We start from the raw sequence: 274,124 nt of genomic DNA on the forward strand, positions 1-274,124 counted from the left end.
CGTTCTCTTAATATTTTTGAGGTTTTTACCGGAAGCCACTTCCCAATGTCTCCAGTGTGGAGCCAGCCATCTTTGTCCAAAGCCTCGGCGGTCTTCTCCGGGTCCTTCAGGTACCCCTTGAACACGTTCCTGCCCTTGATGCAGACCTGGAAGTGACCAGCAGGGGGGTAAATGTTAGTGGTTTAATAAAGCAATTCATTAACTTACACAACTGTGGATGGAGTTGTCAATAGATTAAAAAAAAAAAAAATCATCATTAATCATACTAAAGTGAGTAAAGCGTTAAGTTGCGTCACGTTTTGTGTCCATTCCAATCAACACAATAGTGGCCAATAGTGTTTACAAAGTTATGCTCAGCATAACTATCAGCATGTTATTGAGCCTTTTCAGTGCCTCTGAGGTTATTGTAAAGAATGTTCTTGATGGTATCTCTTATGTTGTTGTTGTTGTTGTTGTTGTTGTTGTTGTAGACAAATGCATGAGGAAAACATTCATGGACACTGTGGTGCTGATAACATCTTCATTTAACTTACATTTAGAAGAGATACAAAACGTGTGGTTAGCCTTTAATCACAAGTTCACTCAGCTTTAGTGTGATTCATTGAGATTAAAACTTTTACTCTAATGGCAGCCCTAATTGTGGAAGTAGTTATTGACCTCTCCTTCTCCGTTTGAGGCAAAATAATTCATCTCCTCGACGTCCACCAGCTTCACAAAGTTGCAAGGCAGAGGAGCCCCAACATGTCCTGTGGTGCAGAGATCATTTATTTTAATTGGTCTTCCAAATATACATTTTTAAGCAGAGTTTAATGGACTTGGAAGTGACGGACCTGGTGTGGCATCCCCAGGCATGGTGAAGGTGCAGCCAGCTGTACACTCAGTTTGACCGTAGCCTTCAAAGATCTGTTGAAAGAGTTGTTAGTTGCAGACGTTGATAGTTAGCTACTTCACTATTAATGCTGAAACCACAAGTCAGGCATTTGCATTTTGATTGAAATTTTATTGAAATGAGGTTGAGTCTGGTTCCCTCAAGGTTTCTGCTTCAGAAGTGGGTTTAATTCCCATAGGTTCCAGGTTGTTGATAGCTAGATAATAATAGATTTTTGTGTTCCTAGTAGTTATGCTTCCAAAAATGCTACGTTTCTCACTCAAGTGAGGAACTTTGCGCTCCAACTCCCATGACACTACCAAACGTGGACAACTGTATGCGATATAAAACTGAAGTCAACAAGCAAAAGAACAAAAACAAGTGTTGAAAAGAAGGAAATATTGCCAGATTAAACGATAAAATGAAACACAAATACAAACTTGAAAAACAGTAGAACTGTGAAAAAGATGTAATATATTGAATACACAACTAAAAAAATGTAAAACTACAAGTAATAATAAGATCACAATTTCAGGTATCTGTTTTTACGTAAGTGGACAGCAATTGGCATTACTTCATGTCCATCTAGCCATCATCCTAGGTCATCTGAAAAGCTCCAGTGTATCTGGGGTAACAGTGAGGCATGTCCATGGTAAGTGTGGCAATGTCATTTTCTCCAGTATGTTCTGGGTCTGCATCTGGGCCTTCTCACTAGCCAGTTCTTCACCTTATCTCAAGGGTTAGTGGAACCATAGGTGACAAGTGAATGGGTGCATGTGCCCGTCTTCAACAGGACTGTCTGAGACAACATCCTCATCATAATTTTTTTACAAAGCAAAACTATCAGTAAATGAAATGGGCACAACCAAAGAATAAAGTAGTCAGAACACCATGTCTGGATGCGATTAAAATGCTCCCACAGGCTTTGTTTTATTACCTGGCAACCCAGCGCTGCTCTGAGGAAGTTGAGGACTGAGGGAGAGATCGGCGCAGCTCCAGTCACCATGACCCTGACTCGGCCACCGAAAGACTCCTGCAGTCACAAATACTGCCCAGTCAGTCTCCGTTAGAGTGACCCCTCTGGTGTGATGATCAGACCTGGACTTTGTTGAAGATGAGTTTGTCCCAGATGCTGTTTTTCCTGATGATTCCATCTCGGACTTCAGCATATTTTCTCTCCACAGCAAAGTTGAGGAGCCACTTCTTGAAGGGTGACTTGGCTCCACTCTGAACCTGAACCGCAATTTATAAAAGAAGCAGAGAAATATGAGGTCAGTTCTCGAGGTCAAAGTGCAAGTCTTTGGGCATCATTACCAACTTTGTCGTAAACTCTGTTGAGGAGTCGAGGCACCACAGGGAAGATGGTGGGCTGCAAGGTCTTCATGTCATCTGGGAGAAGTCGAATGTCGCCTTGGAAGAAGCCCACTTTGGCTCCAGCACCATACATCACCACCTGCAGGTTTTATTCTTGCTCAGGAGAGTCGCAGATTTGCAAGTACTGTCTTTTAAATGGGCACAAGTTGACCTGCACGACTCTCTCGAACATGTGAGCCAGAGGCAGAAATGAAATGCTGACATCATCAGTCGTGGGTTCCACCGACGTCTGGAGGAAACAAGCCCAGTTCATATGAAACCTGAAGGAACTGATGAAGACAATCCAAAATATACAGCAACCTCAAAGCTTTTGATGACACCTGCAGCGTCGGCAACAACGTTCTCATGAGTCAGCATCGCTCCTTTGGGATTCCCTGTCAAACACACTTCCATATCAACATTCAGTGTTTTCAGATTAAATAAAGCAAAGAGGGGGCAACATTATATCGTCGTGGGGATGTTTATTCAATGGTCAGTCAAATCCCGCTGTGAGACTGATGCACCTCTCACCTGTGGTTCCACTGGTGAAGCAAATGATACTCAGGTCTTCAGGCTTTGGCGGCTGGTGGGCAGACACTCATCAATAACACATCACCTTCTGTTCTGTGTTTGGAAAGTTCTCTACTCACAATAGGAGTGCGGGGATTCGCTTTACCGACAGCCTGTGAAGAAAAAAAGCAATTTTATTAAGCTGTGGATGATGAGCATCATGTGGACCCTACCACCATTTTTTCACCACCTCCACATCCTGCAGGGCCACGACATCCACTCCACACTTGGTTCCTCGCTCCCCCAGGTCAGAACTGAAGGAATCCATCACGATGATGGTTTTCAAAGCCGAAATCAGACCCTTCTCCCTGTTCTGCAGCAGCGTCTCTACCTTTTTGTCGTTGTCACACAGCACTGTGGTGATATCCGCTGCAAGATCAATAAAGCTATTTGTACTTTCGCCATCGCATATGGATCATTTTCACAAGCCAAAAATGTTGGAGTCCTCATAGAGTCCAATGAGTCACAAATTCTAAATTAAGATTTGAGTATCATTAAGCTAGCTGCAGTGAACTGTGTCTCAGTGGGGCACCAGCAGGCGCTTCTGCACTCGGGTTGTTCAATTAAGGCTAGGAGGGGACCGAGTCTCCAATTACCTGTGTCGATAATGAAAACCAGAGCCTCAGGACCCAGGGTGTCGTACAGAGGGACCGCTACCATGGAGTAGGTGTAGCAGGCCAGCTCGCCAATGATCCACTGCAAATGAGGCGTTGAGCAGTGAGACAGCAGAATTACAAGCCCACAGCACGAGGGTTTCACAGCTTACCTCGGGTCTGTTTTGAGCAAAGATGCCAATAAATGTCCCAGGGTTGGGTTGCAACCCCCTGTGGAGGAGTCCTGACCCCAGGTGCTCTGCCCTATCAGACACCTTCAGGGACAGGAAGCAGGTCAAAGGTTAAGAGGAGACCACATTTTCATGATGTTTGTTTGTTGTAATGTTCTTCCACCTGTTTGTATCGAAGCCACTGGTATGGCCGACCGGATTTCCTGTAGCCCAAGCACGGACCATTGCCTGTGTGAGGAAAGCCAAGCTTTAATCATGAATTGTGATTTTTATGGCCAAAATACATCTTGGAAAACATACTAGAATAATGATGCGCCTTATGACAAATGTACTGCACTTAGATAGGAAAACCTTATGCCTAAATGTAAGCATATTGAAACACAAAGTGAATTGGAAAACACACATTCTAGAAAACAAGTACAACAGTAACACCACAGTAACCACTAACAACGATCATGTGAATATCCAGGTACGTCAAACATGTATTCACATATGGCAACAACTTGTGTATCATCGTGCGACATCAACGACCCAGATACATGGTACAACAGGTATGTTACAACAACATGCCTATTCAAGCATCACTTGAACAACTGTGTCCAGGTATGGCATTGTGCAAATCACGGTATGACAAGAACGTGAAATCTAGGTACAACAGTAGCGTGCATATCCAGGTAGGACAACAACATTTCAGTATCTAGATTTGCCTTTAATGTGCGGCCCAGCTACTGACAACAGCATGCATATTAAAGTTGGACAACTTGTGCATCATTGCATTTTCATGTGCAGTTTTTCTAGATCAGGGACAACAACATCCAGAGCAAAATAGCTTGTGTATCTGCCAACAACAAGTACGGCCCCAAACGACTTACCTGAAACTTTCAGACCCCTCTGGAAAACCTCGTAGATGGTTTTGGCCTCACTGTAGTAGTACGACATCAGGTTGTTGTTCTCCATCAGGGCAGCCTTCCTCGCCCCTCCCTGGGTAATGCCAAACAATTAAAGTGAGTTTTTAGGTTTCCCAATGACACCAAAAGAATGTTGCTCGGCTTTGGAGAAATGGTGACCTTGATGCCCGTGGTCTGACAGTTGAGGTCAGCAGGTGAGCGGACAGGATTGGGTCTGTTGTTGAGGTAAAACAAGGTCGCAGCAGCCAGAGCCATCAGAGAGATGATGGCCGGCATTGGCAGAGGAGTGAAGAACAACTGGAGGAGGCAGTCCATGGTGCCAAATGTGCTGAAATAAGAAAGAAAACAACCTGTGTGTGTTTTGGATTGCAGATGTGGGGAACTGTAGTCATGCATTCACAGTCTGTGCTTTTATTAGGAATTTCATTCAGATGCTACACAGCACCGGTGCCCGTAGCCTGCAGGCTTCTTACAAGCATGGAGGCCTGTGGTCGTGGTTACAAGGCATCACTTGTTAACAAGTTGTCTTCTTGTCTTAGACTGATGTTCTAATGACAAAGAAGTCGCATTATATGAACAATTGCTCATGGTAGTTTCGGCAGGGCTTAGCTGTCAGTGAATGTGAAAAAAGAAAACCGTTCCATCTAAGGAAAGGAATAATTTGGGAAGTACAATAAGATGGTGCAAAACAAGTAAATTAAACACCTTACTAGCTCATAGATAACTCATCCGGCCGTCGAGATAGGGTCATTTCACATGAAACAAGAAGTCCATAAAGTGTGTCATTGGATAAGTAGGAACTAAATCACTTTTTTAAAGGAGTAAAATAACAATGCATTTTATTGAGTGCTTTCAGGATGTTCTGACCACACGTGAAACAGCTTCAAAGGAAGGAACATCTGGACCTGATATCAGGGTCAAAGTCAATGTTCTAGCACAAGACACATCTTTCTATCGCTCAGAGGCCAAAAATCATTCAGTCGGTGAAAATCAATCAGTTACGTTTTCTCAGGCTGCGTTAATACTTCACCAAAAAGTCTGACAGCTCAAGCGTATTATAGAGGGTCAATAAAAGCTACTTAATTTTCAAACCATAAGCAGCATAATAGCACCCTATACGATGGAATTCAACAAAACCATCTGCTCACAGATGGACCCGGTGGATGACAAGCATGCCTCTTACCTCCCAGCAGCCCACAAGGTGTTTCTCTCCGTGTCCAGCTGGCAGGCAGGTGTGTGGTGCAGTCACTCAGCTAAACCTGTTGGCCTTCAAGTCATAAGAAGGAGGGCCAGAAGGACCTTTGGACTTTGTTCTGCATCACTTCCACTGATAACAAAGAAATCAATGTAAGTTATTTAAAAAAACAACACTTTAAAAACAGATTCAAAATAACTGTCAAACTACAATTCATTTATGACTAACACATGCACGTATAATGCGGCAGATTATAAACAACATTATACAGATTCAATCCTTAAATCCTGGGAGCATCTCCACGTAGTCATTCCATGTGTGGTGGAACTGACTGGTAGCAAAAAGTTATGAGGTGATTACTGAAATTCATAGAATAGCTGACTCCCCTGCTCCCCATCAAAATTGAGTTTTGTAAATGTAAATAAATCAATTATAAATCTTTATTGTACGTGTTGATCAGTCGCAATAAAAAGATGACTATTATAGGTTGCGCTGACTCTGTCTGGCACATTCAACATGTTAAACCAGGAAAAGATGATGAAATTCAACAACATAGCAAAAGAAAGCTTCCAAAAATGTTAGAACAATAAATATGAAAAAATATCAACACTTCAAGCTGTTATCAATCGCAAGATAAGATTATCTGCTACACACTACATGCATGAAGCAATTTCCTTTGGGCTTCAGGTGTGATATTGCTCCACAACCTGAATTGAAAGCAAAGCAGAGCTTGACTCTTCCAATGGGCCTCACCTGGTGGGATTAGACGGGCAGGCAAGGGAACCCCAGGGAAACCAAGCCCAAGCTGCAACAGCATTTTTGAGCTTTCTGCCCACCGGTGGCCATTATCACCTAGCGCACACAGGTGTGTCTGGTGCAAGCGAAAAACCCTCCCAGGAGAGCTGCAGCAGATCCTTTCCTCCATCACTGACTGACGTGATTTCAATTTAAAATACTCTCTTGTACAGAATGCAACCTTTTGGTAAGGCTGATATGAACTTCAACCTTTTTATAACTCCTTGAGTGATAAGTAGAGTTCAGCAGGCAGTACCTTTGGAATCACCTGATCAATCATTGATATCATAATCACACCTTCAGATCTGCACAAATGATAGTTAAGAAGCGTTTGAGGCAAAGTTCTGACAAATTGGCACCAACATTATCCAGTGACCATCAACTAGCACTCAGCTTTAGTCGCGCTGTGAGTCAGGTGTACATATGTAAGCTTTCATCACACTCTGCCCTGATGATGAACTCATTTGCCAGTTGTCCAGGTACAAGCGAGTTACAGTCGCATGAAGATAGTGCTGTGTCTGCCTGACACACAAATACATCCACGCATGAAAATGCTAGAACAGGTGAAAGTTGGCTGTTTATAGCTGATACTCCTGTGAAGTTTGAACCGTCATGCACAGAGATTCCATGTTTCATACGACATATCAGGTCTGGCAAAAACAACAACAGGGTGCTTACATATAAACAAATGAGAAACAATAAAGCTGTAGCAGGATCTCTACATTGCGCACTACACATCTGACTTAACTGTCGAACGCGTTGCTGGGATGCTACATGCTGTGGTGCCAGACATTGAATAAAAAATAAAATAATAATAATAAGCATCTGCTGGCCGTGGTCATAAGTACGGGTGGATGTAAGTTGAGCAGGTCGTAAGTCGGATGTTACTTGCATAGGGATTACAATTTACAAACAAGTTGTGTTTGTGAGTGATAATAAACTGTCTTAGAATACAGCACTGCCCAGAACTGTCCTCTGAGCAACAATGCTAATGTGCCGTCACTCTCCATGTACAACATTCTTAGCAAGAGGGATGATGAGATTTCAGGCCTGTATCAGCAATAATAACCTCCGTCCGTTGCTGTGTTTGCGTGTGTGGTTGTTGTATATTTGTGCTGTGAAACGCATTTATTCCCTACCTCTAGTTGTGAAAAGTTACCCAACAATTACCTCACAATAGAAAAAAAAAACATTTTTAATTAATTCATTATTATTATATATTTCATATTGAATTATTAGACATTGATTTTAAGTAGATGGGCAAAGCCGCAGAGTTATGGTTCCAACCCATTTTGTTTACATTTGAATATGCAAGTGACTGCCTTCCAAACCGTCATCACCCAGGGGGTTTGCTATTTAAGATCACCACTGCAAAGCTCCTGCCAGTAGTGCAATGATGTGGAGCATGGTGTGGTCCTCCATCATCAGGTGGATTGTGGTCCTCCTCCTTACACTCTTGTTTGCGGTGGCCGACAACAGCCACAATGCATCACATACTCACAAGCTCCTGATTGGCTTCCAGGCTCCCTGGAACATGTCCTTCCCGTTCAGCGCTCAACGGCTTGGCTCGGCGATGCAGATCGCCGTGGAAAAGGTGAACTCCAACCCCTCCTTCTTGGGAAACTTCAGTCTGGATTTTGTTTTCACAGAAACAGACTGCAATCCCAAAGCTTCACTGGCCGGGTTCATTCATCAAGTCTGGAGGCAGAACGTGTCTGCGCTCTTTGGACCAGCCTGTCCTGAAGAGGCAGAGGTGAGGCTTTTTGTACTTGTCCATTTTTATTGTTTTTGAGCAAAATACTTCATCAATTTGAGACTGGTTATCCAGAAGAAAAAGGTCTTAACATCTAATCAGCAATGCACATATCAGGTAAAGTAGTGATATATGTTCCGTATAATACAGTTCATATTATGTATTTTTGTTACATCTATCACAAATCCAAGTACTAAAAGTTTAGCATAGAAGTTGCTTCATACAAAATTACCAGGCTTTATGCAGTCTGGTGTGGTGCTGTGCACTATAGAAAGCATTCCCCTAAGGTATAATATGCTGATGTGTGGCTCAAATAAGTCAAAGTTTATGGATGTTAAAATATAGAATAGAGTGGTAACATACAGTACAAAGTTTTGTTACAAAATGTTGTACTGTTGTACCATGAGCAGTGCGATCACAGCAGCTGCAACAGCACAGCAACAGTTAGATTCCAACATTATTCATTTAAGCAAATCTGTCAACATAAAATAAGATGTTTACCAGTCTAATAAAGGTGAAAACATGTGACAAGGTGCAGCTCTCAAGGTGCAGCTCTCCAAGCGGGATCTAGTGTGCGGCCAAAACCTGCTGACATGTCAGACTTTTGAGCTGAGCTCACTTTGTCTCGAGACAAGAGTGTGCAGTGTGAAAAGCCCCAAACAAACAAATTCAGGCAAAACAACAAAGCTGTTATCAGGCCTCAAATTGAACTCAAGAGAAACATGAATTGGCATTAGAAATCCACCAAAAGTGTTACAAGTAACATCCGACTTAGGACATGCAAGCAGATCCTTTTTTTTTGTTTTTTTATTCAATGTCTGGCAGCGCAGCACGTAGCAGCCCGGCAACACGTACGACAGTTACGGCAGCACAGTATCCCAGCATCTCACTCTCACACAGTGATCTATCACTACAGTAGCACCTATAACCCTCGCGTCGCCTATTTTCAATGGTGTTCGACTTGCGTCCAATCTGACTTACAACCGGTTGGTCAGAACCGATCCCAGTTGTAAGTCAGATGTTACTTGTATTCTGTTTGCGATTGATAAAGAACAGTCAGTTGGTCAGACACTGGCCCTGAGAAGCTGCTAATGGTGTTGTATTTGTAATGCTTGCATATATCAGATGCAAAAAAAGTGCTCTCAGTTGCCATTCAACTATCGGCTTCTTTACAGGTCACCGGCCTCATTGCATCCACTTGGAAGATTCCCATGTTTGGCTTTGTGGGCCAGTCCTCCAAAATTGACGACAAGGAAATCTATGACTCTTATATAAAGATTGTACCCCCTCTCAAAAGGAGCTCAGAGGTCCTCGTGAAGACGTTGGAATTCTTTGGGTGGAGCCACATTGCAATGATAGGTGGTGGGCTGGACTCAAACACGTGGGACAAAGTGGACTCCTTGTGGAAGACCATTGAGAATCCACTGAGAGACAAATTCAAACTGATGGCAGCAGTCAAGTTCGACACAAGTGACCCTCAACTTCTCTATCGTAACGTAAAATACATTTCAACCGTTGCCAGAGGTAAGGCAGGACTGCCCAGCTGTCGGTATGACGGCACCCACGTGTTTGCCTTGACCCCACAGTGATCGTGGTGCTGACCAACAAAGACGACTCACTGTCTTTGCTAATGGAGGCCGAGCGCCAGGGTTTAATGAACGGTGACTACGTCTTTTTCCTGGTGCAACATTTCGAGGTCAGTTTCAGAGTGGTGAGTGAGCCTAAAAAGCACGAACACAAACCTGATCATTCTCAGGCATTCACCAAATGTCAAACAGAATGATTTCTCATTTTGTGGGAAATGTAAAACACTTTCATGAAGCATTTAATTCTCTTGGTTTTTATTATGTGCGAATGGGGCTCTGCCTTTGAGGACAGTCAAGGATGTGGTCTGACTGTCCTGTCATGGGGGTGTGTGCAGGACAACTTGTGGAAATATGCTCTGAACAGTCAGATCAACAACGCGGCCATAAGAGCCTTTGACATGACCTTCATTATCGGGCAGAGAAGCTACGAGGGATACGAGTACTACGACTTCTTTGAACAAGTTTACAATCGATTGAAAGGACACCCTTTCCAAAGCACTCTCACCTCGGAGAGAGAGGTATGGCTTTTTGATAAGCGACAGCCGTGGATGCCATTTAACCACCTGTTCACTCATGTGCACAAGGTGAGCCCATATTCTGCTTACCTGCACGACGCCGTGCTTCTGTACGCGATGGGGTTGAAAGAGGTGATAAAAGACGGGAAAGACCCTTCCGACGGACACCAACTTCTCCAGAGGCTGAAAAACAAAAAGGACATCAGATTTTACGGTAGCTCGTCATTTAATGCAACTTCTTAGACAATGACATAAGAAGCACTTATGAATGACCCACCGTTCCAGGAGCTTCAGGTTTGGTCCACTTTGACGAGGAAGGTGAAAGAAACCTCGACTACTCTATTTATGACCTTCAGCATGTGGGAGGCAACACCAAATTTGTTCCCATCCTCCACTTCGACAGTCATAGCAAAGATGTTCTGTGAGTTTGCTTCCTTTTCATGATAAAATCTTTGAGGTTTTGGATTCAATAAAAATGTTCCATGTTTCCAGTCCCACATCGATGTTTGCATCTGTGTTCTGGCCAAAAGGACGAACTCCATCTGACAAGCCAGAATGTGGTTTCAACAACGAGCTGTGCGAATGGCTGTCAAATGGTAATGTCATAAAACATTTTTTTACACAGAATATTTTGGTAAGACAGTGGGGAATACAGACGATGGATGAACCTCTGTGTTGGCAGACATCACCCTGCTGGCTCTGCTGGTCACCTTCCCCGCGCTCGGCATTATCGCTGTCTTTGGGATCGGAATCCTTTTCCTGCAGAAGTTCAATCTCCAGACAAGACTGGACGATTCTTGCTGGTGGTTGATCAACTACAACGACATCACCATCATCAGAGAGCCCTCAGTAGGAGAACTGCACCGATTCAATCATCAAAGAATCATTGTTGAACTCTTCTGTTTTCCCTTCAGTTAAATCAGGGTCTGTCTCTCAGCACCACACTCAGTCAGAGTGGCAGCGGCGGATCGCAGTCCAACTTCTCAAACAACAGCTACTGCCAGAAGGACCAGAAAGGCAGAGAAAAGATCTACACTACAATAGGTCTCTACCAGGTACTACTTTCAACAGCTCTGCTCCACTGCTACTCATTTTTATCATGGTCAACTGCCAAATGGTGTTTGAGCCCAACATACTCAACACATTTTTAAGGAAAGAATATTTATAAATTGTGCAACAATGTATATTTATTTAAATGAAAGGGGATTTATGGTGACATTTCTGCATGTCTTGCATTCCATACAGGGAAATCAAGTGGCCATCAAGTACCTCAAGGATCATCCAGCCAATAATTTAAAGACACCCTCGATTATAGCTGAATTTAATGCGGTAAAGTTTGTTAGATTTTGAATTGTCTTTGAAAACAAAACTAGCATTATTAAGTAGTCACTATTCAACTGAAGCCGTACACGTAATGAAATGTAAACTCTCTTCAATGTCTTTCATGGATAGATGAAAGAGATGAAACATGAAAATCTGGTACAGTTCTTTGGTGTGTGTGCTGAGCCACCAAATGTCTGTTTGGTGGTCCAGTACTGCCGGAAAGGAAGCTTAAAGGTCAGTGCTCTACGGTTTGTTGTCTTATAGGAAAGGTCTGGATAAAAGCAACCCACACAAAGCATAACCTCAACATCACCGAAGTCGCACGATAATTTATGTTCCATCAAAACATGGCAAGATAAAATTCCTTGCTCAGTCTATAGTGTCTCCTCAAACGTTCACATTATACCCATCAATGTTGAGTGCTGCAACTTTTCAACAGCAGATAATTTATGACTTGGAAATGTGACGATTGCATCATTAGTGCTCACTTGGCCCAATCGATCTGCAACTTTCCATAAGCATTTCCAGTTCTTGAGCATAAAATGTGCAGAAGGAATAAAAAAATAAATTAAAATTTAAGTTCTCATTTCTGTGCCAACAGTAATAATAAAGTTTGCTTTATTGTCCTGCAGGATCTCTTAAAGGAAGCAGATGTTGATCTGGACTTCATGTTTAAGCTCTCCTTTGCTTACGACATTGTCAACGTATGTGTACTTTCTGTTTCCTAATATTTATTAGATAAGTTATCATGGTGGGTGTAATACAAAGTCTTGAAAACTGTTGCAGGGAATGGAGTTCATACACAGGAGTAGCCTCAAATTTCACGGCAACTTGAAGCCTAGCACATGCATGGTGGACAGTCGGCTGCAGATCAAACTGGCCGGCTATGGATTCTGTGAGTTTAAACAAGGCCATAAAAACGTGATGCAGCAAGATAATCCAAGTTACGAAGGTCAGTGGGTGGATATGAATGTATGAATCCCCAAAAGCACAACGTTTTGCTGGCTGCCATTGCAGGGATGTTTTGGACAGCTCCAGAACTTCTACGGCAAGTAGGTCTCCATGGAACACCTAAAGGTGACATCTACAGCTTTGCCATCATCATGTGGGAACTCATGTACAACTCCAGGGCTGGCCCGTACCACGAAATAAATCTGGAACCAAAAGGTTGGAATGAAACTAAATAGATTATAATAATCATGTTGTGTGCGGGAGAAGTGTCTCACACAATGTTTTATTCTTGCCCCAGAGATTATCATGCAGTTGCGAACACCTTTTCAAGGAGAACCGCTGCGACCAACGCTGTCTGATCAGCTGTGTGACGAAAAAATCAATGCCTTGTTGAAAGCCTGCTGGAATGAAAATCCAGACCACCGCCCGCCATTTGGGTCAATACGGAGACAACTGAAAGATGCCAGTCCTGACAAGTCAGAACAATGAATCGTTTCTTCATTATGTAAATCTATTGGTTATTGAAAAACTATTTTCCATGAATGATAATTTCAAAACTTCTTTTATTGATAATTTTATATATATATATATATATATATATATATATATATATATATATATATATATATATATATATATATATATATATATATATATATATATATATATATATATGGAAAAAGCTCAGTGCTTTTCTTTACATAAACCGTGATAAGTCAAGTGCAAGTGGGAATGTGAATGACTGTGGCACAGTAAACTTTGGTTAGGTCCATCTGTGCAACACATTGCAACCTAATAGGATCATGTGCTCTTCTGCTCAACAGTCATGCCAATATACTGGACAATATGGTGGAAAAACTGGAGAAATATGCAAATCATCTGGAGGAGGTGGTGACTGAAAGGACCAATCAGCTGGCAGTGGAGAAGAACCGGGCAGACAAACTTCTCTCCAGCATGTTGCCTCGGTGAGAGCTGGAAATTTCGCCCCACTATTCAGTGATCTATGTGTTTTGCAGTCAGCTTCAAATGAATGTGGATTTTACTTTTTAAAAATTCCATCTCTGCCCATGTCATATGACCATGTAAACACTATTCTATCGATTGCAGGTACATCGCGGATCAGCTCATGGCTGGGAAGTCTGTGGAGCCCCGCAGCTACGACACGGTCACCATCTTCTTCTCGGACATTGTCGGCTTCACCTCCATGTGTGCGGTCAGCTCTGCCATGGAAGTGGTCACGTTCCTCAATGACCTCTACAGCCTCTTCGATGACATCATCAAGCTGTATGATGTCTACAAAGTATGAAGACAAAAAAATAGATTTTCTTAAAGTTGTGTGTCATTATACTAAGAAACTCTTAATAGGTGGAGACCATCGGTGATGCGTACATGGTGGCCAGTGGGTTACCCATCAGCAACGGTGACAAGCATGCGTGGGAGATTTCAACCATGGCTTTGCACTTCCTCTTCGCCATAAAGATGTTTAAAATACGTCACATGCCGGCTGAGAGTCTGGCCATACGCATCGGGATTCACTCAGGTGAGGAGCAACTGCATTCTCACCAAATTTGGCCATAATTGTAGAGGAAAAATTCCGCTTTCTCTAGGTCCAGTGGTTGCTGGTGTGGTTGGTAGCACAATGCCGCGCTACTGTCTGTTTGGGGACACAGTGAACATGGCATCCCGTATGGAGAGCAACAGCTTACGTAGGTGTTTTGTGACCAGATAGTTTTGCTGAGTTTACGTTCTCCACTTGCTTTCATTGTGCCAGTGTTTCTCTACATCCGTACATTTCTAAGTCGTGAGTGATCTTTTTCACAGCGCTGAAGATCCACACATCTGAGTCCACTGCTGACCTCCTCAAAAAGGCTGGCTGTTTTGAGCTGCAGGAACGAGGAGAAGTGGAGATGAAGGTGACATTACTGACAAGATCGTTGCTGTAAAAGCTTCTTTCTCACTGGGATTGTGTCTCCTGCAGGGGAAAGGATGTCACAAGACATACTGGCTGCTAGGAAAACATGGATTTAACCCTCTGGCAGGCGCTCAGAGCTTTACGCGAGCTGACCACACCTCATTGGAGGTAATGTAAGATTAACAAGGAGATTGTTTTGAATGTATTACTAATACCTCCTGGGCTTGTGTCATCTTTATTTGAAGAAAACAGAGGTAACCAGAGCTGTGGACAGAAAAACTCAAAAAATACTCACCAAAGCACACATCAGAGATGAAACCATGGCCCAAGTCCACATTTGAAGATGACTCCGCACTTGACAGAACTTTTGATTTTTATTATAAAATTAATATAATACCAAGTTATTAAATACACATTGATGTTCATTTGTAGCCTGTGACTTAAAATGTGTTACTTCAATGTTGTGCCGTGAAAATATATGGTACCTTCAATTTAAATGTCAATTGAAAGTGTAAGCTTCAGCATCATTTAATTGTTTCTTACGCAGTAGTCAGAAGGAACATGATGATATTTCAATCGATCAGTAACGCAACAACATGTGGCAGAACTGAATCACAGCAGGTCTGATCATGTGATCTCTTCTATTCAGCATCTCCTTCCCTTGGACGGTCTCAATCTGCTGTGGTCAAACGGCATGAGCAAAAACAAAGTCTGTATATTTGATACGTCGAAATGTGTTCCCTCTTATCCCAGAATGCATCACATCAGGCCTGCTGTCTCAGTTCAGATGCATAGGGGGCATCCACTGTTGTACGCACTGCATGGGACTTACCATACATGAATAAAGCATCGATTTTTTTTTTCAATTCTTCCTTTTGTCAACTACCTGCAGCGCCAAAATCAATGTCATCCGGTTCAAGCACATTTCTTTTCTTAATCAAACTGAAACAAACTGAACTGTATGTTAGAAGTTAATATATATTCAGAGTAAGAGGCAAATTTTAAAATCCATCTTTATTTTTGATGAGAAACATTCAAGAAAAAAGCCAAACTGCGTCACCCACTATTTGTGTCATCCGTAAGTGCAATTGCCTTCGGTAAAACTCATGCTAGATTCACTGAATCACAACACAAGCAGACAATCGTGGTCACCAGTAGAAGGAAAAGCGAGGCACCTTGCCATGAAAAACAAAACAAAAAATAAAATGGTATGAATACAGAAGTATCATGACAATGTTGAATATATTTACACTGCAGCTCAGTAGTTCACGTTGAACTGCTGACATTAAATGCTAATACTAAATGCTAAAAAAGCCTTTATTAAGCACTTTAAATGAATTGTAATGACATCAAATAAAATGCGGAGCATAAAAACCAAAGATGAACTTATGTATGTTTATATATATATATCTTTTTCTTGGTCAGAGTTAGAATTATACTTACCTCTTTAAATAAATATCCTTTAGATTTATGACTTTTAATTACCTGTTATTTGTCCATTACTGATGAAACCATTCCCTATTTCAGGAAAAAAAATAAATAAATACTAAAAACATTTATCAACAATGCACAGGTTCGAATAACATGACTTCTCTACCTTTAAGATGAAACTCTGCTGTCAAGACTCCACCGCTTGGCTCTAATTCCATCGGACGGCGCCTCATAGAACATGGATTCTTAAGGGAAGAAAGCCAGAACTCAATAAGGACAATTCTACAGCAAACAAATTGCACATAACAGTTAAAGAAAGGCTGTATTCACCGGCTGACACACAAGTCTCTCTCCGTCACAGACCTGGACCTCACAGTGGAGCCAAACAGTGGAAGCCTTCTCCAGGCGTTGGAAGCGAAAAGAGTTGAACTTGAAAGTGGAGCGACTGTCTTTTGCGTTCTCGAATATAATCACAGAGTTGTCTGACGAACAACTGAGAGGACAGAAACACTGACCTCAATACGTAGAATATCAGGATATTGCAGGATATTATCTAGTTTTATTAGTTATCGGGAGAAGATTTTTGTTTTATTTACTTATTATTATTTACTTATCTTGATTCAGGATCTAGTTGCCTGTAAAGATGGTATTTAATTCTCATCTCTTATCTCAAAACTATCTTAGCCAAAATGTTGGGGAAATCCTGACAAAAAAGCTATTTCAATCAAAGGGTCTCCATACAAAAATAGTTGTGAACATTCAAATAAAAAAAAGCTTCTTGTCTAATGCAAGTGAGTGTCTAAATATACACAGCCTATAAGAGAGTGCCACTATGTTAAGTCTTGAAGCTGGTAATAGCAAACAAAATAAATCACTCCTCCAACCCTTCCAATGAAGTACTGGCCTGTTAATGATGAGGCTCCACCTCTTCCTGTCCGTTGAATGAGGTGAGGGAGTGGCCCAGCAGTTGTTGATGACCACCTTGAATCTGAAAGTACCAAAGTTTTTGGGTTTTTTTTCCTTGGGTAAGACCAAAATTGTGAAATCTAAATGCATGGAAAAAGTGCTCCACCTACGTGAATAAATTCTGAGCCAATCTAAGCTACCGCACCTGTTGCTTAAGCCTTTAGCCTCAATGCCGATGAAGACTTCAGAACCAATCTCCGAGGAATCGATTACAAACGGGGCATCTTTGGCGTAGAGGAACTTGGAATTCTAGAGAAATATCAATGAATGAACTATTAGTGGGGCCAACTGTCGAAACCAAAGCATGCACCAAAAGAGCTAAAAACTGAAGGCTTTCCCAGTGAGTTCAAGCAGGAGCACCGACTCACCGTGAACACACTCATAGACAGCTGTGACCTAAAAGTGCCTAAACTTCCATTGTTCACATAAACTGTGGCCACTCTGGAAGAAGCAGAGGGTTTGATGAAAACGCTGCGAGTCATTGTGTTAGCATGAGCAAATGTCACTTGTCCATGCCGCATCCACGGATCGCTGATTCTTACCTTTGGCTGAAGACGGCGTTGTTGACCAGATAAGCAGCTCGGTACGTGCAGCTGAAGGTGAAGTTGATGGGCTGATTGCGAACTGTGAGCAGCGTGTCATTGGATACGATGGAGTTGATGAAGATGTACCTCGGGTCTTTCCCGGGTACGTACTGTGGGAACCCCATGAACACTTGAAAATGTACGGCCTTGGTGTCAACATATTTACTCAGAAATAGTATTCGAGAGCTAACCCTATCATTTTCAAATGTAAACGTAAGACATTTTTGGTTTTTGCCATCTTCTTTTCCGCCATCTCACCTCTGCTTGAGTGCCACAATAAGAGTGATTTTTCGGCGTGAGGTCAGAGATGATGAAGCGGTAGTAACCTGTGCTGTGCACTCCGGTATAACACACTCCACCCAAAGACAGCTGGTCGATCTCCCAGCCGTAAGGACACTCTGGGACATGGGCGATGATGACGTTAGGAAAGCAGGACACCAAGACATAGTCTGAGAAAAAAATAGACAAGAAATGTAATGACAAATGAAATAAAAATAAAATAGTCCATCATGCTGCTTAAACTACAGAGCTGGTACCTGCTTTCTGAGGAGTGCAGGTCCAAGCAACGTGCAGCAACATCAAGAGCGCTGCGGCAGAAAAAGCCATGACAGCAGACTGAAGAGAGATTAAACATCAACAAAGTCAGCGCATCCCAGGATTCCATTTTGAATCAACACTTACCTGTGAGGAGAAGAGGGGTGTCAGAGAACCCTCATGACTCTTCAGCAGCTCAGTCAGATTCAGCTCACCGAAATGAAGAGGTATTTTATAATGTCGCAGGTGAAAACTTTGCCTCTTTCTCCTGGCTCCATTTCTTTAGGGGCTCTATTGTCAAGCACCTCACAAAAGCTCTCTTTGCTGGACACACATTGACTTTCAAATGACCAGAGTCTGGTGGGATTCATGCTCAAGACTCTTTTCTACAAATGGAAATTTAGGTCGAGGTGGTTAGTTCGAGCCCAGCAATGGACTTTACATCCGTGCCAATCATTCAAACATCATTTTATTGGACATATTCTTAAAAGTCTCAGCTCCAGCAGAGAACCGCATCATCTTCAGATTGAGAATAATGTACATCAAAGAATATGAGCATTTCAGGTTTATTTTAAAACAGCATGAGTTCACACAACAAATCAAATGTTTTTTTGCCGTGAAAATTATTCCTTATGTTTACTTGGGTGATGAATCATCTAGTTCTACACTTATTTAAACTTGTGTGATGGGTTTTTATTTTAAACTGCTTCATTTATCAGATGATTTTTTTAATGGAGTCTAAGATGGACAACAAACGTCAGTAACAGAAGGGAATCTTAAGCAAAGAGAAACATATACATGGCGTCGAATGGAAGTCTAGCACAGATAAGGCAGGGTCTTGTCCGCACCAGTGCTTGTGGAAGCGTTCCACCTCATTCAGAAATATAAGGTTTCATGAGGTCTTGAGCTACTGGATATCACGTTTGTCCACCAGTCTCCTTTGGCTTTTGCTCAAAACTGTATGTAAACTAATTCATATATCAGTCAGCAGACAACCATCACTATTACATTATTATTACTACATTCATTTCTTTTAGAAATCAAGACCACGCGCTGCAATTTTTTTTAAGAATCACAAGCAGTGACCTCAGCAGAACAATCCAGGCCAGCATCCAACTGAAGGGAGAAACAGCGCTTCATTAGCGTCTAAATGGAGCTGCTGGGGAATTAGTCTAGTGTTGTCCCAGGAAGATAGCGATCTTAAGATCGGTCAAGGGACAGCTAGCATTACAGCGACTGTCATGCTAACAGGACTCCATGTTATATAATGCCGTTTGGCTTTCCTGCAGACGTGCACAAAAGACAGTGTTTATTATGTGTCTTGTGACACATGATCTGCCAAAAAAACACTTAATTTTATAGAGAATTCCTCTACTCTGTATTTATATATCACACTACACCTACAAAATGAATAGCTTCCCTAACTATATACTGCAGGTTTTCTTTTCCGGCTCTCTACTCTCACATCCATTGAACATTGCCAGTGTGGACAATGTACATAATGGGTTTAAATTCCTTGTTAAATAGACACAAAAAATAACGTTTCTGCATTTCTTGAGACAAATGTAAGGAAAAAACATTTGGCTGATGGTTTATGGAGAAGCACCCAAGACCCTCTCATATGGTAACATTGATGTCTTTTTCGTCCCTTGTTTTAATGTGAAAGGAACTTTTTATGTGGGTAACTCAATATCACGACTGACAAAATCTCTGTTTAACCAGAATGTTAACATTTTGAATGAGATGTTCTTAGAGCAAACGCTAAGTATAAAATTAATAGACGAACCAGAGCTGTAAAGCATTTTCTTTTTATTAAACTAGAGGAATAAAATTTTTATAGTAAAAAAGAAGTTGAGTATATAAAAAAAAGTCCTGCAATGCTGTGGAAGTTCCAGACCAGGATCAACTGCTTCAACAACTACTGTAGTGCTATTGTCAATATATACAAAAAAATATATATAGCATGTCTATATGGCTACAAAGCTATAGACAATACTAATCTTTATTTACAAATACACAAGTTCAATAAATAAGAATAGATGAAGGTCTCTGTTGTGTTAGGATTTCGGCACTTGGCACGTCCAGCCCTTTCTGTCAGCTTGGTAAACAAATTCCTTCCTGAGGAAAATAAAGTACAAATTAGCCATTCAGTTTCAGTTTCAATATAGCAATTGTCTGTATTACCAAATATTGGAATAACTTCCAATAAATTTAGCTAATATGGATGCTTTACTTACTCTCTCCACTGTGGCGTGCTGTTTTCCCGGCACAGTAATCCGTCATCACACGGGCAGATTTGGTTTATACTGAACGCCAGGCCACCATCAGGAACAAAGCAGCTTTCACCGCGCAGCAGTCGTCTTTTGCACACCTGCTCGCCATGATGTCGAGCGCAGCACATGGATGCACCACAGTCTCTGTCAAATTTGCATCTGGCACCTGAAGATAGAAACAAAATACTGATACTGTTGTCTACTTTTTTTTTAAATTCCACCCTTATGACTAGATGAAGAATTCTCACCCTCTTCTCCGTTTGGGATGCTGCGATGGCATTTTCCAAACATGCAACTGAGTCCACGGACGCACTGGGCATCCCTCCGACAGTACTGACCCTCCCCACGGAGAGGAACACACAGACCAAAGTGGCGATCACAAGAGAAACCTCGACCACAGGCTCTGTCGTGGTCACAAACAGCCTGAGTGTAAAGAAAATGGCAACATCAATTCCAGCCCTCTCCTTCTCCATACCCTCATCAGACAATTTAAGCACCATAAATGGCAAGTGACTTCAAAGGAAATCAATATTATGGTGCAAAAGCATTGGTTGAAAGATTAAGATCCAATTCAATTCATACACAGTCAGTTGAAACTTACCGTTGCTACTCTGGCTGCGTGAGAACTTTCTCTCCGTGCAATTCCTCCTTCTTTGGGGGGACTGTGGGGCATGTTGAGCATCCAGGCCCAAATATGAGCTTCAGCCCAGCAGAAGTAGAGAAAGAGTTGGACCATCCTCAGATTCCACAACATCTCGATGCAATAAACCCAAAAAATCCAGGAGGACTGTCCCTCTGACAAACCCGTATAGGAAGGGTTAAAGGCGACGTGAGCAAAAGATGCCAGGAGGAGAGCAGTGACAGTGCTCCACTTAGAGTTTGACTTTTATAGGTCACAGGGGCTCATCTGTACTCCCCCTCCCTCCCACTGGGCTGTTTGTCCATGCAACAGGGTAGGAGGGAACAATTAGTGGTTAGTAGATTAGGTAAATTGCGACGGTCACCCCCCATGGCCAGAAAGTAGCGGCTAAATGACCAATCACCGGGCAGGACCTCAAGGAAAGAGGGGAGTTGAGGGCCGGGGAGGAAAGGTCAGACGTGATGGACTGACAACAATTCCAAACAATAGAATGAAGATGAGCACCACCTCTGACTGTTTATCTCCACCAGACAAACAAAAGCAGTCACGTTCCACTGCTCGCTGAGTGACAGGTAAAAAAGCCCAGTCCCCCCCGATGCTGTCCAAACACCCGTCCCCCTCTCCTGACCTCCACAGGCCCCTACCCTATCCCACTCCAGACCTCATGCTGAGAGCAATTTGCAGAAGTGCACCCCGCAGACGACCCCATGATCTCATTAAATATAATTAACATTAATGATCACTTTTCTGGCTAGTGAGGGAACATTTCTCACGTTTTTTAATTCCCACTCACTGGACATGAAATGGTTTGAGTGATGCTGCAGGTTGTCCACTAGCTTCCTGTGCAGTTTTCTTTCGTTTTTTCATTTTTATTGTAGTCAGTACTCGCACTTATGGGCACTACCTGGCCCGTTTTTTCTTTTAATGAAATGAAATATACTACAGATTCAATAATATTAAAAAACAAGCTCTTTATGAATGTTTTTCTTAAAAAAACATATTACATTAAAAAATATGCCGAAAGCAACTCCTCACCTCTAGAATAGTCCACCAGCGCTGACCTCACTCTGGTGACATCTGTATCACTGTTCATGAAAACCGAGACATAGAAAAACAAAGAAGTGGCTAAAGAATTGGCACGTCTGTATTTATAAGTCCACGCTGCCATAATCTAAAGAAACTAATTCATTCTGCCCTCCCCACCCCGCCGACTAAGATGCCTGAGATAACTGCGAGACATTTAAATATTCCCCGCGTAAGACAGAGCAGATCTCTGGCATAGATATCATAATGTCTGCAGCTCCAGGCGTTACAGCCCGTCTAATGCCATATTATAACAGTCTAATGACTTAATTGGCGGTCAGTTAGCAGACACAATAGTGCTGACTGTAGCAATTATGCAAATAAATAATATTCAGATTATGAAGGAGTTTGACATTAGCCATAACCCTTCAGGGCAGTAATACCCGAAATAGCTAGTAACGCGCCACAAAAATCTGATAATGGTTCTACAGGAAGCATGTTTTCAGTCTTTGACCCGATGTTTGAAACACAGCAAGATAAAAGAATGCAAAGTGAAGCAAGCACGACATAACTAAAAGATGGTCAGAGTTTCGTTCGTGCCATTGCACCAGCTACTCCTCTCCATTCTTTTTTCACAGCCCCTAAGTACGTTGTTCCCATTTGTACTTACAGCAAGAGATCTCAGCTTTTATTTACCCACAACCAACAACAGATAAGTGTCTCCAAACGGCCCTTAACATGGCATCCCAGTGTTAATGACTCGGCTAATGACGTTCGCAATGAATGTGCTCCCGTCACAATCAACATAGCCGAGGGTCTGGCAATTAGGGACGAACAAAAACTCAGGGCAGGGTGATCTTTGTCCATTGTAATGGACCTTGGCCCCCCACCAGGGAGCTCTGAATAGTGGCCCGCACGAGGAGTCTGCCTTCCCACCACCCAAACAACCTGGTCAGTGTGTTAATGTTGGGGCAGTAAGCAAACAAAAAGTGGGAACATGTGCCTGGAGAGTTTTATGAGCCATTTTAGAAATGACATACGAGACATCTTCTTTTTTTTTTTGCTTTTTTTTTGGACTCTCAACTCGTAAATTACTTATTCCTTCTGGGTGTATAATTAAACCCAATCACTGCTGCAGACATTGGGTCGTAAGCTTATTTATGAGGATCCTTTTTGGACAGATGAAAGCCATTTTGTAAATATCAGAAATGCTTGATGCAAGTTGAGGCAATCTGAAGTCATTCACCCGTGGTGTCTTCATGTTTATCGTCTTCCAACGAAAAGCTTTCCCACCTAGTTTCTGCTGTTTTTAATGAAAGTTAATTCGACCCAATAGACAATAGAGCACTGGCTGCTTTGGCTTTTCACTTGAAGTTTACATATTTCTGTAGTTGTGAGTAAAAGTTTAATGTATGTTCAATCTCCCATGCTGTCTGTTGGTGCCAAAGGCTTTTCCACTACAGTTTCTGGGTAACATCAGGCGTTGTTGGGAGCTTAGTCATGAACAAACAACACTCTGATATGAGTACATTTTGTCCAAATAAAATTACTTTCTAAATGAGGTGCGAGAAATGCCCTACAGTCATGACCAAGTGTGCAGGACGACATCCAAACAGAACTGGTTCCTCGTGAATTCAGCTAAGTTGAATCCCAATATACGAGAGGACGAGGTGTTATTTCCACGTTGTGAGCCGCTTCACTAAAATGTGTCGGCGTCGGAGCAGGTCCTGGGTTATCACTGTCGTCCAGTGACAAAAAGGATGCAATAGTTGCAACCCAATTCAAGTGGAATGAATTTTTTTTTTTTTTATTATTTTTGGTGTGATGAAGGTGTTTATCGACTGATTCATTAAAAAAAGAGTTTTATTACTCTACTCTGACTCCAACTGAAACAAGAGGAGAGTGTGATCCTCTGTTAATGAGAAACAGCCTCAAGTCGTGAGCCAAGTTGAAAAACGGCACCAAAGTAAAAAACATGGTTTAAAGAGAGAGAGCGGAAGGTTCACTCTCCACCATGTCAACATGTTATGAAGAGAAATACAAAGGACAAAACATCGCGAGTGAATATCTGAGCATAATCATCATCATTATGTGCTGAGTGGGCAAATTATCACATTATCCTGCTCACTTTACTGAGATGGCTGAGTCCATTTAACAGTTACCTTGAAAACACCTCATTTTAATCAATACCAGAATTTCTCACTACAAACACATTATTATCTGATCATTCAACTTGAGGAAACAAACGGCATGTTTGCGAGTTATGAACCTCATCTCATAAACAGGAATATTAAACCCACGCCGCAGTTCACTGCAAGAATCCTGGGGACTATTGCTATTATACTGTCAGAGTTAGTGACTATAAAATCCAAACAAAACGGCTGAAGAGCTTTTGCAATTTCTTCATCAAAAAGGTCACTCACTGTGTGCGGGTGTACACAGCTGCTAGTGACCGTTGCAGGCATTTTCCTTGAGTAGGCAGGAAATTGAAGAGGGTGATATAGTGGGAATGATTTTGAGGCATTTGGCTTGAACTGCTCGGACATAAAAAGCATCAAGGGCAGTTGTCCTGTTTCCACTTTCCTTGACTGAAATTCATCACTCAAACTTTGTCTGACCCCTAAAACATCTGTGTTGAACAGATCAAGGCACTGCTCTGTAAGGCACAACGTTGGCAACATTTGGGCCTAATAATAGACTTCAAAGGAGGAACACATTAGTGTGGACACAGATGGAAAGAGCGCACAAGTGAATCTTAACTTTATGCCAGCTTCACTGTGGTATGTTGTCACTGATTTAGACTTCAGTGTTACACATCATAAGTCTTCATAAGAGAATGGGGGATGCCAGACGATACAGTCGACTGATAGGGAGTGAAACGCACAACAGAACCAGCACCGTCACATACAGCACAGGAACAGAAGGGCTTAGATCAGTTCCAGGCAGAGATGCCAACAAGTCCTTTTTTGTCAAGTCTAAGTGCAGTCTTAAGCCTTGGGTCATGATTCCAAGTCAAGTCTCAAGTCACAGATAGGTGTGACTTAAATGTGACTTGAGTCCAAGTTGCAGACTTGTGTCCTTATGGCTGGTTCCACGTTCGTGGCATTCATAGGTCAAGCACTCGGAGACACCACGAGGGAAACGGAACAGGAAATACAAGCACAAAACAACTGCACATTTTCCTCCAGTAATAAAAACACAACAGCATAATGGAGATCACCAAATGTGCGGGAATAAATTCAAGTAGAGTTCTGCAACATTTACCATTGAAATGGATGACCTCATCAAACCACGCTGCTGCCATGGGTGGAGCAGATGTGGTGACAAAGGCAGAACCGAGAGTTCTCATGTGCTGCTTCAAAATAGCAATTCCACTGAAGTCAATTGTTATCTCTTATGAATGAGATGTTTATGAAGGCAGTCTATGCTTATGATGATAAGCGTTCAGTGGGCCAGGGTTGACTTGTGGGTGTGGTTCAGCGGGTATAAATCATGAACGTCAAGTAGGGATGGGCAATATGGACAAAAAACGTAAGAATTCGTAATAAATGTAATTTTGGCGATAATAATTATCACGATAAGTACATTTTCATTCTATTCCATGTGTTGGACACTACAGTCTCTCTTCAAACTGTTTTATGATGAAACTTATTGGTGGAGTTTGCCTCCAACATTATTATTTCTTTATGTTTAAATATAATAGTTAACTAAGTGTAGAGATGAGAGATTCAAAGTTTCACGTCTCTGGTAGAACCCAGACGTGTCTGACAGACTGCTCTGACAGCTTCATTTAGTCATCTGTCTGCTGTATCTCATGTCTCTTAACAGTTGACTTTAAACTATGGACCCATCTGGACACATTTCCTAGATGCTATTGAAGAAATATTCGGAAAAATGTGGAAGTGGACGACGCCGCCAGTACCGGAGCGGAGGTCCGTCCAATATCCAACTATTTTCACCACAGTGTTTCACCGAGGCGCCAGCGCAGCGTGAAACCTGCATGTGTTGATGTGAACCAAGGCAGGCAACCGCGTCAGAGAACCTATGGGGACCACTCGAGCTAATAAAATAAACACGGATCCAGAGACTTTGAGTCGACCAATGTAATTATCAAAGGTTCCCTGTATTAAAAAGACGTTTAAAACTATGATCGTGAACCAAAGTCTACCACACTCTCTTCAACTGGGGAGCGTGGCACGGCGTTGCGGTTTTGTCATGTACACGTGTGCAAGTCCAATGCAGCGAGTGAGTTGTGTGTTTATTGAATTTATCGTGAGATACAGAATTGTCATCGTGGAGATTGTGTTTGGCGGTATATTGTGTACGATAAGTTATCGCCCATCCCTAACATCAAGTAATTAAAATGTCAGTTTAACAAAAAAAAAAATCAACAATAAATAGTCGGATGAAACCTCAAGCTCTTTGAAGCAACCTGGCTTGCTGGTTAGTTGTTGACATTAGCAGAGTTTGGTGTCACCAAATGAATGTCGTACTGTTGGTGTGAAAGATACCATGCCATTACATTTTTACTCATAACTGTACGCAAACAATCACAAAAGTTTGTTGAACAACACCACGTAAGGCGAAGGTCCCTCACTTCAGTTCAAGTAGCTACATTATTCAACTTGTGGTCAGTCGTTTTCGGAGAGTCCTTTCTCTCAGTCTTCTCTTTCTGCATCCAATTATCGTGCTCCAGTTCTCTTTGTGAGTCCAGCATTTCTGAAACTTTTGGGACTGGCACTGACGATGGACATCCAATGGGCCCATGAGAGGTCGACATTTAGAGAAAACAGAACTTGCACCTCTCGAGTCTAGCATCCAACATTTAGCATCACAGAAGCTGTTGGATTCTACCAAATAAAGGTTACGCCTTCAGTCAATACATTTTTTTTTGTTTGTTTGTTTGCACTTGACACTTTTGCGAAAATCAGATAAAAGACTGTTTAGAGATGCAAACACTGGGAGGTATAGGTCTTATGCTTCTTTACCAGAGCAATTCATTATAAGTAAAACAGTAAAACCATTTTCCAAGTTGTGTTTTTGACTGATGTTTTCTAACAAATGTCACTCAGATGCTATTGCATTGCAAGACCTTTCTGAGATGTGTCGTCTTGAATCTTGCTGTTTTTTGTTCATTTAAATGCCAAGATCAGTTATAGAACCACAATGAATGATTGAAAAACAATGGGTGGAAAAATAAGTGGTAGTTATGAGTTCGAGATGAAAACTTGAACCGTATCATTCATGATTTACTTTGCCTCACAACCCAAACAGTGTTTAAGTCATGCTACGCTATGTATTAGATTTCCGATTTAGAATTGCTGGACCGCAACAGCCTCTTACTTTAAACTGTTTTCTGCAGTCAAATTCCTATCAGATGGCTTATGGCCACAAGAGAGGTCAGCCACATTCACTGGAGTTCCTCCTGAGAATATTCCAAAAACAACATTGTAAAAGAGACAGCCTTCAGAGGGAAAAGATGTTATATGTCACCCTCCGAACATTAGGTCAGGGGGAACCTCTTTCTGGAAATGGCAACCGTTTAACACATTTGTTTTGGTTCAGTCTGCTTCCACATGGGGGAGACAAGCTCCTCCCAACTCCAGCCCCTTTTTTCTCTTTGGAAGGAAAGAACATGTGGGAATGCATAAATATTTTCTCCTGGAGAAAGAATTAAAAATGTAAAAGGGATATTACATAGATGTGGAGTAGTGAGAGAGGAGGAATAGCCCTGTTTAAGAATTGACGTGCACAAAGGTCTTGCCAGGTGTCACTGTTGAGGATTAATGCACATGTTTAGTAGAGGGGCAAGAAAAGAGGCTAGAGAGGAAACGCTTCAAACCTTGGCAAGGTGAAACGCAGAGTAGGAGAGGCAAGAAAAAGAGAGTACAGACAGTGGGGGAGTGGAGGAGTTAAGCACCCTGCTCTTCCAGCAAAGCAAGGAGAAGGAAGAGAAGAGTGATAGAGTTTGAGAAGGAGGGAGAAGAGTCATCTGGACATGGGGATTTGCGCTGTTCTCCTCATCTGTCTCTCCCAGGTGGAACTGGGTAGAGTCTGGGCTCAAGAGCATGAAGGTAAGCCCCTTTTATTATGTCAAATATCTTAACAATAATTCTATTTTCTTGGAGACAGGCATTCATTTCTACAAGGGATCTCAGATTCCAGTAATCATAAACACAGAATGTTCATGTTTGTTTGTTTCTTTTTGTGTGTTTTGTTTTGTGGAAAACTGGGTGCAACATCATTTCTGACACCTTTTGGGTTGGATTTGTAGCATGTGTTCAATTGTGAGGCCCTGGACACTCTCATGTGTCAGTAACAGGAAGCTCATGAAAGTCGTTGCATGTCTGTCTGGATTTTGTTAGGCACTAAAACCTTCATCGTTCAAAGTGAGAAATGAAATGTGCATTTGCTTTTCATTTGGTTTAATTGAAAAGGAAGGGCTTTGTTCGTCAGAATGACACAATCTCTTTAGCCATTTAGGAGCCAACAAAAGCCTGTTGATTTCATTGTAATTTGTTCTTTCGGTCCAAAAGGGATTTCTTAGAAAAGACAGGCATCAAACGCAACAGATGCTTCAGGCTTCACCTAAAGTGAAACTGTCAACAATCACCACCATTTACAGTGTTTTATGAACGCATTTGACAAAAACAGGATAACCCTTCCCCTCCAAACGTATGCATGTATTTATTTTTACTCTCCTTCGAGATGCATTATTTTTAGCCAGCCCTGGATCTACCACTGATGCTCCTCCTCTGACAATCAGAACAGTGATGCTCCAGTTTCCTTGGCCTCTCCTGTGGTCCCAGTTCCTCTGATCAGGTTCCTCGTTTTGCTCAGGGCGACCTGACACATACTATACAAAACTTGATACTGTCTAAACAACCTCAGCCAATATCCTTGCCCCAGTTCCACCATATTTTCTAACATTATCTCTAGCAAGGATCCATCTGGGAATTTACTCAGTAAGGGGTTCCAAAACTTGTCTGTTCATGCCATTTTATTTGGAGAAACATGAATATCAATAATAAAACTGGAGATAATCCTGCAATTCCGAACTAATAATCTCAAAAGGGACAGGGAGAGTCTGGGTGTCAATGAACACTATAAGCATTAGAATGTATCACTGACACACTGGTGCTTCTTAAAATGGTATCACAGGTACAAACAGCCAAGAAAAACAGTTGTCATTGAAGTCGTAACGAGAAGATGAAGCAATTGAATCATACCAACGAATGAGCAGCATAGTTATGATCATGATGGCTCCAGTTCTTTTCATCATCGCGAGTCACACCGTGCAGCCATAGTCAAAGGGCAGACATAGAGATGACAATGATGAAATGTCTATCAAACGCTGTTATCGCCTCTTTTAGGATTAAAAATGCATTCATTCCCATCAGCATGGTCATTGTTACAAGATAGCAATACTCCCAACACCAATGTTTTCTCAAATTGTTTCCAGATTCTTTTTACAGTTTTAATATTTGGCAAACGTATCAACCACAAGCACTCACCACCATCTGGAAAAGGGAATTTTATGTCACATGCAATAAAAATGGAAAAGCCTTTTCCAACATTAACAAAGCCAAAAAGCTGCTCCATAATGCAAAGTTAAGCATAAAGCTTTATTCATTCGCCAATCTGTTCACAATACCAAATGCAGCTTTTTTGGCATAACCATTGAGGTGTTATTGATTCATTGCAGTTACCACAGCTGTTCCTCCAGTGAATTTGATGCGCACGGAACATTTTTAGTAACATCTGAAACAATTACACATGGTTTGCAGAGGTGACTGTCCACTATCCACATTCCAAAGATTCTGAAAAACCACCAGGACTGACATATCTGGACCAGGGATCTCGTCCTTCTGCTCAGTGTCACTGAGCCTATAAAACCTTTGACAAACAATTATTACCTTCTTCTTCAAGGTACATTTCAAACTGTCAAAGAGCTGGAACAGAAGTGGATACGTCTCATACTTGAATTTCATCCTGCAGACTAGACGGAAGCAGCTGTAACTGTTGTCTGAAATGTGTAACTAAAGCTCATATTGAAAAAAAGACGCATGTCTAGTCATGAAAAAAAAAATCTGAATTGTGTGAGAATACGGCTGATATTAATTTAAAGAGCAACTAATGTCCAAATCCAACTTTCCTGACTCATGCATATGTTTCAGATGTTGAAGTATTCCTCTCCATGATGTAGAAAGTCCCACATTATGAAGAGTCTCCACTTTGCAGTTAAGTTATTGCTTTACAAAGTTCTCCCCCGTCTGAAATCTCAGCAAAAAAGAAAGTACGAGCCTCCAACCTCCTTATTAGACCGAGTGGGAGATGCGACAGGGATTCATCCCCCCGAACAAAAAAACAAACAGAAAACATCCCCCCAATAAAACTGCCACGTCTGCTTTCCAACCCTCTTTTTACAGCAAATGTTGGAAATATAATGTGGCAATGTTAAAGCTCAATTGAAAAGTTACGATTGAAAGCTCCATCAACATTTAACCTCCCTCAGGTACATGCACAGCCATTTGGGGAGCTGGTACTCAAGCTAGCAAAAAAGGCACGCATCAGAAACACATTATTATTGTTGTTGTCACAGAAATAACCAACTGCAATTTGTCTATTCTGACAAATATGTATTATCCGTGTGCAATGTTTACCGCTCATTTGCATGACTGGTCAGTGGCCTAGTGATTATCACAAACTGCCTTGAAGTGATAGGTTACAACTTTAACTTAAATTATGGAAGTGATGAGAGAGTAATTCTTTTTGTTCAAGAATCTAATAAATCATTATATCATCTCCGGAAAAAGGGCTGGTTCTTGGCACCACCAGGGGTCTATCAGTGCGTGTCCCATAGCGCCACATGTCCCCGCCATTTCATCGTGTGTCCCCCCCCATTTTTACAACTCACCTGCTCAACAGCTACTGGATCGAACGTGTCATTCCCGTAACTTTGTTCGGCATTTCTCATTGTTATTATCTTAATTAACATGTGTGTGCACATGAACAACACACACGTACGTGAAATGATCTCAGATTTCCAGCAATGTGCCAGTCATCACAGGCAGACACGGAAGTGAGAGAGTGAGAGACAGAACCGAGCCAAAAGCGAAGTCATGTAACTAGTAGAACTAGGCCAAAACGCGGTTTGTAGTAATTCTGCAGACAGACTCTGTCATTAATGCAGCAATCTCCTCCATCGTTCATGGCTAACCCTAACCATAACCATAACCAAGTGCACGGACAGGACGGTCTACGTCGATGTAGAGTGTGACAGCAGCTGTCAGTAGAGGCAGGCTGAAGGGTTCCTCCTGACCAATCACAGCAGAGTGGGCGTGGCTGGAGAGAATGAGATTTCAGCTCCAAAACAAAGTGCTTTCGATTGCTGGACCGCATGTACATTTTCTAATGTAAATATTTCAATAGATACAAAGTTTTAGTGCAAAAAGACGCACCCTGCTGCGTTCCCTCAAGGTCCACTATCATTTTAAATTCAAATTGCAAGACCACTCAAATATACATGGTTTGGTATCCAGTATGGTTGTGTCCATGGTCAGTGCAAGAGCTTCCTCCAATGCATATCACCGTGAGGACTCAAGTGGAAGTGCTACTTAGATCTCCTGAGGCAGTCTTGCTCACAAGTACAGCAGAGTAAACAATCATATGATCATAGTTCTCATGATCATGATCATAGATGAGCATAAGAACATGGATGAGCAAGCAAATTGAAAGGCTGGCCTTTTACCCAATAAGTCCAACGCCACACTTTCGCATAAGAAGAACTCTCAGCCACATTTTAACCCGAACCCTAACTCTACTTAAGTTAAGTATGAATTATGTATATGACAACAACCCCAGTTTCTAATTCTGGCACATCAGAAAAGTTTGTAAGGAGATCTGTTTTACAGTGCTTATTTATGCTCTTCTGTTAGCCAAAGAACATGAAAACGGTCTCTATTCTTTAAATTTAGTGGGCTGTCAAAAATGCATGCATTCATCTCAAAGGCTGAGCCAGACAAGTGAAATCAGATGAGGGGCTTTTCCCACACGATCTGTCAATAAGTCACCTCAGTTCTTGTCTTTCTCCTGCCAAGTCGCCAGACGAAACATGTGTCTTCCAGGTCTGGTTGTTACGACAAAAGCCTGCCTTATTTTACAGAGGACATTCTCTTGGACTGGCTCGCAGACAGTTGGTCATGGTAATAAGACAAGCCCAGAGAGGAAATACTCCAGCAGATCATAGATAAAAATCAAATCTCATGAAAATGGAGCCAGTAGTTGAGGAGAGCAGAAAACACCTGACTAAAGCTCCTACTTCAGCTGCTCAGTGAAGGTGAAGCTGGCAGCCAAACTGACCCACTTAGGTGATCCATGCTCTAAAAACAGGGAAATAACTTCAGCTGCGATGTCATTCAACAGGATTCCTCTTTGGAACTATCTCCCCTGAGCCTACAATGATCTCAAAATAAATTCTGCTCTGTGTCCCGTATCATTAGTAAATCACCTTACATAAGTTAGGTAGTTGAGTATAAAATTATTAAAGGAAATTGTATGTGTGCGTCTGTTAATATCACCGCTAACATAAGTAATGTAGGACTTGAGTAAACATGACTTTCTGATTGGAGCTACTGTGAGTTAAAAATCCAGCTCCTTCCCTCTCATCTGCTCCTGCATCACTGTGGTCCACCCAGTTGAAAACCTTCAAAGATGTCAGGGTGTCTAAACAGCATCAAGATTGCTTTCTACATCTACTCAAACTCTCCACGATCATGTCCAAGGGATAAACAGCAACGGTAGGTAAGTGGAGTTTGAAGTTGATGGGAAAGACAAGAGCTTTTCCATTTGGCTCAAAAACCTAAACCATTTTGTTGCAGGAGTGATGCAAAGACAGCTCACCCCTTTGCTGCTGCCCCAATCCCTCAATCTATAGCCAAACATTGCTTCACATGCAATACACATTGGATATCAGATCAGCTGCGGTGCCAAAGGAGGGAGTACTGAAAAAGATGCTACAGCCATCACACACAAGATTAAGCCATAAAAAGACCACAAACAACGAAAGCTTGAAATAACCACAGCTGAAGAGTTGTCAAAGTTGGTTATTGCAAATTACTTTTGGCTATGGTGGAAGCCTTTGAAAGCAAGATCAGGATAACAATCCTCTGCAGTGAATATGTCAAACAGACTACGGTTGGCAGGACATACATCAGAGGTGCAGCCATTGGCAGTTACATAAGACGGACATCGGCTAAATTTCCTCCTTTGTGACAAGCTCGGAAAATCTGACGAGCGTGACTTGAGTGTGGGAGTGGATTTGGGAGAAAGACAGTGCAAGTTGTGAGTAGGATGCTGGAGGCACAACATAATCTGCAAAGCTGGCTAGCATATAGCGTGTTCTGGCTGACAGCACGACAAGCCTTTTCATTCACGTTGCCATGCAGCTGCAAATCAGGAACCCTGTTTCTGTCTTCATCTTCACCTATGGCTGTACACAGGGGTGTATGACACAGTTTGCCCAAATTAATTTTGTAAGATGGAGTTTCTTTGGCGCTTGTTAAAAGAATATTCAAGTCAAGACATTCGTTGCACATACTTGCGTGGTAGTGATTACTTTTCTTTTGAAGTTTTCACAGGCATGTGCAGCTGACAGGAAGTGACCTGGACTAGATGGAGAACTGAACTGTGGCTGAGAAACATGGTGCTTTTTTCAGTCTGGGGTGGCAAAGATTTCTGTAGCGAGGACTTAAAAGACGTGCGTGTAAGCAGGGAAATAGCAGCTCAAGCATTTAAATAGAGAAGGTGCCATTTTCACATGCTGTTGAGTTTCAAAGTCAACAGCAAATGAAGCGGAAATGCATTTCAGCTGTCGTTTATCTGCTTGTTTGTTAAGTCTTCAAGCGTATTATTTTATTTTATTGTGTGGCATCTGCAAAAGCACCGGATAATAAAGAGTTATAAAAAACAGATGTAGCCGCAATTATTTACAGTTGCTTATAAAAACAATAGTCCCTTTATACTATTCAAATTAAAAACGTTATTCTTGTTAATGTTCTCACTGCAGCGCAAACAATAAACACCATATTTGAAACAGCATCTGATCAGGCATGACACCATCAACATGTAACTGCTTTATTGTCCCTGTTTATGTCGCTGCAGTTGGCAGGACTCTGCTGCAGGGCGAGGAAGATCCCGGTCACAGAACCAAGAGGGACCAGCCAACTGAAGGAGGAGTTGATATCAGTCCCCTGCCAGACAACATGACTCGCATCGTGGTGAGATTGTCATGAAGTCATAATGTGCCCAAGACATAGCGGTGCTGTGTGGTAGTAAATATGAAACTCTTGTGAGAAATATTAGATGGTGAACAGAGATAAAGGCACATGACAATGCATGAGCATAAGAGATGTTTCTATTTTTTCTCTTTGCCTCTGCAGGACCAAGCGTGTAACACCATTCAAACACTTTTACACGCCTCAGCGCTGAGTGTGGTTTAGCTCAGCTCAGAGGACTTTATTTACAAATGTACATGCCTGGTTTTTTGTTAACTCAGCACAAACTTCTCACCAATTTCAATGGAAGAATGGCCTTATGTCTGTTTGCTTGTGAGTTTGAAGACTGTAGCAATGTATTGCTGGGAGTTGACTGTGGCTGTTAAAATAGTGTGATTTTAGGTGCTTAAGAAGAAAACAGTCGCAGCAAATGAGTGTCGCTGCTTGACTTGAGAGTCATTGAGTTTGGCAGATCAACTGGCTGTGTGGCATTTTCCATTCATTATCTCTGAGATGTGCTGGCGTGTTGACGATGGGTCTTTATTTGGTGTCCCATCGTTGTTACTCACGTCAGTAAAACACAACCCAAATAGAATGTCTTTTGTCTTCTCTTGACATTGTAAATTGAAAGCAGACCATGTCTATGTCATGCCAACTTACAGTGTTTGTCTAAGCCGCCAGGGCCTCTGTGTTTGAGCCGTGTGCTTCAGCGTGTGTGCTGGTGAATGACTCACTTGGACACGATCTCAAGTGTTGAACTCCCCTTGCCTCTTTTGGGAAGACGTCTGATCCCAATTTGCTCGACGATCCTTCTCTCTGTGGCTTCTTTCAATAAATCTGAAGATGAAAAGTTGATGATTGGTCACATGCTCCGTCACAGAATTCCCCAAGTTCCCCAGAAAACCCACACTTGAGTCAGGCAGCGAAGATGATAGAGAAAATGGGTCAGTGGCAGTATATGGAGCAGCGGCAGAAGTGGCAGCGCATTTAATTTAACTGCTCCACTTTCTGAGCCCACACTAAACCCCAGAACTATGGCTCTGTCACCTTCAGCTGTGCTATACATTAATAATGTCATCAAGGAAGGAAATGCCAGTTGGCATGTGCTCCAATCAAAGTGGGTTGGAGGTAAGCAGCACCACCAGCTGGACACTAAAACTACATACAGAAAAACTGAAATATATTGAGACATCTTACCTAACACTAACACTTTGAGTGTGGAATGAATCAGGTTTTATTTTCACTCCTACAGACACACAGGAATCCCACACTTCATGACTTCACCACTTTGACTCAAACTCAGTGGCAGTTCCATGGTTTCTGCTTTGCATATGTCAACGTTGGTATTATCTGATGTGCAATAAATATTCATTTGGCCAAACACCCTCAGGTGGACTCACAGAAATACTACACCTGGCAGAGTTATGGCCCGTCTGACAAAAGAACTGAGGTGTTGTGGGTAGATCTGGATGGACTACACAAGAGCCAAGTCAGAATTCATGGGATATTATCCAACACACATCGACAAGCTGCGGTGAGAGGAGCATGAACACAACATGAACAACGTGAGGGCAATGTCACATCTGAAATGCTTCTTTTGAACAGAGGGTGGCCCTGTCTTTTGATTTTCCTTTTTATGGACACTACCTGAGGCAGATCATCATTGCCACCGGAGGTGAGTGCTTATTATGAGATGAAAAAAACATGCAGGATAAGTGTCAATTGTCCCCAGGATTTATCTTCATGGGTGAGATCACTCACAGAATGCTGACTGCAACACAGTACATCGCGCCTCTCATGGCGAACTTTGACCCCAGCTTCTCCAAAAACTCTACAGTGAGGTACTCAGACAATGGTGAGCGCTGTCTTCTAGAGAATGGGACTGAAATAAAGCAACAGAGCTTCTGACTGGTTTTGTGTCTTTGCCTGCTTAGGGAACCTATTTGTGGTCCAGTGGGACCACGTTCGACTAAAAGACCGTGAGGATGAAGGCTCTTTTGTCTTCCAAGCAGCGCTGCATAAAAATGGAACTATTGCTTTTAACTACAGAGAAGTACGTTGTCCTGGATTATAAGTAGTTAAATCAACCTATGCATACTAGAGCTGATTAAATAAAACATAAAAAATGTGCCTAGATTCCTGTCCCTGTGGTGAAAATTAACTCCACGGAACATCCAGTGAAAGTTGGGCTCTCTGACGCGTTCATGGCGTATCTCCCCTCTGCACAGATGTCAGGTCTGTAGCCTCAGCTTGATTCATACAAACACTTATTCCCAAATGGAATGTCTGTTTAAGCATGTGAGGAGATTCAATATTTGCACAAACTGAATTCATGTCTGCTGTAAGGCACCAAGAGAGTGTATCAAATTCAAGTGTATTGTTTGAGGTTCGCCGCACTGGGTTTGGAAGTGCGGCCGAATTAACTAAAAAACTAAAATCGTAACATTCCTGCTTGATTTAAGATGCGAAGCGGCGGACGATCTATGAATATCACCGGGTTGAGATTGACACCACAAAGATTGTGAGCAGATCCGCGTTTGAGTTTACACCGCTACCCAGTAAGTGTGTGTTAAACGTTTAACTGTGTTCATTCTTTATATGTACCTTTAGTTTGGCACCATATTGGTTTGTCACATTTAAAAGGGCCTTTCTTTGTTCTGTTGTTTATTGCTTTGTTTTATGTTCTCAGTTGAATATCTTTCATATACCCATGTATGTCCAATAAATGCATTCTGTATCAATGTGAGAAATGATGAATTCTTCCAGCTTGCCTTCAACACACCTCCTGCGACCTCTGCCTCACTTCCAATGTGACATCTGGGTGTGGATGGTGTAACACACTTCAAAGGTAGTGTATAGCGATGCGTATGAGAAAACGTAGACAGTTTGGTCACGTCTAATTCTTGTCTGACCGAGTTGCAGGTGCTCTGATGGAATAGACCGACATCGCCAAGAGTGGCTTGACTACAACTGTCCAGAGGAGGTTGGACATGTTTTCAATTTTTTAATATTTATGCGTCAACACATTTGCTGAAATATACATTTATCTGTCTTTTAAAAATACTGTTTTGTATTTGTATTTATGAAATGTTCTCAATGACATTCTGACAAAGCTTAAGTTTGTCCATTGTTCGTCCTGCGCATCCAATTTAGGCAAAGAGCACCTGTGAGGACTTTAACCCAGACCTATCAGAGACTTCTACAACACCTATCAACCATTCTACAGCGAGTCCAACTCCATCTGCAGCTGAGTTCAAGGACCAGCATGTCAAGAGTGGTGAGTCCCCAGAACAATCACCATAATTAGAATTGTTCAAACAACACTCATACTAAATATTAGTTTCTAAGCCATATCTTCTGTGTAGAACTGCAGGTTTTCTCATCATAATATTTCAGGAGCTGTTTGTTGTAACTCAAGGGGGGTTCAAATGAACCCCCGTCAGTGACGCACCGCGTCATGTAGCTCACTGACGACACGCTGTGGTCGAAGACTGCAACAACCTACTACTGCAGATCAGTGAGCGAACTGTGGCAAACACGTTTAGATTAGATTAGATAAGCTTTTAGGATTTACCTTAATAATCAAGATCACAATGAAGTGGCAGGTGACAGCAGATAAACGTTCGATCACATATTTACACTTATACTTTTTTGTCGTTTAGGTTTACAGACAGACTCACCAGACCTTATGGGCATCACTGAGAACACAGCCATCATTGCAGGTGTGGTGGGAGCCTTGGCTCTACTTGTAGCTCTCACCTTACTGGCTGTTTACTACATCAACACACACCCGACAGCTGCTCCGCCGTTCTACCTCATGCAGGTAAGGAAATATACAGTGTTACATTTCTTGAAAAAAGATTTACAAATGACACCCACGTCGATTTCACTCAAGCAGAGACGTTCCAACAACTACTGGCCCTCAATGAAGTTCCGCAACCAGGAGTGCCACTCCAGTTACACTGAGGTCGAGCTGGGTCATGAGAAGGAAGTCTTCATTGAAGCGGAGCAGTGCTGTTGAGGGACAGAATCACTCAGTTTGTGGACAGCTAAAGAACTGTACACAACAAATGCAGACCACAGAGTGTACTGCATCTAAGATCCGGTGCAAGAAAGTTTACACTCCAGCTGTTTTTACAACTCTTATGGTTGGTCATCAAACAGGGAACTAGCCACTATGCCCAAGAGACTTGGTTAACTCGGTTAAGAGAGATAAATGTTAATCTGTACATGTTTGGACTGGACGCCCTCATACTGCAAATCAATGTACAAGTTGGCATTTTTGTTGTCTTTTTGTTTCACCATCAGAGTGAGGATTGCATTTAGTAACGCTGTCAATTGTGATATGCAAAACAATGTCTTTCAAATTGATTTTAAGCTTTTGCATTAAAGGTCTTGAAACACGTGTATTGTAAGAGGATATACTTGAATGTTTACAAATGCCATCGTAAAAATGTGCCCAACTGAAGCGCAAAAACAAAGAAGCTGCGTCATATGCTAACTTAAGCGCAAATATAAGAATATTAATAGAAAGCGACAATCGCGGATCACCAGAACGTAGGGTAAATAAATCTACAAAAACTGGCTACAGACTTAAGAGTCGCCAAAAAAAAAGCTAAGGGTGCTAAACACCTGTCTGTAGACTTCCATCAGGTTAGCTCTGCTAGCATGTGCCTCGCAAGGAAACACCGCCACATTCGCATCAAAGTATCGACTTACACTTACGTTACACTTACAGACACGCCGGTCACTAAATTTTACACATTTAATAACAAAAGCCAGGTGTTTAAATGAAAATAAAATAAAAAAAGAAGTAGAGGGGGCACCCGGATTTGAACCGGGGACCTCTTGATCTGCAGTCAAATGCTCTACCACTGAGCTATACCCCCACGCGCTAAACAGTGACTGGAAAAGGCTTATATATGTAAACCGCGGTTATATACGGAAAATAATTCAAACAAAACTTGTTGTAGCCTTTCATGCAATTTCCCTATATAACACAAACGTATATAAATGACCAGCAAACAACGCTATGCGAAACGCTAGTCGTTTGAATGGCCACTGAACGGGAATTTTAAATGTATGATTCAACAGTTCGACGAAAAAGGTCAAAATATATGCGCGTTCAATTCTGACCATGTAAATGTGTTAACTAAAAATTCAACCTAATAATTTCCGAGGTTTAGTGAATGTGGCATGAGCTTCTCTTTGGCTCCACCCAGCGATTTAAATGGGAACGTGCAGACCTGCAGAACGCTGGTTCGCGTCTCCCTCGCAACTCAAACCCAGCTCCCGGTATATAAACCACCTTGTCTTTTTAAAGGTTCTTTTGGCCTTTGCTCCATCATGAATCCACCTTGTGGAAGATGCACCAAACCTGTTTATCCAACAGAAAAAATTAACTGCCTTGATAAGGTGAGTGGAATTCGGAATGGAAATGACACACGAGTCCATGTGACGTCAGTTTAATGTTCTTCATGTTCTTTTCTAACGTTTTGCGGGTTTACGCAGTAGCTAGACGCGTACTTATTTGACACTAACATATGGCAATGACAAGAATGTACCACAGCTACAGTTACACAAAAGTGTGTTTGTCCTGTGTGTATCAGTTTGCGATAGTCTGATAGGAGCGCATCCCTAAAAATGTTGTGTCAGTTCAACCAATACGAGGACAAAAGTCAGATAACCTTTGGAACTAAAAACAAACACACTAATTAAATCATGTTTGGAATTCCCAAAAGCACCACTGTGACTTTTTTAAATGACTGTGGTTGCTGAAATTATTCTCAGGAGTCACACTAAATGTGGCTTCATTTAAGTTCCACAAGTGAAAACTTTTTTTGTCTTCATGTGTTCAGTCATGTAGTGACTCAAAATATTTAGGATAGAAATAAATTAAATACATTATCATTTCCTCACTCATTTATTTTAATGTTGTTGAAGATTTCTGAAAGAACAATGCTGCCATGTTGATATTTAGTAACCAAAATAAGTAATTGAATTAATCATTTGATTCATCATTTCACCCTAAATATGTCTGTTTGCCAAAGTAACAATGTGCAGGTATTTTTTTTATCCTACTCTGCATGTCTGAAACTGCTCGAACACTGTACCAAAAAAGGAAACTGAGATGCTTTGGTTTTCTGTTTACCCTGAAGCTCATAATAGAACAAATTCTGAGGTTGTTCACCGTTGATGGATTTGCACCGATCCAAGTTTGGTCCCACTGCAACAACTATTCTAGAGCTTCTGCATTGTTTATCCTATAGCAAAGACAAAGAATAAAATTTTACTTCCAGATTCTTGCCATTTCTTTCTCTCTCTCACCAGTACTGGCACAAAGGATGTTTTAGCTGTGAGGTATGCAAGATGGCTCTGAGCATGAACAACTACAAAGGCTTTGAGAAGAAACCCTACTGCACTATGTGAGTGGACTAATCCCACTTCTTTCTCTGTAAAAACAACCCTAAAAGGTTCTCAGATAACCTTAAAAATCACAGTGAAATCAATTAAAATCACAATATGTATTGAACACTGTCCTGCCTTCTCACCATTCATCCCAGTTGTTTATGTTTTTCAGGCATTATCCTAAAACTTCCTTCACTATCGTGACAGACACCCCAGAAAATCTACGTCTGAAGCAGCAGACCATGCTCAATAGCCAGGTCAGAGCCTTCGCTGCCTGTGTTGTCTTCACCTGCCTTTCCTCAAATTTCATCATTTCCTGAGCGCCTCAAGCCTCCCACACCAACACCACGCTCTCACTGTCCCATTGCTTCTTCAGCACATAGGTTATTGCAGCCAAACCTTTAACCCGATCAAAGGGCTAATTTGGGTAAAATACCCCTTCAACCGCAACACCGTTAAATTCCCAGAGAAAGCTTTCCTGTTTACTTGTGCAATTCCCGCCTGCTGCTCCGGCCGGTCCTCTGCTCTCATCCACCCGACCCAGTTCTTTGTTTATAACCATAAAAGTCTCTGCAGCCCAACTTCCTCACAGAGGTCGAATAGTCCTCATAGCAATGACATGACTCTGGTGTGTGAGAGAGAGCGCGCAAGATTAACTACTGAACTCTTCTGTTGCCTTTTATGAGACAGCTTCATAATAACGGCAATCTGTGAGGATGATTGTGCTTCTCACTTGTAAAACAGTGATGAACATTGGAACTGTACGTGTTAAAACATTTCTTTCTTACCATTCGTGTCCTCCACCAATTGAATAATGTGTGATGCTTTCTCTTGCAACTAGTTCTTTTGAAAGCAGATGGAATCCCTCTGTTCAACCGACACTGCCAGTTCCATTTAAAACTAGAAAAGCACTCAGAGAGCGCTTGTGATTTTGTCTTTAGAATTAGATGCCTTTTAGCGTTTGAAGTATCAATTGCATCGCATCAGTCGTGAAACTGGAATGATCTCAATCGGACAGCAGGTGGCCGTAGTGTTTTGTAACTAAAAAGCTAAAAAAAAAAAGGCACTGTACCTCATGCTCATCAGAGACTGAAAAATCCTGCACAATATTTGTGGATCCAGATGGTTGTCCAGAACACTGCCAAAATCAAGTCCTTGAGATATTATTGTTGCCTAAAAATTTCATTGGTCAAAATTTCAACCTGAACCCTGCATCGCTGCCATCATGGTTGGCTAGTGACGATATATCCCCGTGTTGAATTCACCACTGGCTCAGCCACACTGTTCGCGAGTGTTGTGTCATCGATGTTTGAATTGGAAAAGTCATCCATTACGAAGACGCAGTGCCGGGCAGTAGCTTACTTGCAGTCACACTGACTGTAGAATCCAAGCATTTAACTAAAGCCCGGCACATTGGACCAAGTGTGACCCTGCACTAAGGTGGATACAACGATTTGGCCACACACTAAAACACCAATGAGCTCCTTTCGAATGTACACAACAGTAAATACATAAACAGCAGCATCGTTCCTCCTGCTGTTTCATTGAACTTATCTATTGAAATGCAGCAAATAACGTTTCGCAAAGATGATTGGTGTGTCAATTTTGTTTTAATATTTACATATTCATTTACACTGTGGGGACTAATCTAATCTAATGTCCTTATGTATGTGGCAGCTTTATGTCTACAGTAGGGGTGGGATTTGATTTTAAAAATTATTTTGTGATTAATGAATCTCAATTAATCGCAGTTTAATGTATAAGAATATTTGCCACAAGAAGCCACATTTTTCAATTTGAATTAATTTGGTATATGAGTGAATCAAATGATGGACCCATACATACATCTAAACAACAAAATATTGTTTATTTTGCATCAGTTTGACAACAGCACAATAAATCACGATGGTGACTATATTCAAGTTTTTATATCACCTTATTTAAATTAAAGCTCTTTTAATGTCTTCAAAATATTTGTATAAGAATTTCAATTTTATAGGAATTTCAAATACATTCAGAGTAGTGGAAACCCTGACCATTGTGCAGTGAAAAACATCCCTGAACAAAAGCAAACAAAAGCATCTGTTTGCTTTTGTTCAGGGATGATTCCTCCATGTTTGTTGTTGTTGTTATCATCCTAGCTGCCACGTGTCTTGTGCATCAGTGTGATCAGTGGACCAGGAAGTCCTGCACTTCCAAAGGTTCCCTGTTGTCTGGAGAGCAAACTGTTACATTAAATTATTATTTGTTGCAATTAATTAATCATAATAATGTTGTGATTAATTAATTGTAATTATCTTGTTGAAGTCCCGCCACTAGTCTACAGTCAGTTTTTATGTATTTCTTAAATGTTTGTCTTTAATGTCCACAACATCTTTGCTGACTTTAATGTATGGCTGCTGTGACGAGTTGAATTTCCCCTCTGTGGGAAGAGTAAAGGCAGTCTAGCTCTCTGTCTATCTATCCAATATTTTATTTTTATGCAAAGCTGCTCACTCCACTACAATGTGAGATTTGATCACTGTTTAAAAAAAAGTGCGCTAGTGTCCTTTTTAGCTCTTCTAAATTTGGGCTCAATTTTTTTTCCGTAACTGCGGGCACAGCCAAGAAGCCATTTTTGTAGACTTTGTCCCTCTTTGTGCACAGCTTTTTGAGCGAGGCGTTGTAAACAAACCTTTGTAAACTTTAACTAAGTACAATATTGTAAATGTGAGATGAGTGTACAGAAGGGAAATAAAAAAGTCAGTAGGGCCCCTGTAACATCTGGATGCTGATGATCCCTAGCAATGGTAGCAAATTACAGTCGAGTATAAAGCATAAACTGTTGACAGAATGATTCACTCTTGTGGTGCACCTTCTTGGTCATCGCAGCATCTTTGACTAGATCTCTGTTAAAACATATTTTCTGTCTTTCTCCTGACAAACATCCAGCCTGTAATTACTGTGGGATAAACAACTGCTTTTGCTTCCTGTTTTCATGTGACTGACATTTTCACATGAAATCCCATGCATCCGAAAATAGGACATTTTTAAAAGCTGCCAACTCGCTCCTGGTAATTTGCAGGCGCTCTATAAGGGAGAGTTTGAGAAGAGCAAGGGGAAAGGTTTCAGCGTGGTGACCGACACTCCTGAGATGCAGAGACTGAAAAAGACACAGGATCAGATCAGTCACGTACGTTCAGTCGACCTCCGGACCTTCAGAGACCCCGAATCAAGTGCTACAAGATGATGATAGTGCACTGGAATCAAAACTCTGACTAACTTTGCATGAGCTTCTGTGTGGAGACAAATGAGTGTGACTGTTTTGATGTTAAAATATAAAAGCTATCAAACATTTTAGACAATATTCAATAGAAATGTAATGTATTGACAAACAACTGGAGGTTGCAGTTAAAACCAGGAACATATCGACCATCCTGCAAGTTCACAGCAAGGATGCATTTAACAGTACGTCATTTCAGAGTGAACAGATATTGAGTGTAATTTCAGATTTATTTGGCAGAGATTTTTTATTAATTTGTAATATTATTCCAGCAGAGGCTTACATTACCCACTGTGCATATTTGGGGACTAAGGGATACAATTTAGATTGTAGATGAAAGAGGAAAACACATGAGTATTTATTCATAGCCAAAACGTTTTTACTGATAAATTTAACTTCATATGATTCACACTTTAATTTCTATCTTCAAATGTGCATGTGCTTAATTTCTGTGCCTTTTAGTGATGCTGTTTTGCTGCATTGCTTTGACGAGATGGATTGTTTTTTCATGTTTCCACTGTGTGGTTCTACTGTGCTAAAGGCTCTGTACAAGGAGGACTTTGAAAAGAACAAGGGCAAAGGGTTCAGTGTGGTGGTCGACACCCCTGAGATGCAGAGACTGAAGAAGACTCAGGATCAGATCAGTAATGTGAGTATTCTCGAGGTTAAAGCGTCTCCTGTTCTCTTGCAAACATTCTACAAACGTATGGAATATTGACACTACACCAGTAGGAAAAAGAAGATCGGAGTGAAGCATTCCCCAGACCTGAATCTAATCAAGCTCCTGTCTCATAAGCCTTGTAAATAAAGTATGAAAATGTGAGTAAAAATATCCAGTGAAACAGTGCAGACGCTTCTGATCTGAGCAGAGAGAAGAAGCAGCGCAGAGAATCTGCCCTATATGGTCAAAGTTTCTCAGCTGTGGACAGCAGTCAACGTCTGCTCTCCTTCAAACACACACAGAAGGGAGTTCTCCACACATACAGTACTTTTTCTGTCAAGTTGAGGCAATCCGAAGCAGTAGGAATGATGTGTCATAGTACAAAACACATACATTTTTGCTTCCCTTTTCTCTCCTTCACTTTTCCCTAATAACAGAAAAACACAAATGAACACTGCAAAAACGCTTCTCTTGAACAAACGTCACAATGTAAGACATTCATTTCCAAAATGCTTGAGCAAGGACTTTGTAAAGAACCTGCTTGTGTTTCTGTACAGATTAAATACCATGAGGATTTTGAGAAGAGCAAGATTCGGAGCGATGCCCCTCCTCCTGAAAACAGACAGAGTGAGTCATGTTGCTTTTATACTACTTGGTATTTCAGGGTCAAATTCTTTTCATAACATGCCATATTGTGTTCAGTTGATGAGGATTCTTCAAACCCAGCAAGATACCAACAGGGACCAGCCTGCCCCGCTGCAACTGCGCCATCTAGTGGGGGTGTAAGTTAATGCTACTGGAGCGTATCATAGACACGTTGGGAACATGCCTCATTGTTTACTTGAATAGATAAATTAGAGAATATAAGATTTGGTTAGATTGTGTTTATCCTCGTCACACGGGGGAAATTCTGGTTGTTGCACAGCAACATTGAGGACTTAAAATTGACACTAAAAAATAAGATACAATCAAGTTAAATTTCAAATTAAATCCAAACAAAAATGTTCAATTTAGATAAAATATATTCCCATGAAAATGTAACTGTGTTTTAAGAAAATTTAACGCAAGTTTCCTGGGTAAAATATGAATAAAAATTAAAGCCGTCTTTTTTTTTTTTTTTTTTTTGTGAATGACCCATTTCTGAACTGGAACATTTTCACCCTCATTCTCTCATTTTTAATGTATACCATCATGTCCCCACCACACTAAACCATTATTAAAGCTAAGCTAACATTCATCTCAAAGCAGTTACCTTCCAACGGTTTACAACATTTACACTATATCTTGTGTCTCAACCCTCTTAGAGGCGCTTCCAAGCGGTGTACAGCTACGCAGCAGCCGAGGCAGATGAAGTGTCACTGCAGGAGGGTGATCTGATCTTAGACGTGGAGCCCATCGATAAAGGATGGATGTTCGGAGTCAACCAGCGGACGGGCCAGCGCGGGATGCTCCCTGCTAACTACGTCCGACCCGTATGAGCCCATTTGCTCCCACTTACAAGGATTTCACGGGAATGACTGATCAGTCAAATAAACGTTTCATACAATTACTGAGTTTCATTTTTTTTTTGGTAGTATGAAGTCAAAACCGAAGGGATTTCATTGCATTTCTCCTCAGTATTTAGACTAAAAAAGTCATGATCAGTGAAATAAGGCACTTTATTCCATAAACCAGAAAAGCATGAAATTTCATCCTGCTCCAGTTAAAATGAGAACTTTATTCTTGCGACTTAAAAGCACCTTTGAGTTTGTCTTTTAAATACCATTTACAAGCACAAGATACAAAACGGAGCTCGAACGTTTTAAAAATTGGTGTTCCATGATGAGCCATTAGTGGTCACTGTGGAGTAAAAAGCCACGCGCTTGTCAATTTTGCTCCGCAGCTTCAACGGGAGACACTTCAGCTGCTCCGCCAACAGGGCGGAGTTACGTCCAATAAAATCTTCACACAACCTGGAAGACAGAGAAATGAAATAAAGTTTGCGTTCATGACTCAAGATAGACAAAAATATCCTTAATTCTTCCTGAGAAATTCGAGGGTAAATCGTCAACAACCACTGTTCAGAAATACAATATTATCAACCTCTAAGCATTTATGTTTATGTTATTTTTTATTTATTTATTTTCCTTAGAAGCTCCTCGAGACCATAAGTATCATTCCTCACATTTCCAGTACAGCCTCTTCGGACTTACCTTAACCGAAAACTATACTGACGCTGAATATAAAGGGAAGAGGAGCCTTTGGAAAAGTCATGTTGACTTGGAGCTACATATTCAGTCATATGAAAGACAGTCATGAAAACATGCTGTTGTACGTCTGTGGATCCTGACATCAAGCACAGGTTCAAAACAGACCAGAGTTTCCTGAATTAGAAATATGCTAGCGATCATCATATCATCATATATTGAGCAGTCTGCAGCATGCACGTATGTCGCTCTTTCACAGTACAATTCTCACCAAATCTACACATGTACTATTCCAAATGAACTTGAAGTGGAGGCGCTGCGAGACTGGGAAACGATCAACAGCCACATATGTGAAGCAGGGCGGAGGCCGAGCGCCACTTGAGGAACTGACCTATGGAAGCAGATTTATTTTTCTTGCATCTGTGACCTTTTTTATTTTGGTTACTGCAACCCAGGATAATGAGCTTTTCCTCCCAAGTTTCCTTTCTCTGAATGTGAAGCTGGTGTCAAGAAGAATGTGGACAACCAGATTCCAGGGTGAAACTTCCTGTATATCAAGTAATTCATGAATACTAAATGAGCAAATCATCACAATCACCGTGGCTTAACAGGATCCTGTCCTTTTCAGTGACGTGTCCAGTCCAACTCATTTACTGACCTATTTCAGGGAGCATTCACCTAGCTGAGGAGATGAGTTTGAAAGTATAGACGTAAACTCCCACTTCAGGTGTGCGGGTTTTCCTGCTGCCTGGGGCCACTTTGCGCTGAAGAGAGTTCATCATACCTGAAAAGGGAGTAGGGCTGCGTCTGGATGATGAACACGTCACTACAATGATGAGGCGATGGAGCTCTGAGGATTGCCACCTGTAAATAATGGGAAATCATCACCTTCACATACTGTAGCTAGTAGTGGTGTTGCAGCAGAGCTGATTATTGTGGCTGGAGCGGAGTCACAGCCAAGTAAACTTGATCTGCAGACTGATCAAACCAGACCAACACCTTTATCAATTCTGACCATCAGTTACTGACAGGAAGCTGTCATTTTTCAACCAGGAATCTACACAGGAAACGGCAGGGGAGTGGACTTACTGTTGGACTTGTTCTGACTGGAGACATTTATCAGCTAAATCTGATATCCGATCCAGTCACTTGGGCATGGGTTATTTATGCCAGTGAAAGCTTTACATTCACAACATTTGGAGTGACAGCTGCAGAATTTTTGCAGAACCACAAACCAAGTTTTGTTGTCTGATGGTTTGTGTTTCTAGGCGATGCAATCTCAAACACTGCGCCAAAGAGGAATGTAGTACAACGAGTAGAGTTCAGACGACAGAGCAGATGCAGCCTGGGGTTATTTGAAAGCGTCTCCATTTCTTCATCGCGTCAATATTGAAGCCTGCCAGCACATCTGGGTGAAAGGTCAGAGCAACGCTCCGTCGTTTCAAAGTTAAAGCCTGGAGTAGTAGTTTTTTAAAGTAGCTTTCTTCAACTCTCAATAACAATTAGGTTGCATTCATGAAGCATCGGTGGTGAGAAAAGTTCAATGGACCACATTAACAATGAGACAAATAGTTTTTGATGGTAGCTAACAGAAAACAACACAGCATCGCTAAAAATATGTGACTTTGTACCGACAGATTATAAAAGCAAAGAAGCTCAATATTTTGACTAAAAATAATGTCATATAATGTCAAAAACAATGGACTCCACTGACTATGATAGCAGGGCAAACAAACTCTTTCAGTACTCCAAAATAAATGAGTGTAGAAATAAGAAAAATATTTACACAAAATTTGGTAAAAAAAAAAAAAACACCTCAACGTCAAGTTCCATCAGACTCTGAATGTGCATCAGGATCATCACAACCTTTTGACAAAGCCTGTGCCCCTCTTATCAAGCTGAGGCAGGCCTTGTGTCTTGTTTTCAGTTGGCAGGAATCATGAGTTTCACTTGGAGACACTATGTGAGGAAGCGTTGCCTGTAATGCAGCGGGTTTGAAAGTTGGCCTTCTAATAACTTACATCATCTTTATGTAATTCAGCTTACAGTCAGTCAGGCAGAGAGCAGTGAGGTCATAATCTCCTTTCTTAATGTCGCTTTCCACAAACAAGGTGCAACATTCCGTAAGCGGAGCAGATTATCCAGCATATGGGTTGTTTACACCAGTGCTACAATACTACAAGTGCAAGTGGAATTGATCACCCACCGAGTCCATGAGGATGCAAAACTTGCTGCTTCCGCCGAATATGACGATGTCGTTGTCATTTCCTCGACAAGCACTATGACTCACCCTAGAGGGAGGAAATCGGAGCTTTTACTCTATATGAACAAAAACTACGATTCTTTCATGCCTAAGCATCAGGAACCTTGAAACCTTCTTGCAAACAGCTGCAATACATACTTATTATTTAGAGCAACCAACACAACTACAATTCTAATATTCCCTTGTAATGTAATGACCTTGGTTTGTCCAGATGACACCATTTGGTCCACTCTCTCCTGGTGGTGTCAAAAAGCCAGCCATCGCCTGAGACAGCAAGTGAGAAGAGAAAGGTTAAATGAAGAAACAAATTCAGCCGCTATCTTGGCACGGTCTGGCAGAGAGATGTGAAATCTAAAAGGAAGAAAGAAGAGGACACTGACTGAGTGTGTTTCCGTTTGTGCTCAGCCCTCCATACACAAACAGCGCGTGATCAGAAATTGGGGTCATTGTGTGCATTGAACGACCCGGAGGAGCACTTGGGGAAGGAACATCACTGGAAGAGAAACATTGTCAGAGCCGTGGCATTAATGTACCGATGGCAGTAGTGAAGGATCATTACAACTGTGTCCATGTCCACGTGTCAAGGTCGATGCTGAAGAGACACAAGTCTGTAGATTCCTGCCACATAAGACAGACGTATTTCAGAAAGAAGAGCGACCACACGTCATGCATCATCACGACAATGAATCATGCAGTGGAGCACTGAAGTAGATCCACACAGGTGGGCGTATGTGAGGGTCAGTCTGCACAAGGCTGTGGACCCACAACAGGAAGAGCATGTTCAAACAGGAAACAAGTCTTTCCCTAAACATCTGCATCAACTCATAAACATATGAGCCCAACTCCTCAACAGAAACAAATTTCAACTCTTCTCTGTGCAACTCACCGCTCCACCAGAGATGTAGCCTCTGTTTCCCAAGACGGCGCTGGCATGGTGGCCTCTGGGGGACGGGGCAGGACCCTGGATGAAATATTCATAAAAGCTTTCAGACATTTGTTAAAAGAAAAAAAAAGAGAAATAAAATACCTGGCAAGAGTGAAATGTGCAACACAACAGTGTGGGCCATTAACACTTGACTTAAAGGTACTATTTATGATTAGTACATTCATAAAACATCATGATACATTTATATGGCTTAATAAAAGATGTCATGAATGTCCATAATTTATGGCAACTTGTAACAAGGCTTATAAAATATTATATGTAGTGGATGTAACTTCATCTAGTTACAAAGACTTAAGACTTAACCCTAACCAGCCCGTACAATATTATTACTTTCATCAACCTTTTAAGATGTCATAATATATATATATATATATATATATATATATATAAATCTGATCACACAAACTAGATGTACGTCAACTCGTCACCTGGGCACCTTAGGTCGACAAACTCATTCCCACTCCCTGCATGCGCCAAAAGCTGGCAAAAGCAAGCGTATACACACCTGAGTTTCTGGCGTGCTCCATGTAGCCGAGAGCGTGTCGAACACATTGACTTCATTGTTCCAGCCCCAACACCGGAATAATGTGTTTCCTATTGTCGTCTATGGAAACATTGGATGTAGAAACAGGAATTGTGATTATAGTATCAGAAAATGTAAACAAACCAACACCTGTGTTTCTGTTGTTGCATCCAATAAACAAAGAAAAAAAAATTATTACCCAAGACATTTCCTCGACAACAAAGTTTGCTGACGTGGCGTTTCTTGCTTCACCTAAGGTTTTACATCCATATCCGCCAAAGTAAATGATTCTGCATTACAAAAGTCAAAAATCAAAATAAAAAGATCAGTGTATAGTGAAGATCGGAGCTGAAGTACTGACCGGTCTCGATGAACCCAACTGGTGTGTTGACATCGAGGCGACGGGGTCGGTCCCTTTGTGTCTGTCACTTTCCTCCAGGAGCAGCACACGTCTGTGATGTCCATGCTGTACATCTGGACACGTTTGTTTGTTTGTTTAAACACTGACATTGTTTTCTGACTAACAACTGGGCAACTCACTTCATTGGTGTAACCTTCCTGATCGCATCCAGCAAAGATGTAGAGAGTTCCATTCACCAGAGCACTACAGAAGCAGGACAGGTCAGAGGGGATGTCTCCACCCACTTCCCTGCACTCCCTGCCAAGCAGATAAATCCTGTCATTTTGATGTGGCCGCCATCTACGTGGGGGGAGATTGAGGAAATGGTTCAACTCACCAAACGCCACTGTGCAAATCACAAAACCAAATCTCATCACTGGGAAGAATTCGGTCCTCGCCATGAACAACCTGAAATACACGCCACACTTTGAGTGAAGAGCTATCAGAACATGGAACATGGTTATGCTTTTCATTTTGTATCAAAGTATATTTTTCTTTTCGTTGTGTGTAATCATTATCTACAGTACATCCAAGATCATGTGACCCTACTTTTCTCACAGACAGCTTTACTAAATAGTAAATGGCTAACTAAGACTTCAGGAGTGCAAGCGCCTTGCTCATGGACACAACAAGCAGAGATGGAAGCAGCGACCTCCCAGTCACAGCAACTGAGCTTGGCTTCCTTTACACTTCAGTGAACATGTCTGATGCTTCTACTGGAGACAATGGCTGATCCTTTATCATTTTGGCTACAATTCTTTACACTCGTGATAAATTCTTATTTTCACAGGTAATTTCATGTCACAAATTTATTTGCGACCAATCAGCTTTGTGCATAGCAAAGTCATTTGCAGGGGCAGAATATGCACCCTGACACATTCTCATTTTTTCAAAAACAAGAACCGAAATGTGACGTGTTGGGGCAAAAAGTAAACATGAATTATAATTGACACATTTTCAAAAACTGGTTCATGTTCAATCGCAGCTTCTAAATTAACTTAGCAGGGCCCTGTTGTGGAATGTTTTTCCTGCAGTCAGCCACAGTCTACGCAGTAAAACGCTGAGACTCCTGCAGCAGCTAGCGACAATCTACAAAATGCAGCGTTTGTTTTCTTATTAAAATAAATAACCAGGTATGTCCCGGTATTGATACTGGCCTGTTTCTCTGCACTCATCAAATACTCGCTCAAGACAGCAACCGATACCTACGATAATATATAAACTACGATTATGACACGTCATAGATTATGAATATGACATCGGCGATCATGGAATTATGGATGGAAATGTAAAAATAAATAAACGCATCCACAGCACAGCTTGCTCTCTCCATAAGAGAACTCCACCCTCTGTTTACACCAAGTGGGGGATGGAAGTATTAGCCACCGTTTGGTGTTGACAGTTCAAAAGAAGCATCATTTTCAGCATCAGAACCTCACAGGAGCAGATGCACAGGCAACGTTCTGAGTCACAACAGTAGTGACAGCTGCCTGTTGGAGATATTCCAAAAACCAATGATGATTTGGAATCGTACAAGTCCATAAGAACACACGGTCAACTTTTGAATATGGCAGTGAATGAACAAGGCGATCCTCCTGTCGTTCAACGCGGAAACAAGACTGCAGAAAGAGCACGGACATATAGCAGAGTTATAATCAAAGGAGTGACTTCTTTTCTAAGGATCAGTCTTTGTTGTTTGTCGGTCATTTTATTTTATTGACAGCACTTTAATCCAAAGCGCTTTCCTAGTTGGTGGGATCCCCACTGACCATGGCAATAAATTTGATTCAGAAAATTGACAAAAATGCTGATAAAGTGACATGCCAGCTTATTACATCAGAACCAGCTGATGCCCACACAGAGAGAGTCTTGATTTCAATAGAAGTGAAACCTGAAGAGAGAGGTGATGTTCTGAAATACATCATAAAAAAATCATGGTATCATGGTTTCACTAATTACTTTTGGCAAAAAAAAGAGTAACAGGGACATCCCCATACACAACTCCAGAATTAGCGGTCATGTTAGGGTGACGCTTCATCTTGTTGACACTGTAGATAACGCAAACATGGATGAGCAACAGGCCCCATTTGAACTGCACCATAAAAAAGATGCCGGTGTACCATGGTATAACGTGTGTTTGTACTGTACTGCTGGAGGCAGAGGACCACAGCATGCAAGTTTCATGTTTGTTCATAGAGTATGGGTTTTTTTTCCTTTTCATCGCAATCTGCTTTTATTTTTTGCACATTGTACGATGTCCATCTTTATATGCACTTTGTGCACAGCCTTCTTTTTCCCTTTCCTACCCTGTCTTTAAAAAGTATTGCATGCATTTTATATTTATATTTTTGTTGTTTAAAGAGCACGTTGATTCTGACGGATGACAATGAAAACAAAACCCTCCGGCGCAGTCCTGTCAGGCTTTTTGTTTTTCTTTGGCCCAGTGAGCACCTGCTCAGGTATCGCACAGGTTTGCAGGAAAACAAGGCGCCTTCTGTGTGACAAACATAACAATTGGAAATCCCTGAAGAAACGCACTGTTAATACCTTTGTGTGACTCATTCGGTCCTTCTCTCCAATTAAATCGTTCATAAATTATTAGGGGAAAAAGGGGGATATATATATGTATATATATATATATATATATATATATATATATATATATATTTTATTTTTATTTTTTTATTTTTTTTTTTAATTGCGTTGCTTTAACGCAGCTTAACTGACGCCAAATCACCTCCAGCTAAATGAATATAAGTGGTCGTAAATACCCACAAGACTTTACAACATCCAAGTGATGTTTCCTCGCGTCACCTCACCTGGAATCCTCCCCAGACCACCAGCCTGCCTGTGTCGTCGATGAACGCCGCGTGTCCGCTCCTCTGCAGCCGGCTCGCCTGCGTCTCTCTGCCCCCTGCCTCCATCCTCAAGCGCACTTTCCTCCGCGAGCACAGCTGAGTTAAACTTCGGCTCAAAACAAACTCTCTATAGATAAACACAAGTGGGAGTGGAAGGCTTCGCGGAAGAGAGAGAGAGAGTGTGTGTGTGTGTGTGGAACGTGTTTTTCAGGCTGTCACGCTGCTCCTCCCAGCGGCGCCGTGGTTTCTCATTTGAATGAATCTTTGGTCTTTAAAGCTGATTCACTCTGCCCTCTTAACCTTCGACAGACATTTTGTCCGGATCCTTTAACAGATGAAACCTATAAACGTTGATAGCCGCCATTAAATAGAATGGCGACACCTGGCGATGGGACTCTGCTGAACATGACGTCACAAATGAAAACACGCTACACGAAAGCTTGACCGGTGCGGTTTCGTTCATCCGGTTGCCTTCAACTGTCGAGAGAAAAGTCTCAAGAAATGCGAAACTCTCAGTAGTAATCACTCGTTCATAACTTATTAGTTGACAAACTGAAGGTTCCTAGTTTTTCAACAGCATTAGAAGGATCGAATATTCTCAATCATTTAATCATTCATAAACGCCGCTGACTACACTTTTATTTTGCAACGAGCAATACGTACAAGGATATAGTGAGTTGCTACTTGACGCCAATATCTGATACGAACTTCAAAGTTTCAAACAGAATATGATGTCTTTGATTTGTGCACAGTGCATTCATGTATATCACGATGTACATAACTTTACAGTTAAACCTCATTTCCTCACAGGAGAGTTGTCAAACATGCACATCAAAGAGGCTTTATCACATAAAAGCAACACTTGTGTGATCATTCCGTCTTTATTCAGTATATCAACCTTTGTTTTCCGCTGTCATGAGACTCCACAGATTCAAAGGTCAAGTCGATGCCAAACTTTCTACACAATTGATCACTATCTTTGGTGTGAATCAAAAATATATGCCAACAATAATCTCTGATATGTACTTCTCTAATCAAGAACCTATAAATAATGTGTTTCAATTTCCCGACAGACTGATTAGAAACTCTTCACGCTTTAAACCACTATCCTTAATAAACCCAACAAAATAAACATCCCAAAAAACATTACACAAACAGGGTGCTTCTCAACATAAGATAGAAATTAATACTCTGCTGTGTTGCTTCATCATGTCAGAAGTGGCGGCTCAAATCTCAAAAAGAAAACTGGTGTGGATCCTCTTTACAATTGCTGATGTCCTCAAACTATTTAGACCCTGTCGCTGAGCTGCTTTGAGCAGTTTACGGAGATCTTCAGGTCCAGTCGCCCCTGAGAATGTTGCAACAGCTGGAATATCACTTTAACAGTCAAGTGCAAATGTGCAAAAATTAGAATCTAAATTAAATTCAACCTGTTACCACCCACCTTCCAAAAGAATATATTTACACAAGGTATCAAGTATGATGTTAACCATTTGTCTTGAGAAATAATATTTGAAGAGTCAAACACACTTCCAGAATGTGATCGTGTACACGGAAGGAATCCACCAATCGAAAATCCACCAAAGCTACGTTGTCCAGTTATTCTGCCAGTTAAAAGTACAGCTTGCATTACTGGAAACAAGCAAGCACAGTCAGCAGCAGTAACCAGTGTAAGAATTTTGTTAGCTGGTCTAAAAAAATAAAAAAAACATAAAATAAAATAAAACATTTTTAACTCGGTATGAAACCACCCACTGCAAAAAAGGTCTCATCTATTTGGTTGTCTGAGGTTTAGATTCATGTTCCATTAAATTTATAATAGAATTCATTCAAACATATCATTTGATAGACAAGCAGTTTTAAAACCTGACTCTGAGTAACAAAGGAAAACAGGCAACGTTAGATTAAAAGTATGATTTAAAAACAATACCGGCTCAGGAGTATAAAATCAAGTCAAATAGCATAAGCTGAAGTTAAATTAAAAGCCATTTTCAATGTGATGCACTTTTTTCTTTGTGCACAAAAGATAGGTTACTGGAAAGTGAAACATACACAATTCGATAAATGACAATTTGAATTTGTCATTTTGCCAATTAAAAAGCACAAAAAACTTTTTGCTACAATTGTGGAGTCGAATACCCTATCCTTCTATCACAAGTTTGGATTTAAGGCACTTGCTTTATTCCAAATGTTACAAACTGATACTTTTTACACCCTAGATATTGTTTTTAGCTTCCTTTTGCAACACAGAAAAGTAAACATGTATTGTAAAGGCACAATATTTCAGGTTCTATTCTAAATAAAACGTAACATAGACATACATGTACGACACCAGGAGTAATAGAAAAACACTTATGGCCTGCATTCTTCATCTATTACACCTTGGTGTCCATGGCGAGCAGGAACATTCCTAGAGAGGTACTGATACACACAACGTTTGTCAGCATTAGGTCAATATATTAGCCTCAAATTTCGAGCAGGAGTGTTGCAACAATTAGCCGTAATTGCACTTAAGGTTACTTCATTCAAAGATTTCAGTGTTTGTTGTGTTTCCTCATTAGTCTTGGAGGATTTGCTCAACTCAACAGACTCCGCTCCTGGTACTTCTTCATGCGCAGACAGCGCGGACACGAGTGGCCTCTGGTTTTGCACGCAAGATGAAAAACAGCTTTACAATCTTTGCACCTGTTGGAAGCAGCCAAACAAAAGAAGGGGGTAACTATCGAAACAGCCAGATATTTAGTACATGTGATGATGGTTGCTCAACAGGAGTTTGAAAAAAATCATAAACACTATAGTACACAGGACACAGCAGAACTATTCATCTGCCAAAAGTTACAAAAAAAGTCTATGAAACAGAATAAGAATTATGTATTTATAATATATAGTATTTACTAAACAATCAATGTTAAATGCAAATAAAAAAAAATAAATTCATGAATGGTCAAATGTATTGCCTAAAAGAAGTCAAACTGACATTGGACTGTTTTCTGTGACCTGCTCATGTGGATTTATACCTGGTAGTGATGTCAAACTGGAAAGGGAAAATGATGTCGTTGGCGTGGCAGATTTGGCAGATGAAACCTCTCTGAGTGCACAGGTCACAGTTGAAGACGTGGTTGGAGGCGCACTGCAGCAGAGTGAGCAGGTAGGTTGCATATTGGTCCCGTACAATCTGTCTCAAGTCCATGACACTGTACAGATGACTGGACTCCAGCAGGTATGTTCTCTGCTCCATCCTGGTGGAAGAGGTTAAAACTCGACAGGTGACCTTCTGAATTAAATGAGACAAATCCAGTGCAGGCTGTTATTCTCACTTGGCCTGGAGTGTCTTGCAGGCTCCACTGCGGCAGGTGAGCAGGTAGTCGCCTAAAAGTCGCAGCCTCTTCCGCAGTGTGTGAATGTGAGACATGGACTCTGAATGCTGAACCAAATCTGGGTTCAGCAGCTCCATGTTTATCAGCGGCTCATGCTTGACCTGATCCAGCAGCCACATGGCCTTTTTACACACCTGCAGACACACATCAGTAGTCTCTGAATTGGTCAGAACAAAAATATTTTCAAGAGTCACATGATTAAAAAGCATTAAAACTTATTGAATAAAATTAAATGCATTAAATAAATATTACGCAATTGATCACGAAGTATATATGGCACAATGAGAAATTCTTCTTCTTCTGACGATAACTCCATAGGAGGAAGAAAACAGGAAGAAATGAAAGGCCAAATAATAATGCTTCAAAGGGTTTCTTTTTTTGATTGGTAGAATTAATAAAAACAACTATAAATCTTTATGTTTCCAGGTGAATACAAACGAAAATGTAAAAACTCAAAATACTACAGCAGGGCATGTTATGATTTTTCAAATGCAATTTTGAGCTACTTAAAAGTCAGGTGTGCAACACATAACAGGTTTAGAGTGGAAAAGGTGAGAAAAACAAATCGAGTAAGACGGTACTTCTACTCCCATCATGTGGACAAAGAAAGCTATTACAACAACATCAGCCCCGGAGGCTGAAGGAATTAGGGTTGACTGTGTCCCCACCTCTCGTTGCTTCAGGTCCCAGTTGTGCACCATTCTGGATGGTATGATGCTGGTGTCACCATGGTGACAGCACTCACAGTAGTACCGGCCTGAGAACTCACATAAGCGGGCTCTACCCACAGATGGGCCGATCTGCTGAGGACAGCCTGAGTGGAAAGTTTGAGAGGAATTAGTACAACATTATAGCACTCTTTTTTTTAGCATTTTCTCATTTAATGTAGGCAAAATGCATTGGCTGCCACTGACTTTGGCCAACATCAGTTTCTCACAGTGGAGGTCCCACAACGATTCCTTAAAAAACAAAATAAATAAACACAATCCTCCTTACCAGCACATTTGAAGTTCTGTGAGTCCAGCCCCTTCTCTGATGGCACTGTGCACAGATGAGCCAGCAATGCTCCGTTCTCTTTGAGTCTGTGCTGAACCAGTCTATAGAGATTCCCACTTAGCCCATTGCCTACTGGGACTGGTTCCTCCGAGCCCACATCATCCGCCCCACACTCCAAGTAGGAGTCCAGAGCTCCACGGATCAGAACCCTCCACGATCGAGCCTCCTCTGGGTTTTCTGCTTTTAGCCTGAGGGTCTCCCGGACGGTCAGTATTTTGAAAAAGTCAGGTCCTCCCAGAGCCACATCAGGAACCACATCACGGACTTCCTCAATTGGGTGAGTGAGTCGTAGAAGTTTTTTACCTTCTTGTACACGAAAACCCTTTAAGGTTTCCAAGGAGAGGGAGAAGACAAAGCGAACCCAAGTTCGAGCCTCCATGTCAGTGGAAATATACAGAACAGACTCTTTGATGGCATCTGCTTCTGGATCAACAGTTCGAGTCCACTCAAATTCTTGAGTGTGGGGAGGTGTGCGTTCTAAGATCTTTGTGTCAGAGGGGTTTTTCTCTGGGCTGCATGCAGCAGAGGACGAGGATGAAACAATGTGTTCCTCCACATCGTTCTCCTGTGAAACATGTAGAACTTCCCACTGCTCATCCGCCTGTGACATCGGCCGGCACTTTGCAATGGCCTCCACAATCCTGTCGACCCAGTCCTCAGCTTCTCCCAGATTGGCTGCCCTAAGCGATAACCGCTTCCCTGGGAAGAGTAGCTCAAAGCGGCCATCAGACGAGGAGAGTCGCACATCTTCACAGCGCACCAGGTAGCAGTTGTCACAACATGTACGCTCCTCTGCGTTAAGGTAGACCCGGAATTCAAACGGTGAGAGCTCACAGTAGACGTCCCGCCACATCCCCATCGTACCACGTCTTTCCAGGTGGCCTAGTTTGAGCAAACCACGGAACGGATTGGAAAGTCCTGGAAAACAAACAAGCCAACACATAACAGTGAAACATGAGAATGTGCCGACATCATTTGTGAGATGTTTTCAAGTTGCCGTTCATGTTACAGTCATTCCCATGAGTGTTGTAATCCAGTCAATGCAGGCATCATAATGGTTGCTTACTTTTCAATTATTATTTGTAATTTTGCAATTTTACCCATTTGTCTGCGGTGGACTACACTCGGGGTGGACAGGGAGACACTGGGCCCAACAGCCAGCGGTGGTGCGGGGACCTCTTCATGATCGGACGGCACATCCAGATGAGGCTTGTAGATGTCATCTTCAGAGATCCAAGAACGTGAATGCTGGTGAGGACCAATAGGGACAAATGTAGTCATGATGTTAAAGCAAAGCCGGCATTTTTGTCAGCGAATACTCACAGTCAGAGAATCTGAGCTGTGGTCAGTGCTCCGGATGCTGAGTGAACGATCACCAACAAGTTCTGAAGAATCTAATGGGTTTTCTTCTTGGTCCTCTACTTTCGTTTCTTCTTTCAGGATAGTTATTGTGATACCCTCCTCTCTGGATTCGACAGGCTCCAGTGGATCGTCAGTGGACTGTGTCTCAGAGTCCAAAAGCGGCTCTGAGCCTGTGCCAATGAAGGTGTCAGGTGAGGTGTCGTCTGCATGATGCTGGCGTGGTAGAGATGTATCATCCGATGGTGGTGGTGTTGCTGGATCTATGTCACAGATGACGGAGTTCGGTAGCACATTGGTTGGAGAGGGGGGAACTTGAGTATCGCTGTCAGAGCCACTGAAGATAGCCGTTTCTGAGAACTGATCAGCCCCAGTACTGGAAACCAGCGAGTCATCCCGCATGGAGTCCTGACTGCAGTGGCCGCTCTCTCTGCACTCACTGGGGGAACTGAACAGACAGAATCAAGACAACAGACAATTAGATAAGTGAATGTCAAAAGAGAAGGTTTCGCTCCAAATGACTGAACAAATCCCTCAGATTTTCCCAAGTAAAATGGGCTCTGAAAACTACGCACTCAGAGAGACCTTGGTGAGCACCAGCCCTTTTTCCTGGCATGAGAAACAACAACAACTTGTTTTGGAGGCTAATTTGTGTTACTACTTAAACTCTTGAGAAAAAAAGTCAGCTCAAATATATTGTATTTTGTATCCGACGGCACATTTATTATAGTATTTGATAGACTTGGTCCCGACCAGCACACTGCACTCACAGGCCCCGTCCCAGTCCCCACACGACACAGAGAGCAGAGCCCGTGTCACAAAAAACAGGAGCCATGAAAATGTTTTTCTCAATAATTCTTGAATACAATTTTGTACAAACCTAAAAACATTTGGTCATTACTGGTCATTTATCTACTGCGATCATATTAGAAGTCAGGTTCCAACTTACTCTTTCTGCTTCCTGCTCATGGGGTTGGTGTCTGGGTCACATAACTGCCACTGCTCCCCAGAGAGGCTGCGAGGGTCTGGTCCTTGAAGGAAGCTATCGGAGCTCAAACTGGAGGAGAGCTGAGACGAGCCGGTCGTGTCCAGACTTAAATTTGATGAATTGAGAGCACTTGAGTTGAGAGCACTTCTTTGGTCAGGGAAACCGTTGGCTTTCACCTCCACGGGCCCTCTCAGCAAGTCGAGTGCATCTGAAGACCCCGAGGACTGGGACACAGTATCCCAGGATTCTCTCGCTGTAGGTTTAGAGGCGGGTTTACTTGTACCATTCACGGGAAGCTCTGCAATGTCTGCCTGGGATAATGGACAGAGTCCTGCCAGAGCCAGAGGTGTGGTGGTCCATTCGTTGAGAACGGCAGATTTGTATGACAGATTGAATGTAAGGGAGGCCAGTCCTTGGAGGTAACTGAGGAGGACCTCTCGTTCTTCTGAATTCAAGAGGAAGGCACTCGGTTGGTAATGAGAACGCAGTTTGGAGTTCTCCCGGAAGAGTGATATGAGGTAACACTCCAGGAGGCCATGGTTAAGGGCCAGACGCAGCCAGGCTCTGCAGCGACCTACATCAGTGCCCACGAAGTTCAGCTTCTCCAGCTCAGTGATCACATCTCTAAGGATTGAAAAAAAAAAAGTTTAACCTTAATGGATGCACTAACTAGCCTGGGTGAGGCAGAGTGAAGCAGGCAGACCATTGTCTGACTATTACATGATGCAAAAATATTGGACTTGGGACGTGCTGGTTGCATATTGCTCTTACCTGTGGGTCACGGTCTTCAGCAGGGCCCAGAAGAAAGGCTGTGGAAGAGGACCTCTGCCTCCCTTCCGACTCCGACCTCCAGCCGCTACACGGATATACTTGCTCTTGAGTCCATGTATGAAAACAGCCTCCAGGGCAGAGCAGAGGAGGTTTGCATCGCTGTCCTCGCTGGTGACCACTGCATCAGAAGTCACATATCGCTTCTGAAGGGCTTTGAGGGACTGCACCAACTTCTCTTTAATCTGGAGGAAGAGACATGAAGAGTCAGCAACTTCCTCATTAATAGAGGATTTTTAGACAGGTATGTGCCTTGGCAGAGCAGTTGAAGCTAAATCACTCGCGCAGAGCACAAAAATAACCCTTGTGTGCACACAGCAGATGATCATGTGGCAAGAACAGTGTCACAAGCACACTGGAGTCAGCTGACATGGACAGGATGACAATATAAACACACACAAACTGGTAAGTCCACATACTCACAGAAGTAGGCAGAAAATAAAAATACTTCATGAAACATGTAGCACCTAGTCAAGTCCTTGGATTAAGAAGAAATGTTTTTCTTAATCCTTTGCCCAGTCACATGGCATTTTAGATAGTTGTTTCTCTGGGTACCTCAAATACATTTCCTTTGATCTGTGCTTTGAATTGTAAACGTTTGATTTAATTTAAAGCAAGCAAAATGCTTCACACATGTGCAGTGTTGCGCCATTTATTGTGCACTCAAGCACAGCAGGTGTTTTTATTGGGAGGCATGTAAAGCACATTCCTTCCAGTAAAAGCCTTGAAGAATTGATTTTATAGACAGTGTTGAGCTCCCAGGAATTTAAAGTGTCGAGGAAATAATCATCATTTAAAGGCATTTCAGCCTAAGATAGCAGTCACTGCAGTGTTATGAATCATCATTTCAATATAGCAATATAGTAACCTAATACAACAACACACGTATACTTGGAGTGAGATAAACTGCAAAGGAATTTGACAATTTGCGTCAGATCCCCATAAAACCTACCAAAGAGAAATTACACCTGGAGACACCAAAGATTCACCTGTTTGACATCCTGAGCCTCTTGTGCAGCGTCCGACGATTGCGTGGCAAGCATGGCACCTCCTGGGAAGGCTTAGACCCACATGGCACACTGCAACAGAACGAAATGTTGAATGAGCCACTCTCAGAGAGATATCTGTGATGCACAGACATCTGCTGCCAGTTTAACAAGCATAGCATGTGAGCAGGAAGCTCACTCCTGACTTCACGTACCATGGCTTCCTTCCGTTTACCAATCACACACAAAATGACAAGAAAATGAGTTAATAACAATATCAGTATGTCAGTAATATCAACTAAAGCCCATTTAGAAATTATATCTAGCTTAATTTGATAAAAGAATATTAAAAGATCCACTTTGTTTTCCATTGTCTGATTGCTTACTTGAGTGATCCCTTGTACTCTATATTAATGCGGAGCCAATCTAGAGGAACAAATAGAAGCCCTACAGTATATGTTGGAGTTTTGGGCGGGGATGGGGCTGCCCCTCACTGTGACCAGAGTTGGGTCAACATTTTTTTTTTTTTCATGTGCTTTGTTCCTTTCTCTGATTTTATTTAAGTTCATGATAACTACACACTTTCACAAGGTTTGAAGTCAACATTCTACTCAATATTTCCTCTTGTCCCACCAAAGAATAAATAAATAAAAATTGCATGCCGAATCACGATTACAATACAAAAGACACATTGCCTAAAAACAGAGCAGTTAAAAAACAAAGACTACAAAAAGACAGACGGCACAAGCACAAAAGCATATCCTGTTATTATTATGGTGGAAACACAATACTTTCCACACAACAACAATTTATATGACTAATTCCTTCCAGTATCTATTGCCACTTACCCTAAAAACGTTATTTTTAAGGTATCAACTCTGGACCGAGGGAAAGTAAATGCTCATTGAGCCACAGATCCATTATTAGGGCAGAAATAAAATTAGGGAAAAGGTCACTGGTGGTGACTTCACTGGAGCCTCAAATCTCGCCAAAAAATACCAGGATAGTTAACCTGAAACAATCCCAATAACTACAGTATTTACAGTTGAACAGCAGCATATCTAAAGGCTGGAGTGACAACACCTAGAAACTCGAAAGGGTGTGTTGTTGTAAGATGAGCATTCATTTTGAAGAACTGGATTCGTGTTGGCAATCCTACACCCTTCTTTAAAAGGTGGCACAAACTGTCCCAGCCAACGAAGCCAGTCATGTGAGGCCCATGATTAAAAGCAATGTCAGTGAGGAAGTGCACACAATCGCTTGACAAGCAGCTTCCCCAACTGAAACAGCACGGCGAGGCGTCAATCACTGAAACAATGAGTCTTCAAAAAAACGATTGAGTAGATTACGGCACCACAGTGGAGAGCAGAGTCAACATCATACTTCACAACAGTCACAACAGTCAAGTGGTCCGAGGCTTTTAGTGTAAACGTGTATGGTAACGGGATGGAGTGTAAAAATGACCACATATTGTAACCCGCCACAGTAGCTGTTGAACGTCACAACAAGGGCACATATTTCGGCCACAACATGAATAGCAACAACACAAACACGTCCGTGAGAAACAGTGAAGGTAACATACCTCGGTTGAGCAGCTACTCCATGGCTAGCCACATTAGCGAAACTTGAAATCCACTCACGAGCGGCTATAAAATCCTCTAAACTTAGACAAACTAAGACAGGTGTAGTTTATTTAGGACAACTAATGACACCTCATGTATCGATAAACAACCATGGCACCGCAGTTTTCTCTAGCAGCGAAACGTTGCTACTCGAGTCAAGATGAAGTGAATTGCATTGTGGGAAACTAGGATGGCTCGATGATGCATTCATGGTCCTTCTGAAAATCTTAAAGGGGCACCGTGTATGTTATCTGATAGGTTTATCGTTTAATTTAATTATTTCAAAACGAATTTAATATCAATTAAACATATGTATCAATATTTTCCAAACGAGTATTTTCCGTTCCGCAATTTATCTAAAAGCAACAACAAGTGAGAGTCATGCTGGTGAAGTGGATACGCGCTGAATGCACGTAACGTCGTGCGCCTTTGATATTTTGATTTAAAAAATATTTTAGATATTTTTTTTTTATAAAACTATTTTGAAATAATCTCAGACGCACCTATCCAAATACCTGTCATACGCATCAATACTTTTTGGTGTTGATATTAATCAATCAGGGTGAGGTTAAAAAAAATAAGTTAAATAAAAATAAACAAAATTCCATTGACATTTGTTCGATATTCGTTTGTTATTACAACCTCTCTTAATAGGTCAACTATAATGACATGTTACAGTTGCGTTGGTGACACAACTGTTTGCGATTGCGTCCTTTAAAAAGAAAGAGAGGTTTGTGGTTGAAACAAAACTTCTGTGTTATACTTCATCAAATTTATGGAATGTTTCAATCTGGAATTCCCATCCTGCAATGTTTTCTATTCATCTGCCGCTGCGAACGCTGGTTGGCCGATTGTGGTTGATGTGTCAGACTTGAAAGTGATTGATGGTGCGGTTGTTCATGTCCCTTTTAATATATTTCTGGGGATGCCATATATTTTGTCAGTTGCTAAAAATAGTGAAGATATGCTGTATGAAACAGAAAATCAACAAGTGGGGTAAAAAACAAAAAGGAAAACAAAGCGAAAAGAGGTCAACCCTTCTGATAGTGTACATTAAGGGAGATCAACAAGCATTTGAATATTTTACAAAATGTCATTTTTAAGTTCATTATCCTGGTTTAAAAAAAACTCATTTGGGTTGTTTAAAAAAAGGTGGCTAATTTTGAACCCATAAAACTGAAGCCACTCTGCTGACTTTTGTTACTGCTTATGATCTTTCCTCTCTGACGTAGCTTCTTGAGCCAGAGCGATGACTACTTGCATCACTGCAGGGAAAGCACTAAAGGTATCCGTGCCACACCTAAAATAACAGGAAATGCCGCGCACAAGAATGACTCATCAGTTTATGGGGTAAAGCAGAAAATGAATGATCGTAGCTACAATTCCCTTGTGCGCTTTCCAGTGAGTTCATCAAGGGTGGGCAAAGTGCAGGCCGGGGGTTACATGTGGTCAGAGCAAGACGACAAATGAAAAATCTCACCTTTCTCGCCTACTATTTTAATCCTAAATATAGCTCTTTTTTTTTCGGCCTTTATTTCCTTTTCCACCTATGTTAATCTTCCACCATTGCTGTTAATAGTTGTATCAATTCTATCTATTGAAGTGTTGAAATGTTAAATGAAAGACTATTTTAATGAAATGAATAAAGAAGCTCTTCCCGTAGATATTATTTATATTAAGAATCTTTAGTTAAAAAGAGATATTAAAAAAATAAAATATTTTCTAACAACATTTTAACTAATGTAAAAATATTTTTAGGTTATTTATTTATTTATTTTAATTAAATCTCTTATTCTGCCTTTTGGTTTGACAGCCTGTCACAATGGTTAGTATGTCCTGTTAGAAAATTTAAATTGTTTAATTTTACTTGTGGATTACATAATAATAATTATACAATCATTTATTCATACAAGATATATTCTTGTGTTTAAGAGGCAATATCTGGAATTCTGGAATCTGGCTCGTAAGAATTATTCAAATCTCCATGGCCATGAGGCGTAGCAGAGGAAGTGATGAAATCATAAACATTGGAATGCACACAGTCAGGTTGATTTTTTTCTTTCACTGTTTTCACATCGTGTGTTGCTCATTAACCAGCGCGTCGCTCACTTTCATTTTCTAAGGGGAAGCACTTTTCACCTCTTCAACCACTAATACATTTGTTGCCACCAGCAATCCATAAATACCTTGATACCGAGACGACAAAATCCCACAGGTGATTCAAGACATTCCTGATCCCGCACGTATGGAAAGTGAAAAGAATCAACATATAAGAGGCATCCTGCTGCACAGGTGAGTACAGAGCGGACACCTGACAGCTACTTTTCTGCAATGGAGACTTTTCAGAAACTCAGCATGATCTTCTACACTTGCTTGATTCTCAGCCTGATTGGCAGCGCATCATCCCTCAGATGCAGATGGGTGGATCATAAATTCCAGCAACTGAGCTCCAATGCGATACGGTGTCTAAATGAGATGGTAATGTATTATTCTCATTATTATTAGTGCTAAATTCTTAGATGCATTATATTTAAATAAATGTATTCGTCAATACACAGTATTTGATTTTTATGACTCAATTGTGAGTTTAGAATTCTAAATTAGATTTTAATCTTACATAGAGTAATTTGGTTTTGTCAACATTGTCTTTTTTTCAGTAGATTATGCTTGTATTTGAGTTGAGAATTTCTGAGGGAATTGGTGAATTGGGGGGGATTAATGTACAAACACACATTAAATTTGTGGTTTTGCTTTGCAAATATCTATCTAGAATTCCTGATAGATGTTTGCAGTGTACTTGATACATGGGTATGAAAATGACTTTTAAAGGTAATTTCTTTGTTTTTAGGCCAATACCTCTTTGAACGACAGTGACAACTCAGACATGGTCCTTGCTGATTTTCCACAACATCTCTACATGCTGGCATCCGCAGCTACAGTAGGTTTATACACGGTCAAAAAAACAATAAAAATCATATGACAAATGTTTATTTATTTGTTGATGATGATGGTTATTTTTAATTTCTTTATTTGTTCTTCCAGGATGAACATCGACTTCACTTTGTGGTGCAAGTTCTGGACGAGGTGGCCAAGCTGTTCCAGGAGGATCACAGTTCAGCAGCATGGGGAGAAGTCACAGTGGATCACTTTCTTCATTCTGTGACCCAGCAAGCAAATGGACTTCGTTCTTGTGTAAGTGACAACAGTCGATTAGAGATGGTGGTTGGATATGTTAAGAAAGTAGAAAAAAATGCTTTGCTGACATATAATGCTAAAACAATCACAAAGGAAAAATGACAACAGACAACAATCCTATTTGCACATAGTGACCTGTTTATTCTGTGTTTTCAGTATCAACACTTGAACCGTAAAAACAGGAGGCTGCACATGTACTTCAAGACACTGGCTTTCGACCTTCAGCAAATGGTACAAAATGTGTACACCTTCCACTAAAAGTGGACTGTAGCAAGAATTGTACTAACTATTAAAGGAAGATAACAGAAGCAACCTTTCCCTTTGTTTACAGGAGTACAGTGCTGAAGCCTGGGAGATGGTCAGAGCAGCCGTAAAACTTCATCTCTTCAGAGCCCAACTGCTTGTCCAGCCACCGATGGCTGGCCAGTGAAGCGATGTCTGATTATAGTACAGAGGAAGGATGTTGTTATTTATCTATTTCATTTATTTATTTATCTATATATTTATCTGGTCTGAAGATGTATTTTTCTATTCATAAATTATTTATTATTTAAATAAGTTATTTGTCGTGGTTGGGATTGTTGCTTCTTCAAACTGTATTTATACTGTCATGATTTAATAAAGAGTTACTTCTCTTAGAATGTTATTTTGTTTTGTCTTGATCATAGGAAGTCTGGTGCTGTGCAGGAAATTGTTATCATCACACATCCTGAATGTATCACACAGGGACATGAATATGTCAGCTCCATAAAAACAGTGTATAGATAGGAAACAGAATAGGAATAGAATATATGATTTTCTGCCTATGTGAATGGACATGTGTTCGTATGAAAAAAACATTGTCCCGTAAGGACTTCAGTATATATTGAATATGTCCATTCTGTGTGGAGTTTCTATGTTTTCTTGTACTTGCAAAAGATTTCTCCCACAGACTGCCCAGGATGTCTCCCCATTGGTATATAACTGACCACGAAAAAGAAATACACGGTAGGTGTATCAATAAATTCGATATTTTATCCAATTTATCTATGTCCGCCAAGTCCCAATGAGAACAGCAGGTGGCGGTAGCGGGATATAATGGTTGTTTACCAACCTCCATTGCATCACCGAACAGCAAAGGCGGAAGTGGACGAAGAAGTACGCGAGGTCGTTCTCCGTCAGCAACGAGACCTTCACACATTTCACAATAATGGACAACTCTCAGGGTTCGGGGGGACTGAAAGCAAGTCTCGGGGGTCTTTTTGGAGGTGGCGCCCCTGAATACTCCAACACAGAGCTCGCCGGCGTCCCACGTGAGTGTTGTTTCTCTCACGGCCTTTGACTTTGGGGGAGACGCGTCGCCCCCCTCGTGTTAATCGGAAGGTTTACAGTTGACCCTTATTTTCTCGTTATTTTGCAGTGACTGGAATGAGCCCCCTGTCTCCTTATCTGAATGTGGATCCCCGATATCTGACTCAAGTACGTTGGCGCTCTCGTGTGTTATCCCAGGGTGTCGCCTATGTAATTCTGAACTCTCATAAGCCTTATTAAATCAGATAGTGATTTGACCTCAGAGGCACTGAAAGCTCAAAAATATGTTAAAAGCATGACACTGTAATCACCGGCCGTAAAGAACAGACAACGATGGAGAACACACACTAAAAAGAAGCTCATGTTGGATTGATGAGGCAGTGAGTCTCTGGCGCTGTTCATCCAAGCTTGCCGTGTTGTTTTCCACGTGTTAATCAATCAAACCGCCGTCCTCTCTGTTTATGTAATCTCACTACGATGGAGATGGAAAGGACAAACAACCCGTTACAGTACTGTTGCTTATTGTTTGAACATGGATGCTGCGCAGTATCAGGATAAGACTAGTGGCTGTGCAGAGCTCTGCCCCTGGCAGAGCCAACGGTGTTGAGGACTGACACCATTTCGCACAAAAATGATGGAATCAGTCATGTTCCCTTGTCAAATGGTGTTCGTTCGTAGCGATAGCGAAGGGACTGCTTCGGAGTCCAGCAGATTTCACATTGACAGTGACTTTAAATAACTTCAGTCTTGTCGAAAGAAGTATCTAGCATAACATTAAACTGCGTCTGCCAATCCAGAGACCACCTCACTTTCATCTCTATTCATGCTTTGCTTCCTGATTTCCATACTACAGGCCGGTGCAGGGTCATTCTCACAGAGAGGTGGATGGTCAAACATGTGCAACATTTAGATTGAGAGCCCTAATGTCGACCACATAGGGATGCTCCTGCTATTGTGCCATTAACATGGATTGCTCTCTGTGCGTTGATGTTGACATATTCAATATATAACGATATATGGCATTGTCTGGTTAGCTAAAAATCCATGCCTTTCAGGATGCCGACGAGTTCATCCAGCTCACTGGAACCAGTAAGACCAGAGGAAGGTTTGAATTGGCCTTCTTCACCATCGGAGGCTCCTGCATGACTGGTAAGGCTTTATGATGATGGAAATGTTTTGAACCCAGTTAGATTCATCACATAAGTTGTCCTCCCTGATGTCAGGTGCAGCATTTGGAGCTTTAAATGGTCTCAGAATGGGCTTCAAAGAGACAAGAGACATGGCCTGGTCCAAACCTCGCAATGTTCAGTAAGTATGGAGTAGGGATGGGCGATAACATCGTACAAGATATACCACCAAACACAATCTCCACGATGACAATTCTGCTTCTCATGCTAAATTCGATAGACATACGGCTCACTCGCTGCATTGGACTAGCATAAATGTACATGACGAGAACACGACGGCGTACCGCGCTCTCCAGCTCCACGGCGTTTGACAGCCGACACCAGCGTGTGACTGTTGTGGGGAGTGAGGTGGACTTTGTTCACGATCGTAGTTTTAAACTTATTTTTTTTATACAGGGAACCTTTGATAATTACATCAGTCGACTCTGCATCAGTCATCGAGTCTCTGGGTCTGCGTTTATTTTATTAGATGGAGTGGTCCTCATAGGTTCTCTGACGCGGTCATCTGCCTTGGTTCACATCAACACATGCTGGCACATCGGCAAAACACCGTGGTGATAATAGTTGGATATTGGATGGAGCTCCGCTCCGGTATTGGCGACGGCGTCCTCTTCCGCGTCCCCATTAGATCGTGGACACACTCTCACAGGCAGCACTAATACTACGACCCGGCATCAGTTACAGACCATCAACAAATTCTAAAGCAGTCAAAATATTCGTGAAATCCTCAATAATACAGCAGACAATACAACAATAAAGCTGGCAGAGCAGTCTGTCAGACACGAGCGGGTTCTTCCAGTGACGTGAAACATTGAATTTCTCTACATCTCTGAACATCTCTACACTTAGTTAACTGTTATATTTAAACATAAACAAATAATGATGTTGGAGACAAACTCCTCTAATAAGTTTCATCATAAAACAGTTTCAAGAGAGACTGTAGTGTGTACAACACATGGATTCGAATGAAAATGTATTTATCGTGATAATTGTTATCGCGGAAATAACATTTATTGTGATGACTTTTTTTGTGCACTTCATCCATCCCTAGTATGGAGGGTCACTTCTCACGTTCTATTGTTTTTTTCCACTTTCTTACATTCTCTTCATGTACAGCTGGAAGGCACAAACGTCAGCTAAAGTCAGATGGAATATTAAGTTGATGTGTTTTTCTTCCCTCAGGATTCTCAACATGGTGACCAGGCAAGGTGCATCATGGGCAAACACTCTGGGGTCTGTCGGTAAGACAAATGATTTAAATGAGTGAATAGTTCAATAATTAATAATTGGGCGTGTTGCAATGTTCATGAGCGTTGTTTTGTGATGGTTTAATGTGACTGTGTTGTGTTTTTGCAGCTTTGTTATACAGTGTGTTTGGCGTGGTGTTGGAGAAGGCCAGAGGGGAAGAGGACGCCATTAACACCATCACTGCTGGGACGTTAACCGGAATGCTCTTCAAATCAGCAGGTATAGTGGCGTCCCTGGTCTATTACGTTCATTTTACTCTCTGATATAGTGATGGTTGCTTATGCTGGCGCACTCTGATAGTTTTACATCCAGTAAATTATGGTGTTCCTATTGTGACCCACTAGGTTTCTAGTGACTGTACTTTCCAGGGGTAGCACTCATCTAATGTTGCCATCTTCTGGGTCAACAGGTGGCCTTAAAGGCGTAGCCCGGGGGGGCCTCGCTGGCCTAGCCTTGTCTGGTGCCTACACTCTCTACAATGCTTGGGATCAGATCACTGGTACTTCGTCGCCCAGGCCGTACTGATCCTGCCCCTTTACCCCTGCTTTCTCATTCGGGCCAAACATCTCCGGGACACAGCCTTGAATCTCACAACCAGGACTGTACTGACAGGCGTTGGAGCTGCTCTCCTGGCTATCCAGGAATCCACCTGGAGAAAGGAAATCTTGGACTATAAATGTCTGGAGTTCCAGCTGCACCCTTCACTTGATCTCCTGAGGTTTTCCTGTCGCTGATCAAGTAGATCATTGATGAGAAGTACCATGAATATCAATTCAGAACGGGTGCCATTTCTTGTGTTGGTGTGGTTTGTCATGTTTTATATTTTTGTTTTCCTCTGAGACTGAGAGATTTTCTACAGTAGAACTACAAGTCAGGGATGATTTGTGAAGATGGAATCCAGCCTGATGGTCAGTTTTACTCTTGTATTTATTGAAAAGTGCAGACCATGCTATAAAGCCCACCATACTGTACGCTGAATAAATCATGAGAAACATAGAGCTGTAAGCACTTTTATTCTTTATTCCCTTCAAGTTCCCCATCATCACAAAGGCAGTTTCCCTTCTCTGGGGCATGGATGGTGAACCTGTGTTTAAATGTTAAATAATGCAATTTTCCCATCACCCTTTAGTGGAGGAAGAAGTCTCTGATGCGCGTCGCCTCTATCCAGGAGAAGTAGGCAGTGGTGCGAGTGAAGACACTAGGCTTGTTCTCCACTGTGCAGCCGATCGGGCCAAAGCTGACAACACCGTGCACTTCCCAACGGTCCCTGCCCAGCTGGCACATCAGTGGACCACCAGAGTCGCCCTGGCACGGAAGGAAACAACAAACTTCCAGCTCAGCTTTAAATTCTCTCTCTTGGAAATAATGTGTTTGATTTGCAGTCAGAAGTGAGGTTATCATACCTACAGTGGAAAGACTAGGTTAAGAGCAAGACAACACATCTTAATTTTGGATCCAGAAAAGGATTTTTACATGACAAAAAAATGTAATGTCATTTTAGAAGCACTTCATACTTAATTGAATTTATTCTCCAGTTGACCCACACATCTGTGGTCTCCTGCGTATGAATATGATATTTAACATTCAAACAACCCACCTCCTCACCTGCTTCCATCGCTGCCCGACAGAAAAGGCCAATACTGTGCGTTCATTTCCCTTTTTTTTTTACCTGACAAGCAGCAGGTGGATCCTCTGTGTCTCTGAATCCAGCGCAGATCATCGAGTCCCGGACTCGGTCTCCCCAGAACTTCTTCTGCCGACAAGTTTTGTAGTCGATAATTGGAAGGCGGGCTTGATTGAGAGACTCTGCCAGAGACACGTTTTCCTTCCCTCCTTAAACCAACGCATTATTTGTCACAGTTCATCCGATTGTGTTCTCTGTTTATTGATGTGATTCAGGTCTTAGTCTATCTTCGACTCACCCCTGGTGTCTCCCCATCCTGTCACCCAGCAGTAGTGTCCTGGTTGAAGACGTGTCCGTGTGCGCGGCAGGCAGGCGTAGCGAATGAAGTTGGAGGGCAGGATGTCTGTGGCAGCTTTCACCAGGGCGATGTCATAGTCCAGCTCGCTGTGTGCTGGGTAGCGGAAGTTCTCGTGTCTGTAGATTCTCTTCACTGGGTAAATCCTCTCTGTCACCTCAGTCTTCTTCAGGTAGTGCTTCCCCAAGACAATCCTCCAACTCCCTGCGTCCTCCGCTTTACCTCTGGAACGACACTTGTTTTTTTTAATGCTCTTCTTCAATCCTTTTGAACATAAACTTACTTTTGGAAGCAATGAGCAGCAGTGAGGACCCAGTTTTTGTGGATCAGAGTTCCTCCACAGACGTGAATGTAATGTTTGCTTCCTCTGGGCCGAACCTGAGGGAGAAACATCTTAGCTTTGTCAACATTCCTGAGACAGCTTTGCTATGAATCTCATGATGGCTTCTCACATTGTATCAAAGCAAGTCAACCACCATACTATGAAGCAGATTCATTTCCTTGTGTTAATGATCTGCTGTCCTTGTGACCCAAAATTCAGCCTCAAAACAGAAGTGCACAAACGGCACCATGAATGCGACTCTTGTCTACCAATGCCACCAGCTGGATTACATCATCTGCAAATAGCAAAATGAATAAAATTGTAAAATGTTTTACAGTGATCAAAATGTATGAATGGGTGCAGCAACCTCAGTCATGTAGAGTCCTATTGGTTTATCATGGTGAACGCTCCTACTCTCTCCCCAATGATCACTGGCTTTGGGTAAAGACTGAAAGAACAAGATCTTAGACCAAATTTTCACCACAGTGTTGCAAAAAGCAGCTTTTCATGCTGTTATCAACCTGACTGTTTAGTCGGAGCTGTTGTGGTAAACCACCTAAACAAAAATATTGAGTACAATACATATATTGTATGTGTTTGGACACTAGTATTGAATATGTTGTTTTATGTCTAAAACCAGAAAACTAGACTTAAAACTTGAATTACCAAGCATGACGGCACCATTGTGGGGGCAGGTAAATATTCATACTGTAATATCAGTCAGTTGCTTACCCAAACACGTTTTCAAGTTTAAAATGCCCATGATCGTCTTGACGGGTTGTTTCAGTTATAGTCCACAAGAGAGCAGCACAGGTGTTGAGCACAGGCTCGTAGTTAAGTAAAGGCTACAAACATCTGACGGGTGATCAGAATCAGCTTTATTGCCAAGGTCAATGAGGATCCCACCAACTAAGTGCCATGGAACAACGTGCAATAATGAACACAACATAATCACAATGATAATAATAATAGTAATAATAATAATAATAATAATCAACAAATAAATATTAAAAATAAATAAAAATAAACTATAATAACAGATCTAACAAATAAATAAATAACCCACAAAGGGAGGAAAGGACAATCAGTTAGTTGCTACACATCCTTTTAGCTATTCTCGTGTCTGTTATTATTGATGAAGCATCAAAAACACTGACCCAAATGTTGATATTTTTGGATAATGTAAAGGTCACATGTACCTGCAGAGAAGCCTGCCACGGCCAGGAGTGAGGCCTGGCTTCGTAACCTGACACGATCCTCTCAGCCATGTTGGGCTTGTAGTAGGGCTGCCCACAGTCCTTGGGCCAGTCTGGTGACACAGACCAGTGAAGTATTGAGAAACATGCCACATGTGTGACCTAAGCGTGTGCTCTTACCAAGGTGGAGGACTTTGTGCTGTGGCTGCTGCTCATCTACGAGTGTATATGCTGCTGCGGGCAGATGTGCTGGACTTAACACCAGCAGTAGGAGAAGATGGAGAGGAGGTCCAGGAGCATCCATCGTAGTGCCTTTCAATCACTGTCCGGCACAAGTGTGGAGCTTTTTATACCAGGCAGTGAGATCCAGGTCCACAGCAGCACAGCAGCGAGGGACAATAAGTGTTGTCACAACAAAGCTGCAGCGCTGGATTGTTCTCCTGGAGCTCTGAGTTTCCACTTGTTCCCATCAGCACTTTCACTTACATGTTTGCTCACAGTACACATGTCGGTGGGCGCTAGACAATGGCAACTCACAAACATCGTGTGGTGTCACATGATGCGATGCTACTGACATTGTGACCTTTACTTGACCTTTCTCTTGGTTAAAAAATAGGTCTTTGATTATTAAAAACTGTTCTATATGTAGAAATTGGGAGGAATAATATCGACCACAATTGATGAAATTTATTTCAACCAGGACGACAAGAGGTTCATTTTTTTTAACTAGAGTAAACAACTTACAAACAATTGTGGGGTTCTTTCAAGGACTTTCTGAGTGAAGAACAGCTTCAAAGATTCCTCACTGATTCATCTGCTGCTAGCGTCCTCTTACCTGGGATAGAACACGCATCCACGTCTTAGATCAGGCACTCTGGATCAAGCTCAAGGTTTCTTCAGCAGGGGATTGTAGTTACTGCTGTCGATGGGGTGAAATGTATTCGGCAGGCTCCTGAAGAGACACAGTGACAAAGCCGAGCGCAGGTGTGTCTTCTACTTGGGATACGTCTCAGGTATCAGAGAGGTTGGATGATTGGAAGGTCAGACACAGTGGTAATGACTATGGAAATGAAAATACAATGTTGTGATGGGACTTCAGAACTTTGCCCTCTGTTTAACTAGCTCTAACTGAACATCATGAGATGTTTCGAAGCCCCATTTAACGTCTTCAGCTTTGATCCAGAGTCCACCATTTCTCTATCCTGATGACAAACAGATTTCTGTGATCCCTCAATATATGCAGACACAATTTGAAAAGTGTCTTATATGGTTTATTTATTGATGGGTAACATGTTTGTAAATTTACTGATGAAAAAATAGAAAAGTTGGAAATTTGTGTCAGAGATTATAAATTTGTTTGTCCAGCCACTAAGAAAAAGACACCTCAATGAAATTGCTGCAATGAGAACTGAATGAAAAAAACATTGCCATCGGCTCAGTTCATCAACATTGCTTATTTATTTTATTCCAGATTTTGAGACTGTCAAGTTAAGTTGTGAACTTTCTGAAATGTCTCCTGATGCACGCAGCTCATCAATTTGCACCATCCATCCATACGGCTCCACAAACTGATCCATATTGATGTCAAATGTCATGCTGTTAGATGTTTAGATGATTTCACCTCTTAAGGAAGTAAATCTTTTCTCACCATTAGAATCCTCTCAACAAAGGAATAGAACCAAAGACTCTTTAAAAAAGCAGGCAGATAAATAACCATCTGTAGCAACACTGTTAGTTCTCAGATTTCAACTTTAATGAAAGCCTCTTTGGACATGGATTTTCAAATTTCAAAGCATGTCCAGAGTCACCGATAGGAATGGAAAAGTTATCTGCCGTCTGCCTTCTTGGATCCTCCACACCATCCAGGTCTCAGTGATCTGATCACGCCTTTCTTCCGCAGTTGTACACTCCCATGAGGGGAAAGGGATTTTAAATTCCCTTCTCTGCCATAAACCTCTTCTTCCTCTGTGGCATCCATGCTGACTGGCCTGGATGCTTCTGTGAGCTCCTCACATTTACTTCTTCTTCTGTCGGCCACTTCCCTCTCTTCCCCGGGATATGAGCCCTTCTGTGGCTCACCATCAGGGTAATCTGCATCCTCTGCCATGGCCTTGGAATTGTTTGTTATTTGAGGAGGTTTTGGTGCCTTTTTCTTCTTAGAGCTCCGTCTCGGAGTTCGAGGACTGTTCTGAAGTTCTAGGTGTCTACGAATAGCAGTACTTAGGACCTCTGGGTCCACAGAAGCTCCATGTACGTCCCAAGTCATCCCATCTTCATCCCATTGCACCTGCTTCATGCTGCTCCTCCTGCCCTGCTCGTCTCTGTCTTCACCCTGGATCTTCAAACATGACCTCCTCCTCTCCATCTGTGGAATTGCAGGGGGGAGCACGTCTCTTTTCTCATCTTCATCACCGCTGCTAACTGGCATCATGCTGAAGGACGGAGACACCAGATTGGAGTGGGAGCCCATTGAAGACTTCAGGTTCAGTCTAGATCCAGGTGGTGAGCCCAGAATAGAGTGGGAGCCCATGTTGGAGGTGTTTCTCTTTAGGTTCCACCATGAGCTGACCGGGGTGATTGTCTGTACGCCTGTGTCTACAAGTTCAGGCTGAGAAGTCATTGTTGCCTCATCCTTCAACACTTCCACCTTTTTGATGGCACTGATGTGGCACCTACAGCACTCTCTCAGTTGGGAGTCACTGAAGGAAGATATAAGTTTAGACCTCCAACCTTGGACTGCAAGGCGACTCTGAGCAGGTTCTTCAGGAGCATCTGGTTGACATATTGAGGCTGCGTGTATGTCTAGCTCCTGCCCATCTTCTGAATTTATTGGCTCATTTTCTGACTCCATCACAGGACTATCTAAGTTTTGTTCATTGAAAAACTGCCCACAGTGTAACTCTGGAGTGATGCTATCCACACATCCAGGATCTGGCAGCACACCGTCATCCATGCTGGACGGGGATAAAATGGGGGGAGGAAATTGAAAAACAAGTGAACTATTGTCCAAGTAGCCGTCATCGTCTGGTAGCTGTGAGGTGACTGACTTTCTGTAGGGAGAGAGCTGAGGAGAGTCCCTCTGACGAGGCCTATTCATTGCCAGCGGGGAAGATTTCATAATGTCCACAAGAGGTAAAGTGGGCGTGACCAGCGGGGAGATGAATGGGGAAGGTGTAGTTGGGGATGCCATGGCTCTGGATAATGGAGAATCCGGTGTACCAGTGGAAATGGTCTCCTGGGTAGCACTGCTAGGGCGAGAGGACCCCCCTCTCCACACTATTGTGTCAGGAGTGCTGCTGCGGCTGTATGTGCTACTGCAGCCACTCCAGCGCTGCGTATTGGCGATCCAGCGGTCACTGAGGGCAGGGGGGCTGTGAGGTTCTAGGTGCTGCCCTGCCATCAGTGATCGAAGGCTCCCCACCTGCGTTGTTTGCAGTTGCCTGAGAGGGTTGTGTTCGGAGTGTGTGTTGGTGCTAGAGCTGCGTCGCAGGTCCATTCCTGTCCACGATGGATCCCGCAGGTGTGGCGGCCCTGTAGCCATTAGCACATCCATTGAGCTTTTAGACAGAGAGAAGATTGGCGACCTTGGATCCTCATCGTCCGATCTTTCAAGGCGTGTTGCGTTGGTGTGAGGTGCGGCCTGACTGATGGGACTATAGAGGGACTGGTAGCTGTCAGAAGCAGGACGCACTGGCCTCGCCATGGCACCAGCATCAACCTGCAAACCATGAAGGTTAAACTTGTAATGTCGATTACGAAACACAAATAGATTTAGCAATAGGAATAACTCGTCCTGACCAAAAAATCCTAACTGAGGCAAAACTGTGTCATATGTTTGGTAGAAGGTCCCTGAACAAAACTGAACTACTGTCATTTTCTACCTCCTGTTAAAGCGCGCTAGCTATTGCCTGGCTTTGCTGGCTATCAGAACGGTAAGAGCAGAACGGCCGGCAGAACAGTGATGGTAAGTGGAAAACCACACACGATTGTATGAAAATATTTCCATGTTGCACTTATCAGTTCTCCATTGTCATGTTTCTACAATGCTTAAAGTCCTACAATGGAGTCAAGCCTGTAGTTTCAAGTCAAGCCTGAGCTATTATGGTTTAAAATGACCCTGAGTCATCACTGTGGAGTTGTGTCTTCTCTGTGGTCCAGTTTCCGCTTACAGTCCAAAGATATACCAGGATTATTGGAGACTCAAAAAGGCTGCAGTTGTGAGTAGTTGTATGTGATGGACTCGTGGGCTGGTGTCCTATCTCTGGCATCTATTTCCTCTTGCTTCTGTGACCTCACTTAAGGGAATAAGTGGAAAAAATGGATTGTTCCAAACTAGCATTTTAAGCTTTGTTTTTGGCGCCCATGTCCCAGCCTACACAATAGCAAGCATTCCAAGATTAGCCTAATGAGATTACGGAATCCAGATTATTTGATCATTGAGACAAAACAGAGATTTATCAAAGCAGATGTAATGTGGCGATTATCGGCTTGTCCACTCCGGACACAAAAGAACGGACCATTTTGTCTCCATCAGGACAATATGAACATTATTCCCACATTCTTTTCCCTTCATCATGTGTGACAAACGATTTTAACGTCCATTAGATCATTTTGACGATAAAATGCATTAGATCATTGCAATGGACTTGGAAGAACACATTCCCATCACTAGTGAAGCCAGGAAGGCACATTCAAATGTCTTTTACGGTGTAGATGGCCCTTGCTGTTCCAACAAATTTCTAAATAAAAAGGCTTACCTCAAAGTGCAAGGCTTGCGTCCTCCTTTGCCCCCTGCCCTGGCATAGAGAAGACAGGGCCAGTTGGCATAATTTCTTTCTCAGACCTTCTCCAATTCAATATTAAACTCTACGCACTTATTCATCCACCTGACCCTCTCTACCGCTGAGACGACAGACTTTGGAGCACAATTGCAACACACTTTTGCAAATATTCTTATGTGGAATTTTAACGTTGTGGGAGGTGCGTGAGTGTGAGGAAGCTCTTAGGATTACCTTTAATCTCATTTGCTTTCGTCCAATCTCTGTACAGTCGCAGTGTATGTGTGTGTGTGTTCGTGTGTGTGTGTGTACAGCAGGAGGATGAACAGCTAATGAGCATTGTGATTCTTAATAAAAACGGGTCAACAGTCAGGAAGGCCACCAGTCACCTCTATCAACAGGAAAGCGCTGTGTTTTTCAGAAAAATGCTGAATGGTTTAGAATTTATTTTGCTTAGCATTTACGTAAATTTTAAGGGTCAAACCAATGACTGTCAAATGCTAATAGTTCACCATCCATGTATCTTCCACAAATAGTTTCTCAGCCATCTCTTGTCTGCTCTGTCAATCATATGCCCAGAAGTCAAAACCACCAATGAGGCAAGAAATCCACAATGAATGAGCCAAAAGATGCTGCTTGAAGATCCAGCCACTTGGTTCCTTTCCAGTGGATGGTACATGTATTTAGATGGCAGAACACAGAGAATCACATCCATGTTCAGTTTAGTGACATTTTGGACCCCACAGGGAAGCAATCTCAGGAAGTTAAGATGGCATCACTGCCCTGCCTTCACATCTGTCGATGACAATCCAGTAGGTACAGCATCATCGTCCCCAGAAATCACAGTCGATCAGGTGAAGTCCTCCATTACACTGCAAGAGAGTTCAGAGTTTGACTTCAGCCTGTGAGAAGCAGCCAGCTGCATTGCACTATCAGAGCTCACCAGAGTCACTCACTGTAAACAAACTACAACACAGCAGCGGCAGGGAAATTCGAAGAAGCAAGGGGCAATTCTGAACAAACTGATCGGGAGAAACATCAAACTTTCACCTGGATATGCTGAGATGTTGCTGTTAGCTGTGGGACTTGCGGCAGGTTCACTGCTTCTGGTGCTACTGGGTCTTCTGTTGTGTGCTTTGCGAAGGAGGAGGCAGCGGAGACAATACGAGGAGTTAGTGCCGACCCTGACTTTGGGAACAGCTCGTCCAACTCCAGTCATCATGGTTTCTCAAGGAATTTGGACTAAGTAAGTGTGAATAAAAATTCCTCTGTCAAGCTATGTTGTCTCTTCCAGTTGTGAAAGGATGTTAGGTCTAACTCGAAAGAATGTCATCTGATTTGAAAGACAGCCTTTTGGCTTCTAAGTCTTTGCTGAATACCTCCTGCAGCAGTAGTTCTCAACCCCAATACGATGGATACGAAAATATTTCAGTGAAGAACCCCATGAAAAACGCCAGAGATTTTAAACTAAAACCAATTTATCAATGTGAGAGTTGTTCAACTTGGCAGTCCTTGACATGTGCAATATATTTTTGATGTATTGAGTACCACTGTTCACTGTTTTTGTAGCATGAACCCAAGCCAATGGTAAGACTACTCCATCTTTCTTTATATAACGTTGTCCTACTGTTTGTCCAAGTCCCAGTGAAATCCCATTCACATTACCACCACGTTTTGTACCACGAAATCATGAAGACTTGAAGTTGACGGAGATCCAAGAGAAACAAAAGGAGGAGAAGGAGGTGGAGGAGGAGGAGAAGGCAAAGATGGAGGAGATAAAGATGCCCACTCCAAGAGACATACTCGCTCACCGGGGCTCACTTTCAGTCAGAAGTAAGATGTCAGTTTGAGATTTGGTCTGGTGCTTTTCTACACAGATGGATCATACCAGAGCCTGGATGGCTATGGTGACACTGTTGACTCCAATGTATGTATCTGACAGTACTTGTTTTTGCTCCCACCAGGTTGGTATCCAGTTGGGACAGTTCTAGCTGGTCTCTACTCTGGTCAACCAGTAAGCGAGGTGGTAGCGCCACCACCTGGTATGGCCACACGCCTCTGCTTCTCAGTAGAGTATCGTCACAGCAGTGAGCAGCTCATGGTGTCCTTGCTTCGTCTGGGGAACCTCCCTCCACGTTTCCACGGGAACAAGACTCTAGTTGAGCTCCGGCTTCTACCAGATGACCGGCGCCCTCGCCAGGCCAAAGCCAGGGGAACTGGACCGGACCCAGAGTTCAACGACTGCTTTGTATTCCAGGTGATGACTATTGGGTGTGTTGACCCATTTTTCCTTTCTATATAAACAAAACTTAAAAGTTCATAAATATAAGAACATTGATCTGCATTTAAAAGGCTGATATACACTGAGACATAGTACTCTATCATCTATCTATCTTTGAAGTGATGCTTATTTTGTGATTGATGGGCTGAATATATTTGTCATGATTATTGTGCGCATGTCAGAAATTTCTAATGCGCTACTAATTTGTGCTTCTTCATTAACCCGCTATGTTGATGCATATGAGTAACTGCATAGAGTTTTCTTGTGTTTCGTGTTGGGGTAGTGAGTGAATATTATTTGCGGCCGTCCTAAACAATTGTGTCCAGGTTTCGGGTGTGAGTGTTTCTCAGAGCACGCTCAGTGTGTGTGTCCTGAGTGTCACACAAGATTGCAAGCGCCAAGCTGTGGGCCGGGTTCTCTTTACTTTAGAAGGGGAGCTGGGTCAGGCTGGAAGGGTTCTCTGGAGAGACCTGGAGCCAGAGGACCACACACAGGTACACAAACACGCTTGACCTGCCTTTGGAATGCTCTTTATTTAACTGTATGTAAAGATTGTGTGTACGTAAATATATTGTATGTATTTTGTATTTTGCATTTCATATTTAACATTTCATATTCATATTTTTGTTGTTTACAGAGAATGTTAAAATACAAACAAAATGTTTGCGATTAATAGCGTTTTTTTCTGATTCTGATTCTAAGCAAATATACGCGGTGTAACCATTATACACAACCAATTGCATAACCTCCAGTTTAACACATTAGACTCACAGAATAACGTGATGTGATATTGAAAAATAACTTCTCCAACATTCAGCATTCAGAGCTGGGTGACGTCCTGGTGTCTCTAAGCTACAGTCCGTCACTACAGCGTCTGTCAGTGGTGGCTCTGAGAGCCCGCGGCCTGCAGCTGCTGTCAGACGCAGGTAAAAGATCATGGCTGTGAGTTCTTAAAATAATATTCACCCATCATGCAGCAATCTTTTTATGTCTTAGGTGTGTGTGTCCAGGTGAGCCTCCGGATACACACTCAAGTTGTGAAGGTGAAGTGCAGTGGGGTGATCAAGGCCGATGCCGACCCGCACTTTAACCACAGGATGACGTTTAAGCTGCGGGTCCAACACTTGGATGAGGCCTGTCTGCGGTTTGAGCTGCAGCAGGTGAATGATGTCCGGACAGGTGAGGGTCTTCCAGTGATACCACGACATCTGGAACAGCTAAATACCCCACGTGCTGTTTTTCAGATCCAGTCGTTCTACTGGGAGCCCTGGTTTTGGGGCCTTTCATGTACGCCCGGGGTCTTCAGCTGCAGCACTGGATGGACATGATCAACGCACCGCAGGAGTCGGTCAAAATGTGGCATGGACTCAGCAGAGCCACTTAGCAGTGCAACAGAAAATAAACTTGAGGGTCAAAAGAAAACAAACGTTATCATCTCTCAAATTGTTTTGTTGACATTTTCAAAATGTATAAACTTGTTAAAGACATGACAAATCCAATTTTTACTGCAATCTATTACATTTAACAAATAAAAAAAACTTCTCTGCGTGTGCTAAATGACACGGACAGTTTTCACTCCCATTAATGCTGCTCTTTGACAACCACAGTTATAAGTACTTTCCTGCTATCATTAATTCACAAGAGACGCCCTGGTCCTAGACGTAAATGATGCATATTTAGAGATGTCCAGCAGAGGCGCCAAGTGAGCTCGTGAGCCATCGCTGCTACATGTTTAGAGCGCCGAGTAAGTCAGCTCGCTGCTCTACTTGCGCATGCGTGTTTACACCAGTCCAGTTAAAACCATGAAGATAAATGAAAACACATTACTAGAAGGTCACCAAGTTCTTCTTGTGCCCTACAACGCTGAGCATGTGCCCAGGTGAGCTTAAACACTCGTCGTGTGTTTCCGTCTTGCGTTCTGATCTCAGATAAATAAATGAATACTGCTTTCATCGTGTTATTACTTTGCCGTCCGTTTGGTAATAGTCGTAATGAGCCCTGTGTTAAACTTGTCAGGTATCACGAATGGATGAAGTCACCTGAGCTGCAGCAGCTGACTGCATCAGAGCCACTGACACTGGAGCAGGAGTACGACATGCAGAAGAGCTGGAGGGAAGACGACGACAGTGAGCTCTAAATGACGTTCTATATCTAAAGTTGCATGGACGGCGTGCAAATTGGCAGTGACGTGACGCCACAGAGACCACAAGAGTTCAATTCACTATTTCCTCCAGAATGCACCTTTATCATCTTGGACAAGCAACGATGGACAGATCCGGGAGTGGACAAGGAGCAGTGCATGATCGGGGATGTCAACATCTTCCTGACTGACCCCGCAGACACATCTCTGGCCGAGCTAGAGGTCATGGTAGCAGGTGAGTTATTTTGAGGCGCAAGACTGGCAGTAAAGCATCAACACGAAAGGTATTGTATGGTCTTGATTCTGTTTTTCAGAGTCCAGTTTCAGAGGAAAAGGTATCGGGAAGGAAGTGACACAAATGATGATGCACTATGGTGAGTTTTGTTTGCTTTTGTACACAGAGCAAGAGTATGAGTTACTATCCTCAAGAACAGACTTTAGCTGCTGTGGATCTGGGATATTCTAGACACAATCTTCAAATGTCTCCATTGAGTTTGAAGACTCATGACCTGATCACATGGTCATTGGTCTAATGTCCTCTCAAAGTCTTCTTTTTTCTGTCAGGGGTTGCGAAACTTGGAATCAAAAAGTTTGAAGTCAAAATCGGCTTGGACAACAAAGCAAGCATTGCCTTGTTCAAGAAACTGAACTTCAGGGAGGTAAGACTATGAAAACTATGAAAAATCCCAGGGATTCTTCAGGAACGAGTAATAATTGAAATAATTGAATTCAATAATTGACTGTCTCCTCCTCGCAGGTGTCGTTGTGTAACGTGTTCAAAGAAGTGACTCTCGAGCTGACTGTGAGCGATTCTGTTCAAACAACGTTGTTAAACAACATGAGCTACATGAAGGAGAGAGACTACAAAGACGCCTGCAGCTATAGACAGGAAGTGACAGCACAGTGACACGAGACGTCTGTTTCAATGCGTCAGAAGTTAATCTGTCATTATTTTAAACATATACGTTCTCGTGCTAAAGTGAAATACAGCTTTTCAAAAGAGCAACCTGTAACATTTACTTTACAAATTGCAAGTCACAGAAAATAAAACTTTAATTTATAAGCATGAATCTCAGCAGTGCCATAAGTTATAACTATAACGTGAGCTATTTCATTTTTTACTGTGAATTTCCAACAATTATGTGCAAAAACTTTTACTCTTTATGTATTGGTGTAAAGCATTATGACATTGGCACTCACTTCGCACCAACACCAGGCTGGATTCAAGGACGACTCAAACAGGGTAGAGCTAGTGTGTAAATACAACCGCTTACTCATTGCAGTGCAAAGCTCTTTATTTTTGTTGGTACAGATGATAATGGAGCAATGATTGCAGAAAATAAAACAATTATAATCTTGCTTTGCACTTTAAGGCTTATTTCTTTTAAATTGGAGAGTAAAATCCTATTTTAACAATCAAACAGAGGAACTGAAGTGTTCGATTTGTATTTAGAGTTTTAATTGTACATGTCTTAAATCTTCTCACCCCTTGTTTCCACCTTTGGTTCCAGATGAATTATGAACAAAAACTTTGCGGTGATCATTTAAACAATTATGTTTTTATAATTCATTTTGAATGACTGGAAATTCAGTATGCACAGCCCATAATGATTCATAGAAATATTGACTTTCTTCCTTTATGTAATGTTTTTTGACTTTTTTTTTAACATGCAGATGGATCCATTTCATTGCACGCGATAGTATTTCAAGTATAGTCCCCTGTATTGTCACATTTCATTACTGTTTTTGCAAATCTGCTTTTGTTTTCAGATCTATTGATCAAGTCTGTTTTTGAAACATACTGTATTTATGCAACTGCCTGATGAATCAAATGTGATGAAAATAGCTCTGTCAGTTCTTGACAGTGTAATAATGTAAACATCTGCCTACATTTTATTAAACTTTGGTGACCCAAGAAAAGTAAAACGGTGGAATTCATCTCCAGTTTGCATGCAAGAATGGACATCAGCTGGTTAAGACAGAGGAAGTGAACATAGTCGTCACTGCCCAGGATGACATCATTGCTTACTCGTGCCATTCTGCTGGTGGTTAATGTTAGTAAAAACAGGAGTACAAGACAATTCCATAGGAACGATTCCAACATTCATCTTCCTCAGTCTCTCAACACCACAGGACTGAAAAACAGATCCCGGTAGGTTTAGTTCTTCGACACTTGTGTTGATTCTAGAAACTCTTTGGCAGCAGACGACATGTTCTGAATGAACTGTCGAACCACCACCTCCTGATTCTGGGCCCAGGAGAAGCAGTCGTCCACAGCGCTGTTTATCGGCACGCACGTTGCTGCCCTCTGCAGGTCAGTGAAGCGACATGCAACAGCTGTTCCTACCAGCCCCAGAAGGAGCAGCAAGAGTAGTTTGAACACCAGGCTCAGGAGGGAACGCTGAGCTTTGGGTGCAGGTTTCACTGTGGCCTTCTTCACTGCTGCAAGATGAGAACAGGAGAAATGCTTACACGAGTTCACCATTTCCACACAAACTATGTCGTGCGATCCATTAACGTTCAAAGAAAGATGTTCCAGATGAATACGCACTTTATTAATAGTTGTGTGGAAAAAGAAAAACAAGAACCTACCTGGTGTTTGTCCGTTCTTCTTCTTCTTCTCCTTCTCCTCCTTCTTTTTCTGTTGCTGCTCTTGTAAAGCCTGCGCCGCCATCTGAGCCATGTACTCCTGCCTCCTCTTCTCTTTCTCCTCAGCCTTCTCCCGTTTACGAGCCTCCTTCCGTTTGGCCTCCTTCTCCTTCTGCTTTGCCTCCTTCTTTCTCTCCAGCTCTTTATATATTGAGAAGAATCAGTTCCTTCATATCAGTCATGAGTGATGCGATTCGCTTACCTCTCTGTCTCAGGAGTTGTTTCTCTCGCGCTTGATCCACCTCTTCCTGAATGACTCGCATGTGCTGCAGCACCTGACGGGAGCCAGATGTGTTACAGGAAGCCCCCACTGAAGAATCTATGCAGACCACCTCACTCACCTTGGTGGCACACTGTTTGCACTGTTTCTCATCCAGACAATCCCCTGCTGCCTTCGCCAGACCCACCTCAAGAGGGTTATCCTTCAGATCCAGCCATTTCAGACTCTGACAAACAACACACACAAAAAGATGAGATAATTGTAATAGATTTTCTAAAAAGCACATCTAAATCAGCCTTCTTGTGCAGTTTTTGTTTTCATTCCATTGCTTGTACTTGTCAACCCTTTCCCCACAATTCTGTGGCTAACTGTGTACATCACACTCACCCTCAGCTGAGCGAAACTGACAGGCAGCACACTCAGCTTGTTGTTGTAAAGGTCCAGGTGTTGGAGGTTGACCAGGTTCCCAAGGTCATCTGGCAAACAGGTCAGTTGATTTTTACTGAGGTCCACCTTTGTCAGGTGCGTCAGGTTACAGAACTCTGGCTGAAAATGTAATCAAATAAAAACATCACTTCAGAGCAACAATAACATTCTGGGTACAACGGGTTCCATGTTGACATACATTTCAGGAGGTTACGGTTTTGAACCACCATCAAACAGTTCTAAACCACAACTCCTATTTTGATCCCATGATCAGAGGGGACAGAAATGCTCCTCTGCTGCCAAGCTAATGATTTCTGCCACAAGAATTGAAACCTTTTGACATATATCAGTAGAAACTCTGCAATCCAAACACGCACCCAAAAAGGAATCTTTAGTTCCCAATTGAGATTTTATCAGGAGCTCTGGAGCAACTCTTGTCATGGCAGTTTGCATCCGAATGCAAAGCAGAGATGTGTATAAAAAGCTTAAGAATCGGCTCAGTGGAAGTAACCGTGAATTTGCTATTCCACACATGAGTTACATTCAAAAACACATTGCTTGAGTGGACATTTTGTTCTTCACTAGAAGGACAAAAATGATGGGTGGGCTCTGCCATGGTCTCAAAACCCTCTATGTACTGTACGTCTCCACTGATGCCCATACAATTGAGGAAGCCATGAATCAAAACTGAATATCAATGCAGAAAAAGACTACATATATTTAGGTTTAATAACAATCTCTGTCCTGCAAGAAACGAAACAATTAAGAGTTTAATCTGAACGAATGAGGTTGTGAAGTGTTTTACTTACAGGAAGGAAGGGGATGTTGTTACACGACAAGTCCACCACGGTTGCTTTGGGATACAGAGCCTGTAGGGGAACAAGGGATCACTAGCTTTAGAACTCAGTCCAGTTGAAATGAGCAGCTGATCTGGAGCGCAGCAACTCACAAGCTCTTTGACCGGCACTTCGGTCAGGTTGCAAAGACTCAGATCGACTTCATTTCCGTCTATTTTATCCTTGAGATTCAACACTTTGCCAGTCTTACTCATCTCGGAACCTTTGACACAGTCTCCTGAATCAATGGAAAGTCAGTGACTCACAAGAATGAATTCTGCAGTTGGTTTTTCCAACGCAACTCACCCGTAGTTTAAGCCGAGGCGAAACGCACACCGAGTGACCTTGGTGAGATTGAAAAATATGCGGCCGAAAATGAAAAAAAGTTAAAAGCCCGTAGCGCAGAGAAACGTCAGTTTTGATAGTGAGAAGAGGCTGAATGAAAATCCACGTCACTGATTGAGCCGCAGACAGGCAGCAGCGCCACCTATAGTTCCGGAGGGGGTGGTACATGGACAACCCAGACGTTGTTGTTAATGCGGCCGATTTTTCATGGAATTTCATACTGCAACAACACGAATAACAAGGAGGAGGACACCTGCTCACAGCAACGCTTTATTCGCAGTTATCCCACACAATGTTACACGGAGTTGTTCACCATAATGCGCCCTCAAGCGGTGAGCCGCAGAACTTCAACAGCATCTGACAGCAGGCAATAACGCATTCACAGCATGCGTTTCACGTGACAATGAAGTCGAACCGAAATCGTTTAACCTTAAGGTCGTCCATGCATCACATTTTATAACTAGCTCTCTTGCCATTGTATGAACATGAAGACTAAAAAGACACTGACAGCATTGACATAGAAAACACAGAAAACTCGGTTGATAGTGACAGTCATTCTGCTCCAGTAGCCCGGTTTGTCAGCTTCAGTCTTGCTGTTGATGAGTTGAGTCAAAGCGCGTATCAACTGGTTTATGTCACCAGAGAGTCTTTCCGCACTCTGGGACTCTCGCAGCTGGCTGTCACTGGCCTGTGGAGGAGATTTTCCTTTTTCTCTCTTTTTTTCCATTCAACTTCGATCAAAGCACATAAATATTGCTGTACAAAACAATCAATGACTGAGGTGAAGGTAACTTAAAATAGCTTTCTCCCCCTTTTAACCTTTCCCCTGTTTTTCATCAAGAGAAAAAAAATTTTTTTAATTGAATTTAACATTCAAAAACAATGTCTTATTAGCATCAGCAACTGACCTTCAACAGTTCAGCGGGACATTCATCAGTGGAGGAAGAACAGGTGCAAAAATATGTCACTTTCTTTCCTGCAAAATGTACATGTTCAGTTCAAAAGAATGTCTTTCTTGTCATTGTTTGAATGGGGGACTCATAGTAACTGTGTAGCTGGTTAGTGTGTTGTCTTGGGATCCTAGAGTCGAACAGACATTCTGAACAAGAAGCTGTGAACTGAGGTTAAATTGGGCACGTTGCAAGCAAACACTAGTATTCCTCAGGGGACCCTAGTATTCCAGTGGCCTCAAAATATGTCACGAAAACTGCTCATTAATACAGTATGTTCTTCAGTTTAAATCAACAGTTTCAAGAGATGAGGAATCATGCCCTATTGGATTGTAAATGAAGCTCACTACACTATAACAGGAGTGGTACACAGGGGACAGGCTTAGAAATGAGACAGGAATATGCCATGACAAGGATATAAGTTGAGTGCACTGGACACTGACACACTGACAAAAAGCAAGTGACCTTTTATATACTTTCTCATTTTCATGTCCTACTATGTTTATATAAGTTGTCCAGTTTTAGCGTTTCAGCCTCCACATGAAAAATCTGGATTCAACCTTGATGATTAATAATGATTTCGGTACGGTATATGAATGATATATATAATATATAATATATAATGAACGGTATAATATGATGCAAAAACAGATGAATACCTTGTTCATAGCTGCTCAGTCCTTTGCCGTCTTCACTCAGGCTCCAATCATGCTGTTTCTCACTGTCCAGGGCCACAGAGTCTTTCTGGATCAGGTACATAACCAGGATGGTCTCAAGGAGGTTCAGCAGCATTAGTGTAAACATCCCGATACAATAAACGGCTTGAAAAAACAAGAGTATCGGTATGAATTAATATTATCATTAATATTATTATATTATCACTATCATCCTTCCATCTATCTATCTATCTATCTATCTATCTATCTATCTATCTATCTATCTATCTATCTATCTATCTATCTATCTATCTGTCTGTCTGTCTGTCTCTCCATCTATCTATCTATCTATCTACCTGTCTGTCTGTCTGTCTGTCTGTCTGTCTGTCTGTCTGTCTGTCTGTCTGTCTCTCTCTCTATCTATCTATCTATCTATCTGTCTGTCTGTCTGTCTGTCTGTCTGTCTCTCTGTCTGTCTGTCTGTCTCTCTATCTATCTATCTATCTATCTATCTATCTATCTATCTATCTATCTATCTGTCCGTCCGTCCGTCCATCTATCTATCTATCTATCTAACTATCTATCTATCTATCTATCTATCTATCTATCTATCTATCTATCTATCTATCTATCTATCTGTCTGTCTGTCTGTCTGTCTGTCTCTATCTATCTATCTATCTATCTATCTATCTATCTATCTATCTATCTGTCTGTCTCTCTGTCTGTCTGTCTATCTATCTATCTATCTATCTATCTATCTATCTATCTATCTATCTGTCCGTCCGTCCGTCCGTCCGTCCATCTATCTATCTATCTATCTATCTATCTATCTATCTATCTATCTATCTATCTATCTATCTGTCTGTCTGTCTGTCTGTCTGTCTGTCTGTCTGTCTGTATCTATCTATCTATCTATCTATCTATCTATCTATCTATCTATCTATCTATCTGTCTGTCTGTCTGTCTGTCTGTCTCTATCTATCTATCTATCTATCTATCTATCTATCTATCTATCTATCTATCTATCTATCTATCTATCTATCTATCTGTCTGTCTGTCTGTCTATCTGTCTATCTATCTCTACCCACCTATCAGGGGGACGCTGTTGGATGATGAGGGCAGGATTTCGTTGAGGATCAGCTGCATCACGGTCACAGCAAGAAGTACAGTGATCTTGAAACCCAGCTTTTCCCCACCTCTGTCTGATATGAGAAACGAGGACAAGTCCAGACACAAGAAGAAGAGAACAGGCAGCAGGAGGTTTGTGGAATAGAGTACGGACCTTCTTCTCATTTTGATCTGTGCTCAGACAACAAAATGAAGGGGTCAGCAACAGTCGAGTCACGTAGTCAAGATAAGTCCTCTAACTTTCTCCGCGACAATATCTGGGAAGTGATACTCACAGAAAAGATGATCACATCCTGGATGCCAAAGTTGACATTGTCTTCTGTTGTATTGGTCACTTCCATATCCATGAAGAGCCACTCATACTGGGTGTGCATCATCTCTCGTGCCCACTCAGTTGTCTCATTAGAGTCCAGCACATGGTAAAGCCTAAGCTCTTTATCTAAAAGACACGCACGTCCTCGCATCAGTGAAACTGAATCCTGAACCTTGACAAATGACTTCAGGTGCTCACTCGAGTGGACGACGGATTTAAAGGTCAAGTTGCATTGCTGGACATCAAATGGAAATTTGTAGATGTCCATCTTGCAGGTGCTGGTTAGCACCTGGTTGTCAACTTGCTGAACCCAACCATCACTGAAGATAGTCACATACGGACTTGGAGGAGTTTGGTCTTTCCCTGTCCTGTATAAATGCAGAGACAAAATAGCCATATACAGAAGGTATACTGGTTTGTTGTCGTTCATGGTGAGACAGAGCGGTAGCAACTGCTTGAGTTACTCTAACTATATTGACTCCTTTAGGTTTATTGGTGCAACAGATTTATTATTTCATTAGTTCATATAGACAAAATGTACTAAAAAAATATGAAATAACGACTGTATTATATAATAGTACGTTTTACTTATCATCAACTTGTCATCTGTGGAGTGGCAACTCTGCTATTTGTTTAGGCTCACAGAGAGCACTTTTAAGATTTCTCTTAAAATCACATTTTATCTTTGGCAGTAACTATGATCTTCGTTTCCTACTGATCCATTTGCTCCAGAAAAAGTGTTGCACACCTTGTCTAAGATCAAGGTGATGCGAAGTGGGTGGGTGTGAGCGGAGTGAGGAATGAACTTGAATGACTCCTGATGTCACTGACATAAAATGCACAGTGTGCCACTGATATCTTTGCTGGTACACACTGGTTTGAGGCAGTGGGGCTGTTAATACAAGATCATGTCTGCAGACATGGCCTGACTACATCCTGACATTTTCCCTTTTTAGATTAGTGTAACCATCTAAGCCTTCCCTTTTTGCTGAAAAATGATTTTTCATTGCTAAAGCTTCACTTTTACTACTGGCCATGAATCAAAGGGCGGCTCTTGTTTTCAAAATACCTAACTACCCCCACTTCAGTGGGCTCTTTAAATGGCGACCTGATTTGGATTCATTTTTGTATCCACAGAATGAAACATAATTTCATCTGACTCTGTGCCGTACGTCTGTAATGTTCCTTAGTGTAGATGTCCACTCCCTATGGTAGTTATCATGATGAAGCAGTATTTCTTTTTTAATATGAAACTCGCATTTTATATACCAATTAAAATGAAGTCTATAATAAAGTCTATAATTTGGTACTTTGTTGCTTTTTGTTTCTGACTATCGAGAGCAGACGAGTTGCCCTCCATAACCTCTATGAAACATTTCCATGTGGAGATGTGCTTACATCTCTTCAATTGTAATATCTGGTTTCCACAAAATGTTGGTGGGGATAGCAACTTTTTCGATGTCACAAAAATCTGAAGAATTCCAGGAGGTGAATTCGTTCTTCCAGCTCTGTAAGAAAGGAGAGACTTTGACAAGAGGCTTTCAAACACTAGGAATAAGGTTACACCAGGTCAAACAGAATTCCAAGCTCCAGTTATCCAAACCTTAACTCTAGTTGATACCACAATCCAGAAATGCTTAGTATATCAGTATCCTTGAGCAAAATCGGATCAGAAAAACAGACAAATGAGTCAAGTTTTGTACTACACTGTTTATCGTCTCTGAGTTAAAGAGGAAATGGAGGTCAAAACTTGTGTGTGCACTTTTTCGCGGCCACCTGCTGGGTGTACATTGTACACTGTCCTTTCTCTCAAGACGGACAAAGCCCCAAAAGATATCAATGTGCAAAGCCCTGCTTTAGAAGGCAGAGCAGTTTGAAGGTGTCCAAATGTGAGCTGAATCAAAAAAGTAGCTACTGAACAAACCAGCACCAAGGTTAGGGGATCTGACTTTCACCCATAGCTCCCCATAACTTGGTGTTATAACTTGTGTGTACATACATGGGGAAAAAAAAAGTAGTTGCGGGAACCTTGCAAAAAGGAACTCACCATGTACATCCAGACATAAGGAATGAACGTCTGGTCGATCTCACGCTGTAAACACAGAGACCAAGTTTATCATTGTTACTATGGATTATTGGAGCCTTAGACCCAGAAGCCCATGAAATATCACTGACCAATGCAGCATCGCTAAATTCTTGATTCTGATGATTTTTTATTGATCATAAATACAACAAAATTATAAGTTGCATTTCCTAAATACAATTAACACCAATGACATCGTAAGTATGTCCTAATAGTACCCAACAGCTGACTAATTCACAGGCGACTGACTGAAGAGCTTATTGAGATTTTTAGTTTAGTAGAGCATTTTTTTTTCTACATTAATAATTCAAATGGCCGACAATTAAAATCTTACCACATCAAGGATGGCATACAGTGCCATGTCCAGGTTGACACTCGTGGGTGTTTTGGAGTTTTTGACAGGTCGAATCATGGAGAGCAGGTCATTGCTTGCAGTCAGTTTAAGATGATTCAAAACATCCATGTCAGAGCAGGTTATCTCAGTGGAGCCCGAAACTAGAATGAATGCACACAGCAGCAGGTCGAGCACATAGTTCACTGTGCTAAAACATACGTCGGTAATTTCCCCTTTTGAAATGGAATGAAGGACTTACCTGTGAGTCTGAGCAAAATTAAGATTCCTGCACCTGTCATCATTGAATCCATAGTCTTCCGTTTGAACGACATCAGCAAAAACGTTCTGCCAAAATCCACCTCGGGTTAAACTGCGCTGATGTCCTGAATGAGGCTGAGGGCTGGACTAATGGAAGAAGAGCTCACCAGACTTGGCAGTAGGGAGGAAGTAGGCATCTGACCGACAGCAAGGGATGCTCATTGAGGGACATTAGTAACCACAGTGAAATGTTTCTGTGGTCACCAAGAGAGCAAATGTGAAAAACTTAACTGTTTAATTTATTTGTGTCTGGCTGTTCATTGCTGCTCTAAATGGGTTGATTGTATGTGCAAATGTATTGTATATATTATACCAGCAACAATAATTGCTCTCCCAGGGATGGATAATATATATGTATTGAAAATGTGGCTCAAAAGGCCTGAGTGCTTTCATCCTACCATCTACACAGACCTGTGGTTTGGTTTTCTTGTGAGAGTTCCCAAGCAGCGTGAAACCCAAGAGCAAATGTAGAGGGGAAAACAACAAGGAAACATGGATTCTATAATTTAACACATTTTACAGTTATTCACAACGTGTCCAATAATTGTCCAAAGCACAGACAAACAAGCAGAAATCTGGAACAGACAGTGAACAAGCACAGCAACACCACCAACAACAACAAAGAACAGAGGAGGGGAAAAGAGCAGGAACCAAATAAAGCCAAAATAAAAGCTGATCATCACAATCTAAACAAATTATCCTTCAAGAACCATGTTTCTTTACTTAATGAGTGTTTTAAACTGTAAAATCTCCAGCTAATTACATGATAAAAATTTGGGAAATGTTCACATTCAAATAGCAGTCAGACACTACAGTTCCCCAGATATTAGAAAAGACATTCAGTTGTTTTGCCAAAATAAATAAAATAAATGTAACTCAACCTGACACCAGGGCTGCGTTGTGAGACTCAGCATCATGGTGGACCAGCGGAACAGCTTACTAGCCATTTAATATTTATCTCGCTTCTCAAAAAGTGTGAACACACTGTTCTGAATCTTATCTTTCCTTTTAAACAGGCATTAGTTCATTCATTGTAACGTCTTCACACACTTTCTCGAGTGGTGGAGCAGCACTCTGGCGCCCCCCACTGTCCAGCCGCCACTGAAAGCAACCACTTAGTGTGCTTTAGCGTTTAACCAACCCATTTCAAATACAGCGCTGGAAAGCTCACTTTCATCATGGTCATGATTAAGGGAAATGATCTGGGCTGTACTTATCCTTTGTTTCTTGACTACTGTGACCATCTTGTTTGTCACGTTGAGCAGCAGGATGTCCGAGTTGACATGTGGAAAATAGGTGTTTTCATTTCATCAGATCTGAAGCCACGGTTTTGGTTTCATTTAATAATTTAATACAATAAAACATTCAATATTTAATATTTGGTGCAGATATTCACTGGCAGCAAAGTTAATATTGATATTTCACATAAGGCATCAAGATAATATTATTTTCATTTTCAAATCAAGACATCCTTCAAGCCTTCGGGTCTCATCTAATATTGCCATTGTATGAACATGAAGACTAAAAAGACACTGACAGCAGTGACATAGAAAACACAGAAAACTCGGTTGATAGTGACAGTCATTCTGCTCCAGTAGCCCGGTTTGTCAGCTTCAGTCTTGCTGTTGATGAGTTGAGTCAAAGCTTGTGTCAACTCCTTTATGTCGCCAGAGAGTCTTTCCACACTCTGGGACTCTCGCTGCTGGCTGTCACTGGCCTGTGGAGGAGATCGCAGTGAGTTTTTCTCTCTTTTTTTCCATCCAACTTGAGTCAAAATATATAAATGAAGCTAATAATGGAGCGTGTTTCAAGAGCAAAAAAAGCAATAAAATCTGCATCATATTTGGAGAAAGATATCTTGAATAAATCAAAATGCAAATTAAATATACAAGAAAATATTATTTTGATGAGAAATCACAAGAATCAGTACAATCCATGTATTTAGTTCCCTTCTTTTCAGTGAAGATGTTTTTTCTGAAAAAATAAAATGAAAAATAACATAAAATTGCAAGTGGAAATATATAATATACATATAGTAGTAAATGACTTAACACATGACATTTAAAAATTCATCATATTATAACATTCACAGACGTAAACTAATGTATTTAAATCATGACAAATGTTTAAAAAAGGTAAATCACTGATTCCTTTATAATGCTCCGGTGATCCCCACAGTGCAGGTTGTTGGCTGCCACCACTTTAGCCATGCTGTGGCAAAATGATTGCTTATCAGATAAACAGTATAACCATTGCTCCTAACCTTCATCGCTTCAGAGGAAGTCCCATCAGTGGACCTGTCACTGATGCAAAAACTGTCCCATTTCTTTCCTGAAAACATGTTTTTGTTATTTTTGGACTCCTTACAATACCTTCTTTAGCTGTTGAGTCAGATTCTCACCTTGTTTCTTTTCAGTGTCCTGCTTTTCAGGCTCAGAGTCTTTTTGAATCAGGTACATTACCAGAATGGTCTCCAGGAGACTCAGCATCATCAGCGTAAACATCCCAATACAATAGACCGCTGGGGACATTGCAAAGAAGTGTGTTGGTGTGACGGACAAACAGACCAACATGACACATTGAGAAACATCTGGGCTATAACTTCATCATGTTACCTATCAGAGGAACGCTGTTGGATGAAGAGGGCAGGATTTCGTTGAGGATCAGCTGCATCACAGTGACGGCAAGAAGCACAGTGATTTTGAAGCCGAGCTTTTCTCCACCAACGTCCGAGATAAGAAATGAGGCCAAGTCCAAGCAAAAGAAGAAAAGGATAGGCAGCAGGAAGTTCACAGTGTAGAGTATAGACCTTCTTCTCATGTTGATCTGCCGGAAAATAGCATCATTTTAAAAATACTGTACGTTCTTCATGTAATATTCTCCCCCATCCATGAGAGGCTCAAGGCAGAATCAGTTACAAGAAATACGAACAGTGTAGACGATGTAATCCTGGTCATAGTTAAAGATTTGCACTGTTTTGTTGATGACGGTCATGTTTATGAACAGCCACTCATACTGGGATTGCATCAGATTTCGTGTCCACTCTGTGGCTCCCGTGGAGCTCAGGACGTGATGAAGTTCAATTTCCTCCGCTGAAAAGACAAAAGACATCCGATCAGTAGAGAAGAATCTTGAACTAAACAACACCAGTGAGGCGCTCACTCGCATGGACGACAGACTTGAACGAGAGTTCACAGCTCTGGACATCGAACGGGAATTTATAAATATGCATCCTGCAAGTGCTGGTGAGAACCTGGTTGTTCTGCTCCTGCACCAAACCATTATAGTAGATCACCAGATGAGGACTTGAAGGAGCCTTGTCTTTCTCTGTCCTGTGTGAAAAGTCAGACGTGAATGTTGACTGCAGCAAGTCTCTTCACGCATATTGTTAAAAATAAATAACTGTAGTGTTAGGTGTGAGCTTACATTTCATCAATTGTGATATCTGGTTTCCACAAAATGCCAGTGGGAATAGCAACACTTTGAATGCCACAAAACTCAGTTTCATTCCAGGAGATGTACTCGTTCTTCCAAGTCTACAGCGTGAATCAGAAGGCAAGAAGAAGTCAAGAAGGCAATGGTGAGTATTGAATACAAGTAGCAGACACGCTCTCCAACCCCGGCTGCAATGAATCAAAATTGAAGAAGCCTGTGCTTAGATTCCATTTTAAATTTGATCGCACTTCTCGGCAACAACTTCCTACTTCCATTTTTACTGTCCCCATGGTCAAGGACCAGGATCCTGTAACATCCCCGGAACCTCCGTGGTGCAGTACTCATTTGCCTGCAGACAAAGATTTGACTGAAACTACCGAACGATGGACTCACCATGAACATCCATACGTAGGATATAAACGTCTGGTCAATCTCTCTCTGCAAAGACAGAACGAAAATAATAATTCCCTGTTAATATTATGAAAGTACAGAAAAAGGGTCAGAAGGAGTTGCATTGTGTCTTTGTGGATCAAAAGAAAGAATGTGACTGGGATAGGAAGTGGGTGAGGAAGTCAGGAGCATAAGAGAAGTGTACAGTATGAGGGTTGAACTGATGGACAGAGAAGGATAGAGAGGAGTCTGTATGGACGATGCTGGTGATATAGTTGTGTGTACTGATAGTAAAGACGCCAGGTGGAGGTATGAGCTAGAGCAAAGAGGAATGAAGCTCAGGAGACACAGGACAAAGCACGTGTGAATGAGAAAGGAGGCAGAGAAGATGAGGGACTACAGGTTCTGAAAACAGATAAGTTCAACCAGAGGAGAGTGCAGGCAGGGTAGAACAAGCGAAGGCGACTGTTGGAACAACGACATTGGAATTGAAGATGCTCAGGTTTTCATTGGGAGTGACGAGGAAGGACATGTGGAAAGGTCTGGAGGTGAAGTGAGGGAGGCCAGACTCAGGGGGTCAGGGAAAATGTTGGCGGAAGAATCCGGAAGAACTGGGCAAAAGGAGAATAGGAAAGCATCCACTGATGTTCATGGAAGAGATGAAGGAGGACATGAAGAGAATAGATGTGACCAGAGAGGATGATCAAGATCAGTGCTGGAGGAGGAGGAGGCTGAAATGCTTAAAGACGAAGGAAAAGAATCAGGAAGTTTTGAAGCAAAATAAATTGTTAATTTGTGTAGTGTAGTCAGTACCCCATTAGCTTGCAACCCATCACTGTTTTAAGCCTTTGTTCATTATTCATGGTCATACATGTAAACTGAAGCAAGACGTTGCTGAAGATTTACTGCTAAAACCGTTAGTGACATTTTTACTGCTACAGCGATAGATCCAAGTGCAGCACAGTTCACAGGCCTCGTGTTGCTATCTCCGCAGGAAAGTCCCTGGGACAATTGAGGGGATGACCCTGAGTACAAGGGGGTGAGAGTGATGAAAGATGCCAATGGATAAAACAGACACACGCGACAAAGTCAGATGTCACAGACACCAGATGAGGCTGGTAGAGAATGGGGGAGGTCGGCTGGAAAAGGTGAGAAAGGTGTGTGGTGACCCAAAAAAAAAAGGGCATGTGAAATATAGGCTTGGAGAAAGGAGTCATGCTCTGGTTTGATACATGAAAAACACAGTGCAAAATACTTCCACTGATAATCTTCTATGTGATGAACAGACTAACCACATCAAGAATTGCGTAAAGCAGAACCTCCAGATAGACTTTGGTGGGTGTTGTGTAGTCTTTGACAGGTCGGGTCATGGTGAACAGGTCGTTGCTTCTGGTCAGACTCAGATGGTTCAAAACATCCTGATAGGAGCAGGTTTTCTTCGCGGAGCCTGAAACTACAAATAGTCATATTGTAAGCACACAGATAAATGCATTTAAAACTTGGGTGTCTACCCAGTGTCGCCTCTTTGATTGGTCATTTGTCCAGCCGGTTCCTCTTCTGATCACACTCCATTTTCAATGGTCAAGGATTGTTAACTTTGTACTTGAGTTCCTAAAGTGCACTTGCAGTTGTCTACACCAAAATGTGGAGGATGTGGGGATGTAAAATGGTCATCTAAACAACCTACTTACAGAGACATGAGTGATGGCACATCTTTCTACTCAATAATCATTAATAGCTAAAGATCCATCAGCAGTTCACCACAACTTGTTCAGATCGATTTGGTGGAACTGATGTAATCACGTCTTCTCGCAATTGATGGCTGGCACCATTTCATGTCTCAGGGAAATATTCTGCTGTTTACAGAGACTATTGCAGGCATTGAACATGGCAGCAAAAACATGTCTACGCCCCAACTAAATATTTTGTTTATGGATAAGATTTTAAAAAAGCAGACAATACCAGCAGCTAGCTAATCTTTTACTCATCTTTCAGCATCTGGGCTTGTCTTGCTCATCCCAATGCCCAATCACACCTATACTGCTTTATGGCAACCACTATCTTCCGATGCTGCTTATTTAGTCCAGCCCAATAAAATAAGCTTGTTTCTATAAACAATGTTTAAAATGTGCAACAAAATCTGTAGGAGGATTATACCCACACAACAAGCTGTTTTTGAATCACAACAATATCATGGGAGACTTACCCAAGAGTCCCAGCAAAATGAAAATGCCAGCGCCATTCATCATTAAATTCCTTCGCTTTTAAAGACAACGGTCCACTGGTGTCTTGCCAAGAGTTGCTTCAGTGTCACCTGAGTTCAAAGAGAGTCTAAGAGACTGAGCTGAGGGAAGCACCACTCACCAGGCATGTGGAAGTGGTGGGTTTGGACTCCACAGGGAGGGCAGGACAGTAAACACCACTTAGCAGCAAAAGTAGAAGCAGGAACCTTTGCACCCAGCATGAAACATCTCTGTGGTGTCGTGAAAATTGACTCAAATAAGATATGAATGTTTAATGATCTCTAAACTTTTGTAAATTTAATTTGGTTGTTGTGAAAAGAGTGACACTTATTGTTGTACTTGCTCCAATGATAACTTCGACTTCCTGCCATGTGATGGACGGTACTGTATATTTTTAAATTAATAACTATTTTTGTGATTAAATTGTGCAAAAATGTGCATCGAAGACTACAATAGATGGAGAACAGTTATGCAGGTTACTAGTCACTTTAAAAAAATCTTTTCACTGACAGTTCAGACTCTTCCTTTCAGCAATATTTTTACTCACCTCATGTTGGACTCAGTCCTCGTGTATTTTATTTGCCTTGCAGGACTGGTCGACTGGTACCAAGTCAATGAATAATTGGGCATCTTGGCTGGACTGGGATAATATGCAGTCATACCAGATGAAGGTCTGCAGTTGCAGTGCAAGGCTTAAGCTGTTACGGGTCCTGTATCTTGTTCAGAAGGTGTTGTTTTCCCAGACAAAACTGACCAATGGATCCAAAAACTTGGGGACATCCTTTCATATTCAAATTAATTGTTCAGTTTGATCTCTTGTTAGAACCGCAATAGTCATCTTCCTCTTTTTCTTTTGCCTGGTACCTCCATTCCTAATACTCTTTGACCAACATGTCTCCTGTCACTCCTGTCTCAAGTCAGGTTTCTCTAGCTTTGTCTCAAAACTTTTCTGAGCTGGCCCTCTGATCTACTTGTTTTTAATCTTGTCCCTCCTTCTGAGCATCTCGAACCCTGACTCTTCGAGCTCTGATTCCCATCTGTGCATCTGTGCCATCAAATAGACGAGTCCAACACAACTCTTGAGTACTACACCAACTAAGGCACAGACCAAAATAAAAGGATGCTTTGAAGCACCAAAGACAAGTGGTGGTTAAAACACATGCACTGGATGATGACAAAAATAAGATGCTGGCACTGGTAGGAGAAAAACACAGGCACAACAAAGTTTGGTGTGCCTGCACAAAAAGGCATAGAAAGACACAAAAAAGGACACTTTTTTGCTGTCATAAAAACCATGTTCCAAAGTGCTGAGCTTTTTATTTGTGATACAGAGTTATGCAATACATTGAACAGTGTATGTGGCGATATATTTTCAGCGAGATAACAGGAGCAAAAAAGCTAAACACCTCTGATAAGCCTCACTAAAGCGTGTAACTTGCACTTGAAAAGCCAATACAAATATGATGAACACTTATAGTAATAAGAGCTTCCCTGTCGGAGTGATTCTTGTTTTGCTTTGCTTTTGCTTTTAATACAATTAAAAGAATAAACGGATGGACGCCAATAATCTGCAGCTGTCTCCTGTTCTTCTTGTCCAACACTGACACCACACAATTAAGAGGGTGGAAAACATAATTACAGTGTCAAAATCTAATTTTGTCCAGAACGCAAGCATGATGATTATCATATACTGTAGTTGGCTGCAGGTGTTTCTAATCCATGATCCATTTGGAAAAGAGCACTACCAAAAACAAGCTAACAAGTGTGACATAGAAAATAAAAAAGCCTTTATTAACTCTGAATGCGAGTTGTGTCCAGTAGCCATGCTTCTCTCCATCCTTCCTATTGTTGAGCAGCCTGGTCAATGTTCGCTCCATTTCCCTCAGCTCTTGGGAGAGCTTTCCCAAAGCGCTGTTGTCATCCTGTCAAAAAGCATGAGGAGGACTGTCAGGACAAATCGCTCCCTGTTATGACTTAGGTTGTGGGTTTGTTTAATGGTGCATGAACTCACACCTTCATGGAGCAATGTACTGGTTCTGATGCAATTTCAGCAGCAGAGTCGTCATAAATACATCCACCTTGAGTCCAGGCTTGTGGTATCGTTGACAGATTTGGATATTTAAATGGTACAAATTGAAGTGTGAACCTCACAGAATTATTAAAAGACACTTGAAAAGCTGAACATACCAACATGAAAATTGGTAGGTTTGTGCCCGTCCTCGCTCAGACTCTGGTCAGACTTACTGTCCTTCTGCATCAGGTGCATGACCAGAATGGTCTCCAGGAGGCTCAGCATCATGAAGCCGAAGATACCGATGCAGTAGACAGCTGAAGGAGCAGACCAGGCAATGTTACTCAACCACTAATCCGAGGAATAGAATCAAGAACACTGGCTGCACCTATAAGAGGAATCCTGTTGGATGAGGCGGGCAGGATTTCGTTCAGGATCAACTGCAATACCGTAACGGCGAGCAGCACTGTGACCTTGAAGCTCAGCTTCTCGCCACCGTCGTCGGAGATCAGGAAGGAGGACAAGTCCAGGCACAAGAAGAAGAGGACGGGCAGCAGGAAGTTGACAATGTAAAGGATGGACCTCCGCTTCATGTTGATCTGGAAATGAACATGGGACAAACTGATCCACAACGAAAGTCAAAACACAATAATTACGTCTTCACATCATTTTTCCCAAGAAAAACCGTACGTACAGTGTAAATAATGACGTCTTGGCTTGTGAAGTCGCTGGTGTTGTGACTCGTCACCGTCATGTTGATGAACAACCATTCGTACTGAGTCCGCATTACCTCTCGAGACCACTCTGTAGCTTCTGAAGAGTTGTCGACGGCGTAGAGGCGAATGTCTCTGACTGGTGAGGAAAGACCTTTCTAATGTCAGATGCATTACATCCTAAATATCAGCAAACTCAACCCATTCAAGCCAATGTTTTGAGCAAATTGCTTCCAATGAAATGAAAACAATGAATCAAAAACATCAAAAGCTGCATCAAGTAATAAACATACTTGTATGGATGACGGACTTGATAGACAGGTTGCAGCTCTGAATGTCAAAGGGGAATTTGTAAATGTGCATCCTGCAGGTGCTGACCAGCACCTGGTCGTTCTGGACCTCCACAGCTCCTTTGTCATTGATGCTCAGATAAGGACTGGGAGGAGCTCTATCCCTCTCTGTCCTGGCCAACAGACATGACATTATGAGCTATTGATTTGTTTGGCGTTTGAAGAGTGTCGCACAATCTTACATTTCCTCAATGGTGAGATCAGGTTTCCACATGTAGTCGGCAGGAAGAGAAATGTTATTGATTCCGCAGAATTCACGTGGATCCCAGGAAATGAAGTCATTGTGCCATGTCTGCAAGTAGCCAGATATTAGTTCAAAAAGGCCACCATCAAGGTGCCGTAAAGTTCAGTGCTCACCATGACCATCCAAACGTAAGGGATGAACTTCTGCTCTTTTTCAACCTTAAATCACAGAAATGCAATCATCAAAATCCACACACATCTGCAATCTATTCCCTGCAGAGCTCAGCCTCTCCTAATCCCACCCACAACTCCTCTCACACACCCATTCATCATTAGTTGACCAGCTACACATTCAGATATACAGTACCATACCCACCTTTTTAGACAACCATCTGTCGCTACCTGCCAGTAACTTCTCCTTCAGGCTGACTACACAATAGGAATCTGCCTGTTTTGACTATGACTCTGTTTATTCCTCTGATCCCCAGCCCTCAGAGGAGACCAGCAAAAAACTTGCCAACAAATATTGTGTGTTTTGTCTTCAATTCTATTTCCATCCAATGAAGTGGTTCATATTGACATGAGATACACGTATGTTAGCGTTGTACAAATGACAATTTCTTGGATCATGGGGTTTTCTTCTTCTCCATCTCCCAGTAAATATATCCAGATCTTAAACGTTATTCAAATAAATTAATATCAATAATAAAACATTCATCAATAATAGCAGTTAATTTTGATGGAGATGGCATAGTTGAAGCAGATGTGAACGATGCCATTTAATGTGTGAGAATGTTTAATTCTCTGACATGGCTGATATAACCTCATTCTTACTGTGTCGAATTGTTACGTGCCATGTTAAAACTCATGACATGGTGGATAAGCATCATTTACAAATCGTAGTTCATGTATTAGAAGTTGAATAAGAATTGCTAATCTTTGAAATGCAACAGAATATAGAAGGAGGAGCAGGGGATCAGGCTGCAGGGGCTCACATCCACTTAGCAGCCACTGAGTTGGATTCATGGTTTTGTGTTTCCCTCCTTCCTGGTTAATGGCACACGGCTGGAGTTGATGTTCTCGCCAGCGTCTAGAGCTTAAAAACTCCAGGACTCCAGCAATGTTTGCCACATCGACTTCATTATTATCCCTGGCGGTATCCTTTCGTTGACTTGTCTTTTGTTCTGTCTAAAACCCTGGTGCTCTGAGGTTTGTATTTTCCCTTCCTTTGTCTATTTGCTCCGTGTTGCTTCATGGTTTTCTCTTTGATGTTGCTCTTCCCTGATTGTGCGTTTGTTTTGATGACCACTGTAGTTGGTTTGTGTTTACTGTTCATTGTGTTTGTTTTCTCTATTTACATACACTTGCATTCGTTCTCCCGGTTCAGTGACGCTTTTTGTTGGACTTTATTTCATCGTGGACTCATCCCGGTTCGGTGACGTTTTGGACCTTCTGTTGTATTTTTTTTATTGTTGTATTAAACTATGGTATTCGACCCGCTGTCTGCCTCCTGTGACTCTCCGCGTCTCGAACACAACACTTGCCTTGAATTGTTAATTCAGGCTTGGGCCAGCTACAAACCCTGAGCCCTTCATCCTGCAATTCTCAATTCATCCACCTCTATATGATGTTTGTAAGACACTACTATAGAGGCATATTATGAAAGTATTACATTGTAATATTCACATCAGTAGACGCAGTAGTCTACCCCATTCATTTCATTAAACATCTATGTCCATAATTATTCAGAAGGTCCCATACATTTTTGTCTAGTTAACATGCAGTTCAGTTTAATTCAGCCCAGTCTGATCCCATTAATTGTGTCTTATCGCTGTTTGTTGGTACCAAGAACCACAACAAAATTAAAAAACAAATGAGTTGGCTGGGGATCTGATCAGTCTTCTTGACTGCAACTTTGTCTTACAGTAATAGTATTCAACTCTATCATAAAAAGTACCACTCTTTAAGTCTCTTTAAATTTACAAGGCCTGATACATGCGCCCACAATAGCTTCCCGTGATATGAGCACCCACATTTGAAATGCCTTGTATTTTCATATGTCAATATTAAGATGCATCACATAGCAATTTCAGTAAGCATAAAGTACAAAAAAAAGTACAAAATAAAGTACGAAAAATAGTAGCAGTAACCAACACGACTCAATTTACAATGAATATGCCAACATCAAACACACTAAAGCATTGTACCACCTGGGGAACATAATGTAGTTTTATACGTGTATCTCCCCACACTCCAGTAGAACACTGTTATCTTGTGGCGAATGGCTATCACTTCATTAGACCGACGTGTTGAGGTTTTAGGAATTCATCTATTTGTTTCCTCGGGCAAGGACATGATGTGCAATGCTCTGGGAGAACACAGAATTTTAGGATTCACCACTGTTCTTCAAACACCTGCAACACCTACAACGAGGCTTGGCTATAAGTTATTTCCACTGGCCTTTGCTCCACACCTGAGACAGTTTAATGCGCTACACACCTAACAGCGGTTGGTCAGCTCCAATCAATGATAACTTCTGTAGATGAACATTCATTCTCCTTTGACAACTCGGCCTTTATGGAGAGAAGAACCCTACAAGTGTATTTCATACATGCGTCCACTCCACAATGGGGCTTCTCCATTGGTTACAGCAAGAGGCAACTCCATCATGAGAGGAATGTGGCTTTATTAATGTGGTTTACAGCACCCTGCCTAGTGCAAGTTGAGGGGAGAATGCGACACCTCAACTTCCACCGCCAAAGCACAGTAGTAGGAACCGTTCCACCCACCCCAAGTAACAAGCCAGATCCCACACTGGGCACAGCAGATGGATCACAGAAGGATCATGATCAATGATCGAGCAACATGGGTATCGCTTGGCATCTGACACGTTCGGGCAGATCAGGGTCAGGTCAGAGGACCACTGAAGATTTGGCAACACAAAATGAGAGAATACAACACTCACTGGCTCATCTGCTTGAGGCCAGGGCGAGGAGTAGCACCACATAGAACACATGGTCCAATGGGGCCCAGCTCAATGTTCCAGAACACAGCCCACAGCTGGATATCGAACTGTGCAAAAATGCTGCACAGGAGGTCAAAACATGTCATCATCATGTGGATGGTCAACACTCTGATGGTGTCCAGTAGCACTTCCCTGTTCCATAAACAATGTCTAGTGTCCAGCCACTTTGTTAGGCTGAGTTCTGCGGGAGAAAGAGTGTTCATCCACTGGAGTTTTACACTTGAAGCTAATAACCCCATCTGGGTGTTGAGTGCATTCATCTTTCTCCGGCGGCTCATAAGCAATTGGAGGATGGGAACACATTTGAAGTAGAACTGCTCCTTCCCGGCCTCAGTGTATTGTGTCCACTTCCATCCATGATTGTAACTTACTGTCAGTACCACATTTGGAAGATGAAGAGAGACTGTCTTCGGCACATCAGCTTTTTTTTCAGGATGTACTTAGAGAAATCAATGAAATGTATTGCATTATGTTACTGAGTTGTCATTGAACTACCGTTTATCAAAGTCAGCATATAGACCGTATGATGGAAAGAGGTGCATGTTTGAGGTCTCACCACATCCAGGATTGCGTACAGCACAAGTTCCACATAGACTTTTGTCGGTTGTTTGTAGTTATTGACCGGGCGTGTCATCTGGTAGAGCTCATTGGTCATGGACAGGTTCAGGTAATCCAAAACATCCTGATACCTGCAGTGACGCTCACAAATCACACACCCTGCACACAAACAGCACGTGTTATTTACTGTCATACAGCTGGATTGATTCCGTTCCATTTTTTCATTAATATAAGAAACATTAGTGTCTCTTGCAACCAAGCATCTGAAATCATTACGAGACCATTAACAACACTAGCTTGCCAAATTACATTACACTGTGGTCACTAAAAGCCATTTCAGGATGGGCGGAGGCCAGATTTAATCCATTTTTAAATGTGCCCATGTATCATTGTCATTTGAATATTACTTATTATTTACAAAATATCATCTTGAATCATAAACAAATACTGTTAATAACTACGACAACGACTTGATGAAACATTAATTGTACAAAAACATCATCTTACTCAATACTAGCGGCACCTAGAGTAGACAGACTACACAACAAATTCAGAAATTTTATTTAGCAGATGTCTCTGCTCCTAAATAAACTATATGAGTCTGGTCCCAAAATGTTCAATACAATACAGGTAGTCCTCGAGGAGTCATCTCACCTGAGAGTGAAAGCAGAAAGAAGAGTCGGCCGGTCATCCTCAGAGCAGTGATGATGAAGACGCACCAGAGCAAACCCTGCCTTTTGGAGATACGTGGGAAAGAAGAGGGCCGGGCCCAGTCTCATTAGAGATGGCTCTGGAGTCAGTCCAACTGTGATGCTCCACAGCAGGAACAACGTGATATTGGATTTATGATTCATGGAATTTTAGTTGCTACGGAATGAGTTGAGAACGTTGCGACTTTCAGAAATTGTTTGCCCAAACCTTTTAGACTATTACTGTACTAGTTTACAATGAGTTAAGAAAACATGACTCTCAATTTGACATCAAATGCATGAATGTCGACAGGTGAATTTGTACATGATGATTGCTTTGTTGAACAATTTGTGCAACTCCAGCAATATTAACTAACCACAAAACATACGTTTATTAGGAAGAGCTTAGTTGATGTCACCATAGACTCTTCAGTAGCGCCCCCCGTCTTTCCTGTGACTGAAGTTGAGCCTCCAGGGCAGTCCAGTTGATTTTGCAACGCATTGTTGACTCCACAGTCTCAGCATGATCCTTGTGGATGCTAACAGTTACAGGATAGTTCAGCAGTATATGGGTGGTTCTACTGCCACATGTCTGGATCAGCCCGTCATCTGTCCTCTCACTCTTCGCCGACTGAAATGAAGGCAATAACTGCAGAGTACAAGTCTGTGGTGTTGCTATTAAAATCCACATCATTGTAGTCTGCTGCGGCTTATCACGTCCTCGCTCCTTGTTGAGATCAGTGTTTCTTTATCCTTTGTTCCGGGTCGCTGTGCACCTGATTCTTTTTCAACCTAACCAGTGTCTTGAGCCAAGCAGCCGTTCATAGATTGTGTTGGGTCTGAACTAGCATTTCAGCATCCCCTTATCCTCAGCTGGACCTTCCACCTTCTCCTCGCCTGAACACTGAGGACGTCAAGGGACCTGTCTCTACTGTGGTTATCTCTTGCTTGTTGAATGAAATCCACGAAATTCAAATCATGACTTTAGCTGAACGTAATTCAGGATTCAGTCATTGAATTCTTCCAATCCTTGAATGAATAACTGGGATGTTTTCTAGCATAGAGCCGCCTGACTGACTGTATCAAGGGTGCCCCCTGTGTCTTCTTACCTTTGCTGAGATGTTCTGTTCTCAAAGGTCAGACCTCCATGGCACCAGGTAGCATCCTTAATAGACTAATGTTTCAATTCAAGGTTTATTCAGTCATGCTCACAACATCAACAGAATAGAATAGATATGTGTGTAATTGAAGAGCAAGAAGCTCCACACAAAAAGGCTGCGTAACACTACAAGCATTAAATCTAATAGTAGTTTTGAATTGGTGTCATGGTTTTGTCAGCTTCTCTAACTGCGCCACTCTATATAGATGAGGGCGAGGAAGACTGAGACAGTGATGATGTAGAAGATGAAAAAGCCTTGGTTGATCCTCTTGGCCCATCGGAGGAACTTCCCTCCCTCCGCCCTGTAGCTGATGTGCACATCAACCATCTGCTGCAGCTGCTTCAGCTCCTGCAGGATTTGAACCAGCAATGATTCTTCCTTGTTGACCTGCACCTGCAGTAGAAACGTGTCACCGATGGATGACGCTAAAGAGACATCTGCGACATCAGAATTATTGATGCACCTCTTCAGTTGCAGGTAGCTGCCCATGTTCCTTGTCTCTCCAGTTTCGGCCACACATGTTCTGGCACCCACTCGACTTCTCGCCTGAAAAATACTCCACCTGTTCATTCATGCTTTTTAAAGGAGTTCTTATTTGACATTGTCCTATACTGACTGTTTTTCATCATGTCTGGGTGCCAGCTCCGGGACGGGCCCTTCTCTCGCCACTCCGCGTCTTTCTCCGTCAGGTATGTGACCACAATGGTCACCAGTAAGCTGAGCAGCATCAGAGCAAAGATCGTGATGCAGTAGGTGGCTGAGAAACACGGTGAACAAAGTCGGGAGAAGTAAGACTCCATACGTGATGAGTTGGTTTTGGGTTGAGTTCTGTACCTATCAGGGGGGTCTTGTTGGACATGGAGGGCAGGATGTCATTGAGGATGAGAAGCAGCACTGAGATTGCTAACAGCACAGTGACCTTGAAACCAAGCTTCTCCCCTCTGAGTTCTGAGATCAGGTAGGAGGACAAGTCCAGACACAGGAAGAAGAGGATGGGCACCAGGAAGTTGATGACATGGAGGAGGGGTCGACGCTTGACTGTGAACTAAGAGACACAGGACACACGTCAACCCACTCTCACGCTCTCTCGCTCTCACTCTCTCACTCTCTCACTCTCCGACATACGCTGTAATTGAGCTGCTCCCACTCCAGCTCCGAAATTGAGACATTCATTTTCTCAACTGACAGCTGGATGAAGTCCCATTCTCCTTGTGTCCTCATCACCAGTTTGGAGAACTGAGTTGCACGAGACGTGTTGGAGAAAGGGAGCAGGCGAAGTTGGTCATCTAAAAGTGAAAAAAGGAGTCAGAAGCAATCCAAACCTCTGTGAAAGCAGGAAAGCTGACTCACTGCTGTGCTGGTTCGAGCCAATAGTGATGTTGCATGTCTGTATGTCGAAGGGAAACTTGTAGATGTCCATTTCACAGGTGCTGATAACTTTAACTGGTCGCTCCGATATAACTGTTCCATCATAGGAGATCATCAAGAAAGGCGTCAGAGGGGAGTCCTCCTTTTGTGTCCTGACAGACACATATCAAACACAAATATTTGCTCATCTTAAGTGAATATGGATACGTGTTTGTGTGTGTGACTTAATAAACGTGGGTTTGCTCTGTCGCTGATTAGCCTGTCACATGACATGCTGGCAAACACCACAAAAAGTGCCTCTTTGTCTCCACTAGTCCACTTGGTGTGTTCATGTATACTCACATCTCCATGATGTAGAGATCGGGTTTCCACAGCAGATTTTCAGTAACTGTGAACTTTGTGATACCACAGAACTGAGCAGGGTCCCATGAGATGTGTTCATTATTCCATATCTGCAGACAAACACAACTTTATTTTCTTTTATTTGCCATGTAATGGCAGGGAATCGAGCCAAACTCACCATCGTTGCCCAAAGTAGAGACACAAAGAGCTGTGATTTCTCCACCTGGAAAATCACAACCGTCATCAGCCCTTGGATAAACCATCAGTTTAACACGCCAAAACAGAGAGGCGGCATCCCAGTGTGACTACTTACCACGGCCAGGATGGCATACAGGAGAATGTCCAGCTGCACCTCAGTGACATGAGTGTGGTCTGTGACTGGTCGTGTCACTCTGAACTTGCTGGTGTCTCTGGTTAAGTTCAGGTGGTCCACAATTTCATGGTAGCTGCATTTGTTTTTGCTCATGACAGATCCTCATCAACAAAATAGGTTTCAACATGGAGATGTTCAAAGTTAAATGAACAGCAACAAGTAAATAAATACATCAGCATATGATGCATTCAAAATAACTTGGTGATGGCTTCATAAAAAAAAATATATATATATCCACTTTGTCAAATAAACAGTTGGTATTAACTTAAATGATATTGAAAAATATTAGCATGATGAATTTTGCGAGCATTTCGATGAGCCACAACAAATATACAGTTGTATAATGGTGAAATCACAATTCTCACAAACAACTTTCAACATAATTTGAGAACTGTTCTAATTTGCAATGTCAGAAATAGTTCAGTAACCACAAAATCACAACATTAAAAGGAGAATTTGAACTGTCTTACCTGCGAAGACCAGGACCACGAACGCAACACGGACCATACCTGCACCTAGGTGTGTGGGTCTGTGGCAGATATGACAGTGGGGGATCGGCGGGAGACGACGCAACCCTCCCTTGGCCGGTGCCTCTGAGTAAATCTAGCATCAGGTGTTGGTTCTTTCCTGGCTGGAAACTGATTCTTTTAGAGGCGGAAAGAAGAGCAATAAAACTCACAAAAACATGGCAGGTGAAGAGATGTATGACTTTAATATGAGTAAAGGTACACAGACACTGACACACACCCGCACACACACGCCCAACAAAGGAGGAGTCACAGACAGCTAATGACATGTTCTAAAGGGGAACTTGATCACTAAAATGGTGCCATAATGGCATTAGACTCACTTAACAGTTGAACTTGTTCGAATGGTGATCTATTCAGCCGAATATCATGGACATCTGATCCTCATTTGTGATGTAGAAAAAACGTTTGCCAGATGACGCTTCCAACCATTTGAATTTGACTACTTATCATATCCTGCCGCTATAAAAGGTATAAAGCAGCGTAAATGCAACAAATGTTTTGGGCAATACTATTAGATAAAATTCACAAAATAGGTGGAAGAGAGCACCTTAGCAGTGGTCTGCACTCTTGGAGTGCATCTCTTTTTCCATTTTTCAATTTTTTGTCTTAGAATCAATGATTCATATTTAAAAGTCTGTTTTTGTTCAACACAAAAAAAGACTTTCTTTTTTTCAATATTACGATAGAATAAACATATATGACTTTGAGAAAGAGTAAAAAAATGCTTCATATTCTTTTGCAAAAACTTTATTTTCCTTGACAATTTGACATTTTCACTCACTAAAAAAAAAGTGCGTTCATGAACATTTTGGAACCTTTGATAGCAGATAGTTATGATAGAATAGTGCAGAACTCTCGGCGGTCTAGTATCCAAACACAAAGACCGATCCATCACCTACTGACCACGACTAACATGCGAACTCCACAGTCATGCTTCACAGCGTGTCGTCTAGTAAACGGCTAAAAGTGCATCTGCAGATTTCATCCCTTCTGTCGCTATGTGAGCATGCGTGCGCGCATGAGTGTAAACGTTTGGTGAGGTGAGCAAAATTTTCAACCACGTTCTAAGAAACAACACAGTTTTCATGTAAACACAGAGAACAACAATAACAGGTGAGATTTACATTTAAAAAAAACAGAAACAGGCTCAACAGGAAAATGCCAGCAAAACACAAAGTAAGTCTTTAAATGATGTTAAAATTTGGTTTAAAAAAAATCTCACATGGGATTAGAACACAAGGGTCCATTTGCAGGAGCGCTGGTTTATTGCTTGTGGTGGTTTCAAGTTGCATTTCAATAATACTGACTAGATGAGCTGCACAACAAGAGGGTGTTGGTGTGTGTGTGTGTGTGTGTTCCAGGTCAGTCACTTCCAACTGAACAAGTTCACTGTCCTACATTCTGGAGAGAGAGATTCCACTTCAGGTCTTTTTGGCCACAAGAGTCCTGATTTGTCCGAACACAGACATCCACGTTTGAGAGACAGGTGGCAGGGACGTGTTTGTGTGTGTGTGTGATGGAGGGAGGGACGAGGAGACTGTTTGCCAAGTGATGTCAGCATTTAGAGCTTGCACTCCCAAATTAGTCCATACTTGCACGTTTGAAAAGACATGACCAGCACTGTCATGCCTCGAACATTTTGCGATTGGTGGTGAGAACGCTGCATCTTTCAGAAAACACATTTTCCAGTCATTGTCACTGCATTCAGCTTGTAGAGAGAACTCCCTTTTTCCCTTTAACTCTGAGATTGTGTGTGAGATGTCTTTTAACTGTATCGACAAAAAATCTCAAAACAGTTCTCAATATGTATGGCGACACATGGATGTTGAACGGTCACAGGTGTACTAACTAGTTCAATAGATCCTCTATGTGAGACATGAAAATGTGGCCATGTGGATGCTGCTTTAATTCGTCTGGGCAGGAAATACTGAAGAAGTAGGCTGCGATCCCATAAGCCCCCTGCCGTTTGGCTGGTCATTTGGAGGAGAAGAAGGAGGAGCTAGGCATCACACTGCTCTCTCCTTGGCGAAGAGGAGGAAGAAGGGAGGGGGCAAAGGGGTCCCTGCTGCTGCGCCGGAGGATGTAGTTAGGTTGGAGTGCATTGGTGTTAGATGAAGAGCGGCCCACGGTGGGGCGGCTTGGGGCTCTGCTCCTCCCTGGTCTCCCCCAGCTCCTCCAGATTAATGTTGCTGGTGGAGGTATGTTGGGGCAGGGGCTCGAACACAGGCCTGTAGCCACCCAGGTACATCAACCCTGAGGAAAGAAACATTTGTGTCAGGATGAGGAGCACACACAGTTTAATGGTGTTGCTTTTGCATCATGATACTTATCTACACAATTAAGTTTCTTTCAAGTAGCCCCTGCTCAAAGAGTATTCATTTCATATTAATATTTCAAATGAATCATGTTCTTAATGTTCATTTTCAGAGAATGCCAAAGCTAATTTCCCAGAATAAAATTGAGAATCTTTCATTCATTAACTCTATGAAATTGAATTCATAAAGGTGGTGATAGCAGCGGAACAGTAATAGTGATATAAAACACATTATATCAAACATTGATAATAATATCAATGCTGAATAACCACAATCATTGGGGTGCCGAAAACATGGCCGATTTCGACGAAGACCCTGGTGTCAACCATGCTAACAGTCCTCCATACCTAGTCCTCAATACGTACTGGACACGACTCCCCATCTGTCCAGACGGCGATGAAGGCAAAAGGAAGAAAATAGTCCATAGAAAGACAGCAGGAGACGTGAAGAATGACCCAGGAAGGGGGAAAAGGAAGAGAGAAATAACAGAAGACTTTACGACACACGGAGAAGAAACAACGTTCACCACCAAACATAGAGACGATGAGGCTGATTGGAAGGATGTAGGTTCCCAAACAACGCAGAGCAGATCGTTACGCAAACTGAAACTTTCCTAATAATTTTGTGAGCTTCCAGCGTGACAAATCCACTTATGTCTAATTTCATCTAAAGTAGGAGTCGCTTAAGAAAGCAGTTACATTTCATCACTGTTGACATTTAATAGTTATAACATTGTCCTCACTAGTTTCCATGACTACAAAGTGAGGCTACATACGTAAAAAAGCATTTTCCGTGTTGACACTTACTTAACTATGCCTTTGTAAAGCAAATAACATACTGTCTGCTTTTGGCTTTCATTGAAAACCAACCCATTCTCACTTCTTCATTCTCACTTTTGCGTCCTATGATGACAACAAAGTCAGCCTTCAGCATTGCATGTTGACACATAGTTGTTTCAATGGAGGCAAAAGTTTCCCTCCGATGTTACGTTGCAAAAGGGGGGTGAGAGGCTCATCACTACTTTCATGTAGATGTCACTTGATCTATAAAGAGTAGTACCGTATGTGGCTTTCCTATTTGCTGACAGTGCCATAGAAGTCAGAGACATTTAAGATGCTTTGTATACCAATTGACACAAGAAAGTATATAGAGTGAAAGGAGCAGCTTTCTTTTTACGCGATGTGCAGACGACAGTGACAGGACATGCCAAGGTGGCCAGAACACGTTGGTCAATTGAAAGTTCAACTGCGTCATCATGGAACGTGGAAGGCTGATTTTCAATGGACACAGAAGTCCACTTGGAAATTGCTATGGGAGGGTGAATGTGTTGGAGAAAAACAAAGTTCCGCAAATGTTGCCTATATCAATAAGCACAAGGGGGAAGCGCTTCACATTAAACTTGAGCTGTGAGAGGAGCCTCCTATGGCTGTGATCACCGCCTAAATTGGGTCAGTAGTGAGGAAGGGGAGGGAGTAGGGTATGTCGAGGGCAAGCATTTGAAAGTGTCAGACAAGGAAAGTGGATTTGGACCTTGAGTGTTGACTGGACATGCAATGGTCACACTTGATGTACTCACACACAAACACACTGAATAATTAGGGCTTGAGCTTCAGTGGCGATGGTGAGTAAGCAATGAAGCACCACAAAACAAGACAGAGGGGGGAAGAAGGGGGCGCCAGATTTCCATGCTCAGCACAGATGCGAGCAACCCTCGCCTACTGTCCCATCAGCGACTAACAAGTCCTGTTTCCCTATCATAAACACCATGCAACTCCCTCCCTCCCTCCCTCACCACCCCCCTCGCCTCCCTCCTGTCTGACATGCCACTGGTCAGCTGTCATTGGTCGACAAGGGGCCACTCACCGGCGAAACGGCTGTCTGGCTCATTATCCAGCCCCAATGAGGGCGTGTCGCAGAGGGCGACGCCCTGATTGTTATTGGCCAACTCGGAACACCTGCTCCGCCCACCTGCAAGCGAGGGCAAAGGTCAAAGAAGAGCAGCCAGGCACAGCGAGGGAGGGAGAGTGAGACAGGCGTGGGGACGGGTTGATGGTGAGGGGGGTGAAGGGGTGACAACCATGCTGGACCTAAACAACACGATGATCAGAATTCTACAGTTAAAGCTTTTAAACAGTTTATTTGCAGAGATTCCTTTTTTTCATATAGTTTTGGATGCTTTTTTTGGATAGTTTTTTTCTGCATATTTCGGTGACATGTTGTCTTCCTGGTCGCTCCTAATGAATGACTCACTTGTAATCTTCATTATTCTAGTTGCTCTCAAGTTGTTATTATCTCTTTTGTTAGGAGTAGTTTCTATTGAGGCTATTTAGTCTGTATAACTGGTGTTACCACTTGAATCACTTCTATAGTCAAATGTGACCTCCTCCAAGCTATGTGTTAGCAGAATAACTCATAAGAATGACTTAAAATGAAATTATAGGCAAATGTTGACAACGTACGGGACAATGAACACATGATCAGACATTGGTGGTGTTCTGGAGTTCCAGATCCAAGAAGATTGATGGTCTAGTAATCCAGTCTTCTTGCTTCGTGGAGCGCTGAGTAATTGTCTACTAATCTCTGTTGTGAGTCAAAATTGTTATTATCATTTGTTCCTTTTAAGATTGCTGTTGTTTATTTTCGGCTATTTTTTTGCGGCTATATACTGTGAGGCTTGTCAATACGATTTACTTTTTTTTCTGACAAGGAGCATTTGTTTTTTGGTCAAGAGAGGAGATGTTATCATTCTCAGCATGGTCACATCATCAATGTTGTCATGTCATACAGCCTGCATGCTGAGAGAGTTCATAAAAGGATGATCCTATGATTGACAGCCAAGCACATTGACAGAGGCCATATCACCAAACACATGAGCGACCCCCGGCACAGGGTCTTTCCACACCTGTAAACCTAACCCAACTGTTTTTCAGATTTACACCAAACACACACACACACAAGACATAGGCTCATTTACATCCAGACGCGACCCATGAGAGGTGACCTTGTTTTGTTTGCTTCAAACCCAGCAGGCTATCACGCACCCAAAAATCATTCATGTGCACACACACTTGGTTAGCATTCTGTGGATTTACACAGCACATGCAGAAGCCCTCCTCATGTTACGGCGGCTAAAGCAACAAATGTGTCCTCGATATTAAGGGAGAAAACAGGCTTCACGTTGAGCTCAGAGCGAATCATGCAAATAGCAGTCAGAGGCTGATGCGTGTTGCGACCTTTTCATCAGGTCCACATTACACAAGAGAAATTCATCTTTTTTTTTTAGAATACACACGTGTTCTCTCTCTAATATTTCGAGTGCAACATCCAGAACACATCTCTGTACAACAATATCCTGATTCAAGATTAAAATCTGGGGTTGTTGTTCTCAAGTCGTGCAGGAATTGTGGTTGCACATGCTTGCGTCTACTTGCTCTGGACTCTGGCCCCGCCCACATTTTCAGATATTAATTCTCATCAATTTTGGGTTGTGGACATGAGCAACCAGAGTGTTTGGAGGAGACATATCAGGTTGTCGACACTGTTACCTTTTCCATTAGAAGTGGACGAGCAGTCTTCTTCAGTCAGATCATTTCCCTGCAAGGGAATAAAGAATCATGACTAAGGAGAATTTACGGCTTCAGTACAGGCAGTTTTTTAATCACAGCTAAATATAATCATGATAAGACAAGATAAGAAATCAACCCTTGAAAAACAAGCTTTTACAAAGTAATTAAAATTACCGTGGAGACTGTAAGTATGAGAAACAAGATTTTATTAGCTCTTGTTCAGTTAAAATACAACACGGTAAAAATTGGTGGATTTCTGATACATTATCTTCATTTAACTTGTGAATGAAATAAGGACGAAGACAGTCACAATATTAAGCCTGGTGCAGTTTGATAAAAAGCAATTATAATAGTCACCTCTGAGTCCTGCTCTTCCACAACCATTGAGTAGTTCTGTTCCTTTGCTTCCTGGACCACAAAGTTTTTAAAAGTCCAGATTAAACCAAAAGGTTTGAAGTGAAACAACACTTAAGGGCTTGATCCTCACCTCCTCCTGTTGTGAGGGAGCCCGACTCTCCATGGGGGCGTCCTGGACCTCGTCCCCCTCTGCCCCGTCATCCCCTGCCGCCTCACCTTCCACCCCGGCCAGGTAGGACCCTGACATGGAGGACATGGTGTCAGTGCTGATGTGGGAGTGCTGCGAGTGCGACGAGGCCATGGACATCACTGACTGGGCCAAACTGCTGCTCACTGGGTCTGATGGACACACACAGACACATGTCATGGTCCCACCATGCAGATCACAAACTGGGATTTCTTTTGGGCTAAGGTGAAGACACTGAGATGGCCCCAGAGCCGCCACTGACTTTTTTTAAATGAATTTATTTATTTTTTAATACAAACAAGAGCTTCATTGCAAAACAAAAAAACATGTCAATCTAAAACTAACTCATTTATTAATTCTCAAAATGAAAAAATACTTGACCGATTCTGCTTCCTTTTCACCCCATCAAAAAAAAACCCAAACAACCTCAAAGCCATTTATAAAAATACTAGTCCTACTTTGAGATTTTACACACCAGTATATACAGTACATCACTCTGAAGAAAGAATTGAGGGCTGGAGACATTACTCAGAAGTAATTTAGGAGTTATATTTCATCTATGTTTGTATTTAGGTTGTAATGGCAATGTGCTAAATGTCTTAGTGTAATAACAACATCTGTTTTACATTGATCTGACATTTTGCCATGTCCTCACAAGGTTTCGAGGGTTTAATGTCTGTAAAAGTATAATTGGGTGCAGGTTTGGGTTAAGTTTACTCACAATTAAGTTTACCGATTTGTTTAGGATGGTTAAGGGTGAGAGGCTGGGAAAATCCTTATACCGATGAGAGGTCCTAGCTAAACAAACGTGTGTGAGTGTGTGCGCGTGTGTGCACCTTCAGGGGATGTAATGGTAGAAGAGAGTGGTGTTCCGACACATGATAACTGGTCGATGGCTCCAGAGGAGGACAGAGTCAAGTTTTCACTGTCTGGAGTGACTCTGCTCTGGAAATAGCAACATCCACAACTTGAAAAAAATGTTCTCTGCATTCCATGCTAGATCCTTGACTACTGTACCTCCTGATGATTTACAGCAAGTTTGTCACGACAAGCGTCAAGTTCACTACAAGACTTCTCGTCCTCCTCTTCCGGGAGCACAGAAGAATTCTGGGATAGGGATCTATGACACAAACAAAGAAGAGTTTTTACAACAGTTAACGTAGTTGCAAAGTGCTCGTTCCATAAATTTGTATGATCAAATTTGTCGATTCAAGGTTTTCGGCATGACTTCAGTTATCGACAAACTTTAATACAGTGTTTCTTATATGAGTTAATCCTATAGTGACACTGATAACTTGACTGATACTCATGTATTCAGACTTACTTGGAGGTGCTCTTCTTGAGCTTTAGTCCCTGACTGGAGTTGGACTGATCAAGAGGAGAGAGGGATCTGGCCTGCGCTGGATGAGGTTCACTACTGTATGGCGGCAGCGTTCCTGTGACATGACTGGGTCCAGAATGAAGTGGAGGAGCCGCAGATGTGTTGAGCGGCCCATTTAATGCCTCCAGGAGCGACACTGCCTCGTAGCCAGGAGGGATGTGGTCGGACGTCTGCAGAGAGAGGCTCATTGAATAAGCTAGTTTGCTGAAATTTACGTGGGCCAAGATTCAGTTGGGGCACAACAGTACCGAGTGTTCTTCTGAATCTGAGGTCTGTGAGGTGATGACCGGGTTGAAGGTGGTAGGTGTTAAAGGACTGAGCTTCTTCCGCATGGCTCGGATTTGCAGCAGAGCTCTGAACGCTGGAAGAGAGAAAATGGATATACTGAGTGCATGCTTGCATGTCTATGTGTGTGTTCTTCCTTTTAAGTTAGTACGTGTTACAAAAAAATGTTTCACTGGTGTTTTCACAGGAAATGGGACCAAAGCATTCTTTAATGCTTCATAAGTTCTATTTCCCTCTGCATCATTTTATACCGCCATCTTGTAGCAGGAGGTTAAGACAACCATGGCAAGTGCACGATGGCAGGTCAGACTTGGACCCAGAGCAGGAGTGGCATAACTCACAACACTTGTGGGGGTTATGATTTGATTTTCAGCTCGCAATTATGCTCTATCTATATTAAAAAAATATCACACTATAGCTTTTCTCTTTCATCAATTCCAATTTGCCACAAGTTCATGTTTTAAAACTACAACTTGATAAAACCGACACAATTTGCTATGTTTACTAAAACCACTAAGGGTGAGCATACGGGGAATTTTACGGACATTAATTTCACTATTTTGCCTTGAAAGGTCACTCACGCAGTCTGCATATTGGACAGCAGTTGGCCTGGTAGCGCAGCGTGTCAGCACAGGCGTTGCACAGACACAGATGTCTGCACGGCAGGATGAGTGTGTCCCTCACGTCTGACAAACACACCACACACTCGGCACTGTTGTCGCTGATCTCATCATCTGCAACCTGAAGCGTTGTGAACAAAGGATAAAATTAATATCAACCTAATCCAGAGTGGTTAGATTCATTCATCGTGCAGGGAACTGCAATTCACCTTTGATTCCTGACAGTTGTATTTGTTCTCTATTCCGTAGATCTCCTGGAGCAGATAACTCACCCCATCCACCTGAGTACAAAAACGCAGTGAAGATGAAAGAGAGGTGAGTGTCAACAAAGTGACGAAGCTTTGATTTTCAAAGCATGAAATTAAAACAGATGGCAGAGACTTACAACTTGCTTCTGCTTCAGAGGCTTCAAACAGTAACTGCCATCCATGTGCTGCCAAGACAGTAGCACATAAATGTAAGTGACACATAACATGCAAATAAGAATGAATGACTTTCTCATCATCCACAAAATAGTAGTTTTGGCAATCATATTTGATAACTCATATTGATAACAGTATAAAATGCATTTAGAATCTATGCAACACAAAGACATATTTACCTTCTCAAATGTAGCCAGCAGTATATGAGAGTGGCCTAAATGTTCTAAAGACAAAGACAAGTGTAAGAAAAAGAAAATCCAGTATCTTTCATTTCACAAAGAGAAAACCCAACCTTCTCCTTCGTCCACCACCGCCTGCACCACCATGGGGAAAACCTCCTTGTCCATGTCAAACACCAGCTGAGCAGAGAGAGACAGGTATTTTATTCCGTTCTGCATTTCAATCTTTTTTTTTTAAGTTCTCACCTCGTCGTCTGCCCATTCGCTGAGGTTGACAGTGTGTGACGGCAGACAGAACTGCTGAGAGACGCCTCTCTTGAAGTGCACTGTCTCTGACTGCAGGGAGGGGTCCTGAGGAAGGTACCTGTGGGGCATAGTTTGAAGATGAAGCCTTTTCTTTTGTAGAGCACCGGCTTGTGACTGACATGATACTGAGTGAAGCTAGTAATGCCATGCTCACATTATTTATGCAGTGTGTTTTTGTCCTTATACTTGTGCCTTGTGTTGACCAATGCTAGAAAAACACTATGATGAAGACTTCAACATAACAGGGTCATTATTATTGGGTTAAAGTTCGGTTCAGAGTCCTGGTCAAGGTTAGCCATTTGTTTTGGATGATTACGTTGGGTGAGAGGGTGACGGTAAGGGTGAGAGACTGGAAAAATAATTATGTCAATGACAAACTATGTCCCCTACAAATATGTGTGCACGCACGCAAGTAAGAACGTAGCGACAGGTTTGAACGTTTGCTCGAAGCGGTTTTTTTCAAGGACAAAGAGAGGTCTGACTTTTTCTACGCAGGCAATAAAAAAGGCTGTTCTGGATGTCACTTTTTGTTTCTGCAGTATTCCTACGAGAAGATATTTCTACAGGTGAAATAAATTTGCATGTTTCCAGAAGACAACCTTCTGAAACCATTTGAAGTCAAAAGTGCACCAGGGAGCAGAAAAAACAAGTTTCAAATGTAAATCTAGTATCATTTAAGGACAATATGCCGCACAAAACCACCCGTTCATTCATCGATAAATGCATTATCACTTCAAAATCACTGCAAAATTGCTACACATAATGATAAAAAAACAACTACCTAAGCCAGCACATTGTTGAACCAGTAACCAGGAAATGAAACCCCACATAAATTACGACAAAACATATACAAAGAATGGAAGGTGAGACACAAATGCCGCTGCTTGAGTGTTGAGCTGTCGTCACACTCCCTCAACAACTAGACAGATCATTTTGTCACATTTGACAAAATGATCTGTCTACATCATTCTAGCCATTTTGTCAAAATGGCTCTTAAAAGAATCAACTGCTTTTAAGAGCCATTTTGTCACATTTTGGCTCTTAAAAGCAGATGATTCAGTTACATTACCTCCAGTTACATTTGACTTTTTGGTTTCGGCTTTAAGTTTCGCAAGATGATGACCAAAAACGTTTGTGACATTTAGCAACACTACATTCATACGCTTATTTTAGCTGCGAACCTTGGGGGGGATTTTAAAACTGTTAACGAAAGCTTTTACCAAAAAAAGACTTTCGCATTCACAACCAGACAAGGTGACATTAGCATGTGTATGAAGGAGGTTTTTACACCTTCAGACAACAGACAAATGCTAGGAGAGAGAGACATACATTAACATCTGAGTAGTCAATCTCACACTCAATCTTCTGTCTTTCGCATGAATGAATCTGTCCTTTTGTAAGTCACTGCCCCCAAGGTTTTTAAATCTCAGTTTTGGTTGTTGTTTATTAAGAAGTATAGTGAATATGGACAGTAAAAAACACTTACACAGGTACACCATTGTGAAACTCCTCTATGGCCTGATAGTAGATGGTGATGGCCACCTGAGTGTCGGAATCAAAGGTGAACTCTACGTTATAACAGGCTCGGCTCTTCCCAGCCGCCTCGTCCCCGGGTAGCTTCAGGTCCTCGCTGCAGCTGGAGGAATAAGAGGACACTACAATGACTGTTCTGCGACAAAAAACAAAACTTTACTTAAGCCTTTAGCTTAAGTGGAATGCCATCACTCAAACAAGTGAATTTCTAAAATAAAATAATCATACGCTTTAACTGATGAATTCAAACATTTCGATCTCAATGTGACTCACCGTACAAGCCGTAGTGTGTCCTTACGGATGTTGATAAGGCTCCGTAGCGTCTTGACTGGTTCCTGAGGTGGAGGTGCAGCATATGGAAACTACAAAAGAACCATAGAAGGATGATGAGCCATGGCACCGCAGTACAAGTAAACCAACAGGACAGTCTTGTTGCATGGCCGCTCTGTTTGACCTTCACCCATATATTTTTGTGGGTCAGCACTGATCAAGCTGACAAGTGCTGATGCAAAGTGAGAAATCTGCCCTAGCCGAGACTCTCCTGGGACAAGGCTGACACTTCAGGCAATATCGGGATTTTCCCCACTAAGTCGAACCAGAGACACACAAAAACACAGACTGGTTTTGGCAAAACGGATGTTTAACAGCCATGACCCTTCAGACCCCGATGATAAAACAAATTCTTATCTTCGATCACAAACCCACACTACATTTGATCCTTGCTTTTATTGAATGACTGAAAGAATTTGCTGACAGTGCAAAACAAGAGCCTGGGTGGTTAGAGGAATTCTTGAGGAGAACCACGCAGGATGTGGTGGGTGAGCTCCACACTCAAGAACCATTCATGTGTGTTTGTACTGCCACCACTTTTCAGTGCAATTCCATGTCTCAGCACAGTCATGACAGCTACTTCACACTCTCTCTCTCCCTCTCTCACACACACACACACACGGATGATGAATTCAGTCTTTCATTCAGGTAAGGCTTGACTTTCCAGTTTGACCCACACGGCAAGAAATAACCGAAATAAAGAGACTGATCAAGAGCTGCAAAAGATTCACTCTTTCAGTCGTATATGGAGCAAATTATTATTAGTATTATAAATGTATTACTATTAATAAGTATTAGTATAGTATATAGAGTATATAGGACATCATACACAAAATAAGTCTTCACTTTTCTACGACCTTCAAAACCTTCTCATGGACTCATGGAAGTGACTTCCACATGTAGATTTGTGTCAGTCTTGACCTTGTGGGAGTGTCCAATTCATGTTAAATTCATTCAAACACACAAGCAAAAAATGCTTTCCAGCAAGGAGGGAAAACCAGCCAGGGATGAAAAGAGAAACTGATATGGAAGAACTCCAGTTTCTCCGCAATCATCTTGCGTCTAGACCAGAGCTAAAATTAGGAGTGCAGTGCTTTGCCTGGTGATGTAGGTGGTTCTAATCCGCCTGATGGGTGGAAAAATTCATTTTCCCTTCTTCTACATGGATTTGTGGTTATATAATGATTTGGCAGGTTTCTGGCAGATGGCACAGTTAAATCATTAATCCAAAAGCAGGTTTTGTGCTATAGTCCTCCTGCACAGCTCCACAAATTTGATGATGGCGGCACTATATTTAGACACTTTCCATAACCGCCTCCATTTTCCCCCCTTATCGCCATCGATTTTTCTTACACCTCTTCACAAATATTGACAGAGAATGACTTGTTATTGTTCAGAGCAGCAGGAAATGTTTCAGCAATTGTGTGCAAACTAAGTCGCATGATGTCTAATGGAGTCTTTTCTTTTTTCCAATGATCAGTGCTTTTTCTTAAAGTTTTAGAGGCTTAAATGCTTTAAGATTGACAATATATTGGATTTTCATAGCTAGAATCCTCAATAAAAAAAACATACTCCTCCATACTGTTCTGGTGTGTCACTGCATTGATCTGTAATCAGGACAAAAAATAAAAGATTTGTCATGACTTGCTTCCAAGGCTTGTAGACGACACCAAAAAGTCATATCTTGGACTCAACCTTGAGTGGAGTTAAAAAGTCTACTAAAAGAATGAATTGTGGAAAACTACTTACCGGTACAGGTCTGGTCCCAAGGAAATTTAAATCTGTGTTTTCCCCAAACAGGTAACCCTCTGGATGGGTGGAGTCAAACTTTTCTCCCCCCATGATGAAATGGCTGGCAAAATAATTTCCTATAAATGAGAAACAGCGAATAATTTATGAAAGTATCAGAACGCCATCACCAAAATTTCCATACAGTTCAATGGTGAGGTGGATCACCCTTGCCTGCAAGATGGCAGGCATGGATAGGCCATAAATGTGCACATAAGAAACCTTTTATGAAGCTAGAGAATGATTGACTGACAGAACAGTAATTTCAATAGAGCTTCCTTTTAATTCATCTCTGCCTTTCTACATCCCCCATCAGGGGTTCAGCCTCCTCCATCTTGAATAGTGTCATCTATCCTTTTCATGTCCTCATTTATCACATCCCAACCCCAGTGGTTGTATTTCTCAATAGCTCCATTTCAAACATTCTTTGTCCTCTGTCTCTCCTCTTTTCTCTCTCATCTGAGTACATTTTACATTTAAGTGAACTGAAGGCATGTTGATCATTTCAGTGTGAACCATACTGCTTTTTTTTCCACCAACATGCATAGAATTATATGCAAATAAATTTGGGTGAAGACAATGCAGGGTGACATACATTGTGTAAATGGAAACTGTATGATTATGTTGACCCGTGACATGTCATCACTTTGACGACAACAAAGCTAAATATATAGTACGTCCTGACATTTAATAACTGGTTGGATTTGCCTCAAAAGGCTTTAATAATAGCTCATCATTTTTAAATACAGTTTGGAGCAGCCAAGGCAGTTGAGAACATGTCAGGGGCCAAAACTCTTTGTTTGATAAATATTTCCCGAGGCTACGATGCAAGGGCATTCACTGAAAAGGCGTATAATGCGCTAGTCCATCTCTATTTTCTTGCTGTTCCCGGAATCTAGAGAGGACAAGCTGAGCCAAAGCTTTGACACAGGATCCTGCAGACAGGAACTAGGCCTGATAGATCAGGTTTACTTCCTCACTTCCCTCTATCCATGAGACAGCAAACACTCGCATCACTTAATAATGCAGCCTGAGATGCATCCATGTGGTGACAGCAATGCCATGCTCATCAACTTTGATCCCATTATGGCTCCACAAATCCTATATGCATTCGCTATTTGTGGTGCCTGGCAAACGTATTAATCATGTATTATGTGAGCTGACTGTCATAGACAACAACATGTGAGCAGTAAAGGTATGAGAATTACGGTACATAAACACACAACTGAAGTCAAAATGGACTGCCAGGGTCAAAGATCAGCTAGATGTTTCTTCTGTGGAAAAATGCAGTGGTTTGGTTCAATAAACCATTAGTCATAAAACAATTACATGTCACTTACACAGCCATATTTCATGTAAATCTTTCACAATTCATTATCCGGACTAAATTCGTTTTTTTCCCCAAAGAGATGGTCTTTAAAGCTGCACTTCAAGTGCAAGTTCTTCTAGTACTTGGTTAACAGACTGTGGAAACCAGAGAAATGGGTAAATACTGATAATGGAAAATTAAATTGAGTCTTTCCTCTGACCAGAAGTGTCAGAAGTGGGAACAGAACACGTTTCAAGCAACAAGCATAGAGGTAAATTATTATAATTCCTTGTATATTTGGTACTTGCAGTATCTGAGTGACGAACAACTCTTCTATTATTTTTCACATATGTATATGGCCCTGCAGCATTTTTAAACACTAAAATGGTTGAGTGACTGGCATCAGATTTTGGATTAAATCAGTTTTGGCCAACAGCCTTCAATGCGGTGATCTAGAATAGGGCATCTTAATTCTCAGATATAGATGCAGATTCTCTGGATTATCTAAAATCTACCAACAGACCGACAAGCATGATTCAATTGTGTCACAGGAATCAGTAGTGATGGCAACAGCTCAAGCCCAGAACCCTGCTTAGTCTGCAGCTGCATCAGGAGATGAGCCAAGGCAGTAATGGAACAGGAAAATACCAGTTTCACTACACAGCTGTGATAGTGCTTTTTTAATGACATAAATCGACATTAAAGTGGTTCAGTTGAACCAAGTGGTTCAGCATCACCTGTGGTAGAGTAATATTATTGGGTTAATAGATTCCAATATGCTGCTGAAAATGTTGTCTGGTGGTTACTAGTGTGCCACAGACTGTTCCTGAGTAACAGAGCTGGCTCTGTCTACAGGTGCAACCCAACCACCGCAGTCATCTCTTGGCCAACACAATCTAACGCATCCTTTCCCCCCTCAGGTATGAGTCCACCTGTAGGCCTGCGGATGACAGTGAGCTCAGCATTGTCTGATAAGAAAAAGACAATACTCTCAGTATTGGACTCTTGTAAGCTGGAGTCCCCCACCTCCGTGAATCTGGACCCCGTACTGGTCACTCACCAGATTTCGGTGGATATCGATACACCGAATTAGACGGGATGTCCAATTCTTCCACGCCTATGTTCTGTCTGCTCGTGAAAGCGCCCATCTCCACTGAGATTCACACTTTCTGGTCGGCTTTGTTCGTCTCCTCTTTGTTTCTTATCGTTTAATCCAGTCCAGGTCCATTTCTCCTATGAGCTTGTTGCGAATGTGGCCGTCCCAGGGATTAGTTCTCGTCTAGCTTATCCCTCTCGGTGGTTCTCTCTCGTGCGGCTCGTCTCGGCAGCTGAAGCGTCCCTTTAACAGCAGGGCGATGTTCTCGCGGGCGCCGCAGTGGTGCATCCGTGCCCGGTGTTACTTCATCGGTGACCGAACAGCGGTGTGTTCGGAGACATATTCCACTCACTGGGTGAGTGAGGAGTACCGCCCGGTGCTGGTCGTTGTTTTGTTCTGTCACAGCGTTTGGTGGCTCCCGATGACGTCAGACACACACAAATCCGGACCGTGGTTTTGCGCAGTCCCGCTCTCCCGCGAGCGGCTAACAGGCTCTTTTGCTGCGTGACCTTCCTGCGCCTACAGCGCCGACTGCAGTGCAATATTTGGCGCACCGGGAACCTACAAGCAGCCGGGGTTATCAATAAATCAGGGACTTGAAATAAAAAATCACGTTTTCAGTGAGCATCATGATGAGCTTTTTTCCCCAGAAGCTAAGCTAACATTAGCAGCTGACTGAGCGCGAGCAGAAACACCACTGATGGTGGGAACAGGCATTGTCAAGCCGAGAAGGCGTAAATTCTGTGATCCTCGTTTTGTCTAAAAACTGTAGAACACGTGGAGTGGTCTGCGGTGGTCAGTGTCCATCAAAATTAGTCAGCAGATGAAAAGACATCCAAAACAGCACAACGGTTCAATAATATTTCACATTTCATCGCATATGTGGGATTAAATGCATATTGGGTATTGAAATACACGCTGTTGTACTTTATTCTGTCTGTTTTGTTTGTTTTCAGGTTTTAGCACACAACCCAGATAACAAAAAGACATTGAATAAACTGTTAAATAACATCATAAATCAATGTAATTCAACAATGAATCAACATACATTACATAGTTTGACAATCAATGTTGAATCAATGTTAGTTTTTCAACCTCAACCAAAAAAAATCCAATGTTGAATCAATGTTTGTTTGTTTGTTTTTTTTTATCTCTTACCTTTATTGCAAAGTATTTTCATCACAGATGGGTTTTTTTTATTATCTAACCGTTTCAAGGTTTCATAATTCATTCATGTTTATTCCATTTTAATTTTGGACGCCAGAATTATCAAATTTAAATTGAATTTGTACACATAACATGCATCAGGGCGGATATGCTTCAATTTGCTGCATAAAGAGCACATAGCAACATTTCTAGGGCTTCAATGTTGGAAGATTTTATTTTTCCATTCATCACCAATAAATTATCTCTCATAAATTAACTCTCATTCATCATGTTTGGGTTATGACTCTACATTAAATAAGGTATCAAACCTGGAATTGGTGCACTTTATAAATGATTAATAAGCGTTATTTCCACATTTTTTTTATTCTGTAAATAAAAAGGATAACATCACAAGTCATTTTTTATATTTAGCAAAAATAAAATGGCATACATTTGTCCAGACAAATATACGGTGTGTATTTTTCCTGAAGGCAAAGTTAAATTCAAATTCCACGTAGATTTGACGGTTGACTTGTATTTCGAAGCTGACGGCAGCTTACTTAATATTTAAACAGATACTGCTCCAAGTGCAGGAGTTTAGAATTGTGGGAAGGGAAATTGAAAAAGGAGGCCAACTTGAGAGATACTGACCACAGCAGTCTTGGAGCTTCTGTCAAAAATGTGGGTGATCAGCGTAAAAAGTCTAGTCTTCTAGCATCACGTCACTAACCGGTGATAAATATGGCTAGGACATTCAAATAAAACATTTGCAGCACAGTACCAGACTAGAACGTAAAGCTAGTTGTGTTTATACCTCCTCTCCGCGAGGGGCAATAGCAGATTCATATAAAGTAGTTGGGGCAACGATCAGCCAATCAGAAGGAGACACCGCGGGCGAAAAGAAAGGAAGAAAGAAAGACTCGTTGCCGCCATTTCACGTGCGAGTATCAGTGTGGTAGTAGAGCAGCGTGGCGTCTGAAGAGAACCTGCCTGCTCTCGTCTGCGTTCGTGCGCCAAACTAATTCCAGTGCTGCAGCCTGTCGCCTGTTCGCCGTGCGTGAAACGCTCTAAATTTCCTTTTGGTGGTCGTTTTCGCGGCGGAAAACATGAATTACGGCAGGCCCCCGCCAGACGTCGAGGGAATGACCTCGCTAAAGGTGGACAACCTCACTTACCGAACCTCCCCGGAGACCCTGCGTCGAGTTTTTGAGAAATACGGCCGCGTAGGTGATGTTTACATCCCTCGCGATAGGTACACAAAGGAGAGTCGCGGCTTCGCCTTTGTGCGGTTCCTCGACAAGCGCGACGCTGAAGACGCAATGGATGCCATGGATGGCGCCCTTCTAGACGGTCGGGAGCTTCGAGTCCAGATGGCCCGCTACGGTCGACCGCCGGATTCAATGTACAGCCGCAGAGGAGCTGCGCCACGCAGATATGGAGGGTGAGCACCAAGCTATTGGAAAAAAAAGAACTATATACCGAACTCGGCGTTAACGTGTGCCTAGGCCTTAGCCCTAAACACCATGTTCAGCATTTTTTCATTCTTTCATACGTAATAAAGGAATGGCTTTTCACGTTTTATTCCTACCTGTGTCTCAACATGTTTAAGTACGATTTATCGACATGTACAGTAATCCCACAAGTCCTTTAGCGGAACAGTGCATCATGCTATCTCTTGCAGTAATGTGGCGTGAACTGTATGAACGCTGTGAAAAGTGACATCGCGTAATGAATGCCTTTTTCCTACGATGTAACTTTTTGTTTATGTATTGGTCAGAACTTTTTTTTTTTAATTTCTCAGCGTTAAATATTTTTTCATTGTTCCATTCCACAGGCGGTCAGATAGCCCACGCCGCCGCCGAAGAAGCCGTAGCCGCTCCAGGAGCAGGAGTGCATCTCGGTCCCGGAGCCGCCACCGCTACAGTCGCTCCAGATCTCGCTCTTACTCCCGATCCAGGTCCAGATCCAAGTCCAGAACGCCTAGGAGAAGCAAGACAAAGTCTCCCTCCAGATCCCGGTCCCGCTCTAGGTCCAAGTCCAGAAGCAGGACCCCACCTTCCAACAGAGCCTCCCGGTCAAGATCCAAGTCCAAGAGCAGGCCAAAATCCCCGATGGACAACGGAACCAAGTCTTGACTTAATACCATGGTATATAGGGGATTGGGGGGCCCTTTTCTTTGCCAAATAAGTTATATACACACACTTGTTAAAACAAAGCACATTCTGCTGCCTTAATGATAAATCTAAAGCGATGATTCAGCAGAATTTGGGGATCTGGTTAAGTGTTGTGTATGGTTTAAATTTGATGTGATGCACGCACGTACAGCTAAATGTTGATGTAGAAATATTTCTCAAATATAAAAGAAGTGGGTGGTTTGCTTCACGTTCACCTGAATATGGAATTTTTTCCTCAAAGCTGCGGAGTCCTGTTTGCAAAGAGTGGAGGAGGAGATGGGGTTGTGGCAGTATGAGAGCAGTTAGTGTGTGACCCGCCCATGTGACCTGCCTGTTGCTGAGCGTTGGCAGTTGCTAAGGAGCAGGTCGCCATGGCGCTGGTTCGGGCTGTCAGTTGGTGTTTGAGGTGGTGTGGTGAGGTACGTTCACGGGGATCACAGGCGTAGACACTGAGCTGTTCTCACCTGTGATTTCCTCCGCGGACACCAAGGTTTGTTTTTCCACATATGTGCCCGAGTGTAAGATTCTTATTAGTGCTAGTGTGAGGATGGTATATGAATGACTCATTAAAAGTATACTGATTTGTAATGCCCAGATTAGAGGATTGATTGTGTCTGCCTGCAACATGTTTTTGATATTTATTTAATTCATGTTATCTTCTTCCTAGATCTGAGATGATCAACGTTTGCTGAAAACATCCAGAAGTCTCATCGGAAATCACCGCTATTCTCCTGAATCCAGATTGAAAGGTTATTGGAACTTGGTCAAAATTTTTTAAAGTGTTTAACTTTTCCCAAATAAATTCTGTAACTTTGGTTTGTTGAGCATGTTGAAAGGGAGTTGTCAGTTTGTTCAGCTGTTCTCCTCAATAAATCTTTTTTTTTTTTTTAAACATAAGTTTTTATTTAGTGAAATCCCAGTTGAGACTGTTCAAGAGGAACTTTTATTTTGAGTTGCTGTAGAAGGGTCTTTTTGGATTTTCAGCTCGTTCACAGATCATTGTATACGTCCTGTACAGTAACATTCGAAAGTCATTTTTGCTTGCCCTTTTCTGTCAACACTTTCTCTCAGTTGCCTTCTGATTCTAACCCTCTTTCTTGTGTATCTTTTGTGCACTAGGCGCAGTTGTGTAGCAGTTGAGTAATGCTGGTTAGCTGTTAAGGTGCGGTGCAGTGCGGTGGTGACATGGTGTGGCGTGTTGCGGTGCTGAGTACCCGGAGCCGATCCGGGGCTCGACCCTCCACTGCTGTTTGCCGGTTTGTAAAATCTCACACGTGTGGCAGATCATCCATCTTCTGTCATGTGACCCTCCTTCCTCTTGTTCTGTACAACTTCTCCTTCCTCTGTCTTCCCCTTTGGTTCATCCACAGTTATGACTGATTTTGATCCAGTGAAGGGTTAAATTTCAAAGCTGTTCCATCTGCTTTAACAAATCATTTTTTGTGTATTGCATTCCTCTGTGATCCTCAAGATGTCCTGTATTTGCTTCAGCCGAATGCTAATAAAGTTTTGTGATGAATTTCAACTTGCCGACGTCTATCTTTCATTTGTCGTGTTGTGATAGTTTGTGCTTGCATTGGCCCACGACTGACTGCAGTCAGTGATGTGTGAGCCTGTAAGGTTTATCAGAGCTGATCCTGTCAGTGTTCCAGTCCAGTTCATTGTAGGACATGAATTAACCCATTGGAAAAGTCGGTCAAAACGAAACCATGGTACCATTTGAAGACAGTTGGGCAACTGGTGCAGTAGCATGAAGTTGCGGTAAGAGCTCAGAAATATACTTCTTGAACCACTAGATCTGCACAGTTTAAAGTGGTTGAACTTCTGTGGTACTGTCTTTGTGTTAACGATTGCCATGTATTCAGTGTAGAGTAGTAGTGTTTTTAGTTTAGTTTTTTTTTGTTTTTTTTTGTACCTACTTTGGCTCCTTGTTCCACTCAGTTGGAAATCTTGTCCCATCTGCATTGACTCTCTGGGACAGTTCCGTTGCATGGCATCCACATTAGATTTGACTTTAATAATAGTCTTGGAAACTATCAACATTCGATATTTGACTTTTTGTTGGACTAAAGCCGTCCTCTGCGTTAGTGCGCGAGCCATCACTAAACCCTGCTTGACCCCCTCCCTTCGCACACACATCTATTCTGGTCTCCCGGTGTGGGCGGCACAGACCCGGCTGATCAGATTAACGAGAAGGCGGCGCACGTTGCAACTCCGTGGCGGCCCACCTGAGCGGCTCTGCGGGGCCGATGGAAGGGGGCGGAGCCGGAGGATGTGACGTCGAGCGCACACAGGAGATTGCGCTCCAGCTCATGGATGCCTCTCGTTAAGAGTTTTCTGGGATTATAACTGCCGACGAGATGGCTAGACGCCCTTGAATCCATGACGGCGAGGGAACACAAACAGCGGGACAGCGACACATACTCACGGACCTCGTTATTCCTCCGCAGAAATGGATCTAACTTTTTTGTTGTCAGCCGCTATCTTCACGCTGCTGGCCATTGTGGTCGCGACATCGATATTTAACGGGTCTTCGCCTGCCGCTGACCTTTTCCACCGGAGTTATTTCGTACAGAACGAAGATGCTCCAGTCGCCGAGAGGGAGGAAGCGGCAGCTCCCAGACTAAACGGCCACGCACCCGACCTGGTTAAGGAGCAGGACACGGCGGACAACTGGTCTGAAATCAGCGGAAGCTCGCACGACCACTGGGATGTGGTCAAGACTGTGCTGTCAGTGAGTGTTCATGTTTAAAGTCTTCCTGATCTACTGGCCAACTCATCCTCCAAGCAATTCCAAGCACATCACGTCACAACCAGCAGTACATTGTGATGAAGATTTGAACATGTGCCAACCAATTTCACCATTACAACTGAATGATGAATGATAGATGCAATAAGACAACCGAACTGTGGAATATAAATGAACAGAATTGTTTAATGGCTGCAGATTGTAATTGCTATAAGATTTACAGCAAGGGAATATGTACATTTGTAATTAGATATATTTTAATTATTATTATCAGGTCTGATAGATATTGAAAAGCTCCAGTAGCATGTAGTAATGGGCATTCAAGTCTATTTAGATGTTTTACAGGCAGTTATGCTGCCAAGATATACACTACATATTTATTATTAAATTTTATGTTAAAATACAAAACAGATCAAATAATATAGAATTTTCAACAAATATTTTCATTGCATAGTTTAACCTTTTCCCTATTTGTTTCATATTTAAGTAACATAAATTATGTGTAATTCAAGACTCTTTATCTTCAGTCCTTGTGTCAGTGGTTGGAGCTTGGCGGCCCCTCACAACAGTCACAGTGTATCGTGTGGTCCGTGTGAATTGTCCGTCCCTGTTGTAGAAGAAATTCATCACATCACAAAGATTACATTGCAATAGCCATATTATGTTCAATAAATACGCAGTGGTTTATGTTGATAAAAGAATAATTGTCTAAATAATTAGATGAGACAAGATGAAATGAAAGGGTGGAAGGAACTGAGAGACTGTTTCACTCATTAACACACGATTGTAAACACTGGTTACCACACTGGGATTGGAACCCATGATTTCCCACTCCATAGTCTTCTACCCAGTAAGCAGCCAATATGCAGTAAAATAGTCAAAGAAGGTTGTGTCTGTAACCTTCCCGTCTTAATTCTACAACAGGAGCAGGAGGCTCTTCCCCAAACCACAGGTGAAGATCCTGTCCCACCGGTGGATCGCTCATCCTCCACATCTAGTGTGTCCATCCCCAGACCCGAGTCCAGCTTAGATGTAGACTCGTCGTCCGACACCTCATCAGGAAGGGGCCGTCGCTCCTACATTGGGCTCTCTGACGAAGAGCTTCTCAAGTGTGCATTCTCCTCCCTGCAGAATGAGGCCGCCACAGAGAGCCCAGACATAATTGGTGAGCTTCATCAATAGAGGTAGTTAGCATCATTTAAGATTGATTTTTAAGCGGTGATGGTTCTGTTGTAGCAGAGAATGCGGAAGAAGATGATGAGCAGCACCTCAAGTACCTGCCTGGCAAGTCCAGAACTCACCACCTGGAGATGATGCTGTCCAAAGAGGAGCTGGAGGAGGAGCAGAGGTACTCTTGACTTGAGTATTGTATGGTGATTCATAATGATCTGTCAAGATCATGATCTGCTGAACTGGAGAGGCAGGCGTCACATTGAGTGGTTGAGCAGGACCAACAATTGCTGCTGTGGTTTCAGATGTGAGTCGCCATCTAATTACTGAGTGTCAATCCCTCTCACCATGCCAACACTGTCTGCACGTGTGTTTGTTGGCATGTCTGACGTCCTTAGGAAAAGCAATCAGGTTTAGTCGTCACTGAAAAAAGACATGATGGAGACTCTGCCAGGTCATGTGACAAGTTGTACAGGAACTATAAAGGGGAATAACATGTTAAGAAACTGGGATGAAACTCATGAAAACCAACTTCACCTTCCTTCATTTTCGACACTTTTTTCTAGTGAATTACACTACCAATTTAATTTAAAGGAATGCTATCACAGGCAATTTGAAATAAATCTGAATCAGTAACATGATTCTTGTGTCTTAATTACAGCAAAGTTTGTTTTCAATGTTCAAATCTTGTTCATGTTTTGTATGTTGTAAATAATTACATGATAATTACAAGTGAATTAGCTATTTTTTCTATTGAATGTTTTTTGGTTTGTTTTTACAATTCTACATTTGTAAAAGAAAACATATGCTGTTCTGTTTTTGCACTCATTGAGTCTGCAGAAGTGGATCTCACTGATCACACCCAGAACCTCTGGCTCCCTGGTGAGTCAGCAGGTGACCCCTCAGCTTTACTCAGGTGTTGATTGTCTCCACTTATCGCCTGTAATCCTCTCAGGACATGACGCTGTTTAGCCACATGGGGGAAGCAGTGTTGCTTCAGGAGGTCAAACTGTTGCCTGAACACATTTTTTTGTAAATAAGTGCATCACATTTGCAGCGATGTCTTCTTCAATAACATGCAACTGTGCACTTTCAGCATCGAAGTGAAGAAAATTTATGATGTGGTGTGGGCTTTATGCAAATGAACAGCTACTTGAGTAAAATACCCGTCGTTTTTTTTTTTGTTTTTTTTTTTTTTTACTAAGTGATAGAGGAGGAGACTCCACAATGAAGTAGAGGAGATTGGAATAAACATTAACTCAGCCCTATATTCAGTCACTCATTCAAAAGCTAGTGAATTACAACAAAACAATTTGTGAGTTCTGTGCGTGAGCAGAAATGTTTGTCTCTACGTGCCACAGGTCAAAAAGGAAGTGAGACCCATGAATGAAAACGTGAATGCAGTTGAAGATAAGTCATGTAGCGTCAAACACATTGTAGGGTGGTGAGAATTCTATGATAGAGCTGAAGACACGTTCGTCCCATAAACTCGACTGTTACTTACGGGTTCAAGATTCCACATACAAGTTGCTCACACACCCTGAGATGTGATCATCAGCTAGTTGTTTCATGCTCTATTAAGAGCAACCTCATCTCTACTGGTCATCAGCCAGGGCAGACAATGTTGGCTGGGTCCGTTGATTTATTTTGTCACGTATTTTAGCGACCATATGAAAATAGGATTACATGTTATACCCACAACACTGAGTTGCAACAGTCATTCAGTGTTTCCCCTGGATTTTTGAGTTTGAGGGGTGGCTAGCGATCGGTCAACTGTGGTGACTATTCCTTAAATATGTTCAACTGAGTAACGTATTACATACAAAATATATGTCTAGAATCTTCACATGCAGGTAAACTGCCCGTGTTGCAGCTTGACATTGACGTCAAATCAAAGAAATTGAAGCAAATCTTCTCCGTATTTTATTCTCTCTCAAACCTCATGAAACCGTCTCTTGTGAGACTTACGTTTTGTCCACTTGAGGGCACCGTTGCACTGGCTAAAACGAAAGATGAATGCGTTTCTTTTACGGACTACACTGTTCATGATTTCCCAATTTCTTCACATGACCAACGTGTCGTGTCTGAAACCGGTACCGCCAAGGTCCGTCTCACTCGTGTCTCTCTCGCTCTCGTTTACAGAGCGATCAATGAAATTGAACCGTACCTCGACTTTGAAACAATAGCTTGCGTGTGCGCGTGTGCAGTGGTGGACACGCGTGTGTCACGCTGAACGCGAGGGACTCAAGGGCCCTGTGCATTGCGCATGCCCATGTCTACGTGAGCGCGTATTGTTTCGAGACCGTACTGTGTGATGTTAGTACTAGTAGCTTAATAAATAGGTGCTTTGGTGACTCCGTAGGGAACCATTGTCTCTGACATGCAGCAAACTGAAGCAAGAAATATCAAGAACTGAAATGAATATTAATGGAAATGTGTCATTGCTCATCGGGGAACTCTATGGAAGTAATTATGTCCTATAATACAAATTAAATGCATTAAGAGACATGCTTTTTCACTTTCAGCGTGAGCTGCATATTTTTAGCTCAGCGCTCCACGTTGCCATGATATAAGCTAAACGTGTACATTTCATGTGTAATTTCTCACTGATCGCCTTGAAGTCATTTTAATTCTGCCACAGCCTCAACACAGCGCTGCAGACCGACTCTAATTATGATGTTATTGTATCTAAAATACATGTAGCTTCACTTCGTCTTTCTTCCAGAGAGAGCGGTGCGCTGACGTCACGCACACGCAAAACGATCTGTGCCTTTATTTAATAGTATATTATACGTTAAGTACTGTTTTCATACTGTTAGTTGTATTTAAGTATAGTAGCGTAAGTATTGTTTTCGTTATAGTTTTGTCATAAAACCTGCAACCAAAGGAAGAAAATGAAACTGAGGTCAGGATTTCTCATTTTATTCAAAATATACACTTTTCATCTGAAAATGAGGAAGCATTTCTGTGAGTGCCTTTTAATTTGGATATTGGGACACAATTGCTTCTGTAGGACACCTTTTCACTTTAGCTTTCACAGAGCGCTGAAACAACTATTTCCCACTTGATTCCAATTGAGCTTTTTGTTCATTTCCATGGCTATAGATCAATCGATCTATCATTCAATTCATGGATCATCCTCACATGCCTTAGTTGAAAATCGAAGGGCCCTTTAAACCTCTATCCATGACATCCATGACTAAGAAGTCACTCCTCACAGGAGGTAATTATTATTTCTTGGAGTATTTCTTGGTCTGTGTCCATTTATTCAGGTTTGATTCATATTTTGGTTGTAGGCAGCCAAACTTTTTCTGGAGCCGGGAGAATGCAAAGCCTCTGAATATGGGCCCAACTCAGCTCTGCTTGAAGAAAGTGTAGGAAACTTTGGGGACATGAGACAGATGAAACCGCAATGACTTTACCGGTTTGAAGAAGTGAACGCAAATTGCAGTTAAAATAAATGGTATATATTAATATAATACAAATTATATGAATACTGTGGGTGGCAGCATTGCCGACTTAATATTTCTGTGTTGACCATTCAATACAAAAAATCACAATTATTCATAAATATTAATGGATTCATTTAAGAGTCTTTCAATGATGTAGATCTCTGTAAGGCGGATGCGTGTGCATTTGCAGGGTGTGTGAATGTTTGATCTGGTGTGAAGCTCTCAGCACTTCAATCCGAATGAGAATCAATCAAGTCAAACATGTTTGCTCTGCGGCTCGTTTGTCATCATCAATATTCTAGTACATGAAAATATTTGCACATAGCCAAAGACAGTTGATGTGGGGTAAATTAATAGTTTTTAATTTTTAGTTTGAATTACGGTGAGAACGCTGCATGTGTGTATTGTGTCTTATATCATGTGTAACTCAATAATATCCATATGTCCAACATCTCCATATTGTTCCATAAACACTGCATTAATACAGATGCACATTGTGGCATCCTGCCTTCAATATTGGCAATGATCTGTGTTGTCAAAGGCTTTTCAAACTAGCGTACTGTCGTAAACCGATTATATTATTGTGATAGATTTGTTAAAAGTGACAGATTAAAAATGACTTCCAGGCCTTTCTGCTTGACTTGACATCTGCTTTTCTAATGAAGCCTCTCCATCTTCAGGGTTCAGCGCGAGCAGTTAGCAGCCATTTTCCAGCTGCTGAAAGAAAATACAGACACATTTGGCGAAGTCTCCGATGGTGACATGGAGGAGCAGCTACGACTGTACTCCATCTGATTCTATGTATTATTTTGGGCAGCGTTCACCTGTAGCACACAAGGACTACTCCATTGCATTAAGGATTGTACTGTATATACTGTACCGCCTAGTGTTCAGACACTATTCAGTCACTGTTTTATCTTCAAAAGTTGTAGTAAAAGAATTGAGATTTTATTTCACTAAAATGCTGTTTTATAAAGGATAACTTGTATATGTGATCAGTTCTTCTATTTTCACTGTTCAATGACTTGTTCATCTTAATAAATTGGATTTCATTTGGATTACGTGCCACTTGTTGTTTTTCCACATCAATGTTTCCTGTAGTTTTTAATAAACAAATGGATAAGGTGCATCTCAAAGTTTTCCCCTATAGCTGCTCTATTTCACTGCTTCCAGAGTACGTTCTGATTGAGTCAGTTGTAAGCGTGTGGTAATTGTTGACAATAAATCCTTTAATCGTGTGAGTTGCATGCAGCAAAGCTGATGGCTGTCACCATTGCGTCATCAAAGCAGAAGAGGTGTATCTTATTGTCATTTTGCGTCCTATTTGTTCTGGCCCCGCCCACCTGCATTTTATGGCAAGGTGTGGGACAGTTAAAAGCTCAACTGAAACAGCTGAGCCGGGAGACGGGATCTGGTTCTGTCAGAAATGCCACCAAAAAAAACCCGTATATTCACTCTGCTGCTTTTACTCACGGTAGGAATTTTACTGTCTGTCTTCTCGTGGGATGATTTATCACACACCTTGAGGTGAGTACCGACCACAAAAACTGCCACTGTTGAGGGTAAAATGTGTCTCCAAGTACTTCTGTGTGGTTTCAGCTGGCCTTCGTCCAAGCCAGTCACAGGTCGAGCGGAGCTGACCGAGTCAGAGTTGGCCCTCGAAAAGAAGTATACAGCATATATACGTAAATCCTTGGCTTCAACAAACAGACATGCGACAGCGCCTGAGACCCCCATGTCACCGCTGACCATTGCCAGCTTTAACAAGATGCCTGAATGGGATTTTGATGATGAATACAATCTGGATCCATCACCCAGACAGACGGTAGGAAGCACGAAATGTGATGGTCTTCTATGTTTGTCCGGTGTGATGGTGGTTTGGTGTCTTTGCGAGTGAATTACTGAGTCCTCTGATCCTCTGCTAGTGCCTTACAACTAACAGTTCGGACTTACCTAGTCGTAAAGGAGCAGTTGTGGAGGGGTCACGCAGAAAGTGGGGCTCTGATATAACTGATCATTTTTCCTGTTGAGGACCGGTTTTGCCACAGTTTTCCTGGAGCCTGTCACAGAGAGGCGGAAATACTTGTATGAGCATTTATTTGTCTGGCACAAGTAGACATGAAACTAAAAAAAAAAGTGAATCGCCTGCCAAGTCTTTCTCAGCCTCTCAGCCTAATCCTCTTTTTTGAGAAAGTATCTATATCTCACATGCGAGCTGCTCAGTCAGTGCAGTTCTTTCTTCCTTTGAGATCAATCGATTTTTATTTAGTTTAACCTGTTTATGATAGTGATTAGCTAGGGACAATATACAATGCGCATGTGCAGGAGAGGCATAGAAAGGCATCGGCTGAAAACGCAATAAAGGTGCGTTAGAATTTTAGAATATTTAAGATTCAGCACATTGTTTGACAGTGAATAAATAAAAAAAAAAGTACAATGTAGTCTATGTTTCGCCCGGACAATGTATCCTTCAAATATTTCCTGGATCCAGGACATACAAAAATGCAATCTTGTTTCTCGCTACAAAGATTTCCTGAAACTAAAATCGGACGCCAAAACCAGACAGGTCAGACAATCACAAATCTCCTTGCTGAAAGTGCATGAAACTTGGGCCACATCTTTCTGTGGAAACAGAACTATGAAATACATACAGGAAAATAACATGAACAACAAATACAGAACAATGAGAACCCCCCCGACTAAAAAGAGGCAACAGTTATTGTGAAAACAGACTAGCAAGAAGGCATAACATATGTAGGTCTTCACTTTGATTTTTAAATGCTAACTGTTGGATGAGGTGAATCAGCCAGAATCATGATCTTGACGTGGCTTCAAATATTTGTCCAGCACGGTGCAATCTCTGCAAAAAGTGTGTCTCTCTCCCCGATCATCGGTCTCTGACCTTGTCTTTCCATTCACAGACATGTGCCCAGTCTCTGCGCAACTCTGCGGACGAGAGTTTCAGGAAGGCGTTTATTCCCAACACGCGCTTGTTCATGGACAAGGACATCCTCGATATGAGAGAGTGGAACAGGCTGTCACATTTCAACAGCCCTTTTGGTTTCATGGGCTTCAAGTATGATGGTAGGTAAGTCTTCCCAGAAAGCGCCAACATTTGCGATCAAAAGGATGGTGCTGGTTTAGAGGTTAAAACTGTATTCCAGACACCCAAATCAGTGTCCGTCCACTGAGGTTTACTGCACACCACAGACTCAAATGCTCATCGGCTTTCAGCTTCAGTGGTTGTCTTCTTTATGAGCTTTGCCAGGACAGACTCAGTCTATCTTCCCATCATGTCTCTGAAGGACAGACTCTGCCATTTTCACAGCACCAACTTGCCAGCAATTGAGAGATTTAAGATGAGGGATTGGACGGAAATCATCTCGATTGTTGGAGAAATATTCACATGTAGTTTTATCTCTCACCCATCATTACACACCTACTCTCTCCATCTGTCATTTTGTCTGTGTTAACCAATATCCTGTTTTCTGTGGCAACGTCTCCCTCTAGACAAAATTTTGGAAATGAAATGAAAGCTTTATGTTAACCACCTGAACACAGTGGAATAAGATTATTTCCCTCTTGAGTCCTTGAACATAAAAATCCGCCTGATTTGAATGTTGCATTGTGACAGGTTTCTTTTGTTGTTTTGAGATGCAATATTTGTTAACAAAGCATGACATAACTCAGAGGGAACAAGCCCTATTATCCAATATAAGTTAAGGGCTCCAATATATTGTGCAATTTTTGACAGGTGGAAGACATTTGTTTTTACAGCGTTTAAGAACTGGACCCTTTATCCTTTGATGGCTTATCGTGCTAGGGTTAATTTGAAGCCTTGTTGGTTGCCTGACAAGACTGGCTGCATTCCAATTGAACAAAGGCTCTGTAAAATCTGTTTTGTGTTTATGATTCACACACACACACACACAGAGGAATTCATTTCCAGTGCTGCGGCCCACTATTGTTCCTGCAGTCAAGTTGATTCTCTGTTCCAGTGATTACTGACGTTATTAAAGCATGCTCTCGCGCCAAGTGCCACATTTTGTCACGTCATCAAGTATAGCCTCCTAGCTTGCGATCCGTAGGCTGAATGCAATTTACAATACTGTTTGTTTGTTTTTCTTTTATTTATCTGTATATTTGGAACATTAATATATCTCTTAAATATTTCTCATAAATATTTCAAATATTCTATTGACAGGTGCCAACATATTATGTTTGAGGAGCAGTGTTTAACAAAAAGGATGTAACCCAGAAGGAACACACCCCCTTTTTTTTTTTCATCTTTATGGGTTATGTTCACTCACCTTATTTTAACTTACAAGAAAAACTGGAAAGACTGATTACTATGTGGGCCAATCTGTCAAAGGGTGGCCCTATGTCTGTTTTTGAGCATCCCTTGTGGTTTATAGAAATATTATTTTAGTAGTTTAATAAATTAAGTAAATGTATAATACTATATATTATTATTTTATTTTACTTTTCACCCTGCAATGTATGCGTTATGATCTTGTCATACTGAAATGTTTGCTGTGTAGATGTGTGCTGAAGTAGATTCTTTTGATTCGTAACAGTCATCAAAATAAGTAAATATAATTTATTACAGACATAAGGAAAATGTTTGTCATAAAGTTTTGTCACCATGATATTCACTTAAAAAGAGCTTCTCATATTTATGATTTATTCAGAGGATTGTTAAATTAAACATAAAAAATGAAAAAATGTTGAGGACAATAACATTTTTTAATTGATTTTGTAAGCAACACAAAGCAACACAATTTAAGTTTACAATCACAGTATGTAATGTGGTTCTATAGGAAATGAAATTGCCCTCCCCTGAACTAGATTCTTGAAATGAATTTGAGAAGCGACTCCAAGGTGTGTTGTGTGGGAGAATTTGGGTGGGATGAAGACCAGATGAGTTGCCACGCACTAGATCTGAGAAATCTGACAGTGCCGCCCATGGGAGAGTTGCAGTAGTCATGACGTGACCGGATATTGTACTGTTTAAACCTGCACAGTTTGCGAATCAAACACATTCTTTGCAGTTTGGCAAGGGGTGACCTCAGTCGAGTGAAATAAACAGCAACTCACTGAGTCTGAAATCTTAGGTCTTAGTCTCAGATTTCTGTGAAAAAAAGTGGAGGACCAAGCACCAACCCTTGTAGAGCCCCAGTGGATGGAGGACATGGGTCAGATATGGAGCTTCTCTGGGTTAGGTTTGCAATCCAGCGTCCCTGTTTGGAGGAACAGTTGTTTAAAGATGACATGAAAGAAGGGAAACAGGTCATGTGCAACTTCAGTCTTGCCTCTACTAGTGCATTTGGAAGGAGGAGTTGAGGGGGGTATTGATGATATGACTGACAAAATGACAGCAGGAGGAGGAAGGTCTGCACTGAGAAGGGGGGAATTTAAGGAACATTATAAATCTTGATTTGCCCTAAAAACTTTAGGTTTGTCTTTTGATGTGTCCAGATGTAATGAACACTGCTAAGATGATCACAAAACCAAAGGAGCCGCTTCTATCGCCTCTCCCTGGAAGCAACGGCTGCATCAGCTGCGCGGTTGTCGGCACTGCAGGAATTCTGAACGGATCCAGAATGGGAAAAGAGATTGACTCCCATGATTATGTGTTCAGGTAAGACAGACGAGCAGCTGACTGACCAAGGACATTAAACACAGTAGTTGTGTGCCTTGGGATGAGCTTTCCACCCTCCATTAGTTCACTCATTCCATCAACAGGATGTTCGGCAGTTTTTAAATATTAGCTGTTTGCTTAAGTGACGTTTGTTCAAGGAGGAGAGGAATTAACTTCTGGCTTAAACACTTGTCGAGTTAGTTCATGTCAGTTGACGACTTTTAATCTGCCATAAAATTTGTGTGACCCTGAGGCACTGAAATAAAAAATAGACTAGTTTAAATAGAATCATTGTTCGTGTATTTTCAGAAATATTGAACCAGAAATATTAAGTTGATGACAATTGTTGACTGCTGCAGTGCATTTTGGAACCTGCGGTGAGCTTTAAAAATAATACAGTACAGTCAGTCACTGGCCAGTGATGATAATACCGAAGAGATTATGACTCTACTCTGACCAAGACGGATGTAGGGAGAACATTTAAAAATCTATTTTATTAAAATAGATATATTAATCCTATTGAAAAAAAATGTTGTTTCATTACATAGGATGAATGGCGCTATCGTCAAGGGTTACGAGGAAGATGTTGGCAACAGGACGTCGGTGTACGTTCACACAGCTCACTCCATCACCACCTCACTGTACCTGCTGCGAAAATACGGCTACAGAGCTGCTCCACACGACGAAGTGAGTGAGTTATTTTATTCATTTTTACCACTCCACTTATTGGGTCGGAGGAAACTGGAACCTGGCAGGGGCACCAGGCTGGGGACACCATGGACAAGTCATATATAACTGAGTCACTGATGAACATCCACACAACCACCAGTATCAAGGCTTATTTGTGCCAAAAAACTTTTACTTTTCGAACTTGTTTTTATTAATAGCATTATTTAATCTTACAGGGCATCAAGTATGTGCTGATACCTGAGGGGATGAGGGACTTCCAGTGGCTAAATGGTCTTCTGAAGGGAGACAGAGTGACCGAGGGTCCATACAGAAATAAACGGTGATTATGAACGTTTTTCTCCAAGTCTGACTTGATCAACCTTCAGGATTCTGCCAAGGAAATGTTTGACAGTACCAGTTAAACTGACCAGGATGGCATGAGTAAGAAAGAATAAACTAAATATAAAGAGCCAACAAGTTAATAAACTGTTATCAGCACTGTTTGTCTATTTGTATCATTCAGCTATATGCGTGAATAGAAAAGAAAAAAAACATTTGCTGACTAAATTAACGCTTGCTTCCTTCTAACCAGGCCGAGGACATACTACTCCGGGAAGTACAACGAGACAAACTTCTATGTTCTTCACCAGGACTTTCTCCGATATGTGCGAAACAGGTGAGTACATTTCTTCAGCTCCTAAATTCTTATTCTTCGATTTGTCAGAGACTGTTTATTTAACTAGATGCGAAGACTTCAGAGCCGGTCTTTTTTTGTCAAGCCTTCATGACACAAAAAAAGCAGGACCCATTTTCATACGTGTGAAGTCTAAGATCAAAGTTTCAGTGCCTTCAGTGTGTTGAGCTGTGAGACAGCCTGCCAAATTCTAAGGACGTTTTTTAAAGGCGGGGTGCATGGAAAACACGTTGCACAAGCTACATTATAAATTCAGAAATCTGACTTCAGACCTTCTGAGCCAGGCTTCTCTGTGCTCTACAAGTGCTGTGGAGACAACACTTCAAATTGTCAGAATCACTGTAGTTTGTCCACAAAATAAAATTTTAAAAGCCTTTGTTCTGAAATGCCGGTTAAATGAGTCTAAAAAGTGCTCAATTCCATGTGTGTCTGTCATGTGTGAGTGTTGCGTCAGCGGATGAGCTTGCGCCCTGATTCAGCTTCAGCTAGGGAGCTACATGCCTGAGACCCGCCCAACGTTGAGCGCAACCTATTATTAAGAAGTCATGCGCTCATATCACCCTACAGTACTGGTCTGTGAAGCCTTGTAATTCTGGGTATTTTTGCTAAATATTTCCAGTTTAGTGCTTCCCAAAATAGGTGTGTTAAAACATTGAATGCACATCTGACCGACATTCTTCATTGTAACAAGAGGAGGAAGTGAGCAGTTTCAAAGATACAACAGGGAGGTCCACACCATATTAACAACAATATTATGTCAATAAGCAACCTGACCTGCCTACGCTGGACTTGACAGCCGATGCTTGGTTCTGGATCCTGCTCGTGTGTGGCTATGACACAAAGTTTCCCAGTTATGAGGCGTTGCATTATACCATCATTGAAGTTATGTCATATGCCACATCACCGCACAATTCATTGATGGTTCATTGACTGCAAAGATGGTTTGCAGGCAGAGTTCGGCAGCTTGCCGTACTTCTTCATCTGTTGCTTCTTTCCGTGAGTTGGGCATGGGGGAAGACGTTGCTAGTTAGAGCACATTTGGTTGTGGTCTCTGCACCACCCTTGTTCCTCCTGATCTGAAAAACAGTGCATCAGCATCAAGAACAGCAGAAGTGCCAGTGGAGGCTGACGCAGCTAGTAGAGGCTTGCTGAGCACTTGCTCGCGGTTATAATAGTTGTAAAATATGTATTAGTAATAAAATAGTCATGTAACATGTCAAGTAGCACATTTGTAATGTACCACACGATTTAGACAGGTGAGGTTCTTTCAGCAATAAATGAGATTTAATTAAATGCTTGGTGACAATAACAGACATGATCAACTAAGACAATGGCTGACAACTGTGTTCTTTACACATACATGTATAAAACTTCAGCGTTTATTGTGTGACAATGTACGATGATAACAAGACAACAACGTGTTATCAACACCATGCTCCTGCTCAAAGGTCAGACGAGAGATAGATTGATAGGAGTGGAGGAGAAGGTTAACAGTATCTTGCAGTGGAGAACTGCAACTCACTAGGGCTGTTGGTATTGTACAGTAGCTAGCTTTACATCACTAGCATTGCTGTTTGACTAGCGTCTTTGATCTGTACCTTATCTTTGATCTGGACCTCCTCATTCATTGGTTCCTATTAGAATGCGATGGGGGTTGAAGAAGTGTAGTAAAATATGTTTCAGAACTGAGTTTTCATTCAAATTTCCCAAATTGATTTGTTTCAGTTTGATTTAAATTGTGATATTCTGGTCACAATACCGAGCATCTTTGATATTCACAGAGAACTTATCCTGTAAGTAGTAGAAGAACCCAATAACTAGCATGTGGTTACAAATATTAATGTTTACATTCTAGTTTAAGCTACAGGCCGCTCTACACACAGGAGATAAAACATGAAATAAGCGATTTGCAAATTCTATAATACATTTAAATCGAAATCATGCCAAATCGATTGATCAATTTTAAAATCTGCACATGAATCACTCTGGTCCCTGTTAACAGTCCAACACAGCCAAAAGTGCAGTTTTGTGTTTGGATACCAGTATAATTTCCCTGATAAGTAAAACCACCTATCATCATTTGGGATTATATTTTCAGGAATTTTGTTGGAATACCCTTCATTTAAAAAAAAAAAAAAAAAAAAAAAAGCATCTGCTTTTATTATATGCCCTTAAATGTGTCCTAAGTTTGTCCTGATATTCAAATTTAACTTGTGTTTTCATCTAACACCTGCAGGTTCCTAAAGTCTACAAATCTGAATCGAAAATTCTGGGCAATCGTCAGACCAACAAATGGAGCCTTCGCTCTGTTCACAGCTATTCACACCTGCGACATTGTGAGTTCTTTCTCCATCAAGTGTGTTTTCTTTTTTTTTCAGAAGTCCCTTTTCCATATAATCTGTACTAGTTTGTGGATGCTATACATATATTTTATATGTGTAGCATTTTGAACAAGTTGGTTTCATTGCAGGTGGATGCTTACGGCTTCATGACGGAGGACTTCAGGAAATACTCCAACTACTACGTCGAGAAACATGTGAAAACCAAAATAGTTTTCTACGCCAACCATGATTACATGCTTGAAATGAACATGTGGAAAAAGTTGCATGACACTAAAATAATGAAACTGTACCAGCGAACAGGCTGAAAGGAGCAGCAGGTGATTTCTCATGCATGCATATATACATGTTTTAATACTATGTATTTTAACCCAATGCTTTCAGGTCAGACATAAGGTGCCTCTTTGTAAGCTCATTTGAAGAGCTATTTGTAAACTCATGTATTGCTGAAGTAATCTTCGCAGAGATGAGAAAAACGGACATTATGGTCGCCTCTGTGTTTACAGATTGTCTAGAGAAGAAGGGTTACAGAAAATAAACCAATTGCAATTTGGTTTTGGTTAGTGATTGAAAATAGTCTCACCTCTTCTATATGATCTCAAATCAGTCTTGTTTAGTCATTTTTCAGTTAAAATGTTTTCAGTGGCTCACTGGTGCTAACCGCACAGTTGTTGGAAGTTAGCAGTGAAGAGTTTGTTTGCTCCAAATAATGAGACAAATATGCAAATGTCTCCTATAAAAGATGCTTTCAGGAGAATAACCAAGGTAGTAGTCGTGAAAAAGCATGATGGCTCTGCAAACAACTAATTTTTGCTCAGTTTTAGCTTTTTCCACTGTGAGCTAATGTTGTAGGCCTTGTTTACAAATGCGTCAAAAACGTCCGCAGCGCAACCACAGTGACTCCAGGTAAAGAAAACGTATTCTCTTTGGGCAAGACAATTAATATTTAGGGTTTATTAATATCTGCTGATTTGAAACAGATTAGCACCTCGTTTACTGTAACTAAGCATTTCACTTCAGGCAAATGTGTGTTTGTATATAAACAAAACAGAACAAAACAATATCTAGATATACAACAGTTTCTTAAAATAAAGTAAATAAATATGATATTCAGGAAACTTTTGATAAAATTAATCATTGTTATCCTCTGATGTATTCCAAAGAACACATCAGAGGAAACTGTTGCATATTACAATGTGTATCCCCCACAAATATATGGAAACAACCTTATAATTCTGTGAGCGAAGTTGACATGAACGTGATGAATTTCTTGGGTTTGTATGTGTGTGTGTTGTTTATTTATTGTTTCAGTATTTTAACGGAGAATGTTCTGTTTTTCTTACTCCTCTGAATTCTTAAATTTTGTATCTGTGGTGTCAGGAAACTCTTCAATTAAAGAATTCAAATACATTTTAGTATGGTCTCTCTCAAATATTTTTACTGTATTGCAGGCAATAATTGGACACTGTGACTCTGATAACTGAACCATGGTAGCTTCATGTGTCGGAGACGAAAACGTAGCATCAATATTGTAATTTTATTTTTTATTTTTTTGCCCAATCAGTATTTCCCTAATGGAGAATATGTGTATAGTTGTTCTCAACGGTAGTCAAATGTCCTACAATAATAGAGTTGCTTTTCATCAAAATAAAATATCAATAAAGTTGCAATTGGCAAAATGGCTGCTTTGCTAGAAGCACTCCACTTAGATTTAACATCATAGAAAGACTGCAACATTTTATTGACACACAGTACATTATGAAACCATTATTAAAAATGTGTTAAAATATTTATAAATAAAGTTCTTCCTGTCATCCATCATGATCCTGTCGTCATATATCTAAACTGGCTGTCATCATGAGATTTGAACTGGGATTTGAACTGAAAGTCCAGAGTACTAACCATTACACCGTGGAACCAGTTAATGGACAGTATAAACCAAACCTTTGGTCTGTTAATGGTGTTGTCAGTGATGTCCATGTAAGTCTGCCTATACTGAGTTGAGCAAGTGAAACTAACAGGAAAGACACCATGATCTAGGATTCAAGTACAACTACCATTCAGTGGGTTTTGAAAATTCATGAAAGCGCTTGATTTCCAAATGAAAACAGGTGTAACTAAGTCACAATTGTATCCTCCTGTGAATCTGGGATTCAATACCTGCCCAGTCTGGTGTCGGATAAGAGCCCAAAATGTGATGGAGGGTCCGGGGGGTTTGAGCATAACATTGAGATTAACACTGTCATTGAAGGACAATGACACAGAAAAGCACATTCTGTTTGTGTCTGCAATATTTGAACCAATATTTGTCACAACAGGTCTTTCGTAAACAGATTCCCCACACAATACATCTCCTTTAAACAGATGCATAAACACTGAACTCAAGTTCCTGATTTATTTGTGTATCATGAAGTATGATTCTGCGTAAACATATTGGTTAAATGAACGTCCAGACAGAGACCTCTGGCGTCAGTGTGCCGATTGCTCCGGAAAAAATCAGAGAACTTTTCGTCGAAATGTATTTTGGGTTAGAAATGACTCACAATATTTTTTCTTTTGTATTGTTTGGTGTTGCTTTTTTTTTTTTTTTTTGCAGAAGCCAAAGACTGGATAAATTGATGCACATGTACTTACATAGTATTCATAAATGTCGTACTACTGCAGTACAATTATTACAGCGTTGGCGATTCACATCAATCATTCAGTGGTATAACGGCCAACTTTCGTCACACTTGGACATAATTTGATTCTCTGGCGACATCTAGTGTCCAAATTCAGCAGCGAGTGAGGGCCCTCTTTAGCCATAAACGCTTAGATCCCCTGTACTCATCGCACATGTGGAAATTTTGCTTATACAGAAGGCTGCGTGGCTAAACATTCAGAGGCTTGCAAACATAAATAAATAAATTAAATGCGTTATTTTTATTGCTGTTATCATTGGTAGTGATACTATTACATGCGGTCCAGGCCATCGCAGGGCAGCAATACTAATAATACTATTAGAATAATAGTAATAACGACAATATAAATAATAACGATTGCACACTCACTAGATCCGCACTCTCTGTTTTTCCGTGAAACGCGTCGCCAGAGGTCGCAAGACAGCGCAGCCACGCGAAGCTCAAGAAGCGGTAACGCGTCTCTGGCGACGTCCAGCGTTCAAGGAACAGCAGGCGAACACGGTTGTCTCGATCTACTTTGTCGGTGTTTATCAGACTGAAGGTCGGTTGTAGGGTTGGAGGTCAGGCCTGCTTTCTTGTTTGGCCTCTTTTGTGCGTGACATCATGCGATGGAAACGATCGTTGAAAATGAAGTCAAATGATCTAGTTAACGTCACTCGGCGGTGACGGGAGGTAACACAGCTATCTGGTTCTAAATGTGATGTCTAAGACCCCTCATGTGAGCATCATCCACACGTGGAAGCCCCTGCGTGGGCATGGGGGAGAGATGAGAGCGGCTTGGACCGCTGTTAAAACCCCGACTTTTGGTTTAATGAACACCGTGAATTTCCAAATGTATCTGAAAGCCATCCACTTTCAGGAGCTGCTCCTCATCCTTGCTGCTTCACAAGCCGAGAATCGCAGGTCGACAGCATCTGAAACGCTGGGGTCACGCGCACACCTCCAGTCAAGAACCTATCGGACAACACCTCATGGAGATTAAAGTCGCCCTCTCTCCGGCAAGATAAAGTTAGCTCCATGTTCTCTCGCACGCATCGGCCACGTTGCTCAGAGGAACGCGGTTTAAGAAATGCAGACTGGGCGACTGCCCTCCCTCCCGTGCACGCCCCTCACCTCCTCCCGGTGAAAACGTGACACACACATCAGTTGTGTGACAGGTCACGTGACCGCCCTAGCGTTGATCCGGAAGGAGGGAGGAGGGGAACACTTGCACGCACACACACGCGCGCACACAATCACTGCGTCAGGTCAGACGGAGGCAATAGCACTCACTCTGGCGGTAGTGATGGTCGTCTTCAAAATAAAAGCTTTTCATACGTACACCAAAAATTAAGTAAAGAATTTTCCACATTTGGCGTGTAAGTCTGCGCATTCTTGTACTTCTACCTTTGTGAGAACAGGACAACAGAGTGTGGACATTTTTGCGTATTGAGGACACTTGAACAGTACTTCTTTAACCCTCATTTTTAGGATTAAAACTTAAAAATAACTGACTAGGTTATTTTTAATAATAATAACAATTGGTGAAGTTTTGCTATTTGTTTTAGATGGCTAGGTTTAGGGTGAGTGGCTCTGGAAATGTGTGTTTTTAAGCATACCTATCCTAGTGAAGACCAGTTTTGGGGAAAACCTCCTTATGTGGCCCTTATGTCTCGGTGGGCCCTTTGCCAGACCCCACAAGGTTAAGCCTCGGTTTGAAGATGAAGACTTCAAAACACCAAGGTCATTATAATTAGATTTAAGTTTTATAAGATGTGACTTCACTGTTAATGGCGTTCTTTTTGTGGCTTTGAGTTTTTAATGTATCCTGTTGCTTTGTGAATGTCTCTGGTGTTTTTTGAGAATTAGATTAGATGGCCTTTTCTTTAATGTCATGGGTGTCTTTGTTGTCATTGATGGTTCACGCTGAATTTCCCCAATGTGAAGGACAAATAAAGGACATATAATCCAATGTTAAGGTTAGCTATTTGCTTTGGATGGTTAAATGAAGGGTGAGAGGCCACAGAAGCATAATGTCAGTGAGTGGAATTGTGTTTACCTTTCTAATTCGCTGACTACAATTGAAATCATGACCATGAGTATGACCATGACAAATACTCTGCCCTCTGAATCAAATTTGGTTTAGATAACTTAAGCTCACAGAGGTAAAAATTATTCAACCCTGCAGAGGGTCAGCCGGCGTTCCACTTATGCCTCAGTTAGCTTGTTCCACCCTGGGCCTTATATAAGGATTTTAAACAATTCCCTTTGCCACGCAGGGAGCCAGTGTAGATACCAGGCTCGGTGTGGTTTATTTCCTGTTAGCATGACTGCTCTTATTTAGAAAAACAATGCCGGAAGTCCGCGCTAACTCAGTTCTCCTGACGCTACCCCGGACAGCCAGTCCAGCTCGCCTGCATTCCTCCTCTCTATAGCCTGACCGATAGCGACAGAGAAAGAAAAAAAGGGGGGTGATAGAGAGCGAGGAAACTGAAATCATGATTCACGACGGTGCTGTTATTATGAAATACAAATCCGGGACTCTCTTCTAAGCGGACGTCTCATCGAACCAGGCCGCGGTTAATACCCACGTCAAGACGGCACCTTTTGGACCTATCGCCGCCACAAAAGCTTGTTTTTCCTCCTCAAAGGACCGGGCTTCTGTCACCGTGCCTGTGTGTCCCAGACCAAGAAGAAACAGCATTTTCACGGTGGATATGCTTTAATGAGGATTTACAAAATGGCTGATGACAGCTTCCCGTAACAAGGACAGAAAGCGACCTGCCCGTTCAGAGTAGATCGCTGGTTCCATCGGTGCTGTTTTACAGACCAATACTTGAACAATGTCGAGATTCTGTGAGAAATAGCGCAGTTGGGGGTTCGGTGTCCCGTAGCTATGTTTTAAAATGGTGAGGTGACGTCTGATGTATTCAACCGAGATGAGGAAGTAGATAAATGATCTTTAAAGAAAAGGTTGGTCGTGTGATCCGAATTATAATCTGCGTGGATTGTGTTTGATAGATGTCGAGCAGGCCAGCATTCCTGCGGATCCTTAAAAGCCTTTGTTTTGTGCGCAGGAGCCGGACTGTTCCAACGATTAACTATGCAGTAAACAGCCTGGAAAAGAAAGGTGATGGCCCCGGTGTGATTTTCGTTCTCTTTAGGAGATTAAAGAGCCTTTGTTGTCAACAGGAAAGTGGTAAAGCAGAGGCCTTGTGTACATGCATTCAGAAATCCTTTCGTGTCAGATTAAACCGCTCATCTCGCATTTTTTGACGCGTATTTACCACCTGCAGTGTCCTCTGCTTGTTCGAGTGGTTCTCCTGTGTAGGAGTCGGTGGACAATAGCATCTGTAGGAAATAGGGGGTACGCCAGGTTGAAGTTTGGTGAGAAGTAACTTGGGTGTGGGCTGGAGCCGTTGTCGATCGTAATCCCCCAGTCAGTACCAGAAGGTGGATCAAGTATGTTCTTCTCAGATGGACTGTAGATGTTCAGATCTCTGTGCCTTGTTTGCTTTTCATGGTTCACCTGGAGTAGGCTTCTCAGCTTCCTGTAGGCCTGAACACACACACTGATAGAAGCACGCAGGAGGTCCAAAGACGGCAGGCCCCGTGTGCGAGTGAGTCATTGACAGGGAAGGAAAAGCAACGTTTACTGTAATCTCGCGTCCGCCCCTGCTGTGTGTTGTCATCCTTGAAATCCTCACTGGTCAGTATTCTGGAATTTGCCCACACACTGCTGCATTTGTCTGATTTAGAGGAGATAAACATCTGTGAGGGGCTTGTCAAGACTCCCGAGAGTGTTGGGTTTCTTCCTGTGCTGGCTAGACTTGGAGGACTTGCCAGTGTATGCCTGCCTGCACCATGATGGCCTCGGATATGGCAGAGACGTGGAGGAACTGTTTTGAGGAGGAACTTATCTGCCCCATCTGCCTGCACGTCTTCTCAGATCCCATCCAGCTGCCATGCAAGCACAACTTCTGTCGGGGCTGCATCAGTGAGGCCTGGGCCAAAGACTCCACGCTGGCCCGATGCCCCGAATGCAATCACGCATATACACAAAAGCCCAGCCTGGAGAAGAACCACAAACTGTCCAACATAGTCGAGAAGTACAATGCACTGAGCGTGGAGAAGGCAACCACTCCGGCGTTGCAGTGCATCCTATGCCGCCGTGGCCCGCCGCTGCCTGCTGTCAAAGTCTGCCTGCGCTGCAATGCCCCCTGCTGCCAGTCACACGTCCAAACGCACCTACAACAGCCGTGCTCTGCTCTGGGACACCTGCTGGTGGAGGCGGATGCGGTGAAGGCTTGGACCTGCCCTCAACATGACGAGTACCGGCTGTACCACTGCGAGGCAGAGCAGACGGCAGTGTGTCAGTACTGCTGCTTCGCCCGGTGCCATCCCAGCCATGGTCACGCTGTCACCGACGTAGAGCTAAGGCGCAATGACATACGAGTAAGTATGATCGTAACTATTTTCATGATGCCCACAATGTCTTGGTCATGTGAAATAAAAACCCATAATTTTTCTGTCACATAATAGTAAATCCTGCAGTACAAAGTATGTTTATATACAGTATGTAGAAGAACATAAAAGTGCCAATGTGGCACATTAGTTGCAATTCTGGAGGTCCCAACAGTAACTAAGATTGGCAGCAAAATTAGAAATGACTGGAATGTCTGTTGTTGTGGTATGTCTTTTTAAATCCTTTTAAGTTACAAAGTGTACATGGAGGAAGAAAAATTGGCTTTTTTTATTTTTTTAATTGTGTTTTGTGAATAAAATAATGGTATACGTAGAGGCGTTTTAGATGTGCATTTGATCCAAGTGATTTACGATGGCACTAATCTATCCATTTCATTTTCACAAACATTCACAAAAGACTGAATTAAAATGAGCGATGGAAGTTGTTTACGCTGTGAACTGGAGGGATTGATAAAATGTAGAACAAAGGGATTTAGTGGTTTTGGCTTCCGTCATCAAGTCTGTGCTTTCTGTAGTTGTGATCAATCCCTGTTTCCTCTCATCTGTTGGAATGACAAACAATGCTGTGGAGGGCGGAACAATGAGGGGCCCTGTGAGGGTCTTATCTGCCCAGCACAGGTGCATCCTTGAGCAAAAATCGGCCGTTGTGAGGGGATTTGCCACTTGAATCTTCGCTTTTCTTCTGGGCATTCTTTCTTACCTTCTTTTTTTTAAATGGCTTGGCGCTAGCTAATTTATGTCATAGAGTGACCGGAATATTGAGTCACCCAACGGTGACTTCAGGAAGATGACTGAAGGAGCTGTGAGGTCACCCAACACTCAAGCTAGGTGTTGAGTGCGTCATGCTGGAGTCTGCCAGTAACTCTGTTATTCTGCTTTATGTATAGTTAATGTCACACGCGGAACAAGAAGTTTGACACCTGCTCTAAATGTGTTCCACTGACATCCTTGTGGCCGTAAAAGCGAATCCAACAGGAGTTAGGAAAATCAAGGGCTGCGATGATTTAGTGTTCAGTACGGTTTCATGTTGTGTCGTATAACTGTTAGAACACTCAGATTTATTCACCCATCCTTTCATTTTCTCCATATGCTAATTCATAGTCACTTTTTATAGCTAATTTTAAGGTACGGTTCTGCCTTAATAATACATAGACCAGACGTTTGAAACTCAGTCAGAGAGGAGTCCAAATCAGTTGTCAACTTATTATCTAGTGGAACAGCAGCCTGACTTCAAGATCCTCTCTGTGATTTCTGTTGTTGGACTTTTACGATTCAATTCTGAATTTAAGTATCAGGTACTTCTACTAGTATGGCAGAGTCTTATAATTTGTCAGGCCTTGGCTCTCATGTATGCCTGGATTAAATACATACTCGATAATCTGTTGAGCCTCAACGTGCTGTAATATTAAAGGAAACGAAGGCTACCCTTTTTGCCGCATATGTTGGGGAGGTTCCACCTCCACCCCCTGATGGGTGTTTGTAATTATTGCTGTAGCATGATACCAGCGATAGAGATTCTTGCTCAAGGACACAGTACATCACCATGGGGGATGATATATGCAACCTCTCAATTTCCGACTCTCATTTCTGTTAAATGAATCACTGTTTTCTTTCGAATTAATCAATAACATTGATTTACAAGCTTCATGTCTGATGGTCGTTGAACATGAACCCTGCAGCTTCTAAATGCACCTCGCTATCTCCTCCCATCCACCCACTGCTCTGGGCCACCGCTGACCTTCCCTCTGGCCCTGCTCTCCTGCTCTGGTGACTCTGATGGAAACAGCACTGTTCTGAAATGACAGCTAAAGAGTTCCCCTTCCTCCCCCACCACCCCTATTTAGACCTCTCACGTAGATCTGCTTACTCCCTTCTGGAAGCTGCCTCTCCAACCTCCTGGCTTCTGCGTGGAGCCCAACTCAATCAATCAGCACAACCAGGTCACAGTCCTGGATCTAGCAATGCCAGCTGTGTGTGTGTGTGTGTGTGCGTGTGTGTGCGTGTGCGCTCTGGAGATATCTAGGGCAGCACTTCCCAGCCTTGTGCTGCCGAGGCCCAGGAGTGTGCAGGTTTAATTCTCCCTCTTTGTGGGCCGCTGATGCTACCATCATCTGTTTATTGTGTATATATTGATGGCTGTGCTCTCCAAAACTAGTTTTTATGGGTCTGTCGTAAAGACTCGACAGGGTTAGGGAGAAGCTACCTTTTTGTGTGAGCTCTTGCCTGATGAGGTCATGGTGCACTGTCAGCATATTTTGTTACCCTATATAGGTGGATCCTTCGGCACCAAAAAATTCCCCCTTAGGTGATTAGATAACAACATAATAAACACAACGTCCTACCCAACACAACAATTGAAGGTGTTCTTTTGCTTGTTTAGTGCACCCACAAAAGCTGTTACCTAACCCCCAGAGTGCTGCATCAGCATATATTTCCTCCCACAGTATAGCTGCAATACTTATTTTAAGTTAGCTATCACTGAGCATTAGCATGGCCCTCCGTGCTTCCACAGATTAATGTACTCTGAAGTTGTTTCCGTACTTTCCTGACTAAAAGAGGCCTTGGACATGTCTTTGTTCAACTGGCTTTTATAACCTGCCAAGAATCGTGAGAATCACATAGACACTGCTGTGAATCTTTTCGCCATCAAACAGACCCCATGTACTTTTTTTAGGTGGTTGGAAAACAACAACTTGCTGATGTGATGCCGCATTAGTACCAAATGTTCCCCGGGTTGTGTTTAATGACGGGCTAAATAATCTCATACTGGAATAAATGCTGAATAATGATTCTTGAAATGGTCCAACAGTGCATTCTAAAAGGAACACAAGGTAACAATGGTTGCAGGAAACCCTTTATTTGCGGTTTCTTGGGATTGAAAACTGCTGCCAACGACTTCAAAAGTTGGATAGTCGTGTGTCAGGGAAACCTATTTTTTACATGTGATGCTTGGGGTGTGAAGTGGAGGTACCGCGAGGGAGCTGCATTGCAGTTCTAGTTGGCAGTTCAGCAAAGTTTTGAGTTAGATTTTCTGACTTGCTGTGTTACGTCTATGTCATCGATGAATCAGAAACGTTTTGCTCTGCTGTGTGTCAAAATCCTGGTCAGGCCGTTGCGTTTACTCAAATTAGACAAGAACTAGTTTACATACGATCAACTGTCTGTCTGCCTCTTACAAACGTGATGCACATTTCCTGCTGTTCTGACTCCACATTAATGCATGAAACATTTCTGAAGCACTCAAATACCATTCCAGCCAATGAACCTCGCTTGGTAGCCACATTAGCATTTAGCTCCAAGGTCCCCTGTCAGCTGTGGGCACTGTCGGCCCTCGCAAGCTCGAATCTGGATCACATCTGCGAAACGCATTATTTATCACAGAATGATGAGCTCAGATTATTCATTTTTTACATGAAATATTAATAGAATAAAGGATTAGCTAAATCTGTGTCAATGGTATTCTACAGAGGGTCTTTGGCCGTCACAAAGAAACATTCTTGTTTTGTCTGCACTGTGTTATTTGTAACCCACATCAAAGGGTGTCTTCGTAGTACGTTGACACATTAAGAATTTAAAAGATGTTTGTTTCCTATTTAGCATGATCCAACATGAAGCCTTCCTTGCCAGCATCTCATTTATCTCAACTTGGTCGCTGCCGAGCTTAAAACCGTCTCAAATGTGGACTGATGTTAAGCAGTCTATGTGTTGAGTCCGATTATTTTGCGAAACTGGACTCTCCACCCAGGTTTAGCGTGAGCAGCATCCTAGAAATCGCAAGTGTTGCCAGTACACTGATAGATCAGTGAGTGGCCAGGATTTTTGAAAGAGGAGGTGCACTGGAGGAGAAAAGCTGCTGAGATTGTGTCTCCATTTGTCTATCTGTGCCGTCTCGGCTCCCCCTGCATGAGTCCTTACGAATGCAAACACAAAATAGCTGCTGGTTGCTATGGCAGCACGCCCCTGCTCCTCCCCCTCCCCACTACTTCCCTACAGAGATTGTGTGTTGGATGGAGACTTAATTTAGCCGACTCCTGAATTCCAATATCTCAGGAATGGTGTGGGGGAAGCAAGTTGAGGTCACAACTTTTGAAACTTGTTCTGTTTTTTTCCCCTCCCCTCCCAGCAAAATCTGTTGAAGCAGCAGGAGCGAGTGGAGGACCGGGTGCAGGAGATCGAGGAGCAGCTCTGCAAGCTGGACTCGGACAAGTGTGTGGTGGAGGCAAGTCTTTGATCAATATTATGTTTGTGTCGTTGAGTTATTCACATCTCTGTTTTGTGAAATTGCATTGAAAGAAACTGTAGTTGAGGAGTAGAGTGTATGTATGTGCAATTCTCAAAAGGTTTCTATAAGTTCTTGTTCAGGCAAAATTTACAGAAACAAAAAGTGATGAAATTCTGACTCACAATGAAGAAGAAAGGCACTGTGTAACATGGCGTTGGATTGCAACCCGAATTTTCATCTAGTCAGTTTCTGACTGCCTGTGTGGAAATTCGCCTGCTGTGTGAACTAACTACTACATCAGCTGTGCGTGCGGCAGGTGCAGGATCTGGATGTGGCGGTCTTGAGCCCTGGTGGTAACACTTGGTCTGCATGTGTGTGGGCGGTTGGCGGTGCTGCCCAACCCATGGAAACGGTTCTGTTACCGACAAACCGTCGTATAGTCGACACCTAGGCGCCCAGCAACTGTCCGAAGTCACATTCCAGCATCCAGCATGCCAATGGCACGCTGCCTCACGACTACAGGCATCTGTGGCTTCTTGTTGACAGGACACATGCAACGGCACACGTGGTCACCCTTCTTGTTGGGCATGTCCGGAAGGCACACGTGGTTGAGCCTCAGATCTAATCTGAATACCGGCGCATTGCAATCATGGAGGACAAAGACAAAACAAACCCTTCCAAAATCACTCAGTCTGTCTAGAAAATAATAATTTTACTGGGCAAATGTTGGAACAGTACAATATGTTGCATCAATAATTTGGTTCAGTATATGTGTGAGACATGTAATCATGAATTCTGTCTGGGGAAAAATTCAAATTGTTTTTCAGTGGCATCTCAAATCTAGTTATTTATATTTATTGTTAACATGGTTATCAAATCCTAGCAGTCGTGTGGCATGAAACATTTGAACAAAAATGGAATGAAAAGTGTGCAAGCATTCCTTTATCGTGGCAACAGTTGTCGCATTGCCTCAACCCCGACTTTTCGACCTATGAAAACTGTATCAAATACGATTGTGAAGACAGTACTGTGCCATGCCTAATTATGTCATTTATAATATAGAAGAAAATAATATTCAAATGTATTCTGTTCTTCAGGAAATGTAACAATGCTGTTATTATGAGCAGTTTTCAGTGAATTTGGGTTTGTCCTCCCTCAGGACCGGGTCTGTGAGCTGAAAGAAGAGGTTCGTCTGCAGTACCAGCGCATGCATCAGCTCCTAGAGGAGGATCTGGGTCGGACACTTGAGGCTTTGGAGCGGGCCCAGGCTCGATTCTGTCAAGAGAATGCAGCCCAGGTCCTAGCGCTGGGGGAGCAGCGACACGAAGCCCAGAAGCTTCTCAGTTCCCTCCACACGGCCTTCAGCAAAGCAGAGGAGCTGAGCTTCATGAAGAACACCAAACCTGTAAAAATCCTCACAGATCGGTGAGAACCTGTTTTCCTTGTTGCTACTGAAAACACATTCTGTTCAACAGAGATTTTTTTTTGCTGAACAATCTTTCTGTTTTGTGACCTTCAAAGACGTGGAATAGTGCTACTGCTTATCTTCCTAGAAGTAATGAACTGTCATCCCTGTAACTCATACGCTCCTTCTTGTGTTTTAATGTCCTAAGACGCCCAAACAGTCTCATTTTACTTGTGTCAACATCTTTATGAACCATTAGGGTTAGCATACATGTCGTGTACATGTTAGCATGGCAACTGGCTTCACTGCTCACTGCACTTTTAGCAAAATAATAAACAATCGTTCATGTTTCATTTCACTTTTTTCTATGTACGTTCTCGCTATATGTTCTCCATATGGCAATAAAATAGCATGTAGGGTGTGAAGCTTAGCTACCGGTCACAAATTCACTCAAGTGGTCATCAGAGGAGACACAATAGCACAGATTGTATTGTACAGTAGTTATTTAGACTGTTTTCTCATAGCTCTTGTGGAAAAGCAACGCAGAGGATTTTGACAGGTTGACAGGTCCTGGTGATGCTGCTTGAAGCAGGCGGCTCAAAGCATGTGTCTCCTGTTGCAGGTCTCAGGCCTGCGTGGGCAGCAGTCTGCCTCCTTACAAAGTAGGAAGCATCAACTCCAAGCTCTTCCTGTCTGAGATCTCCAAAAGAGAGAAGAGCTTGAAAAGAACGCTGGATGGTACATCCGCTCAAGTCACCTTCAGTCACTTTTGGTCATTTCAATAACTAATTCCAATCTACCCATCTCTCTCTTCTTAGCTCCGCTCACGCCTCCATCGACCTTTCTGCAGTCTGTTCCCGCTTATCCCAGCGGTCAGAGTTCTGGTTCCGGCTCAGAGAAACGGAAACATTCCACTGCCTTCCCGGAGGGAAATGTGGGGAAGAACACTGCTCCTGGTATTAAAGATGGCTCCTCTTCGTCATCGTCCTCGGCGAAGCAGCAGTATATGGGCTCAGGCTCGGCCTCTGGAGAAGGCCAGTCCACCAATCAGCAGCCGCTCGGTCCCTGCGGTCCACCACACATCGGTGAGGGCGGCGGCGCTGGCAGTGGCAGCAGCTCCCTGACCAACCACCACTCTGGCTCCGTGTTTGGCTCTTCTCACTTTCCACCTGGGAGCAGCGGCTCCTCCCACTCCTCCCAGCAGGCCGTGCTGCCTCAGTACGGTGGCCGCAAGATCCTGGTGTGTACCATGGATAACTGCTATTGTTCTGGAGTGCCCTCTGTGTCGGGCCACCGCAGCCACCCGCCGTACCCTCGCTCGGGCTCCTTCCCCTGGGTTAGTGCCCAGGACTACCCCCCTCCTCCGGGTTTGGGCTCAGGGGGTCCTTCTATGCAGGGCTTGGCAGTGAGGGACTGGATCGACGCTTCTCAGACGCATAGACACGCAGATTTCTATGGGCTGTATGGGCAGCCGTCCACAAAGCACTATGTCACTAGTTAACAGAACACCACTCCTAACTAAGACAGGCACCGAGTTATTACATATGAGGCCCGATCCACATATGAACAGGGTCAACGTCAACATAACCCTTTTCATATCACCTCAACCTCTTATCAGGAAGCATTTTCAACTTTGTTGGGCACGTCCTCTCGAAGGTGTCTCTGAACATGGCGAGTAGCAAAGTTAATGGGCTCTGCTAGAATATTTTCACCATTTGGGGCATGTGATGTCATCTGTGGAAAAGTGTGCAAAAGCCAGAGAAGTCACAGTTAATAGTTTAAGTGATGGAGACAATTGGTTGAGAGGAAACATGGTATCGAAATTATGTGCAAAAACATTCCGTATGTTTAGAATCCGAGTGATTGTCTTTTGTGTTTCAGGCAGATGTATTTGAAAACATAATCAAAAAAGTATTGAGTTTCTTAGATTAAATGGTATTCATGTGCCAACATAAATATTTAGCTTCACACTCGAGACCTTTTTTGGGAAGAAATGGTCCTTTTTGGATGAAGAGATATTTAAACCATGATAGAGACGAGGCCCTGTGCATGTGTGGATTTGACCTGAGTATCTAGAGACTGTCTTTCAAGTATGTAAGAGGTGCACATTGAAGGTGATGTGTAACTACACACACACACACATGTAGAACATGTAATCGGAGGCAGGGTCAAACTGTGTTTTCATTCTATTGGGTTCTTTTCAGCCATTGTGCTAAGTCTTGTGTATTATATGTAAAATGCATATACAAGCCAATAACTGCTTACTTTGGCACATCCAAGCATTTAACACATGAAAAAGCAAGGAGAAGGAAGAATGGCGTTTTTATTTATAGAGCAGAAAAACAAACTTTCACTGAAGAGTTCCTCTGTTCACTGAGGTGCAAAGGGAAGAAATGCCTGAGCTTTTTCATGTTCGTCCCTCCAGCTGTACTGAGGTCAGTTGCCTTATGTTATTAGCAACTTACTTTGATTGATCCTGTCAGCAGGGGCGCTGCTGCTTCCTCTTTTATTCCTCCATCGCAGCACTTCTTAATTCTGTTGCTGAGTTCAGGGATCGTCTGCTTGAACACTAAACGCGCTTCCGTAGAAAACCCACAATCCATTTGTGGACGCCTTGTCACGCTTCAGCCGTTGAACCGCAGGTGGACACTGGAGGACTGGCTCTTCGATTTTTGGGAATTCATAACCTATTTCTTTAGCACTCTCCGACGTGGGGATCCGACGTCCCCAAAATACCCTCGTTCATTCCACAGGGCGCAAATCTGACAAAGACTGTTTCCACTTCGTACTTACAAATGACTTTGTGTTATTTGGTACACATCTCGGCGTCGCTCGCGCTTGTTTTGAGAGACTCTGTGATTGTAGAATAATGACTTGACAGACCAAACTAATCAAGCATCTGGAGGATCTGATGATGCTGTTCTTGTACTTCCAGCAGGGCAAAGATGTCACTTCCTCTCAATAAGCACACAGGCTCTTGGCTTCTCTTGGCACTAAGAAGATGAACAATAGGAGTGACAACTGTATGCAGTTTTTTTTTAGAAACGTGTGGAAGTCAATAAGGGTGGGACTTTTTTCATGAACTTTTCTAAAAGACTGAACTGCGAGGCGTAAGCACTGGTCACCATCCTCAAAAGGAGCTGTTACAGTAGTCGACAAAAAGAGAAAAAGGACATTAAAATATCTTTTTTTTGTAAATATTTTGTGAAATGGAAAAATTACCGACGTGATTTGGAGAAGGGTTCCAAATAAAACAAACAAATTGAAACAAATCTCTGCCTTTTATTCCATTACTTCTGACGTGCAATCCTGTATTTGGGTCAACAAGATGGAGCGGGTGAGTGAGCCCCAGTATCAGTGCAACTGACAGTTCTGTGGCGATTGAGGCTTCCAAACGCGTCTGTCTGGATGATTTGGTGGAGGAAATGTTATCTTTTTACCAGTGTACTGGGTGTTTGTTCTGGGCATTCTGGGCCGGAGTAGTTGGTAGTGAAAGTGTGAGCTTTACAGTGGTCTTCGTTTTCGAGGGGGCCCTATATTTTGTGTGTGTGTGTGTGTGTGTGTGTGTGTGTGTGTGTGTGTGTGTGTGTGTGTGTGTGTGTGTGTGTGTGTGTGTGTGTGTGTGTGTGTGTGTGTGTGTGTGTGTGTGTGTGTGTGTGTGTGTGTGTGTGTGTGTGTGTGTGTGTGTGTGTCATTACAATTATATATGAATCATTAATTCATGTTTTATTCAAGTTATAATGCATCAATGCAATACATGGACATTAGATCAGACCGCCTTTATTCTTCCGTCAGTGGGGAAATCTTGCTTGCCTTCACCATAGTAGCAACAACAAAGGACTGCATAAATGATAGAAGCCTTGCCTCCTCACATCCCCACAATCCTTTGTGCATTCATCGCAACTCTGTTCCAGTTTCAACTCATTACAAATATCACTCGCCAAGTCATTCGGAGCAGTTTAGCAGTAGAGCTGTCTGTCCTTCAAGTCGTCATTGCTGACTATTGGGTGCCAGTGCCAGTTTTTTTTTTTCCAAAACTTGATTTTGGGGAAAAAAAAAACAGATTCAGATTGAAAGCTTTCACTGATGCAAGGAAAAAAATACAACAAACCCCCCAGCCCCACGCTCCCTTCAGCATACAGACGCCTTGTGTACATACAGATCTTGTGATGCATCACAGTTATACAGGGCTTAGGTCTCATGTCAAGTAATGGACCTGAGCCATAAAATGGAATGTTATTGATAAGGAAAGGCAGGATAAATTCAAACTAAGCTTAAAATAAATAAGCCCACTCACATTCTATGTCTTGAAAAGGGCACGTGGCTTATGACAAATGTAGGTCTTATACATGTTGCATAAAAGGAGTGTTTCGTCTGAGTTTTTCCAACTCTAACATAGACAGAAGTTCTTTGACCCAATGTTGAAATGCTCGTGGTTTGTTTGACTTCCAATGTAAAGGGACAAGTCTGCGTACCATCAATGAGGAAAAATGGACAGTGCCGAAACACATGCCCCCTTGTCGCCGGCTATACCAAATCTCAAACCTTGTGGGCTAGCATTTGAGTAGATTTTAACAAGTCTGCCATAAAAAAATAAGAAAAAACTTCTGTTTAGTTTTCCACCACAACAATGTCCCTGTGTTTTGGATCATAGTTGGTACAGTTTGGAGATGCTCCCTCTTTTGTCAGGATCCACTCCAAGTGGTTCATTGCAGATATTTTGAGATTGAGAGCCTGGGAATGTAAGGCATTTCGGAGCAAAGCAAAGAAATGTTTTTAGGAAGGTTGTGATTCGTTTGTAGATATTCAAATGGTGTGAAATTATTAGGCAAAATTGGGTCATCAGTTTTATTTTCATAAACAAATTGATTCATTTGAGTGGCTCGTAGTAAGTTAAGTCATTAATATCTCTGATCAGTTGAAGCTGGAACCCAGCCCCGGCAGCACTACTGAACCTTTCAACAGTCCTTGTCGCTTTTAAATATGACTTACAAAGTGACTCAATGATTGAATAGGTGAGATTTCATGACTGAAGAAAGGTCATGTACAATAGCGCCTCGAGAGCTCATCTAAAATCACATTGATATGTATGAAATGTCGTAACATAAACTTCCCAGTTGGCTCCGCTTGGTGAGAGTGTGGGAGACCTCTGGAGAAAACAGTAATAAAAGCACAAAAATCTTTGAACAAGTGAGTCTGTTCTCATCTGTCAGCTCAACCTGAACATGACCGCTTCTCATATGACTGCCCACACAAGAGTCCAGCCTCTTGACAACAATAATATGATATTTTAGTTTGAAAACGTGAAAGCGATGCTAACTTTCATTTTATCGACTGGTCTGAAGTTGACTTTGAGACAAAATATCCAAATTGTTGTCCCATGGCAAAAAAAAAAAAGTGGAAGAGTACATTTACATGTTGATCACCAAACAGCTTTTTAGCTTATTGTTCTGGTGAGTTAACTTAGCCACACCTTTTCTTTTTTTTTTTTTTTTACAGTGGTATATCAACAGCAATTTTAGTCACACTATTAGAACACTAGAACACTTGCAAAGTAGCTTCCTCGACACTGTCAGGTTGCACCAGTGTGCTTGTGTTTACTTTTTGAGAGGGAAAAATGCAATGCTCCCTGAGGTCCCAACAGACAGTTGGGGTAAAGAGTTCAAGTTCCATGCCCTGATTGTTTCTCTGACAGCTTTTCGGAAACAGTCATCTGTGCCTGTACACGTAAGAAACCACTGGGACTCCACCCTCCATTCACTCCCACCTACTTCCTATCCCGGGTCACAGAGGTCTGAAGTGTGGCCTTTTTTCTCACGTCAGCAAACCTCTGCGGGGGCAGCGTCAGCCAATAACTGTGAGGTCGGAGGTGCGGCATGAATTACAGCTCTGCATTTCTATCCTTTTCTCTCACACTAACACTCCCCCCCTTTCACTCTTAAGTTTTCTCACACTTGTGCTCACAGCTGCTTAACAGCTGTCTGGTCCATGACACCAGAGAGGTCCCATAATCCGTACTCCATTACTCCATCAGGCAGCTTCGAATGAACAAGCGCTGGGATGAGACGGACCAGAAAAACGCATCATGGAAATGCGTATCTTCAAGGAGTGAGCAGGATGAGAGTGTGCGCGAGGCATCCTGGCATGGCTTAGGTTACGAGTGTTGAACCTCAGATGTGAAAGTATCTCATTGTCCTGGTTATAGAATTATTGAACAAGTCTTCACGCTCACAATTGTCCCAAACTTTATTCTACAAAGGAATGAGTGCTTTCTAAAGACACACACATCATGCTAGTAGTGTTGTAGACTGGTGTCATCAGTAGGATGTGTGACATTTTAATCTTCTATTTTTGTTTGTTTTTTGTGTTTGTCAGACCACTGGAGACCACATTGGCTGCCAACTTCCGAGACCAAATGCAATTATCATTTTGTTTTGAATAATTTCTTTTCAATATGAGGGAGATTCACTGGAACAAAGAGTGCTGCTGGCAGTTGTGTCACTGGTGCCATGACTGAGGGATTTTCCTGCATCAGATCATTTAAATTTGGGAAGACGTCCGTGCATCTTAGTACAGTTAATATTGCCTTCAAATCTGTTAAATGCCCACGTGGGTCAGTCGTGTTTGGATCAAGCATGATCAGAACTGAGGGACTTGAAGCGGAAAAGAGGATAAGAACATTCTGTTTGTGTGAAGGCAGAAATAGACAAGACAATGAGAATCTTTGTGAGAGGAGATGTCATCAGCAGAAGTTCCCTTGCAATCACATGGAACACTGATCGTACACTTGTTGATAGAGTTAAAATGGCCACCTCTTAAAAGCTAGCTTTGTTTTATCCCTTGCTTACATTAAAGCATGGGAACGTGCTTAATATCGGCAAGACAGCTTGTTGTTTTTAGCATTTCTTACAGATATTTTATAACCTTCAAGAAGCGGAGGTCTTAAACAGCCAAAAATCACAAATGAGTATGTTTATGAAGCTTTATCTGGGTTGTTGACACAGCTGACAAATGTGACTTAGACACAGTTTTAATCAACATTTGGAGAACTGAAATACAGATATTTAACAGTTCATAAATATGGCTGAAATATTAATATTAAGTGATTTTATCATGTGATATTCTAAAGTGACAATCTGTTCCTGCCCAGTATGTTATATTTTACAATCAGTAATGTTAGTCTGACTCAGTAAATGTGTTTCCTCAAGGTTAAAATAATCATTTCTATTATATTTAGGGTAAAAAAAAAAAAAGTATATATATTACATATATTGTTTTGAAAACACGACATAATAAATCTATAATTTAAAAGTGTGATAAGGTGTTTTGAAGTGGTAGACAGCTGCCTAACACGCCTGAAAAATATATTGTAATAGGTTTATTAAATAGATCAAATGATTTTAAAAATAAAAATAAATAAAATAACACATTTAGAACTGCATGCTCCTTTCTGAAGGTGAACTACTAGTCGGCCTTTAAGTCTGTTTACCACAGTTATTACACAAGCTATAGGAAATAAATTCACCAGTAAGGATTGAGTTAAACAAAATTCACAATTAATGTTAATGGACTAGATTACTAAAACTGCAAATGGTTTAACATACCGAGGAATTATCAGTGGTACTTCAAAGTCTCTTTTAGTATTGTAGTAAATATTTCTTAATTGTGTAAAATAGTCACCATCCCCCTGCTCCCATATATATATATATATATATATATATATATATATATATATATATATATATATATATATATATATATACACATATATATATATAAAATGGATGCAATGTTTGGGGTAAATGTTCCCAGTAGTGAGAATAAACCAGCAGCTGGGAGGAGAATGAGCACCAGAAGTTGTTGATCCTGCAGAGCCCATTGTTGGACTCTCTGGACCTGCTGCTGGTCAGCTGCTGTCAGCAACACATGAGCCCACCTGCTATTGAGCGCAAACCACTTATTTCAACCCAACACAGTGTGTGCTTTCAGAGGGTTTTTTTATTCACATACAGTACCTTCAGTTCTGGCTGGTTACATTCAATAATATCAAAAGTAAAGCTGCTCTCTACGCCGCTCACGTCTGACGTACAGTACAATGAACATTCACCTACGCAAACATTATAGATGACAGCAGCAGTGGGACTTTCTCTATAACATGAGCACAACATATAAACGTAGGGCCAAGCTATTTACACGTAGAAATGTAGATCCTCTTCAACTTTTTATACATATTCACATGAACAGTGTTGTTATGTGGGCAAGTTCAAGTGTTGGTGAAATGAATGGTAAATATCAGTCACCGATTTACCTCAGGAAGGAGGAGAAATAGCAGATTTATAGTTGTTATTAGGGTTGATTTAATATGTATATTCAGCTAATATCAGTGTCCATCTTAGCATACATTTCAATTGAAAGTTCATGGTTACAGAAAGTGTGTGGAACTGGTGGATTAATGTGGTTCAAGGTAGGTTGCATCAAATGCTGACTTTCATCACAACGCTCCCTTCTTCAGTAGTTGGAGAATTAGGTTTGTATAGTTGTATTTGTGTCCCTTACTCTAGTCTGCAAGCAACAACAAAATAATAACGTAAATATTGTTGGTAATGAAGATTGATCAATGTAAGAAACCAGAAATGTGTTGGTTGCCTGTATGTTTTCATTCATCTTAAAAGCTACGTAACTAGAGAAGATCACCAATACAAATAACCAAAGGACAATAATCCATCTATGGTATCACACGACTATATTTACATCGGACGACTAAAGCATAGATATTTGAAGCACACTGCATGGCATGACCATCTGACTGTACATCAGGTAACACATTTTAACATCGGATATCAACCTTCCAAGAATCACATTAACGCACCAGACTTCCCTTGAACCACACCGCTGTCTGCTACATCATAAATAAAGCCATTACAAAAATAAACTTCACTTCAAACCAAAGCAAGAAAAGTAACTTAGACTGAATAAAAAATACAGGAACAAAGTTCAAATGCTATGCTGGTTTCCATGACTGCTTTTTCAGAAGTGGGTGGAATTCCAATGAAAGAACTTAATGGGAATGTTTGAGGTTGTGACAGCAGCTGGGATTGGTTGGAACGCTGGCAATGACGTGGGTGCACTTGATGGAGGGCGTGGATTTCCTGCCATGGATTCCCTTTGAAGTCAACCATTTGTGTGTGAGGGATGAGAGTTAGTCCATGATTAGTCGTGTTTACATTCACAGGTATAGACTGATGCTTAACCTCCAGAGACCTGGCAGCTCAAGGTCAAGGACAAGTTTTTAACCCATTTTTTGTTGAACAAATGTGAGACAAGCGTGATTCAACAATAACACATTACACATTTTTGAACATACGCCACATGATTTGATATTTTTCAAATGTGCATACGCCTCGACACGCAGCAGTCAGATGAACAGTAAAAAACGAGCCGTATTTAAACATTGTCTGAAGGCTTATTTAAGTAACCTGTTTGGTGGTTTAGTTGTATTTTGACACTTAAACGCATTAACAGACAGAAAAAATGCAGGCATCAATGCCATTTGTGTTGGCTTTCAAGGCCATTCGTCATTAGATTTGTAGGTGCAAAAGCATTAGACTTTTTACACTTTCTGGACAATGACCACTGTCTTTGGTTAAAATATGAAGCACACGCACCACCAACACATGTGACAGTAGTCAATATTTGATTGTAGTATCGTTCTACAACAGCAGTGCACATAAATGCATCATTTGTTAACATGTTTGAGCCACATCAAAGTTTAAAAGTACAGTTTAAAAGGAACACAGGGCTTTTGAGGTTCACGGTGAGGCATATTTTAATGCCCACCTGTGATGTGTTTTTCATGCCAAACACATCGCCTGTGGTTGCTATGGGAACGTGGACAGTTCTGTGTTGAATAACATTAAACAGGAGAGGGACAAAAAAATGATTACACCTGCGGCTTCTGTACTTCTGGGAAGTACTCACGAACACTCTGACACTGTTGGGGAAGTGGATATAGCAAACTGATTTGACCATGGACACATTGCCACCCCACTGGTGTCAATGTGGTTTAAAACCCATCATATTGTTACAGTTAAAGGTCAATAAAATATTGCACTATTGCACCTTTTGAAATATTTTGCTTTAGTGTGGCGCTGAGTTGGGTCTCAGAAGGTTAAGGCTCAGGACAGTGTGTGTGAGTCGGAGTGTGGGTGTGTGTGCTGCAGTTCCATTTGAAGACACCTAGAAGCAGAGCTACTTTTTCTTGGAGTTGACGCTCTTACAGACCCAGTTCATTCCCTCCTGCAGGTAGAAACACACAGGATTGACATTATGTAACAACGACAACATGCCTGAAACACTTTTGCGTTTGCACGGGAACACTTGAGCAGACCTGAATCCCTTCGCTCGTGAGCGCAGAGCAGGACTGGATCTGCCACATTCGATCTCGGATGGTGTGCAGGTTGAGACCCTCTGCGATCTCGGCAGCTGGAGCTGCAGTCAAAAGGTCTTGCTTGTTGGCAAAGATCAGCAGTGGTACACCACTCAACTTCTCTTCATCCAACAACTCAGCCAGCTCCTGCAACAAGCATATGACCCACATTTCAAAGCTGATTTAAGGAGGCCACTGTCGTTCGGTAATCCTTTAACACAAATGAATGGCAGGAAAGCCTTGTCTCCTACAAAGATTCAGTCGTCATATTAATCTGTGAATAAAGACCTATACTTGCATTGGGTTGTGAGTTAATCGCGTCACAGTATTGGTGTGTTTAATTCACTGAAATGTTTCTTGTTGATATGTTGTTTAAACAACAGTAATGCTGCCTCAGCATTTCAACAAACAAGAGTAACAGTCATGCTAAGACAAAGACACCTCCTTGGCAGTACTTAATGAGGTGCCTGTGAATACAAAAAACAACATAGCCAACTAAATAGTGAATCACTCAAATTTTAAATAAGGAAATTGCTTTGCATTGTACCTACCTGACCCGTTTCTTCAAACCTCTTCCTGTCAGCACTGTCAATGACATAAATCTGAAACAGAAAACAGTGTACTTTTGAGAGAAACAAACACATTGTTTGCATTGGCAAAGAGCTGCTCCTCCTTCTTAGATGTATTGTTGCGCGTCAAGGCAAGTCAGCCATATTTTCGACAAAATACTGAGGTTGCAAATATATACATATACACACACATATATATATATATATATATATACACACACACACATATATATACACACATATATACATACACATATATGTACATACATACATATATACACACACACACACACACACACACACACACACACACACACACACACACACACACACACACACACACACACACACACACACACACACACACACACACACACACACACACACACACACACACAGGAAAAACATATTTTCATCCCACTTCAGGGAACCATGTGGTCATTATTAAAAGATTAATTATGTTTATGGAAACACACAATGATTATGTTTCTGGGTATAAACATGTAGTACTGAAAGTGAGTAACGTGGTCATAACTCCACTTGTTCGAAAACTAGCAAAGATGTTGTGTTAAAACAGCTGCAGCTTCTCTCTTTCTCCCATGAGTGGAAGCTGTAGTTTGTCTTGTCTCTTTTGGCAACCCTTCAATTAGAATCCATTCAAGTAGATGGCCTTTATCAGTCCCACAGTGGGGAAATTCAACAGTCTTACTTCAACAGTCTTATGTCTTACATCTTTGTCACAAATTAAATAAAGTAATTATATTTGCTGGATGACACCAAATTGGCCTAAGAGGCCTGCTACACTGTACGCAGCATACTCACCAGCACATCTGTGTTTTCAAAATAATTTCGCCAGTACGGTCGGATCTTCCTCTGGCCGCCAATGTCCCAGACATTCAGTTTAAAACCTTGTGACTGCACACTTTTTATGTTGAATCCCTGCAGACAACAATTTGGTATTATGCACCTTAATACTGTTCTTTGCTGTACAAGACGTGACAACTGGAGTGGCAGGTGGCAGCGACATTTAGGTACTGTGATAATCTGATTGTTGAGAAGTGGGAACAGACCTGTGTAGGGGTGATATGGCTGATGTCCTCAGAAGCCAATTGTTTGAGCAGAGTGGTCTTTCCTCCATTATCTAACCCCAGCAGAAGTATCCTCACCTCCTGATCTGGTGTGCTTTTCAGCTTCCGCAAAATTGACAGTAATCCCTGCAACAAATTGAATCAGAATCAGATTCAGTAAATTTTCTGTGGATTATAAAGATTATAATGGAAAAAATAAAAATTGACCCTGTCTGTGACAATGTGGCTTCGCATCTCAATCACACTGCTCGGATCGGATGAGACCTTGAGTGGGAAAACTTTCCTTCTTATGTAAATATACATCTGAACACAACCCAAATCACCATACTCCGTCATGTGTGGGCATTTGTGTCTATGACACTGTCCATCAACAATATTAAAAAAGAACTCACCACTAATCCTGATTGTTTGAGTAATCTCACTTCCTGCTGTCCCTTCAGCGGCTTCTTCTGTACTGTAAAAATCTCCTGTGCTCTGGTGACGTGCTTGTTCCTCACTGTTTTTCTCTTTGTGATTCTATGGAACGCTTCCCTGTCATTTCACTTTCACACCAACACTTTCTTTACCCTTCCTCTTCCGCTTTCTGTATCATTACCGAAGTTCTCCTCCCTTGCCAGATCCCTTCTCTGGAGATCAACAAAGAACACCTTTATTAAAGAGTCTGAATGGGGATGCTAGCAGGCGCAGCAACTGACCTCCATTTTACCACTGAGATTTATCACGGGGCTAAAAGCTCACATCAAAGTATGTTACCAGTTAAGGGCCAACATAGATTAGGAGTTAAAGCTGTGCTTCTATTACAAGGCTGCCTTTTGAAAAATTTCGTGTCATCACCTACTATTACGACTGAATGGCTTTACAATAAAGTAATGATGCGCCATTACGTTGCTTTCTTTATAAAACACGCCCCGTTATTGTAGCGGAAATCAGTGCATCTTCCCTTCTGGTACTAAGTCTAGACAGGAACTGAATAAACAGTTGAATAAATCTTGCGTGTAAACTCCATTAGAAAGTAACATTTTCTGTCCGCTACAAAGCGCATTTCTTGTCCGCATCCAGGTGGGAGTCTCATTAAAAGGCCGTGCAAGTTCGCGTGAGGTCCACACGGTGGCCCACATCCATGAGCTAGCACCATATTTGCAGCGTAAACTAACACCAACCAGCAGCTGAATCTAAAGTATCTATTGCACCTTCGAATGTTTATTTACGCGGCGCTCCTCGTTCGCACGCAAAGTGAGCTAAACATAGCTAGCGAGCTAAGCTAATCTCCCAAGATAATAGAGCGAAGCAACAAGGCGGCTTTTTATACGAGGGCATTTATAGAGACCACAACACAGTATGTCGATGAGCGGGGTTGAATAAGGCTGGGGATGGTTGGCAGTCGACGTTTGGTCAATGAGAAGGCCGTTATAAAGCAGAAAGTAGCTACTTTTGAGGAGGAATGATACTCACCATCTTGTTGCCTTCTCTCTCCTGGAGACGCCGCCGAGGGTTACTAAGGGGAGTGACGTCAGACGCACGGTGGCTAATCACGACGTAAAACGCACAGCATCAGAATCCTGATCAGAATAGAATTTATTGAATTTGAATATAGAATTTATAGAATTTATTGGTCAGTGGGGGTCCCACCAACTAGGAAAGTGCTTCGAAATAAAGTGCTGTTTTATAAATAAAATAAAATAAAATGAAATAAAAAGTAGTTATGAAAGTTCTGTTATGAACAACAAAAACATCTAAATAGAGACACTGAGGAATCTTCATTGTTTGTACATTGAAAACCCAAATAATTCTCCTTATCCTACAGGGTAACATTAAACAATAAATACATAAAAAGTTAAAATATAACCTCAGTTACATTGGAATGTACAACAAGATCAATACAAAAGGCCATGTTTGCACGTATACAAGTACCATATTGTGGCTGTATGTGGTGCACATGGACAACCTGCGGCCGATAGAGTGTTCTTCACGCCACTGACTCTGCTTTTCAGAGGCGCCTTATTGACCCTCAAGTCTTCAACTAGTTCCTGGGTTTTTGACACATTGGTGGTTCTGCTCTCAGCAAGTTGTACGCCAGTCTCCACAGCCGAGTCATCATTGTACTTCCAGAGGTCTCGGGCGTCAGCACAAATAAGAGTGAACAGGAAGGAAGAGAGCGCAGTCCCAGTGTGGGTCTCCATTGTTGCTCTGTCATACTTCACACTTGCTGTGGTTATGCAGTCAGACACGTGAGGAATCCAGCCTCGTGACTGTCATGTCATGGTGTCATGTTTGTCATTTAATTTACCGTGATTTATTTCACAATTTCATGTCTAACAAATGCCAATTACCATTTGTTGATGCAATTACATTCTTGTCCAGTGGGTGGCGGTAGAAAAATCTTGTGGTGTTGTAGAAGAAGATAGGGTCCGTGGCAGAAAGCCTCACACCCCGGTTTGTGATTGGTCCGCGGTATGCCACGTGCGCAATTCTCGACTACCCGAGCACATTTGTCCACTTGGCAGGTTACTGGTGTGGCAGCACCTCGCGGGCGTCTTAGCGTAGTAAGTATTGTGTTATTATTGTTGTGAACGTGCTTGATAATACGCCTCCACGACCGCTCGACCGATTCCAAGTCCGAATGAGAGTAATCTGAGTCACGAGTTGCATCACCCCGACTTTCCACTGTGAATTTCACTTCTTGTCACTTACTGACACGTCATCGCGATATACGTTTAATATTCAATGCACATGTAAACACCCATCCTAAATAATAGTGGAAACGTGTTAAAAGCGTCCACATGTTGTCGACCCTTGCAGATCCTGTTTGACCAGACAGTTCTGTAACGTTCTACTAGTCAAGTGTTGGCTTAGTGGAAGTCCTGGCTTTGCTGCTCACACCTGGTAGTATGAGATCATTGGTTGTGATTCCTGAATGTTTGTGCCTTGGAATGACTATAGCTACAGTTTAATGCTTATTTATTTAATGCTAATTCTCTGGTTTGCCAAACGAATCTTCTATTTATTTACATCTGTTACGTATCTTACCTCATAGCAGCCTGTGTTGTCTGTTTGTTCACCATTTAACATTCCCACAGTCCAGGAGCCAACGTTTGGAAGGGAATGCGAGATTAAGAAGTATTCTGTCCTCCTCCACCTCTCGAAGGTTATTTTTTGCATGCTGTTATGAATCTGTTGGTCTGTGAGCAGAAAAAAACAAAGTAGAGTGCACATTTCAAAAAAAGTCTCAGGAATATTTTTATTGGGACAAGGAATGTATGATAGTTTGATAATTTCATATTAACTATATATTATGAAATGATTATTCCATTCACATTCATGATAACACAGCAGCAAGATAATATAAGATAAGGTAACAAATAAAAATAGACAAACCAGAATTGTCCTGATATATCCTCCATGTATTTTATGTGGCTCTCTTGGGGACTTTGTAGACAACAAAATGTTGATGAACAAATGAATATTTTAGCCATAAAATTAAAAAAGTTTTTAACCTATGTGTAATCTGTCTGACAAGTTTTTAAGTTTGAAAAATATGCTGTTTGGGCAAAGAACGGCTTTCCTTAGGTGAACTGTTGGTTGTCCAAAGGTTAAGTAATGGGAGATAACAGTCTGTTAATGTTACACGACAGGTCCCACTGGTTGGAAAAGAGCAGTCTTTGGCTGCTTTTCTGCTCTCACCTTTGTTGGGTTCATACTCCTTCACTCAAACTTTGAATTCCTCTGTCTTTCAGATTTGACCTGCAGCAGCTGAGGAGCGATTGACAGCTGCTCACAGTCCATTGCAGACAGAAGAACTCTTTTCTAAAACCCGCTATGGCTTTGAATTCGTTTGATATTGATGCTCCACGATGGGACCAGTCGACGTTTATGGGTCGACTCAAACATTTCTTCAACATCACCGATTTTCGAACGGCAGCTCTGCCAGACTCACGCCTGGACGAGGCCAAAGCTTTGGTAGAAAGCTGCAGGTGAGACTACTATTAGCAGTTATTTATTAAAACACATGACAGCTGGTTTTATTTCATTTTTGTCAACTTGCACCAACTGTAAATTGACTCATACTCCAGTTGAAACTAGAAATGGAACTTGACCTGAGTGAGGACACGGCATGTGACGACCTTCTTTCTCTGCTTATATAACAGCTGGAAACCACACAAGTGTGTGTTCTGGAGTAACCGGGACATGTAGTGAAAGGTGGATACAAAAACATTTAAGTGAAGCCAAGAACGCTATCATCATTTTCACCCTGAGCATTCTGCAAAAACTGCACAAATGAATCGACGTTTGATGTACTGTTTGTAATTGTATTGTTCTTTTAGATCTGTGTGTCAAGCAATTTTCTTCAATGTCATATGTATGCTCACAGAATGCTTGAAAAAGGTTAAAAGCCTGCACTTTGAAAAACACAACTTAAAAAGTATTGGTGATTGAAAGAAAAAAATCATGAAGAAAATATGCCTGAAAATTCCTGCTGTGTTTCAGGGCTGGATCGGTCCCTCCTGGGACGACTGAGGAGCAGCTCTACTATGCAAAGAAACTGTATGATTCAGCGTTCCACCCAGACACTGGCGACCGAATGAACATCATCGGCCGAATGTCCTTTCAGGTTCCAGGTGGAATGGCTATCACTGGTGCCATGCTGCAGTTCTACAGGTGAGTGAAGGAGCAGTGAAGGTCTCAGCTTGTCCTGGCACTGTGTGACTTTAATGTTTTCTTTTAGAACGGTTCCTGCTGTGGTGTTCTGGCAGTGGGTGAATCAGTCTTTCAACGCTTTGGTCAACTACACAAACCGTAATGCTGCGTCGCCCATCACTCCCAAGTAAGATGAAGACAATCAGAGTATGAGAGTCAGTGTGGCTGCGACCAACAAAACTGATTCATCATCTCCTTGTAACATCTCAGGCAGATCGGCGTTGCTTATGTTACAGCAACCAGCACAGCTCTGGCAACAGCTGTGGGACTCAACCTCTACACTAAGGTAACAAGTACATTCAGAAATGTCTGTGTTAACAGTAGCAAATAATTACTATTAGAAAGGGAACTATACAGTAGAGACTAGAGTTTGGTGGCACACAGGAAGGTCAAAACACTAGATGGGTATTACAATAAGAGCTTTTGTTTGCAGTTGGCCATTATTTTTTATGTTGTTGTTGCGAACATCAAGTGCACCGTATCTCAAAGAAAAGTGACCCACATTGCTGTTCTGCTTTTGTAATAATGAATCCTTGTCCCTGTCTACAATCTATTTGCAGGATTATGTATATGTTGTGCAGCTCTTATGTTTGTATGTGTTTTTTAATTTACAGAAAGCTCCTCCTCTTGTTGCTCGCTGGGTTCCTTTCGCCGCCGTGGCCGCAGCCAACTGTGTAAACATTCCCATGATGAGGCAACAGTGAGTTGATACTCAGTGATCGAAACAAACACTGAACATGCATATCTCTGAACACTGTAGCTTAGGCTAGGAAATCCAACTCTGTCTGTGATCACAGGGAAGTCCTGAATGGAATCGCTGTTACGGACGAAAATGGCAACAAGCTGGGTCACTCCAAGGTCAGACATTTCATTGTTTAAGGACAGAGTGTAAAAGGCATGATGGTATTCAAACTCAAAACCATCTTTCAGAAAGCGGCTAAGAAAGGCATTGCTCAAGTCGTCATTTCAAGGATCACTATGGCTGCCCCAGGAATGAGTAAGAGACTCACAGTTGTCACTGTTAGTCAGTTTCTGGATGTTTCCACGCAACTAAATCTTCATGTTTAATCCACAGTCATCCTGCCCATCATCATGCAGAGACTGGAGAAATACAAATTCATGCAGGTGGGAGCAGTTATACTTATTATCCACTTACTCCATATTGAAACATGTTGAAACTTTTGTCTGGAAAAGACAAGTAATGTACAAAAAAACCCTGTTAAATGAAAAATTATTATTATTGTGTGATTTTGTGTCTTGAATTTAGTTAGTTCATTTCTTACTGCATGGTTATGGTCATTATTTCCATGGTTTTGTTTCACATTGATGTTTTTGTAGATGAAGAGAGGTGAAGTCGAGTAGTGCTGGTGGGCAAGGCTGATCACCGACTGAGGATTAGCTGCTAGATGAGAGGGAGGTTTTGTAGCACAGCAATGGCACCTGCTATGATGTATGGTTTAGACCTGGGGTCTCAAACCTGTGGCCCACGGGCCATTTGTGAGCCTGAGGATGCATTTTTGCTGCCCGCCACTGGGTGCTAAATTTTAGCCTGGGAGTGGCCCCCACAAGACACCCTGTCTTTGCCCCAAGTTCAAATGTGTGACATTTAGGTTTTACCTTGGAAGCACTGCTATTACTATTATTATGACAAGGATTAAAACAGGAGTCTAGTTAGACCTTTCAATGCAAATAAATCAGACAAAGCAAAATTACCCATGAGAAGTGCCAAAACTGCAAGACCCATCAGTCCATCGGCTTTCAGCCTAACCTCACCAAGACTTCGGGTAAATTCCAATTCCTCCCTTTACCCTCAACCTTAGCCCTCAAAACTAAGTCTTAAGGGCTATGTGTGACTTCGAAATGCAGATAGGACCTCAGACTGTGGGGGGCAGCATTACACAAAATCGTTGTTCAGTCTGTCAGTTCAGAAGAAGATTTACTTTATTGACTTAAATACAGGACTGACCTTTGCAGAAGTTTGCAGTTTAAGGTTGAGGATCAGGGAAGGAATTCACTCTAAATTAGCCTCGGCAGGTCCCCCACTCAATGGAGATTGAGACCTCTTGTTTAGACAGAAGCTATGACACAAAGACATGAAGCAGAATTAGATGTGGCGGAGTTGAAGATTCTCAGGATTTCTTAAGAAGTGACAAGGAAGGACAGAATCAGAAACAAATGTATCAGAGGGACAGCTCATGTGGAGACGTTTCAAGAGTCACATTGGCCAGAGTCATGCGGTTTGGATATGTGGAGAGGAGAGATGGGTAACATGTTCGATGAAAAAAAGAAAAAGAAGATGACCAGCAAGGTTCACAGGGGTGATAAAGGAGGACATGAAGAGGACAGCTGTTGGTGTGGAGCAAAAAAAAAAAAATATATATATATTGGCGATTACAACTGTTTTCTTTCCCTCTGCCAGAGAATCACATATCTCCATGGACCCATCCAGGTCATGTTGGTTGGATGCTTGTAAGTAAAACCTGCTGTGAAGGCAACAATCTTCCCTGTGTGTTCCAGAGGAATAATTTGTCTTTTTTTTGTTTTTCTAGTTTGATTTTCATGGTTCCAGCTGCCTGCTCCCTCTTCCCTCAGCGATGGTAAATAACAGTCATCATTATTCACATCGCACTGATTTGTGACTGAGCTGCTGTTAGTTGCAGTTTGAGTTTAGTTGGATGCCCATCACATTAGTTGGGAGGTTTCAACCGTTGCAGTGAGTTGTATGACTCCAACTGTGACATGATCTGCCTCTTGACATCTCTCCTCTGGTTATCTCCCACAGCTCCATGGCTGTGTCAAAACTGGAGCCCGAACTACGAGACTGTATTGTATCTCAGTATGGAGACCGTGTCCAACATGTTTACTTCAACAAAGGCCTTTGACCTGGATGTGTTCAACCGCCAGTGGAAGAAAAACGCAGAGCTAGTCTTAATATTGGTGCTTCACTGGGACTTCACCCTGTCCCTCTTTCACGTTCTTCTTCCTTTGATTGACCAAAAGTGTCACATGTGCTGCTTCTCTGGATGCAGGACAGTCGCTGCAGGTTTTTTATTTACTGTGAACTTGGAGTCAGTGCCTTCAATTTAAGTGGTGACGACAGCGTCAGACTTTTGTTTATAATTTTAGTTTGTAAAACTATGCATGATTTGGGAGCACACACAGATGACAATACTGATGCTGTTGGATTTACTGTCTTCTGGCCGAACATGGTCAGATAATTTCACAGCCATCTGAAATGTAAACTGGAATAAAGCCACACGAGTATTTTAACTGCCGCGCTGCCATTTTAATGTTTCTCCTTCAGGTAAGTCATCAAAATGGAACACGCATTTTCACTTTGAATGTTTTTCACCTCTCCTTGACGTAAATACAGTTATTTTGTGCAACTGTTGCGCATGATGTCTATTGAAATTGTTTCTGCTATTAACAATCTGTTTAGTCAAATATAATTCACTCCATAATTTTTCACTTGGTTATTTTTAAAATTAACTGTACTTTATGTTGCTGTTTGTGCTTGAAGGGAGATGAGATATTGAGATAATCTATAAAATAATCTATGAAAATCATAAAAATTAATGTAAGGAAGTCAAAAGCCATTCCAGTTACTCGTAAAGCAAATACGAATAACTGTTGTAAGAAGAAAGCACTACAGTTGTGGGTTAAAATCGAAATAGAAATTAGATTTCAGACTGAACATAAAAGAGAAACCATTATACGTAGCCATTATAAATAGGTGTATAAACTAAACACACGATAAAAGTACTATATACAATTTCATTGGGATTAGTATTACTTACTACATGCACATAATCAAATGTATACTAATTGTTAACGAAAAACCTAAGTGTGTGACAAAAGTAGAAGATGAAAGAAAAATAGAAACTAGATATACCTTTATCGGATATTGGTCTGATACCGGTCTTAAGTACCGTACTTGTACTTATAAATGGCCACCGATTGCACTTCATGGCAGGGCAGACTTTTTGAATGTCATTTTATTCATGAAAAATGTGTTAAAATTGTGTTAGTACTGCGCTGAAACTTGTGACAATCACCACTGTACAAAGAAAACTGTATCGTGTCGGTGAGTACTCACTCGTTTCGGAAAAACTGTTATCGGTGCATGGCGAAAAGAAACAACTACAGTATTAAGGCAACATTATTAAGGTGAAATGATTATTCTCTAAATAACCGGATAGCTATGTCTAAAGATGTCCTGACTGTTATGTAACGCAATGTATTACATAAAAAAAAAAAAACTTAATTAGAGAAAACTGGAAGTAGACCGGAAAAATGACGTGAGTAAAAATATATTTTTAGATAATGCTAATCTAAAGTAAAAGCGTACTAACCGTCGTAAAATTTGAAACACGTATCTCAGGCAGTGTGTCATCCTGAATGTCAAAATAAGGACGAAACAAGTGAAATTCCCGTGACTGCTAAGTGCGCATGTTTTGTTGAGCCCACAGAACCGAGCCGCCCCGGTGTTGTGTCAGGGCGCTCCCTGCTGGTGCAGCCGCCGGGGGAGGAGCCCAAATCCTGGATTATAAATCCGCCTCGATCTCAATCTGAACTACAGCTGTTGACAGCGGCGGGATAACGGTCCTTGTGCACCAGGTCTGATCGACGGCTGAAAACTGCCCAGTCACCAGCGGAGACAGCTGCCGCCGCCGCGGGATCGCCACTTCTAGGCATCTGCGCAGCAACAACAAGAGAACGTCGCATTCGTAAAAATGCCGTTTACCGGGAACGGCGTCCTGCTGACGGCCGCTCTGCTGCTCCTGTGGCGGGCGCAGGAGCTGACGGAGGCATGCAGCTGCGCTCCGGTGCACCCGCAACAGGCGTTCTGCAACGCCGATGTAGGTGAGTGCAACGACGGGTTCTTGTTTACCTGTCCGGAGGGTGCGGTAAGGCTATGTGGTGCCAGCCTGCCTTGCAGTGCATGTTGGCTGGACATGGTGGAGGGTGTCAGCTGCTGAAGGCCCAGACAGTTTTTATTGCTCACGCAGCAACACTCAGACACGCACACACACGCACAATGTTATGATGCAGCATCTATTTGGTGCATAACTCACTGTTTACTTACGGTCAACTTATTGACGGCACCGTGGATTGTGTGATCGAGAGAAAAGTCAACATTCAAAGATTTGACCCCGAAGTACCCAAAGATGAAGCCGAAAAAACATCAACGTGTAAATTATTGATCATGTTTATGTAATGCAAGTAAAAAAACAGTGTGGAGATGGAATGAAAAGGTATGATCTGAAAGTTGTTAAATTAGGATTTGCATTTAGAGACTGTGTTTTACTTTCAGTGACTTAAATTCATTTGTGTAATTGTGCTTTTATTGGAAATTCCTGGATAAGAAATAATGATGTTGGGGGAATTGCAATTTATGATACATCAAATTCACGTTCCAGGACTCAGTTTAGGGCGTCCAGTTAGAAAATAAAAGCAGTGAAGTCACTGCATATATTTCATCCATTCACCTCCTGCTGTTCATATCACTGTTACTGGGCAAAAGATGAGTGACACTGTGTGGACGGAGACAAAGTTTAATTTAGATAAATGGTGAAGCTGGTACAAAAAGTGGGAAGAACAATCTTACTTGCCTGAGTGTGGAATGAGAGTAAAAAGACGAGTGGTGGTATCTCAGTCTATAGCTTGTATTGCTCGAACATTGCACTGGCAAATAGGTTTGAATGATTCCTCATAACTGTAAATATCAAGAAAAAAAACAAACTAAATAGCATCTTAGCATGTAAAGTATATAAAAGGTCACAAGATTTAAAAAGTAAAGTATACATATATATTTTAACGATGAGATTGATGAAAAATAATTACATCTTTTATAATCTAAAAGTAAATAAATGTGCACGACTGTGACAAAAATGTGCATGAGAAGAAAACTGGAATTCATGATGTAATTGTTGAGATGAAAACACAATTTTAACTTCATTTTGCTCTTACACTGGCGATTCCTGTCGTCTGCCATTGCAGGTCCATGAAACATTTTGTGCACATCCTTCCACATCTTTGAGTGAAAACACCTAGAGTTGACTTTCCTACTCGAGAAACAGCACCAGAAGTGATGTTTCATTTGCTCGCCAACTCTTCCACGGAGGGGTGGTGCCGACAGGAATTACTGGAATGCTGTTGGGGTTTTCCCATCTTTGCCCCTCTGTAGGACGCTTTCAGTGGACGTGTAAACATGTGCAAATTAGATGGGCCTGTTGAATTAATAAATGACTTTGTGACGTGATTCCGAGTCGAGAGAAATACATTTTGTTTGTATTTACTATCTCTCTCTCAAGAAACACAGGTACACTCTCTCTCTCTCTCCACTCAAGTGCCATCATTATATCATTTCAATGCTGCTGTCATAGCTAGGCTAGCGTGGCTTCTATCTGGCTGTGCTGCTTGTTTGGCTATCCGACCTCTGCGACTCATCCAGAATATAGACTCCTGTGTGGCAACTTCATCCTTCCCAAGTTCTCCTATACGAGTAGATTCAAGTTGAAGGTTCAAGAGTCATCCATGAGTAAGGCATGGATGGAGTGTAAGCAGTAATGTGGTCTGTTGTGGTGAGGAGTTAAATGCAGTCTTTGCGGTCATCAAATGTGGTGAATAGAAAAATCTCATGGCCTGTACACTTGGGTCTTATTGAACTGTGACAGTGCATTATAAGCATAGGATGCCTCTATTACTTATTTCTTATTTCATGATACCAGTCTGTGACAGATCTACGACAGTGCCAAACATTGTTTTGCTCCCGCTTCAGACTCTTGCAGAAGTGATTTAGAAACAGGATATTGAACAACAAGTGGTGCAAGGGACCAGCAGTGACGTACACTTGTCTGGTGAAGTTAGAAAAAAGCCTAGATGTGGTTCTGATGTGTTTTCAGAGTCATTTGCACAGTCTGACGGGTCACATTTGTTTATCAGACTCCATCTTCATAGATCGTTGCTGGCCACAGTCACACACCAGTTTGTGTGTGTCACCTTCTGTTGACAATCTAATTGCTGGCTTGTGTCAAACCACCAGCTATTAAAATCAGGCAAAGTCATGTACCTACCGCACCGAGACAAACATCCACCTCCGAGTCAATCTAGCGCCCACGAGGGGAACTTCCCAAGTTGCCCGGCCCAGTCTGTCAGACGGGATGACCAGAGTCGCCCTTCTGTCTGAGAGAAGCGGCAGTGCAGTGATAACTGCATGACCGTGAGTCACGTTTAATGTGGAACTGAAGTGCAACCTGTTTAGACCAAAAATAAATCTATTTATCGTGTGGTTTTGTTTGGATTGTTGGGTTGGTTAAGCAGTGTTATCATCCAATATGACGCCTGCTCTTTTGTCGCGTGTTCTCTTTGCGATTGTATCACAGGTTTGTGTAGAAACGTTAGTAGGCTAATCTGAAGACCAATATTGTCAGCTGGACAATTGTAGTAGTATTTCGGATTTGTCCAATTTGCTCAGAGCTTCAAAGGGCTTTTGTCTTGAATGTGGAGTACCAAATCAACATTTTAAATGTATTTATTAAATTACATTTGGATGAAGTTAACCTAACAGCTGCTATCTTGAAAGGTCAACATCATCCGCTGAGTCTTCATGACGTCAGGAACCAAGACTCAGTGGATTATTGAGATCAATAGGGTATTTATTTATATTCCTCCCAAATGCATGAACCATGTTCTTTTTCTTTCCACCACTGGAGTGAAAAACACTCTTTATAACTCCCAGCGCATGGGAAAAGCATAATTTTGCCGCTTTTTCTGTAATATCCAGTCATGTGTTTCTGTGCTTCGAGGCCACACTTTGTTGCTCTCTCTTCCTTGAGTCTTGCAGAAGGGATGTACATGCTAGTATAAACAGCAAATCAACCTTGTAGTTGCTCAAAGTCACAAATGGGGAAGTGAACATCTGAACATTAGAGTATTCAAGATTGAGGTCAGGCAACGAGAGGAGAAAAATTGAGAGGAATGCTGGCGAGAGTGGCAGCCAGGTATACTGTGTGTGTGTGTGTGTGTGTGTGTGTGTGTGTGTGTGTGTGTGTGTGTGTGTGTGTGTGTGTGTGTGTGTGTGTGTGTGTGTGTGTGTGTGTGTGTGTGTGTGTGTGTGTGTGTGTGTGTGTGTGTGTGTGTGTGTGTGTTGTGGCTTCTGCTGAATATTTGCTTGTGTATGAGCGTGGAACTGAAATGCAGAATGAAGTGATGGTCACCTGATGACTGCTGTCGTCGCTCGTGTGTCTTTCTGAGACTAAAGCTTGGGGTGTGATTGAAAGGGCGAGATACAAACAGCTGAAATGAGATGCTCCACAGGGTGTCTGGACTCACCCTCAGAGATCAGGAGAGTCTATCAGTTGCAGCCAGTAAGGGCAGTTTGGGCTTGTGGTCAGGAAGTTTTCTGGACGCCTTCCTAGGGAGGTGTCAACAGGAAGGAGCAGACTGTGTGTGTGTGTGTGTGTGTGTGGGGGAGATGCTCGGACTGAATGCTTAATTGCTTTCAGTGATCCGAGCCAAGGTGGTGGGCGAGCGAGAAGTGGACACTGGAAATGACATCTACGGGAATCCCATAAAGAGGATCCAGTACGAGGTCAAACAGATCAAGGTACACATGTCTTCACTGTGATTTTATACGTTCCCGCACTTCCTGATGGAACTTCTTGTTGGGTAGATGTTTAAAGGTCCCAACCAGGACATCGAGGCGGTCTTCACTGCTCCCATGTCTGCCGTCTGTGGAGTCACCTTGGATGCCAACGGCAAGAAGGAATACCTGATCTCAGGTGAGTCACAACAGGAGACTCTACAGTTCATCTTTAGTGTTTTGTCCTTTCATGGTACAAATCTAACCTTGTTGGGTCAGGCTTCTTGAGTCGAAAGGATAAAGTTCAACATCAATTTTAAAATGGATTTATTTGAAAATGTAAACAAGTAAGATATGTGAATGAACTTGGTTTGAATCACATTGTTGCCAGTGCACTTTTTGCAAGCAGGAACAGCATCAGGTTGCATCTAACTTCAGGAGCAAAGTAGTTGTGGGTGATTATGAGTGTTGGGAGTCACAGCTGTATATGTTATTACTGCTAATGACACGCCTGCTATTGAACGGTGCAGACCAGACGTGGAAGCTCCGCCCACATCCTCTTGCTACTCTCTACCCGTGTCTATCTGAAGACAAATCTATTGTCTGTATTTTTTATTTTTTTAACAGTGTCTCATCGAGGTCCTGTTAGTCATCTTTGTGACAGAATATACCAAACACCAACAGACAGAGAGTGATGATGTCATCAGCTATCTCTTCCCATCAGGCATACACCCTGTCTGTAATTACTTAAATGTTAGAGGGGGAAGTGCTGACACCCACGTTTCTCGCCAGAAATCGTGTCTTCTCTCCCTCTTTCTCTCTCTCTCTTTCTGATTTATCGCTGCATTTCCGGGCCTATTGGTTTGCTATTATACACCAAGCACATTTTTCTTTATTTACTGACCCGTATATTGTTTCAGGGAGTTCTAACTTAATGAAAGGAAAAATTTACTAAAATGACAGAAATGTATTTTTGAATATTATCTTTTATGTTGCGAAACAAGTGCAGTTACATCGTAGTTTTACTCTCAAATAAAAATGTTGTTTATATTGTTGGCAATCTAAATTTTAAAATGAGTTATTGTGTTGAAGTCTTGCTTTTGAAATATGTTTGTGTAAAAGCGTGATACCAAGTTGCAGAGCATGATAAAGCAACGCATGTCCCAACAGGAAATTACGAGAGAGTAATGACGAGAAGTGAGTAAGAGTGAGTAAGACTAGCTTGAAGGAAGACTAGCTTGAAGGATTTTAGACAGACAATTGTGTCCTTCATGAAAAGTTGTGTCTTCGATATCTTGTTATTGTTCAGTCTGGTGAGAATGTTTGTTTCCTGCAGAAGGCTCTCTTGTTCTCCTACATGTAATAACACGACTAACTTCTCAGGCAAGGCGGAGGCCAGTGGGAGCATGCACGTGACCTTGTGCGACTACATTATTCCCTGGGAGTCCTTGAGCAGCACCCAAAAGAAAAGCCTGAGTCAGCGTTACCAGATGGGCTGTGAGTGCAAGGTGAGGACGAGAACATTCAGGATTCAATAAAATAAAATAGAATAGAAGCAACGTAATTGAATTCTTAAATCATATTTTTTGCTCACAATGGTTTGCTTGTAACTTTAACTAAGAATAACTTAACTACAGATAAATCTAAACTAAATAACCAATGGGAGATCTGACTGTCTGTGCAGATTGTGCGCTGCCCTTCTCTGCCCTGCGAGATCGCTGCTCCAGAGGAGTGTCTGTGGACGGACCTGATGATCGAGAAGCAGGTCCACGGGCGCCAGGCCAACCACTATGCCTGCATCAAGCGGGCCGATGGCTCCTGCTCATGGTACCGAGGCATCGCACCACCCAAGAAGGAGTTCCTGGACGCTGAGGACCCTTAGTCAAGTGAGATGTCCGACTGCCCACTGATGGAAATAAATGTAAAATAATATGTCGGGGAGATTAAAGAAATGATTATTTTGTTTTCTATGAATAAGTGACTGAAGTTAAGAGAAGTGCTGAGTCATCTCTATTCTTTTTTTGTTGGTCCAGAACCATCTCCAGCTGAACAGTCTGATCACATTATTTTGGTGACGTTACTACCGCAGCTTAAACGTTATAGTTAAACCTGTTTCTTTTCTAAGTATCGATAAATAATGTTCAAAGGTTTTGAATGAGTCAACGTTGAAAGTGTGGAGAAATCACGACTTCACCACCGCACGATGTTAGAGCTGTAACATGCATCGATTGTCCAGCTGGAACCCATCGATTTTGTTTGTGAAGAATAGCATGAAGCATAGACTGGTCTAGTGATGATGTTACTTCCTCCTGAGGCTGGCGTCAGGAGGCGCCACACTGATCATTCAACAGCTCTTCTTTCAAACGGATTCTACCAAAGTCTAAATCCAAGTTGCCTTTTTATAATTATGTCCTTTTTTTCCAAAGAATTATTTTTGAAATTGAGCAAACAAACTAAAACTAATAATTTTAGTGAGACAATAACAGCATTCTGAGAGACAACTACAGGATTTCAAGTGCCAGGAAACCCTGGATTCCGAAAATGAAAGTGAATTTCCAACAAAATTTCAAGCTCATGTCAAAAATCAAAGTCCATCATTTTATTTTCAAGATGTACCAGGGTTTCAATCATCACGGGCCTCACTGGATCAGTCTATGGTGTGAGTGTGTGAAGGTGGTGAACCCCCGTGAACGTCTCCTCCCTATGTAGCTGTACAGCACCTATGCATATACTTTTGTTGTCATTGATGGTGATTCCGCTTATTAACTGCAGTAGAACTAGATTTGCACTTTTTCAGGATGATGATTTGTGAAGACAAGATCCAGAACATTGACTTTGTTTACTTGGATTCTGGTACTGCTCTCTACCAAACTTTGTGATGTCACATTAAAGTAAAAATTCTGATAGTTATAATAAACAAAAGGCGGTATATATCAGAATTTTTAAATGTTAGAGTAAGTCAAATTGGAGTATCAATCTAAAAATCACTCCCAAAAACAATGATAAACAATCTTGTTTGACTTCAGGTGTATTTTTGAGTTTGGCCCCTCGGGGTTAAGATGTGTCAAGGTGGTTCTTGTTTTCCGGTGTCTGTGTAAACGTAGCCAATGACTAAAGTCATTCCTCTGATTCAGATTCAGCTCCTGGGTAGTTGTTTTTACCAAAGCGTGTTGTACCTTTGATGCTCTAACAGAGCAAGTTTATTTTACCCCCACATGGACGCAATATCCTACAGTCTCACTCATTGAATTTCTATCATCATCTGACAGTAAACAGTTAATGATTTCATGACTTATCATTCACATCGTCTTTCTGCTTCATCCTAACAAAAGCTTTAATCTGAAGCTAATATCAAAGTTTACAATGCTGTTTTTTACAAACCTATCATTACAAAAAAAGCCAAACAAGCGGCATTATTTAAAAAAATAGCTTTGTTTACCATTACGTTGTATTTTCTGCAGTGTTACGATTACTAATATTACCTATCATGACTCCTGTGTTTTGTCCTAAATGTCTTTAGCAGTAGATTCAAGAGTCCTCTTGCGCTGGAGCAACGTGAGAGAATAATGGTAGTTTGGGGAGATGCGGAGAAATGAGTTCTTTGTGTGAATAGAGGACTGTGCATGTGTTGATGATTTGTGTACATCTCAGCAAAGGACAAAATATTCAGTATTATCAAGTAAAAATAGTAAATAAAAACAGGTTTGAAAGAAGAAATGTGTGTCTGTGTCACTTATTGAATATGTAACATTGTCTTTCACTGACTTTGAGATTGAAACATAATTTTAGTATAAATAAATTGAGGTATTTGTGTCGTAAAGAAAGTATGCAACCTATTCACTTCATGTACACCGTAGGTATTCTGCAATATTTTGCAGATTTCTTTAGTATACATTCGAATTTTGGAGAAGAATGCAGGTTTGTCAATGTGTCAAATTTATATTTCTTTATGTAGAGTTTCTCTTGAGATACAATGCTTTATTTTGAATTGTATCACTATCAAAAGCAGTAGCTATGTAAGGTAAATAAAAGAATATGTTCACCGTTTTTTATTGAGCAAAATGTGTCGCTAAATCTACCATTTTAATAATTGACGTGTGTTGGGTTTTAACCCTTTGATTGCTGGTGAGTATTGACCGCTGCAGCGTTCCGGTCAGAGAACTGGAGTCTTCAGATGAATTCCAAACTTATTTATTTCCCAGATGGGTGCAATGATCAACAGGAAGTTTATCGTCAGCGACTTCCATGAACATGCAGAAGAACATGCGGAAAAGTACGTGTAACTGTTATTCTCTGCTGAACTTACGTAACTAACGTAATTACTCGGGCAGCCACGGAAACAGCGCTGCAGTGAGAGGAATTCTCAACAGCCGCCCCCACGTTTGAGCAGCAAATGTGTAGTCACAAGAATTCCCAGTGCAGCCATGTAGTCTCTCACAGAGCCGGCAACTGGATCAAGCGAGCCACTGGCCTAGTGTAGACCTTCCCGTTGACAAGGACCTCGGCAGATCTAATGCATCCGTCCTGACTTGGTATAGTCTTCGTGATTTTGCCCACAGGCCAATGTGCCCTGGGAAGCTGTGGGTCAACTATGAGAACGATGGAACCCACCTCCAGGTTCTCAACAGCTTTTCGCCACCTCTGTCGGGTTTGAAGAGTGGGCAGGTAGTTCCTAGTGAAGTGCAGCCAGAATTGATCCACAAGGTTCTGGCAGTGACGCCACCGGCGCCGCCCCATGACCGCGGGAGCATACACTGCTTGGGGAAGAGAAGCATCTCGCCGTCCCATAAGTAGAATGTTAGGAGTAATAGGGTCAGGATCTGCGATATCAGTGGAGGCATAGTACAGTGGCTTCGAATTCAGGATTCCCTCCACCTCAACCAGGACTGTGTGTAGCACATCTTCGGAGACGGCTTGGCTCCCTACTACCACCTGGAGGGCATTCTTAATTGACCGGACTTCCCTTTCCCACACACCTCCAAAGTGGGGACTACCAGGTGGGTTGAACTTGAAGAGAATCTGGTAACTGGCTAACTGAGATTTCAGGCCGGGCTCCATTGCTTTGAAAGCCTGATGAAGTTCTCGATCTGCTCCACGAAAATTGGTGCCACAGTCAGACAATATCTCCTTAGGTCGACCTCTTCGGGATATGAAACGACGCAATGCAAGCAGGAAAGCATCTGCGTCTAAAGAGGGGAGAAGCTCAATGTGGACTGCCCGGGTGGTGAGGCATTTGAAGAGAACACCCCAACGCTTCTCATTTCTCCTCCCAATCTTGATCAAGTACGGACCGAAACAGTCGACTCCGGTAGAATAGAAGGGTGGACAGTGGAGTCGCAGACGCTGAGGTGGTAAATCGGCCATTTGGGGCACTTTAGGTTGCGCTCTCCAGCGATGACAGGCCTGACATTGGAGCTGATGATGCTTAATAGCTTGCCGCCCCTTCAGAATCCAGTAGTGTCTCCTGAGATCAGCATAGACTCGCTCCACTCCTGGGTGACAGAGTCGTTCATCAAACTCCTTGATGAGTAGCCTAGTAGCTGCGTGACGTGAATCCAACACAATCGGGTGGATTTCTATGGTTTTATCCTGCAGTCTCCGTAGTCTTCCTCCAACTCTGATCACCTGTAGCGTCGAGTCCCATTCTGGAGCGAGACTGGCGAGTCGACTGTTGGTAGACACAGGCTTTCCAGCTCTGAGAGCGATTACTTCTTCTGGGAAACTTTGAGCTTGACATTCTCTCAGCAGTATGGACTCTGCCTCCTTGTAGCTAACAGACTGTTCTGTTCCTTGACTTGTTGCTTTCTCTTGGTATACTGCCTGAGTAGCCTCAATGAGTTCCTTCCAGGAATTGAAACTGGTTGCGTCAGGGATTGAACAGGTTTCCAAAGATGTCATACAGCAGAAAGTGAGACCCTTCAATTCTGATGAGTCACTAGGGGTCACTGCGGCCGGTCTTTTGGGCCAGTATTCAGGGTTCTCTTTCAGGAACTGTGGTCCCCGCCTCCATCGTCCAGTGCCAGCTAAGTCCACCAGGGTTTTGCCACGTGTTATGTCATCCGCTGGATTGTTCTGAGTGTCCACATACTGCCAAGCGTGTCTATCAGACAACTCCTGAATTTCAGACACACGGGTCCCCACAAAGACCTTGAAGCGACAGGAATCTGATTGAAGCCATTCAAGAACTGTCGTGGAATCTGTCCACAAGTATGTCTTGCGTATGGTCACAGTCATCTCTGTCTCCAAGAGTTTAGCCAGCTGTGCTCCAGCTAGTGCTGCACACAGTTCTAATCTGGGGATTGATTGCTGTCGTTTCGGCGCCACCCTAGACCTGGCCATGACGAAGGAGGTGTGAATTGTGTCTTCACTCTGTGCCGCTAGATAGCCCACTGCTCCATATGCTCGTTCTGATGCGTCACAGAATACATGTAGGTCATATTGAGGTTCTATGTCCCCATCTAGCGCTGGTAAATAGCAGCGTGGGATGGACAATGAACTGATGTTGGTTAACTCGAATTCCCATGTTCTCCAAGCTTCTAGAAGATCTGCAGGCAGGTCTGGATCATCCCAGTCTCGCTTCTTGGACCAAAGTTGCTGAATCAGCACTTTTGCTCGGGTGGTAAATGGCACCATATATCCCAGAGGGTCATACTGACTAGCCATCACTTGATAAGCAGTTCTCATAGTCAGTGCTGTGTAGACTATGGGTTTGTGGTGGTAACTGAGGGTGTCTTCCGAGCAGTTCCAGACAAGACCAAGAGTGGGTGCGAGTGGCTCTGTCCGGTTCTGAGCGAGCCATTGCTCTGTTGCAGCTGCCCTTGCTTCTGGAGGAAGATGTGTTACCACTGCTGGTTTATTACTAGCCCACTGTCGTAGGTCAAACCCCCCTTCGGCCAGCAGGCTGCGCAATTGGTCTAATTTTTGCTTAGCAGCAGATATACTAGGCAGACTTTCCAAACAGTTATCAACATAGAAGCTTTGCTCTACTGACAGCGCTAAGTCTGGATGGCTATCCTGATAGAGGCGGGCATGCTTTTGTAGAGCAAATATGGCACAACAGGGGCTGCAAGTTGTACCCAATGGCAGCACCTGCCATTCATACACATCTGGTCGGTCTTCGCTGCGAAGGTCTCTCCAAATGAATCGAAGGAGGGATCTGTCTTCCGGCCTCAGGCGTACTTGGTGGAACATGCCTCGAATGTCTCCACTGATAGCAACTTGATGCTGTCTAAATCTCAAGAGGACGCCTAACAGTGAAGGCCCCAACGTAGGCCCTGGCAGCAGTTGTTCATTGAGTGCTAGGCCCTGGTAACGGAAGGAGCAGTTGAACACTAACCTGGGTTTGCTGTTGTGTTGAACCAAGTGGTGTGGGAGGTACCAACATTCCTCCGATTGGTTTAGCTCTGTGTCCTGGAGCTTGATGACGAAGCCAGAATGGGCAAGTTTTGTTATCTCATTTGAGTAGACCTCTGCCTTTTGGGGGTCTTTCTTGAGTTTTCTTTCAGTGTTCCTCAAGTTGGCTAGAACAGACTGGATTGAGCCTTTCAGCTTCGGAGCATCTGTCTTGCGTAGGAGTGGGGTCATATAACGTTGAACTCCCTTAATATCAGTCCTCTGTGTTCTTTCCTCCAGAAGTCTCACAGCATCCTGGTCCTCTCTTGATCGGACGATCACCTTTTCGCTGCGGTAAGGAAGGATATCTAATTGCCATAGCTTCTCCACATTCCTGTAAAGGACATCTTCTGGACTGACAGCTGACAAGAAGAGACACTGTTGTGTTGTTGGTTGGTCGATGTCACAACCCTCAGTTCCCTGTAGAGCCCACCCTAGAGCAGTATGAATGGCGATGGGGCCACCTTTGGCTCCTTTACGTAGAGGCTCTGTCGCTGTGATCAGATGGACCTGATCTGACCCGATCAACACCAGTGGTCGTGCATTGTGAAAGGGTTGGAGTGGAACATTACGCAAGTGTGAATGGCGTCTCTGGAGGGTCTGTACAGGATAGCTCTGCTCTACAAGGTCTAGACCTGAGGCGGTAAAGGCACACTGTATTTTGTAGCGCTTCTGTGGGTTATCTCTGGGTGAGATCTCGAAGGTGACCTTGGATCCACGCAGGTGTGTTACATCTGGACGAACAGTCCGGAGTGTCAAGTTTTCTGGTTCACCAACCAACTCGAGGTGCTGTGTGGCCTCTGGCAGTATCATAGTCCTCTGAGCTCCATCATCCAGGACCGCAAAGGTAGCAAGTGTCCTGGAGTTGTTATGCAGCGTGACTGGCACTACCTTAAGAAGTACCTTACCTGACGAGACGGAGGGCGTCAGATATATCCGACCTTCAGAGTTGCTGGAGGATGGTTTGTCACCTGCTACACCGTGGAGAACCTGAAGGTGGATGCCACCGCATTCCCCGCATGGCTTCTTAAGGTTGCATGTGTCGGGTGTGTGAGAACGAGCACACTTCCAGCAGCGTTTCTCTGCGTTGATCCACTTGACCAGATCTTCAGAAGACTGATCTTTGATTTTGTCACAGCGAGTGATGTAGTGCTGATCGCTGTTACAGAAGAGGCAATAAACCCGTAGAGTCTTCTTGAGTCTCATGTTTGGGGCAGAACTTGGTGTCCTGGACTTCGTCGTCTCTGTCCCGTAATAAACAGCCACGCTCTTGGGTTTGACTGGAAACCTCTCCTTGGTGTGACTTGGAGACTTCTCCTGCTGGTATCTCTGCATTAGCCTGCTTGACAATCGCTGCTGCTGAGCTTTGGACTGAAGCCATGTAGCAAAATCCTGTAGATTGTATGGATTCAGGCTTGCTGAATTCAGTTTTCCTTGTAGCTGTAACGACTCAATAAATCCATCTCTGAAATACTTGGGCAGCTTGCTGAGTAAACGATCCACATGTGAACAGCAGTTAAGCTCAATACCTTGTTGTCCTTCAAGTGATAGCAACATACTGACGAGGAGATGGACTTTCAGGGAGAAGTTCTGAAAGCTACAAGCGTCGCTGGCTTTCACGTCAGGTGAGTTGAGAATGGCTGCAATCTCGCTCTGCGCCAGCTGGTGGGGTTGACCATACTGCCTCTGTAGAGCCTGTAGAGTGGCTGAGTAAGGGTATGGATGATGACGACAGGACTGACCAATCATTTGAGCCTCAGGAAGTTTGAGGTGCTCTAGCAGGACATGGTACTTGTATTTCTCTGTTAGGCCAGGATGTGGTTCTAGCAGATTGTCTAAAGCTAATTTGAGATTAGCAAACTCCCTTTCGCTGTCGGAGGAAAAATCTGGGATTGAAGGCTTTGGTGCACTATACAACGGGGGGGCATCAAATGATGCTGGAGGCTGTAATGGAGTAGGACCAGGCAGTACAGAGTATTGTTGGTAGAAACTTGTGTGAACCTGGCTGTTCGCTTGACGTTCTGACTGACTGGTTCGGACCCAGCCTGGCTGTACACCTACTTGCTCGGACGATGACTGATAAAGGGCCGCAGGCGGTGGTGACGCCTGTAGTTGTAACTGTGGCTGCTGCGGAGCTAGTCCTGGAGTCATCATGTCCGCATGGAGAGGTGGGGAAAGAGGGTCTCTGTTATACAGGGGAGTTGGACGAATCGGTTTGAATGCAGCACCGTGCAGAGAAGGGCTGAGAGACCTTGGGTCTGGCCGTGGTGGTACATCCAATAGTCTTGCCTCTCTATTTGGGATGACGTCTGTTGTCTTTCTCCGGACCACAGGTACCGTGGTGTTAACAGCTGGGCGTGAATCAGAAGCGCTGTGCTGATCTATCAGTTGTGTAGATAAATGTGGAGCTGGGTACATTGTCTGTGGAATGAACGTGTGCTCACTGAGTACTGAGGCTGGTGAGCTCTCTCGACTTGGAAGCATTTCGTTAGCTTCGTCTGCTTCTTCCTCCTGAAGGTAAGTAATAATGTGCTTCAGTAGGTCTCTGCGTTGCTGGCGTCTCTTCTTCGACTGGGCAAGTTTAGTGGTGAGCTGCGCAATTTCCTCGGCCTCCTCTTGATCCTTTCCCGTCATTGACTCGACCAGGTCTCTGAGTGATTCGACGCTCAGGAGTCCAGTGTCTGGAGAACGACCTGTGGTTGAGCACCTGCCAGCTTTGGTGGTCATATCTGCTTGGCCAGCATTCACTGCGACCGCTGCTCCTCTCTGCTCCTCTGAGATCCGCTCAGTGTTAGTGGAGGAAGGGACAGGTCGGCGATGGCTGTAGTCAAGGACATAATCATCCAAATACTTGGGTGTCTGACGGGGTCGGGACAGTCTTCCCTGGGCCTCAGGAGGAGAACCTCGCGCTGGTTCTTCATCTGATGACATCTTCTACAGTAGTCAATAATCCGGCTCGAAGGACCATTTGTTGGGTTTTAACCCTTTGATTGCTGGTGAGTATTGACCGCTGCAGCGTTCCGGTCAGAGAACTGGAGTCTTCAGATGAATTCCAAACTTATTTATTTCCCAGATGGGTGCAATGATCAACAGGAAGTTTATCGTCAGCGACTTCCATGAACATGCAGAAGAACATGCGGAAAAGTACGTGTAACTGTTATTCTCTGCTGAACTTACGTAACTAACGTAATTACTCGGGCAGCCACGGAAACAGCGCTGCAGTGAGAGGAATTCTCAACAACGTGTCTTGTAGATTCTTCAGGAAAAAATTTAAATAATTCACCACATGCATCATGACATTCGGTCTAACGCACACATCACATCGTCTGATAGTAATGAGTTAAGAATACCACTTAAGTGACATGGACTAGTCACAGATACAGAGCATTTACACTGTTCTAGAAAATAAGAGTAAGTGTCGTGTTGGCTGTATAATGACTCTGCAGGCTGACGCTAGAGGTCAGTATAAGCCTAGATTTTCACCCATCATCCTAATTTTGTTTTGTTTTGATTGTGTTTTTTGTACCAAAGCAGTTCATTTAATGGCATTCATACGATACATAGTTCATGTGGAGCTTTTTATTTCCAGCAATCGGGATGAATTCTCCTTCATTAAGAATATGAGGGGGAAAAAAGAAGCACTTTTGACCAGCTCTCCATTCGTTCTATATTGACACCTCATTCACTGTGCACCTGCTTTTTGTGATGAAAGCCATTGTTGTCTCCACAGCAAACCCACCATCGTCCTGCTCATCTTTGAGATGAGACTTGAACAATGGGTGATGTGTGAGTTGAGTAGCGGATGAGGTCATAGAAAGGGGTCAGATCTCCAGTGAGGAGTGCCGACACGCTGTATAACTCTCAGGAGCAGGTGAGGTAATGATGGCCCATTAGAGTCAGTCTTACAGAGACTGTTGAAGTCAAGAATGTTGATGAACACTCACGAATCTTCAATATTTTAACAAAAAAATGCTTTGTCATGCATACAAAGTGTATTTACATCACCAGCAGCTATGAGGACAACACCACAGGGTTGCAACTCAGATGACCCAGCATGCATTACATAAACAGAAATCGCTCAAGAAACCATGATTGTTGTGCTCTACTAGTAATTTTACGCCCATTTTCAACAGTTGCATTCCATATACTATGTGCGCCAATACATCAGACATATTATGAACGGCCATCTACATATTGAACCCAGCAGAGCTAAAACTGACTTTTGCTCTTCTTCTTTCTCCACGGTGGCATAACTCAACAATGACTCAACAACTACCTACAGCCCAGTCAAATGATGGAGGGGTTGAACTTACAGTCGGTGTAAGTCAGCGGTGGCAGCTGGCAAAAAAGAAATCTTTGGAGGTTGTGTCGCTTTCACATTCAAATATCTCATTCTCAACACATATCTTTTAACACAACAGAATACCAATGCCCTGTTGAACACTACTTACAAAAGACTAAAATATTTATTAGAAGTCAGTCAATCTATGGAAATATTGACAATGGTTGTGGTGCCCCTTTTCCAGTGTAATGAACAGGAATAATGATGTATATTTTCTAGGTAAATAAATAAAAATGTTCTTTTGAACATGTAAATAAATGTACAACATACTTTTTTTCGGATCATCTGTACGTGCACTTTGTGGCACTGGCTTCCCTACTTCTTTCTTCAAATGATTTCAATTGTGGTTTATATACTTGCATTCCTGAAATAAACTCAAACCAGGATTTGCAAATTATATAGACAAAATAAATGTATGGCAATGTTAGTTAAAAATATCACAATGCAGATGGAATGAATAGCTTTTTTGTTTGGTTGGTTGGGTTCAGCTTCATATATCTAGTGATAGTGCATGCAAAAACAAACAATGCACACACATTCAAGCCTATGGACAATACATGGGAAGAAATGTGTGTGCCCGGAGGAAACCACTGCAGAAAGTCCACAGAGATGGCTCCCTAGTTTGCTCCAAGTGTTTCCTCACCTGAGACTGTTATCATCCCACTTGGATTCCTCCATGCTCCTCCTGCATTTCAACCCACGGCCTTCTGGCTGTGAGGCAGCAGCACCAACCCCAAGTCCACCATATATCCAGCAAAGGACTTGTTGCTTCATATTTTTGGATCAGGAAAATATGATTTTATAAGGCATGATTTATGAGAGAAAAATAATAGAGTTATACATACATTCAAGCGTGTCTTAGAAATGCATTAAAATCTTACATCTTACGTCATAAATACGGGACAGACCATCTTGGTCATTGCTTGGTGGTCAGTGTCTCAACCTCACATATCTAGAAAAGGCTCTGCCTTTCAGTGATTTGTGTCAGCAACTGTTCAAGTGTCAGAGTGGATTCTTCTGCTCACAGTTCCCCCCAGGCTCCTGTGAGATCTGTCTGAAATTAGAAGTATAAAAACAGCACAAGCACACTGCAATGTGTTGGGTGTGGTTTTGGATTCATGTATCTGATTTCACTATGTTGCAATGTTTTTCCAAGTCTTTTTATTGATCGTGAAGTTAAGATAAGAAAGTCCATTATTTATGTACTTTTAATATACCGCAAATAATTTTCCGATGTTATTTGTCTATTAATCTATAATATTTGTTGTGCGATTTTCTAAATAGCTGTAACAATCATTTATGTATTTTCATAATGGTAAATAAACTTTTTTTTTTTCAAGAAACATTATTTAACACTCCAAATTGAATTTTTAGACTCACCCCCTTTTTTCTATCCCATTCATTCAATTTTCTTCAACTCTAATCCGGAGAAATGTAGTTATAAATCATGAAACTTGGTTTGTATGGCATGAATGATGAAAAAGAAACAATGATTATATATCATTAGTCAATAATGAAATATATGGGCACACTTTAAACTCATTTAGAGAGTATTGCTCAAGAGAAGTGTTTGAATTATAGCTGTGACCTGATTGCATGGATCTATTCATCAGATAGGTCAAGTGTTTGCACATGAGTGTGATAAGAGAGATCGAGAGAGAGAGAGAGAGCGAGAGCGTCTGTGTTTAAGTTGCGACGGTCAGCTTCTCATATCGACGTGCAAATTCCATGGTTTGCTCGACGCCGACTTGACCCACGTTTTTAGGACACCTTTTCTTAACTCCTTGTGATGAAATGGGGACAGTCAGTGAGCTCTGTGCGTCCAGTTTCCAGGCTTTTCTCTGTCCGACCGTCCGAATGGACACACTTGCTGCTTCAACAGGTGAGTTCTCATCCACAAACACAGGGATTTTGTGAAGCCGTGCTGCTCCTGCTGTGATTATATCAGGTGAATATGGTTCTTCTCGTTCTGGCAGTGCGAAAGCAAAAGATGACAGACAGGCTGAGGGCGAATTAGAGAGTGGCACCATCGACCAGTTGTCATGGTGATCGGAGCATTTATAGTGTGTCATGCTGTGTTTTTGATGTTTCCTTGCACATGATTCAGGCGAACATTTGCGTCGGCAGGCATTATTGTGTGCGGTCTTGTTTCAATAACTTTATTTTCCATCACACCAATAGAGCGTGTTTTTCTGGAATCACGAGATACTTGATCAAAGCTGTCCACATTAATGGACAACTCATTCATCATCTTGAGAAGAAAATAGTTTCAAGGAGGAAAGAAAAACATACCTGTACTTTTGATCTTTGCTATGTGTGGAGGATCTTGTCAGTGAACAGGCTTTGAGGCTGGTTGTCAAATGATGCTCTCATTTTGGTGTCAAATGGTGTCAGAAGTGGGGTGGTGACGTGAGGCTGTTGGGCTCCAGCTTAAACTGAATCAAGGACCAAGATGATACACACTCTTCTGGTCAAATATAATATTTACTAAACTGCCTAAAACAGGAAATAAGAGAAACAGAATATGACATCAGTCTTCCACCAGGCCTTGAGTTTGGAAAGAAAAGGAAGCTTGAATATGAGGAGTCTGAGATGAGAAATGTATTGCTCTGACAAGCTACTGTGTAAAGTGAGCAAGTTCCCCCACACCGGACTCGGGTTTGTCCTCAAGTCCTCAAACCCGTACTGTAATGTATACCTGAAACTAACCTGTGCAGTCTTCATGAAGCTGAAAACATATTGTTTGGGACATTTCACAAGCCTTCAAGCAAGAATACAATGGAAACACATGTCATGTGACATGTGACCTTGATCTTGGTTCCTTTCCAGTTGGTAGGATCTTTACATAGGTTGTGTTTTCCAAAGCTATTTGAGTTTTTGGTACACAATATAACTGATTGATGCTTGTACTGCAGTGGGAGAGCAGCACTTCATTATTCTCCTGCTACAGACCAGCGTTTCACATGCTTCAAGACATTTCCTTTGGGCTGACCTGTTAAAAACAGTAAAATTTCAGCTGCTCTTCCTTGCCCATCAACATTTCCTGTTTTCAGGGTCCAAACTCTGAATAAAGCAGCGATTGAAACTCACAGCTGCTCCTCCGCATCCTCTCCTCGCCCTTCCTCTTACACAAGACGTCTAATGTGCTTCCTCACTCACATGCCCGTTGTGCTTGGCCCCCCTCAGAAAATTATACTTTAAAATGTTTTTCAGACCATTGTTTATTTTTGTTTCTTCATTTGCCTCCACCCGCGCAAAAACCCATTCAGCCAAAGGACAAAAATAACAGACGCGCAATTGAACCTTGATGCAAACAGCAGAGAAGTTCTGCCTACTGTTCAGTCTCAAGCCAAAGTGTACTTTTATTTCCCCTGTGATAACTGCAGTAGGCTACTAGACAGACAGGCCGATAGATAGATAGACAGACAGACAGACAGACAGATAGATAGATAGATAGATAGATAGATAGAGAGAGAGAGAGACCGACAGACAGCCAGACAGATAGATAGATAGATAGATAGATAGATAGACAGACAGATAGATAGATAGATAGATAGAGAGACCGACAGACAGGCCGATAGATAGATAGATCGATAGATAGATAGATAGATAGACAGACAGATAGATAGATAGATAGAGAGACCGACAGACAGACCGACAGATAGATAGATAGATAGATAGATAGATAGATCGATAGATAGATAGATAGATAGATAGACAGACAGATAGATAGATAGATAGATAGATAGATAGATAGATAGATAGATAGATAGAGAGACCGACAGACAGACTGATAGATAGATAGATAGATAGATAGATAGATAGATAGATAGATAGATAGATAGATAGATAGATAGATAGATAGATAGACAGACCGATAGATAGATAGATAGAGAGACCGACAGACAGACCGACAGATAGATAGATAGATAGATAGATAGATAGACAGACAGACAGACAGACAGACAGACAGACAGACAGACAGACAGACAGACAGATAGATAGATAGATAGATAGATAGATAGATAGATAGATAGATAGATAGAGAGACCGACAGACAGACCGACAGATAGATAGATAGATAGATAGATAGATAGATAGATAGATAGATAGATAGATAGATAGAGAGACCGACAGACAGACCGATAGATAGATAGAGAGACCGACAGACAGACCGATAGATAGATAGATAGACACGTATTCCCCCAGCTAATTGGCTACAGCAGAACGCGTTCAGGAATCCTTCTTTTTGATTGGCTGGCGCACAGAGTAACCACGCCCAACCCATCCTGCCGTGACACCGGCTGTCTCTGGAGACAGTTGTCATTCACTCTAACGGGACCTGAGCTTCGAAGTGTGCATCGTCTGGCATTTGAGCGAATTAAAAAAGTTCGCATTTCACTGTTTGGCCTACAGTGCGCGCTTGGCGTTGACCGGCAACAAGGAGAAATGGTTCTCAAGTCCGAAGACGGAGTTGGTAAGTTCAAGTGTCGTTTTCCCCCCCGTGCTAACCTGTTTAGCTGATTAGCAGCTAGCGTCATCTGGCGCTACGTAAACAAACTTTGAATAAATGTTTTCTCTGTAGTTTGAGTTTGCTGTGGATTTTACTTTGTTTTGATTGTAAGCGGTGACACCAACAAGTGCTGGTTCGTCCGTTCGTGTCATCAGAACATGTCAACTTACACAAGGATCCGTTATGATTATTAATCTGGAACCGAGCCAGGCCTGATTCTACTCGGCTCCATCCATGACTCCAGAAATGAAACCAGAGCTGCCATTTGTCTACGCGTGAATGATTGGATTTCATGGATTTTCGATAACTCGTGACCTAACAGTTAAAATTAGGATACATGGCTGTTTGAATGAGTTTCAAAACGTTGTTTTCATCGTGCAAAGTTGTTGAAATGTACTCTCTTGGATGAAAAATGAGGGGGAAATGAGCTCCATTCATTTTCTTTCAGTTTTTATCTATCTATCTATCTATCTGTCTGTCTGTCTGTCTGTAGGTAGATGCTAAAGTAGTTGTGGTGCATTGTTTTTTGTATTTGTCGTATGTCTGTGGAAGTAGGAGTCTGATCCAGGTTTGTTAATTCTATTTTACCCTCTTCCTGTGTCCTCGTGTTTTTACTTTTACCAATATTTAGTCATGAAATACTAGAGGACACCACGGGGGACTGATTTCTCTCTTGACAGAACAGAAAACAAAATGTATTATTTTTAAAGTTCTGTGAATAACTGTGTGAAGCATTTGGTTTCATTTTATATTTGTGTTTAACTAGTTAAAAGGCCTCAGTAATTGTTGCACATGGACTTGACCACATTTCATGTAAAATGTCGCTTTCTCTGCGCCTGAGAACACTGCTGGTTTTTCCCCACTGGACTTTGGCGCCTGAAGGCTTAGAGCAATGTGATGGTTGTGTTTAGCATAATCAGTGGATTATAACAGTGTTGAGCTTGTTAGCCTCAAACCACGACTTTTTGAATACACAAGTATTCCACTGTGAAAAACACTGGTCACTGTTTGAACATTTCCTATCATGTTTTCAGGCATATAGGAGTTGTCTTGGGGGCCAGATGAGCTGTCACCCCGTGGGATAGAGGGCTACACAAAGGAGTATAGTTTGTTTTAAAAAATAAACCTCTGGGAAATACTATGTAGCACAATATGTTGATAACTGGTGCTGAGTACACTGATCATTGGTTCCTTCCCTGTAGTTGGGTGTGGGTTTTATCAAGGGTTTCCATTGTTTTCACAAAACACTTTTATTAAGGTTCCTTCTGCACCAAATAATAGTTTATTTTATTAAAGATTCTATTATATTAAAGATTCTGAGGAGTCTTCGCTCTCTGACAAGGTCCATTCTCCTTTTTCCCTTCACTTGCGTATGTATTTATTCTCAATTGGGAAACAAATGGTGATCAAGGGCGAATATGACTGCATTACTTATTTTGGTCCTGAAACAGGAAGACCATTTCCATTGTGATCATGAGAATTTCCACAATGCAAAAGTCACATTTTAATGGAATGATGTGAAGATTGTCTTTGCTACTGGTTGTTAGCGTAACATTATGTTTGTTCCATTTAAGGTTTAGTTCCATTGTAGTTCATTTATTTTCAACTTCTTTCTGAAATAAATTGCATGTAAAAAAGTGAACATGTCGCTATTAATAAGTCAATCACTTGGAATGAAATAGCTCATCGCTTGACAAAGATTTGTGTTAAAAATGTGATTTGGTCATGCACTGTGCATTTTTTTCAAATGATCATATAAAATGTTGGTTTAAAATAAATATAAAATGTTGGTTTCAAAAAAATCTTATCATGGCGCTCGGGTGCCCACATGAGGGAGCCTGCATGATTCTTTACTCATTGATAGTAGAAGGTGAAGGGAGGAGCTGAAGTGAAGAAGTGGGTGTCGCTGTTGTAGGGTCCCCCACCCACCCACACTTGGACCTTCATTCAGCTGCTGGCCGCCTTCCTGTCCTCTCAGCTTAGCTGGGTCAAGTGCTTTAGGACTTGAATTTCAATGGATTGTTGCCGCTGTCTATTGTGGATTTAAGGTTCTGGACTGAACTAGAGAGTCAGACTTTCTCTTGGACATGATCCATATACGATTTCTCCGGTATGTCCCTGATGTGTTGCTATTCACTGCATTGTCCCTGTATTTGTTCATCTTTCTTTGGAAACAGTATTCAAGTATCAGCTGTGTTTCGTGCTCACAAGCTGCTGTGTGTCTGGAAACTTTAATATGTTTGTTGCTTGGAGCAGCTGGTGAACAGCAGCAATGCTTTGACATGGTGTCCCGTTACTCAGAAGACAAAAACACATTTGGTGACCTTCAAACTAAGTAGAGAGGCTCAGCTGCAGTTGTTCTGTCTCATATTTACATTTTGGTTATGGTTAATGCGCCCGATTTGGGTTCCCATGACGATGGCTATTTGTGTGCGACGGGGTGATTCAGTATCTATGTATGTTGGTTAAATCTGTGTCCAATAGGGCTGAGCGTTTTTTGTTTCATTGCTTGTCTGTTTTTATTTATTTATTTTTTTTTATTTTTTTTAATATCATATCGGTTTGCGCCACTTTTTTCATTCATTAGTGTTCTTACACAGATTTATCCCTGATCGTTCCAAAAGTGCAAACTTCTATAAACCCTTTGTGTGCTTAATATACCCTTCCTGAATGAAGTGATTAATACTAAATTAAATGCTCAATAAACACACATTTATGTAAGATGTCAAGTCCAACCTTATTTACACATCTCAGTTGTTTGTGGGAGCTTTCACCCATATTCTCAGAACTGAAGTTACATTCAGGTCACTACAATGTGTGAAATCTTAATTTTCATTCTCATAGGTTTTTCCCCTTTGTTTTCTTCACCTTTCATTGAGTCCCACTTCAGCTCGGTGTCGGTGCACATTTTGAACTGTCATGGCCGACTTTAGCAGACAGTAAACTTAAAAGAATAGAACTAACTCCTTATTAGTAGCAGGGTTGTTCATGCATGTCGGCAGCCACTGTACAGTGTGTACACACAGTGCCAAAATAATAAATGCTGAACAATAAACAAAGTGGTTATTTGTGTTTGAGGCCAGCTAGCTTTGTTTTTAGAGTGATCTTGGTAAATATATCATTACTATACTATTGTTATTTTCTATCACATTTGTAATGTTTGCTTATAGTAACAACATGTTCTATTAGTACAGTTGTAAGAGTGATAATTAATTTTGATCCTGTACTTGAATTATTTTTTCCAGTTATCACTCATTAGCTCATTTGTTGCTGGGTAACATGCCTTCATGAGGGACATCTTATCTTTCTCATCTGTCCATGATGGCCAGCTGCGATTAAGTGACCTCAAAGCCACCTGTTTGCAAATATTATCTCCTTAAATCTTTAATGGTTAAGCTTCTGTGTTGATGCAGTTACAGTTGCTGTAACTAACTAAAAAAAAAAATATAATATCTAAATATAGGCTCAGTGGCAGAAGTGCTGAAGAAAAAAAGACATGTTTCTCTCCATTATTCTTATCATGCCACCACTGGCTGTGTGCATGTGTGCGCACAGGAGTAAGGGAGGTTGGGTGGAGGACAGTGTTAGTAGATGCCAATCTTATCTGAAGTTTGCCAGAATTTTGTTACTGTCGGTGACACTGTGGCACTGTTTGTGTTATCACAAATACAACCAAGTGTAAAAGTAATGTTCTGTGTCAAACAATTCAAGAATAAACAGAGCTAAATATTAAGACGATATGGGAATGGTTTGTGGTGTAAAAATGTGTTTGAATAGACTAATTTCTATGATAGTTTCCATGGTAGATTTGTATTAAAATCATTTGCACTCACACAAACTCTCCATTATTAGCTGAAAGAATAAGACGTATGTAGGGCCTTTTGGTGGCTCACAGAGGTTGCTATAGTGACTTAGACCAGCAAGATTGTCGTGGGTGTGTGTGCATGGTTGGACATGATAAAAATAAACATACTTTTTCATCTCTGTCTTGCAGTGCCTGATGACCTCAGTCCAGAAGAAATCCAGGAGCTGGAGAGCATCCGGCGCAGAAAGCAAGAGTTACTGCAGGACATACAAGTAGGAACACACGGACTCTTGAAACATTATTAGTCCATACCAACATATGATTGGTTTAACATAGACATATTGACATCAACCCTCTTTTTTAAGTGTGACTTCTGTCTAAAGTTATAAGAATTTGTTATTATCTCAAGTTTGCACTCTTGCCTTAGCAATATGTAATATTTCAATGTTTGATGAAATACAGTCATTTAAAATATGTTATTGTACATTGAATCATGTGAATGGCCCCTTTCTATTAATTGAAAGTTATTAAATTGAAAGCAATGTTTAATTCTGTCAGCTGTTACTGAGCACAATATAATTTTAAAACTATGCACATTAAAATTATGCAAATAGATTCTATTCACGAGCAAGTACATTTTTCTTTGTTTTTGTGTGTGCAGCTTCTTGGTTTTATTCTTGGAGGATTGATGCCTTAGCCATGAACTTCACAGATTTTTCTGTAAACTCATTTCTTCACTTGGAGAATGCTGGGCATGTGAATCCTTGGAGGGGCAGATTTTATCACCCTACCCTTTGTTTTACCATCACATGGCCAACCGCATGGCCTTCTGAATATTTTCCTCCTCCTGTGTCTACACCAACGTGTTCAGGGAGTAGGAGAGCATTGCTTATTCAAGATAAATCATTGTCTTTGAGGTTCTTCCAGGAGTAAACGGTTAACCAGGTATTACTGGACTCAAATTTGGAGGTAAAGAGTAATATGTAAATGTTCATTGAGATTACAAATAAGGGATTTGTTTATCTGACATTCGCTGTAATCCAAAGGTTATATCTTGTGTGCTGAAACAGGATAAAGTATGAAGCGTGTGAAGCTAGATCAGGGGAGGGACCATTTAATATTTAACCAATAGCCAGTGGTTCTAAAGTCTTTATCTATAAAGACTCGAGTATTTTGTATTATCTAGTCATGGCTAGCATGACAAACTTTGAAGCAGACAAAGACAAACACCCTCAGGCAGCAGAGCGCTAGATTGATGGAGCTTATTAGCAAGGTCGACTCTGTCTTCCCCCAGAGGCTCCTGAGCAATGAGCCATGAAATATTCCAGTAATGGAGACGGAGGACGGCGTCTTATAACAAGAGGGCGTCTCAGTGAAAATGCAGACGTCTAAGTGGTCAAGGTTTTGCCATGTGATTCTAAACTTGTATACTCTAATCTCTATATTTATCTCCATTATTGTTTCTGTCAGCTCAGTCTTTCTCCATCTGTTTGTCACTGCCTAAGTCTTTGATCCTTCATGTCTACACCCGTTTGACTCCCACAGAGTGGGGAGGAAGGGGCGGGCCGGGGCGGGGTGGAGGAGGTGAATCTGGGTCAGGACAGAGGAGAGGGACTCCGAAGTGAAGGGTGGTCTTGTTGACCCCTGAACAGGTGCTTCGGCTCCCATAGTGGATTTTCTATAAACCCATCTGACTTCTGTTAAGGATGAAGCCGTTGTGATTCGCTCTAACTCAACTTGTCACGAGATGTTCAGGAGGCAACTAAAACATGAGCCACTGTGTTGTGATCTGCTATGACAAGATTTTCTTCAGTTTGTTAATGTTTTTGCGTCTTTCCTCTCAGAGGCTGAAGGATGAGATTGCAGAGGTGACCAATGAGATCGAAACTCTGGGACAGACAGAAGAGAGGTAAAGTACTGGTATTCTGATTGTAAACAACACTAGATCATGAAAGTAGAAGTTTTTTGCTGTTCAGACGCTGTGCAGATGATATCTCAGCACTGCTGTGAGACAGAGAGAAATGACGCAGTGCTGAGTCATTCTGAAATGTAAACAAAGAGAAAAAAGGGTGACCACGCACCGCACCCTAGTATTTTGAGATCACATGCCCATTTCAGTTCCATATGTAGCTGCCACTAGGGTGCGCGAGGCTATTCAGTTCTGCTTCATTCATGGATTGGTCATGCAAACAGTTGCATGCAGCTCTGCCTCTGTCACTGAGAGAGCTCAACAATGTTTACGTAGAGTGGGGGAGGCTAGTATTGTCCACCAATGAGTACAAATACAGTGCTGTGTGCAATGTTAGCATCACTACCTGCGTCAGAACCTCACAGGAGCAGATGCACATGCAGCGTTCTGAGTCTGATAGCTGCTTGTTGGAGAGTTGATCAGTGCTTAAGAATTGTCGTGGATTCACAGATCCTGACATCACAGTTCAGAGCCATGACAAGTCATTGAGATGAAAGTGCATGAGTGGTTTTCTGCAAGACCTTCAGTGCACCTGGTCCAACTGCCCCCTGTTTGCTGCAGTGGGAGACTCCTGCAGCCTCCATTTCCAAAAACAAACTTAATTTTAGGACTAGTTTTAGAAAAGTGCTCGTCTTCCTTGCTGCTGCTTTTCAAGACAATATTTAGACGCGGTTAAAACTGTGAAGTCCATCCATCTTTGACGTCTAGTGCAGACCCCATGATCCTCAGAACGTTATATGTAAGCTCACTTTTAGATATAAATTAGTCATTGACACTTCATCTAGATGACTTGAAAACATGTACAACCATAATAGTGGTTGCAGGGGAATTTAAGTGTTATGATAGAATATGCTCCAGTGAGAAGAGAACTTTCTGTTGTCATATTGAAATGCCGCAATGATTTCCATTTTATTTTTTTGGTTTAGCATTATGCATTAATTTAACCTTTAATTAAATTTAAAGAAACATCTAACATTCCATTTTGTTTCTCTATGTTTCTACCGGTGTGATAAAAACACACTTGTTGCTAATGCTTATTCATATTTTAGAAAAAGCATGCAGAGGAACAAACAGATGGCCATTGGCCGAAAGAAGTTCAACATGGACCCAAAGAAGGTGAGTAGTACTCGATCTCTTTTTACACTCACTCCTTAGTTGTTTGATCTCACATTGATCATTAAAAGGATTTTACAAATCAGGTGTGGGCTTTGATGTTCCTTCTCAGGGCATCAGGTTTTTGATTGAGACTTCACTCCTGAAAAACACCAGCGATGACATCGCCCAGTTTCTCTACAAGGGCGAGGGACTGAACAAGACAGCCATCGGAGACTACTTAGGGGAGAGGTCAGTGACCCTGCGTCAGGGTGTATTGTTTGATAAGAACAAATGGTGGGTGATGCTCTGCTTTATGCAGTTGCCCTTTCATGGCTGGCATTGCTCATTATGACTTTTCTCTTCTTTTCACATCATATGGTGCAGAGATGACTACAACATCCAGGTCCTGCACGCCTTCCTGCAGCTGCACGAGTTCTCAGACCTGAACTTGGTCCAGGCCCTCAGGCAGTTCCTGTGGAGCTTTAGACTTCCTGGTGAAGCCCAGAAGATCGACCGCATGATGGAGGCTTTCGCCCAGAGATACTGTCGCTGCAACCCTGGCGTCTTTCAGAGCACAGGTGGGTCGGAACCACCACATGAAACACAGCCTTTAGCATTTTGTCCTCTTTGGGAAACATACCTGAAGGGACCTGAAGATAAACCGTTTTTAAGGGTTCTTGTGGTGTATTAAAATCGAGATGAAATACTAGCAACAAGATAACTCCTTTATTTGGGCTCAAAGAATCCATAATCCTGAAAAATCCCTCTCAAAGCTCTACTTTCTTCACTCTCTGCAGATACGTGTTACGTGTTGTCCTTCGCCGTCATCATGCTAAACACCAGTTTGCACAATCCTAACGTCAAAGACAAACCGACCGTCCAGAGATTCATAGCCATGAACCGGGGAATCAACGACGGAGGGGACCTGCCTGAGGAGTTGTTGAAAGTGAGCTCAGATTCACATGCCGTTTGTTGACTGTGGCAAGTGCTTTTTTCACCTTTATCATCTCTCCCATGTAAGAACCTGTACGACAGTATCAAGAACGAACCTTTTAAAATCCCAGAGGACGACGGCAACGACCTGACACACACTTTCTTCAATCCAGACAGAGAAGGGTGGCTGCTCAAACTGGGTAAGCGCTGCTGCGCCCTCTACTGGACGCAGATGCTCAGCTGACCCAGGGCTTAAGGAGGAAGTTATAGTTAGAAAGCCACTAAGGGGAAACAAGTCAACCATAATTTATATGTTTAGATTAGATTCATTAAAAATTTCATTTTATTGACAAAGAAAGTCAGATATTTTGCAGACTGACATCCATTGTTCACCATGAATCAAGAGGATGCTCTGTGTAATGCATTGAACTTCATATAGAGTTATTGGCACAGAAACGGTAATTCTTCTTCTGTTTTTTTAATATTGTGCCTTACTTAAGTTGGACAAATCTTCCATTTAGCATATGATTACGTTGGACCGCTTTCCATTTTCGTTGAGTTTCAAATTGCCTTTCATCACAACTATGTAAATCACGACAAACCTTTGTTCATTTATTGATTCTTTTCTTCTTGTGTTTCATGTTTTGACTCCAGGAGGTATGTATTTAACACACATCCTCTAACTTCCTGCTTCAATGCTGCTTTGGCCTTTGAGCTGCTCCGCTTGTCTCTGAACCCTGGTGTCTGCTGCTGCTCCTCTGCATATTTAACATATGCAATTGCTTCAACTCATGTTTGCATCACTGCTGTGTGGTTTCATTGTGAATAATAGTCTCACCCCTGCTGCTGCTGCAGCTCACTGCTCACCACATCCTTGTCGAACACTCTCACCTGTCTACTGAACTTGAGATCTGACCGTCACTTTCTTTCCAGGTGGACGAGTCAAAACCTGGAAGAGACGCTGGTTCATCCTCACAGACAACTGCCTCTACTACTTCGAATTCACCACAGTCAGTATTCCTCGATTATCTGTCAGCACAGATTATCCAAACATCATATTTGTCTCCCCCTGCTGTCCACTAGGATAAAGAACCGAGAGGAATAATCCCTTTGGAAAATCTCAGCATCAGAGAAGTGGAGGACTCAAAGAAACCGGTAAACTCCTTCAGATTCTGGTTTCAGCTAAATAGATGCTTTTACTCAACTATCTGGTTTGTGATGTACAGTAGTTGTGGCTAGCCAGCGTTGCAAGAATAATCTGTTGAAATGTCAAGTTAACACGTCTCGCTCACCTCCCTCATCTGACCTTGATGTCCTCCGTTACTGCACCTTATCATGGACCACAATTGTTGCCTCCCTTAACCTTCTACCTCCATCTCTAGTCCTAACTTCGTCTGGCCTCCCTAACGTTGCCTCCAAACTTCTCCACCTGAGCTTGTCCCTCTGATGTACTTGGTTCTAATCTTGTTCTTCCTACTCAGGTAGACAGATACCAAGCTGTTGTCACAGCTGAGATAAAGAGAGATGCTGATGTCTCATGTGGATCTCTCTTCAAACAGAACTGTTTTGAGCTCTACATCTCAGACCATAAAGATCAGGTGATCAAGGCCTGCAAGACGGAGGCGGATGGCCGAGTGGTCGAGGGAAACCACACAGTCTACAGAATCTCAGCTCCGTCCATGGAGGAGAAAGACGAGTGGATCAACAGCATCAAGTGAGTCACACGGGAAGGAAACAAAAATGACATTCGTCCCACTTCGGTTGTTCACCACTTCTGTGTCTCACCCGCAGAGCTGCCATCAGCAAAGATCCTTTCTACGAGATGTTGGCTGCTCGGAAGAAGAAGGTTTCCACTCTGAAAGGGTTGTGAGAAACCTGGACCTGAATGTTTCACTTGCACACAAAACTAGTGGAGGTTAAGAGACTGTGGCTGCATCCACTGTGTTCCTCTTTTTTTGTAACAACAGTGGCTCTTCTGATGCGGCGTTAAGATGAGCTTTCAATAAAAGCCACTCCACGATAATCAACTGGAGGTTCTGACTTCTAAAAGGCCAAATTCCTGAATAGAAATGAAGAACTTGTTTCCACAGCGACCTGGATGCAAATGACGACAATCTGCTGAACTGACAGATGAAGTGACTCCTCTCCAATCCGAATTGTTTACTCAGACGGCTGTCGAAGGTTTGTGTCTCCTGCTGATGACTGTTGGCCATCTGTTTGTTTTCTATTTATTCATTCTCCTTTTGTTATTTATTGTTTGATTGGTCACATTAAATCAGGATCTCAGGCCGTGTGTGTTTTCACATTGTCCCTTCTGCTTAAAAAAGCTGCTGTATGTGAGTTTGCAATATAGAACTGAAGTATTATTCCGTGGCTGAAACTGAGATCATTAGGATTGTTCTTAAAATTGACAACATACCAAGATCATGAACAAAGGTGCAGTCACATGAGGCCATGGGGAATCAATAATTAAATCTGCTGCAATGGTTGTGGAAATATGTACTTCCTCAAAATGTTACAGTGATCTGATCAATTAATATGCTTCCGTTAATTTATTGGGTTTATTGGGCACTGTTACTTCAGGTTCAATTGAATCATGTCATAATAATATTAGTTATAATAATAATAAAAAAATCGATGTTAAATATTATATATTAACATTAAAAATATAATTTATTACAAAAAACTGTACTTTTAAGTTTGTAGCCATTGAGTAAAAATATTTGCATTAAAAAATATTCTAAGTGACAAAATAGTATTCTTAGATTTAAATTCAGTACATAATAATAAATACATTTTCCATTCAAAATGTCATGCTACATTTGAATTGCAAAAACTTTACACTTGGAGGAAACACTGAACTTCAACCAAATTCAAAATCAATTTCAAACTCATACAAAAGTTGACAATAGTTTTTACATATATAATTTTTGCATTTAACAACAAGATCTTTCAAACTTTTAGTCTATTAATATTTTTAATAATTTCAAATACACATCTATATTTTAATTTAAGTCAATGTTGCCAGATTATTTACAACAAGTAACTTCCTTTTCTACTTGAAATTCCATTTTAACTTCTACAGTACTTTTATGTAGTACCTTTGTAGCCTCATGATCAAGTCTGAGGGAAGTTCATTGTTAATGAATTAAGAGTCCAGTGAAAGTTTTATTTTGAAAACGTAGTTCTTTATTTCCTCTGAACAGCCAGAGGCTGCGTGGCTCAGTTCGCTCCTATTAGGACCAGCTTCTACAGCAACTGTTGCATCAATGTCCATCATTAGGGGTCTCTCCCCTCCCAAAAATGTTTTCGCTCCATGCGATCCAGAGCATGGCGTCTTTTAAATCTTCCCAAAGCAGTTGCCAGGACGTAACTTCTCATCTCCTCGGGAGTCCTCAGTGTTTTCACAAACCTCACAACATCCTCGTGCGATGGGAGTCCTCTCGGTTATGTGTTCAGATTCTTCTCCAGCAGGTGGCGCCACAGGCGGCTGAAGATCCTGTGTCCTGTGGGGCGGCGGTTGAGTTTTTACATTTCTATTAGACCTATTTTTTTTTTTAAATCGATTTTGATCAACTTTTAGAGCCCGTATGATTTGCATGTTCTAAATGTGGGCATTATAAAAATAGATGCCAAAATCAGTAGTTCACAGAATTTAAATCAGGTTCCACTGGCGCTGTGCAGTGCTGCTGGTAATTGGTGCACCTCTCGGTTGTTCCAAGAAACGATGATCACCTGTGACCAGTTCACCTTTTGTCAGCGTGTGACTCAGCATCATTTCTTCCTTGCTATTCAGGTGAGAAGAGATAAGGCTCCAGTCATTTACCGTATCCCTCTCAGTTTCCTCCTCTGCTGTGAACATTTTATAGGTTCGACTTCCTTATCACTGCTCCCACTTCCTGAGCTAGAAACTCGCCCTCCTCTTCCCCACCAAGTCCTGACTCGCCTCTATCAGATCAACAGTGACTCAGGCGTTTAGACGTGAGTCAGTCGACACGCCGGCTGGTCGGGCCACTCTCCCAGCAGGGATTTGAGCTGCTGGGAAGTGGAGGACGCGACCCACGATTTGGGACTAGACCACGATGACTACAGAAGCCGCAGCGTGTTTCTGTGGAGAACGTTTGGGTTTTTATTCTGCCGACTTTGCACTTATCCCAGACAAAACAAGAGAAGAGGATGGTTCATCATTTTTTGTCAAAAATGTTGGACTTTCACGTTTAAACTTGAGCTGATAGTTGTTGTTTTTTTATTACTGAATAAATCACCACAGGGTTTAGTTTTTTTTTTGTTCCTAATATGTCAAAATGATCCACGGAACTTAGGTTATAATATAATTATTTTACCACCAAATTGGGAGAAAACAAAAGTGGGTACCTAACTGAGGTCGGAGTTCATGCCCGTGTCAACACCTCAGAAGAAGTTCTTGATGAGCGGTGTGACCAGTTTGACCCAGAGCTTGACGTAGCGGTCAGGCTGCTCGAATGTGGCGCTGGACACTTCGCTGGAGCGCTGGTACAACATCTGCTGCTCCTGAGCACAAGACAGGTCGGGAGTTAAAACGCTGACTCATCATCAGCCGCCAGCACCAGAACCCACCTCCTGCAGCTGACTCTGCAGTTCCTCGTTCTCTGTCACTATGGCGACCTGAGCTTCCAGGTCACGGTGAACTGAGCGGTAACCGAAATTGGGAGAGCCGATGAGAGTGAGACAGGGCCGTGCCTGCCCTCCGAGGTAATACCACAGCCCTGCAGCGGGAGAGGAAGACATGCGTGTCGCCACAACTGACGCGGACACAGAATTCCCCCGCGCTCATCCAAAACCACGGAATGTGAGGTCACCAGATGAATGAACATGAAGGTTCCACTCTCACGCTACGTCCCACCACAACAAGCCCAGGGATGACTTATTCTGCTCCAGACATGAGACAGCCCAAGGCACATTAATGAGGAATCATGATGCCAAAATGTATAGTCATATTTTCTGGTCAATTCTAATAAGCCTTTTTTATCATAAAACGCCTTGTTGGGGCTCCATAAAACAGATGAACACACCTTTGGCGTGGAAGGTCCACAATGGCCGGTGGTATTCGTGAAGGTGTATCCGCTTCTCTTGACCCAGCCGGCACACCTGGTTGTAGAACTGCCTGGCAATGTGGATGTAGGCAGCAGGGATGGCCCCCGCAACACCTTTGGCGCCGTAGAAGCCGTTGACTTCTGGGGAGGCAGTGAGGATGCGGTAGTTGGCTCCAGCGCCAAGCACCAGCCGCATGTAGGCCCGGGTCAAATTGAAGTAGCCGGAGGTCAGGAAAACAGTGGAGTCTGGCTGTGCTTCCATCAGCAGGCGCTGGAGGCCCAGAGTCATTCGTCAACAATAGTGATGCGGTGTCTAAATATCTCTTGGGGTCTCACCTTGGTGACCTGTTCGTCCACCTGGATCCCGAGTGGTTTCATCTGGACCAGGGGAAACACCCAGGTGTCCACGTCCGATTCGCTCAGGCCCTCGTCCTCAGAAAGGCTCACCAACTGCTGCCGCAGGTGCGCAGCGTCCACCACCTCCATGATGCGCTTTCGAGCAGCGCTGGCAAAATCTTGTCTTCTTCCTAGTTGCCATGAGCACCGTGTTATACCAGCAGAGCGGACCAGGTCTATTCACCTGACATCATGTGTGACAAGGATCTGAACTCAACATCAGCTGTGCATTAAACTGGCATTTCAGCAGTGGTTCACACAGTAGATCTGCAAAAACATGAGTGACTGCACTTAAAATAGTTCTGACAGAAGCTGGAGCAGAACGCTGAGTTACAAAACAAATCATCATACATCAGCGTTGCTATGCTGAAGTCAATTGGTGCATTTCCTTGAACGTCACGATGAGAGAAACCTGAAACATCTTGAAGAGACAAGTCTAGAAATAGCCCTAATGACGCGGCTCAGTAAAATAGACAAATGTTACACAAGTCGTCTGCCTTAATCAGCACAGGCATCAGTAAAACCGGGATGAAAAAAGTCAAAACACTGGATGTTTCACTGAACAACATCTCCACTCTTTCCAGAGCTGCTTTTTATAGCCTTTTCCAAAAGCCTGAGTGCCTTTGTAGGTTCATCAGCTATTATCACAGATGTGTACAAGTGTGCGTGTGCGCTTGTGTGTCTCTCCTCTGTATCATCTTCCAACAACATCACAACTCTATTCCTGGTGTTTGTTACCGCTGTGGTCCAGTCCTGCAGCAGACATGAGGTCATTCAGCCTCAAACTGACATCCGGGCAGCCGCTGCTCCAGTTACGGACATGTGCGGCAGGCGGTCATTCTGTGTTGTGAACGTAATACAAGAAACACACAACTAACACGTATATAAATAAATGATCCACATATTTTCTATCTTTGAACCTGCGAAGACAATAAAAATAGCACCCGATGTTTTCACTCAGGCTCTAATGGCAACCAAAACCGGTTTTGGTTCCCATTGTCGCGCTCTTCTTCATCTGCTCCGGGTAGCAGGCTCTTTTTATCTCATAACCTCCTGACACCACACACTCATAATCCAACTTGTCAAGTGAGTTCCAGGAGTGGCTGGCTAAATGTTTGGGAGGAATGGGGAACTACATTTCTGTGTCTAGAAGGAGTCAAGGATCCACGATCAGGCCTATCAGAAGGCAGCAATACCTGACATGGATGCCTGTGTGTGTGAGTGTCGTGAGCATGCGTAACGCTCCATCTGTTTGTTGGGGGTTGCTTGTGGGCCCTACCTTTATAAGGGTGAACCATGCCCTCCACCATGCTGACAGAGTCGTCCGGCTGAAGCTGGAGAGAAGCGTCGCCCACAGCTTCCACCAGGTTGGAGAAGAAGTCGGCCACATCCCTGCAGTTCTCCAGCAGCACGTATCGATCCTGGCGGTTGGTGAAGTAGGAGTCGCTCAGGTTGGCACTGAAAGACAACAAGAGGGGGTCAGGGGTCATGGGAAGGTGTCATTTAAACTTCAAACCGCTCCTTTTGACTGCTCCTTTGACCTACCCACTGATGATAACGCTGTCATCAAACAGGTAGACCTTGATGTGCTGGACTCCAATCGTCTCGTTGAATCGCTGAGGGACCAGCAGGCGCAGGAGACCCCGTAGGTCCGGAGTGTGGTACAAGGACACCCGCATCTGGGAGGAGAAGCGCTGCAGCAATGGCAGCAGCATCGTCCTGGAGTTCACCACACCTGCAGAGTCCAGGAGCGACGAGTCAAGGAGGTGGAAAACCACGCGGACGGACACTTCAATCACACACCTCTTGACCCGCGCGTGTAGTCCAGCAGAACTGAGACTCTGAGGTTTGGAGATGGACCTTCCTCCTGTGAGCGAAGCAGAGCGTCCTGCATACAGTCCACCTGCAGACACGTTAGACGGGCTCATGATCGAGAGGCACTTTTTCAAGAGATGACTCGCACGTAACTAAAACAGTCATGAGGCAACTCTTGTGGAATATATTGCAACAAATTTTAACATAAAAGAATCTTTCCAAAGGTGTAAATATTTTTTTACAGTCATGAAAATGCATTTCAATGTATTAGTCTTCATGAGGTAAAGCACAATATATATATGAATATCAATATATGAAATATATATGAATGGATATATAAATGAAGTATAAAAGAAGAAAAAAATAAGGTGAATCAAATGAAACATCTTAAGAAGAAGGAGAATATTTTATTCTTAAAAAGGCAAAAATGACATTTGCCAGTGCAATGTTGGAAATGCCTCCCAAATTAAAACAGAGCGGGCAGGCTTTCTTTCCAGAGAAATTGCAGTTCCTGGTGCTCCCTGCTTCGAAAGCCACCACAAAAAGTCCTTGAACGTGAGCTGCGTCCAGACTGTGGTCAGTTCTGGGTCACAGTTGTTGTGCCTGTGAGCATGAACAACAGCCACCAACAATTACGTGCACACACTCTACACTACGGGTTCAAAAGGACAGACAAGCGCACGCTGTTATCTGGCATCTTGACCCCTCAGATGGTGTTCAGTTCTCACCAGCTCCTGCTCTAGACGTCCGGTTCCAAGGTAGAGTGAAGCCAACACCACTCGTCTCCTGGCGGTCCTGATCCGGGCCTGGGGGCACATGATCCAGTGTAAGAAGAAGAACAATCCAAAACTACTGATAAAAATGTGCAGTATTTTAGAGGCGTTTGATTCCACAAAGTGAATCAGCATCTTTAGGCGTATCGATGATTTATATATTTAATCGTAGCGAGTTAGTGCTGTCATCATAGTGTATTTTGAGTGCAGTACTATAATCTCTATGTTGTGCTATCGAAGGCCTTTTGCGGTTTACAGTCATTCATTTATGTCCAAGGTTGATCAAAGCCTCATCAATTTAATCACAAGTACTTCCTGTTATTCTTGGAAAGCTGCAATGTTGTCAAATGACAAATGACAGACGAGGACAAAGAACTCTGAATGTCACCTATTTATAGAAGATTCTTGAGAGGTGGAACAGTGTTGTAAATGGGTGTAAAACACCCAACTACAAGATGTTGCTCAGCTCATTTGAAATCACAAAGACACGCTAAGAAACAGCTTCCTTGTTATTCTTAAGGGCTGGACCATTCCAGGACTTGTTGAGATGCCTTCTGGAGGCGGACGGGAAACTTCAACCGTCCAGTCCTTCAACAAGGTGCATGTGATTTTAAGTTACGTAAAAACAAACTTAATTTAATCAACTGATGTGTCCTGTCTCTGCTAATATCACGCAGCTCCTTTATTCTAGGTACTACATTCAGGGTTTTACCATTCTTTTGAAAAGCTTCTGGGAGGAAAACAGTAAGTGAAAGCTCAAATGGAGAAGTAAGGAAGGAGGCTTGCTGTGCTGCCATGGACAAAACCGACTTCTTTGAGTTTCATGGAGGAGATTTTTTTTGTTTTAATTATAATCCTAGATGTTAAAAATGCATTTCCCAAAGTTCTTTTTGAACGCTTGCTTGTATAGATGAAACATACTCTCTCTGTTTTTGCTAAAGGCTTCATAAATTTAAAGTCTACTTTGAAATAATTTGGGTCAAAGCGTCATCTTCACAGTTGAGCTGGTACCAGCAGGGCTGAACTTTGGCTTTTGGAAGGTGAAAGGATTCCTTAGGCTGAACAAAAGTTGAAATCAGGAGTGGCCAACCAGTCATAGACTAAGAGCTACATTTCTTTATTGAGTTGCTGCAAAGAGCCAGATGCTACAAATACGTAAGGCTATAAGGCTCACCTGAACAGCAGGTCACGTGACTTAGTGGCAGTGTAGCGGTTACAGCACATCCCTGTGTGTTGCTGGTTGGCGTCTGGCGTATGTCTTTTCTGCATGTATTTTTAAAATTCAAACATGTTACTGTGATCCTCTCCTTCACCTCGATCAACAGTGAATAATAGGTGAAACACATGACATACGCTTAGTTTGGTGAAAAGTGGAACTAAGTCATGGAAATCACGTTGATCGTGGATCTGACTCCCATCGCCATTGAGCATGTGCGGTGAGGTTCATTGTTTATGTTTAAAAGTTAAACACAAGTCATAGTCTTTAAACAATATTTGGATATTTTCCGGAATAGCTCTCACTTTTTCGTCTTATTTCCTGCATAAATGATCATCTCAATAGAAACTTGACCAAAATCGCAATCTAAGTCTTACCAAGTTAAAATAATTCAGCATTCTTGAACGTTGAAATAATTGTTTAACTGTATTGTCCTCAATACATTCTTGAGCATCACTCAAATCAGAAGCCCATTGTTAGGAGTTGGATGTTTCCAGAAACACAAATCTGGTTAAGTGACTCCTTCTTTGCCTCAGAAAAGGCTCAACAGCTGGTGGAACCACAAGAGAATTCCAAAGTGGTGACTCATCCCAGGTGCCGGCTCCGTGCAGGAACACACACGATAGTGTTGACGTCTAAGGTATCACTGCAGGATTATGACTGAGTTCAGGAACTAGTTTGAGCAGAAAAGCTGGGGAAATGATTTCTGGAAGTCAATGCGGGCACATGATTCCCATTTCATTGAAAAAAAACAAAACACACAGACCTTCATGGCTTGGTAGAACTCGTCTGGCGATGTGAGAATGTGGACCTGCGTCCCCGGTACCCTGAAAACGGGCACGTGGTCGGCCATCCATCGGAAATGCGGGCAGAGGTGAGCTGCGCTGCGGGCTCCCGCTGACCCAGCAGGACTGGAGACCCGTTTGGGTGCTGTGTCGGCCTCTGCAAGCAGCGGAGCCAGCAGCAGCATAGAGGACCTGCAGGGGAAAAAGTTCAAGATTAAGCTGTCAAAAGCCACATTTCATTTCAGTGACCTCATTCATACAACTCATTTCTTTGAAGTGATCAGAAAATTCATTTTCTGTTTTGATTTCAACCAATTCCAGTAAACGCTGGAATTCACTCCATTATCAGCACCATTATCAGCACCATTACTGGTGTATCATCATGAAAGAAAGAAGATAAGATATAATGCAATCCACTGCACACCACAAATACCATATCAAAGCCACACTATGAAAGGGTGTTACCTCATCAATGATGTTTAGTGAGGAGTAAAAGTAGGGCTGTGTGAGCCAAGATAAGAATGGTGGATAGTCAGGAAGCCACTCTCCTGGTTTTAAATTAGAATGGGGGCAGCGCAGAGACCGAAGGAATAATGAGAACAATGGAAAATAAAATGATCAAATGAATAGGTTTTATAAAACTTGCACATTAGGACCTCCTTAAACCGACCTGGAAGAAAAGTTGAGATCAAATCCAGCACATTTTATGACTTCTTAAGCCATTTGCTAATTCCACTTTATGATTTTAAAGAGGTAGTTAATGTTCCACTCAAACCGGGAAGAAATACCAGCCTAAGTGGCTTCAGGTTGGCTGTCAAATGAGAAACCAGATGCATTTATCTCTTCTTAAGATATGACAGGCTGTTTAAGGAAACTCCGATCATTTGTCTTCCAAAAGAAGACATGGTGCCAAGTGACTGCAAACGACGCTCTGCCACATTTACTGGAATGGAAAGCTGAAATCAAGTCTGACTCGATCAGGTTTTGATTTCTAGTACACTGTTGAAGAAATTTGGCTTTGTGGTTTTGAATCCACACATTTCACTGGTAGGACATCTCATCTATGATGAACATTATCATTGTATTTAACAATGGCTCGTACTTTCACAGTAAAGAGCGATGTTCCACATGTGTTTCACAGAAACCATTATCCAGTCATACCACAGTCACTCCAGTGGCGCTAAGCTATGTCTGTAGTTACAGCGGCCTAGCAGTGGTCCGATCAAGCACATTTACAAATGGCAAGGCAGGAGAGGTGTCTTGCCCAAGGACACTGTAGCAGTAACTCGGCCAGAGTATTCTGCTCATGGAGCATGTCGGCAGCGAAACAGTTTCAGGTTGTCACAAAGTGTCATATTCCACCAACATTTCCCGGTTAAAGAAGGCTTTCCTTTCGTAAGAGAATCTGGTTTAATCCAGAGCTGAATGAAACCAAACAGATCAATCGTGACCAGTGACACATACAGGTCAATAGTTCCTGACCGTACCTCTCAACATTCACCCTTCTGCTGGGAAAACTGCTTTTCAATGGCTGCGCAACTTCCTCACACAAAATGTTGTTTGCTGTTAAGAGGCTGTGTGTCGGTCAGGTTCTTCCAAAAAACCAAACCAGGAAAACCAGTCCTCCTCAGCTTTGTATAGAGCCATTGTCGGGAAGAGGCTGACCGGAGGAACACTGCTTACACTGTTGCGTGAAATGTCATTGAACTTACCCATTTCCCATCAGCGCAACAAAAGACCATGAATCAACAGCATCACAATACAGACATAGACAATAGCTGTGTTTGACGAACCACCAGAGTATTGTTGAGCATCTAATAGAAAATATGGTTGACAGAGATGTCAACTTCAGACAACCCATGCCCTTGAACCAGACTGGCACCGCAACATGTCCTTCTGGTTAACCCTGGTGTTTTAAAAGCAATTTATCAATTTAGTATTTATCAAAGAGATGGATATGCTGAGGATCAAGTTGAAGTGTTCAGTGTACAGTGTTATTAGTGTCACAGTTTGTGTTCTGCATAGCATTCAATGACAATTTGATGAATGATCCTAAGTCTTACCCTAATATATCTCATCAAATCTTGACACACAATATTAACCTTGGGCTCGCATCTGCATGTTGGAAACATGTACAGTGGTACTTCGGTTTTCGAACGTCCCGGGATTCGAACAAATCGGAGCAGATTTATTTGCTTCAGATTTCGAACGAAAATCCAGAACTGGAACACCCCCGAAAAAAAGCTGGAGAAAACATAACGTGGGCGGACCGATCAGCTGACCCACGACGCGCTTTGTTATTGTGTATAACGCAGCCACTGTATGCAGACGTGTCCCATTACATTTACTGACTGTTTTTTCTTCATATTGAGGTGTAAAACCTTTCCTGTCTCCACACTGGACCGTGGTAGAGAGTCACAGGGGAGGTGCTCGCTCTCCACACCTCCGAGGCTGGAGCTCACACTCCAGGGTTTGATGTCCTGTTGTGGGCTGGAGCTGGGACAGGGATGAGGCGAGTCTGGGACAGAGCGTTACTTGGTTTATGACTTTGTCACAGCCAAACTGCACAGAAGCGCACATTCAGAGCTGGACACGCACCGGGCACCTCTTCACTTCTGGAGAGACGTCACTCACTCGGCAACCCCTCCCACATGCAGCGGCCACACACATAGAGGAACAGCGCACCTGCAGCAGACACTCTACATTCACTCCTACAAAAGCCTATTTTAAGGCTTGGAACGCATTATTTCTTTTTCCATTCATTGTAATAGGAAAAATCGATTCAGATTTCGAACAAATCCCTTCTCGAACCGCGTTCTGGAACGGATTGTGGTCGAGAACCGAGGTACCACTGTACATCTTTTTGGTGATCCCATGATTTGATTGTGTCCACAGGCCATAATTGATTATCGACTGACCAGAGTGTTCACACCTCTCAGAGTGTTGAAACAATGATTCCTCAGCGTTCCAACATTCCGACAGGTGTGATGATTCATGTCGTTGACAACAGATATGCATAGTATGAAACCACACATAGGCTTGTTGTAGTGAAAGAGTTGACCATGGTTCCTCCACAAGTTATTTCACATGGACACGATTTGTACATTGCCATCCTTTGCAACCGTGTTGCAACTCCTTCCAAGGTCCACCAACACAATCATGACCATGCTGCTGCACGTGTTTTTTTGGTACATTGCACGTCTGTCTGCACTTTGGTAAAGGACTTGTCTCAAGTCTAAAACGCGATTTCAAAACGACCATTAACTCTAGTTGACAACAACTTACAGATCTTTTCTTTCTTCATGACTATTTACAGCACTACAATCAGGCCTATCAGCGTGCTCTTCAACCTGTGCACGTCAAATGCCGTCCACTCGACTGATCATTAAACTAGTCTGTGATTAGTCGACTATCAAAATGGCTGCCAGTAACAGCCCTTTAGCATGTAGTTGCGCAAAATTTAGGTGAAACTAATGTGTGGATGGATGCATGTTTAACAGCAGACACTTGAGTTCACAACCACAGAGTACACATGGTATCCAAGGTCACCATGGAATGAACTTCTTCCTGCAAGGGTGAAATATAGACCCTTGAACCAATGAAAGAAACGATGAAAGATAAGGGTTTTTAAGGCATATGTGTTTGGGAAAGCATTTTAAAGACATGTTTACTTACTATAGTACAACTATTCAGAAGAAAATAAATGCTCAACATTCAGTCAACCACATTAACCTGCTACTGTCAGCAGATTGAGCTATAGATAGGGTAGGTACAATAACTGCAATGTTAAAAATAAGTCAAATTGAAAAACTTGAAATTTGAAAAATGTAAAAAAAAATGTGCCCTTAGTCTTCAGTAAAACGCATTCAGTTCAGCAATACAATGTGGTTTTATGGGGATATCCATTCACTAGCAATAGCATTCTAACAATATGACAGTTATGAAAGTGCGAAAAGAATGAAGCGCATGCGTCTTTCACACTAGTTCATGAATCTAAAATAGAGACAGTAGACAGTCGAGACCGAGCCCATCAGACAACCGCCAAATATTTGTGGTTACTGGCATTGGCCGGACTAAAACGTCACTATTAAAGGTTTGACCTGTAGTTATGCTGATTTCCGGAAAACATCCTTATCTGGAGTTACAACATCAGCTCCCGGAGAGCACACTGAACGACAAGGACACCAGCGCGTTGTCATTGCGATGCCGGCTCCGAACTTGACCGCCTCTCCTCTTACCCGCCTCGTCTGTCCCGGGCACGGAAAAGCCGGTCGGATATCCTGGTGAGAACCCCGGCGATGACCGGTGAGTACACAGAATGTACCAGCCTCCGCCAGGACAAGGGAGCCGCCATGTTTGAAACGCCACTGTTTTGAATCGACTTTCGTAACGACAGTCTTCGTTGACAGCGCCGCTTGCGGTCAATGCCATGAACTGGCAGATATTATACTGAATATTTTTACTTTGATTGTATTGTATTATATTGTGTGTATATCTTGTCACTTATACTCTGCAATTTGAAATCGTCACTGTAGAAAATCTACAGATTGTATGTTGTTTATTTACCGTTCATTCAGACCCGCATCGCAAGTCAAGAGTCAATTTCTTTCTTCATGGATAGAAAAATTACATTTAAGCATTGGATGACTGGGCTGTTATTTACAAAGGACACTGAGATAAGACTAAGTCATTTTTGTGCCGTGCAAAAAAAAAAGAATTTCAAGTGTAAATTATGTGGATTATGTGTGGTGATGTGATGACAGAGGTTGAACACATTATATATATATATATATATATATATATATATATATATATATATATATATATATATATATATATATGTATATATATATATATATATATATATATATATATATATATATATATATATATATATATATATATATATTATAGAGAGGCAGGGCGATTGCATTAAATATTTGTGTTTTAAGATGTGGCTTTAATAAACATTGCCATGAAATTGATCCCTGCTCAACCATCTAATACCGCCTCTCATTAATAGCACTATTTAATATAGTCATTTGTTTGAAGCGTCTTCACTTGTGATATATTTTGTGGTAGCTTTTAACTTAATGACATTTTAATATGCTTTATGCTGACACAGTCTATCCACCTATGTATAAATTCTATTTTAAGATCCTTGGTGTGGTCTCATGATGCTCTACCATGTTCATGATTTGACCTGTGTTGACTGTGTGAGGGGGAACAGTGTGATGGTCCGGGTGACCACATTTCATTTCATTTTATCTTCAGCTGGCTTTTGAGGTTGTTTAGTGGAGAGCATTGCTTGTTGCAGGGAATATCATTGCTGTTTGACGGGAGAATTAGAAGGTTTTTCATTGCGTTGTTCTGCTGCTTTTTGCCAGTGATGACGTCATTTCTTGTTAGCGACGGCCGGGGTGAAGGCCCAACTCGAGTGCTCCCGGTGCCACTGACCTGCGCACGTTTTGTCGTCACTGTGCATTTTTTATTATTTTTTCCATTATTATTAACGGTAGTGATCATAGCAGAGGATGCACTTTTTGTTTTTGCTAGCAGTCAATCCTGGCATGCGCCTTTATTTTTATAATTCCTGTAAGTGTGTAAATATTGGACTTTGTCAGGAGCTGTTCCTGGCAGTGACCGTGTCCATTATCAAGGACGCCAACAATGCAATATTAGTGTTTTACAGCTTTATTTCAGATCATGAACCGTGTGCAGCAGGGGATAGTTTTCGCGAGAGGCCAAGCTAAATATTTGACTACCTGCGTGCTAAAATATAAAATATGGTAATTGTGTCCAGCTTGTCGAGAATGGCTCCAGTACCAGGAAACGGCGCAGGGCAGATCACGTGACTATTTATTGGCAATCTGCCCGAGCGCGCGTGCGTGTGCGCCTGTGGTGTGTGTGTGTGCGTGCACAGAGGAGCTGGCGCGTGCGCCGGTGATTCCAGTAAGGAGCCTGAAGTGAAGGGGGCGGGGCCTTACGGCTTGACTCGCTGGAGACAACCTCCGGTAACCTTCCGCCACAAACGGACGGACTCCCCGGCAGAAGCCGCCGTCACGCCGCCGCGAAGGAACGACACCCGTACAGTCTTTTGGATACTCGTCTTTGGGATTTTAATGCCTGAGTTAATCATTCAGCTAGCACTACTCTCGGGTAGTTTGCATATTTGCTCCTTTTCCAACGAGAGGTTGCGGTGCGGAGCCGAGCAAATCCGCAAGGTAAGTTGTAGTGGTCCCGCCGCACATATAGTTGTTACCGCAACCGAGTTGATGTATCGAGCTGTCAAGTGTCGCTGAGCTTACCGTTACTACCAAAGAATAAGTGCCTTTTACACCGGCGGGGTGTGCTCGACCGACTTCCCAACTGGCGGTTCCGTTATGGCGCCCCATCTGCTCAAAATTTCCCTAAAGCCTGTATGGCTCAATTCAGCTTCTCAGACATGTGTAACCAGAGACCGGGGACACTGTGGCGCTATCAGGGGGACTGAAAGCGTCAACGTGGAGTGGGGGGGGGAAAGCCATGGTTCTGTGTTGTGACCCCATTTCTGAAATCCCCTGTTGCGGTCCGAGCGATCGAAGACAATTGAAAGCAATCAGGATCCAGTTGCTGTCTGGCTGCAAGGTGCAGCAGGCTCCGGTCCAGTAAAGTAGGGGCCCGGTCCAACTGAATATGTCTTCTCTCCGTCCAAGCTGGTACATTTGCAACAACTGTGCTTGCAGGGGGTGTAAAGTGAGAAGCTATTATTCAAGCGGGCATATTTTGGTACTGGTATTCGTCTGTACATAAATATAAACATCACTAACTTGTGCTGTATTTGCGTCTCCAGCTGTGTTTAGGCGCTCTCTCCCAGCCCCTCTCTGGATGCATCAGACTCCTCTGCCCCGGGGCCCTGGACCCGGTGTGTGACCCCTCCACCCTCACCCCGAGCCCCCTCTATTTCCTCCCCTGGCTCCTCCAATTGCTGCCCGCCTTTGCCCGACAGAACTCCTTCTCTGGGCCCCCTGCCTCCAGAAAAGGCAGAGGTAGGGGGCCATGTCGCCATGGTAACAACCACCATTCACAGCCCCCTCGCCATGACCAGCGTGACCCCTTCTCAAAGCCGGGTTCAGGGGTCCAATTTTAGCCCGCATCACTTTAAACCTTTCAGCTCACATGCACACTACCAGCAGGTGAGTGCTTGCAAACACTCTTCAAAATGTCCTCCTGATTGAGGTAAATATAGAACTGACAATGACTCGTATTTTAGGTGATGCGATCGCTGCATAAGCTCCAGGAGAGCGGCTTCTACTGGGGCGCAGTGGGTGGACGGGAGGCCAGCTCCTTACTACGCTCTGAACCACCCGGCACTTTTCTGATCCGGGACTCCTCAGACCACCACTACTTCTTCACTCTTTCAGTGCAGACCTCCCGCGGCACCAAAAACCTGCGCATCCACAGTGAAGGAGGGGGATTTTTCCTGCAGCCGGACTCCCAGTGTACCCAGGAGCCTCCTCGGTTTGATTGTGTGCTGAAACTCATTGCACACTACATGGGGAAAGGTCAGACTGGAAGTTGCAAGGAAGCTGCGTGTGGAGAAAAATCAGATGAGAACCAAATGAAGGGCTGCAGCAGTTATCTGATTCACACAGGCAACGAGAGGATCCCTCTGGAGTTGCGGCGCCCCCTAACAAATTCTCTCTCGTCCCTGCAGCACATGTGCAGGCGAACCCTGAACAATCGAGGCTTTGGGGAGTCTGGCCGCCCGGAGCAACTACCGCAAACTCTTAGAGACTTTCTTGAGGAATATGATGCACCAATTTGACTGATTGGAACTTTCCTAGTTCCACTGCATGGACCAGGTGCCCGGAGGACGGCACAGACTAGTTCTCAGCGCACACACCAACGTGTGCTCATGATGTTTGAGTGATCAGACTAAGCCGTAGGTGCCAATGTGAGGTCAGCGACCCAAAACAGCAGATGAAATCTACCTTTTAATTGGGGCTCATGTGAGGAGGTGACCAGTCGTGCTTATACCTTGTCTGCATGCCTCTCAAAAAGTGCACACCTGTGGAGGGTGGTCGATTGAGTCTGAATAGTTTGATATGACTGACGCAGAGCAGAGTCTCGTAGAAAAGTGTTGGTCCATATTAGCCAACAGCGGCGGAGTGATCCACACACCGAACTGAAATCCTTGTGAGTTTGCTTAACAAATGTCTCCAAATTGACTTTGACACGTTCAGCACTTCAGTGTGCTGGAGTGTGAGGGTAGGGAGAACAGAAAAGATGCTGCTACATTCATGTAGCGAACCTTGCATCCGATTTGCTCATCAAAACTGCTTAAGTTGAGGTGGCCACACAGGTTCAAACGCAGACATGGCAAACTCTCATTTGAATGTGTCGATTGTGACTTCATTGAAATTTGAGTTTTTGAGACGGAATCATACTTGCCTTCAACGATACAGTCATTTATTTTTATTTTTCTGACTTCACCCGCTGTCGGGAGTCCTTCCACATCCTGAATTTTTTTTTATGACTCTAAAAAATAATCACCCCTTACTTGACCGGTCTGTAGAACTCAGCTTGGCATAGTTAAGATCTGTGAAGTTTCTTTTGTATAGAAAGACCTCAGTAGCATACAAATTATTCACTGTGGATTGAAGTTCAAATTTGTATAATATTTTTAAGCTGTTACTATAACAGGACTAAATCCAAATTTGATTAGAGATATGATCATGTCGCTGATACTGTTATCTTTTCTAAGACCACCCTGCCTTACACGTATATTAGCAACAATATGATTAACAGTTTGTACAGATCTTCCTTGCTTATGAAAAAAAAAACACCCAGAACTCAAGTTGTAAAAGAACATTGTGCTGCTGATGTGTGTAATGCAAAACAACTCAAATTACTAATGTGCAGTTAAAAAAAAAAGTCTCCTTTAAAAAAAAATGTTGCAGGCTTTGCACCTCTGTTGAATTGTTGACAGCTCTATCAGTCACTTGATGTGATCTTTCATTCATCCCAGTTGTCATTGTTTAGGTCGTGGATGAGAATAGAAGTCACAACAATGTTGGTAATACTCACCTATGGGTCTTAACATCCCTCGCAAATTAAGTTTTGAGTTTTGGAAGGCCTAAATGAAGGCAATTGTTTTGAGTCGAATGCAGCTTGAACAAAGCTAGAATGATGTATTCTATCAATTTCTGCCTCATACAAAGAAGTGGGCTGGTGGTTTCTGCAAACACCCACACACACCAGTAGGACAGCTCCTTTTAGACAAACATGGCTTACCGTTTCTCTTGCATCTACTCGTTGCTACTTGTCATCCACTCTCTCTGTCATCTGTGACAGTGACATAGAACAGCCATCTTTTGCAGGGAGAAATCTTGTTAGTGAAACAAAAGCTTTTGCGTGGGACCAAACACAACAGCAGAAGTCTTGTTTTTGTTGTAAAAGTGGCAACTGATTGCCTTTGAGGTGTAACCGATTAGCTTTTACCTTTAGAACTCTATTCGCTCTCAGCCCTTTCCATCTGAAAATATGCTGTTTGTTTAATGCAGAACTGTGGCTATCTTTGGTGTCAGCTGTATGTTGGAAATTCTGGCTGTCCTGTGACTTCACCTTGTATATTTTGGGTGAACCACCCAGGGCTGAAGACATGGCAAACATAATGTTTATGCAGACAAAAACGGCAATGTGTCAGTATCGATCACTTGTGGCTTCTTCAAGTGTATTCAAACCATAAAATCTAATTATTGCTGACTCTTCTACGAAACCAGTAAAGGCTTTAGATCAATGGGTTCCTCTCTAAAGCGGATTTACCGGCTCACTCAGCAACTTCAGTGATCTTGGTTGAGACGTTGAAATTGAATTACGAACACTGCGCAATGATGACGAAGCAAATATGAAGCTATTGAGATCCAACATAAGCTTTTGCTAAATGTGTCTCTTTTGTTTTGACAACAGCCATTATCCATGCGTGTGTGCATCTGGCTCAACTTTTGTTTGGGTGTTTCCCTCCCTCCTGAAAACTATAGTGTGATGGCTTCTGTGTGGGAATGTTAACCATCTATCTTCCTGTCATTAACTCTAAAGAGGGATTGTGTCAGTTGAATGTCATGGGGACACACGTCTTCCCAAGATGAGTTTTTAGGTAGAAACGCCTTTTGTTCAAACATTAAGACAAAAGCTGTCAGATTTCAGTCTTGTTCTACTGCATCACGTTGTACATGTGTAGCATCCGGTGGTCATCACGTGTCACAGTCATTTGTCTTTTATAAAGACTCTGTTAAGAAATAAGGCTGGCCACTAGTCTGGCAAAAACAAGCTGTAATACCTGAAATGACATTACAAAAGAAAAAAATAAATGAAAAAGGAACGTTGCACATATTTATATTTCTAAGATATTTCAGTAATTTATATTAAAGAGCACTATTTTTACAAAAGTGAAAGCTTTTTGTCTTTGACTCATTCTGTGCGTCATTTTCTGTCTTTCCCATTTCTTCCTGAGAAACTGTCTTCCAAGGACATCCAAAGCTTATATTGATGGATATCCAGATAATTGTTGCTCCTTCTGTCCTCACAAACTGGCACATTTACTCTGCACTGAGGTGTGGTCATCTTTTCAAGACAGTGCATGAACCAGTTTTTTGGCAATGCTATAGGTGATTTATTTCAAAACATATCAATGTTTTAAAAATGTATTTAGAAATTCTTTATTTATTACAAACTATGAAGTTTTCTTGAGTTTAGGCTTGGCACTGCAATATGAGTAATGTGATCTGGTTTGGTATAGTGTTAAAATGATTTCTTAAAATTGACAAAGTGTTGATTGTAGCACCAAATGCAATCATAACCATTAAAACAAGTTATTAAGCAACACATGACATTTTTACTGCTGTGAATGCAAATTAATATCAGTAAAGTATTAAATGAATTGGAACTAATGGACTGACATAAACATTCAGTATAGCTGTCTATCTAGCTGGCTACAGGATGTATGTAAGGATGCATGTTCCACACCAAAAATATAGAAAGATGCTGGATTCTGGATGCAGGTGGTTCTGGTGCAGGCCATCAAACGAAAGGGACCCAACTCTCATTAGTACCGAGTACTATCAGGACAAAGCCGACCAAACAAAGAGCAGCTTCAGCACCATCCTCCAAGGACACGTTTGCAAGTGTATCAAGTGGATTACATTCATGCGCAGAAACTGTGTTTCAATAAAGCAGCGCCATTCTTCTTCTGCTTCCAGCAGTTCCCATCAGCAGGTCATCCTCTTCCCCTTCATCCTCTTTGGCTGTCTTGTGTGTGCTCCCTGGTGACACCCATCCTCTTCAGATCCATGAACCTCAGTGGTTGTCTTCCTCTCCCTCTTTCGCGTTCAACCTCTCTCTCCTCTACACCAAGCCAGTCTGGCCTCCCTAACTGAGTCTCCAAGCCTTGTGACTTCCTTTGAGGCGCACTCTTTTGTTTAAGAAACATCATCTAAACCGTTTCAACAGAGCTGTGATGGTAAGAGAGTTTTGCGGGCATTTTCTCCTGCCATTGTTTTTATCGATTGATTGTATTTCAAGTATGGCCCATGATATCAAATCACATTACTTTAAAAAGTCAGTGGTGATGTATCTTTAACAACTTTAAAGGTATTTGAGTGTGTGCCTCAGAATCAGTACTTTCCCTCTTGTTATGCGTAACCTCAACTGCAAGAGTCACAGAACAGGTCCAAGAAATCCTGGAGTGTCAGTTCTTGTTTGGTCACGCACACTGGTTTCCAGCAACAAGATTTCCCGACAAATGGGATTTCCTGGTTAAACACTGCCATGTTTATTCAGTTGGCAGGCCCTTAAAGAGCTGAACTGGATACAAATTCAAGAAGGTTTAAAATGACTGTAATCATCACTTCTTGTTTTCTCTGCTGGTGCATTGTGGGTAAATTCCATAGGAATCAGGGGATGTATAGAAAAGGGAGGGAGCTAAAGTTTTTTGGACACACCCCACAACACGAACACAGCGTACAGTAACAAAAGGGATTACCAGAAGCACTCAGCGAGGTCCACGCACACTCACGCACACTTTGACACAGAAGTTACTTTGTAGAAAGTTTGGGCTGGACCTAACTGGGAAGGAATGCGGCGGGGTTTTATACATCCTGCCCGAGGGGCTGAGAGAGGACGGTGTCCTCCGGAGAGACACAGAGGAGTGTGTGTGTGCGGACTTCCATTTATACATTGTGTGTATAAGGTCAGGCTTGGTGAAGAGGGTCCACGAGGAAAAGATTTATGATGCTCAGTGGTTTCAGTAAGCGCCCAATCTATAGCTTGTGTGTGTGTGCGTATGAAAGGCTGTGTGTTTTGCAAGTTAAAATGAATGTCCACTCACACGTTTCCCATTCCCTGCATACCTCGTGTTGTGTCTGGCTTCCAGGAAAGAGGCACTTTAATTGAGTTGAGTTTTTATGGCTCGACTGGTGCGTTGGAGAGAATGAGGTGTGTGTGCGCGCGTTACATGAGACATGCAGTGTGAGTTTATAAAGTGACGTAAAGATGAATGGTTTTTAAAAATACGTTTAAGAAACAACTCACTGACAAACATCTGGAAAGGACAGGGGGTAATTACAGGGCAGGAACGTCGATCCCGGATGTTAATCATCACGCATTACCAAAGCAGATCCAGGTACTGCTGGCTTTCAGGTTCGCCTTCAGCTCAGTCGGTGGGGCCCTGCGAGGTGAATTCAGATTCCATTTTGTCATGGCTATTATGTAAGGGACAATATGAGAGTATAGGACTGGTCACGTGACTCGACTAAATGTTTCCATAGCTGACTATATAGCAGGGACGTCTACACTCCTCTGGCTTGTGAGCCGCTTACCAAACAACAAGGCGGCACGTCTCAACCCTCTTTTTGAATGTGGTGTCGAACTCTCACCCTCACCATTCTTGTGTTGACACCATCCCATGTAGCATGTATTGTGGTTATTACAGAAGCGTTTCATAGAACATTGTGTGTACGTTCTAGTAGACCTTCCTACTTGGCTCCTCAGTACAGCTGTGGTCCTGCAGATCTAGACGGGCAGGCTTATGTCTTCAAGTGATTTTCTTGTAGGAAAAAACATATTTACATCAGTACTTACATATGTATGGCGATTATCTCTCTATATTAATGGTGGACTATATAAGACTTCATGTTTGATGACGGCAGTGTACGTTCATTTAAGAGAAGCATTCCGACAACACTTATTCCTAAAAGTGACGCAGTCAAAGAGACAAACCGTCTCAAAATTCCACCAGAATATTCCAATAATGCAGCTTGAGTCACCGACAGTCAGGCCCTGTGAATGTGCCGGCTCAGCTCGCTCTGACTCATTCTATGTTCCCAATGACCCCTGTTGGACATTCAAGCTGGAATCTTCAGGAATATTTTGTCCTCTGTTGCTCCCATGGATCTCACACACCCATTCAAACTCTTTCCACAGTGATTCACTATTTCGGCGAAGGACGACTGTGTCCAACTCCACAGCGGTTTGCTGCCTCTGACAGGAAGTTACCCACTCCATGCTGATGTTTTCTATTCATTCTATTATTTGTCCACATTTAAAAAATTTATTTAAAGTGTGTTTATATGCAAATATGGAAAACAATAATCTTGTGTTCTATTGAGAAGGATTGTGTAAAGAGAAGAGTCAGAGTTGTTTTTGCGGTAATAAGGACAAGCAATTATATGTTTTAGGTCAAAAAATATATACATATTTATATATTTTTTTTTTGGAAATTGTGTTGGGGGTGGCATGATGCTGCTTGCCGGAGGTTTGCGCTCTCCAAGTGCTCTAGCTCTTTTCAAAATGCCTGTCAACTTTTGAATAAATACTCATCAATTAAATATATCCAAGTAAAGATGAATGATTGTGCTAAAATAAAAAGCTATCACTATTTAATGGAATATTTTAGCCTAAAAAATGCTGTTCATATAAATTTTTGTTTGCTATAATCTGAGCAGAATGTGGTTTATTGACGGTTGTTTTCTTTTCATTCTTGAGCCGCTGCCAAAGTCAACAGAGTGGCGCTCAGAAGGTGGAAAGAATATTAAAAGGTTCGGAATATGCCATGAAACATGCAATCCACTGCTCTCTTCCAGGAAGGCTCCTCCGGCTTGATGATGATTTTTTCCAGGAAGGCTTTTTGTTGGCCCTTCACTGCTTATAGGAAATACGTTCGGTGGAACCCATCAGCTCTGGTATTGTCACAGCCGCTTCTGATAAAGTCTGACAAGCTTCCAGGAAAACCAGGGATTTCACCCTGCGGCATTCCATCATTCCTTCACCATCACTGAGAAAAGGAGGCACGAGGGGGTGTGGAGCAACGTGGATCAATAAAAACCATATGGGAGTCATTTAACCAAATAAATGCACAGCAACATCCCACAACCACTGATCTTATCTCTGAGCACAAACCACAGCGTATCTATCTTCTCTCCTCCCCCGAAATAGTTTTCCTGTAAATGCGAGTTTAAAGATGACTGTGCTCGAGAAGGAGCAGCTCAGACGCCCGAGGTGACCTCAAGGTGCAAAACAGGTTGTTTGAGGCAATGAATGACTTGGCTATTTTCCTGACAAAGAAGCACTGACAACACTGGACACGTGCAGACACCGTCACGTGATATTGTTGCTGCAGGAGCAGAATCTCAGGACTCATTAAATATGTCAAGTGACAAAAGTGTAGTAATATGCTAATAATAATATCATTATTAATGTAAGGAATACAGTGGATGTACAGTAATTTCCTCTAGAATTGGTCCTACAGTAGGGAAATTTCGCATGTGCATGAATGGAGAAATGCATCAGTGAAAAAAAAAAAAAATATATATATATATGTATAATATAATATAATAAAAACCATCTCTATGTCCTCTGAAATGACACCATCTCAACGAAAATTCCCCACTGTGGCATTAATCTAATCTAATCTAATCTAAAAAGAATGCTCTTTTGAGTCTTTGTCTGAATGAGTGGACTTTAAATAACCATGCCCTCCTTAAAATTTCCTTCCTTGGAATAGCTGAAACACTCGCGCTTACTCACACTCCGGATTTGTTTCCAGCTCACGGTGTCATTCTCGAACACACACACACACACATTGTGCATCCAACATTAATATGAGAGATGAATGGACAGCAGTAGGAAAAGTTTGTGGGAGGCTACTGGGAAGTTATATAATAGACACCGAGCCATCATCCGTGCACGGCCCGGTGTTCTTCCACTATTCATCCCTCCATAATTTCTTCTGTTTTGATGACGAATGGAAATTTTCTCGTCATGTTAATGTTATGGAGTGCCTTTGGAGCTTTCTCTTCTAAAAGAGTTTTGTCCCCTGACCGTTACCACGGTGCTCCCAGAAACATGCCTGTCGCCCTGTTTACCTTCCACATCAACACAGCTACGTTGCGTCTGCAATATAATCCACGATGGTAATTTAAATGAATTGACGGTATTGCCAAAACTAGCTGAGCGTTACTCACCTAGTGCGACAAAGATTCTAGATTCAAATTTGTGTCCACTTACAAACAGCAGATTTGGTTGTACTTAAGAGAGCCTGTGTTATTATTGCTAGATATTTTTTTATTTATTTACTGAATGGAGTGAGAAGATCCTCAAACTTCAGTTGATTGGAGTTAAGCTTGTTGAGGTGCCCGTGTATTTTGTATTTTGTCAGGTTGCCCCCTTGGTGATGTGCTCCATATTACACCCCCAGAAGAGGAAGCAGAGATTTGTGCGTAAAGGGAAGTTTTGGCACTGTTTTGTCAACTGCATTCCCCAAATCATGACACAACATTAATGGATGAATGGATGGATTCAATGAGCCTTTATGTACTAAATTCTAGATGGTCACGGCCTTTAGACACCCTGGTTTATTTCAGCCATCTGCTGTTTTCTGCCTTTTATTATGAGAGCAATGTGATCACCTCAGCACACAGCAAGGGGTGCAGAAAAACAGTTGTACAGTACCTGTAAACCCCACTACTGCACCACTACACTATTGACGCAGGAGTGTACCACGCTGCACTGTATGGTCTAAACAGAGACACCTTTACTATCATGTAAGCTTTCTTTGTTCGACATTTTGTGTTTAGCACTGCGCTCAAACTATGTTTCTAAACTTCTAATAGCCTGCTGACGTGAATGTAGAATCTCACCCTGCTCCTGTAGTGGGAGCTATTAATATCTGAGTGCATTTTAAATCAAGGCTGTAATTAAAAAGGTGATTAGAGTAAGTGATCACCATCGACACAACCTCAACATTAAATGGTTTATGATCAGCTTTATGAGTGCGTGTGTGTGTGTGTGTGTGTGTGTCCTGCATGTGTGAATGAGATGGTTTCCCAGAGAACCATTGATCTGCTGTGAATGCTGGTTTATTGCGAAATGTGCACACCCTCCTCCACCCCCATTCTTAAAGTGAAGAAACCCATTCGGTACTTCAAGGAGGAAACAGGGGGTCCATACTGTGTTTGCTTTTTTTTCTGCGCTCCCACATTGAAAAGCATCTGATCAGCCAATCGCAAGCTGCACAGACAGTGAGCCCCCCAACTGCTGCTGGTTTATAGGGCTTTGCTTCAGAGAAGTCACATGACTTCCCAGAGTGTGTGTGTGTGTGAGAGAGAGAGAGAGAGAGAGAGAGAGAGAGAGAGAGAGAGAGAGAAAAGGATGAGTGGGAAAAGAGGATGATGAAGTAGAGGACGTCTAGGAGGAGTGAAAAAGGGGTCAGGAGGTTGACTGGATTGCTGCAGGGGGTAAACTGAAGGTCTGGTAAGTGAATGAAGCAGAGAGGAAGGTGAAAAAAAGAGTGCAGTTCTGGGAAGTGAAATCTTGGAGGTGATGCTCTATAATTACAGCTGAATGAAAAAGGCGAGAAGTGAATGAGGACACACAGACACACTTACTCACAGGATAATATTCATGCTCTTAATGGTATAGTCAGGAGTCTAGTCTCGTCTCTGATGATACACTGGTCCTCTGCTCCTCATCAGCGAGTTGCCGGTTCAAATCCACACCAGCTACTCCACATTCCTACAAGCAATGAAGCCATTGTGAAACAAAAATGACAGGTCAACGTCTCTAATATCTTACTGCAGAAAGCTCCACCTAAATATTAAAGGCATGTATACATAAGCTGGCAAACAAACACATTCAAACGCTTGAAACACACAAAGAATCACCCATAAATGTGTGTATGAACACTTGAACACGTGGCACTGAATATACACAGACACATTATAGGAAAATGGACCACACACGAACATGTACTCACTCAATCATACATTGCAATTTACAAACACCATCACTTCATACGGGGCACAGCAGCACAAACCATACACACAGAGATGGAGAAAATACGCACATAAATGCACACACTTAGACAAATAGACATTTACATACAAGTCACATATTGAGGTGTGAGTGTGGTGCGTTCACATCACCCATCATATGGTTTTTGGTGAAATGGGAAATGTATCATGTTTTTATTAATACACCATTGCACTGTCCTTTTCCTGTGTGTGCGTGCGTGTGTGTGTGTGTGTGCAAGAAAAATGTACTCAGCCAGAGCATTTCCCCAAAACACCTGTTTTGTTCCAGTCAATGTCCTTGTCATAATGAAAAAGAGTAAGAGAAGAGGAGAGGGGGGTGAATGTGTTCATCTCACAAGAGAAGAGCTCATGTGAGATGAACACATTTGTTTATTCATTCTATTTTCAGCTCAGTGGGTTTATGGTTATTGGAAAGGCGTTGCCGTCTCGCTCCTTCCCAGAAGGAGTCAATATTTCTCCCTCTCCTTCATTTCTCCCGCTCTGCCTTTCCTCCTCTAATTCAATATTTTGTCCAAAATGCCCCTCTCTTTTTCGCATACAGGAAAGGAATGGTTGGGAGGTCACACAGAGCAAATCCACATCTGCAAGGTATGGGCCAGCAGGGAGGCCGGAGAGCTCCAAACATCCCTCCTGCTTCTGCCTCACCGCGGTGCTGCTCGTTTATGAATCTTGATCTGTGTGTGTGTGTGTGTGTGTGTGTGTGTGTGTGTGTGTGTGTGTGTGTGTGTGTGTGTGTGTGTGTGTGTGTGTGTTCACAGCTCTTGTGGGACTCTGGAGACTCACTGTGGCCTTTTATCTATGTGGATGTTTGCTAATGACTTTTAATGGCGACTTGTTATGGCTCGTAAAAAGCTGGCACAGTTACTGGCAGTATCAACTTTAACTACAGACGACGAAGTGGAGATAACACACACTGGGACTTTTATGAAGTGATTAAATATCAATGTGTGTTTGCTGGGGAAGCCTGCTGATGATGTCATGCCACTTGTTACCCTGATCACTAGAGGCAGCACCTTCCCAATAAGACACGGGCCCAAGTTTCATGCAGTGCTCAAGACGAACCTTCTGGTCAGAATTGTGACCTCAAAGTGACAAATCTAAGTAGACTATGTGGAAATATTAGTTACATCTACATCTTTGATGGATCAAGAATTGACCCTCAACAATATTTTGGGGTTGTTGCCTAAAAAATAGTGACACAGGGTTCTCAAATTCAAGGCCTGCGGCCCACAGCCAATATTTTCTCCCCTCAGACAGCAAAGGTTTAAAGCTCCCTTAACAGACGGTTATGAGGAGGGTCTAAATCCAGCTTTTGTCAGTGATGCGCTGTTGTGAAAGATGTGAGAGTGGTCAGACACAGTAATACAAATACAACCAAAACCAGCACAAAAGTGCTAGTGTTACTGCTTAGTGGGTTCAGACCAGACCTGGCTGACTCCACTTCCACATTGTATTTCTGATAAATATAGCAGACAGTGCTAGATTCAGTCGAGTTTCAGCTGGCTCCAGATGTGTGTTTTGTGGGTGAAGGGGTGGCTGGCATGCTTTTTACTTGCGTAAGAGTTGTCAAAGAACAAAGATATCCTGATGTGACCTGTAAGATAAAAAAAAAAAGTAATAATAATGTTAATAATGTGGTGGTTTTGTTAGGACGATTGGCCTGACGTTTGCTCCATGTCGGCGTTTATTACTTTCTATGGAACAATATGTAACTCTTCAGATCGACAGACCAATAAAGCACAAATATCAACACACATCTGTCTAAATAAATGAATGAGCGACTCACTCATAATCGTAATACCGTAATTTCCGGACTATAAGCCGCTACTTTTTTCTCGCGGTCTGAACCCTGCGGCTTATAAAACGATGCGGCTAATATATTGATTTTTACAGGGATATTCCAGTCAATCGGCCACCGATTATGAAAGGATGAACTCGTTGTGAATGCCGACCACTGCCTGTCATTGCCGGTCACAAAATCCGATCACATGTGACAGCAGCCGTTCTGATGAGGCACCGCCCGCGGTTTGTCCGCTCCTCCCTGCCGACTCGCCACTCGCTTGGCAACGGCGTGTCTAATGCGGAAGCTTTTTTCAGTCTGTCATGTCAAGTTTGCATCCTGCAGCACATGCACGTTAAAAGGCGTCAACGCCACGAATTCAATACGATATTTAAAACACCAGCACTTGACGGAGCACAGAGAGTTTTCTGGTGCTCATGAAAGTGAAACTGCAGGAACCAGCGGTCACTCGCGACACTCGCCGGTCTGAGCGTGACGTTCAGAACGCGAAGCATATTGCCCGAGAAATAATCATTAGTTTCACCGCGCCAGATGAGCAGCCTTTCTCGGGTGTCGTTTTAAGACGGAATCAACCGGGACCGAATCCGCTGCAGTCTTGTGTGTGTCAGATGCAGCGTTCGCGGTGAATCTGAAACGTTTGCAACCGTCCAGAGTGAGAACTTTCATGAAAGAGGTTGAAGACAGCTGCTTCAGCTGAGTGCTCTCCCTGTCTCTCGGAGCATCCCGAGTTTTTAGAGTGTAATGAGCATGCTCTTTGCTGGCAAAAATATTGAGCTTCGTCACATCAAACCGATGACATCACGGGCGTTTTATTTACCTTTAAAGCGCTCAAATTGCGCTGTTTTCGCCCGCGTGTCCGCAGCTCTGCTGACAGAGACGATCTACTGAAGGGTGAAAACAGCGCTTTCTGAACACTTTAAATGGAAATAAGATGTGAGGAGTTCATGACTGGAGTTCAGAACATTGGCAAGATTGTTTCATGAGTCAGTCTCTACACTGGACCCCGTTTTCAAAACTAGTACTAGAGGATCGCTAGAAGTGATCCTCATGCATTTTCTGTGGCGCAGACAGCAACGGTGCACCCGCGGCTTATAGAGCGGTGCGGCTTATGTATGAACAAAATCCATTTTCCTTGTTAGATTTGGTGGGTGCGGCTAATATTCCGGTGCGCTCTATAGTCCGGAAAATACGGTACTCCCGTCTTTTTTACATGGCGCCATCATGTGGCTCTTCTGATAACTGCATCCACCGAGGGCTCGGGGATCTATTAACCAACCTGGCGGTCAATGATTGTCGATAACAATGATCGAAGTTCGACTCGCCCATGTTGCTGATTCTGCAGACATATGACTGTCACCATGTTGGTGAAAACTTTCCCCGGCAGGGTTTTCAGACTTTTCCATCAACGTGTTTGCTTAAAAAGCACAATGGCGACGGCTGCCACGACGTGCCCTGCAAGAAGTTACTATAAGGCCCCAAGTTCGGAGCGCACCGGCGCGAGCAGGGTCCGGCAGGTGAAGGTGGTGGACCTCCGCAGCGACACGGTGACCAAACCTGGAGTTGCCATGAGACGTGCGATGTTTGAGGCCGATGTCGGTGATGACGTGATGGGAGAGGATCCGCTCGTCAACGGCAAGTAATGATTCCGCAACGTTAAACTATAAACTACCGCGGTGAAGCCCGCACCCAGTCGGAGTGGCACAGTTCGGTCCTGCGCGTATACATTGCTTATTACGGTTCCGCTGTCATCAGCAGGACCCTCGAGATTAACCTGACAATAAAGGCACTTCAAACCACGTCAGACCCGAGTGTTTTTTAGTTTTGATTTTTTCAATTTGCCTTGTACTTTCAGAACAAAGGTCCCTTGAAAATGCTCATATGGCATATGAAACTGACATAAACTCACAGGAGTAGAATACATGATGAGTACACACTGGAAGTTTCAGGAAAGAGACTGGTATATTTTTGTGTTATATGGAGGATGGCGAGAGCCAAAATCGATCTGTGCCACGAAGAGGTTTTCTGTTAACTATCATGCTCTTCTCTGGTAGTGACAACATGTCAGCATTGTCCTGGGTGAGTGCGCCAAACAGTCCTGGATTTGAAAATGTTATGAATAGTCTCAGTCTGTATTAAAATATGTTCACAAATATTTGATTAACACAACATTTCTGGTTTGGCCCACGCAGTTGCAACAACTTTTTCATATATTTAGTGTATTTGAGTTTATGTTTACACATGCTACCACAAACTCTGTCTCTGTAGCCACTAGTGTATGCAAATATTCAGAGAGATACGTTATATATGTCATTAAGATCAGGGCATGGTTTCGTAATTCTCAAATATTCAGTGGCTACAATTGTGTGACAGCAGTTTAAAGTGGTGTGTCATGTGATGAGCTATTCTTACATAGTGGTGTCACAACTTTAGGAGTGTTGCTGAACTGGTAGAGTTCCAGAGAACTCTGAGTTCTCAGAACAAAGTTCTGATGCAGCTCTCAATGACATTCCAGACCAGTTCCATCCAATAATGTCGCATGACATTCTGTGTTTTCTTTAAATATAGTCCATTTTAATCACAAAATAAAGTTGCATGTTTATGTAACATCTCCTTGAAAGAAGAATCAATGAAGACAAATCAGCTCCCACAAACAAGTACAGACCTGTGTAAGTGAGTGATGCATTTCACAAATATTTAATGCTTTGATTTCTGAAACACTGTTCAATCTTCAATAAAACATGTAATTTGGTATTAATTCTCAAGAGCAGAGCAGGCATGAGCATGTGAAGGAGCAAGTTTAAGAAGCCTGCGGTCTGAACATTTGCTTCAAGAGAAAAGACAAACAATGATGTAACCACAATGTGCAGTGTTTTATTTATCTATCATTGTGCTTCTCAAGAAACCGTCTTCATTTCGATATGTGCTTCCACTCTTACGGTATTTTGTATTGTATTTTACTTTGTCTGTTTACTTTGTTTTTGTCGCAGTTATTTATTATGGTTTTATTTCCCTCCTTCGTAGTTGTGAATCAAGGTTTCAAAAGTTCTGTTTGAAAAATTCAAAATGTGAAAATTCAAAACAGAATCATTCGATCAAATGACACTTTAGTGAAGTTCATTTTTGGTTGCAGAGTTGCAGGAAGTGGCTGCGAAGTTGTTTGGAATGGAGGCAGCCATCTTTGTCCCATCTGGAACGATGGGCAATCTCATAGCAGGTGACCGATTCCTGTTTTCAGCTTTATTGTCATTTATACTACGTTATACTGTATGTTATGTTTCTCTAGAACAAAAATGTTTCGTTAATTAGTGGCATTAAAATGTGCAGTTTCATATAAACATTTATTCATTCGAGTGTATGAGGCCGGCGGAAGAAGCGTTCGTAATGAAACGTTCCTTACAATCCGGACCCACGGCGTTGGTGGTATGGTTGTCAAAGGACGCTCTCTTGTGGTCAACTTTGGGCTCTGCATATCTAGCGACTGTCCGTGGGTGCCAGGTTTTTCGCACAGCTACATTTGAATTCAGATGGAGTTCTTTATTTTGAAATACATTAGCCGTAGTAACATTGGCATAGTTTTTTTTATATCCCTGGTGCTCTATATACTAAAAATCGCATTCCTCCTAAATGTCGGTTCTTAGTGATGGTTCACTGCAAGGAGCGAGGCGACGAGATGATCGTGGGGGATCAGTGCCACATCCACATCTATGAGCAGGGAGGGAGTGCCCAGGTCAGTTTCAGCTCTTCTTGTGCCCGTGTTGAATCCCAGATGAGGCCGTAAAAGTGCCCTTCCCCTTGGTTCACGTGCTTCATGTTGACTCAGCTGGCCGGAGTGCATGCGACAACAGTGACCACGCTTCCTGACGGCACCTTTGACCTGGACCAGTTGGAGTCAAAGATCCGCCACGGCTACCCGGACCCTCACTACCCTCGCACGCGTCTCATCTGCGTCGAAAACACACACAACGTTCGAGGGGGACGTGTTCTGCCGCTCAAATTCTTACAGGAGGTGTGTGTGGGTAGTTCTAGTTCCAGACAGATATTTTCTAATCATGTAGCGTGGCATGATGAGGTTAGGTCAGGGGTCATGCTCCGGCTGGCTAATGGTCATCGCCAGCTGTCTGTGTTAAAGGTTCGCTCCCTAGCTGACAAGCATGGTCTGATGGTGCACATGGACGGCGCCCGGGTGATGAACGCCGCTGTAGCTTTGGGGGTCCCTGTGATGACCGTCCTGCAGCATGTACACACCGTCAGCGTGTGTCTCTCTAAGGTACCTAAGCAAAGTACACTAAACAGTCTGGACACCGCGTGGATTACTAGTCACCCTCAGTGGAAGACATACGCGTCGTTGATGTAGATTTTGTTATCCAGGGTCTCGGTGCGCCAATTGGGACCATGCTGGCCGGACCCAAGGACTTCATCAGCCACGCAGTCAGGTGTCGTAAGGCTCTGGGCGGTGGGATGCGTCAGACTGGGATTCTGGCTGCAGCTGGAAAAGTGTCCCTGCTGGACATGGTGGAGAGACTGAAGGAGGATCATCTAAATACGAAAACATTTGCTGAGGGTGAGCTCACCAATCTGCCTCTATCTATCCTTCTTTTGCTGAATTGTGGAAGGCTCTTTGTTTAGGATTGGACTCTCACGATTCTAATGCTGGGCCCCATAGCTCCGGTGTGAAAAAAAAAATCATCTTTGATATATATTGTGTAATATTTTTTAACAATGTAATCTAAGATGGTGGATTTCATATATTTTCCCATGATTATGTATCTTCTTGCTCACACAACAGGTTTATGAAGGTAACTTAAAAGTCCTCATTGATTTCTTCAGAACAAATCAAGATGCTACAGTGTTTATTGGTTCTAATTGAATGGTGCACAAAATGACTTGATTTTCCTGTGTCTCTCAGCTTTGTTGGCGGGCGACGACTCTCCGTTCGCCTTCGACTTGGACACAGTGGAGACAAATATCCTGCGTTTCAGACTGAAACCTTCCACCCTGTCCTCCGCAGACTTCTGCGCTCACATGGCTGAGGTGGGAGAGGGAGAGGAGGAGGCTCTCGGACAGGGAATACGAGTCCTCATGTTCCCACAGTACGGTAATGCTGTTAGGGCTGTGTTCCATCTGGGGATATCAGCTGAGGACACACAACTGGCCATCCAAAAAGTGAACTTTGTGGTTTCGCAGTTCAGGAAGGGTGCTCTCAGGTCTACTTAAAAAACGAAACAGAAGAACATGCTGTTGATGTGGAAGTTGATGACAAAAAATGGGGAGGATTGTGAAAAAGGCTCGCTTTGATTTGGTGTCCCAAAACTTTCTGTTTTCTTTTTTTTAATCGTGAGTACAAATGTGGTTTTATAACAGTTATTAGATGAGATGAGATGAGATGTCCTTTATTTGTCCCAAAGAGGGGAAAGCAGCTGTAAGCAAAGATACAAAGACAACAAAAACATAAAAGACACACACCTACCAACAAAGATGAACGCAGAGCAACAGCAAACATAAAACACAAAGCTGTCACATTTTGCACATTTACACAAATGACCTAAATAGAGAATACATAATATAAATAATAAATGGTCTCAATAGATAATAAATAAACAAATGCTCAACAATGGACACCAGTCAGTGAGATTTTACGGTGAGATTTATTATTTTGTTAAGGTTTTTGGGCAATAATGGTAGACATATATAACATAGAGAAGAACTTGCATGTTCTCTCTTATGACAGTGTTTTATCTTTCTTCTTTCTTTTCATTTCAGTCTTACTTATTTCACTTATGTCAGTTATATACCTAGCAGGTTTGTGGATGAGTGACCAAGCTGGTGATGCCTTGCAAAACCATACTTCCAACCATATTCAACTTTACTCCTTTTTAAACCAGTAAAAATGTATTTGGGTGTATAGGCCGGTCGGAATACTACTATATGTTTATAAACTGCAAAATAAATATGAATTTAGAGAAATAAAAGTGGAACTTGTCATGTTCATTAATAAGTATTTAGATTTTCCATGCTTCCATCCTTCTATTTCAAATTCTGAGGACGATGCCTTTGCTGTTGACAGTTCTTTAGTCTTAAGTCTTTTAGTCCTCAAGTCTCTTCGTAAAGTTGTGGCATGTCTGTGTCAGTGAAGAACTTTTTGGGCTCCATGTGTTTGTGTACCTTCCAATACAAGCATGTGCATTTGTTGAGTTGCCAAGAGAGCCTGGTCTTCAGGAACTGGAAAAATGTGCAAAACACAGTGTGCAGGACATCAGGTGGATTTGTCTTTTATTACAAAGGAACAAAAATGGGGAAGTTTTAAATTGACTCTGAATCGTATTGAATGAGAATCTTGATTCTTATCAGAATAAAGTTTTTTAACAATTCATTAGAGGCACTATATTGGACAACTAAAAACAAATACGAAATGTGTATAAAGATTTGGCAGCGGTGGGATTCGAACCCACGCCATCGAAATGACTGGAGCCTAAATCCAGCGCCTTAGACCACTCGGCCACGCTACCATGAGGCCATGTGGTACGATCTGACGGTTTAATCTTTAACGGTTCTGATCGTAGCATTTAGTTTACGTTTTTGTCTTTAAACAAAATGCTTTTCCTCCAGTCGGGACACACGGCTATATTGAATAATGCCTAAGGTCTATTCTGGCATGATGGTACAACAATACACTGAGCGTTGCGGCCTTGAACGCACCATGCCAAAACGAATATCGCTATGAAGTCTGAAGTGCACACTCATGTCATGTATGATTTCATTAGGGGTTGGATTCGATTCAAAACATGAATCTAGTTAATTAGATAATTTGTGATTTATTAATCTCAATTAATCGCAGTTTAATGGTATAACAATATTTGCCACAAGAAGCCACATTTTTCAATTTGAATGAATTTGGTATATGAGTGAATCAAATGATGGATCCATACATACATTTAAACAACAAAATATTGTTTATTTTGCATCAGTTTGACAACAGCACAATAAATCACGATGGTGGCTATATTCAAGTTTTTATATCACCTTATTTAAACTAAAGCTCTTTTAATGTCTTTAATGCGTTCCTCTGTTAATAACAAACCGCCGGGACTTTTTCCTATGATCATAAACGCAACGCAGGAAGGGGCGTGTCTGTCTGAGCGCGATGTAGTACGTGCTGCGGCCCTAAGTCACTGTGGTGGACCGAAACACGAAGCACCTCCTGCTGTCTGTCAGTCGCTATCTGGGTCCACTAGGGCTCTCTGGAGAACCAGGAGCGACCCACCGCCGTCTGTCCGGACGGGACAACAACTTGCAAGAGTAAACGAGGGAAGGAGCGTGCAGCCTGGCAGATACTGGCACAGCCTGTCAAGATCAACTGATTTGTTTGCTTCCTGTTTATCAGGTTAGTCTTTGTTAAAAGCGTTTTAAATTATATTATATGAACAGTGCATCGTTCGAATTTGATTGCGGAACATTCCTTTGCAACGCGATGTATGTAATGTAATCGTCACCATCCATGAGGGTCTGCATGTTTTCCACTGTAGCAGCGACATCGCGGCCGCAGTGGAGGAACTTGGTGTCCTTGGCTTCACTCGCACTTGTTATACTGCACCTATATACAGCACTTCTTCATAAAATAATCCAAATGATTTTCACGATCATCAAAACCTCTTCCTCATTTGGGAAAAGTTTAATCATTTTATTTGGCTATGCGCATTTTGTTTATGATCGCGTGGTCTGTAGTTCTTTAATCTGAAATTTAGAAAAAGCGTTATTTATATCTTCTGCTTTGTTACACAACAGCCCAAGAGCTACTCATTAACAAGTTAGAAATGAAAAAAACAAGTCTCTACAAAATGGAGAATGAAGTGGCAGTCAGTAGCATTGCATTGATGGCAACTGAACTGGCTGCAGGGTTGAATCCTTATCAGCGTTTTATTTTACATATGCTAATAAGTAAAAAGTTTGCATTTTTCACGTGTGAATTTGAAAATAACCCATCGTAAATGCATTTGGCTGCCCATATTAATGAAATGATAATAATACATGTTCATGTGTGTATTGCTGAAGTGCTTCTCGGTTAACCGCATCTTCCAATAAAGGCATTAAATGATTTTTAACTTGTTCTCCAGCTTCTGACCATTATGGAGGACGAGCTGATGTTCTCCATGGAGGAGGATGGCAGTGCCAAGAGACCTGCTGCCCAAGGTCCTGCCCCCAACCAGCGAGCGTCTTCCCTCAGCGACGCCAACGCCAGCGACGATGAGGACGATGAGGACGATGAGGATTTCTTTATATGTCCCATCTTGGATGATTCAGCCAGAGAAATCTGTCACTACATGAAGTCTCTGGCCTACACCCGCCAACTGTCCGATTCTCTTCCCAAAAACACCTTTACATACAAGGTGAGTACCTGGTGGGGAGCACGTGACTCGCACAATTGTTGTCACCAGGATAGGTTTACTAATGCACTTATCGTTTCTAAATTTAAACAGCAAATATTAGTTGTAGAAAGAAAGGCTAAATTATTCAAGACATGAAGGATAATGACATGCTGGATAAATCAGAGAGGAAGTAGAGTCAGGTCATGACAGCTTCCCAGTTTGTTTACCTTTGAACTGACTCCAGTCAAACATTTGATTCGCCCAAAAACTGTAAAGCCCTTTATTTGTTGAGACTCTCACTTGTATAATTAGCGTCTTCATTAGCGCGGCACGTCAGTAAGCAATGCTGAAAACACAAACACACAAATCATTGAAAATAACTGAATGCAAGAAAATGAGATGCTGTGTTTGTGTGCACACAGTGACAAGTGCACATTGGGAACTGGACCAAAAACAAAGCCTGTTTTTGTTTAGCTCTGAACCTCGTTGCGTTTATATCCTTCTGCAATTTTCGGTCTGACTCACTTGCTCCCTTATAAGGACGCTTGCTGTCGCTGGCCTCCATATTCATCATTCGACTGTGTTTATTTATGAAGAATAATAAGATAGGGGAACCGGAAGTTGCAGAAGTCAGTTCATTGTTCATGTGGTTATGCTATTTATAGACATGTCTATAGACCTTTTTGCTATTGTCAGAACAGGATAGTTAATGTGTATCGTATGTTTATTGTGAGCTAACAGTTCTACTGCCAATCCGTGTTTCAATGTCTGTCTGCTTGTCTGCTTTTTTGACTAGAGTGAAACAGAAAACCAGGCAGAACCTCGCTCATACAGGGTTTTGTCTGAGAGTGCACGGGTATGTGTAAGATCCGTTGTTACCTTCCGTCTTCTTCTTCCCAGGAACATCCACTCTTTTCCCTTTGCTGTCATTGGCTTTCCTTTTTATTTGCATTTCCCCGCGTTGCTAATTCCTCCATTTTTTTCATTAACCCTTTTAAAGCTTGAACCATCCAAATGTATTTCATTTGATAACAAACTAAAACACAATAACACACAAATATATCAAACATATCTGATGATTTCAATTTAATTATTTATGTATTGACAGCTGATGCTAAGAGGTTCAATATTAAGAGAAAATTAGCAATTTATTTTAATTTGAATCCAGCTCAGAGCACCTGCCTTATTTTGGACGAGAAGTGGGAGATAGTGGGTTGTTTTGTTTCGTCTTGTTGTTTTTGCGTCTGCTTTTGCTGCGTTCATTTGTAGTGTCTTGTTTGTCTAGTGAAGTTGTGATGCCTTGTTTGGTCTTGTTTTCTTGTGTTGCTTTGACTTGCTGTGTTGTGTGCCACTGAAACATGTTGCTGTCGGGTCATTCATGTCTTTGGCTTAGCGTTGTGTCTTGTGCTGTCTTCACATGATCCCTGTGTCATGTCTTTTTGCGTTTTGTCTGTCAAGTAACCTGGTTGAATTAACTTGAAGACGATTCAAATTCATTCCTGTACACTGCTTGCAGGTGCACATAAAAAAACAAATTATTATTAAAATCAAATGAATCAGTTGAAGAGCAGGATGTGTACTCGATGGTCACAAGAAATGCAGCAGTAGTCGAACTTTCTAACATGAGACATGCCTTGTGACTTGACACTGGGTCCTTTTTAAAAACACCAGCCTTCATATTTCATCTCCTGGAATCTTGACGTGTGGACTACGTGCGGCACATGATGAACTTGCTGCTGCCGGCTCAGATTTCTACTGACACTCATAGAGCATGATCTTCTGAAATTACCATTGATGAGTGGAGCAATCCTCACAAAAAGCATAAGCATTTTATCAAAAGATTAAATTGAAGTATTTGAACTTTCCGGTGGAGTATTAAATAGAAGCACAATAACATCTGCAGTAAAGTTTTTTTGACAAATTCTCGAGGTACGTACGAGCACAACGTAAATGACTTTGAAATTAGACATACGTTTTAACCAGTATTATGAGATTAAATGTGTGATCACTGCTTCATCTCTGTTTTGCTCTCCACCCCTTCTGTCTGCATCCCTCTCATTCTAATGAGTCAGCAGTTCTGTAGAAACCTCCCGTTTACTTTGGTGTGTCCTGGAGTTTGTTAGGTGTTGTAATTCCACTTCCAGCAGCTTTTAGCTGATTAAATACAAACCCAAAACCTTCTCTCCGATAAGACTTTTCTCTTCCATTCCAGGCGGCTTGGAAACATGCCATCGAGAAAGCCAGGGCAATGCCGGACCCCTGGGCTGAGTTTCACCTGGAGGACATTCAGACTGAACCCTGCGTTCGCTACAGGTCTGACATGATGCAACGAATGTGGGGCTCAAATGCTCGTGTAGGAGACGCACATGTGGGTGCACCATCCATCTTTGTCCACGTGTCTAAGCTGGGGTGGGAGTGGCAGCCCTCCCCCAGAAACCTCCTTTAGAAATCCAAACAATGACCTGAAATATATCCCTATCCATGTATTGTGAGTAAATAAACTCACTACGGCTGCCACTAATCCTATTTCCCGACCAGTCTGTTATCACAGTAGGCCACCCCCAAAAAGTAAGAGTGGACAGCATAGCAGATAACATTCCCCAGGCCTTTTTGGTTCCTATGTGTGTGTGTGTGTGTGCTTCTCTTATGCAATCTGCAGTGTCAGGACTTGCCTGTAAAGTGAGAGGGGATTGTCTGCAGCAGGAGTTGGCCTCTTGTTTTCACTTCATGTGCTAATTTTACTCTCAAGTAATTTAACTCCTCCTGTTGTCCCAAGCATCCAGCCAATAGAATCTTGTGCACCAAGACTGGGCAGAGAGAGCGAGGGGGGGGGAGAGAGAGAGAGAGGTGCATGTCGTGTTGTTAAACAACCTGATGATCAAATGAGGTTAAGTGGAGATTAAAAAAAATAGCAGTTAGAAAAGAGGCCATATGAGCACAGAGAATTCCAAAATGCTTTTTTTTTATATTGGAATCAGATTATATATAAGAGAGAAAAAACTATTTCCAATGACTTCGACAAGAGACTGTGCCAATCCTCCCCATTCCTTGTCTGCTAGCTTGGAAACCAACTACTGAAGGAGCCAATTTCAACTTCTTGTACTTTGACCTAAGCTCAGTTGTTTTATTTAAATGTAGGCTCAGATATGTGGAATCGTCTATGACCAATAGGCACAACTACGGCTCTGATCCTTACTTATCCTCCAACTAGCAGCCTCCAGTTCAGCTTATCCTCGAACAACCTTGCACTTAGGTGCTCCTACTAGAATTAAGCAGCCCATTTGAGAATGCATCATAATATAGGATGCATTGGTTGTTGATTTAAAATGTGTTTGTGCAGGATAATGAGTTATATAAATGAATATGTTGTATGTGATTTGGCCAGCATGGTGGTGCAGTGGCTGGTGCTGACTCTCTGTGTGTATTCTCCACATAAATGTCATTTTCCCAGAGGTCACTCAGGTTTCCTCTCGCTGCCCAGATATTGGTCTAAGGTTAAATTGTCTCTAGGTGTTTTTTTTTGTCTCAGCACCCTTTGTCGCTGGGATTGGCTCCGTTCCCTGTACTGCCCACTAGGGAATGAAAGCTGAATGTTGAGCTCTTTCACTTATTTCGATTCCTATTGAAACCTAAAAATAGTTTGGAAATATTTTTTTAAAAGCCTTCTCGCTCCACATAGAGTAATTTAAATTAATTTATTTAATTCTTACCTTTTGTTGTGTGAAAACACCATAGGGCTGAACAGGGGAAAGTGAAGGCTTCATGATGGAAATCGACAGAGAACAGAGATGGGTGCCAAACAGCGACATGGAACTCCTTGTGCACGTTTAGAAACTGATTTACCCTTGTGGGAATTTAATCTGGATGTTCTCTGGCTCTTGTAACCGTCCATGTGACCACATTTGCCCACAGGCGCACACAAAGTTCATAGTTCATCTGCTGTCATTTATTTCGGTTTTAGCAGAATCGAAAAACATCAACAGACAAGTTTCATTTACATTTTTTGTGTAGTTTTTTTTTTTCACTGGTAAAGCAACCAGTTCACTATCCAACAAAGTTAGCTTACTGTTTACTTAATTTTTTTTTTAAGTTATTTTTGTTTTATTTTGTTATTGTTGATGTTAGCATTATGGGGACAAACTGTTCATAGTAAAGTAATGAGATTTTAACAATGATACTTATGACATTGTATGCTGAGACATAGAGCTCAAATTATGCAAAATCAGATAAATACTACAATGTTTATATTATACGGGGATACTGTTGAAATTGTTCCTTTGTTTTTGAAAGACTATGTGAATCTAAAGCACCATCATCTGTTTTCAACAGGTATAATGCCATCACCGGAGAGTGGATTCAGGACCAAGTCCACATCAAGATGGCAGCTCAGGTACTTTTGATTAGAATCAAACAGATCAGATGTTTCTTTTTTTTTTTTTTTTTTTACATTTTCTGGAATAAGATTTCTTCTTCCTCTGGTTTCTAACAGCCCTTTGGAAAAGGAGCCATGAGGGAGTGTTTCAGAACGTGAGTGCAACAGTTATGAAGACAAATCTAAAGGCCTATTTATGTTTCCTTTACGTATGAAAATATACCCGTCCTTTTCAGTCAGTGTTGTCGTCTCTGACCACATGCTTCCAAACGTTCCTTATGTTGGTATTGCTGTTCACCTATATATCCAATGGGGCGGCAGCCCAGAGTCAAAAGTTAAAGACAACAACAAATTCCAAAATAAGTATTGATATTATTGTACGTCTTGCACAAAAGAGGAAACAGAGGCAGCATTGTAGGAGGTGGTGGTCGGTGAGGCCGTTACATGCAATGTCAGACTGTCCGCAATTGTTGTGATTAATTATTGAATTAATGAATTTTAAATTTCACTCTTGGGCTGTCGCAGTATGCAGGTGTTGACAATAGTCGCATTGTTAAAAATAAAAAAAAACCATGTTAAATGTATGTGATTTAATATGGTTCAAATGAACCATTGCCACACACATTTGTGTTTTCTGCATTCGCAACTTTTTTTTCCCTCCTGCTTCATCTGCCTCTTGAGGCGCCCCAACCTCCCCCTACTTGAAGTCAAACACCATAGCAGCTGCACATGGACACAACTGCATGGGTGGCAGCTAAGGAGTGTTGCGATTGAGAGAGGTGTCATGACAATGCAGGGTAATGCAGTTAGTAGCACGACTAAGCCTGCATGTAGCAGTTAAGCTGGCAAAAAAATGTCAGAGCGGATATTTCTGTTAAAAGTGTTGAGCTAAAGTTTTTTTTTGTCAATTGCACTGAAATGCTAGCTTCACTGCTACCCATAAATTGTAATGGATACAAATTTCGTTTGTCGCAATGTCTCCGTAAACGTGCATTTTGACTGTAATTTTGCAGATGATATTTGATGATATTCCAATAATATTGTCATTTTTCCCCAGGACAATAGCATTGAGTGAAAATTTGATAATGTGACAGCTCCAACACATTCATTCATTCATTCATTCATTCATTTATTCATTCAATGATATTTAACATCTGTGCTAGTAGGACTTGTGCAAATTGTTAATAATAAAATATTTGATCTCACTATTTTGCAAAATATTACCTACCAGAAAACTGTGCTCGGGTGATGTGATCTTGCTGACTAAAAGAAACTGAAAGGGCATTCTTCTACCCTGCTCTGTAAATTCAGTGTCTATCTTGCCTACAGATTTAGGTTTACATGACACTGCAGTGTGACAGTTAGAGGGACAACAGAGTGATTGTTCAAGTTAAATCCCCTGTAGCCGAGTGCAGAAGCAGCGCTGGCTGATAGAAGGGCTCCAGCCGCCCACAAGCCCAAACAAGTTGAAGCCAAAAATACACACTGAACGCTTTTCTCTCATCTCTATACGCTTCACATTTCACAAGCCGAATTCTGTGAATGTCATCTCTCACTATAAATCTGTGGTCTTCCTCCTGCAGGAAGAAGTTGTCCAACTTCTCCCACAGCAGCAACTGGAAAGCTGCATCTAATTATGTTTCCAAACGCTACATGGAGAACGTGGCCAGAGACGTTTACTTTGAGGACGTGCGACTGCAGATGGAAGCCAAACTCTGGGGGGAAGAGTACAACCGTCACAGGCCTCCCAAACAAGTAAATCCATTTTCCTTCACCAATGCCTGGCGCCAGATATTCTTCCATACTTGAGCCACACAGACCTCATGGGTTACATGAAACATTAGCAGATTTGGTGTTTGTGATATGTCGAAGATTTGGTTGATAGGAATATAGATTTTGATACAGGTGTCACAAGGGGCAGAGCTCTTGGAACCAAAGGTGGAGAAAATCTGACCCCGTGATTTTACTATTGGAGAGAGTCAGTTCATGCGCAGGGATCATCACAGTCTTCCACTGTACAGACACAGCCCTTCAACTGCACTGATTCTTTGAATCTCTTCTGGAAACAGAAGAAGTGTGACAAAGTAGTTATAAGATGATTCGATCAGTCAGTTACTGAGTGGAAAAATCGCATGTTGAGCAAAGCAAAACAGGAACTTTGGATTACTTTTTGACTTCATTAACATGTAAAAAGTGTACAGATAAACAGCCACACCCAAGATTAATTGACCATGTATTGCATTCCTAAACTGCCTAGGTGGACATCATGCAGATGTGTGTGATGGAAATGATCAACCGACCTGGGAAGCCACTCTTCCACCTGGAGCATTATATCGAGGGCAAGTACATCAAGTACAACTCCAACTCAGGATTTGTGCGGGACGACAACCTCAGGCTAACTCCGCAGGTGAAATGAAAATAGTTTTATCATTTTGCATATTTTATAAATAGTTACACCACTGGAGCCTGTAATATTACAAGCTTTTTTTCTCTTGATACTTGTATTTTTACTTTAGTAATTTACATAAAACAAAAACACAACCTATTTTTGTGACTTTTTATATTGTCACATGTCTTTTTCAAACAAAAGTAACTGTCATGAACATACCATCCCTCTCTTTGTTGACGCTCAGGCCTTCAGTCACTTCTCCTTTGAGCGGTCAGGTCACCAGCTGATTGTGGTGGACATCCAGGGGGTGGGGGATCTCTACACCGACCCTCAGATCCACACCGAGAAGGGGACTGACTTTGGCGATGGGAATTTAGGTGGAGACACCCCTTAAATTCCACAAAGATTTGCCACTGTCATTTATGTGTGTTCTTCCTGTTGTGATACAGGAGTGCGGGGGATGGCGCTTTTCTTCCACTCACACCTGTGTAACAAAATCTGCAAGAGCATGGGTCTGGCACCTTTTGACCTTTCACCGGCTGAGAAGTCCCAGATGGACAGCACTAACAAACTGCTGGTAACTCCTGGGTTTTAGCTTTGACCAGATAAACGCTAGTTTTTGACACACATGTTAAACTGAAGAACACACACAGATATATATATATATATATCTTATACTTGTTCATGTCACTGATGATATAGTTGACTTAGTGCTTCAAATGGAGCTGGATTAAATCTTTTAGGATTACACCATACTTACATACATTGACAAGTGCTGAATACTGTGCGGTCTTCTGAGACTGTTTTCTGCTTTTTGATGTAGAAATCGGCAAAGACGGTGCTGCGAGGCTGCGAAGAGATCTGTGGTTCACCTCGTGTTCGTACCATGTCAGGGAGTCGCGCTCCTCCTCTGCTCTCACGGCTCTCTGAAACATCTTCAGCGGACGAGAGTATGAGCGATGTGGACTCCATCCCCTGTTCTCCCTTTGATGCACCCGGTTCTGTGGGCAAGTCTCCTGTGGGTATGTTTGGGGAATTTTGTTTCCACTATAAAATAGATGTCAAATTGGTCGTTTAAAACCTTGCAGCACGAGCATTTCCACTATATAGAGCACACTAGTATAGTCACACCCACTAAATTTAAAAGAAAATAGCTTGTAAATACATAAGCCACGCTGGTCTATAAGCTGCAGGTGCTGGGGTTTGTGAATGTATAGGTTGTTTTATCCGAGGCCAGACTTGTCCAACATGAAGCCTGTAGACCGCACCCAGCTCTTCAGCTTTAGCTTCATAATACTAGATAATACATATACTATTTACAACTTTTTTAAACTCTCCTCTATTGCAAGTCCCATAATGCACTGCAACAGTTGAAGCTTTTTTAACATGAAATATCACAGGAATCAAGTTTGAATTCCCAATGAAACGTGGTTAACTTCAGAAAAAAGTGTTTGCTAAGTCATCGAATGATTTCTTTGGGATTCCTTCAGCATTTATGACTCCCATTCACTCTTGCTATCTTTATTTATATGTATTAATATAACCAGACAATGATAAAACAGGAACTAGAGGTTCAATAATTTCCTCCTCTTGTTTATTTCAGCCGTATCATTTGCTGGAACGTTCGAGCATGACAGAGTCAATAACAACAACATGGGTGAACACAAGGTGAGCGTGCTGCTGTTCTGTTGTCCCTGCTTGCTGAAGCAGACCAGAGTGTGAACAACATGTTCTCCAGTATGAGATAATGGGCCATGAAATATTACACTTTTTTTTGTACAAATACCAATTTAAGTGTTAAGTCAATGCCCAACCATTAAAAAATGGAGTATGAATACTTATTTCTTTTGGATTTTTTTTTCAATTTCAAGTATAAATTTCACATCCAGACTTCCAAGTTTCTAATTGGGAGACAGATTTCCGGGGGTCATCTCGTCTCAACATGCTAGTATGAGTTTGATGTTACTCCTTTCAGGAATCTGACAGTGGTGGGGACAGTGGGTACCCCAGCGAGAGGAGGAGTGAGGGAGATCCAAATGATCACATGGACGGGGTGAGTGGTGAGACTTGACCTTCATGTGGTGAAATTCTTAATCATCAAACATCGAACAGTGAAATAATGCAGACGATCCAGTGTTTGGATGAGTTAAGAAGCCCACTTCAGTCAATAGTTATCATGAAAAACACATCTGACAAGGACGTGAGAACATTGCATTATTTATGTTCAATAGTATGGTTGGTCAATATTTTAATTGTAGAAATGTAGCGATGATGGCAATGAATTTAATTGGACAGCAGGTGTCAGTAGTGGTCCAGTATTCGCTCATTCATTGTGGGAGGGAAGAAGAAAGCTAGTGAATTTTTTCTTTTTGGTTTGTCTTTGTTATGTCTTCTATATTATCGAATAGCATCACTTCTGTTCTAAAAAGAACTTTGATTTGAGGTTTAAAATAAATACATGACACATTGGGTTTTTAGTGGGCTTTATTCTTTCCCCTTTTTTCTGGATGCTTCATAAGAAGATGGGAGTCTCACGTCGCCGCATTTATTGTGAACATTCTTTTCCTCCGTATGGAATTCTCTCTCCTGCCTGTTGGGGTCGTAATGCATGTTGTATTATCACGTAGGCTCATCATCGCTACCAAAGACATTATTCCGAGTCGGATGACGACAGTATCAGAAGGGTAAACTATCATAGTCAACAGTGTGTTCATCATAATCACCATCACTAAGTTGCTTTCTCACATGTTTGGATCCACTTTTCCTTTTTACCTCGTCACAGCCTTCCATCTAAACTTTCTCCTGATCATCTTTGTTTCCCTTAACTAGAGGAAGATGGTAGCTCCACCCAGAGTTTCTGCAAACTCTAATAATTTGGACGATGAAAGGGTGATTATTTGCATGGAGAATTAAAGCGGTGCATCTGTGGTGTTTACACGCACCTGTACTGCGCCCTTTGAAGCATTTTTTCTCATGTAATACATCTTTAAGTCTATATATTTTACCTGAAAAAAATAATTTGTTGAATTTGCTTATAAAGATGCCTACGTGCATGTTTTGGAATTGGAAATAATTTTAAATGCTTTGGCATTTATCTTTAGCATTTATATTACGTTTTATATACGTTTTATATACGTATTATATACGTATATATATATATATATATATATATATATATATATATATATATATATATATATATATATATATATATATATGAAATTATTTTATTCAAGTTCATTCTATTCTCCACATGTATTAAAACATTATCTTTCCAAGGCTGCATGTATAAAAAGCTTCTATTGAAAGAGCCACAGCTTTTGTCACTGCCGCAGGTTTGGATGCGCACAAGTCTGAATATTGAATCTGCAGAAAGAAGTCAAATGTGGAACTGAAACACCATCTACCTCTTATTTCTACCAACTTTTGCTTGCATGCATGTTTTCTTGTGCTGTGTTTTTCTTCTGAAGCTGTTTGTGTAATTATTTTCCCATCATGCTGACATCATCTCTGGTGTGGATCATGATGACCAACTGTGTCCATCCTCAGATGACAGAGGAGAAGTGGAGCTTCTTCCACTCATCTCGCTCTCACGTTCACCGGCCGTCCTGTGTGGCCACGGAGGTGGAGCGCATCAACGCGCTGCTGCAGAAGAAGATAGGACAGTCCATTCTGGGGAAGGTAACAGAATTGCTGAGATCTGTATTGAAAATTAAACAGGACATAGTAAGACGGTAATGCATGCTATGGCAGAATCAGATTGCCAGAAATTCTGTTACTCTTGGCACAGGTCCACTTGGCCATGGTCCACTACCACGAAGCGGGCCGGTTCTGCGAGAAGGATGAGCAGTGGGATCGGGACTCGGCTGTGTTCCATTTAGAGAGAGCAGCCCAGTGTGGTGAGCTGGAGGCCATCGTGGCTTTGGGTCAGTGCTACCTACAACTGCCCCATCACATCCTGGACGACGTGGAGCTGGAGGTACTGAACTCTCCATCTCGACGTCCATGATGACTTTTAACATGTTTGTGTTTTTGGAAGGATAACGCAGGAAACAGGATGAAGGGGTTCAAGTTCCTGCTGCAGGCCGCAGAGGCTGGTGACCGCTCGTCCATGATCACTGTGGCCAGAGCCTTTGATACAGGCATCAATCTATCATCGGACAGGTCGGTGCTGAATTTGTTTTCTCCAAGATGCTCTTGACGCTCTTTTCAAGAGAATTGGATTCAATGCCACTCTCTTCTTGTTGGTCACCCTGACAGGAAGCAAAACTGGGAGGAAGCCATTCACTGGTACGACAGTGTGTTGAACATGACAGATGATGATGAGGGTGGGGAGTACGATGGGATGCAGAACGAGCCACGATACCTGCTTCTGGCCAGAGAAGCCGAAATGTATCAAGACGGGGGCTACAGCTTGACAGCGGATCCTCAGAAAGCAGGTACAATCTTGTATTCTCTCACCTATTTCTACTGTATTTTCATACAGCTCATCTCAAACACAACCATCGTTTTCATCTTGTCCAGGTGATTTGTTTACAGAAGCCGCTGAGGCTGCCATGGCAGCCATGAAAGGTCGTCTTGCTAACCAGTACTACATGAAGGCTGAAGAGGCGTGGGCACTCGTGGAGGAGTAACACATGGCTGATGTCAAAGGAATTAACTGTTCAGTCCAACGTAGTGAGGACTCTTCCTGAATACTTAACGTTTACATATTTTTTATTACAGTTTTTGCTAACGGTGCTCCGTATGTCTGAGTTTGTGTGTGTGACATGCCATCTTTTGTCCTGTGTGGAACTCTTCCCTTCGTTTTCTCTGTTCATGTGAGAAAGGAAGGGGTGAAACTAAAGAAAAAGAGTTTGCTGACTTTGCTGCTGGAATGAACATGCATTTACATGGATGAATGTAAGAAAAACAAAGAATTAAAGCGTTGCTTTTATGAAAATGTGTTTTTGTTGTCCTATTCTTGAGATCATATGAATATCAGTTAAGTTTTACTTCAAAATTTACAGTCCTTGATTCTTAGATCATTTTGTTTCATAGGTACCATATATACAAATAACGATAATATATTAGCACAAATACTGTTGTGCCACACCAGCACTTTCATTTGTTTAAATATGAAGAATAAGTCTCCTACGGTCTTTATTTGATCCATATAGGTTGTGGTTATTTAGAGATTGATTTCACATAAAGCTTTATAAGGCTGTTCATTTAAACCTACATAGTTTGCTTACATCTCAAAGTGAAATAAAAAAAAAAAAGACTATGCAGTCCTCCTAGCACAAGAATAAAAAAAATAAAAAATTATGAATGCAAATACTAAAAGAAAGGAAAATAAAAAGAAGATGACACACAATTACACATTTATACAGAGCCACTCTGTTGGCATGTGAGGGGAAATAACCCCTCAAGATACTTCACCATCAGTAAAGGGACCCGTCACAATAAGAGTGGCACTGTTCACAATACTATGGCGACAAACGGGTTTTATTATGGAGAACTTTGACTTGATTTTGGATTATTTTAATATTGGGATGCACTATAACGCAATTCTTCAATCACTATATATATATATATATATATATATATATATATATATATATATATATATATATATATATATATATATATATATGGGAGTGTGATTTGATTAAAAAAAAATCTAATTAGAGAATTTGTGATTAATTAATCTCAACTAATAGTAGTTTAATGGTATAAGGATATTTGCCACAAGAAGCCACATTTTTCAATTTGAATAAAACATGATGGTGGCTATATTCAGGTTTTTCTATCGCCATATTTCAACTAAAACTCTTTTAATGTCTTGACAATATTTGTACAAGAATTTCAATTTCATAAGAATTTCAAATACATTCAGAGTAGTGGAAACCCTGGTAATGACCAGGTTTTAGTGAAAGGTGTAGTGAAAAACATCCCTGAACAAAAGCAAACAGATGCTTTTGTTTGCTTTTGTTCAGGGATTCCTCCATGTTTGTTGTTGTTGTTATCATCCTAGCTGCCACGTGTCTTGTGCATCAGTGTGACCAGTGGACCAGGAACTCCTGCACTGACAAAGGTTCCCTGTTGTCTGGAGAGCAAACTGTTCAATTAAATGAAATTAAAACGATTAAAGGCGATTAAAATATTTTTACGTTTTTTTTTTTTGTTGTTGTATGAAATAGCTCAAAAGAATAGTCCACTTTAGGTGAAAGTTCTGAGGAGGTCCTGAGATGTCATTTACACTATGTGTCAGTCAGAACCTTCAACTTTCCCATTGGACTGGTCATGAAAGCAATGGCAACAGTGAAGATAATGGATGAAAACAGTATAAACATCAGCTATTTTCAAGTCAACTTGGTGCTATGTGTCTTCCTAAGACTTGAAATTTCATCCAAACTGATTTTTTCCCTTTGAGACACTCATGACATTAACCTACATGCAGCACAGTGGCGCAGTAGCTCAGCACGACTCAGCGAGTGGGTTCGAATCCAGCTCGGCACCTTTCTCCTCAGCCTTTGACTTGTCTCACATGTTTGCATTGAATTACATACTGTAGTTTTCATTACATTACATGCACTGAGAGCAACATTTTATATATTACAGAGATTGATGTGGAGCGGTGAAGCGCAATTCCTGTCATTTCCGTGTCTTATTGCCATTTTACTCTTACAAACAGTGAGCTTCTGAGACTGTGCCTTAACTGGTGCCTGTGTCATGTCACCTGTGTCATGGTATGTTGCTGTCAGTCTTCTGTGTTTTTACTGTCAGTCGCTTGTGTTGTTTCACAGTTTCTAAGATGGGTGTTAGGTCATTAATGTGAACGACACTTAGTTCTTCTCTATCTTTGAAGTGTCTTTATGCTGAGTTAGATTCTATACACACAAAACAATGCACATTTTCTTACTCATAATGTTCAAATTAATACTCTACCGTGAATAATTCGTGCATTTTATGTGTTAACATACCAACACTTTCTAGCAAGGCAACTAGACATCAGGTAGCGTTTTCATTCACGTTCAAAAACATGTTAGAGTTTACATATACAAGGAAGAGACCAGGCTGAAGACGTGAGATCTCTACTGTGCCTAAGACATCGACAGCAAGAGTCGTCTGTGCAAGTGTTCAGTTGAGCAGCAACGCTCCATTTAGCTTGAACCGCAGTCACCTAGCACCATCTCGTGGCCACGCAATATTACCTCGTGCGCACGCATTAAATCTCCCCCGTATACCAATGGGTTGTACAGGGTAGCGTGGCCGAGCGGTCTAAGGCGCTGGATTAAGGCTCCAGTCTCTTCGGGGGCGTGGGTTCGAATCCCACCGCTGCCAACACTTTTCTTTTCTTGTCTCCTGTAACTTCACCAGGAGTTTTGGGGTGAGAATTGAGTTCAATAACCACAACCAAACGCCACAAGAGTTAAAATGAATCCATAATGTAAACTGTGGGATCGCGTCGCTGTGCATTATGGGCATGGGCTCCTCCCCACGTGCGACAGTGAACGCAAGCACCGCTATGAACGAGACAGTCTCTGACTCTGGACCTTCCACGCTCGGATGACTTGGCTTTCAGTGGGCGATCCACACTGCAGGTGAGAGCGCTTTCTAGTCTCGACTCATTCACCTGCTCCCAAATCACGACAACGACAATGTACGAGATAGGTTCGAGACTCAGAGCTAGCTCAGGCTAAGCTAAAGTTACTCGTCCATGCTGGTTAGACCGGTGTTTGGCTTGTTACTTTGCGAAACACTAAAGTGATATTCGTGAGTCATACTGCACATCTTATGCTAGTTTTACACGAGTTTATTCGTCATATGTATACACTCGAAATCACAAGGAACGTGTGTTTAAGTTGGCCTTTAAATGCTAGCTCGCTAATGTTGCTAACGTTTTACTTACTGACTTCATCCATACAGTAATACATCGACCAGTGTTCTTGTCTTTGCTTTATATTATAGTCTGGCTGAGCAGTGTCGAACTAAAGCCTGCTGTGGTGTTTCATTCTATTGCGTCATTCAGTCCTGTAAACGTTCTGTAGTCCAAATGCTGAGTGGGTCAGAAGAAATGTATCGTCCTGTTTAATCTAGTAAAACTGAGTGTTTGTGACAGCGAGTTCTGTTGATACAGAATCTATGTCAAGCCATCTATGTGTCTTAATGTATTGTCATAAAAAACATTTTGTTGTCGCCTCCTTTTTAATCGTAACCAAGCCAAACAGCCGGTTTGTGTGGTACACACTTTATTGTTAGACACCTGGATGACTAACAAACCAACAAAATAATGTACCACACCCAGTTTATTAAATGACAAACTAAGGTGACCACATTAAGGCTGGGGGATACCTTGGGTGTTGGGTGTTAGAATTCTGTTCCGTTGGCTTCCAGATTCAACAGATCACTAATATCTATATAGGAAGTGTTTCTTGCTTTAGCTGCTTGCATGGTCGAACCAACAACAATTGTTGGCTGTATGACCATTTTACAACATGATGATGTTGGAGATAACTTTAAATATTAGACATAGCTGGTGGTTAACTTGATTTGGTCTTACTTTTGTGAATGTCATGTATTAACATGATTGTAAAAATGATTGTTAAGGTTGGATCTGTGAGCTCCTCTGCAGCACCTGCTCTTGCCACTGCGTTCGGTCGATGCAAATATGGCCAGTGGGGAGGATGACGACCCAATTATAGAGGAGGTGCGTACCTGGCCCCAGAAAATTCCTACCTGTTATTGATTGTACTACTTGTCTTTACTTCTTTTTCTTCATGCAGATTGATGTGTACCTGGCCAAAAGCCTTGCAGAGAAGCTATATCTTTTACAGGTAATATTCATTTCAGTTACAGCCGTGTCTTTATCTTCAGCGATTTAATCAAAACATCACATGACTTTTCTATTGATCTCCAATCCAGTATCCAGTACGACCCTCCATCATGACCTATGACAATGTCAACCACCTGGCTGCGAGGATCAAACCCAAGCAGCAAAGGGTAACACGATTAGCCATTCATTCTGTCAAACAAACCTGCAGTGTGTAAATGAGTATTTTACTCAGGTGGAGTTGGAAATCGCCATGAACACATCAAGTCCTAACTATTGTCGCAGTAAAGGAGAGCAGATTGCACTCAACGTTGATGGGAGCACCTATGAGGAGAGCAACACTTACTCTGCGTATGTCTACCGTCATAAATCTGCCATTTGTAAATTCATTACTCTCAGAGATAATGGCTACCTGGCTACAAAGATTCTACCGTGTATTTATCATTTCCTATGTTTGCTGAGGAGTGTTTCCTTTTTTTTGGCTGACTGGTTCCATATCTTTCTCCAGACAAAAGTGAATTTCCACAACGTTCTAATGAATGTCAACTAGAAAATGAAACGTGGAATATTGACTGACATTCTTCTATTATTTCCAAGATAAAATAGAAGCTCTAATAGTGATGTCTTAATCTTCTTTTGCTCTGTACAGCAAAATGATGGACAAACAATCGTTCTCCTCCATCCAGGCCACAACCAACACCTCACGATACGCTGCTGCTGTCTTTCGAAAAGGTAATATATATATATATATATATATATATATATATATATATATATATATATATTTTTTTTTTTTTTTCCCCCTGTGTCCTTAGCCTCTGGTTGCTTGCAAAGCTCAGCCATGTTGATGTCATTGACCTTTGACCTGTATTCTGATTACATCTCAGGCGAGCTTCACATCACCCCTCTGACTGGGATCCTGCAGATGAGACCCAGCTTCTCTTACTTGGACAAGGCTGACAACAAAACCAAGGAGAGGGAGGCGGCCAATGAAGGTGACTTCACATGTGTCCCCCATAATAAGAGTGTGGTCTCATATTGTCAACACAGTTGAATAATGATGCAGTTAAAAATGAACAAAATGAATCTGGAAAATAACAGAAATATGATTGGTTTCATTGAAAGCCGTTTAGCCTTGGTTAAATTCATAGATAAACATCCAAGGTTTTACACAGAAGGAAAGTGATATATTTTCTTTCTTTTTATCTGTTTAGAAACTGGGTTTTTGTTAGATTCAAGGTGTTTTTAATGGTGTTATACATTTATTGTTGAGAAGGCAGCCGATGTTGAAAATATAATTAAGTATAATTGTTTTATATGATGCATCAAGTATGACCATTGAAATGAAAAAGAGAAAACATATCACATTTTGTTTGTTATTTCATTGAAACGATCCCAGTGACTTTACATTAAACAAATTCCCTCTGCTGCAGGTGGAGATTCGTCCCAGGACGAGGCTGAGGAGGAAGTGGAGGCAATAACGGTGAGATTTTTCATCCAGAACTGATCACTTGACTGTCCCTGAAGTGACCCTCCAAGATTCCTGATTCTGTCTTCAGGTCAGGTTTGCTCGTCCAGAGTCGGAGCAGGCGCGACAGCGACGCATCCAGTCGTATGAATTTCTCCAGAAAAAGCAGGCGGAGGAGCCCTGGGTCCACCTGCACTACCACAGTCTGAAGGTAGAGGGAGCATAACCTGGCCGACTGTCTTTTTTCTGTAGTCTAATGAGTACAGTGGTGCCTCAGTTTTCGAACGTCTTGGAATTCGAACAAAAAATTCGAGATTTTTTTGCTTCGTATTTCAAACGAAAATGCTGAACTCGAGCGCCCCAGAAAAAAGCCGGAAAAAACATAACGTGCGCGGACCTATCAGCTGACCCACGACGCGCTTTGTTATTGTGTATAACACAGCCACTGTATGCAGACGTGTCCCGTTAGCTACATTTACTGACTGTGTTTTCTTCATATTGAGGTGTTAAACCTTTCCTGTCTCCACACTGGACCGTGGTAGAGTGTCACAGGGAAGGTGCTCGCTCTCCACACCTCCGAGGCTGGAGCGCACACTCCAGGGTTTGATGTCCTGTTGTGGGCTGGAGCTGGGACAGGGATGAGGCGAGTCTGGGACAGAGCGTTACTTGGTTTATGACTTTGTCACAGCCAAACTGCACAGAAGCGCACATTCAGAGCTGGACACGCACCGGGCACCTCTTCACTTCTGGAGAGACGTCACTCACTCGGCAACCCCTCCCACATGCAGCGGCCACACACATAGAGGGACAGCGCACCTGCAGCAGACACTCTACATTCACTCCTACAAAAGCCTATTTTAAGGCTTGGAACGCATTATTTCTTTTTCCATTAATTGTAATGGGAAAAATCGATTCAGATTTTGAACAAATCGGTTCTCGAACTGCCGTCTGGAACGGATTGTGGTCGAGAACCGAGGTACCACTGTATTTGAAAAGTAAACATGTGCCAAAACGCTAAACTAAAATGTCATGTTGTAATCTTGAACTTAAATGTATTTGGCCTAAATTTTATCTGACTTCTTCAAATGCACTTCAGGACAGCCGATCAGAACATGAGAAACAGTACTTGTACTGCCAGTCACTTGACGCCTCAGAGAACTCTGAACTGGTCAAGACCCCCAAGTGAGTGAGAGCAATACAGCAAGAGCATTTTTTTTCTTTCACGAGCTGAATGAAGGCATCCAAGTAAAAGTTTGGAACTCTAATAGTTGTTGCAAATTCACAGAGAATACCTGGCCATGCTAATGCCGCCACTCTCTGAAGAAAAAGTGTAAGTATGACTGTGAGATGTATCTAAAAGAAGTTACCTGTAGTTTACATTTCTTTTCTCTGTCAGTGTGAAACCAGTTGGACCCAGTAATGTTCTGTCTATGGCTCAGCTCCGAACTTTACCACTGGCCGAACAAGTCAAGACTTTAATGAAAAATGGTGAGGATTTCAACTTTATTTCGTGCAGCTGCCGTTACTGTTCAGGCAGTTGATTATTTCCTCCACAAGAGAGCGGCAGAGTTTCGCTGGTGACCAGTCTCTTGTATACATGACTGGCGTTTTCATTGTATTTTTCTGAAGTTTAAGTTGATGTGCACTTTCTGCGGGTTCAAACGCAGTGACATTAACTTCTGCATTCTCTGTGTCTCTAGTGAAGGCCATGCCTTTCGCAAACCTGATGGGTTTGCTCGCTTCTGGCACGGACTCCACTGCAGTTCTTCGCTGCATCCAGCAGGTGGCTCTGCTGGTTCAGGGTAACTGGGTCGTGAAGAGGTGAGCACTTTGACTGTGTCTAACCTGTGATCATGTCCGTGTCATTAGTAAACCATCTAGATCAGTGATTTTGTTTTTTTCTGTTTTCCTCCTAGTGATGTTTTGTATCCCAAAAACACCTGCAGCCCTCACAGTGGAGTTCCTGCTGAAGTTCTGTGTCGAGGCAGGGACTTTGTGGTGAGGAGAATAAAAACCTCTGGTGCATTTGATTCATGCTGATGTTGGTGTGAAATGGTGTGGTCATGTTGTCAGATGTGGAGGTTCACTCTGGAGAGGTCACTGATGAGGAAGGAGGTCACATCCATCATCAAAGTAAGTGTCTGCTCCCCCTGAAGTTTCTTAAATCTGACTCGGTTTTTAGACACTATGAAAAAACTGCAAAACAAACCTCTGCATGATATTACGTCTCGGGTTTGAGTTAATTTCTGTTCTACTGCTGTTTTCTCAGCTTCCTCCTGAGGATGTAAAGGAGTTCCTGGAGCATGTGGCTGCACCTCGAGTCAACAGGGGCTGGGAGTTCCTGCTGCCCACTGATGTAGAGTTCATGAAAAAACATCCAGACGTTGCTCACCGACAGCACATGTTGTGGCTCGGCATCCAGAGCAAGTAGGTGTCCTCTGGGATGCGGTGCTCTCCATTCTGCGGTACTAATGGACTTTTTGTTCCAATGCAGGCTGGAGAAAGTCTTCAACTTCAAAAAGGACGACTTCCTACCGAAGAACTCTCCTCAACCAGGTGGGTGTGAAGGAGCCAGCATGATTGACGTTTCATTGTTCTGCCAGTGATGTCTCTGAATCAGGGTTGTGCCGAACATCCGGTGGCCAAATAGTAAAAATAGTGGCAAGTGACGTGATCAAACATCGTGCAGAATGATGGTTTTCACTTCTAATCGACAACACAATGTAATTGATTGTTGTTGTTTTTTTAAATACAAAAATTCACCACAAAGGTGAAAAGAGCTTTATGAGTCCTCTGGCGAAATTGTGGCAACCCACCCCACCTTTCTCTTAAGTGCCTAGAAAAATCTGGCAACACCGTCCTCCACTTTAGTGGTGCCTGCTCCATGATTCGCACCTGGTCGACTGGTCACTGAACAATAGCGGATCGACACGAGTCAAAATGATTTTGACTTTCTGACCCATGTGTCACACACCTTTTTATTTGATCATTTCTTTGTTGTCCATGGCATCGGTTCCAAACGTTGTCATGATTGTTTATACAGGAATTAAGTCGAAAAAGTAAGAGCTATTCTGGCGAAATTTTAGAATATGATTTCGATGACTGAATCATGTTTAACTTTGAAATATAAACAATATGCCTCAGAGCACATGCGCCAAGCCCCCCCATTCAATGCCGATGAGAGTCACGGTCCTCAGACTTGTATCGTCATCACATCCAAGATCAACATGATTTCATGTTACTTGGTTCGTTTCATGTTGTCATGACCTAAACTACAGTATGGCATGTATTTTGCGTATTATTCATCATGGATCGCTGTGAAGTCTATTTAATTCAATGGAGTGAAGATCTGACGCTCCAGTCTGCAGCGTGACTCGCACACAGACCTGGGCGACGTTATTGGTGGCGTGAGCCACGTAAAAAGTATATATTATTAAAATAACTTCTGCACAGATTTCTATCTGTGCTGCTCGATATTTGGGAGAGGGTCATGGTTAAATGTATTCATTTTAAAAATACATGCACAAGAGACATAAGCCGGCGAACCAGCAACCTTGTGACACACAGGAATGTGCTGTAGCTTCTATACTGCCGCTAAGTCACGTGATTAGCTGTTCAGGTGAGCCTCAGCCTTGTTTACCATACCTACACATTTGAAGGATGTGGCTCTTTGCGTCAGCAACACAGTGAAAAATGTGCCTCTTGGCCTGTGACTGGTTGGCCAGCCCTGAGCGAGAGCCTTCTCTTTACATTAAAGTAAGAAAAGCAAAGTTTGAAACTTAAAAATAAGGTAAAAAATATTCAGTCATCTGAACATTTACTTTCTTTGACAAGCATGTATGTAACCGTACTCTCCACTATTTATGCAGCATAAAAAATGAATCTTAACCCCATTGGATATTCGTTATTATTCGGGCAAGCATTTAAAATGTCTTCACAGTTTGAATTTGGTGCATCCCTTGTCTGAATTGTATTAAATAATTTCTTTCTGCTTCACTTTGACCTGGAGAGTGTTAGTGTTCACAGTTGTTCCAGTGTATTCCCAGTCAGATCCAAATTTCCTGCTGATGTGTGTGTCTGTGCTTCTAGAGCCTCTTCACGTCAGCGGGGCGCAGCGTCTGCAGATGGCTCAGGAACGCGCTCAAGAGAACCAGTCGTCTCTCCAGAAGGACCTGGATGCCAAGAGAAGCCGGGTAGCAGTCAAACAAGAGCCTCAGAGTGACCCAGAAGAACCAATGGACACGTCAGCGCCTTCCTCATCCATCAATGGTTCGCTCAACGGTTTCCCCGCGTCCCCCTTCGCTCACATTAATGGAGCAGCTGGCTCGCCCTCACAAGAGCTGCAGGACTTTGTGAGCGACACTTTTAGGAAACATTTTGTGCTGACGCTGAACGAGCTGAAGCGGCTATTCCACCTCCACGTGGCCTCCATTGCCTCTGAGCAGAGCGCCTTCCACTCTGTGTCGGACCACATGCTGCAGGACGCCGCGCTGCTCTGCCACTGCAAACAGATCATGGTGCCGGTGAGTGTTTTGAGGCCAGCTACGCAGTATTGATACAAAGGTGGAGTCAAGCCATTGAGCTAACATGTATTCTGACAAGGTGTTCTCCCTGTACTCTCAGCTTTCTGTAACCGTCGTTTTCGGGTGCCTTTGTTAGAGCAGGCGTCTCAGGTTCCCCTCAAGACCCTAAATGCTACACGATCCCCGTCCCCACCCCCCCGAGTGAGTGTCTTGGTCCAGCCTGCAGCCTTAAAGGTCCTGCTGTGTCTGTGTCGCAGTCCTGTTTATCCACTTCTCAAGAAGGGACCGGGATCAGACGCTGTCGTGTTCTTAGAGGATTTACGGCACAATGGGGGGCGCGGCACAGTGCCATCTTTCTTATGCAACAGATTAATGGCCTGGAAGCAAAGCTCATTACCTCCCGACGCGCTGGAACTGTGCGATTTCTGTAAACATTGTTTGTAAGCCGTTGGGCTGCTCCCTGGTCAGTGTACGCCAACGTGGCTCCCAATCGGATGCACGAGCTCATTTCAGTGTTGCGCTGCTGCACCGCTACATGGGCAGGCAGTCAATGGAACTTTTCACCCAACTAGAATTTCATCTTCCAAAGACTATTGTGACCAAGATCATTCTATTGTTCCACTTTTATTTTATTTCAGCCTTAGATTCTAATGGATTGGATTACAGGGTTTTTCCTCATCTCCTCGCGCCCCAAAAAACACAGGCGATTCAGTCATTATTTTGGCTAGAACCATCACGTTCAAGACCACCTCCATGATGTGATATGTGTTAGCAGTTTGTCAATGTCTCCACTTCTTTTTAATAGAGTTCGGTTTCAAAAAGAGACCATTATCTGAAGGCGCGGCGGCTCTCATTTTAGTCGTAGCTTTGCGTCGCGCTAGTGACCCTGAATTAATAGCAATTGATGACATTTTGATATTTGACACCAGATCCTGATTTATCCTGATGATTTTTAAACTTCGAATATCCTTACATCAGCACAATCGCATGTAGTCTCCATCGTGGATGTTCGAGTGGTGATCTGTAGATGTTTCCCATGTAAGAGTTAATATGCGATTGTTTTGTCTGTAATTAATCAAAATGAAGTTTCATAAATGTAGCATTGGCTGGTGTGAACTTTAGATTCCTTTTGCAGGGAAATATATATATATCGTTTCACATAAACACGTAAAAGCGGGATCCCTAACGTTGGATGGTTGCAGCAATAATGTTCCTGGACAAGAGATGCTCGCTACTGAAGCACGTGTGGTGCTCTCAAATAATCCATCTGTCTTGACTGTGAATTACCTGTGTGGTTGCAGTTGCCTCCTCAGAACGCAGCTTCTCCTGACCAGCTGAAGGTTTTTGGTTTGTGGGAGGCTGGAGACGATTTCGACAAGGTAGTTTTTTTGTGAAGCGTGTCTTCTGTGTGAACACTGTCGGTTAAACTGCGACTGTCCTCCCCCCAGCACCGTCGCCTACTGTTTGAAATGTTCACGAAAAACTACCGTATCAGGAGAACACAGATCCAGGCCAAACTGAACGAGGAGCTCGGAGACGCCCAGAAGGCCGACCTCGATCGTCTGCTGAAGGTGAGACGATTCAAGTGTGCTCCGTTGTCAGCACATGGCGGGCTTCAATGGTGACTTGTCTCCTCAGGAGTGCTGCAACAGTCAAGGAGGGATGTGGTACCTAAAGGGAACCCTGCAGTCCTGACCCTGAGAGCCTGCCCCCCCTGTGGGAGGGCAGACGACACCAGAGACGGTCTGGTCCTTGGTGTTGGCTTGAAACCACACGTTCTTCTAATGACTGCAGCATGTGCCAGATGCAACGGATGAAGACTCAACACTGGTCATCTCAAAAAAATTGGGATCATGCTTTAATTTTCTTTCCTTCTTAATAAATATGCACATTTTTTTACTCAGTAGATGAAGACGACTTGCTAACATTAGTCATAAAATTTGTTTTAGGATTATCAGTAGAACTGACGATTTCGGTTGTTTCAGCCTCGGATGAGTGCGTCATTGAATCATGACAGATTTTGTGGGTTTGTTTTTGGAACTTCATACGACGGAGAGAATATTATTTCAAACAAGGACCTGACTGACGCTCTGCCCTCTGGACCGGGTGATGTGTTTCCATGGCTACGGGAGAGCATCAGCATGTGCTGCTATCTAAAGTGCCTCTGCGACTTCTGGACACAAACTGCTAAATAGTGTCTGCGATGAGTGGAACTGTAAATAAACTGAAGATGACAAAAGTGCAGAGATCAATTCATGAAAGATAATGACACGGAACCTTGCGATTGCATCTGGCTTTACTACTTTATGGCTCAGAATTCGTCCATCAGACACAGAGCAGGTGCATTGTTACACACAAATTCAAGTCTATGACAACAGAACAGTCTCAAGTTTGCTAAAGTGCATTTTCACATTTACTACAGCAGCACCTAAACACTCAATTACAAAAGCAGACTACCAGGTCTCAGACACGTTTGGCTACATCCCACTCACCTTCTTTAACAGTCAAGTATAAGTTACAAAGTCTAGCATTAGCACCTTAACTCCTCTTTGTTTTTGTTCATTACACATCAGCGCACAGCAGACTGCAGCATTGCTTGTGATTTACCGGTGATTCACGCGACTAACTACTGTTGTCCTCTGGAAGAAGAATTGGAGGTTAAATAAGATGCTCTGAGTAGTACTTGTTGCATTGTCATCTCAGATTACATGGACATGCTTGAGTAAATGTGATGAAGATGCAGATCATATGTTGAGACAGAAGAAGAGGTGGTGTGAAGGAAGACACCGGCAGACAGGAAGCTGTACTCTCCTCCACACTTTTTTTTCAGTTCAACCGTCCACATTGACCAACCTGGCAACTAATGTTGGTCCTGCATTTGATGGTTTGAATCCAAGGTGCTGATAAACAAAAGCTCAGTGGACTTGGGTCAGCACCAGAGATACTTGTATGCAGCTGATGTTCCAAACATAGTTGGATAAGATGGCTTGGGATATCTTGGACGTCCACAGAGACACTGACTCGTGGGAAGACCAGGACGAGTCACTCTTTGATGGCTCTAATGGCATCAAGGCACCGGCCTCCCTCGGTTATGGATCAGGTCCTCTTTGGTTTTCTGAATGCGGGAAAAGATTTCCCTGAAGAGTTCCTTATACTCAGGCTGGTGGAAGTCGTCTTCCAAGTCCGACTTGTACGTGCGAGCAGGACAGCTCAAGGTTTGACAGCCATCCAGCTCATCATCCTGGCTGCAGCGGCGCAGCAGCTCGTCGTACTTCACCTGCAAGGCACTGTACTGGGCGTCCACTTCGTTGAGCAGGGAGATCCCCCGATACTTCACTACCTCGGCCCGGCGTGCGCACAAACACTCGTGATCCAGGACCCTGTCCGGAGAGTCCAGCGAGTCGGTGGCCTTCAAGAGTCGCTCCCTGCTGGAGTGCGTCAGCACCCAGGAGGGTTTCACCTCATCGGCGCCCTCCTCTGTCTGGAGCAGCGCGGTGGCCGACATGTTGACGGTTCTGCCGCACCTGGGAGACGACTCGGACTTCCAGGCGTGGTGCAGGTCCTCCACCTCGCGCTCCAGCTCTGACACACGGGCCTGAGTTGAGTCAGATCAGGTCTGGATCTGATTAGTTTTGCCTCAACCAATCGATTGCAAACAGCAAAGAAAATGCAACACACCTGACACCTCTCCATCCCGGCCAGCTGCTGCTCCAGAGTCTCATTCTCTCGGCTCAGCAGCGCCACCTCTCGCTCCGCCTGGTCTCTCCGAGCACGCTCGCTTGCAAACTGCATCTGGAGGTTTTGGAGAGAGTGACGCAGCGCTGTCTGAGCCTCCTCCTGCCAGGAGGCCTCCGGCTCCTCGAGGGGACCCTCCTCTGAGTCAGAATAGCTATGGAGTCAGAGCCACACAAACAATAAGCATTACGCTTCAAACTCTGTTTTCCCCAACACATGTCAACCACCTCCATGGTTGTAATTCCGAAGTACCCCACCTCCTCAAAGCTGCACAGCTCAACATCCATGAAGGACAGGCTCCTGAAGCAACAACAATCTTTACAGCCCGTGTGATTATATAACTCACACTGAACTGTTGCGTAATGTGAAAGCAAAAGCGTCTTCACTCATCAATAAACTCCATCATAAATCAGCAGGATTGAGGAGATTAGAAGATGAATCAGTCACTGCTCCAGATACTGAAGAGACTCCGACTTCGAACTTGCTCCCGCCAACGTCACCAAGTTCAGGTCAACAAGATTATCTTGGTCGTTTCCTGCCATCACCCACCAACGTCTACGCTTGTGGGAGTCAAATTGGATTACTCACACACACAAAGACAGGAATCAGGATTAGCGGACAAACAAAGCCTAAAGTATCGGCAGTAGTTCGACGGGTCGACAAGGTCTATGCCAGGGGCAACAGGGAGAACCACAGGTTGACTTGGTCAACATGTCCAGGTTTACATGTACTCAGCTATCAGGGCTGCCAGGCTAGAAGAGCATGTGGCTAAAAATAAGATGAGGATCAGCTCCTCCGAGTCTCCACAGGAAGCTGATCCTGAGAGACTGCCAGCAAACAAACGCGTTAAGAAACGTTGTAGTTTATCGGCACTGCCTTCATGTTTGGTTGTTGCTGACCAGCTGAAGGAGATGTTTTGCAGAGCCTGGGTGACCAGGCAGAGGTGTTGGGGGTAGTCTGTAACTTTGGTGGAAGGAGAACAGGAGGGAAGAGACTTCTTAGTATGGTCTATGGTCAGCCATGTACGTGGTTGTGGAAAAGTAAATTGACGTTCAAGTGAACCTGGAGCTTTACGTGGCGCAGCTAAAGATAGACATGGGGAGGTTTGGCACAGCTTTTCTGGATTCTTTGCTATGTTGCCAACAAGGAGCTCCAAGCTGGAAGACAGGGCCAAGACTGAGGCTGCCTGGCAGGACCTCTCCTACAGACTGGAACCAGGTACGCAGAGGGTGCCTCACACAGCGACTTGCTAAACATGGTTCTCTTGTTCTACCATCGTCATCTATTGAGACAACACTGAAACAGATCTTCTCTTTACAACAATGCTCTGGTCACCTTGGCAACGTGTTGCATCTGTTAACCATTGTCAATTGAAATCAAGATGAAAAGAAAAAAAATTGCTGATGCTATCCAAACCCACAACTAAAACCCAGTAGAGATCCAGGACTGTTTCTGATGGAAAACCGCAGTAGAGACGGCAACAAACATGGCAGATACCTGAGGGCATCCTGCAGCTCCTTCAGACAAGACACACTGCGAGCCCCCTGAGGTGTCGCCCGCTCCTTCTGAGGCGAGCTCCTCTTCATCTGCTCCACCTCGTGCTGCAGTTCGTCCACCTGAGACTGCAGCAGATCAACCGTCTCCATCAGCCTGCAAAGGCCACGCAGAGTTAGAGATGCAGCCCAGGCATCCTCTTCTCAACAGCGTCCTACCCTCGGATCTTCTGCTGCGCGGTGCGGTTGTCCAGAGACAGCTTGTGGTTGCTCTGCTCCAGCTCTCGGGCCGACATGTCCAGCTGTTCGTACACTTTAGCGTGCTGGTCGTTCACCTGCCGGAGTAGCTCCACCTGCTTGGTCAGGTACTGAGGAAGAGAATGAAGGTTTGTACAAAACCATGGAGGAGGTTGGTGTCAGATGTTCTAGTCCCATTTCCAGATAGATCCAAGCATCAAATTCTGCCCCTCTTCATATTGCAGATCATGAATTGACTCCACTACCAAAATGTTAATGACTCTGAGGGAAGGTGGCCGTTGCTATCACACGGCTCAATCCCCTAAAGAGGAACCATTCAACACAGTTGCAGCAACAACTAGAGAAAACATCTGTCTGCGTGAAACAAATCATTTCAAAGCTTGTTCTGTTGACACTGAATAACAC

General features: G+C 42.3%; 34 protein-coding genes and 3 non-coding genes across 66 annotated transcripts in view; 19 read left to right on the plus strand and 18 right to left on the minus strand.

Annotated features, from left to right (window-relative positions):
- Nucleotides 1–4,798, minus strand: part of acsl5 (acyl-CoA synthetase long chain family member 5) — a 6,004-nt gene extending 1,206 nt beyond the window's left edge. Inside the window, exons 1-16 of one of the 2 annotated variants that reach the window (XM_053860393.1) lie at nt 4,643–4,798; nt 4,448–4,556; nt 3,739–3,803; nt 3,558–3,659; nt 3,388–3,487; nt 2,982–3,160; nt 2,872–2,904; nt 2,753–2,804; nt 2,543–2,616; nt 2,394–2,471; nt 2,187–2,321; nt 1,967–2,101; nt 1,806–1,901; nt 831–903; nt 658–746; nt 30–146 (exon numbers count right to left, since the gene is read on the minus strand). In XM_053860393.1, coding sequence (XP_053716368.1) covers nt 30–146; nt 658–746; nt 831–903; nt 1,806–1,901; nt 1,967–2,101; nt 2,187–2,321; nt 2,394–2,471; nt 2,543–2,616; nt 2,753–2,804; nt 2,872–2,904; nt 2,982–3,160; nt 3,388–3,487; nt 3,558–3,659; nt 3,739–3,803; nt 4,448–4,556; nt 4,643–4,798 — 1,593 coding nt within the window. Of the gene's footprint in view, nt 1–29; nt 147–657; nt 747–830; nt 904–1,805; nt 1,902–1,966; nt 2,102–2,186; nt 2,322–2,393; nt 2,472–2,542; nt 2,617–2,752; nt 2,805–2,871; nt 2,905–2,981; nt 3,161–3,387; nt 3,488–3,557; nt 3,660–3,738; nt 3,804–4,447; nt 4,557–4,642 lie in introns of those variants that run through there. The other variant, XM_053860400.1, reaches the window with a different exon arrangement.
- A 3,071-nt stretch (nt 4,799–7,869) lies between these two features.
- Nucleotides 7,870–14,854, plus strand: gucy2g (guanylate cyclase 2g). The gene is made up of 22 exons (XM_053863615.1): nt 7,870–8,226; nt 9,402–9,750; nt 9,813–9,922; nt 10,148–10,330; nt 10,397–10,541; nt 10,613–10,748; nt 10,820–10,923; nt 11,010–11,176; nt 11,242–11,382; nt 11,573–11,656; nt 11,780–11,884; nt 12,283–12,354; nt 12,437–12,602; nt 12,668–12,817; nt 12,900–13,077; nt 13,426–13,566; nt 13,709–13,901; nt 13,967–14,141; nt 14,209–14,307; nt 14,423–14,514; nt 14,580–14,681; nt 14,759–14,854. Exons 1-22 carry the CDS (start codon nt 7,870–7,872, stop codon nt 14,852–14,854), a joined length of 3,345 nt encoding a protein of 1,114 aa, XP_053719590.1.
- Nucleotides 14,855–15,564: 710 nt separating this feature from the next.
- Nucleotides 15,565–18,073, minus strand: tectb (tectorin beta). Its single transcript, XM_053853367.1, has 10 exons — nt 18,031–18,073; nt 17,753–17,943; nt 17,453–17,604; nt 17,279–17,351; nt 17,056–17,159; nt 16,849–16,932; nt 16,275–16,437; nt 16,111–16,189; nt 15,999–16,031; nt 15,565–15,688 (listed from the first exon to the last, which is right to left on the minus strand). The coding sequence occupies exons 1-10, from the start codon at nt 18,071–18,073 to the stop codon at nt 15,618–15,620; spliced, it is 993 nt and encodes a 330-aa protein (XP_053709342.1). The 3' UTR covers nt 15,565–15,617.
- Nucleotides 18,074–19,628: 1,555 nt separating this feature from the next.
- On the minus strand, nt 19,629–21,086 carry LOC128752902 (dickkopf-related protein 3-like). Its single transcript, XM_053854664.1, has 4 exons — nt 20,903–21,086; nt 20,550–20,724; nt 20,266–20,467; nt 19,629–20,146 (listed from the first exon to the last, which is right to left on the minus strand). Exons 1-4 carry the CDS (start codon nt 21,053–21,055, stop codon nt 20,086–20,088), a joined length of 591 nt encoding a protein of 196 aa, XP_053710639.1. The 5' UTR covers nt 21,056–21,086; the 3' UTR covers nt 19,629–20,085.
- A 6,512-nt stretch (nt 21,087–27,598) lies between these two features.
- On the plus strand, nt 27,599–38,609 carry LOC128765552 (plexin domain-containing protein 1-like). 2 transcript variants are annotated; one of them, XM_053876294.1, is made up of 13 exons: nt 27,599–28,038; nt 34,127–34,242; nt 35,630–35,773; nt 35,845–35,914; nt 35,972–36,094; nt 36,174–36,292; nt 36,375–36,474; nt 36,702–36,797; nt 37,006–37,087; nt 37,162–37,222; nt 37,393–37,516; nt 37,902–38,062; nt 38,135–38,609. In XM_053876294.1, the coding sequence occupies exons 1-13, from the start codon at nt 27,963–27,965 to the stop codon at nt 38,258–38,260; spliced, it is 1,398 nt and encodes a 465-aa protein (XP_053732269.1). In that variant the 5' UTR covers nt 27,599–27,962; the 3' UTR covers nt 38,261–38,609. The 2 variants fall into 2 exon arrangements, with proteins under 2 accessions (XP_053732269.1, XP_053732277.1); XM_053876302.1 differs by having other exon boundaries at nt 38,138–38,609.
- A 447-nt stretch (nt 38,610–39,056) lies between these two features.
- On the minus strand, nt 39,057–39,128 carry trnac-gca (transfer RNA cysteine (anticodon GCA)). Its single transcript has one exon. It is a non-coding gene; the product is annotated as a tRNA-Cys (tRNA).
- Nucleotides 39,129–39,499: 371 nt separating this feature from the next.
- On the plus strand, nt 39,500–46,106 carry LOC128766105 (LIM and SH3 domain protein 1-like). Of its 2 annotated transcripts, XM_053877504.1 has the most exons (8): nt 39,500–39,654; nt 40,570–40,664; nt 40,820–40,904; nt 43,712–43,819; nt 44,451–44,558; nt 45,128–45,197; nt 45,273–45,352; nt 45,875–46,106. In XM_053877504.1, exons 1-8 carry the CDS (start codon nt 39,586–39,588, stop codon nt 46,046–46,048), a joined length of 789 nt encoding a protein of 262 aa, XP_053733479.1. In that variant the 5' UTR covers nt 39,500–39,585; the 3' UTR covers nt 46,049–46,106. The 2 variants fall into 2 exon arrangements, with proteins under 2 accessions (XP_053733479.1, XP_053733470.1); XM_053877495.1 differs by lacking the exon at nt 43,712–43,819.
- On the minus strand, nt 46,037–54,493 carry LOC128766091 (kelch domain-containing protein 1-like). Of its 3 annotated transcripts, none has more exons than XM_053877469.1 (13): nt 52,328–53,425; nt 51,226–51,296; nt 51,029–51,146; nt 50,850–50,962; nt 50,688–50,778; nt 50,471–50,569; nt 49,906–49,980; nt 49,579–49,637; nt 49,400–49,512; nt 49,217–49,283; nt 48,963–49,047; nt 47,541–47,620; nt 46,037–46,522 (listed from the first exon to the last, which is right to left on the minus strand). In XM_053877469.1, exons 1-13 carry the CDS (start codon nt 52,526–52,528, stop codon nt 46,372–46,374), a joined length of 1,323 nt encoding a protein of 440 aa, XP_053733444.1. In that variant the 5' UTR covers nt 52,529–53,425; the 3' UTR covers nt 46,037–46,371. The 3 variants fall into 3 exon arrangements, 2 of the variants coding, with proteins under 2 accessions (XP_053733444.1, XP_053733457.1); XM_053877482.1 differs by lacking the exon at nt 52,328–53,425 and adding an exon at nt 53,708–54,493 and having other exon boundaries at nt 46,044–46,522; XR_008415958.1 differs by having other exon boundaries at nt 46,384–46,522; nt 47,355–47,620.
- A 115-nt stretch (nt 54,494–54,608) lies between these two features.
- plekhm1 (pleckstrin homology domain containing, family M (with RUN domain) member 1) lies at nt 54,609–64,127 on the minus strand. The gene is made up of 11 exons (XM_053877457.1): nt 63,923–64,127; nt 62,344–62,433; nt 61,298–61,539; nt 60,488–61,150; nt 59,503–59,986; nt 59,280–59,427; nt 58,120–59,097; nt 57,792–57,937; nt 57,064–57,257; nt 56,764–56,985; nt 54,609–56,431 (listed from the first exon to the last, which is right to left on the minus strand). The coding sequence occupies exons 2-11, from the start codon at nt 62,395–62,397 to the stop codon at nt 56,323–56,325; spliced, it is 3,240 nt and encodes a 1,079-aa protein (XP_053733432.1). The 5' UTR covers nt 62,398–62,433; nt 63,923–64,127; the 3' UTR covers nt 54,609–56,322.
- Nucleotides 64,128–66,221: 2,094 nt separating this feature from the next.
- Nucleotides 66,222–67,587, plus strand: LOC128748533 (interferon a3-like). The gene is made up of 6 exons (XM_053847405.1): nt 66,222–66,254; nt 66,347–66,440; nt 66,811–66,900; nt 67,005–67,154; nt 67,314–67,388; nt 67,489–67,587. Exons 2-6 carry the CDS (start codon nt 66,438–66,440, stop codon nt 67,585–67,587), a joined length of 417 nt encoding a protein of 138 aa, XP_053703380.1. The 5' UTR covers nt 66,222–66,254; nt 66,347–66,437.
- A 689-nt stretch (nt 67,588–68,276) lies between these two features.
- On the plus strand, nt 68,277–71,864 carry timm23a (translocase of inner mitochondrial membrane 23 homolog a (yeast)). Its single transcript, XM_053881408.1, has 7 exons — nt 68,277–68,449; nt 68,557–68,615; nt 69,503–69,596; nt 69,671–69,755; nt 70,817–70,875; nt 70,991–71,101; nt 71,292–71,864. The coding sequence occupies exons 1-7, from the start codon at nt 68,347–68,349 to the stop codon at nt 71,405–71,407; spliced, it is 627 nt and encodes a 208-aa protein (XP_053737383.1). The 5' UTR covers nt 68,277–68,346; the 3' UTR covers nt 71,408–71,864.
- A 29-nt stretch (nt 71,865–71,893) lies between these two features.
- On the minus strand, nt 71,894–74,709 carry zgc:112285 (uncharacterized protein LOC561476 homolog). Its single transcript, XM_053881418.1, has 6 exons — nt 74,560–74,709; nt 74,383–74,492; nt 73,145–73,239; nt 72,805–73,085; nt 72,552–72,715; nt 71,894–72,187 (listed from the first exon to the last, which is right to left on the minus strand). The coding sequence occupies exons 1-6, from the start codon at nt 74,681–74,683 to the stop codon at nt 72,008–72,010; spliced, it is 954 nt and encodes a 317-aa protein (XP_053737393.1). The 5' UTR covers nt 74,684–74,709; the 3' UTR covers nt 71,894–72,007.
- Nucleotides 74,710–75,988: 1,279 nt separating this feature from the next.
- LOC128748755 (uncharacterized) lies at nt 75,989–79,331 on the minus strand. The gene is made up of 2 exons (XM_053847722.1): nt 79,137–79,331; nt 75,989–78,097 (listed from the first exon to the last, which is right to left on the minus strand). The coding sequence occupies exon 2, from the start codon at nt 78,080–78,082 to the stop codon at nt 76,205–76,207; it is 1,878 nt and encodes a 625-aa protein (XP_053703697.1). The 5' UTR covers nt 78,083–78,097; nt 79,137–79,331; the 3' UTR covers nt 75,989–76,204.
- An 874-nt stretch (nt 79,332–80,205) lies between these two features.
- Nucleotides 80,206–82,822, plus strand: syt15 (synaptotagmin XV). Its single transcript, XM_053853480.1, has 7 exons — nt 80,206–80,403; nt 80,797–80,990; nt 81,122–81,414; nt 81,765–81,932; nt 82,256–82,364; nt 82,435–82,617; nt 82,683–82,822. The coding sequence occupies exons 1-7, from the start codon at nt 80,222–80,224 to the stop codon at nt 82,820–82,822; spliced, it is 1,269 nt and encodes a 422-aa protein (XP_053709455.1). The 5' UTR covers nt 80,206–80,221.
- Nucleotides 82,823–83,208: 386 nt separating this feature from the next.
- nat9 (N-acetyltransferase 9 (GCN5-related, putative)) lies at nt 83,209–85,488 on the plus strand. Its single transcript, XM_053875711.1, has 6 exons — nt 83,209–83,317; nt 83,455–83,564; nt 83,673–83,813; nt 83,893–83,952; nt 84,143–84,237; nt 84,336–85,488. Exons 1-6 carry the CDS (start codon nt 83,211–83,213, stop codon nt 84,483–84,485), a joined length of 663 nt encoding a protein of 220 aa, XP_053731686.1. The 5' UTR covers nt 83,209–83,210; the 3' UTR covers nt 84,486–85,488.
- Nucleotides 84,856–88,161, minus strand: lrrc59 (leucine rich repeat containing 59). Of its 2 annotated transcripts, none has more exons than XM_053875691.1 (8): nt 88,016–88,161; nt 87,823–87,947; nt 87,683–87,742; nt 86,835–86,993; nt 86,569–86,673; nt 86,430–86,502; nt 86,171–86,368; nt 84,856–86,020 (listed from the first exon to the last, which is right to left on the minus strand). In XM_053875691.1, the coding sequence occupies exons 2-8, from the start codon at nt 87,922–87,924 to the stop codon at nt 85,737–85,739; spliced, it is 981 nt and encodes a 326-aa protein (XP_053731666.1). In that variant the 5' UTR covers nt 87,925–87,947; nt 88,016–88,161; the 3' UTR covers nt 84,856–85,736. The 2 variants fall into 2 exon arrangements, with proteins under 2 accessions (XP_053731666.1, XP_053731674.1); XM_053875699.1 differs by having other exon boundaries at nt 87,823–87,944; nt 88,016–88,125.
- Nucleotides 88,162–88,379: 218 nt separating this feature from the next.
- LOC128757989 (5-hydroxytryptamine receptor 3A-like) lies at nt 88,380–93,998 on the minus strand. The gene is made up of 10 exons (XM_053863740.1): nt 93,944–93,998; nt 93,778–93,832; nt 93,519–93,726; nt 93,149–93,193; nt 92,500–92,609; nt 91,300–91,469; nt 91,064–91,227; nt 90,749–90,959; nt 89,664–89,825; nt 88,380–88,411 (listed from the first exon to the last, which is right to left on the minus strand). The coding sequence occupies exons 1-10, from the start codon at nt 93,996–93,998 to the stop codon at nt 88,380–88,382; spliced, it is 1,212 nt and encodes a 403-aa protein (XP_053719715.1).
- Nucleotides 93,999–95,328: 1,330 nt separating this feature from the next.
- LOC128758051 (5-hydroxytryptamine receptor 3A-like) lies at nt 95,329–100,032 on the minus strand. Its single transcript, XM_053863871.1, has 10 exons — nt 100,026–100,032; nt 98,954–99,114; nt 97,665–97,709; nt 97,263–97,372; nt 96,999–97,168; nt 96,768–96,928; nt 96,452–96,662; nt 96,238–96,357; nt 96,100–96,167; nt 95,329–95,553 (listed from the first exon to the last, which is right to left on the minus strand). The coding sequence occupies exons 1-10, from the start codon at nt 100,030–100,032 to the stop codon at nt 95,329–95,331; spliced, it is 1,278 nt and encodes a 425-aa protein (XP_053719846.1).
- Nucleotides 100,033–101,616: 1,584 nt separating this feature from the next.
- Nucleotides 101,617–107,435, minus strand: LOC128758117 (5-hydroxytryptamine receptor 3A-like). Its single transcript, XM_053863992.1, has 9 exons — nt 107,399–107,435; nt 106,743–106,903; nt 103,336–103,380; nt 103,161–103,270; nt 102,922–103,091; nt 102,610–102,767; nt 102,304–102,514; nt 102,096–102,232; nt 101,617–101,826 (listed from the first exon to the last, which is right to left on the minus strand). Exons 1-9 carry the CDS (start codon nt 107,433–107,435, stop codon nt 101,617–101,619), a joined length of 1,239 nt encoding a protein of 412 aa, XP_053719967.1.
- Nucleotides 107,436–108,697: 1,262 nt separating this feature from the next.
- Nucleotides 108,698–111,344, minus strand: LOC128751244 (5-hydroxytryptamine receptor 3A-like). The gene is made up of 10 exons (XM_053852143.1): nt 111,147–111,344; nt 110,617–110,777; nt 110,482–110,526; nt 110,304–110,413; nt 109,944–110,113; nt 109,719–109,879; nt 109,428–109,638; nt 109,210–109,350; nt 109,057–109,139; nt 108,698–108,986 (listed from the first exon to the last, which is right to left on the minus strand). The coding sequence occupies exons 1-10, from the start codon at nt 111,181–111,183 to the stop codon at nt 108,777–108,779; spliced, it is 1,329 nt and encodes a 442-aa protein (XP_053708118.1). The 5' UTR covers nt 111,184–111,344; the 3' UTR covers nt 108,698–108,776.
- A 129-nt stretch (nt 111,345–111,473) lies between these two features.
- Nucleotides 111,474–127,631, minus strand: rnf157 (ring finger protein 157). The gene is made up of 19 exons (XM_053873916.1): nt 126,845–127,631; nt 124,437–124,555; nt 122,631–122,719; nt 122,311–122,460; nt 120,765–120,882; nt 120,632–120,698; nt 120,519–120,562; nt 120,303–120,350; nt 120,127–120,198; nt 119,879–120,038; nt 119,261–119,373; nt 118,956–119,182; nt 118,649–118,751; nt 118,468–118,576; nt 117,575–117,783; nt 117,445–117,495; nt 117,067–117,115; nt 115,385–115,489; nt 111,474–113,459 (listed from the first exon to the last, which is right to left on the minus strand). The coding sequence occupies exons 1-19, from the start codon at nt 126,930–126,932 to the stop codon at nt 113,314–113,316; spliced, it is 2,067 nt and encodes a 688-aa protein (XP_053729891.1). The 5' UTR covers nt 126,933–127,631; the 3' UTR covers nt 111,474–113,313.
- A 1,284-nt stretch (nt 127,632–128,915) lies between these two features.
- Nucleotides 128,916–131,725, plus strand: srsf2a (serine and arginine rich splicing factor 2a). 5 transcript variants are annotated; one of them, XR_008415739.1, is made up of 4 exons: nt 128,916–129,467; nt 129,861–130,173; nt 130,868–130,949; nt 131,320–131,725. XR_008415739.1 is itself a non-coding variant. In XM_053873948.1 (3 exons), exons 1-2 carry the CDS (start codon nt 129,133–129,135, stop codon nt 130,159–130,161), a joined length of 636 nt encoding a protein of 211 aa, XP_053729923.1. In that variant the 5' UTR covers nt 128,916–129,132; the 3' UTR covers nt 130,162–130,173; nt 130,442–131,725. The 5 variants fall into 5 exon arrangements, 3 of the variants coding, with proteins under 3 accessions (XP_053729923.1, XP_053729914.1, XP_053729905.1); XR_008415738.1 differs by having other exon boundaries at nt 129,861–130,949; XM_053873948.1 differs by having other exon boundaries at nt 130,442–131,725.
- A 212-nt stretch (nt 131,726–131,937) lies between these two features.
- On the plus strand, nt 131,938–138,627 carry LOC128752906 (matrix-remodeling-associated protein 7-like). 5 transcript variants are annotated; one of them, XM_053854678.1, is made up of 4 exons: nt 131,938–132,934; nt 133,874–134,114; nt 134,189–134,297; nt 138,252–138,627. In XM_053854678.1, the coding sequence occupies exons 1-4, from the start codon at nt 132,653–132,655 to the stop codon at nt 138,364–138,366; spliced, it is 747 nt and encodes a 248-aa protein (XP_053710653.1). In that variant the 5' UTR covers nt 131,938–132,652; the 3' UTR covers nt 138,367–138,627. The 5 variants fall into 5 exon arrangements, with proteins under 5 accessions (XP_053710653.1, XP_053710655.1, XP_053710652.1 ...); XM_053854680.1 differs by having other exon boundaries at nt 131,939–132,934; nt 134,081–134,114; XM_053854677.1 differs by having other exon boundaries at nt 131,946–132,934; nt 134,186–134,297.
- A 315-nt stretch (nt 138,628–138,942) lies between these two features.
- st6galnac1.1 (ST6 (alpha-N-acetyl-neuraminyl-2,3-beta-galactosyl-1,3)-N-acetylgalactosaminide alpha-2,6-sialyltransferase 1, tandem duplicate 1) lies at nt 138,943–148,532 on the plus strand. Of its 2 annotated transcripts, XM_053854533.1 has the most exons (9): nt 138,943–139,098; nt 139,171–139,396; nt 140,493–140,655; nt 143,050–143,212; nt 143,761–143,899; nt 144,118–144,221; nt 144,474–144,557; nt 146,812–146,911; nt 147,046–148,532. In XM_053854533.1, the coding sequence occupies exons 1-9, from the start codon at nt 138,998–139,000 to the stop codon at nt 147,220–147,222; spliced, it is 1,257 nt and encodes a 418-aa protein (XP_053710508.1). In that variant the 5' UTR covers nt 138,943–138,997; the 3' UTR covers nt 147,223–148,532. The 2 variants fall into 2 exon arrangements, with proteins under 2 accessions (XP_053710508.1, XP_053710509.1); XM_053854534.1 differs by lacking the exons at nt 138,943–139,098; nt 139,171–139,396 and adding an exon at nt 139,916–140,137.
- A 3,258-nt stretch (nt 148,533–151,790) lies between these two features.
- trim8b (tripartite motif containing 8b) lies at nt 151,791–163,190 on the plus strand. Its single transcript, XM_053886836.1, has 5 exons — nt 151,791–154,029; nt 158,183–158,278; nt 159,441–159,706; nt 160,309–160,424; nt 160,505–163,190. The coding sequence occupies exons 1-5, from the start codon at nt 153,424–153,426 to the stop codon at nt 161,185–161,187; spliced, it is 1,767 nt and encodes a 588-aa protein (XP_053742811.1). The 5' UTR covers nt 151,791–153,423; the 3' UTR covers nt 161,188–163,190.
- Nucleotides 163,191–167,666: 4,476 nt separating this feature from the next.
- On the minus strand, nt 167,667–174,846 carry arl3b (ADP ribosylation factor like GTPase 3b). Its single transcript, XM_053857484.1, has 7 exons — nt 174,797–174,846; nt 173,222–173,294; nt 171,752–171,895; nt 171,504–171,620; nt 170,664–170,714; nt 170,074–170,259; nt 167,667–169,982 (listed from the first exon to the last, which is right to left on the minus strand). Exons 1-7 carry the CDS (start codon nt 174,829–174,831, stop codon nt 169,935–169,937), a joined length of 654 nt encoding a protein of 217 aa, XP_053713459.1. The 5' UTR covers nt 174,832–174,846; the 3' UTR covers nt 167,667–169,934.
- sfxn2 (sideroflexin 2) lies at nt 174,197–180,763 on the plus strand. 3 transcript variants are annotated; one of them, XM_053857452.1, is made up of 13 exons: nt 174,240–174,312; nt 174,847–174,914; nt 175,504–175,740; nt 176,255–176,425; nt 176,493–176,591; nt 176,675–176,750; nt 177,079–177,164; nt 177,262–177,322; nt 177,395–177,461; nt 177,540–177,589; nt 178,884–178,933; nt 179,014–179,061; nt 179,247–180,763. In XM_053857452.1, exons 3-13 carry the CDS (start codon nt 175,586–175,588, stop codon nt 179,344–179,346), a joined length of 963 nt encoding a protein of 320 aa, XP_053713427.1. In that variant the 5' UTR covers nt 174,240–174,312; nt 174,847–174,914; nt 175,504–175,585; the 3' UTR covers nt 179,347–180,763. The 3 variants fall into 3 exon arrangements, with proteins under 3 accessions (XP_053713416.1, XP_053713427.1, XP_053713436.1); XM_053857461.1 differs by lacking the exon at nt 174,240–174,312 and adding an exon at nt 174,583–174,652; XM_053857441.1 differs by lacking the exon at nt 174,847–174,914 and having other exon boundaries at nt 174,197–174,312.
- Nucleotides 180,764–181,006: 243 nt separating this feature from the next.
- Nucleotides 181,007–188,775, plus strand: timp2a (TIMP metallopeptidase inhibitor 2a). The gene is made up of 5 exons (XM_053857472.1): nt 181,007–181,327; nt 184,972–185,072; nt 185,139–185,247; nt 186,432–186,556; nt 186,733–188,775. The coding sequence occupies exons 1-5, from the start codon at nt 181,198–181,200 to the stop codon at nt 186,928–186,930; spliced, it is 663 nt and encodes a 220-aa protein (XP_053713447.1). The 5' UTR covers nt 181,007–181,197; the 3' UTR covers nt 186,931–188,775.
- Nucleotides 188,776–201,088: 12,313 nt separating this feature from the next.
- On the plus strand, nt 201,089–211,447 carry LOC128748447 (cytohesin-1-like). Of its 3 annotated transcripts, none has more exons than XM_053847253.1 (12): nt 201,089–201,259; nt 205,290–205,372; nt 206,945–207,009; nt 208,119–208,185; nt 208,295–208,413; nt 208,549–208,742; nt 208,962–209,110; nt 209,186–209,297; nt 210,031–210,107; nt 210,181–210,252; nt 210,657–210,811; nt 210,889–211,447. In XM_053847253.1, exons 1-12 carry the CDS (start codon nt 201,232–201,234, stop codon nt 210,965–210,967), a joined length of 1,200 nt encoding a protein of 399 aa, XP_053703228.1. In that variant the 5' UTR covers nt 201,089–201,231; the 3' UTR covers nt 210,968–211,447. The 3 variants fall into 3 exon arrangements, with proteins under 3 accessions (XP_053703228.1, XP_053703247.1, XP_053703238.1); XM_053847263.1 differs by lacking the exon at nt 201,089–201,259 and adding an exon at nt 203,242–203,405 and having other exon boundaries at nt 209,186–209,298; nt 210,029–210,107; nt 210,889–211,443; XM_053847272.1 differs by lacking the exon at nt 210,889–211,447 and having other exon boundaries at nt 209,186–209,298; nt 210,029–210,107; nt 210,480–210,734.
- A 424-nt stretch (nt 211,448–211,871) lies between these two features.
- Nucleotides 211,872–223,548, minus strand: LOC128755625 (CDP-diacylglycerol--glycerol-3-phosphate 3-phosphatidyltransferase, mitochondrial). Of its 2 annotated transcripts, none has more exons than XM_053859461.1 (11): nt 223,393–223,548; nt 219,136–219,346; nt 217,109–217,186; nt 216,369–216,468; nt 216,111–216,300; nt 215,845–216,023; nt 214,506–214,696; nt 214,149–214,440; nt 213,694–213,842; nt 213,477–213,627; nt 211,872–212,603 (listed from the first exon to the last, which is right to left on the minus strand). In XM_053859461.1, exons 1-10 carry the CDS (start codon nt 223,506–223,508, stop codon nt 213,508–213,510), a joined length of 1,626 nt encoding a protein of 541 aa, XP_053715436.1. In that variant the 5' UTR covers nt 223,509–223,548; the 3' UTR covers nt 211,872–212,603; nt 213,477–213,507. The 2 variants fall into 2 exon arrangements, with proteins under 2 accessions (XP_053715436.1, XP_053715425.1); XM_053859450.1 differs by having other exon boundaries at nt 211,875–212,603; nt 213,472–213,627.
- On the plus strand, nt 223,174–235,433 carry socs3b (suppressor of cytokine signaling 3b). Of its 2 annotated transcripts, none has more exons than XM_053859542.1 (3): nt 223,174–223,459; nt 225,987–226,329; nt 226,407–235,433. In XM_053859542.1, exons 2-3 carry the CDS (start codon nt 226,201–226,203, stop codon nt 226,959–226,961), a joined length of 684 nt encoding a protein of 227 aa, XP_053715517.1. In that variant the 5' UTR covers nt 223,174–223,459; nt 225,987–226,200; the 3' UTR covers nt 226,962–235,433. The 2 variants fall into 2 exon arrangements, with proteins under 2 accessions (XP_053715517.1, XP_053715509.1); XM_053859534.1 differs by lacking the exon at nt 223,174–223,459 and adding an exon at nt 224,127–225,378.
- Nucleotides 235,434–239,512: 4,079 nt separating this feature from the next.
- Nucleotides 239,513–244,599, plus strand: tha1 (threonine aldolase 1). Of its 6 annotated transcripts, none has more exons than XM_053859522.1 (8): nt 240,109–240,379; nt 240,869–240,973; nt 241,434–241,517; nt 241,942–242,030; nt 242,124–242,309; nt 242,418–242,570; nt 242,672–242,864; nt 243,210–244,598. In XM_053859522.1, exons 3-8 carry the CDS (start codon nt 241,466–241,468, stop codon nt 243,515–243,517), a joined length of 981 nt encoding a protein of 326 aa, XP_053715497.1. In that variant the 5' UTR covers nt 240,109–240,379; nt 240,869–240,973; nt 241,434–241,465; the 3' UTR covers nt 243,518–244,598. The 6 variants fall into 6 exon arrangements, with proteins under 6 accessions (XP_053715453.1, XP_053715462.1, XP_053715497.1 ...); XM_053859513.1 differs by having other exon boundaries at nt 240,111–240,379; nt 240,869–240,969; nt 243,210–244,358; XM_053859478.1 differs by lacking the exons at nt 240,109–240,379; nt 240,869–240,973 and adding an exon at nt 239,513–239,935 and having other exon boundaries at nt 243,210–244,599.
- Nucleotides 244,600–244,727: 128 nt separating this feature from the next.
- On the minus strand, nt 244,728–244,809 carry trnal-uag (transfer RNA leucine (anticodon UAG)). The gene has a single exon. It is a non-coding gene; the product is annotated as a tRNA-Leu (tRNA).
- A 619-nt stretch (nt 244,810–245,428) lies between these two features.
- Nucleotides 245,429–258,380, plus strand: eef2k (eukaryotic elongation factor 2 kinase). 4 transcript variants are annotated; one of them, XM_053854035.1, is made up of 19 exons: nt 245,430–245,684; nt 246,415–246,687; nt 247,463–247,522; nt 248,879–248,979; nt 250,996–251,056; nt 251,156–251,193; nt 252,622–252,793; nt 253,296–253,445; nt 253,672–253,804; nt 253,877–254,004; nt 254,251–254,449; nt 255,031–255,095; nt 255,403–255,480; nt 256,055–256,111; nt 256,977–257,108; nt 257,218–257,406; nt 257,467–257,591; nt 257,688–257,866; nt 257,952–258,377. In XM_053854035.1, the coding sequence occupies exons 2-19, from the start codon at nt 246,427–246,429 to the stop codon at nt 258,059–258,061; spliced, it is 2,238 nt and encodes a 745-aa protein (XP_053710010.1). In that variant the 5' UTR covers nt 245,430–245,684; nt 246,415–246,426; the 3' UTR covers nt 258,062–258,377. The 4 variants fall into 4 exon arrangements, with proteins under 4 accessions (XP_053710013.1, XP_053710014.1, XP_053710010.1 ...); XM_053854038.1 differs by lacking the exon at nt 247,463–247,522 and having other exon boundaries at nt 245,429–245,684; nt 257,952–258,380; XM_053854037.1 differs by lacking the exon at nt 256,055–256,111.
- A 2,291-nt stretch (nt 258,381–260,671) lies between these two features.
- Nucleotides 260,672–260,753, plus strand: trnal-aag (transfer RNA leucine (anticodon AAG)). Its single transcript has one exon. It is a non-coding gene; the product is annotated as a tRNA-Leu (tRNA).
- A 124-nt stretch (nt 260,754–260,877) lies between these two features.
- polr3e (polymerase (RNA) III (DNA directed) polypeptide E) lies at nt 260,878–270,477 on the plus strand. The gene is made up of 21 exons (XM_053853556.1): nt 260,878–261,013; nt 262,020–262,119; nt 262,196–262,246; nt 262,335–262,412; nt 262,478–262,593; nt 262,892–262,974; nt 263,130–263,237; nt 263,676–263,725; nt 263,802–263,921; nt 264,807–264,892; nt 264,996–265,040; nt 265,107–265,198; nt 265,411–265,531; nt 265,627–265,708; nt 265,784–265,843; nt 265,980–266,137; nt 266,205–266,266; nt 267,800–268,233; nt 269,535–269,612; nt 269,682–269,804; nt 269,872–270,477. The coding sequence occupies exons 2-21, from the start codon at nt 262,081–262,083 to the stop codon at nt 269,926–269,928; spliced, it is 2,043 nt and encodes a 680-aa protein (XP_053709531.1). The 5' UTR covers nt 260,878–261,013; nt 262,020–262,080; the 3' UTR covers nt 269,929–270,477.
- Nucleotides 270,478–270,496: 19 nt separating this feature from the next.
- The window catches only part of LOC128752394 (cerebellar degeneration-related protein 2-like), a 6,442-nt gene continuing 2,814 nt past the window's right edge, over nt 270,497–274,124 (minus strand). Inside the window, exons 3-6 of the mRNA XM_053853558.1 lie at nt 273,681–273,829; nt 273,466–273,618; nt 271,912–272,122; nt 270,497–271,828 (exon numbers count right to left, since the gene is read on the minus strand). Coding sequence (XP_053709533.1) covers nt 271,301–271,828; nt 271,912–272,122; nt 273,466–273,618; nt 273,681–273,829 — 1,041 coding nt within the window. The 3' untranslated portion in view covers nt 270,497–271,300. The remainder of the gene's footprint in view (nt 271,829–271,911; nt 272,123–273,465; nt 273,619–273,680; nt 273,830–274,124) is intronic.

The sequence above is a fragment of the Synchiropus splendidus genome, chromosome 1 (genome assembly GCF_027744825.2).
Source record: "Synchiropus splendidus isolate RoL2022-P1 chromosome 1, RoL_Sspl_1.0, whole genome shotgun sequence".
In the NCBI taxonomy this organism is placed as follows: Eukaryota; Metazoa; Chordata; class Actinopteri; order Syngnathiformes; family Callionymidae; genus Synchiropus; species Synchiropus splendidus.

Coding starts and splice junctions, on each gene's coding strand:
- gucy2g (XM_053863615.1), top strand. CDS start 7,870: ATGTGGAGCATGGTGTGGTCCTCCATCATCAGGTGGATTGTGGTCCTC. Junction 10,749..10,819: donor AGTCATAGCAAAGATGTTCT/GTGAGTTTGCTT, acceptor CCATGTTTCCAG/TCCCACATCGATGTTTGCAT. Junction 14,142..14,208: donor ACGCATCGGGATTCACTCAG/GTGAGGAGCAAC, acceptor CGCTTTCTCTAG/GTCCAGTGGTTGCTGGTGTG.
- tectb (XM_053853367.1), bottom strand. CDS start 18,073: ATGTTGCTGCACGTTGCTTGGACCTGCACTCCTCAGAAAGCAG. Junction 17,160..17,278: donor TGTCTATGAGTGTGTTCACG/GTGAGTCGGTGC, acceptor ATATTTCTCTAG/AATTCCAAGTTCCTCTACGC. Junction 16,032..16,110: donor AGCAGAGTTTCATCTTAAAG/GTAGAGAAGTCA, acceptor TTCCTGAAATAG/GGAATGGTTTCATCAGTAAT.
- LOC128752902 (XM_053854664.1), bottom strand. CDS start 21,055: ATGTTGTGGAATCTGAGGATGGTCCAACTCTTTCTCTACTTCTGCTGG. Junction 20,468..20,549: donor CATCCCAAACGGAGAAGAGG/GTGAGAATTCTT, acceptor TTCTATCTTCAG/GTGCCAGATGCAAATTTGAC. Junction 20,147..20,265: donor AGCACGCCACAGTGGAGAGA/GTAAGTAAAGCA, acceptor TATTTTCCTCAG/GAAGGAATTTGTTTACCAAG.
- LOC128765552 (XM_053876294.1), top strand. CDS start 27,963: ATGGGGATTTGCGCTGTTCTCCTCATCTGTCTCTCCCAGGTGGAACTG. Junction 34,243..35,629: donor ACAACATGACTCGCATCGTG/GTGAGATTGTCA, acceptor AAACACCCTCAG/GTGGACTCACAGAAATACTA. Junction 36,475..36,701: donor CCCCTCTGCACAGATGTCAG/GTCTGTAGCCTC, acceptor GCTTGATTTAAG/ATGCGAAGCGGCGGACGATC.
- LOC128766105 (XM_053877504.1), top strand. CDS start 39,586: ATGAATCCACCTTGTGGAAGATGCACCAAACCTGTTTATCCAACAGAA. Junction 40,665..40,819: donor AAGAAACCCTACTGCACTAT/GTGAGTGGACTA, acceptor TATGTTTTTCAG/GCATTATCCTAAAACTTCCT. Junction 45,198..45,272: donor TCCTCCTGAAAACAGACAGA/GTGAGTCATGTT, acceptor TATTGTGTTCAG/TTGATGAGGATTCTTCAAAC.
- LOC128766091 (XM_053877469.1), bottom strand. CDS start 52,528: ATGTCCGTGCTCTTTCTGCAGTCTTGTTTCCGCGTTGAACGACAGGAG. Junction 50,963..51,028: donor AGGAAGGTTACACCAATGAA/GTGAGTTGCCCA, acceptor AAACGTGTCCAG/ATGTACAGCATGGACATCAC. Junction 49,638..49,905: donor GCTACATCTCTGGTGGAGCG/GTGAGTTGCACA, acceptor CTTATGTGGCAG/GAATCTACAGACTTGTGTCT.
- plekhm1 (XM_053877457.1), bottom strand. CDS start 62,397: ATGCTTGCCACGCAATCGTCGGACGCTGCACAAGAGGCTCAGGATGTC. Junction 57,258..57,791: donor GGGACCTGAAGCAACGAGAG/GTGGGGACACAG, acceptor GTGTGTCTGCAG/GTGTGTAAAAAGGCCATGTG. Junction 56,986..57,063: donor TGCAAGACACTCCAGGCCAA/GTGAGAATAACA, acceptor CTCTTCCACCAG/GATGGAGCAGAGAACATACC.
- LOC128748533 (XM_053847405.1), top strand. Junction 67,155..67,313: donor CAAATGGACTTCGTTCTTGT/GTAAGTGACAAC, acceptor CTGTGTTTTCAG/TATCAACACTTGAACCGTAA. Junction 67,389..67,488: donor CTTTCGACCTTCAGCAAATG/GTACAAAATGTG, acceptor CTTTGTTTACAG/GAGTACAGTGCTGAAGCCTG.
- timm23a (XM_053881408.1), top strand. CDS start 68,347: ATGGACAACTCTCAGGGTTCGGGGGGACTGAAAGCAAGTCTCGGGGGT. Junction 70,876..70,990: donor AAACACTCTGGGGTCTGTCG/GTAAGACAAATG, acceptor GTGTTTTTGCAG/CTTTGTTATACAGTGTGTTT. Junction 71,102..71,291: donor AATGCTCTTCAAATCAGCAG/GTATAGTGGCGT, acceptor CTGGGTCAACAG/GTGGCCTTAAAGGCGTAGCC.
- zgc:112285 (XM_053881418.1), bottom strand. CDS start 74,683: ATGGATGCTCCTGGACCTCCTCTCCATCTTCTCCTACTGCTGGTGTTA. Junction 73,240..74,382: donor CGTGGCAGGCTTCTCTGCAG/GTACATGTGACC, acceptor TTTCTCCCTCAG/GTTCGGCCCAGAGGAAGCAA. Junction 73,086..73,144: donor GCTGCTCATTGCTTCCAAAA/GTAAGTTTATGT, acceptor GTGTCGTTCCAG/AGGTAAAGCGGAGGACGCAG.
- LOC128748755 (XM_053847722.1), bottom strand. CDS start 78,082: ATGGCGAGGCCAGTGCGTCCTGCTTCTGACAGCTACCAGTCCCTCTAT.
- syt15 (XM_053853480.1), top strand. CDS start 80,222: ATGTTGCTGTTAGCTGTGGGACTTGCGGCAGGTTCACTGCTTCTGGTG. Junction 80,404..80,796: donor TCTCAAGGAATTTGGACTAA/GTAAGTGTGAAT, acceptor TGTTTGTCCAAG/TCCCAGTGAAATCCCATTCA. Junction 82,618..82,682: donor GGTGAATGATGTCCGGACAG/GTGAGGGTCTTC, acceptor GCTGTTTTTCAG/ATCCAGTCGTTCTACTGGGA.
- nat9 (XM_053875711.1), top strand. CDS start 83,211: ATGCGTGTTTACACCAGTCCAGTTAAAACCATGAAGATAAATGAAAAC. Junction 83,814..83,892: donor GCTAGAGGTCATGGTAGCAG/GTGAGTTATTTT, acceptor TCTGTTTTTCAG/AGTCCAGTTTCAGAGGAAAA. Junction 84,238..84,335: donor AGAAACTGAACTTCAGGGAG/GTAAGACTATGA, acceptor TCCTCCTCGCAG/GTGTCGTTGTGTAACGTGTT.
- lrrc59 (XM_053875691.1), bottom strand. CDS start 87,924: ATGAGTAAGACTGGCAAAGTGTTGAATCTCAAGGATAAAATAGACGGA. Junction 87,743..87,822: donor AAGTGCCGGTCAAAGAGCTT/GTGAGTTGCTGC, acceptor GTTCCCCTACAG/GCTCTGTATCCCAAAGCAAC. Junction 86,369..86,429: donor ACAACTCCTGAGACAGAGAG/GTAAGCGAATCG, acceptor CAATATATAAAG/AGCTGGAGAGAAAGAAGGAG.
- LOC128757989 (XM_053863740.1), bottom strand. CDS start 93,998: ATGAGCATCCCTTGCTGTCGGTCAGATGCCTACTTCCTCCCTACTGCC. Junction 93,727..93,777: donor AATTTTGCTCAGACTCACAG/GTAAGTCCTTCA, acceptor CGTATGTTTTAG/CACAGTGAACTATGTGCTCG. Junction 93,194..93,518: donor TGTATGCCATCCTTGATGTG/GTAAGATTTTAA, acceptor CTGTGTTTACAG/CGTGAGATCGACCAGACGTT.
- LOC128758051 (XM_053863871.1), bottom strand. Junction 97,373..97,664: donor CCTACGTATGGATGTTCATG/GTGAGTCCATCG, acceptor TTCACGCTGTAG/ACTTGGAAGAACGAGTACAT. Junction 96,663..96,767: donor AGGATTACATCGTCTACACT/GTTCGTATTTCT, acceptor ATTTTCCGGCAG/ATCAACATGAGAAGAAGGTC.
- LOC128758117 (XM_053863992.1), bottom strand. CDS start 107,435: ATGACCGGCCGACTCTTCTTTCTGCTTTCACTCTCAG. Junction 103,381..106,742: donor TGTACGCAATCCTGGATGTG/GTGAGACCTCAA, acceptor CTGTGATTTAAG/GTTGAAAAAGAGCAGAAGTT. Junction 103,271..103,335: donor CTTACGTTTGGATGGTCATG/GTGAGCACTGAA, acceptor GGCTACTTGCAG/ACATGGCACAATGACTTCAT.
- LOC128751244 (XM_053852143.1), bottom strand. CDS start 111,183: ATGGTCCGTGTTGCGTTCGTGGTCCTGGTCTTCGCAG. Junction 110,414..110,481: donor CTCTACTTTGGGCAACGATG/GTGAGTTTGGCT, acceptor GTTTGTCTGCAG/ATATGGAATAATGAACACAT. Junction 109,639..109,718: donor GGGAGCAGCTCAATTACAGC/GTATGTCGGAGA, acceptor TGTGTCTCTTAG/TTCACAGTCAAGCGTCGACC.
- rnf157 (XM_053873916.1), bottom strand. CDS start 126,932: ATGGGCGCTTTCACGAGCAGACAGAACATAGGCGTGGAAGAATTGGAC. Junction 122,720..124,436: donor TTGGGACCAGACCTGTACCG/GTAAGTAGTTTT, acceptor GTTCTTTTGTAG/TTTCCATATGCTGCACCTCC. Junction 117,116..117,444: donor TGGAAGAGCAGGACTCAGAG/GTGACTATTATA, acceptor ATTCCCTTGCAG/GGAAATGATCTGACTGAAGA.
- srsf2a (XM_053873930.1), top strand. CDS start 129,133: ATGAATTACGGCAGGCCCCCGCCAGACGTCGAGGGAATGACCTCGCTA. Junction 129,468..129,860: donor GCGCCACGCAGATATGGAGG/GTGAGCACCAAG, acceptor TCCATTCCACAG/GCGGTCAGATAGCCCACGCC.
- LOC128752906 (XM_053854677.1), top strand. CDS start 132,653: ATGGATCTAACTTTTTTGTTGTCAGCCGCTATCTTCACGCTGCTGGCC. Junction 134,115..134,185: donor AGAGAGCCCAGACATAATTG/GTGAGCTTCATC, acceptor GTTCTGTTGTAG/CAGAGAATGCGGAAGAAGAT. Junction 134,298..138,251: donor GAGCTGGAGGAGGAGCAGAG/GTACTCTTGACT, acceptor CTCCATCTTCAG/GGTTCAGCGCGAGCAGTTAG.
- st6galnac1.1 (XM_053854533.1), top strand. CDS start 138,998: ATGCCACCAAAAAAAACCCGTATATTCACTCTGCTGCTTTTACTCACG. Junction 139,397..140,492: donor ATCCATCACCCAGACAGACG/GTAGGAAGCACG, acceptor TTCCATTCACAG/ACATGTGCCCAGTCTCTGCG. Junction 144,222..144,473: donor GGTCCATACAGAAATAAACG/GTGATTATGAAC, acceptor CCTTCTAACCAG/GCCGAGGACATACTACTCCG.
- trim8b (XM_053886836.1), top strand. CDS start 153,424: ATGCCTGCCTGCACCATGATGGCCTCGGATATGGCAGAGACGTGGAGG. Junction 158,279..159,440: donor CGGACAAGTGTGTGGTGGAG/GCAAGTCTTTGA, acceptor GTCCTCCCTCAG/GACCGGGTCTGTGAGCTGAA. Junction 160,425..160,504: donor CTTGAAAAGAACGCTGGATG/GTACATCCGCTC, acceptor CTCTCTTCTTAG/CTCCGCTCACGCCTCCATCG.
- arl3b (XM_053857484.1), bottom strand. CDS start 174,831: ATGGTGAACAAACAGACAACACAGGCTGCTATGAG. Junction 173,295..174,796: donor ACAACACAGGCTGCTATGAG/GTAAGATACGTA, acceptor CGTCGTGATTAG/CCACCGTGCGTCTGACGTCA. Junction 170,260..170,663: donor GGTTTGAAGAAACGGGTCAG/GTAGGTACAATG, acceptor TGCTTGTTGCAG/GAGCTGGCTGAGTTGTTGGA.
- sfxn2 (XM_053857441.1), top strand. CDS start 175,586: ATGGCTTTGAATTCGTTTGATATTGATGCTCCACGATGGGACCAGTCG. Junction 176,426..176,492: donor GCCATGCTGCAGTTCTACAG/GTGAGTGAAGGA, acceptor GTTTTCTTTTAG/AACGGTTCCTGCTGTGGTGT. Junction 177,165..177,261: donor ATTCCCATGATGAGGCAACA/GTGAGTTGATAC, acceptor CTGTGATCACAG/GGAAGTCCTGAATGGAATCG.
- timp2a (XM_053857472.1), top strand. CDS start 181,198: ATGCCGTTTACCGGGAACGGCGTCCTGCTGACGGCCGCTCTGCTGCTC. Junction 181,328..184,971: donor GTTCTGCAACGCCGATGTAG/GTGAGTGCAACG, acceptor AATTGCTTTCAG/TGATCCGAGCCAAGGTGGTG. Junction 186,557..186,732: donor AGATGGGCTGTGAGTGCAAG/GTGAGGACGAGA, acceptor CTGTCTGTGCAG/ATTGTGCGCTGCCCTTCTCT.
- LOC128748447 (XM_053847253.1), top strand. CDS start 201,232: ATGGTTCTCAAGTCCGAAGACGGAGTTG. Junction 208,186..208,294: donor TCAACATGGACCCAAAGAAG/GTGAGTAGTACT, acceptor GTTCCTTCTCAG/GGCATCAGGTTTTTGATTGA. Junction 210,812..210,888: donor GAGTGGATCAACAGCATCAA/GTGAGTCACACG, acceptor TCTCACCCGCAG/AGCTGCCATCAGCAAAGATC.
- LOC128755625 (XM_053859461.1), bottom strand. CDS start 223,508: ATGGCGGCTCCCTTGTCCTGGCGGAGGCTGGTACATTCTGTGTACTCA. Junction 214,697..215,844: donor CATGGTTCACCCTTATAAAG/GTAGGGCCCACA, acceptor CATGGCAACTAG/GAAGAAGACAAGATTTTGCC. Junction 214,441..214,505: donor TGGACGAACAGGTCACCAAG/GTGAGACCCCAA, acceptor CTGGGCCTCCAG/CGCCTGCTGATGGAAGCACA.
- socs3b (XM_053859542.1), top strand. CDS start 226,201: ATGGTAACAACCACCATTCACAGCCCCCTCGCCATGACCAGCGTGACC. Junction 226,330..226,406: donor CACATGCACACTACCAGCAG/GTGAGTGCTTGC, acceptor CTCGTATTTTAG/GTGATGCGATCGCTGCATAA.
- tha1 (XM_053859478.1), top strand. CDS start 239,650: ATGACTGTCACCATGTTGGTGAAAACTTTCCCCGGCAGGGTTTTCAGA. Junction 242,031..242,123: donor AGCAGGGAGGGAGTGCCCAG/GTCAGTTTCAGC, acceptor ATGTTGACTCAG/CTGGCCGGAGTGCATGCGAC. Junction 242,571..242,671: donor TCAGCGTGTGTCTCTCTAAG/GTACCTAAGCAA, acceptor TTTGTTATCCAG/GGTCTCGGTGCGCCAATTGG.
- eef2k (XM_053854035.1), top strand. CDS start 246,427: ATGGAGGACGAGCTGATGTTCTCCATGGAGGAGGATGGCAGTGCCAAG. Junction 246,688..247,462: donor AAAACACCTTTACATACAAG/GTGAGTACCTGG, acceptor TTTTTTGACTAG/AGTGAAACAGAAAACCAGGC. Junction 257,407..257,466: donor TGGACGACGTGGAGCTGGAG/GTACTGAACTCT, acceptor TGTTTTTGGAAG/GATAACGCAGGAAACAGGAT.
- polr3e (XM_053853556.1), top strand. CDS start 262,081: ATGGCCAGTGGGGAGGATGACGACCCAATTATAGAGGAG. Junction 262,975..263,129: donor TGCTGCTGTCTTTCGAAAAG/GTAATATATATA, acceptor ATTACATCTCAG/GCGAGCTTCACATCACCCCT. Junction 265,709..265,783: donor GTCGAGGCAGGGACTTTGTG/GTGAGGAGAATA, acceptor TCATGTTGTCAG/ATGTGGAGGTTCACTCTGGA.